Source organism: Prunus mume, linkage group LG3, assembly GCF_029339155.1.
Source record: "Prunus mume cultivar Tortuosa linkage group LG3, ASM2933915v1, whole genome shotgun sequence".
Classification (NCBI taxonomy): Eukaryota; Viridiplantae; Streptophyta; class Magnoliopsida; order Rosales; family Rosaceae; genus Prunus; species Prunus mume.
In genome coordinates, this window is record NC_142700.1 from 1,102,236 (window position 1) to 1,334,234 (window position 231,999).

The following is a 231,999-nucleotide window of genomic DNA, read 5'->3' on the forward strand; positions in this document are numbered from 1 at the left end:
GATATTACTCGTATGATAGTCAGTGACATAAGATTACTGTCAAAGGAGGAACTGAAGCCATCTTCATCACCTCCACCATCATTAAAACCACTTCCATCACCACCTGCTCCTTCATCCCACGTATCATCCTCTATTTCATCTCCATTGTTGTCATTCAAATCCATATAACCTAATAAGCAGAAGAAGAAAAAATGAGTGGAGAGAACACAAGTACATTTTGAATCCTTTATACAAAAAAAAAAAACAAACTATTTTCATTAGCTCTGCTCCAACATTGGATCATAACATATTTAATCATCCGCTTCAACTCCTTCGCATTCATATAGTACCAAAGATCCAAAAACCAAATTTATCTCAGACCATCATTACTAAAATCAATATCCGTTTCATCCCCACGATGATGGGTGCACCACTACATCCATTTTCTCTCCAACATAAATAATAATACAATAAGCTAGATGATACATTAGGCTCATCATTGTGTACCTTCCAAGTTAATTTCAAATCATCCAACAAAATAATAGTGTGATTATCCTCGTCAAAGTTTTCAAAATAATAATCCTCAAACATGTACTAAGTGCTTCATAAATAATACTTAAAACGATACTCTGCCATATATAAACAACCATGTTGGATCATAACATATTTAATCATCCGAATGATACCAAGCATCAGGTTCGTAGACGAAAGTACATTGTAACTCGGAGTCCATAACCTCATCCCACGACATTCTATTTATGTCTACTATCATTTCGGGAACATTTGGCTTGTGTCTAAAGTAGCTAATGCGGAATGTATCTCTGTTAAACTTTCGTTTAAGGATAACCTTCACCCGAAATTCTACTTCAGGTACACTGCCACATTCAGCGTAATCACGCACAAATCCCACGTGATGCTTGCTCTTATGCAATATTACTCGTATGATAGGTAGTGACATAAGATTACCGTTAGATGAGGAACTAAAGCCATCCTCATCACCTCCACCGTCATTGGAACCACTTCCATCACCACATGCTCCTTCATCCCAGGTATCATCCTCTCTTTCATCTTCACTGTTGTCATATCCATATAACCTAATAAGCAGAAAGAAAAAAAAAAGTGGAGAGAACAAAAGTACATTTTGAATCTTTTATAGAAAAGAGAAAAAAACTAACCATCTTCATTAGCTCTGCTCCAACATTGGATCATAACATATTTAATAATCCGCTCCAACTCATCCGCATTCATATAGTACCAAAGGTCCAAAAATCCAATTTATCTTATCCATAATGGTAATAACTAAGATTTATTTTGCCCACTAAGTATTCTTGACTATCATAATCATCAACTATCTTGATAACCTAAACCACTTTACTCGGATCATCAACTATCCCGACAACCTAAACCATTTTACTCGGACCATCATTACTATAATCAATATCCGTTTCATTTCCATGATGATGGGTACTCCACTGCATCCATTTCCTCTCCAACATAAATAATAACACAATAAGCTAGATGATACATTAGGCTCATCATTGTGTTCCTTCCTAGTTAATTTCGAATCATCCAACAAAATAATAATGTGATTATCCTTGTCAAAGTTTTCAAAATAATAATCCTCAAACATGTACTAAGTGCTTTATAAATAATACTTAAAATCATGCTCTGCAATATATAAACAACCGTATTGTATTATAACATATTTAATCATCCGAATGAGAGCAAGCATCAAGTTCATAGACGAAAGCACCTTGTAACTCGGAGTCCATAACATCATCCCACGACATTCTATTTATGTCTACTATCATTTCGGGAACATTTGGCCTGTATCTAAAGTAGCTAATGCGGAATGTATCTCTGTTAAACTTTCGTCTAAGGATAACCTTCACCCGCAGTTCTATGGCAGGTACGCTACCACATTCAGCGTAATCACGCACAAATCTCACCTGATGTTTGCTCTCATGTGATATTACTTGTATGATAGGCAATGACATAGATTAACTTCAGATGAGGAGTTAAAGCCATTTTCATCACCTTCACCGTCATTGGAACCACTTCCATCACCACCTGCTCCTTCATCCCATGTATCATCCTCTCCTTCATCTCCATTGTTGTCAAATCTATGTAACCTAATAAGCAGAAAGAAAAAAAAAATATGAATGGAGAGAACACAAGTACATTTTGAATCTTTATAGAAAAGAGAAAAAAACTAACCATCTTCATTAGCTCTGCTCCAACTTTGGATCATAACATATTTAATAATCCCTTCCAACTCATCCGCATTCATCTAGTATCAAAGGTCCAAAAACCCAATTTATCTCATCCATAACGGTAATAACTAAGGTTTATTTTGCCCACTAAGTATTCTTGACTATCATAATCATCAACTATCCTGACAACCTAAACCATTTTACTTAGACCATCATTGCTATAATCAATATCCATTTCATCCCCATGATGATGGGTACTCCACTGCATCCATTTCCTCTCCAACATAAATAATAATACAATAAGCTAGATGATACATTAAGCTCATCATTGTGTTCCTTCCAAGTTAATTTTGAATCATCCAACAAAATAATAATGTGATTATCCTCGTCAAAGTTTTCAAAATAATAATCCTCAAATATGTACTAAGTGCTTCATAAATAATACTTAAAATCATACTCTGCAATATATAAACAACCATATTGTATCATAACATATTTAATCATCTGAATGAGAGCAAGCATCAAGTCCGTAGACGAAAGCACCTTGTAACTCGGAGTCCATAACCTCATCCCACGACATTCTATTTATGTCTACTATCATTTCGGGAACATTTGTCGTGTATCTAAAGTAGGTGATGCAGAATGTATCTCTGTTAAACTTTCGTCTAAGGATAACATTCACCCGTAGTTCTATGGCAGGTACGCTGCCACATTCAGCGTAATCACGCACAAATCTCACATGATGCTTGCTCTCATGTGATATTACTTATATGATAGGTAATGACATAAGATTACCTTCAGAGGAGGAATTGAAGTCATCTTTATCACCTCCACTGTCATTGGAACCACTTCCATCACCACATGCTCCTTCATCCCAGGTATCATCCTCTCTTTCATCTTCATTGTTGTCAAATCCATGTAATCTAATAAGCAGAAAGAAAAAAAAAATATGAATGGAGAGAACACAAGTACATTTTGAATCTTTTATAGAAAAGAGAAAAAAACTAACCATCTTCATTAGCTTTGCTCCAACTTTGGATCATAACATGTTTAATAATCCGCTCCAACTCATCCGCATTCATATAGTACCAAAGGTCAAAAAACCCAATTTATCTCATCCATAATGGTAATAACTAAGGTTTATTTTGCCCACTAAGTATTCTTGACTATCATAATCATTAACTATCCTGACAACCTAAACCATTTTATTCGGACCATCAACTATCCTAACAACCTAAACCATTTTACTCAGACCATCATTACTATAATTAATATCCGTTTCATCCCCATGATGATGGGTACTCCACTGCATCCATTTCCTCTCCAACATAAATAATAATGCAATAAGCTAGATGATACATTAGGCTCATCATTGTGTTCCTTCAAAGTTAATTTCGAATCATCCAACAAAATAAAAATGTGATTATCCTCATCAAAGTTTTCAAAATAATAATCCTCAAACATGTACTAAGTGTTTCATAAATAATACTTAAAACCATACTCTGCAATATATAAACAACCATATTGTATCATAACATATTTAATCATCCGAATGAGAGCAAGCATCAAGTTCGTAGACGAAAGCACCTTGTAACTTGGAGTCCATAACCTCATCCCACAACATTCTATTTATGTTTATTATCATTTCGGGAACATTTGGCGTGTATCTAAAGTAGGTGATGCGGAATGTATCTCTGTTAAACTTTCGTCTAAGGATAACCTTGACCCGCAGTTCTATGGCAGGTACGCTGCCACATTCAGCGTAATCACGCACAAATCTCACATGATGTTTGCTCTCATGTGATATTACTTGTATGATAGGTAATGACATAAGATTACCTTCGGAGGAGGAACTGAAGCCATCTTCATCACCTCCACCATCATTGGAACCACTTCCATCACCACCTGCTCATTCATCCCAGGTATCATCCTCTCATTCATCTCTATTATTGTCCTTCAAATCCTTATAACCTAATAAGCAGAAAGAAAAATAAAATATGAGTGGAGAGAACACAAGTACATTTTGAATCCTTTAAAAAATATATATATAACTAAAAAATAACCATCTTCATTAGATCTGCTCCAGCTTTGGATCATAACATATTTAATCATCCACTCCAACTCATCCACATTCCAATCTATCTTATCCATAACGGTAATAACTACGGTTTATTTTGCCCACTAAGTATTCTTGACTATCATAATCATCAACTATCCTGACAACCTAAACTATATTACTCGGACCATCAACTATCCCGACAACCTAAACTATTTTACTCGGACCATCATTACTATAATCAATATCCGTTTCATCCCCATGATGATGGGTACTCCACTGCATTCATTTCCTCTCCAACATAAATAATAATATAATAAGCTAGATGATATATTAGGCTCATTATTATGTTCCTTCCAAGTTAATTTCGAATCATCCAACAAAATGATAGTGTGATTATCCTCGTCAAAATCGTCTAAGTTTTCAATATGCTAATCCTCAAACTTGTACCAAGTGCTTCATGAATAATACTTAAAGCCATACTCTGCCATATATAAACAACCATATTGGATCATAACATATTTAATCATTCACTCTAACTTCTCCGCATTCATATAGTTCCAATGGTCCAAAAACCCAATCTATTATGATGCCCCATCAATTGTCCTAAACATCTACACATAGTGAAGGTCAGTGGAGTTTTATAACTATGATGCAATATTGAACTCGTTTATTTTGAAATCCATCTTCCAGTTGCTCTGCAGTATTGTAATCATTAATCATGTGTAGCACAAAATATAGGATTGGATTAGTGTAATCCAATATAATCTAATCCATTTCAATCGATTCCAATCTATTCCAATCTATTTTAATATATTTCAAATCTAATCCAATATATTCCAATCTATTTGGTATATACATTGCATAAATGATCCTTGATTTCCTACCAAGTCAATGCTAATAGATCGAGTTGACCAAAAACACTGTAGTACTCAAAACTATAGTTAGTAAAATCCAAGTAATAATGCATGAGAATCATTGTAATATGTTCCTCCAACTCCATCACATTCGTAAACTCTGAAACGTTAACAAGTCTAATTCTATGGGAAATCATGTCACTAATAATTCTAATCACCTGAACATACTTAACATTTGGATCCTCACTGGGAACACCCTGAGGGTCGCCTACATACATTCCCTCTCCATTTCTAGTATCATCTCCTTCATCTAAATCTCTTTCATCCCATTCATCCAAATCATCTTCATCCTATTTATCTAAATCATCTTCCTCTTGAATATTATGTATGACGTGCACAAGTTTTAAGAGGTCAAAAACTTGTTGCCAAGGCAAGTTGAATATGTAGAGTTCATTCCCTCCTGAATAATACTTAAAACTATGCTTCGTCATATCTAAACAACCATGTTGGATCAGAACATATTTAATCATCCGCATTCATATAGTCCCAAGGGTCCATATGCCCAATGGTTTGCGATTCTCCATCGATTGTCCTAAATATGTGCACATATTGAAGGTCTAAATCCTCCATTATGTTATATATAATATAAACTACATATATCCACTTAACAACATGAACATCCTAGTAAATAGTTTTTTGTACTAAAATTGAGCTTCACTTTATGTGTGTGAAATGAAACTAGAGAAAAAAACATATTGATTTCTTATCATCTAGAAACTTCTTTTTATAAAAACCTATACACCGCTCTCATAATCTCATTTCTTATATGGTTTTTCAATTTATAACTTCTTGTTCACTCTCAAATGGCAATTGGATATGATCTCATTGCTCTGTGCCCTAAAGAGCACCAGAAGATCTACTAGGAATGGTTCAACGTGGTTGATTATGATATACTCTAATTAACTTACTAAATTGTTATCAAACCTTGGTTTTCATACTTAGCTTTTTCTTTTTTTTTTTTTTTTTTGTTTTGTCTAAGTTAGTGTCAAATTTGGATCCTCATCAGGAGCACTCTGAGGGTCATCTACATCAATTCCCTCATCTTCATCCTCTAGATCAAAATAACCAAGTTAAAAAGATGAAACATAAAAATTAACGCAAGTGAAGTGGAGAAACACATCACATAATAGAACAAATATAGAAATCAACCACTGGATTACTACTTTGCGAGGAGTGTATATCAATGTCCTCATAAGCGAACACTCCTTCTAGCTTGGCTGAAACAACAACATCCCATAACATGTTGGTTATATCCATCTCAATGTAGTGTATATGCATCCAGTCATCATCTCCACCATCAACTAATATGAATTCCATTATTATCAATTTGAAAACTCGGATGACTTTGACGATGATATCCGTACTATTATTTTGTTAGATGTTTTGACACTAACTTAGGAGGAACTCAATGATGAGCTAGACGTGGTAGCCTACAAAATTGGACTTGTGGACCATGGCGAGCATCTATGTCTAACGAAGTTGGAGGAAGGGATTATCATGATATTAGTGAATACAGGTTTGTTCATTCAACATTATCAGGATTTTAGTGAATACATTATCAATTTGAAAATTTGGACGACGATGACGAGAATACTTGTACCATTATTCTATTGGATGATTTTGCATTAACTTGGGAGGAACTCAACGATAAGCTAGATGTGGTAGCCTGTAAAATTGGACTTGTGTACCATGTTGAGGATTTATGTCGAAAGAAGTTGGAGGAGGATAATTTTCGTACCATCACTCTGCTGGATGATTCGACATTGACTTGGGAGAAACTCAACGATGAGCTAGACATGGTAGCCCACAAAATTGGACTTGTGCACCATGTTGATCATCTACATTGAACGGAGTTGGACTTGTGGACCTTGTCAAGCATCTAAATTGAACAGAGTTGGAGAAGGTGATTACAATTATGATCATGCAACATTATCATTGAGTACAAGTTTGAGTCTTATCAATTTGAAAAATTAGATGACTTTGATGAGCATGCTCGTACCATTATCATGTTGGATGATTCAACACTAATTTGAGAGGAATTCAACGATGAGCTAGACGTGGTAGCCCCACAAAATTGGACTTGTGGACCTAGTCGATCATCTAATAGAGTTGGAGGAGGGGATTACATATATGATTATTCAACATTACCTGGATTTTATCAAGTACAAGTTCGAGTATTATCAATTTGAAAACTTGGACTACTTTGTCAAGGATACTCAGTACTAATTATTTTGCTAGATGATTCGACGCTAACTTGAGAGGAACTCAACAATGAGCTAAGCGTGGTATTCATACTAAAAACCCACAATTTAATTTAGAGATCATATGAAACATATATATATATATATATAGTTCCTTTTCTTATGTATGTAGCTAGACATATATATATATATATATATATACTCTTATTTTGGTATGTATAATGTGAATGCCAATACATATTATATGGTACTAATTGCTTATATTCCATTAGTTTCTCCCTTTTTTATCCAAAGACCCACCGTTAGAGCATTTCCAGCAAGGGGCCTAGGGGAGGCTGGGGGTTTGGGGTAAAACTGGTTTCCAGCAGTGGAGGCAGGCCCAGGCAAGATGGTGGAACCAGCAAACTGGCGAGCTCCGTCTTGGCGTCATCGTGGCGTCAGCGCTATGTTGCCAACAATTATGTGCCATGTGTCGTGTCCTGGGCTCTCCAATCATAATTTTTGCTCCAATCCAACGACAGACAATATTTTTGTAATAAAAAATTGAAAAAAAATCTGAAAAAATTGAAAAAAATACCAAAAAATTACTTTATTTTTTTCTTTCTCTCTATACCTTATTTCCATTTTCAACATTTAAGTAAATGTCTTTGTCCTTTTACTTTTATTTATTTTTATATTACTTCATTTACTTAAGTTTACAATGTAAATAAGGAAGTACCCCCCATTTGGATTCAAATAAAAATACTAGAAAATCAAATTCCCACCAAATCAAAATATGAAAAATCGATTTTAGTGCAAAATACGATTTAGGCTAAAAATGATGGCTCATTAAGTCAATATATACTTCATATTAAAATCTCATAAAATCAAATTTTCTTATTTGATGTGTAAGGAATAAAAGCCGCCAAAAATTATCTTGAGAAAATGATTATTCCGAAAAACCATTTTTATACTTAGTCAATATTGCACCTCCGCTTTTAACACTTTTAACACCAAATCCTCATACTTTTTTTTTTCTATAAATACCAACCAATACAACTAATAAAATAAAATCTTATCTGAAAATGTTATCCGATATGAATAGTATTGACACGTAGGAACCCAAAAATCTTATCCGAAAATATTATCCAAATCAAATGTTTAAGTAAACAAAGTTGTGAAAAAAACAAAAAAATGAATAGTATTTGCCATGGCAAGCCTAAAACTGCTGGAAACACACTTTGTTGGGGGGCAGCCACTATTCACGTGAATAGTAGCCGCTAGGGCTCCCCTTGCCATGGCAAGGGGCTAAGGTGGAAGTGCTCTTACGAACTGCATTCTTTCTAACATTCCAAATTGGAAATTACTTATAAGGTCACCTTTCCTTTGGCAAAAACCATGTAGTTTCTTAAAACAAGTTGCATGTTGTCGCTGTCTTTAACATAGGTACCTACCTTGAGGATTAACGATGGAAGATTACTATTTGCCTGATATGTAATGAAAAGATGATGAATTTTGAAAAACCAAAGAATAATTGTTCAAAATCCCGACTCAATTGCATATTTGCTCCACTGGCAAGCAATTCAACATGCAATTCATAACTCGATGTTGTATTATTAGATGTACAGAATAAAGACAATAATAATCATTTGTAACTAGGAAAGGAGAGTTAAGGCATACGACAAACATATACGGAAACATATTATGAATATGAAGCCTAGTCCATGGCAGAGAACTTACAATATAGCTCCCCCACCATCAAAAGAATGGGGTTGTTAGAAAATCTATCTTCATCTTTCCAGCTGCCATTGGGGGTTGATTTCCTGAGCTACAATGGAGAATGGCCCCCAACGGCAATCCCTTTTCCTTAACTGTGTAATCATTCTATATTTTTGGTATTACGTACATTCTCTATATCAACGTAGACATAGCCTGGGCGGGAATGGAAAAATAAATAAAAAACATCTGCATGTTTTTTCCAGATTATCCGCACATCCTTCATGAGATTGGAAGAATATCAGCCATTCATTGAGAAAACCTCGCATTCCAAATAGCGTTCTTGTCCTCACCGCAACGTTCGTGAACATCCATTATCCTCTCAACAGACCTGCAAATCCCGCTGCATCGCCAATCAAATGAAGCAGCGCAGATGTTGCCTGTCATAGCCTTCCACACACAATCTGCAGAACATAGTACACCATCAACTCTATAGCATGCATGTAAGCAGGAATTTACCTATTTGTCTACTTCTGGAATTCATGCTTTAAATTCCTACTAAAGACATATGGCAGGCTCTGCCCCATACTGCAGGTGCAACACCCAAGCTAAAGTTATTATATCTCAAATGACCATAGGCAAAACAAATCATTCAAACGAGAACTACTACAGGAGAGTCAAAGATTTTCAAATTACCTGGTGGGGTACCACAACAGAGTCTCCTATCATCCACCTGCTCTACGTCTAAACCAATAAACCAAGATCCCAAGGAAACATCTTCATTGGCATATTTGTGCAGCACATCCCTTCCACAATCAGGAAATAAGAATCAAATCAAAGATTAAGGCATTTTCAAGAAGCACAAAGTCAATAGTATCTAATTCATATTGCAACTCACTCAATAATCAACAGGATTAAAGGCTTTGAGTTTCATTTAGCTCAAAGAATAAAGACAAATCAGTAACTTACTGGTTTATTGATATGTAAGTTGCCAAATCTTTTGAGATAGCATATAACTGTCCTGTAGCATGTCGAAAATACTTGTTTCCCACCTCACCAAATTTCCAATACTCTGGTTCATGATATTTCACTCCCCTATTCCACAATTAAAATACCATGAAAACCATGCTCACCAATATCTAAATATACATCCAACTGAAAAATAATAGACCACTCTGCTTACTTTCGAGCAAGGACTGGACCTGACTTCATGCAACCAATATAGACTCGGGGTTTCAAACGATGTTTAGATAGAATCATTCCAAGTGTTGCTGTGGTAAATGAAACACAAAGTAAACCAACAGGTTGAAAAAGGGGTAAATTGAAACGTTGAGCTAGTAATGCTGTCAAACAAATATATGGTCTAATGCAAGCCTGAGCAACTTTTGAGAAATGAGCCGATGTGGGCAAAATCTTAAATTTATGTTACCTAAATTTAAATGGACATCATCATCAACTTTGACATAAAATTCAGCATCCCACATAGCAACAGCTGTTGAAAAATAGGTCTTCGTCTTGCCTGATAATTCCAGGTAGCCCTCAACATGGTTCTGCATATGTAGTATGTATATGTATTAGAAACTGCAAAGGCCTGCCAGATATAAGAATAATTCCACTGTAGCAAAAGCAAGAAAAATAATATTTCTGACTAAAATGAACAAAAAAATCACCAGCCTCAACAAGTCTCCATTGACTTGCTCCTCTGCTTCAATAGCTTTATCAAGAATACCACCAGCTGTCGAACTAGTAACGACAGCAAAATCAATAAATGTCCATATTTTAGAAATTCATATTCAATTAGGCCACTGACGCTGGATTGAAGTAGGCATGGCAAAAACCTCACCTGTGACCTATAACAAACCGTATGATGATGCCCTTCTCTTCTTCCAGCTTCTTTCTTTCCTCGCCTGGTAAATATTTTTCAACTAGAAACCATTAATCATAACTCGAATAAGGAACTCAGGTAGCACATTAACATCACAATTAAATTAAACCTAAACGCATAATGCACCTTGTGGCATCCAAGTTGCACGTACGGAATCTCTTCTTTTTCGGCTATTAAAAGCTGTATTGATCCCTATAACCATGAAGTACTTTTTTTTCGAATTTGATTGAAGAGTCTTCAAGTTTCCTGATATAGGAGAGCCATTATGTACAGATGCATGCGTTGCCCTGGAAGCGGCTAATTTCATCTCCAAATTTGAAATTGTTTTATTTAGCTCCCTGCATGCATAGATAGTAATAAGCTTGCATTTTGGTGCCTCAAGACACTAGAGCATTTCTTATAAGAAGCATCAGCATAGCTTACTGAATGACATGATTAGTAGCTTCCCCTGGACTATCATTGGACGTGTGCTTTATAACCTTCAAAGATAGGCAGAAAGTTGGAGAAAATATTTACCAAAAAACAAAACAAAAAAATCAGTGACAAAGGATTAATAAAAAGTTAATGGAATAATTAAATGGCAAAGTGAAACTAAAAATATCAGTATGAAAGAAAGAAGAGTAAATAAAATAAATCTCTCCCAAAGTTCAGTGAAACTATAGAAACCTCCCTTCTATATTGAGAAATTATATCCCTCCTAATATATTTCTCAAAAACATGATCCGTGATGTAGTGAGACTAAAAAGATTTCCTTTTGCAATTACTCTAGACCAGAATTCTTTATCCGCATGTTATGACTAAATGGCATTATTCTTTGAAGTTTTTGATTCGTGACCAAAGAATTTGTTCAGCTATCAAAACCCGACCTCACTTTCAAAAGCTATTCGTTATGCAACTGAAGACTTGAAGACCTGAGAATAAATACACTTACAAGCTTCTGATTACAACCATCAGGTTCTGAATATATCCTTTCAGCTCCAATTCTAGATGGCCTTGATTCAGGCACCATCCACAACCTGATGAAAAAAAAAATGTTGACTATTATGACAAGCATATACTAAATCACTAATTTCAGTTGTGATATCACACATATAATTGACTCAAGCATAAGTAGCACTTAGACCAAACTCCAAACTAAACTAGAAAGAAAAAGTAAAAAACTCAAATTTCTGAAAGTACAATTAGTGATCCCCATTTCAAGGACTTAGAATAATCACCTAAGGAGCCATCATTAGCCACTGAAATACGTAGAATTTAAAACAGTTTCCTCAAGATTCTTCCACAAAAGCCAATTAATTCCGGGACTCCAAACATTTGGCCAAAATGCATAATGTACTTGCAACAAGCTCAACAGTTAAATAGAAATGGCAAATTTAGAGCAAGAGATAGAAACCCATCAAAGAAAATTACCTGTTAGTAAATAACACTCCAGCACAGAAGCTGCAGAAGCATAGCAGAAAAGCCCAGTTCCTTGACATCACATTCCTCATTGTTACCTCTCCTCCCCATCCTTTGCTCTTCAAAGACATTTCGTTCCAGCACTGCTTTTGATACACACAGAGAAATATTTATAATAATAAAAATTAAAAAAAAAACAAGTATTTGAACTAGAATCCAATTGAAAAACCCAGAAAAGAAAGAAAAGAAAAAAGAGTTCTTTGGAGTCTGGAAGACAAAGGATACCTTCTTGATGAGTCAGTGCTTGACACACACTCTCGCTCTCTCTTACAGAGACCAGAGAGGTGCACTGAGGAAGACCCACTAACTGCCCTCTCTTATATTCTAAATTACTGAACCGTCCCTCCCTTTGGCAAAAACGCTTCTCACCATAACAACAACAGTAACAGCTTCATTTTCTCATGCGGGCTGAAGTCTGTTGAAACGGCACGTTGTCTCAACGCATAAAATTTAGAATGAGGAAACCCGTTTAATATACAACTGTTTGATTATTATTGTCGGTGCCCTTTATTCAATTTTTCAATATTAAGGCTGTTTCGTTTCGAGTCGAGTAAGGAAACACATGTAACTGATAATCGTTTTTTAGCAATCGTTTTTTTCAAGTAAGGCTGTTTCGTTTCGGGCCCATTGATGCATATTGAAGACTTGGGGTCCAATATGGCCCCTTGATCCCAAACACAGCCCAACATGAAAAAATAGCAAGCAAGATGTTTTATTTATTTATTTATCAAAGTGAGATAACTTCACGAATTATTAGGGTCAAAAAGTGAAAATCCAAAAGTGGCCTTGTTGTTTTTGTATTTTAGTAGGGTCAAAAGGACATTATCTATTTACCCTTATCACGAATTATGGGAGGCAAAATAAGAGGAGGCCGGTCCATGTATGTAACATTTAAATGATGTTCATAAAGATGTGTTAGGTTATGGGTGTGTGTGTGACGCGTCGGCAAAAGGGAATAGCCAGCAATTTATTTTATTTTCAGACACTTTATTTATTTATTTTTTTTGTGGTCTGAATATTCCACAGAAACTAGAATCTGTTCAAGAAGGTGGAGCAAGGCGATTTTATTCTTGAATTTCGTACATTATTGGTGGCCCCTTATTCGGATAAAAAGAATATTGATCATACAAGATTAAAGGTTAAACGAGATAATTATACATAGATTAAGTTCATAACTGAGTTGTATCAATTAGGAATGCTAGACATTCTCTAGATAACGGTTTTAACCGTTATTTTGTTCTCACCTTTATCATGAACAAAGGCCTAAGATAAACTTATAATGAATTTCAATTCATCCTTCATTAAAACATGCATGTGAGTCATATGACCCCTTCAACACCCTTTTTAATTTCATGTGGCTCTTTAATTACTCAAGTCTAGGATAGCAAATTCTTCTAGACCTCAACCACATTGGCAATGGCAATGGCAGTTTAAACTTAGCAAATGGGGTGAGAACTTGTCCATTTCATGATGTAACATGTTTAGCATTCATTTACTAGTTAAATAATTAAACAAATGTTCGGCCAAAACTAAAGAAAAATAATAATGCATGAGGAAGAAGAGGACAAGAAGTGCAAAACTAGAATGAAAAGCTCTTCGGCTAATTCAAGTCACCGGATAAGTTTTAGGGTATCCATGTTCGTCATGATGCTACTTGTATGGCTCTCTTTTTACTTTTTCAGTTGATCTAATATTCTATTATCACTTGTTCTAAACAAGAATGAAAAACTTTACTATATTAAAATAATGCTAAATTTTAACTAAGCAACAGCTGAAAGCAGATAGGGTGCATGAAGATTTACCAACTCCTTTGCAAATGCCCATCATTCACCTAAATTAAACACCAAATGTTACTTGGCTTGGCTACCATACAAAATCTCAGAGGCTGCCAATGGTTTTTCAACTTTTTCCATCTTCTTTTTTTACTGGAAAAAATCATACCACTAAAAGGGCACCTCTGTTTTCTTTTAGCTTGGGACTTTCTATGTAAAAGTTTCAGTGGACCCCCAGCCAGCACACTACATACTACATTTGCTAAGAAGAATTAAACAAAGCAAAATGAAAAAAGATTACATGGGACCCTCATGGCTAACAATGATTTTGATGGTAAATTGAAATTGAAATAGAATAATGGTGGACTGATGAGATGAAGGGAATTAATTACTCTAAGAAACCAGTTTTTGTCAAAATAGCATTTCTTACTTTGCTGAGGTCTCTTCCTTTGAGTGTTCTTCCAATCCCTTCACACACAGAGAAAGATGAAATCTGGCTTCTTGCTAGCTTTCTAGCTACCCATTCATGTGGAGGGACCATACCATCATCATCATAACCATCACCATCATTATTATCATCATCATCACTGACACCATGATCATGATGATGCCCCCCATCCTCATAAGCAACATGACCACCATTGACACCATACCCATCATCATCATCATGAACCCAAGAACCAATCTTGGCACTCTTGCCATAAATTTTTGACCAATCAGGGATGTTCTGAGGAGCTGATTTTTGGACCACCTTGGGTTCATGGGAGGTTGGAGTATTAGCAGCAGCAGCCCTTGGGATAATTCTTGGAGCAGTAGGGAGGCGCCATGCAGAGGAAGAAGCAGAGGAGCTGTCCTTGTTAGACTTCCTCATCATCTTGGGACTCGAATTTTCCCTCTCATTATTCCCAACACCCCACACATCTTCTTCTTCAAAATCTTCATTGTTTCTCATTGACCCCCCACCAAAGCCACTGCTTTTGCTCATCATACCCCTCCAATCTGCCATTGGGAGTTGCTCTGAAGCATAAAAAAGTTGAAGTACTTTGAGCAAAAAGCCAACCACACCACAGAGAAAAAGAGACTCAGAGCAAAAATAGACCTCTGCTTTGAGTATAAATAAGAGGAGAATAATTTACATTTGGTTGGTAATGAGATAAAATTTTATTTATTTTTCTTGGGAAGCAAAAAGCAGAAAGGTGCAATAGAGAATAATATCAGGAATCTACCTTCAAAAGGAAACAAGGGGTTTTCAAAGATTTCAGAGGGTATTGAAATGTTCACAGCATCAAAAACCAACCAGGAGAGAGGAGAAGCTTGTGACTGTGAGAGCACTTTCCCCTGGCCCTGGCCTGTTAAATCCCTCCAAAAAAAGATCACAAATTTCAATGAGCCAGCAGCACACTGCAGGATACATACAGATTACAGAGGAAGAAAAAGACAACAAAAACGATATATGAAAGAAATAAGTTTTTACTTTTATGGGATAGCTTAGCTGCTCTACTATCAGGTACTGCTACAGTGCTACAGTGCTACAGAAAAGAAAAGGCAAAAGAAAATGATGATTAGAATCTCAGTTCCCTTCCCGGACTACTTTCTAACTTACCTGAAAATGGTCAGTGTGTGTGAGGTTGGTTTATCAGAAAACACCAAAGGCACACAGAAAGGAGTAACCAGAACTAGAAAAAGATAGAAATTTGGGGTCAAAATAGGAACATAGGAGGTGTATTGAGCGAACCCAGAAACCAGCTTATCATGATCAGGGCATTTATACCATCTATGGGAAAAGAGTCAGTAGTGAGAGACTTCTTGATATGAGGTTATATATATATGTATGCAAATATATATTGTTGTTGTTGATGTTGGTGTGTGCATTTTTTAATGCATGATGGGAAAAGTATAGATTACATATATATAATAATATATTATTTAGAGCTTCTGAAAAGCCTGGGTGTTGATTGGGAAAGGTGGAGAAGAAGGATTGGTCCGTCTGAAACCAAAAACCTCACTGATTTCCGTAACCTTATCCACAACTTACTCGCTAGAACAACTCAGCTCATCATCCGGCTAGAACAACTCAGCTACAACAGAGGAAAAGCTCGAAAGTGTGAAGCAACTTTTTTAAGGATGCATAGGATGGGGTGCTTAACAAGTAAAAGCACTTAAAAGCACTTGGTTGACTGCGACTCTACTTTTCTATATCTCTTACTTCTTACTTCTTTCTTCAATGCTTCCTGGGTTTTTGGGGATTATTGCAAAGAGAGAAAGAGAGAGAGTAAGAAAGTGAATTTGGGAGCAAACAAAGGCACTCTGGTTGCCAAGGTGAACGGTCTTCTCAAACTCAGATATGTAAGATCTGTTGGACAATGACCAAAGGGAAGTGTTTGGGTCAATTGCCTCCTCTTTTATCTCTCTCTCTCTCTCTCTCTCTCATCAATTCCATCATGGTTTCATTTCATGCTTAGAGTTGCAATCACATCCTTCATATGTGTACATCTGACTTTGCAACTTTACCCCTCGTCACAGGCCTCATCATGTTTCAGTGCAGTCACTAGTATAGAGAGAGAGGTATCTTTGGTTGCTGATCAGGGGTCGCCACAAACAACAAACAAAATTTGTGGCTCTTGATGCTTCGCAATTTTGCCAAGCTACCCAAAAAGTTAAACTTAATGGGGGTTAAAAAGCTAAAAAGTTTCTACCAACTTTCACAGGTCTTGTTATTTCTCACCAATTTCAAAAGTTATTGCATGCTTTTGTGTGATTCAGCTGCTTCTCATATACGACCAAAAAAGAAAGAAAGATGCTTCTCATATGAGCTAGGCCTTCTTGGCCAATGCAAATCATTACTCTGCTGGCAAGTTTATTTACCAAAAATGAATCCTTGCTGTTTTTTTTTCCTTCATGGTCTGTATATGACAGTTCAATACAAGTTTTTCGAGCAGAGGAAAGCTAAGGAAAGTCGTCATGTGAGATCGTCAATGGACGTTAGCCCACAATAGGATCCACACTCTTCGACGATTGATAGTCACCCGCGTATGCCATGTCTTGTATGAGATCATATCCCTAGCAAAACTTTTTTCTCCCATTACTTCTTTTGTTACTTTCTTGCTCAAGTTTGTTGAGAAGGGCGTCATTAACTATGTCTCAACTGAAAATGATTCTTTCTTTTGAGCTAGAAAATGATTCTTTCTTTTGAGCTGGAAATTTCATTATAAAATATTGGAAAGTATTCTATGAACATGTTCAAGAGCCTCCTTAAACAGACAAGTATAATGACAATGAGACGCAGTGGTTGGTGGCTCTTAAGAAGCGGTGGTTGGTGGCTCTTAACGTTTCATTAGTGTAATCGAACTAATTAGTTTTTCTTTCATCCGAAGTCAAGTTTTCTTGATTCTTTCCTACAATTATAAAGCTATAATTCATGTTCCTGAATTAGCAAACACAAGCAATTAACGTATTGTACGTAAGCTTTTGGTCCATTGAATGGCCTAGGATATAGATGGATTACGTACGTTGGAATAAAGGTCACGTGCAAATTACAATGCATGGCAATATAACTAGTGGCACAAGAGCTGAGCTCAAGTCAGATTTTGCTTTTGGTCACTTGGAGTACAATTCCAAGAGTACAATCATATACATGGAATCCTAGTAAGAGGCATTTAGTGGAGAAAAATCGACTTTTATCGAAGCTTTTCAATGATTGAAGAAAGAATGCAACTTCTACCATCCAAAGAGGATCTGCTTGATTTGAAAGCACGTGTACGATAAGCACGCTCATACCTGTTTTATTCCCCCTCTCTTTCCCTTTGAGGAGATGAAGTTAGGGCCTTGGAGCCAAGTTGAAATTAAAGCAACCACTGAATATATTTATAAAGTCATTTTATAGCGAGGGCTTTATTCAAGACCCTTAAATGAGGCCTTATTTCTTAACCGTTGAATTAAATTAACGGCAAATAAATTTAATCCTACAATCAAGGGATAGGGTCTCATCTAAGAGCTTTAGATTAGACCCTCACTATAGAATCCTACGTATTTTATACATAGTCAAGTCATAAGACTATCATTTTAACAAGGCTCTCGTTCGCTTCAAGGCTTGAACTGTGAAGATCCACTCGCAGGTTCTTTTTCGAATTTTAAGTTTTGAAGAAATTAAAATAATGAGATGGGAAAGCTTTGGGATACACTTATACCTACTGTCCTTCAGATTAGTTGGAAAATATTTTTCAAAAGTATGCAATAAAATTACATCGCAGTTTTCTTTTTGGTCTTTGATACAAGGACAAGAAGAAATTCAAACTTATAGATCTTCGTATTCTGAACTCTCTCTTTACTCTCACAATCACCTTCTATGGTACATTGAACTAATTATAATCAACAAATTATTGCTCAGTACAAAGGATACGCTAAAACGCTACAAAGCTAACCTATTAACATATGGAACAGAAAAATGGATGAACCATTTTTAGCTCCACAACTGGTGTCAACTGGTGAACTATATGCAGCTAGTTAAGCTATTGAATGAGAAAAATGTTGGAAATCTATCACTGAACCTGTACAAAACCATCTCTGAGTATCTGATATCTTATATTCACTTCCGTGCTGCGTGATAAAGCTCCATGTAGTCAAGAGCTGGCTTGTTCCAAGACCAATCTTGCTCCATCACTGTCTTGCACAACGAGTTGAACCAATCCCGACCATCATACCAAGCAGAGATAGCCCTGAAAACATCGTTTATGAGTACTCCACAAAGAACAAACTGAACAAATTTATTGTCCATAAAGGAACAGGGACATTCTTGAAACTTTTGTTTAAAGAAAACACTACGTTTTCCCAGTCACCAGCTAAATATAAACTTACGCACCTATTCAGAGCATAATCGACACCAGCGGCGTCAGCTCCATCAAAGTTGAATCCATTTGGTTCAACACCCTGGGCATCTGCTCTCTCTTTGTCATGGTCAACATCAAATACAGTATCGTAAAGTCCTACCAAGAAATAACATTAAAATGGAAAGTCAAACTTAATATCGAAGTATGTTAAGATATTTTTTATATCACTGTGGTGTCTAGTGGCGAGCTAGAAGCTTTCCTTTGGAAAGCCAATAATGTAGTGACAAGGTTACTTAGGAGCATATATCAATTGCAAAAAACAGTATATGCACTATTAAAGCACACTCCTCATCAAAGACTGGTAAGGTATGTACACACCTCCAGTTTTACGAACAACAGGTATAGAACCGTATCTCATTGCTATGAGTTGTGTCAGTCCGCATGGCTCAAAAATTGAAGGAACTAAGATGAAATCAGCACCAGCGTATATCTATAACAAAATCCAATTAGTCTGTTATTATGGCAGTGAAGATGTAAGAGGTCAATGACTCAGTACAAATAGAAAAATAAGAAAAATAGAAAAATAAGTAAAATAGAAAAATAAGTAAAATAGAAAAATAAGTAAAACAGAATATAACTTTCACAAGAACAAACCAAATGTGAGAGTGGCTCATCATAAGTCAAACAAAGGCGCGCACGATCACCATAAGAAGAATGTAATTGATTTGCCAAATTTACAAAATCATTTTGGATCCGCGGATCTGGAGCTGAACCAAGCAATACAACCTGCAAATCAGTAAGTTCCGTTTTAATTTAGAATTTGCTTTCCTACACTAGGAAATGAGAAGGGAGGATTGTCTTACTAGGAGAACATCCAGTGGAATTAAAGAACAGTGTTTGTGCAATATGAGGATTCAAAGTACAATAATTCACTCACAAAAAGAGAGGACACCCATGAAGAACAGTGTTTGTGTTAATATTCACTCACAAAAAGTGGGAGAGAGATGAAAGTAACCTGTCCATTGCGTTCCAAGGTACGCCAAATGGCATGCTTGATGAGATGGATTCCTTTCTGGTGAGTTAAGCGAGAAATAATACCTACTACAGGGAGATCGGTTGTTTTCAGACCAAGCCTTTGTTGCAAGGCTTCCTTGGCAGCTTGTTTGCCCTCAACAACATTTTCAGAAGTATATGATATCTGGAATGATATGCATTCTACACGTTAGACACAATCGGATTCAGAGTAGTAGGGATCAAAAGTTACAAACATAGTTGTGGCTAACTTAAAATCAAGCACAGAGATTAGCATATGTTCCATCTTGAGCCTCCAAAGAGACATTCAAGGGTACCCAACTAGTTAATTTATGATTCCACAATGCTTAGCAACATAACCCAAGTTGGTGATACAAACTATTATTCTTTTGTTTTCCCGTATGATGACCCTGGTATAACCAGCATCCTAATATATAGCCCAAGTACCAAACACAGAGAATTCGGCAAACAGCTTAATACTTATTCCAAGAAATATATATAAAAAATCCTTAATAAAAGTTTACAATGGTTAATTGCGAATAGAACAAAGAAAGTATTATTTACTTACAGGAATGAATTTATCATTGTATGGATCCCAGATATCTTGATCAATTCCATTTATTATACCATGGAACTTGTAGAGATGTGGAGCAATTGCAGGATTTCCAGCAACCTCCTTAGCATAAGTGTCAGATACCTGTTGATTAGAGATGAAGGACTCAATTGATATTACAGTAATTTTCAGGAAAAGAAACAGCAACCATCATGTGTAAAGGATTGGATTGTTGATATCACACTTCAATCAATTTAACAATTGACAGAACAGAAGAGCATAGAAAGGTGATTCCAGGGCCTACTAAAAGGGAAAATGTTTGAATTCCAATAATTTGCATTGATAGGTCTGCTCCTATTATTCACAAAGGCAAAGTATCCTAAAACAAAATAAATAAGGATAAAATGAGAGAGTTTTAGGAAATTTTTAACTACTTACAGTTGTGGCCTTGTCTGAGTATCTCACAGCTTTTCCAATAAAGTGCGCTCCAAACTCAAGGTTATGAATTGTGAAGACAACTCGAGCTTTACTAAGACCATAATGCATGTAATGATCTTTATATAACCAGGCAACAGGTGCGCTAGACCAATCATGGCAGTGAATGATATCCTGCCATCATAAGCAACAGTTTCAAATAGCTACCCTCAGTAGCTATCATCAGATTCACACACACACACACACACACACACAAAACCAGTACAATGCCAAAAGAGCCATACATTAGCCAAAATAGGATTTGACTGTTCCATATACATAACTTCCTCTTGTGTAATTGACCTTAATCTACTTCTTTTTCATAGGCAGTTTTCATTTATCACCATATGCGTAGGTCTAGATATGTTATAAAAGTAGGCAGAAGAACCAACTTTCACTACTAGTAGGATTAATTGAATTTCTCATAGTAGGAGGCGTATATAAACTGCATGAGTCAAGCACTGAACTTACAGGATGAAATCCACTTTGGAGTAAGAATTCTAGAGCAGCATGGCAAAAGAAACCAAATCTCTCTGCATCATTCTTACAACCATATATGCAACCTGTATAAAAGAATCTGCAAAGAGGAAAGGAAAAAGAAAAAGAATTCTTGTAAAGAACAGGTTGCTGGATCTAGCACCACGGCAGTATTATTTGCAAGAGAATCAACTGTGAACTTCCCGGAAATGAAATTGAAATACATATTGACCATTAAAACAGAAAATAAAAGGTAGTGAACTTGATAGAAGTAAAAGTGAAAACACATATGACGGTTTGTGACTTTGAAGGATGCGGAAGAGGACATGTACCTATTTTGAGGCTCCAAAAAGTAGACTGGAACACCTTCCACTTTACCAAACCAAACTTTTATTTCAGTTCCGCCCCAAGAATAGCTTCTGTTGTACTGGAATTCCTTCACCTGTATCAGAGATTCAGAACACAGCCATTTAGTAACTTACAAACAAAATTCATCCCCAAACTAAGGTTGAAGAAGAACAAGTGAAAAAACAACACAATCTAAGAACTCAGCAATAAGTGTCAAAAGATATACTTACAAGTGGGGTTAAACAATGCTCTGATAGTGCCATAAAGCCAAAGAAAAAAAAAGTTATGAAATCTATGTTTAAAAAAAAAAAAAAAAAACCAAAAACATGAAATCATTTTTTAAAACATTTTTCACCAGAATCCAAGAGGCACCCCATATTTCAAAAATTCCATGAAATGGACATCCAAAACGGGCAGGCCTGGCCAATGCCCACAAAAGGCCCTATAGTGAGCATTCTAAAAATGCAAAAGAAATGAAAGAATGCAAGCGCTCCATGACAGCAAGAAAGTAAAAGGTAAAAAAGCAGATGAGGTAAAAAAAGAAACAGAAACGAAACTTACATTGCTAAGGTTCAAACAGTCATACTTGGGAAGAATAATGTCAACATGGTGATTTAAGTCTTGCACAGCTCGAGATAGACTAGTAACCACGTCACCAAGCCCTCCAACCTAGAATAGATGTTGTAAATAATGGAGGGGATAAAAAAGAAATAAACATCAGTAGGGTCCTTATATGCAAGAAAGTACATATTATATGCAAGAAAGTACATACTACATACTGATAATGCATCAGTTCACATGGATATTACAATTCATGGTGGCCAAGAAAAAAAATATTCATCCATTGAGATTAAAAGGATTAGAAGGGAACTAAAACAATTAAAAAATAATAGATATTAGGAAACTAATTCTGCTCGGAGTGGACAGTCAAGTATCATAGCAGTAACACAGTAAGCTGTTGTGTGGCTAGAAAGTGAAGAGTAGTAAGAAGATTGAAACCAATGTGAAACATCTATTGACAGTTAAATACACTGAAGGTATAGAAGTGTTTCATCCAACATTGCATTAACTTAGTTGCTAAACTTGCCTTTGCAATGGGAGCCATTTCAACAGAAATATGCACAATGTGCATTGGTGACTCCTTCAAAACTCCTCCAAACACTGGAATGTGGTAATCCATACCCTTTTTGTTGTCAAAGAGTCCATCATCATCTTCCTTCTCAGAGAAAACAAAGTCCATCACATATGCATCGAGCGGAACTTTAACTGTAGAGACATCAACAAATAGTTTAACTGATAAGTAAAGTTAACTTCGCAGCCTCACATTGAGATGCTTTGACATTAAAATGGTTGCAAAAGGGTCAAAATAAGCATAAACCAATATGTCAAATGAGCTAGCTTCTTTTCATTCTTTATATGTTGACATTCCTTGTGGTTATGTCACTCGCCTATGCATAGGATCCATTTTATAGTAAGACATTCATTTAAATAAGAAACTTCTTAAAAACTCCTTAATCTTAAGGAAACGTTAGCATAAAGCAGGGGAATAAAATTACCCAAAAAAAGATTTCGGTGGATGTATTATTATAAATCAAACAGAACTGAAGTGAATTATAACTTGAATGGTTTATGGGTATATATGTATATAACAACTGGGGAATGGGGCATAAAAGGAAACAAGAGATTATTTAACCACTTGTACTGAAAAGATAGACCATATAAACATCAAATTGTTCTTACGAAAAGTATCTATAAACTCAAACTCACCAGTTGTCTTGACATGAGAACCAGTCTCTGCAGGTAACATCTTCTGTGGTGGCAATGGACCCTTGCGATGGGTCCAACGGTTAAAAGAGCCTCTGAACCAAACCTCAGGCTTTCCATTCAGAACTGTACTGGCAGGATTGTAGAAGACCGTTGCCATGCTTCCAGCCTGAACATCAAGAGGCTCAGTGTACACTATATGCTTCTGAGACAGCAAAAATCTTTTCAAAGTTCTTTTCTTCATTTCTGCTTTCATATGTGCTGTTCTTTCGGCCTGCGACAAGAGAAGAGAAATGGAATCGGGAAGTAATAAGCCATAAGATAAATTTGAGAAGTTGAATCCCAAAGTTGGCAAGATAAGGATAATAAAATCTGAACAAACAAACATAGAGAGAGAGAGAGAGAGAGAGAGAGAGAGAGAGGAAGAGAGGAAATCTCAAGTACCGATTGGCAACATTTTTAAGGATAGTCCAGAAAATCCACAATTTGCATACAAGAACAAACACTAGAGGGACCCACCAGTCAAAACCTAAGAAGGTGGTCTGAGTCTCACATCATGCAGGGCTCAATCTGATTGTTCTAGATGTAATTCTCAGTAAAACTCACCTTGGCACGTATTGCCTCCTCCCTTAATCTCCTCTCCTCCTGGAGCTTCCTATATATCTGGTGTTCTTCCTCAACCCAATATAGGTCCTCAGGAATGGACTTTGGAACTATAGCATGGAAATCATGGCGGTGGTTGTTATCATATAGAACAGCATTTTGGGGTGGTCCATCGGCAAAAACCCAATCCAAGACAACAGCTTGATCAGGTACAACAACTACAAGAAATAAAGTTGACCACAAGGATGTTGTTTATAACATACTATACCAGCACCAAACAGAAAATTACAAATTAAAGGAAATAGAACTACGGAAAAAGAGAAAGCCATCTCCAACAATTTACAACCTTTTATATACGTTAGAGGAAGAAAAGGACAAGAATATAAAAGAACACATACCATTGGCATACCACCAGTCACCATCCTTTTTCTCAGAGCTAACTAGCCTCCCAACAATAGATAATCCATCCTTCCAATTATTATGCCCCCCATGAATCCATAGTTCCTTAGCATGAGCAAGAGGACCTGAGCTTCGGTTATAGTACAACTTCACCAAGTCCTCACCTTTAAACTCACTAGGCTCTATGTACCAAACATTCTCTACAGACCTTACACCCTTCTTGATCAACTCTTGCACCATTTTTCGTCTCCTTTCGATCTCTGCTCTTGCCTCTGCTCTGTCAGCTTCACTTGCTGCCTTCTCTGCTTCAATTCGCCTCTGCTCTTCCACTTGCCTTTCCCTCTCAGCTTGCTCCTTTGCAAGTTTCTCTAGTTCTTTGCGCTTCTCATCAAGCAAGAAATCTTCAAATGCAAAGAGGTCCATTCCACCTTCCACAGCTATGCAGAAATCTTTCTCATCATTATTGTCATAAACATTTTGACCATTGAAGAACACAAAGTCTATCTTATATGATTCTTTAGGAACATGAAACCGGCAAGACCACCAATCCCCATTGAGTTGTGTTTTGTTCAACCTGAAGGTAAAAGATTTCCACCGCCAGTCATTAAAGGCTCCCATTATGAGAATCTCTGGCTCATTGCTTAGGGTGGATAGACTTCTATTAAGAAAAACATCTATACCTTGATCAGGTTTCACCACCTGAGGATAGACAAAGATTTTGTTCCCTCTTAAGAAGTTCTCCTCAGCAAGCCTCACAATCTCCTCTTTCCGCAATTTTTCTTCCATTTCCAACTTTGATTTTAAAGAAGCTTCATTGGTTAACTTTTTATCAGTATCAGTGCCTTCGTCATCCACAGAGTCATCCATCTTTCTTTTAGCCAAACTCTGTTTGTCAGAAAGTATTGCTTCTGCCACATTCTCATCACCACCCTTGGAAGCTGTTCCTTTTGGCTGTATCTCTGCCAAGTCCTCAAGGACCTTACCTACACTCCCATTTTCTATCCCTTGAATACCTCTAGCAATATCTGACTGTTTGCTAATTGAAGATGATCCCTCAACTTTACTACTAGTTTCACCAATTCTTTTTTCCTCAACATCATTCTCTTGTGAAGGTTCAACTGCCCATTCTCCTTTGCTATCAACTCTCAATTCAACTGTTTTCTTGTTGGGCCCAGCAAGTTCACCGGATGTTGAAGATATAGAACCCTTTTTATCCCCATTACTCTTTTGATTCATCTTCTGGACGCTATTTCCTACTGGAGTTTTTGGCACTAATCCCTTGGGACCAGGGCTGTTAGTAGGAGTTGTCACTTTTCTCCGTCTCCTCCTTGAAAAATCTACCAAGTTACAGAGTCGGATTAAGCTAATAACAACAAAGAAAAATTAAGGTCAAGCAATCCACTTCAAAACTAAAATAAAACGATGAGATAACTCACCAGCTGAACTGGCAGTAATTTGGTATGAAACCCCACTTGCCGGGTCTCCTTTGAACCATGAAGAATACTGAAATCAAACGTATAAATAAGAGAGGTTCAGTTTGAGATGCAGCAGTCACTAAAATGGCCATAGTTAAGTAATTTTATTCAGAAAAACTGATTGGAAAAGTAAAAACCATCATTACTCAAAAAAGAAAATTATTACAATTCAATCCTAACCTACAGTAAAATCAACCGAACAGTGAGTACCCACCAAGAAAAAAGGACATGAATTTCATCAATAAAGCTTACACTTTTCCAGAAAATCTCCTTTCAATAACACCACCACAAAAAGACCCAGGAAAAGTATCGATGAACAAATATTTAAATAGTTGTCGCTAGAAAGGAAAATAACAAATTACAAAACTCGACCGCAAAAATCAAAGAAACACACAATCGTGCTCTCTACAGAAACACATACTCTTACATGGGTGTGATCAATACCAAAAAACTCAAGGAAACGGAAAAATTTCAGAACAAGAAGAAGAAAATGCACACCAGAAACTATACATACCAATGACAAACGAAGCTGATTACTCGTGAGAAATGACTTAACTCTTCCATGAGGAGAAAACCCAGTAAATGGTTTGAGCTTCAAATTGCTTCCTCTCTCTTGGAAGACCGTTCGCCAGCTGAGTGGCCTTTGTGCTTGCAAAGACATTTAAAAGAATGTTTGTTCTGCTGCTTGGTCCTTCGAACACAAAATATATTCCGTACTGATCAGCAAGCCATTTCTCGAAGGCTCCAACACTGAACTTATCAAACAATTAAATAATAATAAATATCAAATATCTTGATTTATATATAATAAAAAACCAAAACCAAGGAAGAAAAATAATAATAATTAAAAGTGTTAAAATGCCGTGGTTTCGGCTAGCAGAAGAAGCCTGCACTCTCAGCCACGTGTGTGTAATTTTTCATAATGCACGTTATGAATTTGTGTTTTAAATCGGGACCGTTGATTTGCGGTGGTCTTTGCGTTCATTGGTGGGTTTGGGTGTGACGTGGTAGAATTTTGGAATTTTCCAAGATTTTGAAAAGGGATTTTTGTTTTTTTTCTAGAAAAGAGATTTTTAATGGGTAGGCTTTTGCGAGGCTATTAGCATGTGATATAGGCTACCCCATCAGGATTGATGGAATCAATCCGGAATTGCCACGTCAAACGCCAACATGGCACGTGACAACAAACTTTCCTAGGTTTTTTTGGTTATTCCTAGGAAGGAGGAGCAAGCAGTATAAAATAATTTAATTACTATATATATGTTTTTTTTTTGGGTTTGAAACTATATATTATTAATCAACCTTAGGTGTCCTTCTGATCACTTCTAAGGTTACGTAAAGAATACTGTATAATAATTACATGCACATGCAGCTCTCGTAGTTGTTGTGGGTTGTGATTATTTTTCTCCAAGATGAATCTTCACCATGTTCTGCCATGGCCAACATTGATGTTGGCAGGGCACAGGCAAAGGGTGTAAACCAGGAATACTCTCTAGGATGGGCTAAACTTTTTCTTTCTTTCTTTGTAGTAGAGTGCTAAAACTAAAATACCTTGAATTAGTCGGTATTCTTTAATTTGTTGGCTTTGTGATATAACTAAAAGTTAGCATATCTTAAATTCAAAGAATATCACCTCTTAAATCATCTACCAGAAAAAATTCTAAACCGAAAAACTATAATAAAATGCAAACCGTAACCATAAAGGAAAAAACATCACATCGAAATGAATTGGCATGAAGGCAAGAATTTGAGTACAACAGCAGCGTGCGTAACTCAGACAACAAATTAAGAAGAACTCACAAGAGAATTATTTGATGCAAGCATTCATCAACAAATGTTCAATAAATTAGATGAAGAATAGGGAGAAACAAGAAACTAGAGATGAGGGATAATATAAGTCTGACCTTAATCAGAGACTGAATAAATTGAAACCAGAGATGGAACTGGTTTTCAAGACAAAGGCAGCCAAAGAAAGATAGAGGCAACAATGAATGGCCAAATGGGAATTGACACCGAACAATGGGGGAGGGAGAAATGGGGTTTTGTTTGGTTGAGATTCGAAGATTAAAAAGTGGCTTTTCTCATTGGGCTTTTTCAAAAAGCTGTAATTAATCAATGGTATAAATCTCAAGTGGGTTGGGTTGGGTTGGAAGGGTTGGCTTTTTTGTTTGTGGGTTGAAGTGTTTAAAAAGATTGGCTAAGCTGCAGCCCGACCCAATTAACCAATAAATTAAAAATAATTTTGTATATTTTTTAATTCAAAATACCAGAAAATGCCCTTAGTTAATTCAAATATATGTGAAATTATTAACAAATTTATAAATAAACCCAATCCTAGACATGTATTTATAAAAAAACCCAAGATATTTAAACATAGAAACACACCCAAAATCAACTCCAAAGTCAACTTTTTGGGTGTGTTTAAATTCACATTTTTTGGGTGTTTTAGTGAAACTCCCAAATATTAATTAAATGAGGAAAATGGTAAATTCAATTTTTTCAATTTAAAAAAATAAAATTAAAAATAAAAACAAAATCAGATACTAAATCCTACTTTCATGGAATATAACTACCTATGTTATCTTTTCTTAATTCTAAAAATAAAATATAAAATATAAAATAAAACCAATTGGCACATGGGCTAGTACTAAGAAAAGCTTAAAAACGATTATCAGTTAAATATTGAAAAACTGAATAAACGGCAGCGACAATAATAATCAATCCAGCGTCAGTGGCCTAATTATATTTCCTAGGCTATTGAGTATATTTCTATAATATAGACATTTATTGATTTTGCTGTTGTTACTAGTTGGACTGCTGGTGGTATTCTTGATAAAGCTACTGAAGCAGAGGAGCAAGTCAATGAAAACTTGTTGAGGCTGGTGAATTTTTTGTTCATTTTAGTCAGAAATATTATTTTTCTTGGTTTTGATACAGTGGAATTATTCTTATATCTAGCAGGCCGTTGCAGTTTCTAATACATACTACATATGCACAACCATGTTGAGGGCTTATCCCTATCTGGAATTATCAGCCAAGACAAAGACCTATTTTTCAACAGCTGTTGCTTTGTGGGATGCTGAATTTTATGTCAAAGATGATGATGATGTCCATGTAAATTTAGCACAGCAACACTTGGAATGATTCTATCTAAACATCATTTGAAACCCCGAGTCTATATTGGTTGCATGAAGTCAGGTCCAGTCCTTGCTCGAAAGTAAGCAGAGTGGTCTATTATTTTTCAGTTGGATTTATATTTAGATATTGGTTAGCATGGTTTTTATGGTATTTTTGTTGTGGAATAGGGGAGTGAAATATCATGAGGCCAGAGTATTGGAAATTTGGTGAGGTGGGGAAACGAGTATTTTCGACATGCTACAGGACAGTTATATGCTATCTCAAAAGATTTGGCAACTTACATATCAATAAACCAGTAAGTTCGTGCTTTGTCTTTATTCTTTGAGCCAAATGAAACTCAAAGCCTTTTGATGTAGTACAGCCTGTTGGTGTTAATAAGCACTTAAACAATAGAACAAAGAAGAATATAAGAGATCGAAGAGAAGAAATATAGATCGAAATGACGAGATAAAGGGCAGAAACAGTAGAACAAAGAAGAATATCTGAGATCGAGGAGAAGAAATATAGATCGAAGGGACGAAATCAGAGACTTCTAGGAAAAGGTTTTCTCAACATTTAAATCTGAATTTTAAAGAACTACATGGGGTTATTTATAGAAAACTAAAACCTATATATAATATGGATAAAAATCCCTTGCTTAAACAAAAATCCTAACCCAAATAAAATAGGAAACGTAAAACTAGACATCTGGAAATCTAGAAAAATAGAAATCCTATTAGAATTGGGAAAACTGGAGAATCTAGAAACTAACAAATACATTAGGAAACTAATAAATTTAGGTCATATGCGTCCTGCATCACCTTTAATCCTGTTGATTGTGGATACCAGCTTATAACAAGATAAAATTACACAATTAACCTTATTTCGATTCATATATCATGTGGCAAAATTTTGCTTAATAACCTTGTATTGAAAAGTCCCAATAATAAATTATGATAGTTGGTTTTGCCAATGGGAATGTCATCTAATTAGTAATTTTATTATGCAATATTACAAAGATGGCAGTTCGTAGTTTGTAAGTTGCTTTAAGAAAACGGTAGGTGATCTCATGATTGAAAAGGGTACAAGGTGGTACAAGTGGGGGGAAATAGTGGAATTCACATAAGTCATCCGATCACTTTTATCTGACGATTGATTCACTAACGTTATAATAAGCAATCAATTCCATATAATTAAATTATTATTATTTTTTAATAAACAAGCGATTGTGTTTTATTATATCAAATGAAAAAGTACATAAAGAGCCATCTCGATTAGCAATATGACAAATATGAGTAAAGCTTCTTCAATGACCAAAGTAAGCTCTAGAACCAAAATAATTTGAAGAGAATAAATAAATAAGAACTTGTCTAAAAACCCCTATGTGTCGTCTAAATTGTCCTAGATGAAGTCAGTTACATTAAGGACAAAACTTGGCCGCTAACTGGCATAACTCTCCTAGAGAAACTAGACCACCCAGCAAATTCAACATAATTTATGGGAATTACAAGAGAAAACCAGACAACTCATATAGTTTTCGGACTTTAATACAAACTACATCAAATTTAAGAAACCAAACAACACAGACTAAATGGAGTAGCAACACTTTGTTTTACAAATGATGCACATCCAAATCCATCCATATCCATAACAGAGACAACCATATTTGTCAAGAAGAGAGAAGAGCATCATGGTTTGCCAAAGCGTAGGAGAATATCGAAAATCCGACAAGGAATAAACCACTAGATCTGAAGCTTCTTGTTCTAACTTTCTCCTCCATCTCTGCCACAAGCTTTGCTATGAAAACCAACGGAATCAGAGCCATCCACAACCAAGTCTACAAGAAAGAAAAACCAAAAAGAGCAAGAAGAAAGCAGGGGCGAGGAGGGAGGAAGGGAGGAGCATAAGGGAAGGGGGATGGGAACAGGAAGCCACCAACCCTAAAGGGGCGGCGACGCATAATTAAATTATATTGAATTAATCAGGTGATGCCAATATAAAGATATCCTGAATAAAATTAGTGATTAATTTTTGAGTCAAATTAAATGTCATCAGTTATATAATAAAAAATAGTGATTAAAGTGTTGATGATCTTGCGTACCAACTGTAGGGGACTTTTTCCTCCAACAGCTGCAGACAGTTGGAATATGAGGCACGTGTGGAAGCATGCGGTGAGAATTTCATTGAATTAAGTAGTTTTACTGCCTATGGCTATGTCATTCAGTGGAAATATATACTCTGTTCTAAGTTGAGCCTCATGCATCTGATTGTGCAGAAGGCTAATACTGAAAAACATATAGACCCTTGGCTTTTGAGGGAGACGGACCCAGATTGGGTACCAGTAAGAATTTCATAACATTAAATATGTTTACTTTGTATGGATGCATTGATGGTATACTTTGTAAGAAGGTTTATTACATTAAACCTACTAAAGTGAGCTTCCATGTAGGTGGTTCAATAAGGATAATGAAGAACCTAGATTGCCTAAGGAGTGATAAGACACTTGCTGAGATTGACGTTATAGAAGAAGTTAGTTGCCAATTCAATTCCCTTGTACTTTAAGTATATCTTGATTTGATTTATTGCTATACCATACCATGGAATAGAAATGTTCTCTTTTTGTTTGTTCTTTTGATATATATATATATATATATATGTTCAGAAATCATTCAGGAAAAACAGAAGATGTATATATGCTGTTGTGTTTTTGTTGCAAATAAAGTTGTGCATTTTAAAGTGTACATGCAGTTTATGCTTGTATAGATTATAGATACGATGTATTCATGTGTTCAATTTGTGTTTAGGTAATTAACGTTATCTCAATTGAAGATTTTGTTTCTATGACTGCAGGTACCTTGTTCCTAAGAAAGCACTTCTTGGAGATTTTATTGCTTATGTTCGGATGTGGATCTTTCTAAAGAAAAAAAAACCTATATTTGTCTTCTTCAAAAACACTGTACCTCCCACGGGTGAGATGCGCATGCAACTCCTTTTTTAAAATAGGCATGTATATAATAATTGTATCTTCGTTCCCAACTCTCCTTTGTCTTTCAATGAATGTTACAGGTGCCTCTATGGGTGCAATTGATGAGGAAAATAAGGATGATGATGGATTTCTTCACATGACCTACAGTGGGAATGATACCTTCAGATACAGTGGGAATGTTGTGACCTGTTGATTATTTATAGTTTACCTGTTTATTTTTTGATATCGCAAGGGATTTTCATGTATGGAGTTAAAATATTTTAATGATTTGCTAGTGATCTTTATGTGGATGGATGTTGGATGAGGGAATTCCAATGTCATTTGGTTGCCATGGTTGCCTTTCAGTTAAAAGCTTTATCGGGTTTTGCATTTGATCAATCTCCAACAATCTAGTGCCCCAAGAACCGAACCATATACTATGTGAAAATAAAATAAAATAGAAAAGTTGATATAGATCCTAATTCTCATTGAGGAGTTGGGTTTAATCCTCATATTTTGTAACTTTGATAAGTCCTTGGACATATCCCACAAATCACGTTTTTATGTACAATCATGCAACTTTGAACTCTAACAATGCGTTTGGATGAGGAAATTTAAAAGTACAAAGGATTTTATAGATGACGGAATTTAAAATAAAGGAAATTAATGTTCTAGAATTTGTAAAGTTTCTTGTTTGGGTGACTGATTTAAAACATGGAATTTAACATTTATTTGTAAACTTATCTTTTTTAAAACTCAATTTCCCTCTTGAGATTTTAGAAATGATGACTTTTAGATAGAATTTAAACTTGGGATTTATGATCTCCAAATTCCATGTTTTTTTTTTCCACGCGGAATTTCTACAATTTATATGTTTTTTTTTTCCAAACACCGGAATTGGTTTATGTCAATTTAGAAATTCTCAGTTTTGTCAAAATCCCAAGTTTATTTCCCTCGTCCAAAGTCCAAACGCACCATAAATGTTTTGACAGAAGGAAAAAATGCATTTGTTTATGGTGTAGGTATATTGTTTTATTGCATGTTGCATAGGTATATACATGGTTTTTTTTTTCTTCATATTTTCAACAATGTGTAATTTATATTTTAATTTTTATAGGTTACATAAAATTTTATTTATCTATTTTTGGCGGATGCTGTTTTCCTAAGCATGTTTTATGAGCTAGCTATATATTATACAAATTTATAAATAAACCCAATACTAGGTATTTATAAAAAAACCCAAGTTTTCATAGAAACCACCCATCAACCCCAAAGTTTTTTGGGTGTGTTTATAAATGGGTTTTGAGTGTGTGTAATGATGAGTTTTGGGTGTGTTTATATGTTTAAATAGTGCTTTTTTTTTATAATTTCAACCCCCATTTTGGGTGTTTTAGTGAAACTCCCTAAATTATTTGGGTTTTCAATTTCTTTGCAAATTACAATTAAATTAAGTCATGACCATACAAATTACAATTAAGATGCCAAAATGTCTTACAACTAAATTCCTTATACGTACAGTACGTACCAAACTGAAATGTATTATATAATAAAAGAAATATAATTGTTTTTATCTTGTTTTAAAATATAGGAAAGCTTCGTATGCATGCAGGTACAAAATATCAGACACCGACTGCAATGTGATGATATATCCTTCAAATTAGATAAAAGAATATAAATTTTCGAGCTGATAATTGGTTCTAGAAGTGTTTAGAAATTAGAATAGGTCTTACAATATCAATAAGTTCCATTGCAAGTGTCTTATCTAAGACCTCATTTCTTAACCGTTGGATCAAATTAGTTCATTGTTAAGATACAACTAAAAAAAAAATTCATCCAAATTCCTGCCATCTATATGCGCAAGTTGGAAGCATAAACAATAAAAAGAAAGAGGTTGAATCCTTGTGATATATTCTATATGACAAGTAAATAATAAGAACTTTTTTAATTAAGGGATGATAATGTTGATGATCCTTACAATAAACAATTAATTGGCTAAGCCCATCGAAAGGTGACGGTTAGCTAGCCCTTATTCCTTGCACTTGCACATACACACGTACACTAATTCATAGCCTTATAAATCATTTTTATGTATATAGGATATAGCTAGCTTTGAGCAAAATAAAATAATAAAAGTATATCTGCGCAATTAATATTGCAATATCCTTTTCCTTATCGATCCAGTAGCAGTGATCCATCTGGTGCGTCATGATAATTAGTGTTCATGCATAGCTGCACATTCCAAACGCACTTGAAGTGCCTTTCTTTTCTTGCACGTGTTGTTGCAGCTGCTGCAGTTTTCCTTGTCCGACATCGGATTCACACACTTACCTCCGCAGCAAATCTCTGCGTAATTCCATTTCCTCCACACTTGCCGCAGTTCGCTGTGTCTGTGTTTCTGTCCACGCATTTCTTGTTGCAGCAATCCGGCCCTGCGCTGCCCGACGCCTGACAAACCTTAGGGTTTTCGTAGCAAGTCATGGCAGGCGGCCGGGAGGCAAGGAAGCGGAGAGGTTTTTCTGCATCGTGTACCCAACATAGAAAAAACAACGTTCGTCCAGCTTCCTTTCGTTTACATTGACTAATTGAGTTTTCTTTTGGAAAGAAACTTCAACATCCAACCTTTGAACCTCTCCTTTAGGCTTTTATATATTTTAGCATGGGAAAAGTGTAGTCTTCTCCTCGGCTAAAATTTGATATCAATCACCAAAACACTTTCCATGCACTTTCACTGTTGTCATCGATCATATTCATACATTTATATTATTATTATTAACTCATATCATATATATGGGTGGGATGAGTGGACTAATTAAGAATCCAACAGGTCGTGCACAATTTCTCTTTAATTTCGCATGGGTAGGTTTGTGAAACTGGAGGGACTCTCAACACATAGGAAAGAAGAGAAATAATAGATTTAAACATACGTACGCGCCCAAAGAAAGAAATGAAAGAGAAGTGGTTGTGGTATAACTTGGTAGGTAGGCACATATATAACGTATATTGGCTGCTTGGCTACCTAGCAGGTTTTAAACATGTTGTATTAGAATTTTGCATTCATCAAGAATATAAGTCCCATATCAGAAACTTAACTAAATAAAATAAAATATAAAATAAATGATTTCACTATTAATATTACCGAAGTCTTTTGTGATAAAACCTCCACACCTCTTAAGTTAGAAGACAATATCGGTATTGTTAATAGTGGATCACTGACCCGTCTCTCCTATATTTAACATTTTGAACATCCATGTACATCTAGTGAGAAACAAGTCCAACAAAACCTGTGGAATATTATTGCGAAATTAAGTTTAATAATAATAATAATAATAGAACCAAAATGAAAAAAGATCAAAACAAGGAACACAATTAGGAGGATATATAGAGAGAATTAAATAGAATGGTTGATAATTAATGGGAAGAGAAGATGGTGCACACGATTTAAATACATAATGCCCCAAAAACAACATACAATCAAATACATAAATGACTAAAGTAATAAATATAGATGGATCTATATTATATATAATATTTCTATGCATAGTCGCACATTCCATTGTCACAAGAAGTGCCTTCCTTGCAGTGGTTGGAGCACTTGCCACAGTTTTGATTGTGAGACATTGGATTCACACAATGAGCGTTGCAGCATATCTCTGAGCTAATGCATCTCTTCCCACAAGAACCACAGTTGGATATGTCTGTCCTCAAATCCACACATTTTTTGCTGCAGCAATATGGGCCTGCACTGCCTTCAGTGGCTCTACAAGCAAGAGGGTTCTGGTCGCATCCACCCCGACCCAGAGACGACTGAGAGGCAAGGAACCAGCTTGTTGACGATCCCGGCCTGAAAAATGCTTCTCTTTGGTTTGGTACCGTTGCAGAGAGAGTAATGGCTGAAGCCATAATAAGCATGGCTATCATAAAGAGAACTTGGAGAGGTTTCATCATCATGTAATATATACAGCTAGGCTAGCTAGTATATATACTTGTGTGTGTATGAAGAAAAGAGAGCAAAGTATATATGACTGCTTAACTTGGATGAAGAAGCATGCAGGTTAGAAAGAGCTATAAATAGAGAGACGGAGAAGAATCAATATTGAAGCCCTAGGGTTGATAATTGATAGAGGAATATTATTGCATGTGTTTTTTCTATGAATAATAATATTGCACGGCCTAATTCATTCCAAGGGGCACAAAACGTTAACTTAGCAAACAAAGTTGGGCTTCCGAAGAATATATTAATTATACTCGAATTAGGTGAATATGATTATTATTGATGAAGAGAGAATGATTATTATTGATGAAGAAACATGCTGGTTAGGCAAGCTGCTTATGTAGATTTACGGTAGCAGACTGATTTTTTTTTGGGTAAAATCCACACATTGAATCAACCGCAACGATTGACAAAGGATCATACTAGATCTGTTAATTTGGTATACCATACCAAAGAAGAGGTAATTTTGTTCGTGTTGTAAACCACAAAAAGGGTCCCGACTTCTTGAATGAGTTTTTACAGTTCAACTTGTATGTAATAGTACAAATACGAGGTCATTTGGCATTGGCATCAGTGGTAAATATTTCGCTCTGGGAAAATAGAATCTAGCTTTTTCAGTTTGTTTCCATGTTTTGGTTGTTAGAGATTTTTATCTTAAGTTTTGCATATCAATATATTAGTATCTCTTGGCCCCTCTACTCATTATCATTTCGTTTTAAGTTATATGATTGAATGTTATCATGATAACAAAACATGTTATTTATACGTATTCCACACACATGGGTGCGAGACGTGTACAGAGTATTTGGTTCACATCGGGAAATATTGTCCATCAAATTATGATGATCATCAATACCTAGCCCTTCTTTGTAAAAATTTCAAGCCATAGTCTTAACCCATTTCAAGTATAGATAATTTTGCATTGATAATTATTTTGAGCAAGACATTGTCAAAAACATATATCTTAATTAGTCTCCAAAACAAATACATAAAACATTATCCCTTACTAATATATATAGCTGAATCTGCGATATTCCTTATCGTCATTATGAATTTGTAAGCATAGCCAAAACGCACATGAACCGCCTTCCTTGCAATGGTTGTGGCAGCCTCCTCAGTGTGTCCTGTCAGACATTGGGTTCACAAGATGACCTTTGCAACATATCTGAGAGTGATGGCTCTTCACCTTCACCCACTACATCTCTATGAGAGAGATTGTTCACAAATTGATATCCCAAATTTAAATATATATTTTTTGGTACAAGTAAAATTCCTTTTGAAAATTGCCACTTATGCATTTAGTTTTCACCAGTTGTTGGCTTGGTAATGCATAAAACAAGTCGTTCTGCCCATTGGTTGGTAGTACAATTCATATTCCTTCATAATAAGTACATAATACATATCATGGAGATCTTTATCTCTCTTTTTTGACTCTGACTCTGAGAGAGAGAGAGAGAGAGAGAGAGAGAGAGAGTGTGGGTGTTGGGCGAATCTTTGGCAGCTGGCAACAGTCAGTTGAATCAACACAATATACTAATTAAGATAGATCAAATATAGTTAATTAGTGACCAATATAGCGTTGATTCAACTGTCAATTAATACTACATGTGGAAAGTCTCCAAAAATGATGTGTTAATTACTACCAAAAATTATGTAAGTAGGGTTTGATCACAAGAATTAGGTTATAATACTACTACTAGGTTAATCTGTTCAAGATCAATTAAAACTTTCAAAAGTAGAATATTATATGCACTTGCACTACTACTACCAAGGGCGGAGCTAGAATTGTAAAATTGGGGGGGCCGAAGTTAAAAATACAAGTATACAACACACCTAAGTATTCAATAATTACATATTTAGAACTAAATATTTCTAATTGAGTCATGTCTAATTTGTTTTAGAGAAAATTTTAACTTAATTAATAAATTATTTATTACAAATTTTATATATTATATATAATATAATAGAGAAGGGATAAAAATATGGGGGGGGCCAGGGCCACTCCAGGTCTAGGAATGGCTCCGCCACTGACTACTACTAGGTGCAATTTTTCCTTTTGTAGGGCATGATCGGTATTTAGTTGCTACCTTAACTTATCTATTAAAGAAATTATTATCCTTCATAATATTAAACATTTCTCATTATCGTTATTGTTTAGTAGTATAATTTACCATTCTTTAACCGACAGTGAATTACTAAAGTGGGGGTAGAGGTTCTCTCAGGAGCACATTAATAGTAACTTTAGCAGGCGACTAGACTTGAAGACCACGCAATTGATTTTGAAAATGAATTACAAGGACTACTACCTACGGCGGAGCAGTTGCAACTTGCCGGAAGTTAATGAAGCTGGGTAACAGACTCAAGGACTGGAGAATGATTACATTCCGAATACAAACAGTGATTTCTAACAGTTGGGGTCCCACAACGCGGACTTTTCCTGTACAAGCCAAAAGCAAAACAGATATCGGCTGATTTTTTATAAAAATTTTAGTACAAAACGTATGTTGGCAGGGGCGTAGGGAGCTAGCTAAGGCCAGGGGGTCCATGCCCCTTCTCACTTTTCTTCGGACAGGATAATAAGAAGTTTAAAGTGATGGAGGTTATTTAAGAAGGTTAATCTCACCATCAAAAAATGTAAAGAAATCATGAGACTTAAATATTTTAAATGTTTTAATGGTGGGATTGGTCTCCTCAAATAGCTTCTTCACTTTAAACTCCTCATTGTAACCTCTCCCCACTTTTCTTAGCCTAATTATATAAAATTTCAAAGTTCCCTTTTCTCTTTTCTTTTTTTCTTCTCTCTCTTTTTCACATTATTACTACTCCTTCTAAATCTCTTTTATTGTCTTCTTTTGACTCTAAATGTTGTAGTAATAAACTACAGTCAAATTTTTTTAGTATGTATATTTAACAAAATACATTTAATTTGAATCATTATCTGTTGCTTGTATTAATGATGAATAGATAGGCTATGTGATATATAAAATAATAGAGTATAGTAATTAAATTTAGGGTTTTTGTATCAAGTAAAAATTAATTCAAATGTCGCACCGTTTAAAAAAAGATTTCAATATTTGAGATGCCCCATTTGTACAAAGTGTCCAGCTCATCCATAGTATTGGCTGGAAAGTCTCCAAAAATGATTCAACTCAATTTTCAAGTTAATTAAGCAACGGTGGGTTAATACGTTCAAGATCAATTAAAGCTTTCAGAAGTAAAATATTAGAATTTGGGAATTGATTAATTGATACTGGGAAAAGAACAAAGGGTAAAAATCAATTAATGGCAAAGGATCATATGTATATATACATACGAATACAACATGTTAAAATGGGCAAAGAATCATATGTTAGAATTTTGTTAATATGTTAATTACCTGTCGATTTGTTCTGTCCATTAATCCAAACGACATGTTAAAATGGGATAAATAATAATGCTAGATTTCTGAGTGAATCTTCACCGTTGGTTGGAACTTGAAAGCAATGGTTAAGATGTGCACAACCTCGGTTCTTGCATGGGTATGAAAAATGTCAACTTTGTTTGAGCAGAAAGAAATGAAATTGGTATACTCAATGTCCCTCAACCCTCCTCTTGATTCTTGATTCTTTTGGTTTCACTTTACTTCCGTCACAGATTTTGTTTCTTTGTTTCTTGGTAAGTATTTTGAGAATGCTACAGGACAGTTTAGGGGGATGAACTTAGACCAACGTACTGGGTTGAAGGGTGAATCACAGCAAGATAAAAGTCAACATGTAAGCGGGGTTTTGTTGGGTAGGCCTGAAGAAGAGGATGATGTGAAATCACTGTTCTTGCATGGAAAAATGGTGTCAAAGATGTCAACTTTTGTTTTGGAGAAATATATTGTTATTGATTCTTCAATATTTTAGGTTTCACTTGCTTTGTCATTGATTTCCCTTTTCATGCACTCATGTTTCAATAACTTCTTTTGATGTGTTCTTAAGGAAATTGATTTGTCACATGTTGAATTGTATAGTTCTTGGATGCATGGTTCCCTTTTATGTTTGCCTGCAACACTCATATTTCTTTTTTATTATGAAATGATTTTGGATGTTTTGGGTGACAATCAACCTCTATAGTAGTTTGGCTTTTACGGGGAATATGGTTTCTTTTTACTATGATATATTTTCATTGCAATGGTACTAAAGATGTCAACTTTCGTTTTGTAGAAATACATTGTTGTTGATTCTTGAATATTTTTGTTTCACTTGCTTTGTCCCTGATTTTGTTTATTTGTTTTATGGTAAGCATTTTGAGCATGCTACATGACAGTTTTGGGGGTTGTACTTAGACCACCGTACTGGGTTGGAGGGTGAATCACAGCAAGATGAAAGTCAACATCTAAGTGGGGTTTTGCTGGGTAGGCCTGAAGGAGAGGATGATGTGAAATCACGGTTCTTGCAAGGAAAAATGGTATCAAAGATGTCAACTTTCGTTTTGCAGAAATACATTGTTGTTGATTCTTGAATATTTTATGTTTCACTTGCTTTGTCACTGATTTCCCTTTTCATGCACCCATGTTTCAATACCTTCTTTTGATGTGTTCTTAATGAAATTGATTTGTCCCATGCTGAATTGTATAGTTCTTGGATGCATGGTTCCCTTTTATGTTTTCCTGCAACATTCATATTTCTTTTTTATTCTGAAATGATTTTGGATGTTTTGGTCGACAATCAACCTCTATAGTAGTTTGGCTTTTACAGGAATATGATTTCTTTTTTCTATGATGTATTTTCATCGCAATGGTGCTAAAGTTGTCAACTTTCGTTTTGCAGAAACATATTGTAGTTGATTCTTGAATATTTTTGTTTCACTTGCTTTGTCCCTGATTTTGTTTATTTGTTTTATGGTAAGTATTTTGAGCATGCTACATGACAGTTTGGGGGGTTGTACTTAGACCACCGTACTGGGTTGGTGGGTGAATCACAACAAGATGAAAGTCAGCATGTAAGAGGGTTTTGCTGGGTAGGCCTGAAGAAGAGGATGATGTGAGATGCCCCATTTGTACAAAGTGTCCAGCTCATCCATAGTATTGACTGGAAAGTCTCCAAAAATAATTCAACTCAATTTTCAGGTTAATTAAGCAACGGTGGGTTAATACGTTCAAGATGAATTAAAGCTTTCAGAAGTAAAATATTAGAATTTGGGAATTGATTAATTGATACTGGGAAAAGAACAGAGGGTAAAAATCAATTAATGGCAAAGGATCATATGTATATATACATACGAATACAACATGTTAAAATGGGCAAAGAATCATATGTTAGAATTTTGTTAATCAGTGTTAATTACCTGTCGATTTGTTATGTTCATTAATCCAAACGACATGTTAAAATGGGATAAATAATAACGCTAGATTTCTGAGTGAATCTTCACCGTTGGTTGGAACTTGAAAGCAATGGTTAAGATGTGCACAACCACGGTTCTTGCATGGGTATGAAAAATGTCAACTTTGTTTGAGCAGAAAGAAATGAAATTGGTATACTCTAATGTCCCTCAACCCTCCTCTTGATTCTTGATTCTTTTGGTTTCACTTTACTTCCGTCACAGATTTTGTTTCTTTGTTTCTTGGTAAGTATTTTGAGAATGCTACAGGACAGTTTAGGGGGATGAACTTAGACCAACGTACTGGGTTGGAGGGTGAATCACAGCAAGATGAAAGTCAACATATAAGCGGGGTTTTGCTGGGTAGGCCTGAAGAAGAGGATGATGTGAAATCACTGTTCTTGCATGGAAAAATGGTGCCAAAGATGTCAACTTTCGTTTTGGAGAAATATATTGTTGTTGATTCTTGTTTATTTTAGGTTTTACTTGCTTTGTCATTGATTTCCCTTTTCATGCACTCATGTTTCAATACCTTCTTTTGATGTGTTCTTAAGGAAATTGATTTGTCACATGCTGAATTGTATAGTTTTTGGATGCATGGTTCCTTTTTATGTTTGCCTGCAACACTCATATTTCTTTTTTATTCTGAAATGATTTTGGATGTTTTGGGTGACAATCAACCTCTATAGTAGTTTGGCTTTTACGGGGTATATGATTTCTTTTTACTATGATATATTTTCATTGCAATGGTACTAAAGATGTCAACTTTCGTTTTGCAGAAATAAATTGTAGTTGATTCTTGAATATTTTTGTTTCACTTGCTTTGTCCCTGATTTTGTTTATTTATTTTATGGTAAGTATTTTGAGCATGCTACATGACCGTTTGGGGGGTTGTACTTAGAACACCGTACTAGGTTGGTGGGTGAATCACAGCAAGATGAAAGTCAACATGTAAGCGGGGTTTTGCTGGGTAGGCCTGAAGAAGAGGATGTTGTGAAATCACTGTTCTTGCATAGAAAAATGGTACCAAAGATGTCAACTTTCGTTTTGCAGAAATACATTGTTGTTGATTCTTCAATATTTTAGGTTTCACTTGCTTTGTCACTGATTTCCCTTTTCATGCACTCATGTTTCAATACCTTCTTTTGGTGTGTTCTTAAGGAAATGGATATGTCCCATACTGAAGTGTAAAGTTCTTAGATGCATGGTTTCTTTTTCTGTTTGCCTGCAACACTCATATTTCTTTTTTATTCTGAAATGATTTTGGATGTTTTGGTCGACAATCAACCTCTATAGTAGTTTGGCTTTTATGAGGTATGTGGTTTCTTTTTACTATGATATCTTTTCATTGTTATGGTACTAAAGATGTCAACTTTCGTTTTGCTGAAATATATTGTTGTTGATTCTTGAATATTTTTGTTTCACTTGCTTTGTCCCTGATTTTGTTTATTTGTTTTATGGTAAGTATTTTGAGCATGCTACATGACAGTTTGGGGGGTTGTACTTAGACCACCATAATGGGTTCGCTCCTGAAGAAGAAGATAATATGAAATCACTGTTCTTGCATGGAAAAATGATACGAAAGATGTCAACTTTCATTTTGCAGAAAGAAATTAAATTGGTAAACTCAATGTCCCTCAACCCTCCACTTGATTCTTGATTGTTTTTGTTTCATTTTACTTCATCTCTGATTTTGTTTATATGTTCCTTGGTAAGTATTTTGAGCATGCTACATGATAGTTTGGGGGGTTGAACTTAGACCACCGTACTGGGTTGGAGGGTGAATCACAGCAAGATGAATGTCAACATGTAAGCGGGGTTTTGCTGGGTAGGCCTGAAGAAGAGGATGATGTGAAATCACTGTTCTTGCGTGGAAAAATGGTACCAAAGATGTCAACTTTCGTTTTGCAGAAATATATTGTTATTGATTCTTCAATATTTTAGGTTTCACTTTCTTTGTCACTGATTTCTCTTTTCATGCACTCATGTTTGAATACCTTCTTTTGTTGTGTTCTTAAGGAAATTAGTTTGTCCCATGCTGAATTGTATAGTTCTTGGATGCATGGTTCCCTTTTATGTTTGCCTGCAACACTCATATTTCTTTTTTATTCTGAAATAATTTTGGTTGGTTTGGTCGACAATCAACCTCTATAGTAGTTTGGCTTTTACGGGGTATGTGGTTTCTTTTTACTATGATATCTTTTCAATGCAATGGTACTAAAGATGTCAACTTTCGTTTTGCTGAAATATATTGTTGTTGATTCTTGAATATTTTTGTTTCACTTGCTTTGTCCCTAATTTTGTTTATTTGTTTTATGGTAAGTATTTTGAGCATGCTACATGACCGTTTGGGGGGTTGTACTTAAAACACCGTACTAGGTTGGTGGGTGAATCACAGCAAGATCAAAGTCAACATGTAAGCGGGGTTTTGCTGGGTAGGCCTGAAGAAGAGGATGATGTGAAATCACTGTTCTTGCATGGAAAATGGTACAAAAGATGTCAACTTTCGTTTTGCAGAAATACATTGTTGTTGATTCTTGAATATTTTAGGTTTCACTTGCTTTGTCACTGATTTCCCTTTTCATGCACTCATGTTTCAATACCTTTTTTTGGTGTGTTCTTAAGGAAATGGATTTGTCCCATATTGAACTGTAAAGTTCTTAGATGCATGGTTTCTTTTTATGTTTGCCTGCAACACTCATATTTCTTTTTTATTCTAAAATGATTTTGGATGTTTTGGTCGACAATCAACCTCTATAGTAGTTTGGCTTTTATGAGGTATGTGGTTTCTTTTTACTATGATATCTTTTCATTGTAATGGTACTAAAGATGTCAACTTTCGTTTTGCTGAAATATATTGTTGTTGATTCTTGAATATTTTTGTTTCACTTGCTTTGTCCTTGATTTTGTTTATTTGTTTTATGGTAAGTATTTTGAGCATGCTACATGACAGTTTGGGGGGTTGTACTTAGACCACCGTAATAGGTTGGCGCCTGAAGAAGAAGATAATATGAAATCACTGTTCTTGCATGGAAAAATGATACGAAAGATGTCAACTTTCATTTTGCAGAAAGAAATGAAATTGGTAAACTCAATGTCCCTCAACCCTCCTCTTGATTCTTGATTGTTTTTGTTTCATTTTACTTCATCACTGATTTTGTTTATATGTTTCTTGGTAAGTATTTTGAGCATGCTACAAGACGGTTTGGGGGGTTGAACTTAGACCACCGTACTGGGTTGGAGGGTGAATCACAGCAAGATGAATGTCAACATGTAAGCGGGGTTTTGCTGGGTAGGCCTGAAGAAGAGGATGATGTAAAATCACTGTTCTTGCGTGGAAAAATGGTACCAAAGATGTCAACTTTCGTTTTGGAGAAATATATTGTTGTTGATTTTTAAATATTTTAGGTTTCACTTGCTTTGTCACTGATTTCCCTTTTCATGCACTCATGTTTCAATACCTTCTTTTGGTGTGTTCTTAAGGAAATTAGTTTGTCCCATGCTGAATTGTATAGTTCTTGAACGCGTGGTTCCCTTTTATGTTTGCCTGCAACACTCATATTTCTTTTTTATTCTGAAATGATTTTGGATGTTTTGGTCGACAATCAACCTCTATAGTAGTTTGGCTTTTACGGGGTATATGGTTTCTTTTTACTATGATATCTCTTCATTGCAATGGTACTAAAGATGTCAACTTTCGTTTTGCAGAAATATATTGTAGTTGATTCTTGAATATTTTTGTTTCACTTGCTTTGTCCCTGATTTTGTTTATTTGTTTTATGGTAAGTATTTTGAGCATGTTACATGACAGTTTGGGGGGTTGTACTTAGACCACCGTACTAGGTTGGTGGGTGAATCACAGCAAGATGAAAGTCAACATATAAGCGGGATTTTGCTGGGTAGGCCTGAAGAAGAGGATGATGTGAAATCACTGTTCTTGCCTGGAAAAATGGTACCAAAGATGTCAACTTTCGTTTTGCAGAAATATATTGTTGTTGATTCTTGAGTATTTTATGTTTCACTTGCTTTGTCACTGATTTCCCTTTTCATGCACTCATGTTTCAATACCTTCTTTTGGTATGTTCTTAAGGAAATGAATTTGTCCCATGCTGAATTGTAAAGTTCTTAGATGCATGGTTTCTTTTTATGTTTGCCTGCAACACTCATATTTCTTTTTTATTCTGAAATGATTTTGGATGTTTTGGTCGACAATCAACCTCTATAGTAGTTTGGCTTTTATGGGGTATGTGGTTTCTTTTTACTATGATATCTTTTCAATGCAATGGTACTAAAGATGTCAACTTTCGTTTTGCTGAAATATATTGTTGTTGATTCTTAAATATTTTTGTTTCACTTGCTTTGTCCCTGATTTTGTTTATTTGTTTTATGATAAGTATTTTGAGCATGCTACATGACAGTTTGGGGGGTTGTACTTAGATCATCGTACTGGGTTAGCGCCTGAAGAAGAAGAGAATGTGAAATCTCTGTTCTTGCATGGAAAAATGATGCAAAAGATGTCCACTTTCATTTTGCAGAAAGAAATGAAGTTGGTAAACTCAATGTCCCTCAACCCTCCTCTTGATTCTTGATTCTTTTGGTTCACTTTACTTCATCAGTGATTTTGTTTATTTGTTTCTTGGTAGCTATTTTGAGCATGCTACAGGACAGTTTGGGAGGTTGAACTTAGACCACCGTACAGGGTTGAAGGGTGAATCACAGCAAGATGAAAGTCAACATGTAAGCGGGGTTTTGCTGGGTAGGCCTGAAGAAAAGGATGATGTGAAATCACTGTTCTTGCTTGAAAAAATGGTACTAAAGATGTCAACTTTCGTTTTGCAGAAATATATTGTTGTAGATTCTTGAATATTTTGGGTTTCACTTGCTTTGTCACTGATTTCCCTTTTCATACACTCATATTTAAATTCCTTCTTTTGGTGTGTTCTTAAGGAAATGGATTTGTCCCATGCTGAATTGTAAAGTTCTTAAATGCATGGTTTCTTTTTATGTTTACCTGCAACACTCATATTTCTTTTTTATTCTAAAATGATTTTGGATGTTTGGGTCGACAATCAACCTCTATAGTAGTTTAGCTTTTACTGGGTATCTGGTTTCTTTTTACTCTGATATCTTTTCATTGCAATTGTACTAAAGATGTCAACTTTCATTTTGCAGAAATATATTTTTGTTTCACTTGCTTTGCCACTGATTTTGTTTATTTGTTTTTTGGTACGTATTTTGAGCATGCTACTTTACAGTTTGGGAGGTTGTACTTAGACCACCGTACTAGGTTGGCACCTGAAGAAGAAGATATTGTGAAATCACTGTTCTTGCATGGAATAATGTTACAAAAGATGTCAACTTTCGTTTTGCAAAAAGAAATGAAATTGGTAAAGTCATGTCCCTCAATCCTCATCTTGATTCCTGAATTGGTTGTTTAACTTTTCTTTGTCGCTGATTTTGTTTGTTTTTTGGTAAGTATTTTGATAGATCAACTATTTGTGTAAATATAAGTGCTGATGAAAAATGTGACTTTACTTCACATAATGTGGATAGGAATGTATTAGAAAAACCAAAAAGTAACCGGTTTGATTCTGAGGAGAGAAGAAAATTGATCGATGCCCAGAAGAATATCAATCTTCTTTTGAAGCCTGGGATATAAAAACTATGTGGAGTCCTTGAACTCTTTGTATGAATTTGATTTACCTGCTAACAATATTTTATTTTCAATTTTGTTCTTATGTGCTGACTTAACTCAATATTTATTTTCAATTTTGTTCATGTGCTGACTTATAATATTCCATGAATACATATAGTAAGAGACAGTTCACTATTTTAATGATATCTTGATTGATGTTACTATTATGCAGGATCTTGTCAAGGCTATGGTCAAAAAGCTTCATGAATACATACTGAATAATCACCATTTAAATACAGAACCAGCAACAACTTTGCAGGCATTACAGATAGCTCTGGTTAGAATTGATTTCCCTTTCCATGCACTTATGTTTCAGTACCTTCTTTTGGTGTGTTCTTAAGGAAATGGATTTGTCACATGCTAAATTGTAAAGTTCTTAGATGCATGGTTTCTTTTTATGTTTGCCTGCAACACTCATATTTCTTTTTTACTCTGAAATGATTTTGGATGTTTTGGTCGACAATCAACCTCTATAGTAGTTTGGCTTTTACTGGGTATCTGGTTTCTTTTTACTCGGATATCTTTTCATTGCAATGGTATTAAAGATGTCAACTTTCATTTTGCTGAAATATATTGTTATTGATTCTTGAATATTTTTTGTTTCACTTGCTTTGTTACTGATTTTATTTATTTGTTTTCTGATAAGTATTTTGAGCATGCTTTGCATGTGATTTAGGGGTTGTACTTAGACCACCGTACTGGGTTGGCGCCTGAAGAAGAAGATAATGTGAAATCACTGTTATTGCATGGAAATATGATACGAAAGATGTCAACTTTCATTTTGCAGAAAGAAATAAAATTGGTAAACTCATGTCCCTAAATCCTCCTCTTGATTCCTGAACTGTTTGTTTCACTTTGCTTTGTCACTGATGTTTGTTTGTTTTTTTTTTTTTTTGTAAGTATTTTGAGCCTGCTACAGGACAGTTTGTGTGGTTGTACTTAGACCACCGTACTGGGTTGGAGGGTGAATCAGAGCAAGATGAAAGTACAGATGTAAAAGGGGTTCCTGAGGACATGGATTTGAGTGACAATGGAGATGGAGGAGAGGATAATATTGTGGATGAAGGAGGTGATGATACTGAGGATGAAGGCTCAGGTGGTGATGAATTTGGTTTAAATGGTGGAGGTGATGGAGGTGATTCCTCCTCTGATGGTGGTCCTATGTCACTACCGATCATGCTGGTAGTAACATCGCCTCCAAGAAAGGATCGGATAGGATTTGTCCGTAATTACTTTGACTGTGGCAGTGTACATGCCCTAGAACTGAGGGTGAAGGGTTCCTTAGAAGAGAGTTGAACAGAGATAACTACCGCATTAGCTACTTTACACACGGGCCAACTGATGATGGAATAGAAGTAGACATAAGTGGAATGACGTGGGGTGAGGTCATAGAGTCGGAGTTGCAAGGTGCTTTTGCCCACGACGATCTAGACCCCGGACATGATGATGCAGGAGCTTCTTGTAGCAGGCCCAAGAGGAAGCGCCAACAGCCAACTTATCTCAAGGATTATTACACCAACTAGTTTCTTAGTTACTGTTTTGGAGCAAAGGATGCTTTATAATACGGTGATTGAATGCTTTATCATACAATGATGCATTTTGGAGCAAAGGATGCTTTATACTATGGTGATTGATGCGTTGTAATACAATGATGCTTTTTAATTACTATATTAATCAAAATTGTCCTTCTGATCACTTCTAAGGTTATGGTATTCTTTCCGTTCAATAATTCTATGCACAACTAAAGTGCCTTGTAATTTTGCAGCTCTTGTAGTTGTTGTAGCCTGTGATTATTTTTTCTCCAAGATTAATCTTCACCATGTTCTGCCATGGGTAAGCATTGATGTTGGCACCAAAGTCATGACAAACCATGACTGAACTTGGTAACGGCCAAAAGCAAAGGGTGTAAACCAGAGACCTTGAATTAGTTGGTATCCTTTAACTTGTTGGCTTTGTGATACAACTAAAGGTTAGCATATGTTACCAATTTGATCATCTTTGCCTATCTGTAAAGTTAATATTACCAATTTGTTTTTGCTTTCTTCATGGCTGTATACCAATTTGGTCAGTTTGATTGGAAAAGGAAAGGCAGAGTTGGGTTTGAAATCTTAATTTATTGTTGGTTGATTTACTAAATAGCTTGTATGAAGAGATGGCTCGGCTTAGATTTTGTGATTAGTTAATACCATGGCAATGGTTTTGGTTTTGGTTGGATTGAAAGTAAACGCAAACATGAGAGGATCTTTAGGAAAATCTATATATAATTGAACAAGAGACAATATATGAGAAGAAGGGATCTTTAATTAGATTAACAGTAATATTGGCTATGATGGAGAAAAAAGGACATACAATATATGTGGAATGCTCTGTTGTTCCAAAATAGTGTGCACAAAGTTTATGCGCAGTTGAGAATTACAATCAAGTGTGAAATCTGCATAAGTACCGATCTTCATTATATTTCGACGAATAATGGAACATCCATACCAACAAATTAAGATGCACAAACTCATGTGGAGGAGAAAAGAAGCACCCCCATTATCCAGCGATCAAACTAAGGCATTGGCACCAGAAACAATCTCCAATATCTCCCCTGTGATTTTGGCCTGGCGCTGCCTGTTGTAGACCCTGGACAAGTTCTTCTTCAACTCCACTGCATTATCAGTTGCATTGCTCATAGCACTCATCCTAGCAGCAAGCTCACTGGCTAGTGACTCCTGCAATGCCCTCAAAATCTGACTGTTGAGGTACAAAGGCAGCAAAGCATCAAGAATCTGAACTGGATCCTGCTCGAATTGCAAAACCGGTGTGAAATCCACGGTTGTTGTCCTCACCACATCTCTCTCTACAGTCAACTTCCCTTCCTTTGTTGTCAACCTGAAGAACTCATCATCAGCAGCATCCACACACACACCATTAATATCACAAATCTCCCCTTTTGGTGAGAGTGGAAGCAAGGTATGAATCACAGGGTCAGACTTAACCAACGACACAAATTTGGTGTACAAAAGCTCAACTTTGTCAACTTCTTCACTCACAAAGAGGGAGAACACATCATCTGCGATGGCCTGTGCTTCTTTGGCAGTTGGGAGGTTGGTTCCCTCAAGAAACTTATCAACTGGAATGTAAGGCCGCCTTAGAAAATAAGAGTTACCCTTTTTGCCAACGCTGATGATCGTGTATTCGAGACCAAGAGCCTTCAATTCAGATATTCTTCTCTCAGCTTTCTTGATAATTGCATTGTTGAAACCTCCACAAAGACCACGATCGCCGGTTATGACAACAAGAGCAACTTTCTTGACAGGCCTAACATTGGTCAGGGGAGCATCTATGTCTTCCACTTGGAGCTGCTCATTGATGTTGTAAAGAACTTCCACAAGAGTTTCCGAGAAGGGTCTTCCATTAACGACAGCTTCTTGAGCTCTGCGGACTTTGGCAGCTGCCACAAGCTTCATAGCCTCAGTGATCTTCTGGGTGTTCTTTACAGAATCAATACGTTCTCGAAGCTCACGGAGACCGCAGTGAATCGGGGACACAGAAGACGATCTTGAGGGGCTGGCAGGGAGAGAGTTTTGTGAAGGAAGCTGAAAAGGGCTGATAAAAGAACGGCAGGAGAGCGAGGAGGTGTCAGAAAGGGCAGGTTTTGAAGACACCCACATTGTCAAATTTGAACAAGACATGGTTTTAATGGGGCTTCTGAAGCTCTGAAATGGAGGGAAGAGAAGCTGCTGAGGAGGAACAGAGAAGAGGGTCTGATATGCGAGTTTTGGTTTCTTTTAGGTTGTTTTTTGGGTTTGTCAAGTCTTATCTTCATGTGAGTACTTCTGGTGTATGGAGGCAAAGAGTGGGAATGAGTGGAGGGAGGAAGAGGAATTGGATGAGGTTTTGGGATAAGGATTTTGACCGTTGGTGATCGCCGGGGGCTGGCATTTGGTTCTCATTTTATCATTAATTCATGGGTAGGTCCTATCTTACGTGGCATGATCTGAGTGGGATGATACTTGGACGGTATATGCGGCTAAACGGTGGAGATTCCCTCTGTGTAAAACTCCAGTTCAGTTAAGAAAGGGCCAACGTAAAATTTTCTTTTCTTTTTCTTTTTCTTTTTATCGAATAATTGAGAGCCGCAACCACAAGCTCACACAAGCAAGTTAGCAACGCATCATTGCCAAAGTTGCCAATTTGAGAAAAATATCAATTTAACCCAGTGAAAGATGCGCATCAGTTGAATTGATGTAAAAAAGTTTCAACAGAAACACACACAAACGTTGAGTTGTGGGCACCACTGGCTTAAAGGGTTGAGGTTCAAGAAGTAACATATTATTTATTTACTGCAACTAGAAAGGGGTTAGTATAAGCGCATAAACAAATTAGTAAGTTTTGTGTTAGCCATCACTGCTGGAGTTTGAGTTTTCTACAGTCAAACCTATGTTCAAACATGTATTGGTTCTGCACACACGCTTCCTAGGTTTCCTTATTGTGGGATTTGCTAGAGGACCCAGGCTCAGTTGGTGCGCCATGTCCACGCCTTGTCTCTGTGCCACAACTTCTCTTGTGCTGAGTTTCGCATTCTTACAAGACCGAGCGGGACGAGATGACGATAGATCATTGGCAGCAAGACCACTGTCATTTGTGCTTTCGTCATGCTTGGACATCATGTGTGAAGGGCGATCGGGTGCACATGAATCCAAACTTAACCATGAAGAATTACTGGCATCATCCAAGGAAGGAGTATCGCGAATACTGTCCTGAGTATGACAGCCGGCTTTTGGCTCACACTGTTTGCCATCAGGATCTACCGTTGCAGGTCTTTTTGTTGCAAACGTTGGAACATCCTATAAACAAGAAAATAGAAATTCAGAAAAGGAACAAAATGATATAGATATAAACATTGAGAAAATATTAATAAAAAACTCCTCCCAAACAAGATTGGTGGCACCAACAACAAGAAGAGTGGGAGGTCGCAAGAAGAATTAGTCAGCTAATAACTTAGACCAGAAGATACAATCCGTGCTTCCCACAGCCAATAGAACCTGAGAACTAACCAAATAAAAGAGAAAAGTCACCTTATTCTGCATCTCAGCAATTCCTTCACACGCCGATCCCACCTCTCCTTCAGAATCAGTCATCTCTTCACACTCAAACTCAACATTTTCTTCATTTTCTTCATCTGAGTCACTCAACTCTTCCTGTTCCATCTCAATATCAGGTTGAGACTGCTCACCTGTATCATCTGCATTGTATCTGCTGAGATTATTACTTGGTATAACCAATGTAAGGCCACCTGAAACAGGCTCGCTACCACTTCCGGAAGAATTTTCAGCATGCCGATACAATGAACTATTAGCACATTGAGTTATCATAATAGTTCCAGAATCTGGAGCAGTTGTTCTTGATTTAACTGAATTATGCACAGCAACGTCTCTCCTTTTCAAAGTCTTTTCCTTGTCGGATGTAGAACTGAGGTGGATCTCCAAGTCCAGCTCATTAGCTTTCTCATTAGTACCCAAAGCCTGTGGATCAGTATTGCCCGGCAATGGAGTCTGACTAGTATTAGAAAGGGGTGCAGTTGAGCATGTCGTTACTGGGACACTACTTACATAATCAGTTCTTTGCATAAGTGGATGAAAATCAATGGCACGTGATGTTGAGTTGGATGTCTTCAATGATTTGTCAAAACAATCAACATGGCTTCCTTGATGAGGATTATGAAAAAGGCTTAAATTTAGCTGAGGCTGATTTGCTGAAAGAAAACTGAAAGTACTGGAATTTCTGTTGCTGCAGTTCAATGGGTAATAGGGTAGGCGTCCATCTTCAGGGGCCTGGAACAGCAAAGGATGCATATGAAGGTCAGAATCAGTATCTCTTCCTTCCTCTGCACATTTATCCTTGACAATCCTAGAATCTTCCATACGCAAAGTTGTAACACTGTCTTTTGGAGAATGAGTTTTATCCTGTCTAGATGTTATGGCATCAGAAATCCCCAACCTTCCAACTTGAGAAAATTTAGAAAACAGATTGTCTGTTGCAGAAGAACCACTACCACCTCCAGAAGCAGAAACCGTAGAAGATATCCCACATAAAGAGCCTCTGAAGGCAGATTGTGAGACTATACGAACAGATGGTGGAAGATTCACAGGAGGCAATTCTGGTGCTAACTTAACTAATTGTGCACCATTAGTTCTACGAGCTCGATACCGCCGATAATTGAATTGAGATTTGTAGGCATTTGAAGTCATATGAGAAACAGAGTGATTCGTTTGTGTGGTACCAGATGCAAAATGTCTAAAACCAGTGATTAGAGATGGGCTCTGCTGATACTTTGACACAGTCTGGGTTCGAGGAGCTTCCTTATGCCCAAAAACATTTGCCCATTCACGGATAGCTTCTTGGGATAGGGTACCACTATGAAGATTTCTTTCTCCACTGGAAGTACCTGGTCTCCAATCTGCTAAAAAGGCCTCATGAACATAAGTTTCACCTGCATTGTCTGTGCAACCATCTGCGCTGTTCTCTCCACCAGACTTTTCAGCCAGGCAGTCCTGCAGTCATTACCACAGTTAAATATAATCATCATCCACTTAATGAGCTTTCAATCATCTACAACCCAAGCTCAGCTGAATTAGAGGTTTGAGGGAAAAGAAAAAGGGTCCAAATGAAATTCTGATACAATTCTGAAAAATGAGTAAAGTCAGAATGGGCGCACACTTCCTGCACATTCATGCTAAACTGGCTAACTTAAAGACTCTTTGATGCATTTGAATGTAACTATTAGAATCAAATGGTATAATAGGCCATGTAAGTGGGGATAGCCTTCTTTTAACTAAATTGTTTTCTTTCACAGGCTGAACCCAGGACCTCCTATTTCTTACATTTTTTAATTTATTTTTAATTCCTAAACTTCAGAAAATTCTACACAAGCTATACTCCTAAGCCTCAATATATTCATCAACATTTAGGAAGCATATAATATAATTAGCTAAAATTAAGTCTAGCAAGGCAGCTAATTTAAAGCCTACCCATAACTTTTCTAATATAATATTTGATCTAGTCTATGAGTGTTAATATGGGCAGTTCAGCAGTCAACACAGCATTTCATTTTTTATATTTATTATAAAAAGATTACTTAAAAATTAATGCAAATAAATATGGGATTTTGTCCAATGTTTTAGGTTGAAAGGAAATCAGACCTCTTTCTCAGATGAATTTTGCCAACTTGACAAATCTGCATTTTTATGCTTCCTTCTTTTTGATTCATATAACCGTCTCTTCTCCTTTTTTGCTTCATCAAGCTTATATGACTTCTGAGTTCCAAGAGCAATGCGCCACTGCCGGGGCAGCAAGTTTGGATCTCTATGTGGGACAATGAATTGCCATATGGACATCCAATCATATTTATAAGCCTTAAGTCCCTGAGTATTGGGGTCATAATAAATCAGACAGCTTGATTGCATGAGAATCTGATACATAAAACATGAATGCACCAATACATACTATATACATAAACATGTATATATCCAGATGCAGTGTGTGAGATGCATCTAAATGCATGTTAGCTGTCAATTCTTATCTAACTGAGAATTGGTACCTTATTTGAGAAAAAGTCAACACACACACACACACACACACACACACACACACACACACACACACACACACAAAAGAGTAATGCTTTCAAAGCTTATATATACATATATGTATGTATAATATTTATAGGTTTCGGATAAAATTACCTCCTGAATACATGCTAACTCTTCTGCAGTCAAAGGCGAGTTTTTCATCCTCCGAACTGCCTGGATGAAGAAATAGACAACTACATGAGTTGCTGAGATAAAAGACAGGGTATTGTCCAACTACCCTAACAATATTTGACTTTTCATGCCTTCGCATGAATTAAACTCCAATAAATGACAATAGTAACCTTCTCATAATGGTGCTCATTTACTTTTTATAGAAAAATGTAGGAGGTGAAAGCACAAATCATCTCATTCCACCAATAATGCCTGTGTACCAAACAGCAATACTAATAATTTAATAAAGAAATATTTCAATTAATAAGTTCATCACATACCTTTATGGGATTTTCTGGTGCTTTTGATGAGCAGCGGTTTTTCTGCCTAACAAAAATCTGTAAAATAAGAAGTTCATGTCAAATAAAATAGGCCACCATTGCTTCTAATTTTATGACATTCACTGTACTTAACCATCAAGCAGACACTGAACTGAGTCCACAATAAGAAAGTAGTTAATTCTTAATTGAATAGCAACTGGCAGTTCTGAGATCAAAAACTTGAGCATTTTTTACTTCAATCTTCTCGGATAAAACATGTGGTTGCTCTATTGCTGAGCAAAACAAACATGAGCAAGCTGAAGTTCTGGTTCAAGCATAAATTACTACAAAATTATGTGGTTGCATTACATTACAAAGTAGTGGGGCTTTATTGAATACAAATGTTCCATACAAGTAATGATGCTTTGACTAGAATGTTCTCTGTACTAAAACATATGGCTCGTCTGCTGATTAGAAGAGCATGAATAATGAAAGACTTAGCAGCAAAGACAATAATCAGAAAATTTTGTGCTCACAATACATAGTCTAGAAAAGAATACCTGGCGCTCAGATTTGCAAGGAAGAAAACGTTGTTGAATTGCCTTCCAATCCATATTATATTCCATCAACCCCAATGCTAATAATCTGCATAGCAATTCCAAAATAAAACACATGAACCTCCATAAGAAAGTCTATACAACAACAATAAAGGAATACTGCAGATTGATACTAAACATGATATCTAAATTCCGACAGCAGCAACAAATCAGGATAAGCCACCAACTTAAGAATAAAGGAGAAAGCGTGCAACTCACTCGTCTTCTGCATCAGTGAAAAGCACTCGATTTGCCATGTTCCCAGCCGGTGGCTTATGGGGAAATAATGCTGGATTGAACAAAGGAAAAAATATCTGGGCTAACTTTGATATTTCCCTTGGGACTATAGCAACCGATTGCTTCTTGGTACTTTCAACAATGGTCGCAGCCAGTGACTTCTTGGGTGGTTGGTTGACTAGACGAAGATGGAGCAACATTGGAAACTGAGGAACCGGTTCCACTTACAGCTTCAAAATTGGCTTGAGCACATAATGGAAAGTTAGGAAGGGGAAACAAAGGCTCTTTTTCAAGGCGTGTATCAGAACTAGTTTCCACGTAACACCGTCGATTTTCCTGAATAGCTGTCAAAACAATTAAAATCAATGGCAGATAGATAAAGATCAAACTTCTCGACACAAATGTGCTAGCAAAAGCATGAAAAACACTTGAGACCTTCATGGTATACCTGTATCAACTTCATCCATGTATCTTCCAACTAAACTAAGTGGAGCTACATCCAAGATAGATAGCACAGGACCACTTATAGAAGGCACCCAGAAAGCACCCCCCATATTCTGAGAGAACCCCACCTGTCCATTAGGAATGCATTCACGTCTACCTTTGGAAGGAGAAATATTTGGGGAAACTGCCATCTGATTATTCGAAGAAAAACATTCTCTACGTGCATCATATGTGAGGGATGACACTAAGGTGCTTTGTGTCGTGTAGGAATTAGGGAACTCAGTTGGCACTGATGGGAAAAAGCAAACAGCAGGATATGGTACACTCTTCCGTGCCAGTACCTCGTCACGCTTATGGAGCATCTCAAAGATCAATCTCTTAACCTGGGAGGCAATATGTTGCCGAGAGTAATCAAGAGCACACAGAGAAAATACTTGAATAAGTAGCTGCACATGTTCATGGATCAGGCAGTGCAACTGGCCAATCTGGTGAGCAGTGAATCCATTTATAGAACGATCTTCTACTGTGGAAGACAAACAGCTTGAAGTTGTCCCAGGCATTAGAGTTCTGCTGGCCTGGGTAGAGAAAGAGGACATTGGTCCCTTCGGCAAAACTGGTAAAAGGGGGCGCAATGGCCTTTTTGTCTGTCCTAAAATCTTCTTCTTACATTGAGCAGGAGCTTTTTGGCATCTATTCTGCCTAGTCTTCGGTCGTCTTCCAGCTCCTCCGTTCTCCTCCACCACTTTGTCCTTCACATTTTCATCCACATCACTCTCAAGTAACTCTTCAAGTTCTATCTCAAAGTCTGCATCATTATCCTCATCTTCATCATAAGCATTTTCATTTTCTTTAGTTGACTGGTCATCACCTTCACCCTGTAAAACAGCAGTGAGAAATTTCCTGTATTCTTCTTCATCATCAATATTTTGGAGGTCATCGTCATCATCTGTTTCTTGAAGAAAAGTCTCGAGTTCATCAAGTGTGAAACTTGCTAATGAATAGCGGGCCCGGGTGCGTTTACAAATAGCATCCTCATCCTCATCATCTAAATCCCTAGTGGGATTCTGGATGTCTTCTGTGTTACTCAACCCTCCTACTATAGCATCATTAACATCAGTTCCACTGCCTGAGACATCATCCTTTTCTTGAACAGTTTCACTGGCTGGTTGAGTGATGAAGGCAGCCATTCTCTTGTTAGCATTTCCAGGAACTGTTTTTTCAAATTCATTTTCAGATGCACCTTCAGGAAAAACAGTAGTTTGCATCACAATTTCTTCCTCCCCATGCTCAGATTCTCTAACAGAACACTTTTGCACCTCACGAGCCATGCTCAACGAATTAATGCCAGCAGTTTCAACAGTGTGTCTGCTGCTGTCAACAACTTCACCATCTAAACCTTCTACTTCAGAGCTCAGACTTGAAGAAGCTTCTGGTGAAAGGGTTCCTTTTAGAAAAGGATTGAAATCTACATCTTCGTCCTCATCCTCATCCTCAACCTCATCCTCCTCAAGTCTCAAACTACTCTCATGCTGCTCACTCAAGCTTTCAGTAGCAGGAAGAGCATTTTGATGACGAAGATACCCAACTTTTGTTGATTGTGCCTTTGGACACGAAGACATTTTGGACAAGCAATATAGCATGCAGCTGATCCTTAAGATTCTAATTAAATCTTGAAGTCATAACAGGCCCTATAGTCTCTGGGATGAACAATTAAACACCTTTGCCACCTGAACCATGGCAGAAAATGATAAAAAGGTTAAATTTCAGGCTGACCAGTAATGATACACTGAATTAAGTAAGAAGTATGTTTATTAGAAATTGAATTAGGCAATAATGAATAGTTGGGCAAATGGGCATATCTCAGACTAAGCTACCAAGTACACTCCCCAAACGACCATCACCCAACAAACAAATTCAAATTAAAAAATCCCAATTTTATATTCGATAAGAGTCTCTAAATAAATCACTTAGCTCAATGCTAAAGTCACTCAATTGAACTCTTCAACCTGAACTAACAATTTATTAAAAAGACAAAACAAAACTCAACTCAAATTCAACGAAAACCAAACGTTTACAAGCAAACAAATTCAACACAATGTGGATGCAAAGCGAAGCCCTCACCTTTTAAAAGAAAGAAAATAGATATACCAGATGATGTGTTGCCCTGCCAATAATTCAACTTCTGAATGCCAAAGATACGATGATTGTGATTGGGAAGAAGAAGGCCGCCTGCTGCCTGTTTTGAACTCTAGTAAACTTGGACTTGGCGTCTAATTACACCAAAAACGCAATGCACCTTCGAATTTTAAGATCAAAATCTAAAATCCACAACCATCAAATTTTATCTAATTTCACTCCCAAAAACCCTACGTCCCAAAATGTCAAAACCAGTGATTGCGAGCGAAAATTGAAATACGGAAAAAGAAATGATAGGCTCGAGAATTGTGCAGCCGCTGGTGAAGCCTGTAAATCGGTGTTTGCTCCCTTGGATCACAGCCTCTGTAACACCGTTTTGGGCAACGAGGAAGGGGCGGGTTGGAGATGAGCCACGTCAGCAAGTGTCGTTTCGTCCTGTCTACGAAGACTTGAAACGCCAGGGATCTTAGCCGTTTCGCTTCGCGGTATTTGCCCTCGTCCCTCGCTCACAAAACGTTGCGTTTGGATGATTTATAAATTAGGCGGGTACGGGGGTGGGCTAGAAACGCTGCATTTATGCGCCTTATTTTAGTTAAAATGTACCTAAAAACACTATAAAGTTATTTTATAAGTGTTTTTATAAAATTTCAATTCTAACCATACTCTCTAGTTTAGAGAATCAAAAATAATTTATTTCTTCTTTCAGTTTAGCATAAATATTTTCTCTTCATATAAAATAATAATAATAAATAATTAGCATGAAATAAATACTTAAAATAACATTAAAATAAAGAAATATTTAATTATATGAAGCCACCACCACTGTTGCGGGAACCCATTGGCAAATTGAAACCCTAATTCACATATCTATCCCATTTCCCTCAAATTAAAACCTCAATTCACCAAAATCCCTAAGCATCAAAAGAATCCCAATTTAGCCCTAACTTTGCTTTGGATTGCTCAAAATGGACTAAAAAAATTCAGATTTATTCCCAAAAAATTCATCACGTGCAATTCACGCAATTAAATTTGACAAGAAATATGATGAAATGACTAATTGACACAATGAGAGAACTGAAGAACTAAAATAACACGTTAAATTAATAGGATGACAAAAATGAAACTCGAGTATAAGTTCATGACAACGAAAAAGTGATTTGTGACCCGACCCGACTTAATAGGTCGGGTCAAAAACCAAAATCTCTTTGTATTGTTCGGCCCATGATACTCACAGTCTCGAATTAAATGGGGCAGCTCGTTCCCAACTGGGCCGCCTAGTTCCCAAACTACCCCTCACTCCTTTGTTTCCCAAACGAGCTCTTCCTTCTGCCTCAGCAGTTGAGCTTGAGCTAGAGATTTTGCGAGGGTTTTGAGAAGCTGCAAGTCTGCAACAAGAAGAAAAGGATGGAGTTCGAGAAAAGGAAAAGCGGCGACGCTAGCGTCACTGCAGTCGGAGGAGACAGACAAATCACCGAAAGGCACGGTGGACGTCCCCATCATACCTCTCCTCAACACCCTCAACAGCCACCCAAATTACTTCACCACCAGTTCCTGCTCCGGCCGTATCTCTATCCTCTCCCAACCCCCACACTCAAAACTCAAGACCAAGAAGAAAGCCTTGGGCGGCACGTGGCTCTTCATCAGCCACGACCCGGCCGATCCCGACTCAGTCCTCAACCGCCTCTTCCGTTCCGAATCAACTCGCAAAGACGAACAAGACAACCAAAACGAACTCGTTTTTAGATTCGAGCCTCTTATCATAGCTGTTGAGTGCAAGGACTTGGCTTCGGCTCAGTCTTTGGTTTCAAAGGCAATAGCTTGTGGGTTCAGAGAGTCTGGCATTACGAATTCGAGCAAACGCGTGATTATCGCGATACGTTGCTCAATACGGTTGGAAGTGCCGCTGGGGAGTAGTGACGATATTATGGTATCGCGCGAGTATGTCAGGTTCCTTGTTGGGGTGGCAAACGAGAAAATGGAGGCCAACAGGAAGCGGACTGAAGCATTTTTCCTGGCTTTGCAGAGTGAGAGTGGGGGAATTTTTGGGTCCGACTCCTGCGAATTGTGGGACTGTAGCAGATGGGGAGGCTGAGTTGGAAGCAAGAGATGACAATGCCCATTCTGATTCTGGTATTTTAATTTTGATGATTTTGAACTCTGAAATTTACTTGGGTTGTTTTGTTTGTGTTTTTGGTTTCTGTGGTATTTTTTGGAAGTTGCAACCTTTATTTTGATGGAAAATGAAAGTGGATTGCAAATCTGTATTGCAGGACACCTTTCCTTTTAATGTGAAAGCAAGTCTGAGTCTTTGAAACATTGGCAGGGTCCGTGGAAGTTCCTGGTTGTAGTCTGTCTGTGGTTGAGATGGCAATTTCTGGTGAACCCGAAGAGAATCTTTTCCTTTGGGGTCATTCTGCTTGTGCATTAGAAGCCAAAAACCAGAATGGTGTTCTTGTGTTTGGTGGCTTTGGAGGCATAGGAAGGCATGGAAGAAGAAATCATTCTTGGCTGGTTGATCCTTTTTCTGGCAGTGTTAAAGCAATTAATGTAGAGAGCAGCCCGTCCCCACGATTGGGTCACACATCTTCTTTGGTCGGAGATTGTGTGTTTGTTATTGGAGGCAGGTCTGACCCTGAGAAAATTTTGAGTGATGTCTGGGTCCTCAATACATCAAAGAATGAATGGAAGTTCTTAGAATGTTCTGGGGACGTATTTCCTCCCAGGTGAGACTTTTAACTGCATAATCTACTAAAGTGGTCGTTATTTTTGTTTCTAAAAAATGCATCTAAGTTAGTTATATTTATGTTCAGCAGGCATCGGCATGCTGCAGCAGTTGTAGGCTCAAAGATATATGTTTTTGGTGGACTTAACAATGATAAAATCACTTCTTCCTTGCATGTCCTCGATACAGATAATCTGCAGTGGAAAGAATTTTTTGTCAGTGGGGAACATCCATGCGCCCGACATTCTCACTCAATGGTGGCATGTGGATCTCAACTATATATCTTTGGAGGATATAATGGTGAGCAAACACTTGGAGACTTGTACGTTTTTAATATCCAAACATGTAAATGGACGAAGGAAAAGGTGGCTGGGAGAAGTCCGCATGCAAGGTTCTCCCACTCAATGTTTGTATACAGGAATTATCTTGGAGTTATTGGTGGTTGTCCAGTTAGACAACATTGCCAAGAGTTGGCAATACTTGACTTGAAGCAAAGTGTGTGGAGGCATGCGAAACTTGAATCTACTAGTGAAGATTTGTTTGTGCGCAGCACAGCTAATATTGTTGGTGATGATCTTGTTATGATTGGTGGTGGCGCATCTTGTTATGCATTTGGAACAAAGTTTAGTAAGCCTATGAAAATCAACCTGCTTCCCCTGATGAGTATAGATAATAATATTAAACCAGTTGTTGGACAAAGGCATGCTCACCATTATGAAATGGTTAATAGTGAGAAAAGTGGACGATTCCAAGATCCACAGGCTGAAGATGCGCAAAGCTTAACTGAAGCTCTTGATCTGAATTTTGAGAGTGACTTTCCTGGGGAAAATGGCATAGGTCAGCAGGTAGAGTCATATTGGATTCTACAACTCGAAAGAAAATATGCAAAAGTAGGCAAGGACATATTGAAAAAGTTTGGATGGTTAGATCTTGGAAGGAAGGTTTACTCCAGGAAAGGTGGTTTACATATTTGTTTTCCAGTAAACGGATCATTTTCAGGTGTATTTAAAGAAAATAAGCGTCCTTTGACAGATTTATCTGAAGGAGAGAGTGATCACTTTGTTAAACCGGTTATCGGGGAAGAATGTTTGTTGAATGAGGTCACCTGTTCAAAAGCCTTGGACATTCTAAAGGAATGTGGTGCTACTAAGCTGGCAGATGAAGTCCTTGAAGTCAGGAGAGCTGCCAAATCTCCCTTGAAAGTAATGAATGAAGCTGTGGGCTCTCTGATCAAGGATAAAGGACTACCTGAAGAACTCTTAGAGGAGCTACCAGCAAGGTTTGTGTTTGTGTTTGTGTTCTCCTGTGCAAGTATGTATTTTTTTTTTCTTTCAATTAAGCTGATTATAAATCATGTAAAAAGGCAAAAATTGTCTTAATGGAGTAAAGGTTGATAATGTATATATTTGGGGATAGGAAACAAGTATGGACGCAAGAGGAGTTAAGTTAATAATAACACAGAAGATTTGTTAGTTATATATCACATATCACGTTTTTCAGTTAAAACCTATAGATGAGGGCTGCACTGGTGATACAATGACCGTGAATGATAGTGATACTCATATTAAATGGTTTTGTCTTTTGTTAGATGGGAGCGACTTGGAGATATAGTTGTGCTTCCGGCAACATCATTCAAGAATCCATTATGGGACTCAATGCGGGAGGAGCTTTGGCGTGTTATTGCCAAATCAGTTAATGCTCATCGCCTTGCACGCCAAGTAAGTGATATACATAAATACATATAAAGAGTGGTTTTTCTCATTAAAATTAAACTATTCTCAAGTAGTTATTTGGTTTACTCATTTTCCATGCCTTATTTTGGTTTGTATATATTCATCAGGGCCGAGTTGCATCAAACGGTACAAGGGACAGTACTTTGGAGATTCTTCTAGGAGATAATGGATGGGTTGATCATCGTGAAAATGGCATTCTCTATTCTTTTGATGCTACTAAGTGTATGTTCTCCTGGGGCAACCTTTCTGAGAAGCTTCGCATGGCCTCTCTAAATTGCAGAGATGAGATTGTTGTGGATTTGTTTGCTGGAATTGGTTATTTTGTTCTGCCATTTCTTGTCAGGTACATCTCTCTCTCTCTCTCGCGCACGCACACACACAAAAATCTTGGTGTATATATAGAACATAAAATAGTCAGTCTATCAGAGTCTGTTTGTCTGTCTGCAATATGGATTTTATTAAAAGGAGGAGGATAATAAGTTAGGATTTCATATTTCATACTAGAGATGCAAGTAAGAAAAATATGCATTAAATTCTATATTTTAGTTTTACTTTTTCTTGGGAAAGGTGAAATTCTCTTCAAGAATAATTATCATAGGAAAACATTTGTGACATTCGTTGGCAGACTTAAGACGCTTGGATGAATCTTCTAGATACATATTGCTTTATCATTCTTATACCTAAGATGCACCTGTTCGCTGCTGATGTTGTTTCTAAGTGATAATGTTGGTTGACCAGGGCCAATGCAAAACTAGTTTATGCTTGTGAATGGAATCCCCATGCTGTTGAGGCACTGCGGCGAAATGTGCAAGCCAATTCAGTGAGTGATCGGTGTATCATTCTTGAAGGAGATAACCGGACAGTAGCACCTAAAGTATGTTCAAAGACTGGCATTTTTTCATTACTAACTGATATAGATATCATGCAACTTCATCTGTGTATGCGTGCGTGTGCACCTGCTTTTTGTTTCACTTCATTTTGTGTTCACATAGTGCAAGCATTCATCATTATCATAGATATAATAGTATACAAACCAGGGATAATGTCCAAGACGAGGTTCTGCTGTGTGTGGCTATAACTTGATTGTTTTCTCACCAGGGAGTGGCTGATCGGGTCTGTCTCGGTCTCATTCCAACAAGTGAGGGTAGCTGGGTCACTGCTGTTAGGGCATTAAGGTGATATGTCCTTGTATTGTCAATTTATTGTTCTTGTCATCATTTTTTCTGATTTTAAATGCTTTCTGCAAATATTTTCGCTTATGAGCACTCTAAATAATTAGTTCCTATGCGAGATCAATACTTTAATTGCATGTCCAAAGGATGCTTCAGCATCATAAGCAGTTGAAGCTCTCTCTCTCTAACATATGGGCCAATGTACACAATTTGATGTAATTCTGACAATGCAGGAGTGAGGGCGGGCTGCTACATGTGCATGGTAATGTCAAGGACTCGGAGGAGAGTTTATGGACTAAACATGTATCAGAATCAGTAGGTGAAATTGCTAAATCTGAAGGTATTTTTTCTCAGACACATGAATATTAAATAAATAGGCATAAGCCATTTCCAGTTTCGAGGGTGGTGTAAGTGTAACTTGCTTTTGTTTGCAGGTCATTGTTGGGAAGTTTCAATAGAACATTTGGAGAGAGTGAAATGGTATGCCCCACATATCCGTCATCTTGTTGCAGATGTAAGATGTAGACAGAGCCAGAGATGACCAAATTAAAGCCTCTGTCTGTTGTATAACTTGTAAGCAACAAAATTATTCAAGACCCGCATTTTCACGGGATCCTGGGCCTCCTGGCAGCACACTAAGGTTACTGGGTCCGATTAGTTTTGGCCTGTTTGATAATATCTTAGTTTATTTTTCATTTCTGATAATCTTATATTTGATTATTAGACTGAACTTCATCTGATGGTGCATATCCTGTCATTTATGTACTTGTTGTTTCTGAATTTAGATTGGTCTTTAAAATTGGAAAGCCTGCATATTGTGTCATCTATCTGCTTCCCTACCCGGGTTGTATTTCCCTCTTCTTTCTATCTCTCTCCTCGTTTAACAAGTGACATGAGAAGAGAGATAGAAAAAATGGGGCAATACAATGGAGTGTGGAAGTTTTTCTGGTAGATGGCATGTAGGCAAACATTTTGTACTTTGAAACAGTCAAATTAATTCGAGTCTAAAAAATAATTTTGGAATGCGGTTTATGGTTGCGGTTCATTTAAATTGATGTAGTAATTCAATGTACGGATGGATTAAAATACTAGGTGGATCGTAGACCCGCCAGGATCCAATGCCGGATCCTTGTGAACTTGTTCCTTGGTCATAATAAATTAAATTGACTCAATAAAAATAAAAAAATGATGTAATCTATAATCCAAAGCTGTTGCTGAGATTCTACGTGCAAGAAAAGAAAAATAGTAAATTGCTCCTACTTGTTGCTTTGTTAGTCAGATTCAGACAGGATCATTAATACTATTGTAAATTTAATAATTTTGGTAATTAAAAAATAAATAAATAAGTGTCCTATTATTAGGAGGAGTTATCCTACACATGACAGGCACGTGCATGAAATGGGGTATCTGACAAAACCATGCAAAATTATTTATTGAAATGCGGATAAATGTTACTGTTTTAATTTTAAACTTGTAGAACAAGAACCAATATGTATTATTATAAATTTAAGATGCCTTGACCGAAAAAGAAAAAAGAAAAGATGATCATCTTTAACAGCTAAGATGTGTACTAATTAAGTAATGTGTGAGGATGAGTCAGAATTCTTGGGCTCCACCCGTCATCTTCCATCTTTCAGTGCATGTGGACCCAACAAATGATGTTCACAATTCTCTCTCAACTTGAAGGCCGAAGTGTCGGTAGCCATAGTTGTGTTTTACTGTTTACAAATGAGTAGCACAGTTAATTAGCTTAGCTTAAGTTAGGTTTAACATAATTTAATATAAAACGACACCAAATAAAACCAAATTTAGTTTGTCCCATCAACTCACCATTTAAATTTTCATATGTTTTATACAATATTTGTTTGTTAATAGGATCTAAATTCAAGGGCTTTCTCTAAAAACACGTAAAAATTGAGAGTCACTAGATTAAATCATTATTCTTGGCGAATAGAATGATTATTTTTTTTTTGTGTGTGGTCCTGAAAGATAATGCTAGCTTTCTGTCGTTTTCTTTTCTTTTTGTGGGCCGCCATGCGTTATCATAGTGTTTCGTCATAATGTCATTGCCTTTCCGCATTACATTTGGCTTCAAGAAATGCATGGTACGTAATTTTATGTTGTTTGAGTTGCATTAAGCTTGCACATTAGTGGAAAACCTCAACACACGAGAGGTCAGTTCGGTGATTGATTTTGGTCAAGATCAACCAACAATTACCTCACACTTAAAAAGTTAAATCATAGATATGATTTAATGATTATGTTGAAATCAATCGTCCATGGTCGTGTCTTCATTGTACTTTCATTTTTCACTGCCTTGGCACTGATTTTCTTTTTTTGGGTGCCTTCAATTATGCCATCTCCAATATCAGATGTGAAAGTAGAGCAAGACACTTGTAGCTTACATTATTCGATTCTCTCTCTCCAATATCGGTTGTAAATCAAATTTATTAAATCGAGGATTCAATTCAATTACGAAGGCGATGGGCACCGAAATTTGGAACAAGTTATGTGATGTGAGTCACCAAAATGTGACCACACAAAATTGGAAAAATAGATATGTAACGTAAGCCATTTTACACAAATACTTGAAGATGAGGTCGAGATCAAGCAAACTGTGGTCCATCTTTACAAAATATTACATGGATTGTAACGCCTCACCCTCCTGGCATTTTCTTCTGTGAACTGTATATGCAATGCAAACACGACACGAGTGTAACCAAGTGCCAGCTTCCAGCACAAAAATTAGCATATTAAAGTTTGAGCCTTTGCTTAGTAGTAAATGCTTGCAGTGAAAACAACACTGAAAAAGGTCAAAAGGGCATCTCAGAGAGCCCAAAATTGCAACAAATGTCTCTTATTTTAAATTTTTAATGCCATTTTTATCCATATTTCTTCTATTTAAGAAGTAGCCAAGACCCCAGAGCAAAGCAAAGCAAGGCAAGGAGCTTTTAGATTTAGTGAAAGCAGCAGCAGCAGCAGAACAGAAACCATGAGTTCCAGAGCTCTCTTCTTCTTTGCTTTGCTAGCTTTCTCAGCAGTGTCTTGTTTTGCTGAGAATGAAGAGGAGCCAGGTCTAGTTATGGACTTTTACAAGGACAGCTGTCCTCAGGCTGAAGATGTTATCAGAGAACAAGTCAAGCTTCTCTACAAGCGCCACAAGAACACTGCATTCTCTTGGCTCAGAAACATCTTCCATGACTGTGCTGTCCAGGTATATATATATATTTCTGACAAATATTTGCTGCTTTTCTGTTAGTTAATTATTTAACCCTTTTCTTTTCTTTTCTTTTTTGGGTTTTGTGGGATTTTTACAGTCATGTGATGCTTCCCTGCTGCTGGACTCAACCAGGAGGTCCTTGTCTGAGAAGGAGATGGACAGGAGCTTTGGGATGAGAAACTTTAGGTACATTGAAGAAATTAAAGAAGCACTGGAGAGGGAGTGCCCCGGAGTTGTTTCTTGTTCGGATGTTCTTGTTTTGTCTGCTAGGGAGGGTGTTGTTCGGGTACTTTCCTCCTTGACCTCTCTTTTTCTTTGACTTGACTCTCTTTCTTCTGTAAAACAGAGATCTCAAGTTGGTACAATTTGGTTTTGATCTTTATTTAGTAAAATTTGACAAGAACTCTAGTTTTATTATTACCTTTTCAGCTAAAAGATAACAAGGATTTTCACAGATTTTTGTCCAACGAATACCACCAAAGCTGTTGTTACCTTTTTTTCTTGTGGTTTTTGGTACATTTTTCATATTCTGTTGGTCTGTAAAACAGAGATCTGAACTGCTTGTACAGATTTTTATCTATTTCTGGGGCCGCAGGACTGTTACCTTTTAATTGTGGATTTGGTAGATTTTTCGAGTACAATTCTCTTAATTATTTTCAACTTAATTACTGTGTTCTCAGCTAGGAGGCCCATTCATCCCTCTCAAAACTGGAAGAAGAGATGGAAGGAGGAGCAGAGCAGAGATCCTTGAGCAATACCTTCCTGACCACAATGAGAGCATGTCCACTGTCCTTGAGAAGTTTGCTGACATGGGCATTGACACCCCTGGACTGGTTGCCCTGCTAGGTATATATGCACATCACTATCCACCATGTCCATCCAGCCATCCATACATACATACATAGTTTTAAAGTTATTAAACATGATTAGTATGCATGTTACTTCACTGATTATGGTCTGATCGTAATTAACAGGAGCTCACAGTGTTGGTAGAACACACTGTGTGAAGCTGGTGCACCGTTTGTACCCAGAAGTTGACCCTCAGCTCAACCCTGACCATGTTGGTCACATGCTTAAGAAGTGCCCTGATGCAATCCCTGACCCCAAAGCGGTTCAATATGTGAGAAATGACCGTGGTACCCCCATGATATTTGACAACAACTACTACAGAAACATTTTGGACAACAAGGGTTTGATGATGGTGGATCACCAACTAGCCACAGACAAGAGGACAAAACCCTATGTCAAGAAAATGGCCAAGAGCCAAGACTACTTCTTTAAGGAGTTTTCAAGAGCCTTCACCATTCTCTCTGAGAACAACCCTCTTACAGGAACAAAGGGAGAGATCAGGCAGCAGTGCAATGTTGCCAACAAGATCCACGACTAGATCAAACCTTTTACTTCGTAAAAAAAAAAGTCTTGATCCACTCTTTTTTTTCTTTGATTATGCAACTGAGAAAAAAAAATGTGTGAGAGAGACAAGCTGCATAATAAGACGGGTTTTCTAGATGCTGTGTTGTTTTTATGGCAGTGTTCATTGCTCTGGTCAAAAGGCATGTGGTGTCATGTTGGCCTAAAGCCTTTGATCATGCACTAGTTGTTGATGTAGGTTTTATTTTGTATTTTCTTCTTTGGCGTTGGATGAGATGGCCTGGGGGATGTTGGGATGTGTGTATGTATGTATGGATGGTTTGAACTTTGAACATGTATGATGCATGGATTTCAATGATGATGGTTATTGATGATTCATGCTTATAAATCAAGCATCATTCATGATATCATGATGTTGTGGGGAAATACATTATAATCATTCAAAAAATAAAAAAGTAGCTCAAATTAAAATGGAAACAGAAGACGAAAGATAGAAAGGATAAGATTCTCAATAACACGTAAGCAAATATATGATTAAGCAGATCAATGCACTAATTAACTAATTAATATCAGTTGGTGGGTGGGGTGCTCAGATAGTAATGTGTGCACTGCTTGGAAGGATATGGTTATGAAAGATTTGCATAGACACAATAATTAACCAGAGGATGGATGGTTCCAAAAGCTTCACAATATTGAGGTATTAAATAAGTAGAAAATGTCAAGATAGACAAAGAGAGACAGGAGGCATCAGATCTATATACCTTTAGCTATGTATTCTAGAGAGAGAGATTTGTTGACACATGTCATAAGCTATTGCTCAGGTGGTTGTCCTCAGTCATTCAGATAAGAGAGTTTTCTGAAGCATGGCTCATATCTTTATCCATCAATTTTACTGTGGAAATGCGCAGTAAGAATTGCAGTTATTTTTGTACAATTGCACATTATCATGGATTATATTTTGTTATTCGTTGAAGAGATGGAGATGTATTTTATTATTATGTATTATGGATTGTTTTGTCAAATTTAAAGTAAAATGATTCTGTTTAGCTATGTAAAACTCTGAAGGTGATGTGTCAAGTGAAAGGTGCAATGTGGACAGGTCATTTGGTTTTCACAAGACAAGGATTGCTTTCAACAGAAAAGTGTTGCATATGCAAGAACAGCATTAGATTGAACAAAAATTTGGAAATTACATACCCTCTGAGAAGTGGAGGACCAAAAATGCATCATTCTTTCATTTCTTAAGAATAAGATAACTCTCTCCAGTTCTGATAATTTACAAGGAAGACATATATGTATGATAATTGATCGGCTGTCATTGCACCTTGCTAATTCTTCTTTGGTTCAATACTACTTGAACTGCAATCATAGTCACTATCAGCTTCCTCTGAGGCCACAACATTTTTCCCTACTGCTTCTACCATTTTGGGGATCAAAGGACTGCAAGAGGGATGGCTGTAATATGGCCGTGGATTGACAAAGTAAGTTCCGTTAGAAGGGAAAGACGGGTAGCCATAACTAGATTGATAAGGTCCAGGAGAAAATGTGTTCGGGGGAGGCCAAAATACCATAGGCAGAAAAGGGTTTGCTGGTTGTGGGGGAAAAATATGATATGGGGTTTGGCTACAATAGGAGATATTATTATTTGTACCACCAGCATTGGGGATCAAAGTGTTTGAGATTGGTGGAGCATCTAATGGTGTCTGAGACTGAGATGGCATGGACTGGAATGTTGCCATTGTGTGAGTTTGAATAGAGGTATGACCAACTAGTCCAAATTGAGCAAAAGGTGCAGAGGTTGAAAGGGTAGTCTGTGGGAATGAGGACCTCTGCATATAGTGAGGCTTGCTATTTGAGTGAGTTTGTTTCTTCCCCTTCATTTTTGATGGACAAGTCTTACCACACAACTTCTGGGAACCTGGACTAGCCTGTTGAAGGAGCACAAGATCATTAGCAAATTCAGAAACCTTTGTCTTCAGAAACTCAAAACTAGCTTATTCTTTTTGACACATGCTTAATAAGTTTTAAAAGTTGTCAATCTTTAACATAAAAAGAGAAGTATTCAGATATATGAACTAGGAAGTTGTGATCTAACTGTATGACAAGGCATGGGATGTGGAAGAAATAATTCCTCTCCTTCAGCATCATCATCTGTCCTGCAACCAAAAAAAAAACTATGCTCTGTTAAAATTATATACTCTTCAGGAAAACCACACAAACAGCATTAGGATGCTTAGAATCCAAAAAAAATTATAGATACGAAACTATCCGAATAGGTTTTTCATTCTTTTTCTTCAAAGAGACAAAAACAAAAAACAAAAAAAACCATAAAACTGCACTCATCTCTTATCTTGCATTCTGCTCCACAAATATCCATTTCCAAGTAGTATATTAGTTCTGCATACCTATAATATTTCTGAAGCAAATCTAAGTTCCGGTATTTGGTTTCTCTTTGAACCAGATCATCAGGAAAACCAGCCATGAAAAGAAGTGCGATGCCCAAGGCCTTGAAGAAGAAGCTTCCACTGCGAATATGAACTAGCATTGCCATTCGGCACATTAGTGGCCCAAAAGACTTTAGCTTGTTTCTTCCCATACGCTGCCTCACATATCTGAAACATATTAATGCACAGATAATTTAGTACAGCTGCAAGTAGAAATCCTTAGATATTTATAGGTCATGAACAAGGGACCTTGGCCTTGATCACTCGCACAAAAAACCAATTACTCAATACTAACTTACTCATTTTGGGGAAGATTTCTTGTCCTTCCACCATACTTAATGCACAGAAACAGCCATGATGGGCAGCCAGGATCCGATGGCCGCATAGCCTTCTCTTCTTCAAGTATTTGAACAGGACATAATGTTGGGTTCTGTTGATTTGGATATAATACCTTCCTCCGAACACCAGGATTCTCATATAGAACATGCTCCTGGTAATAAATAAATAAAATTTCTTTTTTGATGATGAACAAAGAATGATTAAGATCAAAAACTTGTATTTGGGAAGCAAAACTTGTCATATGATAACCCGGCAACTGGATAGGGTTATCTCATAAGAGTTGAATCAGATCATTCATCTTAGCATTAAACACCTCAGTTGGTGATCACTTAGATGTCATAATGAAATGGCATCAAAAGAATTTTGTGTAATGACAACAGCAATTACAAGAACTAGAGCAAGAAGAGACCAACTTTGACAGCATAATATACTAATTTTCTTACCCCAGGATCTTTTGGAGACATGTATGGCTCTCCCTTCCTTAAAATGCTAAAATGATTGAAGTCTAACTCATATATATCTTCGCAACCATGCCTAATACCAAGAGATGCAAAAACTATGATCTTCCTTATGGTGTGGGATTGAGCATTTTTCTGTAACAGGGATTCTGAATCAATTATTCTCTTCACTTCTTTTGGGCAGAATGCCACCTTTGGAGGTTTTTTCTGTTGTGATGTGCTTGCAGATCCTGTATGAAGAAACTCCTTCTCCAAAGTAAGAATATTAGGTGGTACATTGTAACTTCCGAAATCATTCATTTCTTTCTTGTTTTGGTTTGTAAGTTCCATCTCATTACAAACTGGTCCTGTATCAGGTAGCTCATTTGTTTCTTGGTTCACATTTGAAAATACTGGCTCACCCACACCTGAGAAATCCTTTGTACATGGCACATCTGATCCCTTATCAACAACTTCATATTCCTTCTGTTTATGATCATTATTAATACAATCCTCTTCACGGAAATCATCCTCAGTATCATCAGTATCATCAGAGTCTGCTGAGTCACCATCTTTAACTTTTTCTAAATGCAAAAACTGGGTATCCTCCATGCTCATCCAGTTGACTAAACGGTCTTCTAGAATTGGATCTTCAAGGGCCAAGCATTGCTTATCATGCTTCTTCTGTGAAGCCATTTCAGCTGGGATAATATTTCTATCTTCAGTCCCTTTACTAGTGAGTTCTATCTTCTGTCTCTTGAACTTCTTGAAGCTTCTTTCCATTGCATTGGAACAACTTCCCTGAAACCAAGCATAAACTTGTGAACTTGAGTGCAACAGTTATCCTTTTCAAATCAGCATTTGCTTCACTCAGTACTCATCCACAAAGATTGATGAAAAAAAAAAAAACATGATCATTGAAAAGAAAGAACAGAAAACAATATTGATACATGGATAAAACAACTAACATTTTTGACTCCTTATTTACTTCAACATGTTCAGATTATCCAAAATGTCAAAACAAATAGTGAAGACGTGAAAACCAAAGGAACGTGATCCTGCTTGATAAAACTATGCCTCTCATAAAAAATTAACACATGATTAATGGGACCATAAAGTAAAAAGCTTTAACTGAGCCTCTAATAGCTGTAAGTTTGTAATCAAAATTCATTGAAAATAAAGCACCAGATACCAGTTGAAAAACTAAGAAACTACCAAACAAAAAATGGTGCTCCTACTTGTCCATCTGTTCGAGGAGGTTCCTTATCTCTTTCCTGTATTTGAGCTTCAAGAATTAGTATCCTCTCCATAAGCTCTGCATTCTTCTGTCTTTCTCTCTCTAATTCGGCTGAAATCTCAGCAATAACATTGACACTCTCTCCTCGCATTCCTTCCTCTGTAACGCATAGTGCAGAAGCATTGACCAAGGGAGCACGAGACTGAAGTTCCACCATTAGGCGGCCAAACACCAATTTGAAAATCTTTAATCTTCAACACCAATTAAGAATCGCATGAAATCGAAGATACCCACCAAGGAATCCTATAAAAAGATGAAAATCATGAAAGAAAATTAACATATGGAAGCAAAACCCTGATACCCCATGAAGCAAAACTGCAAAATTGCTCAAGAACTAAACTTGAAGACAACCCCATATCAAACAGAGCATATACATAGTGGCAAAAATAAATATCAATGCATTAGATGAGCAGGCCTAGTTGAAATGGGAATGAAGTGAGTCAAAGTGTCAATCAAACAGAAGGAAGAAATCACCAACTTTTGTTAGTTTAGGATGATCAGAGCAAGTGTTGAAGTCCTGGAATGTAAGAAGAGAAACACCAAGAAGAAAGTGATATCTCTAACTCTCCATACAATGAGTGATTGTGATCGGGATATGAAGAGGCTTTTGTGCTTGGTTTTTGTTTCAGTTCTGTAAATTGGAAAAGGAAGAACCGCGAGGGGGCAGACATGCAATTGCACGTGCACTTCTCCCTTTCTCTCTCACTGGACTTCAGGGCTCCACATGAAATCTATTTTCCAAAAGCAGTTTCCTTTTCTTATCAGAGTTGATAACAATACCAAAACATGATTGAAAAATACATTTTTGGAAATTGATTGAATCACATTCCCAAAATTAAAAGCCAGTGTGAAGAAGAGGACTATCACTTTGGTCCCATTTGGTTCACGGAACAGATTTGAGAGAAAATCACTTCCATGTTATTTTCTAAAAAATGGGAAATGGAATATTCATTTCCCACGTTTGGTAATGCCAGGAAAGTAACCAGAAGATATCACTTTATTTCCTTTCCCATGTTTGTTTTGAGTAGGAATGGAAAATAAGGTTTGTGTAATTTTCCAATTATACCTATATTAAATCAAATAAAAAGAGAATGCATTTAATTATATATTGTAATTCTAATTGTTAATATGGAAAAAATTATCATGAAAAATGTGCATTAATGTTGATTTATTTTCGCAAACTTTCTCATGAGGAGGGAAAACAAAACTCAAGTTGGGAGGAGGGCTTCACTTTCCTCCCGTTACTTTCTCATGTATCGGGCAACCATTTCTCATACTTGAACTTACCAAACATGAGAAAGCAATTGATTTCCTATCCTTAAGTCTCATTTTTCATGAACCAAATAGGGCCTTTGAGTAATGTTGGCCCATAAATGTTGCAACTGCTACTGAAAACACTGTAATTCATTTGTTTTATTTATATTACGAACACTAAAACTTAGAACCCAACAAGGCCTCTGACCTATTTAACTTTTTTTCTCTTTTCAAAAAAGCTCTTTGAGTCTCACAATTTGGTGACAACAACTCACAGTTCTGATTAAATATCTAACAACATTGTCTTCTTATGGAAGTGGTGAAGCTGGTACCCCATATTTCAGCAATGCAAGATTAGAGCATCCTATGCACTTTCTCTATATTTTATGTGAATAAACAATGCTTAGTTTGCTCATCAAGTAAAGACATATAATAACTTACCTCTTTGCTTTACCTCTGACCCAACCAGGCTCTGTATGGTTCCCTCCCATTTGGATTAATATGCTTATGAACCTGTCATATGCTAAACCAGTTTTGCAAAATTCCATTAGTGTAGGGATGGCAATCGAGCTGTACCGTGTCGTGTTCTTGTATCAAGGGCTAATTAATCTTAACCCAAAGCATGTCTTTATGTTTTGGTACCCTTAGTTACAGATTAATCATTCAACAATTATGTCAGTAATGCAAAATTAACAATCAAGGGGTGACGATTAGAGAAATGAAAGGTTAGTAATTTGATGTCCTTCTTGACTTAGGGAGTCTCATTACCCCTGTTTCCCAGGTATGCAAGTATAAAAAAGATGGTGTGCACACGTGCATATAAAATGGTCAGTGGGCAACATTATAGAATTGCAACCTCACGTGGAACGGAAACTTAAATGCTTGTCTCTTTGATGCAATTTATGTCAGGGAATATGAAGGTTAAAAAATCCTTGGATACCATCCTTCTAATTTTAAACAAAAATCCACCATCTGGGGCACTTTGCTCTTTCCTAATCAGGTTTCAGCAGAAGACAGATGAGCCCTGGCAACGTTGACTTGGTGATCAAGGCTTGAAGCCAACGTAATCAAGGGCAGATTAGTCTTTTCACTTGGAGGGTTGTCCAGATTATGACAACTGTGGGTGCCCAAAACCATTGCCATAAACAAATCTGTCTTCAGGGTTCTATGGAAACTGTGCTGCAGTGCTGGATGGAGGGTGAAAAGGAAAGCCCTGTTAATAATGAGTGCACACACAAACACCCCTTGATTCACATTCACTGGCTTTCTAATTTTCAAGACAATAGTATTCTAATAAGAACCCTGGGGTGGGGCTGAAGGTTGTCTAAGTAGGTCTAGGGCCGCGTCGTGTATTTATTTTGTTTGTCTTGTGAACAGTGATGAAAAGTTTTTCGATGTTTGAGGTGTGTGCTCTCTTTCAGTGTAGCTTCACACGACATGCAAGAGAGGAGATGGAGGAGTTTTTCACAGACGATATTGGAGAGAAGATGATTCGAATACAGTACGTCGAGTACATGAATAAATAACTGTTATTAATCACTTGAGTTACAAGCTCTTGCGATGAGACGAAGGAGATGGAGGAGTTACGTAGTTCCATTTGATTCAAAATCAACTCAAAGTTTAAGAATCGAGATATTTAATTAATTAATTAATACTATCTTGAGCAAAAACTCTATTTTAGCCCCATTCATTTCTCAACTCGTCATCTGATATTAAAACCTTTCCTTACACGTGGCAATCAGAGACTTAGCTGTTGGTCCTGTCGGACCAACGTGTTAAGCTCACAGTGAACAGAGAACGTCCTTCTCATGAATCCAAGGGCAGCCGTATATTATATGATCATAGCTGCCTATATTAGTCATTGTGGAAGAAAAAAATAGCAACAAAAGAGGTCAGGTTTATTTGGATCACAGAGTAAGCCACTATATTGCTCTACGGAAAATCTATGGAAGATTTCAATATATTACACAAAAGGGTAAATTCCAAAGGGATTCTAAGCATTTTAACCACTCACACATTCATTATTGAAACTTCTGCCAAAATCCTGTTGTCTCTCGTTTCTGTTTTCTGTCATTGCTCCTCTTACAGATTCATCGTCCGCATACTATTATTCAGCATTTATTTCACAACGAGAACCTTTTCAGTTAAACAAAATCATTGTATATTCAGGCAAAAAGTTCAAAACAAGATTGAACAGGAACTTCAAAAATAAGATAACCAGTAAATAGAGGCAGAGAAACACAACCAAGTAATCAAAACCAAACTCTATCTTCACATGCGAAAACTGCGCATTTTTCAATCAAGATTCACAACGGTCTAGTCTATCTCATACCTCCCAGTGATAATGCTCAGGGAAACAGTTAAAACTCACTAACGCAGGTCACATCCATGACAATTCACTTCTGCTTGTAAAATTCAGAAGCACCCATTAGTGGCATTAAAAGAGCTTTCCTGGTTGTTGAGTTCCACTTCTCATCATTGCACAGAACTCCGAATAGTTGATCCTCCCGTCCTATTAATTTGAATCGATCAGCATAAAAAGTTACAGAGAAAAAGTTACAGATATTTGAAAATTGTAAATCACTTACATTATCTGCATCAACCTCCGAAATTATCTCTCTTATGGTGTTTTCATCGCCCATTGCATGCTCCTTCATAGCAGCCTCTAATTCATCTCTTGTAATATATCTGTTAGTGGAAATTGACAGTGATGAACTTCATTAACTTTCCTTATATGACTGAATGATGTAAAGATATAAAACCCTACAACAGTTTGGCTCCTTAAATTTATATTACAGTCTAATCAACCTATTAATTATTAACTACCTAGTCCCTTGACAAACAGGTTGGATAAATTCCACCTTGATTAAATTCATGAATCAAAAGACTTTAGGCAAGCCACAAGCCAATGAAACTTCACTTCAACATCAATACACCACAATTTAGAAGATTGAAAAAGAAGACAACTGAAATGTCTATAAACAAGAAAAGTATGTAAAGTTAAATATATGGAATAATCATAATGAGAAAGTTATCCAATGTTTTTCATTTCCACCAGTTGGATCAAGTAATTGAATTTAACTTTATTTATGATAAAAATAAACTAAAATAGAAAAGAGCAGAAATCCAGAAAGAGATCAGTAACTACAACGGAAGTACCAAACAAAAACAAAAAACAAAAAACTCAACTCACCCACTGCTATCCTTGTCAAAATACTGAAATGCTTTGTACAGGTGCTCATCTCTTTCTAATCTTTGTCTGTGCATGGTAGCAGATATAAATTCAATGTAGTCAATCGATCCATTTCCATCCACATCAGCCTGAAATTACACAGAAATTACAAGATTTCCAGACATTTATGAAAAAGCGAGGCATGACAGTCGGCAACAAATTGAGTTCCTGGAAAATTGATAGTTACTTACAGCATCCATGAGTTGCCTAACTTCGGCTTCTGACAGACGCGACCCAATACGTGCTAAACCTGTCTTCAGTTCTTCGTAAGTTATTGTACCACTTTTGTCAGTGTCCATATTGGTGAACATTGCTTTAAGACCTTTAATTTCTTCTTCAGATAGATTCTCTGCTATGACCTAGGGGAAATTTTCAAAAGGCATCAACATTATTAAGGAATAAGACAGGTAATGAAAGAAGGAATCCTCTGAACCCTTCAAGACAAATACCAAGAAAATCTTTGTACTTTTTTTTAATTACGTTCAAGCTTATATAATGCTTCTGTTTCTGGAAATAAACTTCAAGCCTGCAGCTGATAAACTATTTGAAATGCAAACTTTACCAATTTTTATTGGGTATAGATAGGAGCTTTTGAACATAGTTTGGTAATTACCTTCAAAGCAAGTTGCTTGAGCTTGTTCATTGCCCTGAATTGCTTCATTCTAGAGAGAACTGCACTATCTATTGGCTTGTCTGATGCTACTCCACCTACTCTGAGCCAGGGATGCTCTAACCATACAGAATATTAAACATTACTCAAAAAGCACAGAAGCATAAAACAAGAGCCAGTGGTAATAAGCGCAATGTAAACTGATGGAATTTTATTTTAACTGATTCACTAATGAATAACAACCACAATGCTAAATCAATTATTCTAATGCTTTATAATTATCCTTTCAGCTTCAGTTTAACTGCTACATTTGGCTTGTTGATGTTATACAGCATGTTTTACGTAGTTAAAACTTTCAGTCCAACCAAAATAGTATTTAAGAGATAGATACCTAGAACTTCTGCAGAAGTAATTCTCTTTCTTGGGTCCTGTGTTAGCATCTTTCTAACTAGATCCTTGGCACTGTCTGATATTGATGGCCATGGTTGACTTTCAAAGTCAATTACTCCTTCCAATATGGCATCAAATATACCCCTCTCAGTTTCTGCAAATATAAAGGAGAGATATATTGATAAGAAAAGTACAGCCAAAGAGAACATTGAAGGTTTAGCAAAAATACACTGAAGTTGTATTTACCAGCCCAAAATGGAGGTACACCACTCAGTAGAATATACAGAATAACTCCTGCACTCCAAATATCTATTTCCTTTCCGTAACTACGCCGCAACACTTCAGGAGCAACATAGTAAGCACTGCCTACTATATCACGGTACACCTTTCCTGAGATGAAGATAAAACAAGTGTCGCAACACATAAGAATTTATTCACTATACTAAATCTTCAGACTATGATTTCCTTAACTGAAGCAAAACAACCACATAAGAATGAGAATTTTATGGAAGCTCCAAAAGTAATGAATTTGTTTATAAACATCATAATCTGATTAGCAACACTACATAAGGCAGGAAAATGACAGGGGCTAACTAATCTAACTACTCTTAAACCTTGGCTTTACTAACAAACATACTGTGTTCCCAGGAAACCACACAATTTTCTTTTCACAAGGTATAACATCTGCAACTAAATTAGAAGAATAAAAATTTACAGCAAAGCAGTACTCGTAACTTTTTAACCACTGCATTTAGAAACCCAATCAGTTCTACAAAAATGGACAGACAGATGTGCATAAATCAAACCAATAGGAACTACATGCCATTTTGGCAGTCCAAAAGATGGTTAAATAAGCAAACTGATAGCGTCTAGTTCTACAATTTGTAACTGGATATGGTTAACATACATGGATCATACAAATTTACAGTACTCACCTTCCTCAATGAAAACAGACAACCCGAAATCCGTTGCCTTCAACATTGCTCTTTCATCCTTGCTAGACAACAAGAAATTCTCAGGCTTGAGATCACGATGAAGCACACCCATAAAGTGACAAATGTGCACAACATTGACAATGTCACGCAAAATTGCAGCTGCTGCTCTCTCTGAATATTGGCCTTGTGCTATAATCCTATCGAAAAGCTCCCCGCCAGCACAGAGCTCCATCACTAAATGCACAGAATACCTGTCCTCATAAGACCCCTTGATTTCCACAATGTTTGGTTGTCCAGACAAATGCTGCATAATCTGAATTTCTCTCTTGATGTCATCCCTGTCATTCTTGCTCACAAGTTTGCGCTTGAGGATTGACTTGCAGGCATAAGAGTGACCAGTAGAGTTCTCAGTGCACAAGTATGTGATGCCAAATTGGCCTCTGCCCAGTTCTTTGCCAAGAGTGTAGTATTGTTTAATGTCATCAAAGGGCTTCCCGAGAATGCTATTTGGTGGTACTGCTGCTGGTTTAATTGGAACAGGGATTGGCTGATGTGGCTGTGGATGTGGCTGTGGCCTTGGCTGTGGCTGTGGTTGTTGTGGCAGGGGTTGGGGTTGGAGTCTGGATGGTGGTGGTGGGTTGTGGGTTTGTTGGGCTGAGACTTTCAGAGGCTGAACCGCTGGCTGTGGCTGCTGATAAGGTTGGTGGTGCAAAGCACCACCTGTGGCTAAGCCATACCCATTAGAACCCGGTTTTGGAGCATTTGGTTTGCTGCTACAACAACCCATTTTCTGATCAGGACTTTGGTGCTGAATTTCAATGAAAGAAACCAACTTTGGAGCTGGATTTCTTGGGATTTTTCAGAGCCAATCTGAGACGATGAGAAATGAAGAGGGTAGGACAAGAAAGATGAAATGGTGGATGAGGGCAGGCAACCCAAAAATCTGATCTTTAAGAAATTTAAGCAAAACCCAGATCAAGTTTGATAGTTATTGTGGAACCATAGTTTCGTCTACATAGAAAATTTTGAATATTGCGTGTTGACGCGGAGCTGAATTTCAGTAGTCTAAAAAGAAACAAGAAAATTTGCTTCTCTTTCCGGGAAATTTGAAGGTGTGGTACCAATTTGTCGGGATTAAACAATTTCACCAAATATAAACACAAACGGTAATGCTTTGCTTATTAAAGAAGTTATGTAAAGATTTTAATACTAAATTTTCATTCAAGGGGATTTTAATGCCAATTAGTAAAGAAGTATAATTAATAAATTTTACTTGTATTGTAACTTGATTTTGCTATAGTTTTCCTTTCGTTTTCATAAATCTTGGATTTTTACCCTTAAATTAACAAATCTCAGGCCCCATCCCATGTGGTAGTTTCCATTCAAGAAGGAGATACCAAACCAAGGTCATTTCATCTGCTTTGGTAATTAACTTGGTAAGTTTATTTAGCAAATTTGCGAATACAAAAACTGAAGAAAAAATATATATATTATTAAATTTCCCAAGAGAAAAAGGAAAAAAAAAATCTATTAAAGAGACAGAAAATTGCGATTTTATAGAGCTTTTGATATTTTTGTATGGTCAGCATGCCTTACTTATAAGTAAATTTAGGTTTTAGCATAAAAATTTCACTTTTGAAAGTGACTGCTTAGTTTCAAAATATTTAGGATGTGCTATATTCTATCCTCTTCTCTTGCGAAAAAAGATTGCCACATAAAAAAATTATCACACGTTGCATGTTGCACAAGTGTTTCTCTTTCTTTTGGGCCTACATTCTTATTATTATCTTATCATCATTGATTTTCTCTATGGAGGGCAAAGTTAGTAATTAACCACTTATTAGATGGCAGGCAATGACCAAGTCCAAAAAGAAAATCATAATTTAGATTGGAATTTGGACCCATAAAGAAGAAGGAGAAGAAGAAGATCATGATTTATTGATAGGCTAGAAGATTATAATTGTTGAGCTTGAATCTATGAAAAATAACAGTTAAAACTTATATGATTTCACATTTCCATTATTATTTTCATTGCTTGAAATGGAATAATTTGAAATTTTTTTAGGAAGCAGTTAGCAAAACTGTGATTATAATTAGTTTCTTCAAGCATATGCAATTATACTCCTTATTTTTTAGTTAAAATTTAGCTAAAACACACACAAAAGCTATTTTAATAGCTCTCTATACAATTTGAACTCCAATTATACGCCTTAGTTTAGGAGTCATAAATACTATAATTATTTTTTAATTCAATAATATTGATCAATCTCTATAAAAATTAATATTAAAAAATAATTATCATTAGTTTAAAGTTTAAATATGCATAAAATAAAACAGCATTAAATCATAAAGGAACCATAGTAATCTTCTTGTATTTAGGAAGTGGATATAGAGCATATTGGAGTTGTATTTTTATAATTTTTTCTTAAAATTTATATATATATAAAAAATTTAGAAAGCTCGTTAGGGATGCTTCTCGTCCCATCACTTTCTCTCATTTATTATTTTATTATCCCATCTCTGAATGTTCATTTTCTGTCGTGCTGTTTTAATTTCATTTAATCTCCACCAAAAAAAAAACATCATCCCAAGTGATTAACATTTCAAATTTATTTTTCCTCGTGTGTGCCAGCTAGCCATCCATAGATTCCACGACAAAAAAAGAATTCAAAAAGAGAAAAATCGTGTGGATTAATTTTATGTAGCCGTACACGTGTTGAAATAAAAACCAAACCAAACCCGGGTGTTTCACGTGACCATGAGACCGACCTCTAGACATAAAGCTTAATGATGGGAGCTCCTCTCCTCCGGGTTTAGGTAGGTTTGTGCATATACGACTGAGAGGAACTAGACCCCCACACATCTAGAGATTACGTTCCGTGATACACTTTGCAGCCCAAAATCTGATTCAGGCTCCTCGTAGGGTATAGTTGGAGATTGAACGGGAATTTTGCTATGGTCAAAACCGAAGACGTTCCCTAAAGCACTATTCTCTTGTACTCTTGGTGTCAACAATTCACATGCAGTCGGTCTGTCTGTCACCTACTAGTCCTACCATTCCATTTTCTCACCATCACAACAAGTGATGACGATGGGCTTCTACATCCCCTCTACGTAATCCTCCCATACCAGCAAGTGCACATTGCACATTGCACATTGCATATCCTCACGTCAACTCGTACCCAATGTCAATCCCACTCTGCATTGGGCTTCGGTTTGTGGTTCAAGTTGGATTTCTCTTTTCAATAAAAGCCCATACAATGTAGAGAGAGAGAGAGAGAGAGAGAGAGAGAGGACTTTTCCCCAGTAATTGTTTGAATAATAGAAGAGTGTGGATGTTTTTTTCAAAGTAAAGAACAAAGGCAGGCGGGGAATAAATGCCGGAAGAGTCAGAATTAGAAAATATGGACAAAAAATGAGGAGGCCCACCCACTCCCAGGAGCGAGCAAAACCAGATGCTTTTAGTGGAAGCTGATAGATAGTGGGACGGAAGGGCAGGACAGGTTGACAAGGTCCAAGCCAACGAAAATGCAATATTTACTGTGCGGAGCGGATTACAAATTTATAAGGAATGATGCAGCAAGAGGTTTATAGCTTAAATACCTAATAATAATAATAAAGTAATTACTCTTACACTCATAATAAAGAATTACTCTTACACTCATAATAAAGATATTCTAGTTCAAATAGATAAAGTAGTTATTCTTATACTCGAGATATTGTGAATCTACTTGTCACGATATCGCTTGTGTAATTTTAATTTATTTTTTATAATAAAAAATTGGATGGATGGCATTGTCAAGTTGGAGCATATATAAGTGTATGTATATGGGCTAAAACTTTTTCAAAAAAAGGACGCAACTACTTTTTATTGCCTCTCTCACTCATATGAACTCACAACTCACAGGCTACGAGAGCCATTGGTTTCACCTTTGTCTTCGTGCTATGAAATCAACACTAACTGACTAGACTTTGGAAATTTGGACTTTAACACTAAGCTTTGGATATCAGGGGCCCCCGCACCTTATGCTCAATGCTCATCATCATCATCATCAAACTCTTATTTTCTCTCTTTTTAGATTCCATGCTTTCTTCATGCAATTGACACGACTTTGAAAATATTAGGTGGATGAAATAAAACCACATGTCATTTGAGATATTTAGTTATATATTCATTCTTAATATTGGTGTTATGGATAAATACTATATCATTTAATTCTTATAAATAAATTTTAAAATTATTACCAGCTGATCTATTTTCAAGTTTACTTAATATACTAATTTTCTAGCTTACCCTTTTATTTTGAGTGTTTTGGGTTTTTTTTTTTTTTTGGTAAGGTTTTGAGGTTGAGCTTGTTTTATAAAAATAGATAGCAGTTTTGCAAATTATAAGATATTCAAAGCCTCTTTGTTATGTTTTAAATGAGCTTTGGATGTGTTTTTAGAGTCCATTTTATGTATGGTTTTTTAAAAAGATAATAATAATTTAGGCTCCTATATTTGACATAATAGTGAAACTCTCTACATTTATTATCAAGTTATTATTAATTGTTACTGGGGAAGACATGATCGCAGTCAATTTTTTTTTAGAAAGGGTAAATAAGATAGCTACTGAATTATCCATATATATATATATATATATATATGTGCGTGTGTGTAAGTATTGAGACACTTATCAACTAATACTAATATAGTTTGGTTAAATGATAGGTTTCTGTTATAGTTGAAACTAAGATTGGCTTGTGAGGTTTGAGAGATGTTAATTATCAAGTGGAGATGGTATGAATTTTGATCACATTTCAAGTCACTAATTTTTTTAAAGTCACTAATATTTGATTGTTCTAGACTTTTAGTATCTATTTATTCTACAAATTTTAAACAGTTTGGTGGAGAAACTCCATAGGTATATAATAGTTATATTAGGTAGTTAGGCCATTAGTGTGAGACTATGAAAAAAAAGATGGTAAACTACAAATTTTAAATAGTTAAGTGATATTATTAATTTACGTGTTATTATATGTGTAGATGATATTGTTGATTTTTGTTGACTTAGCGTATTAATATAAATAAACACACATAATTGTAGCCTGACAGGTAACACAAATTTTTAATTTTTAATTTTTTCAAGAAATAAGATGGTAAACTACAAGATTGCACTCAATGACATTCCATGTTCAGTTTTTGATTAAATTGCCACGTATCCTCAAATTTTATTTAACTCAAAGAATGACATTTAAAAAAGGCATCTAAATCATATTGCTGAAAATGCCTACATAATTTATCAAGAATAATAAGAGCTAAAAAATTTCATAAAACAATACTCTTAAAAGTTCACATGCGAGACACGATCTCATTAGAGTAATTTTTCTCCCGAGTAAAATTCTGAATTCAAATTCTAACATCCCTATAACGTGTGTGAATTTAATATTCAAAAAGAAGAAATCACAGGAGGCTGTACTTGAAGCTCATAAATTACCAAATTATATTACCAACTAAGACAAATTGATTTCCAAAATTCAACCCACGACAGAAAAAGACCAAAGAAGGACCTCAATCCAAGACCAAAGAAGGACCTCAATCCAATCCCCAATTCAGAATTCAAATGTTTGGGCAAATTGGGCTCACTCGCAACCGAGGCTATTAACTCAGCTGAATCATTGCCCAGTGCAAAAATACCATTTCACAACAATCAGATTAAAATCTCCACTACCACGTCTTCCCAAACCCAATCATTTTTAACAATAAAACTCCCTTTCTAATCCTAACACTAATCACAATTAACCATCAAACCCGGTCCGGCTCCACACCGCGTCCCTTACCCGCCGCATGTCCCGGCCCTTCAGGGTCCGCCCGACGCCTTCGAAAACTGACGTCGCGCCACGCGTGTACTCACGCGCTAGGTACTCGTGTGGCGGGATCATCTCCGAGTCATTCCCATCCAACTCCTCGTCCAACTCGTACAGGGAGTCCACCGAGTCGACCCGGAGAATCTTGCTCCAGTCCGGCACGTTCACGGGAGCTGACGTGGCCATGTGGTGCGCACGTGGGGACGCCACGCTGTCGTGTCCGCGGAACTGGTGCACGATCCTAGGTGATGACGCCGTTTTTCCGGAATCGTCAAAAGCCAATGACAGGCCACCCACGTTGCCATCTTCCCTTGCAATTCGGCGGCTCCTCCTCGACGAGACGCCCCCGTTTGTCTCAGCGGAGGCGCGTGGGCTCCAATCTCCGTGCGAATTTTCGATTTCGGGGTCTTCCCTTTCGTCCACGGTGTTCACCATCGACCAGACGTCGTCTTCGCCGAGCTCCGGCGAGTCATGAGCGTGGCTGTAGCTGCTGTAGTTTCCGAGCAACCGTTCGCTGCGGCTCTGCGTCAGTTTCCGGCCCTTCGCCATATGTCATAATCAATCAGATTCCCACGACGGAATCGATAATTCCCGGCGACCCAATTGAGGAAAGGAAAAAACCCACGAAACCCAATTTCACAGCTCCATTGAAATTATTTATTATATTGGCTTACGCATAAGCTGGGCTTTGGAGGGCTGAGCAAGTGTATATATAGAGAGAGCATTTCCATTTGGCAAGGCCCCCCCCCCCCCCCCCACAAGCGAACCCAATAATTCATTTCATTTGCATTTGAGTCTCATTTTGTCCGCATTTCCTTATGAGCTCTCTCTCTAACAAGATGCATGATGACATTAAAAGGACGCCACAAGTTCACAAAACTGTAAAAAATAGTGAAATTCCAATAGAGTCATTCATCCATTACACGCGCTCCCATCAACACGTGTGGACCACTTGCCTATCTAGAGAGAACCTTTTGTTTTTGGACGAAATACTTGCCGGTGAAACTGAAAACAAATTTTCTTATCTTGATACAAAATAGCAGAAGGAAAGCTAATGACAGTTGTGCACGTGCACCTCGAGAAATAATTGTATTGTATTAAAATACAATAATGTAATATAATTTGTTCATATATTAATGTATGGTATTATAAAATATCTATTTTTTTAATAACAAGATAACGAGTTATACCACGTAAACATACTCATGCACTATACTATAATTACTCGTGCACCTCCTAAAAGCATCAAATAATAATGAATTAAAAAAAAAACTCAGCAATGGGGATTGTTAGGAACGCGCTCCTATGTAAAAATACAAAGTATCCATCCACCACGTCGGTATTCCCCTCTTCACAAAACGGGGCCCTGACGCCAAACCCGTCTTGTTTGACTACGTCAAATGACAAATGCATATAATAATCCACGTGGGTACGTCCTCCTCTGAAAACCCACCACGTGGGTGCTTCCAAAGCTGCGGGTCCCGCTTCAAGGGTCTCAGTCCATGCCAAGTGGATGAACAGTGATCCGCTAAATAATTTGATGATGGAAAAATAAAAGGTCTAGGATGTTGTGGGGAGGGGGTGGCTAATGATGGTGACTAGAAAATTTAGCCTCTTCATAATTGATGGTTTAGGAGGTAATCAGTTTGGGTTTGTGGTTAAAATAATCCCCACTTGGGATAGAAAAGCAGAGTCTTGTGAAGGCCACATTAGACGGTCCAAAATGACAATAGTGGGGTGGGGGCCTACAAGGACTTGTCGTTTGTGAAGTAAACAAGTGAAGCTTTATCACACTATTCATTTTCCAGGATTTCACAATTCCCACAATCCAATGGCCCAAATTCAATGGATTAAGCTTGATATAGTAATGGAGTTTTATGCTTGAATTGCTTATTGGACCCAATTTGACGGAAGGATTTGTACTAATGTGCTTGAGATTATAAGAATTAATGGGATTCTAGAAGCAGCTGACTATATAGTACTCTTAAAACTCGTTATCATATATGATTGTGTGTGGCACACTACAATAGTACAATGAACAATTTGATATGAATATGACAAAATTTTCATCATCACTATACTATATGTATGCATATTTCAGTACATATTTATCATTCCCGTACAAAATTTTGGGTAACGCTAATGCTTTGTATATCGATGAATGGTGTCAATTGTTGATCGGCTTAAGTTATGTTCTGGATGAATGATTAACGTATGTAACAAATGAATGCATAGTTAGTATTAAGTTACATAATGAACAGACAGCAGACAATCGATGATTGACGTATGTTATATAATGAATGCACAGTTGCAATTGTTGATCGGCTTAAATTCTACAATAGATGGACGATCAAGCACGTTGATTGACGTATGCTACATGATAGATGCATAGTTGACAATTGTTGACTGACGTAGATTACACAATTAACTTTGTATATTGACTCATCTCATGCTAACACCATCCACCATAACTGCAAGTTGCAGTTGTTATCCAGTTGGGATTCTAAGAACCTTGGAGGATAATAAAAAGATAGGGTTGATATTTCACGTTTCTCTCAAGAGAGGACCCCCTTCCTTTCGTGAGGTACCATTGAGGACCCCTCACCCTTGTACTGGCCTCATTGTGTGGGATTCTGTTGGGGGACCTGGGCTTTCAATGACCAAACATTGGCTGGGACCCGCTAGCCACGGGCCCATGGATGATGGGTTCACAGTCTAGAGGTGCACCCTGACCCAACTAACTAACTGTGTCTTGTGATGGACCAATCAATATTGCAATCAAAGTATCCTATGCTATCGCTTGTTATGTATGTCAGCTCCACCAGATCAAAACTAGAAAATGATCCAACGGTTAATAATGAATCACTAGTTGATGCCCCGAGTAATTTTGAAGTGTGGCGCGGTGATTGTGTGCATGTGCCGCTGGAGTACTATGCTCTGTATCTGCAAAATCAAAGACGGCAATAAAAGTGGAATATTTTACAAGTACTTGCATGGACCCCACTCCCATCACCACTGTTTTTTTTAAAAAAATAATTATTATATCAAGCTCCACATTACGTCATGCGTTGCAACAAATTTTTAACAATGAACCATCTTCGATTGGTTGCGAAAAGCAATTATTTTTTTGGATACAAGCGGCATTAGATATTGGAGACTCGAATCTAGAACTTCGAATGTAAGAATAAATGTTTATAATCATTTGAGCTACAAGTTTCATGTAAATTAGTGCGTTGATAATGTGTGTGTGTCAATTCTATAAAGAAAGAATCCTACCTGTTACTTAATTACAGAAATAAAATAAAATAAAATTTAAAAACCCTCTGCTAAGCTCAGTGTTTAGCATATGATTTGATGGTGGCAAGATGGGTACTTTATAAAATTCAATTTGGGATTAAAATGTATGGATCCAGAGAATCACAAGGCTGTGGAATGAATGATTGTTCTAGGGTGAATCATGGGATATTATTTTATTACGAATATGTCAAGAAAGTCACCCCTTTATTTTAACATGAGATTCTTGTATATTGTACTAACATAAAATTATATATATAAAAGGAGAAGTATTATCAGAGAGTTTTGTTGGAGGTTTTGTCGGGTAGCAGTGGCTTTGTGTTGTAGGTACATGTTCTTCTTGCACCAGATACTATGTAATATTTTGTAGTTGCAGCAAACACCTCTGTCTGTGCAGAAAAATTCACTTATAACGGGGATGACACTGTTTTACAATATCTAATTAATAACACAATGATACGTGAAAAATTATCTCACGAGTCATTGCGTTATTGGGCGAGGATAACAAAAAGTGTTATCTATGTTGCATGAAAGTCTTTCTCCTGTCTGTGGAGACTCTAATTAAAATTATCAAATTTTAATTTTAATTTACCCTTTTCTTGATTTGATTCTTTTTGAAGACACCAAATTTGATCGTCCCTTTCTGTTTTGTTGCAGGATTTTCATCATCTGCACTGCACATGAGGAGCTGTAAAGCTAAGAAGAGCGCAATTTGTGTGACCCTTTTATACAAATTTTTTGCTTTATCTTGTCCTGTTTGGTTTTGTTGACTAGCATCCATTCAATCTTTGTGACGTTCTGCAACTTGGCGCTCCAGTTTGAGTAACAAGTTGAATGAATTACCAAAAACCCAACTATATAGGTCCTATAGGTCTGCAATTTTTGCAGCAACATCCTAGCATGAATTATTTTTACAATAAGCAAGCATTTGATGACATTTTCAACTGGGTTGTAAAATTTTAGAGGGATTCAAAATATATTTTTTTTATAGAAAAAAAATCTATATGAAATGGACTTTGAAAATACACAAAAAATTCATTTACAAAATAGCAAAGAGGCTTCGAATTTCCTATAAATTACAACATGTTATCGATTTCTTAAAATAAGCAACTCCAAAATCTCATATATAAATTAAAAAAACCCTACACACTTAACAAAGCATCAAAGTAATCTAATAATCAAAATTAAATTCAACAGGGCCATCATTTTTTGGTTTTTCGGTTTTTTTTGGTTTGTTTATAGAAATTAAATGGTGTAGGATTAATTTATATCACTAGTACTACGAATGTGTATATAACTAAATATCTAAAAAAATTAATTAGGGTAAGAAGATCATTATTTTGCAAAATTATCGAGGCCAAGTTTGGTATGGAAGATTGAATATCAAATATCTGTGTCACAACTTTTTCAACCAGATGGAGATGGAGGGAGGGAGGCAAATAGAGGTCACAATCAACCCTTTTTCAAGAAGGAGCTCACCACTAAAAAAAAAAAAAAAATCAATTAACATTATTGTTTGGTTCGCAGCAGCAAGCTCAGCTCAGGTGGCAGGCCCTTTTTTCTCTATCCTTATGCATCAACGATTAGAAAGGACCGATCGTTTTCTCTGGTTTGAGTTGTTACAATCATGTTGGGTCGGCCATGGCTTCTCTGTCATGTGCCAGTCTAAATCTAATCCCCTTGAGGATTTTTTTTTTTCCCACAGTAAGAGGAATTATTGAACTTGAAATGATGCAATTAAACTGTTTGATATATAAATTTACTCTCTATTTTTTTTCCCCATTTTCGTGCTATTATCACCACAATCTCAACAACCAGATTGATGCCAATGCCATGCCACTTCCCCCATGAAAGAGCCGACCACCAATATAGCAACCTTGATAAAAATAATCAATCAATCTACGACCAAATCACATTAGTTTATTACCAAACCACCTATTTGTGTATTTTTTTTCTCTTTGGTTGCAGTTGCAGATTCCATTTAGTATTTTTTTTTCTGTCAATAATAGTTTCCCCATTCTAATCACTGATTGAAAATAATTAGGAAGAATCTTAGCCTTTTTTTAATTCAAAACCTGAAAGGGGTCCCCTCAACAAAAATGATTTCAATCACCTTGATGCAATATCTAAACCTTTGTTTCATCAGATTCCGAAATCATAACAGCCTTTAAATGGGGTTTCAAAACTATATAACATGGTCATCAAAACTTATTCAGAGCCAGCCAAAAATGAACGGTTCGAATCATGAGATGATATTGTGGGTTGAGCGTGCATATATAAAAACATGTGCGTGCGTATATAAAAACATGTGAAAGTGGAGATTGGTGTGAGGTCATTTTCATTCTTAGAGTAGTGTCCATCAAGTGGTACAAAGTTTGCTAGTTTTGTAACGACAGTAGAGAGAGTGTAGGCAGAGTTGAGGTTATTAGCCAAAAATGGTCGTCCCACTTGCATGACATGTTGCCTAAGTCTGTGGCTGTGGCATTGGCGGCAACCCCCATTTCTTCATCAGGTCAGGTGGGAATTTTGTTTGTACAATCATTAACTCTAGGACTAGAAGAGCTCTTGTTCGGCCAAAACTCAAAGCATGATCAACCATCAAAATATCATCTTAAATCTTAATCTTTCTGTTTTTTATTGGTAGGCTAATTATGTATTTGCCATGCTTGCGTCTCTTAATTTGGTGACTACTTCAAAACCATTCATTCATGAGCATCTGGCTTTCTTTTTTGATGCATGTGTTTGTGGAAACCTACTTGTGCATTTTGTTTTCTTAATCTTAAGCACCAAGTGAAGTTGTGTTTGGTCGATTCGTCGTCTAATTCCATCAAGTTAACTGATGATGATTGTCCTTTTAAGGGTTGTCTTAATTTCTTCTGTGTTTTTTATTTCTTTCCCAAATCATCATCAGACTTGAAATGATAAATTGGATCATGAGTATGGTCTTCTAAACACTTATGCCTACCCAGCCAAGACGATAAGATAAGCATCTAAACCGTGCTTTGAATTGGAGAAATTGGGGATTACATTATTGGTGCCAGGTCTTTTTCAGTAATCGATTTGACAACCCAGTAAATATCTAACAAATGAGGTTCTGCATCCAAAGTCATGAAAGTTGTATTACTCACTGGACCCAGGGCAGATCATTCAATTAATCACCAGTAAATTTGGGCCCATAGGCCTTCTGATGTTGGGCCTCGTGCCTTTTTTTAAAGCGGTGTGGTGATTTGATTTGGAGGGGAAGAGGCGGGAAGGATTTCTTGTTTTTTTTTTTATTGTGGTGGTCTTTTTAGATTTTGTTAAAGTTTAATCCTCCCCTAACCCTAACTGAATATAAACGATATCTGCAGCAAATTACCTGATGTAAACTATTAGTTAATGTTCTTTGTTGCTTTATTATCGAATTTACGTTATTATTTCCGAGAAAACTTCATACTGTTGCTGCTTGCTTTGTATTTGGTGTTACAAATCAAATTATACTCAACTGTGTACAAATACAATTGCACGCATTTATATAAAAAGCTATGTTGGTCTTAGAGGACCTTATAATAGTCTACTTTTACAAGAAAAGTTGATAGCTTTGCAAATTGCATGAATTATTTGGAGACAACTTTGTTACATTCTACAGACATGGGATCCACCACCAAGTCCTCAGCAAGAAGCAAACAGGGGAACACACAACACTCGCATTTTTATCAGCTTATGGAGAAAAAGGAAATCCCACAAATTCCTAATTCTTCTTTCTTGGGATGGGAAGAATGACCCAAAGAGTGGGTCAAAAACACTCTCAACTGCCCCTCCCACCTGTATTGAAAAAGCGCACACACAATGATTGGCTGTCTAGCTGGAAATAAATGACTATAGCCTATAACATGCTTACTCATAATGCCATGTTATACAGCTGCACAACATGCAATAATCAATACCAGTAAAGAAATATGAGAGAGAGAGAGAGAGAGAGAGAGAGAGAGAGAGAGAGAGAGAGCTTAAATGAATTGTTCTTTCTCATTTGTGTCCAAATAAACATACAATACAGTGAAGTATAGCAACCAAAAACTAAGAAAAGAAAACAAGTGTCTACTTCTAATGTATAAGCTCCTAATTCACCTAGCCTTCTGTTTAAGAACATGACGCAACTGTGATTTCTGGCTTTCTATTTTTGCATCCCAAAGCTTGACCTTCGAACCATTCTTTTGAATGGCTCGAGGCCATTCGATGGACCCTTTCATCCCTCGAGTTATGTGTGGATTCACTGTGTCTGTTGGGATCCTCTGTCCAGCTGAATACCTGTGTGTAGTATCATGTTCAAACAACCCTTTATTTGAAATTTCTCCCCAACGTGATGTTATCCCATTTGAAAGCCTCCCTTCACCCTCATCAAAGCCTATCTTATAAAACTCACCATTGCTTGGACATGATCCCCAAAGCTTAGATGCAGAAGATGTCTTGCGCTTTGATTGCTTCTCTGATGCTGCGCATACCTCACTGATTTCCCTATCTGGAGAACATTGGACTGCATTATCATTACCATCACTAAAGCTCCTTGAAACAGTTTTTCCCTGGCCAACCCTGTCAATTGCGGGATTATCCCCTTCCAATGAATCACAAGAACCTCTGGCATCTTTCTGTAAACAACTATTATAATCATTATGGCAATTCAACTGCTTTGACAAATGAGTTTGGTTGAACCCATTATCCTCATGGCTAGAAGGAGTGTGACAAATGCAGGGTTCAATCTCCCTCTCACTACCTTCACATCGCCAGAGCTCTTCAAAAACAGAGAATATATCATTTGATTTTGGAGGAACATTAGAAAATTCTTCAATACCATGGATATTCAATGACTTAACTGCCTGCAGGATCAACTCAGCTTTTCTTAACTCCGTCATATCCAGAGTGCCAAAACTTGACCTTAAGAAAGTTTCAACATCTTTTATCAGCTTGTTCAACTGACAATATTTATCTTCAAGAGTTAGTTTTGCATCGATCAGCTTCATCTGGACCCGTTCTTCACGCCAAACCTCTGCTATCTGCAACATCTTCCTCTCTTCTTCCACTTCTGCAACAATTTTCTTTGATTCTCTCTTCAATGCCTCAACTTCAGCCTTGTCTTCTCCAATTTGTTCAGCTAGTCCATTAGAAATTTCTTGCATGAGTTTTCTGCTCTTTTTCTCTTCCTCATATTTTTTCATGAAATGCTCCGCAGAGAACTTGGCACCTGCTAATTGATTTATCAGATTGGTGTTAAGGTTTTCCACCTGCTGACGACTTTTCCTTTCCCTACCTAATTCTTCCTTCAATTCGTCAAGAGCAAGATTTTTCTGCTGTGCTCTGCTCTTCCAATAGATTCTTTCCTCTTCTAGCTTCCTCAAAAAATGTTTGACTTTCTTCTTAAGGGACTGCCGCTTAGCTTCTAGCGCAAGAATACACAATCTAGCTTCCGTTAGTTCTGCATTCATTGTCGAAACAACAGAGCCAGTAGTAACTGGCCTATCTTTGAGAAGCTTCACATGGTTGTAAAAACGATAGATGTCATCAAATTCTTTTGAGCCGCCAGGGCTCCACTTTGTTTCACTCTCTGATGCACATTCGGGATATGGCGAAGACGGTTCAAGCTAGAAAATCAAAAGAAAATGAAACATAAGTACTAGAAGTTTATAATTCAGGTATTGAAGCTTGAAATCTTAATAATTTGATAAGTCAAAGTTGTATAACACATTAGGTTGCTGAGCCGCAATTTTTTTGTTGAGGGGGCAGGCGAATATAAAGTTTTTGCATAACTGAGACATAGTTTGACAAAGATCAATCCTTTCCTTACCCAATGATGAGTTCAACGTTAATATATTCAATTTCAAGGCATGAACCATAATGATTGATTTCAAAGTCTTAAAATCTATGTAAAACCTCTAACACTTTGACAAAACAAAATTGGCTTTAAGATCTGAACCCAAAATTGAACATATCCAAATGATAGCAATGCAGTCATTCTCTCTGAAGTTCCTATAATAACCATTTCATATGCAAAACTGTTCAAATAAACAAATACATAGCAGAGTTCAAACTCACAGTGGCAGTCACATAACAGAGTAAAAAACGAAACTTTTACAAAAACGACATGAAAATCGAATCAGAAATACCTGAAGCTGAGGCGGAGGAGGATCAGAAGGGCCAGAATTGAACTTGAGGTCTTGATCCCTTGAAATTTCGTTAAAGCGCAATTGCCAGAGCCCCGCGGCAAGCTTCCGAGCGGAGGCCTGGACGACACCGGTGGTTTTGTCGTCGTCGAACTTCCAGTGAAGAAATGGACTCGACGGGGGTCCGAAATTCCGGCGCCGGTGCGTCCAAGCCTTCCGGCGACGGGAATGGGCACCGCCTGACTGGTTCATTCGGTGGTCATCCGAGTCTCAGTTTTTGCGTGCTTCGTTTGCTGTTGTGAGTGAGAGTGGTTCCAACTTCCAATGCTTTATAAGGAAAGGAAGGATGGTTCATTGTCTACGTGTCTGTTTTTACTGTTTAGTCAATCATTTTACACTTTTACGTAAAGTCAAGGGCATGTTATACGTTACATTATTTTTCCAAAACCTTGAGTACACTATTATTTATACAAAAATAATGTGTATAGTTCAAATTCAAAAATCTGTCCAAATTATTTCCTACACCAATATATTAAGATGTGGAGCTTGAATTGAACCTAGAAAACCATCAAGTTTGCAGTGCTAAGTTGCTAACTAACAAAATTAAATTTCCTTTAAAATCTCAAATGTAATTAGTCATTTTAATCAATGTTTAAGTAAAATTAGATTTTAAAATTGAATGATAATGTCTCCATGTAAGTTGAGTTATTTACAAATCATATATTTACCGAATATCCTTCAATATATATATATATATATATATATATTATAATAGGCTTGTTGATTGTTGCCTTTCCTGCAGTGTTCTGGGTTTAATATGGGATATTGGAGATTGCAAAACATTTCTTTTATTCATCAACTTAAGGAAGTAACCATAGAGCTTTCCATTGGATCTAATGGAATTCAGTTTGCAAAATATGTGCTCGAGCATGCTCGGAATTTGAAGAAAATGACATTTTTTTCGTTCACCTCAGCAGTCGAAAGCTGTAAGGAAGATAACCAAAAGCATGATTGCTTCTAGTGCCAAACTTGTCTTTTTGGAGGATAGAGAAAGAGGAAGATAATCATAATCTGAACAGCTCACCAGATGAAGGGTCGTCAAGGGTTGTCTCCCCAAACTTCCAGAGAGCTCAATCAGATCATATGTCATCGCTATGTTGTTCGATGTTTTGTTTGAATATAAGTGTACGTGTTATTTTTGTTTAACTCGACTGTGTACTGATTGACAATCCTAGACCATATGTGCTTTTTTTTGGAGTCAAAAGTAAACTGCGTAGAGGTTCCACCAATATTTTAAGAGTCACATAATTTGGTAGATTACATGAAGGTTATAGTTTCTTATTTTTTCAGTAGCTGCTTTTTGTCGCTAGCCTGTTTGGCTGTTTTGATTGCCACCCAACTCAGAAATTCTATCCCTGGAAATATGTTAAATCAATTCCATGGACAATCCAATATTAGTGCACATGATGGATTTTCAGGGGACGATAATTTACTTAAGAACAGACTCCCAATTCCAAAAAGTAGCTATCAATTAAAATGAAAAAAAAAAGATCCTGTTCTTTGAGAAGCAACTGCATTCTCATCTTCCAAACATCTATGTTCATTTGTAACTTATCTTTTTCTACTTATTTTGGCTATACTATTTCTTTTTTTAAAAAAATAGAAAACCCCAGTATAGCCGAGCGGCTATACTATTTCCTTTCTCAAAAAATTAAAAACCGAGTCAAGCCGCACGGCTATACTATTTTTTTAAAATTTATTTTTTAAAAATAAGACCTCTCCCGACATAATTTCATCGGCACATGTATTTTAGTCGGGGAACACCTAATCCGGAAATTTTTCCGGCATAGATCTATGCCAATGAAATTTCGTCGGGATAAGTGTTCATGTAATTTTTTTTTAAAATTTAAAATTTTAAAATATAAAATTACTTTCTGTAATTTTTATTTTGGCCAACTTCCTTAATTTAATATATGTAATTAAGTAATATCTTATCCTTTTTGAATTACTTTAATAGTCGTATTGTACATATTCGTAGGTATTTCTAATGCTTAATACACATACTTTTTACAAATTTTTTATTAAGACACACAAAGTTCACGTATTACACAAAAAATTCTCACATATTATTGAATAAGAAATTTTTTGTTAAAATATTGCGCTACACTATATTATTGAATAATAAATTGAATAAGGGTATTACACTATATTTATTTATTAAATAGTGTAGCCCTTTTAAATATAGTGTATTTAAATAGTACAGCCGTGCGGCTATACTATGTTTGAAAATAGTATAGCCCAGCGGCTATTCTTTTTTTGGGGACATTTGGCTCCTAATCGCTGGATGGTCCTTTTTTTTTTAAAACAAAAAAGAGTACAGCCGCGGCTATACTCTGTGTTTTTTTTAATTTTTTAAAAAAGTAGACTTGTATTGACATGTGGCGCCTAAACGTTGGGGTCCTACTTTGTATAGACTGGATGGATTTAATCGAATATTTTAATAGTATAGCCGAACGGCTATACAGGTTGGATTAAACCGGATTTTTTCATATAGCCGCACGGCTATACGGGTTGGATTTAATCGGATATGTTTATATTATAGTCGCGCGGCTAGACAGGTTGAATATTTTAATAGTATAGCCGCACGGCTATACCAGTTGGATTTAGTCGGATATTTTTATAGGAGCCGTGAGGCTATACCGGTTGGATTTAATCGGATATTTTAATAGTATAGCCATGCTGCTAGACTGGTTGGATTTAAACGAATATTTTAATAGTATAGCCGGCAGGAGAGACCGGTTGGATTTAATCGGATAGTTTTATATTATAGCCGCACGTCTATACTGGTTGGATTTAATCGAATATTTTAATAGTATAGCCGCACGGCTATACAGTTGGATTTAATGGAATATTTTAATAGTATAGCCGCACGGCCAAACGAGTTAAATTCTACCAATATTTTAATAGCATAGCCACTCGGCTATACCTTTAAATATATATAAATATTTAAAAATATATTTGTATATATTATCTTTATACTATTAAATATTCAAATATATTTGAAGAGTATAGACTATACTCTTTAAATATGTATGGATATTTAAAAATAAACATTCAAATATTTTAATAGTATAAAGATAATAGGTAAATATATCCGCGCCATTTGTGGAGTCACGCATGAAACTTGTGGCGGCAAAACACGTACTCCGTCACTACGATTTATTGTCCCGGGAAAAGTGAAGTTTGTAGGTCAAGATTTTGCCGTGAAAGACTAATTTTCTTGTAGTATCTCGATTAAGATAGCAAGGAGAGAGAGGGAATTGTGTTAAATATGATGATATGGCGTTAAAGCTAAGTGGAAAAAAGGAGTGTGAGGCTATTGTTGTTGTTTAAAGAAGAATAAAAAGGTTTTATATATTGTTGTTGACCAACTACGTACGGAGAAGGTGAAGGTTTCAAAGACGAATAATAGAGAGATTGAGTAATTTTACCCTAAAGTCAAGGATTCCATTTGCATACTTATGTTCACACTCTTCCTTGTCCGATCCCAAAATATTCCATTTCAAAAGCCAATTCACACTTAAAATTCAAAATTGACGATATCCTCCCTGGAACTGGTGTGGGCTTGACCATTCTGATTACCAGACAGCCAGCCAGCCCGCTACCTCAACACACACGCCACACCACGCCACGCCACGCCAACCGTATTAGAATTAGACCAAACCAAATTAAACACCTTCATATGTAAATATTCAAGCAGCTAAGCTAAGCCCAGCCGCGCGCTAACTTCTTGTCGTAGACCACCTAGACCCCAAAAACAAAGAAAAAGGTTGAACCATGTACGGTCCTTTATATATGTACTATATTCATACATGTAATTTCCTGGAAGCGCAATAATATTATCATTTTTGTGACGGTCTCACCACGCCAACTCTACCTATCTTTTCTCTTCTCTGCTATATATAACATAAACCTCCCCATTGTCATACTCTCTCTTCTTCCCTCAGCAGCCTCAATTAGTTTCTAAAGCTATATAAGCTGAATTATATCTAGTTTAATTAAGCTTAGCTAGCTAGAATGGGAAACTGTTTGAGGCGTGATTCGGTGACGGTATGGGCCGGCGACGACGACGACTGGGTCGACATTAGTTCTCAGCTGCAGCTTTGTGATGATTGTAATAATAGTAATAATAAGAAGAAGAAGAAGGCTTACAACCACTTGGTCGAAAAGGAGAGGCTTCTTGGTGAGATAATATCATCAGCTTCAACATCTTCAACTTCAACTAATGGAGATCAGGTGAAGATCAAGATTACTAAAAAGGAGCTAGATGAGTTGGTGCATGGAGGAAACCTGCAAGGTCTTTCGTCTGTCGAACAACTCTTAGATAGCCTCTTGACGACGAACGGCCCTGATGAGGATCAAAACTTCTATGAGATGGATCGTCAGGATCAGGACTTCTATGAGATGGATCATCAACGGCCCTGGAGGCCAGTCCTCCAAACTATTCCAGAGTATTAAGGACTAATTAGGACGAGGCCCATCTTTTTCATCTCTCATTATTATTACTATTCTTTTTTCTTTAGAGATTCAGATTTGTCACTCTCTGTTACGTACCATATATAATAGAGAATAGTTTTCCTTGGTGTATATGTTATTTACTCCTTTTATTAATGAATTTTTAGCTCATCTGATTTTGGACTGGTCCATATCATGCGCACATCTAATTGGGCTGCTCAGTCCAATATCATTATGGGCTTCATCCTGAATTATATGTCTACTAGACAAGGCCTACTTGGGCTAAGCCTAGCTTAGTCTTGTGTTTGATTTTAGTAATGTTCGATTGGGATAAATTAATTTTCCAAAAAAAAAAAAAAAACTTTATCATTATTATTTTATTTTATTGGGGAGAGAGGAATAGAACTTAAGACCTCGGATATATAAATAAATACTTTTGACCACTTAAGATATTAACCTTTATTTATTTTATTGATTTTGAGCTTGAACGAAGAAAGATTTATCCGAGTGTTGGAAACTTTATTCCATGTCTTTCCTTTTGTCACTACGGGGGGAAAGGGAGGTACATTGTTCATTTGGCTAGGCTTGCTAGCTAGAAGTCTATTCATAACCAGTGAAAGTTGATGTTAGCTTGATGCTTTCCACCCTTTTATTTTATTATCCTTGGTCTTTAATCATGCAATGCTTATTGTCGAAGACAAGCTGTGAATTCCCTCCTTGGAAGACATATCAACATCAATTATGCTAATCATTTTCCTATGCTTTCCCAAATAAACGAATTTTTAAAGTGATAACGTACGTTATAACGAATCATAAAATCATGACAAAGATAGATAGATAATCAAAAGATTTGAACTTTATTCTCAAACCCAGTTCATTGATTTCATGTTAAAAATATAGATTGTTTTATTAAATTCAGATCCTTTTATTTCAGAGATCCTTTTATGAATGGCCAGAAGAAGGTCAAAATTTAAAATGAAAATAGTATTTAATAACTACTCAAGTTTATTGCCTACACAATTAAGCACCAGAATTTTTTTGAGCAATGGCCGCTTTAATTATCCGAACAACTACTACCACAGTGCCTGCCCAAGCTTTGTAGAAAAGTAGGCCATTGGAGCTTTCGCACGTGTGAGAGACACGAACTAATGGAGCAGGTCATCACTGCCACAGGTGTCACGCGTGCCAAATGGCTGGTGTAGAAAGTTGGAGTTGGCCAGTTGGGGAGAAAAAGGCGATGGGTGGCGTTAATGCGCCAGTGCTCTTCTATCTCAGTTTTCTGGTCAGTGTGGGGCCTACCTACTCTCTCCCAAGCAAGACAGCTATTACTCTCACACTGCTTCTGGCCCCACCCCACTTTGAAGCTCATTCATGGCTTCTCTCTACTCTGTCTCTATCTCTCATATCTTCCTGTTTTCACAATGTCTCCTTTATTTTCTCACATCCGCCAAACCATTCTCTGAGAAATTCCAAGGCTGATGCTTGCAAGCTGAGTTTCAGTCCTTCATCTATCTCTTTCTCTCTCTGTTTTTCTTCAGTTTCCCTCCACTTGGCTGTAGTCTTTTGTGATGGTTTCGCTATTTGGGGGTAAGGAAATTGAATGCATGAAGGAAATGGTGTCTCTGAAGCTCACCGTCCGTATATTTATGTTGTTCCTATGTGAGTATTCATATGTTTCTTGTTGATTTCTTTAGTGGGTTCTGCTTAATTTTGCATGATCTTGAGTTTTGTCTTCTGGGTCATTGTTAAAGTTGCTTTATTTTGAAGAATGTAACTGGGTTTCGAATAATTTGACCTTTGGTATTTTTGTGCAACTCAGATTCTGTGAAAGGTTCTAGATTTTGATTTCAGTTTCCAAGGATATGGTGCATTTGGCTCTCAAAATGATTGAACTCCTATTCTCCTCAATCTCCTAATATGTTGCTTGTTATAAGCCACAGCTTCACTTCCACTACTATTTAGTTCTTTAGTCACTTGTTAGAATGAACTAAAAATATCCCAGGTTTAGGGCACTGTTGGGATTTTGATTGCTGTTCGAGTTGGTATAGGTTTGCTCTTATAACTTTGTATGACATACATTAGTATGGAACTGCGGATTTAAGATTTCACCATAATCGCCATCATTGCTAGATTATGGACATATTGAGGCACATTACTTGCCTTTGGTTGAAGTATTCATTGCTAAGCAGTTCTAGGATTTATGATAGTTTTTATATATTTCCTTTTATCTCATTCTTTTTCGTTTTTGACTTCCTCTTAGTTACCTCAACAATACTAGTTGATTTAAGGCTTTAGAACTACTGATCGAAAAATTCATGAAGAAACTATCCATCTAAATGTTATTGATAGTAATCTTTGTAAATGATTTTTTTTATAGGTCTCCATATATGTTGTGGCAGCACGTTAACTTATCATAAAGATCCAGTCTTGACGATTAAACAAGATTCTATGTTACCGATGATCTCTCCTACAGGGACTCCTCAGCCCTTTCTTCCCCTTCTGGCTCCTTCACCACTGGCACCGTTCACAAATACCACTGTCCCAAAATTATCAGGTTCCTCCCTCCTTAATTTTTCTAGTTAAATTAGATTCCCCAACGCATTTTTTGGTTAAGATCTGAAGTTATATATTTTCGTGTTGATCTGTGGGTGCAGGACTCTGTACGCTAAACTTCAGTGTTGCTGAGAGTTTGATGAGTGTGACCTCAGTTGATTGTTGGTCGGTTTTTGCACCACTGCTCGCTAATGTAATTTGTTGCCCACAGTTGGAAGCCACTCTCACAATTCTCATTGGTCAATCCAGTAAAGAGACCAATGTTCTTGCTTTAAATGGGACGATTGCTAAACATTGTCTATCAGATATTGAGCAGATTTTGGTGGGCCAGGGTGCAAATGACAGTCTTGCTCAAATATGCTCGGTTCATTCATCAAATCTGACTTATGCATCTTGCCCAGTCATTGATGTTAATGAGTTTGAGGATACAGTTGATACTTCCAAGTTGCTTGCCGCTTGTGAGAAGATTGACCCTGTGAAAGAGTGCTGTGCTCAAACTTGTCAAAATGCCATATTAGAAGCCGCTACGAGGATCGCATCAAAAGCTTCTGATCTTTTGAGCACGGATGGTGCTCACGATATCTTACCTGATGGAGTAAGTAAAGTCAATGACTGCAAAAGTGTTGTCCTCCGGTGGCTGGCAAGTAAACTCAATCCTTCTCATGCAAAGGAAGTTCTAAGGGGACTATCTAATTGCAAGATTAACAAGGGTGAGTTTAGAGTTAAACATGGTGCTACACAGAACCTCCATCAAAGTTCTGTACTTTTTCTTTTATTTTTTATTTTCTCTAACCACCAAAAAAAAAAAAAAAGAAGAAGAAAAATTACTAGTTATTATTTTAACAGTTTAAAACATAGGGGCCTCATATATTTTTCTAGAAGTTTGTCAGAGATTTCTCCTAAAAGTAAAGTATCGATGTATTAGTGCCAGTGGTTAAGGAATACCTGTCATTACATACATCTTCTGATAAAAACTATCTCCATCATTCTTTCTCTCTCTCTCTGTCTCTCTGTATGGGAGAGAATTTTCTTGGCATTTCCTACGGTTGGATTGCCATCTTTATGAATTTGGATCAGACATTTCGGAGATGTTAGTGGAATTTTATCTGTATACCTCATATTCGGGGCTTACACCTGCATTATTGTAGTTGATTATTCCATGATTTTTGTATGTGGAGTGTGTTCGAGAGAGTATACTAGTTTATGTTTGCTCTGTATCTTATATCAGTTTGATTTTACTTAGAGATGCCAATCTCCAATTGGAGTATCTGACCCTGTATTGTATCTGGTATTCACTTCAGTTTGTCCCCTGGTTTTCCCCAACATGAAGCATGTTGCAATGGGTTGTGGGAATGGGATAAGTAACCAGACTGCTTGTTGTACTGCCATGGAGAGCTATGTGTCCCACTTGCAAAAGCAGAGTTTCATAACCAACTTGCAAGCTTTGGATTGTGCTGCATCACTGGGCATGAAGTTAAGAAAATCAAATATTACTGAAAATGTGTACAGCCTATGTCATATAAGCCTCAAGGATTTCTCCCTCCAAGGTTAGTACGTTCCTCTAGCCCTCTTTTTAAAGCAAACTATAAGCATTGGATCATGTTACTAATACAAATTTTTTGTGATTTCTGTATGTCAAATTGATTTGGGGATTGGATTTGTACAACTCAGTTGGAAATCAAGGTAATAAACTTGGTTGGTTTGTATTGTCCAATTATATTATACAGAAAGAACTGCTTAGCATTACCAGAAAGGTTCACTGTAGCCGAAAGAAGAAATTACACCTTTTCAATTGTTAGCATCATTTTATTGTCAAAGTAACTGCTTTTGACTTTGCCAGTAATTTCATGCCTGTGCTTTTGCTCTTTTCTTGTTCTAGTCTTGTAAACTGGTCTATCTTTGTACTTTTTGCATCATAGTGTCTGGATGTCTTCTGCCGAGCTTGCCTTCCGATGCAACATTTGACAGTTCAGGGGTCAGCTTCCTTTGTGATCTGAACGATAACATTCCAGCTCCCTGGCCCACCTCTTCTCAAGGGGCAGGTTCATCATGCAGTAAAAGTATGTGTAAGCTATTAACGTTTATTCATTTGTATGGAATACCCTACCATTCCATTTCATATTAACATTTGCAAGACTTTGTTGTTAATAAAGGTTGTATGTCCTTTCTGTCATGCTCTAATGATTTTTGCCTGACTTGTTGGAATTTCAGATGTCAAGATTCCTGCACTTCCTGCAGCAGCATCTGCTGAAAGTGGTGAGTAGGTCCATTCATTTATCTTCATGGGGATCATTTACTGCCTCAGTGCTAATTTGGTTTATTTGAGCAGTCCGCAAGTGCAGTATAGTATGTAAGGCATGCTCAGATATTTTAACCTTGTGAAAACTCTTAAGAGCAAGTTGCAAAACAGATGAATTGTGATTTTGTTTTTTCTTTTCCTCCTTTTGGGCTGTTTCAGAATTTAACTTTAAACATTTATATGCTCTCATGTTCTCCAGGTCTGTACAATGATGATGTGATGCTTTCTCTACTCCTTGCTTCTGGGGTGGTCCTCATGATGGTTTTGTAATAAGTATTCCCTTGAGAGAAACTTGTCAGTCCTCGAAGGAGTTCTTTGTTATGTTAGTCACCCCAAGCTAGTCGATAGAAGACCGTGAACTGGGGATAGAAGCTAGATCTGAGGTGATTTCATGTTTGTGCTTCCAATCCATATTAATTCATGATTCTTGCTTGCTTCTGTAATAAATTTTTTTTGTAAAGAAAATTAGGAAAGTGAGGGAGGTTATATTGTAACTGACACTATCGAGATTGCATGTGTAAATTCAGATTGCAGCCAAAATATAAGTTTAGTTCTTTTTGCCCAATTAGTATGTGCAGTAATATAGCGTCTCCTTCCAGTCACTTTGTGGTACTGAATTATGCACAATGGACCAACTCAACTTCTGTCATAATAGGAGTTTTCATGTGCTTCATTTCTTATTGTCGTTCTTGTTGGCCATCTTGGTTCAGAATTTCAGCCCGGTCCTAGCCAATTATTCAGAACTGTATAATGAGACCAATCAATGCATGGGATATAAATTCGCACGATTGGTATTATGATTATGGGGGTGTTTTTGGCTTGTATTTTATCATCCTATAGGTTCCCAGAAATAGTACATTTTGTTTATTACAGTACTTGAATGGTATGGACGCCGAGCCGAAAGCATACGCCTCTCGTGTAAAACGATTATAAATCTTTTTCCCCCTAACCTAAATATTAAATAGTGCAGCAAGGGGTGTAGCTTTTTTCATTTTCCCTTTGACAAAATCTTCTAGTCTTGGTTGAACTCTTGTCATGGACAAAGGATGGGACGATTCGATCAAGATCCTCCTTCCCAAAAATAAATGGAGTTTGCTAAAAGAAAGTAAGTAGGTGTTGGACCAACCATGAGTTAATTTAATCCCTGCAGGGCCTGCATAAATTTCCAATATTTATACACTATATAAGTCATTTGGACTTGCTCCGAATATAGCCAGTGTTGTTGTTCTAAATTTAGAGGCAGAGAGTGATCAAGACGAGAAAATCGATCGAGCATGGAGAACATGGACAGCGATCAGCGCAATGAAGCCTTGTTACAATCCGAAGAAGCTTCAGCAAGAGGGCCTATAAGTTCAGCACTGGAAGATATACTAACCAACCCTGATCTCTCATATTTCCAGCGCCTTAGGCAGGCTTCTTGGCGCGAAATTAAGACCCTCTTCTACCTCGCAGCTCCGGCGGTGGGGAATTACGTGCTCAGCAACATCACTGCAGTAGCCACCCTCATCTTCTGTGGCCAACTTGGCAATCTTGAATTTGCTGGTGCCTCTCTAGGGAACACTGGAGTCGCTGTCTTTGCTTACGGCCTTATGGTAATATTTGTCACCAGTAACGTACACGTCTACTTATTGTTTCATATTTTTATGCACAAATTTTGTGATCCTAGAATTATAATTTCGATCGATAACACGTGCAATATATATGCACAGCTTGGAATGGGAAGTGCAGTGGAGACATTGTGTGGCCAAGCATTTGGAGCAAATAAGAACGAAATGCTGGGTGTATATTTGCAGCGAGCAACAATTCTTCTCACGGCAACAGCAATCCCAGTGATGTTCATCTACATCTTCTCCAAGCAAATCTTGATCGGACTAGGCGAAACGGAGAGCATAGCATCTGCAGGAGCACTCTTCGTCTATGGCCTAATTCCACAGCTCTTTGCCCTGGCTTTCAATTTTCCCTTACAAAAATTCTTACAAGCTCAGAGCATAGTGTGGCCTAGCGCCTGCATATCTGGCGTTACAGTTGTGGTTCACGTGGCACTTAGTTGGGTGGTGGTGTACAAATTAGGGTGGGGTTTGCTGGGTGCATCTTTGGTTTTGAGCTTGTCTTGGTGGATCATGGTGGTGGCCCAGTTAATGTACATCTTGGTGAGCCCAAGGTGCAAATATACCTGGACTGGGTTTAGCTCACAGGCTTTTTCTGGGCTCTGGGAGTTTCTGAAGTTATCCACTGCATCCGCGGTCATGCTGTGCCTTGAGACTTGGTACTTTCAGATTTTGGTTTTGATCGCTGGGTTGCTTAAGAATGCTGAGATTGCCCTGGACGCACTCTCTGTTTGGTAAGACGAAACTCAAAAACCCTTTGTAGTTCAAGTGGTTAAGAACAGTTACTGCTACATTTGAGGTCCTATGTTCGAATCCCCCTCCCCATTATCGCTCGTATCAACAAATTCATACTTTTTGCTTATGTGTTTTTTGTTGTTGTTTAATTATTGGTACACTAAAGAGTATGTGTAACTGAGTTTATGCAGCATGGCTGTATCTGGATGGGTGTTCATGATCTCGGTTGGGTTCAATGCTGCAGCAAGGTCAGATGCTTATTCATATGTAATTAATACAACTATGGACTAATTATTAATTAATGAAATTAATTAGTGTGTGGTTTAATTAATGTGAAAAAAACAGTATAAGGGTGAGCAATGAGGTTGGTGCTGGGCATCCAAAATCAGCATCATTTGCAGTGGTGGTTGTAACTACAAGCTCCTTAATCATCTCCTTAATCCTTGCCATAATCATACTTGCACTCCGCCGTTACCTCAGCTATATATTCACTGAGGGCTCCACTGTTTCTAATGCCGTCGCTGAACTTTCTCCTTTCTTGGCTTGTACTCTTTTACTTAACGGCATCCAACCTGTTTTGTCTGGTAATTAAGAACTATATGTTTGGATAATTAAGTTAATTAATACGAAAGATGCATGTTCATTAATTCTTAATTGAATTTGTTTTTGAATTAATTAAGGGGTGGCTGTTGGGTGTGGATGGCAAGCAATCGTGGCATGGATTAACATAGGATGTTACTACATCATTGGTATCCCATTGGGTTGTGTTCTCGGCTTCAAGCTCGACTTGGGAACTAAGGTACTAATTTAGGATAGCGATTTTAACACTCGTTTTTCTTAATCATTTGCAGTTCAAAACTGAATAATTCACACTTTGGAGTGTTAAAATCACTAGCCATGAATTTATTTACTTAAATTTGGGACTAACCTTTTTTTTTTCTTTCCCCATTGCATCTGTAGGGAATATGGTCGGGAATGTTGGCGGGCACTTTTATTCAAACTCTTATACTCTGTTGGATCACATTCCGGACTGACTGGAATAAAGAGGTAACGTTGGCAAACTAGTATTTCAATTTGATTTTTCCCTTCCAATAAGTTAATCATACAATCATATCCATATAAATATAATTTGGAGGTGTATCAAGCATCAAATGTAATTTTTTTTTTTCAGGTTGCGAAATCAAAGATTCGTATGGATGAATGGGAAGAAAAGAAAGAGCCTCTTCTCAATGAATAGACCCAAGTTTAGGAAACTTGGGACAAAACTATCGTTTAAAAAAAATAACTTTGTTTGTCGGAGGGGCAATTGACATGCCTTGTCTTTTTATATAATATCTTCAGTAACACTGGGCTTCGGTTTTTCTTTTGTCACATTAATATTGTATGAGAAATTCTAATTCATCATCTTACTCTTTCGACGCCTAAGCTAAACTCGAGTACTTTTTTGAATAAGTTTTAACCCACCACCTCCTACATGCACAACATTTTCCACATCAAGTAAATAAAAGTGACATCGATCGACGAAGAAAGACGTTTCCCATTGAATGAAAAAACCAAGCTAACGAAACAATTGAAATCAACATTTAACAGAAACTTGTTTATATAACCAATTTGAATTCATAGTTATTGGGGTTTTCTTCTTGTGTGTCCCCATTCCCCTTCCCATTGTGCTTGAAAGTTGAAAATGACTCCACAACTCTAGTTTGAGAAGTGGAATTAAAAGTAGATAAACTGCCCACTCTTATATTGAAGGTACACCAGAAGTTTGTACTCAAGCTCCACTGTGATAATGGCCATGTAAAATAGATAAGTGCTCTGCACAAACACACACAGACCTCTTGGTCCACCTGCAGCATCACCTTCCATTCCATTTCATTCCCACCTAATAAATTGCCATCTTCTTATCTACTACTACATACACACACCACACCCAAACAAGGCAACCATACAAATCATTGACTTCTATTACTCCGGGCTTTCCAGAATTCTGTATTCTCATTCATACTCTCAACTCAATCATAAATTGCATCATGTTCAGTTGACAGCAACTTTTTATTATTTTTATAATACATACGTTGTTTGGGGACGGACAAATAGAGTATAAGACTTGCGATCATGTGAATAAATGTTCTTAATCACTTTTTAGTTACAATATCGCTTAGCAACAAGTTTAATAAACCAAAATTCCTTTTGCGCTGCTGGGATCGATCAAGTAAAGGGATTTACTAGTTGGTTGTTACAAAGAACAATTGATTGAGTCTTCTTCGTTTTCTTTTGGTTTCATCGTTTTGTGGGGGCAGATGTAGCCAAATCACATGCACGACTCTGTATGTACTTCAACAACAAACCTTCCGTTACTGTAGGATTCAAAAGCGAACCTTATTATAGCCACCACCGAATGCTGTCCTAAACTAAAACAAACAAATTAGATGTGCATGCGCGCTTGACCCTAATTACAATATAACCTTAATCTCTCACATGCGTAATAGCTTAGCAAATCCAAGTAATGACCAGATCAATGATTCCTTAACTACGTGGACAACCAGAAAATTAAAATCGTATATATTTTTCTTCTCCAGCACTATGTTAATCGAGTGCAAAAATTAATATTTCCATCGACATGACGTTATTATTATAAAATTATTATTATTAAAGCAAAGCAAAGCAAATGAGTGGTATGCCTTTGATTTGATTTGTCAATAAGAAAAAGCAAAGATTATCTTTACATTTAGTAAAAACACAACAGCCACATTTCAAAAGAGGATATATTAAGGTGGCCGATATATTTGACCCAAACGAGAAAGAAACCCAGAGAGGCACAAACGCCACTCGAGAAGTAGATGTGACACACCATATCCATGTTGCTTTTATTTATTTACATGTAACGCTCAATTAAGTAAAATTTGTTTGTTTTTTTTCTTTTTATTAACATCTGGCAAAGGATTTTCCATTCCATAACTGTCTCTAAGATTTTGAGGGCCCTGTGCGAAACTTAAATTGGAGCCTTACTACTATAATTTTTTTTTTTGCCATACCTTAATGTCATAAAACAACGTTTTCATCGATATCAACATTCTCATTATGCTCAACATTACCCATTCATCCATATTGTTGTCAGTAGCTTGCAATTCCTCAACATTATCTTCTTCTTGTTCATTGGAAACCTTTTAATCAATTGTAGCATGTGATTTTAACAAGGAATCTATCTAGAGCTCCTCTTTGAGGTTGAGTCAATTCCTTGATTTTTCTTTTTCTAAGTCGTTTTGTATATCTAGAAATGTATTTTCTAGTATGTGGCATGTTTAAATTACAAAGAAAAATTCTAAAATCCTATAACCCAGCCAACCAAAAATAGAGAAATTTTCTAAAAACTATTATATAACCAATCATCAACATGATAATAATTTAAAAAAAATAAGTCATGTAATAAATAGATTGAAATTTAGATACATAGATTTGAATTGAGATTTGATTGAATATCACTATGCGATGATGAATCTCAAACCCGGGCCTTCCGTTAAAGGATATGTGTTGGAAAGCCAATTCTGCCACACACACTTTTGTGCCAACATATATGTAGCATGCCAAAATATATATACAATTCCTATAATATATATATATATATACACAATATAAAGAATTTTTTTTAAGAGGCCCTAAAAAATCGAGAGTCCTGTGCGGTGGCTCCACTTGCACCACCACAGGACCGTATACATATATATATATATATATATATATAATCAGAGCTTATGAGCTGCTCACAGTGGAAGGCTATAGAGAGAGAGAGAGAGAGAGAGATCGGAGAGCAAGCTAGCATGGAGCCTTCTAGTGATAACGAGCTCTCTGAACCCCTCTTGCTTTCCAAATCATCTTCGATGCATATAGTGAGCCGTGAACTGGAAGACACACTAAACAACACTGAGCTCTCATACTTCCAGCGCTTCCGAACCGGCACATGGCTCGAGCTGAAGACCCTCTTCCGCCTGGCAGCTCCGGCGGTGGTGGTTTACTTGCTCAACAATGTCATATCCATGTCCACCCAAATCTTCTGTGGCCATCTTGGCAACCTTGAACTCGCTGCCTCCTCTCTTGGCAACACTGGCATTCAAGTTTTCGCCTATGGCCTCATGGTACAACTAATTAATTAATTAATTTTGCCTATGTTCTTTTATCGAATATCATGTTATGTTATTCGACTGTGAATGTTTGATGAACGATCTGACAACATAACATATTGATCAGATTGTTATGTTCCCAGGGATTAATTTGGTATAATTAGTTCATGTGTGTTTTTGGTGCAGCTTGGTATGGGTAGTGCAGTGGAGACACTCTGTGGTCAAGCCTATGGTGCACATAAGTACGACATGCTAGGCATATATATGCAGCGTTCGACAATCCTCCTCCTAGCAACTAGCATCCCACTGATGATAATTTACATCTTCTGCAAGGAAATCTTGTTAGGCCTAGGTGAATCAGCCTCCATTGCCGCCGCGGCAGCGATCTTCGTCTACGGTCTCATCCCTCAAATCTTTGCCTACGCCTGCAACTTCCCCATACAAAAGTTCCTCCAAGCCCAGAGCATAGTGTTCCCTAGCGCCTACATATCGCTGGGGGCACTGGTGGTGCACATAGTGCTAAGTTGGGTGGTGGTGTACAAATTGGGAGGGGGCCTGTTGGGCGCCGCGTTGATGTTGAGTTTTTCGTGGTGGATTATAGTGGTGGCGCAATTTGTGTACATATTGTGGACGCCAAGGTGCAAACGCACATGGAGAGGCTTTAGCATCAGGGCATTTTCTGGGCTGTGGGGTTTTTTGAAATTGTCTGTGGCATCGGCCGTCATGCTTTGCCTGGAGACTTGGTACTATCAAATTATAGTTTTGCTTGCTGGGTTGCTTAAAAATGCTGAAATTGCATTGGACGCTCTCTCTATTTGGTGAGCAAAATCAAAGCTATTGACTATAATTAATTAGTTTCCCACTTAACCTTAATGATCAGATCAGAAGCTCCACTCACTCTTGCTCTGCTTAATTAGCACCACTCACAAAAAACAACAAAAAACAAATTTGGTAGCTACTAGTCTGGTAGCTGGGCACAACAACTAGTCAATTTATTTATTTATTTATTTTTAAGCTTTGACCAAAGTCAATGTGTTATGAAACGCTCAGGAACCGTGTCTGTATTTCTTTTTACATGGTTTTCATGTGAATGAGGAGAAGACATGCTTTGCATGCTTTCTTAAGCAGTTACAGATCTTAAAGCCTGCCCTGCGTGCGTTCAAGTATTTGATGTTAGCTAGCGTAGCGTCGTAAAATACTGGTCGTCAAACTGCAAAAGGATATAAACAATGTGTGTGTGCCTGTCAGATTGTGGTCAGCTGTGTCGTTTGTATTCGTATCTATATAATTGTTTTCTTTGTATTCTTTACGTCACAGTCACATGTAAAAAGTTGGACATGCATGTATCACTATCTAATATCTAATAAAAAATATTATCCTTTAATTTATGATTGATGCAGCATGACCATAACTGGATGGGTCTTCATGATTGCTGTGGGGTTCAATGCTGCTGCAAGGTCAGTAAATTTCACAAAACACACTACATTATCGGATACAGGATAACCGTTCTTAACCACTTAAACTAGTAATTATTTGAGAACTAATGGATGAATAAATAATTATGCAGTGTGAGGATTGGGAATGAGCTTGGGGCAGGACATCCAAAATCGGCAGCATTTGCAGTGGTGGTGGTGACTTCAAGCTCCTTCATCATATCGGTGGTGTGCGCCATAATTGTGCTTGTTTTACGACATGATATAAGTTATGTGTTCACTGAGGGAGAAACAGTCTCCAATGCCGTCTCAGACCTTTCTCCGTACCTAGCCATATCTATCGTTCTCAATGGCATCCAACCTGTTTTGTCTGGTACGTGAGATTGATCAAGTTTTATCTTCGTTTTTTTGTCGGTATGTGTTGGCAGACCATAAATGTCTAATAAAGACAGAAACCAAACAGTCAACGATCTAAAAACTACGTGATGGACTTAGTAGTTGAACATCAAGATCATACGACGTAGCCCTATTTTCGATCAAAATCTGCCTCTTCTTTGTGTCGTTTTTTTGACTTTCCCATGCAATGCAATGTGCGTTTTGGAGTGTTGTTCTGGATACATATATGCCCTAATGTAGGATTCTATATTTTTGGCCAAAAATAAAAGGAGTGGCTGTTGGGTGCGGATGGCAAGCATTTGTGGCATATGTTAACGTGGGATGTTACTACATCATTGGGATCCCATTGGGTTGCCTTCTTGGATTCAAGTTCGATTTCGGAGCTCAGGTGATAATACTATTTTCCTATTTTTAGCACTTTAATTATATATATTGTTTGTGGTTTTATGTATAATTAATTGTACGTTTGTTTTAATTTTGTCAGGGAATATGGACTGGCATGATAGGAGGCACTTTTATACAGACAATCATCTTGGTGTGGGTCACATATCGGACTGACTGGAACAAAGAGGTTAGCCTAATCTATAACAATTAACTACTTTAATCTCACTGTCAATTGGACAATTATATTTAAAATAACGTTAAATAATTGTTCGCAGGTTGAAAAAGCACAGAGTCGTTTGAACACTTACGAGGACAAGAAGGAGCCCCATGATGAAGTGCTGACCAGTTAGTCGAGTTTGGCGTTGCCCAGTTTTCAACTTGCTCTTTTCTTTTTAATTTTTTTCTGGCGGACGTCGGGGAGGTTACATGAGTTTTGCTTGCTTTTTACGTGCATGGAAAGTTTTGCATTGTTGTAATGTGTTGTTAATGAACTAATAATAATGTTCCTTTCCTTGATTAGGAAGGAACAGTAAGTAAGTCCGCCTTCTTTAAATTAGTCTTAATTGATAACGCTTAGTGTTCCCTTTAGTTTTCTTTTTTTTAAAAAAAATATTTTAAAATTGATGAGGAGGAGAAAGGGTCTTTTGCCTTAGGGTTTATTCTGGGTTTATTTTGTGGTTGGTCTGTTTCTTTGTCTTAGGCTGCTCTCATCTTGTCATTTTGGGCCAACCTCCATGAATTGTTACTTGAAGCCTTTTAGTAATTTCTACTGCAATGTGTGTCACATTGCAAAAGAAAACCTCTAGGACACGCGTACGTAGGTGCAAACAAGTCAAAGTAAAAGCTATCGCGAACAACAGAGGTAAGAAGACAGCTGTTTTTCCATAACATAGAAAGAGAAATCGAGTGCCCTAAGGTAGATAAATCATGCGCCACAAAAGTCGCCTCATGAAACACATGTGTTGTTAACGAACATCTTCACAAAAGAAGCTAGGAAAAGGAGATAAGAAAGGGAGCTAAGATGAGCAATATCCTGTGATCGTTTGATGCATGATTTATTTTAGCAGTGCGACAACCAGGCCTCATCATCAGTGCCCACTGCCCAGCAAGCAATGACAAGACACATTCAATTTGCTGTAAAATCAATTGACTTTCAGTACTTCTTTTTCCAACCAATAAAAGACAGTTGAATAAGTATAAAAATACAAATCGGATTTGCATGCGCTTAAACAGACGACCCGTCAATACTGATCTATTTTAAATATTTCAACTCATGACGAAAACAATGGTTTCTCCTCCGCTTAGAATAATTTAGAGACGGAATTTAGCTCAAAACCGCTTTTAATCAAATCAAAACTATGATAAGAAATCGAATTTTACTTCAAAGATTTGAGACAATGAGCTGTTCTATATGATTGTAATTTTGTAGGTAATTGAATTTCCACTACTTGTAATAATATAGACTATAGTAAGAGGTTTTAAGTTTGAATATTTCCTCTAATTTATATAAAATAAAATACAAAAAGATTAGCGTGATGCCCAAATAAACTTATTTCCATCCCCACATCTTGTCTAGGCTAGGTGTTGCTTTTTACTTTTCATCCGCCTGCATCATTCATCTGGGCAGCTTTCTTTCACTTTCCCAGTAGCCCGCTTTAATCATGTATTGCCTTTCACTTTCAATGTTGTTTCATTAATTCTGCCTCCCGTCCTATGGAAAAAAACCTCTTCTGTAATGGGATATCACTGTTTTGTTATTCTCGATTAATAATACAATAACACTTGCATAAGTTATTTCACGTGTTATTGTATTATTAATAAAAAAGTGTTATTCCCGTTGATAAGAGTTTCTCTCCATGCTACATTATGTACTAGCATCAGTTTCAATGAAGTACCAATTGGTATAGTCCAACTCCTAGTAAGCCCTTGTAATGTTTTCTAATTTTCTAATGTGTGGGTGAGACATTTTCATATTCACATTTTCACATGCCACTACATGTTTGGCGAATTTTCAAACCTAGTATATGGACAATATATAGTGAGTGACGTGGAGCGTATGTAGGATGAAGCCATTGGGCTTTCACATGTGAACAAACCTATTCTGATGTCATGAAGGAAGTTGAGGTGCCATCCAAAATCCGACAAAAAAATATAAAAAAATCCCACATCGTGTCGAAAACAAATTTGTTCTCTTACATGGGGCCTTGTCGTTTAGTATAATTTCTCCTCATTATTATTCCTTCCAAACACCCATTTCCCCGATATATCAAATTTTGGCAGATACCACAAACACCTTTATTGTAGTTGTAAGTCCAATATGGTCAATGATCAAGACCAACTCCGCCAACCCATCTTAGACTCCGAACCCGACTCAACAGCACCCGAAGCTTCCAACCATGGCGATGGCTTGGAGTCTCCACTTGAGAAGGTGCTATCTGACACCCAACTGCCCTTCTTCAAGAGACTCCGCTCGGCCACATGGATTGAACTCAATCTCCTCTTTCGCCTTGCAGCCCCTGCCGTCTTGGTTTATGTCGTTAACAACTCCATGTCACTTTCCACCCGTGTCTTCGCCGGCCACCTCGGCAACCTTGAGCTCGCCGCCGCCTCCCTCGGCAACAGCGGCATCCAACTCTTCGCCTACGGCCTCATGGTACACGTCCCACAACCTTAACTCTTGTTATGTTTCACTCTGTCAACTAAGAGTTGACGTGTCACATTGTTATGTTGTCATTCTTATCTTTTGCCGTCTGTGTGGCTCTTGTCTCATGCAGTTAGGCATGGGAAGTGCGGTGGAGACTCTATGTGGACAAGCCTACGGTGCCGAAAAATATGACATGTTAGGCATATACCTCCAAAGAGCAACCATAGTCCTAACCCTCACTGGCCTTCCACTGCTTCTCATCTTCCTCCTATCCAAACCCATCTTGATTTTATTTGGTGAGACACCAAAGCTGGCTGCATCAGCAGCCGTTTTCGTCTACGGTCTCATCCCACAAATCTTTGCCTACGCCATCAACTTCCCGATACAAAAGTTTCTTCAAGCCCAGAGAATTGTGGCCCCAAGTGCCTACATATCAGCAGCTACACTTGGAGTGCATTTAGTGCTGAGCTGGGTAGCTGTGTACAAGTTGGGCATGGGGTTGATAGGTGCGTCGTTGGTTCTGAGCTTGTCGTGGTGGATCATCGTTGTGGCTCAGTTTATTTACATCCTAAAGAGCAGTCGGTGCAAGGAGACGTGGACGGGTTTTAGTTTGCAAGCGTTTTCTGGGTTGTGGGATTTTCTGAAACTATCGGCTGCGTCGGCTGTGATGCTGTGCTTGGAAACTTGGTACTTTCAGGTACTAGTGTTGATTGCTGGGTTACTGGAGAACCCTGAGCTCGCGTTAAATTCTTTGGCCGTATGGTAAGAACAAAAATCATCTGGTGGTGATGCTAAATTAATTTTCATAGTCTACAGTAACTTCACATTTATATATAGATAGCTGGTTTGGTTAATTAGCTAGGTCAAATAAAAATATGGGTTTGACTGTGACTACCGAAATATCGAAATCATAATGATTGGTCATCATCAGCGTATTTTGTGTGAACCATACTTTTATAAGGATATCCATGAGACCTCAAGACATTATTGATCACAAAACGACACATGTCATGAGTCATTCCCCAATTTTCCTATCAGACAGGAACATATAGATATGTCTTTACTTTTTGGTTGGACTATAGATACACATGTCATCCACCCATCAATCCTACTCAGTTAAACTCTACCTTAATTTTCTTATATATTACTTAAACTAACGGCCCTGTTCTCCTAGACTCTATGGCCTAGGAATTTGTGGTCATCACCCTTAAATCTAATCCAAAGTTGGATAAAAGATTTATTTTAAATTCAAGAATGATGACCACAAACTCATGAACCCTAATTAACTATCGACACATCTCTACTACTTACGTGGGCATGCATGTATACACGTAGAAATTTATGGATTTAATCATATTGTTGGTTTCGTGGTCTTATGCATGCAGCATGGCGATATCTGGATTGTTGTTCATGGTTTCAGTCGGGTTTAATGCAGCTGCAAGGTATAATATTGGATTAATTATAAAAATAATTAAGTGTAATATTATGGATATAAAATTAACATTCAGGTAATGATATTGTATGGGAACAGTGTGAGGGTAAGCAATGAGCTAGGTGCTAGGAATCCAAAGTCAGCAGCATTCTCAGTTCTAGTGGTAACAATTGTGTCGTTAATGATTGCTGTCGTGGAAGCGGTGGTTGTGCTCTCCTTCCGTGACGTCATCAGCTACGCCTTCACCGACGGTGAAACAGTGGCCAATGCCGTCTCCCACCTCACTCCTTACTTGGCCATCACTCTTATCCTTAACGGGATTCAACCAGTCCTGTCCGGTGAGCACCCTTATCCATCCAGCTAGTCACCATCAATTTGGCATAATTAATCAGGGATCAAATTGGATTTTAATTATAGTTATATCCGATATGACATCTTTTTGGCCGGTGCAAAGACAAGACACTAGAGTGATATGTGTGAGGCTCGTGTATATAATAATATATGTAAAGACAAGACACTAGAGCGATTGAACATTCTTGACTGGTCGTTGTGATCATAAGAAGACAACATAAGTATATTTCAAAATAGTGGTCCATCCGCAGAGAATATATTTACAACACACCAAGTTAATCAACATATATATATGGTAATGAATTGAATTGTAGGGGTGGCCGTTGGATGTGGATGGCAAGCATTTGTGGCGTATGTGAATGTTGGATGCTATTACGTGCTTGGGATCCCAATAGGCTGTCTTCTTGGATTTAAGTTCGACCTTGGTGCTGAGGTAACTATATAATAATACTTGTTCCAACTTAGTATACATTGATTTTTATTTTTTTTTAATTTAATAAGAAAAATTATTTTATGCCATGTGCATGTCACGTGCCACTTAATTGGACAGGAAAATGTTGGGTTAAGGACAAACAGCATCCTTAATAATGCTGTTAAGAAGGACAAACAGCATTGGTGAAAAAAAAAATAATAAAAAAAGAAGGACAAACAGCATGAAAACTTTGTTTTGAATATGTGAAAAAAGTAATTGGAAATGAACATGCAGGGGATCTGGTCGGGGATGATAGGAGGAACATTCATGCAGACTATCATCTTACTGTGGGTAACATTTCGTACGGACTGGAACAAAGAGGTAATTGTCTTCTTTTTCCTTTTTTCGAAAATTTTCTTTCCTCTTCTTAGTTTTTTTTTGGAAAATTCTCTCCTCTTCTTAGTTTTTTTTTTTGGGGGGAAATTTTCTCCTATCCTCTTCCTCTTCTATCATGTCTTCTCCTTCTTGGGCGGCTGTGGCTCTGGATGGTTGTGGCTGCCGCTTAGTGGGTCGGTGGTTGTGGGGCGAAATGGGTGGGGTTGGTTGCTTGTTGCTTGGGCCAGGACTATTAGTCCCTTCCTCTCCGAACGGGTTTCGCTAAGAACATCTAAGGAGGTGTTTTTGATGAGTTTAGTATTAGTTAATCCCACTTAAAATTAGAACCACGTAAAACAAACATGGGATAAAATCTTAACCAAGCCAATCCAATCCAAGCTTGCACAGTGTAACAAACACCTCCTTATTGTTCTTAAAGCCTATTAGAAACCTAATTGGAACTTGAACTCACTTCGGCCTTTTGACGACTCGGCATGCATAAACTGGATTGGAATCGTGTCTAAGTCAGTATTTCTCTTCTAAAAAATAAAACCCACCAAACATGTCATTTAATCATTTGCACATGTTAATTATTTTGAGTTATATATATAATTTGAGGTATCGAATTGTTTTTAGGTGGAAACAGCCGGGAACCGTTTGAAAAAATGGGAAGACAAGAAGCTGCCTCCTCCTCTTCTGAAAAGCTGATGTGCTCAAATTTAAACAAGCTTCTCTAGTATGTTGTTGCTCGATCGGGACAACCCAACTTTATATTTTACTGAAATAATTCAGATGATCAAATACATTTGTAATGTGTTAATGAACAAATGGGAGTTCGAAATGGTGTGCAAGTCAAAATTCTTTTTCATTGAAATTGAACTAAACGTCTTCTGCAGAACTATGTCCATTTTTTGTGGGTCTGATTTTAAATTAATTAGTTGGTCAGGTCCCTAGTCCATGCTACTAGTAAATGCGCCAATCAGGTCTCGTCAGTGCCCAGCAACGCAGCAATGACAAGTCACAATCAATATGGTAGAAATCAATTGAAAATTAAGTATAAATGTTGAGTAGGTATAAAAATACAAATCGGATTTGCGTATGCATGCGCTTAAACGGACGACCCGTCACCTCAAGACTTAATGCATGATCGATAAAGCATATTTCTGCCCTTTGTATATTTTTGCAACTTCATATCATATATATTATAGCCTGATGCCGAAATAAACTTATTTCCTCCCATATCGGTCGAAAACGAATTCCTTGTCTTACCGTCAATATTATTCTTTCCAAGCACCCATTTCGTTTTCGTCCAACAAAAAAAGCAACCATTTGCTGGATACATCAAATTGTGGCAAAGCCTCCACAAACACCATAACCATAGTTTGTTAGTCCAATATGGTCAATGATCAAGACCAACTCCGCCAACCCATCTTAGACTCCGAACCCGACTTAGCAGCAGCCGAAGCCTCTGGCCATGGCGATGGCTTCGAGTCTCCACTTGAGAAGGTGCTATCTGACACCCAGCTGTCCTCCTTCAAGAGACTCCGCCTGGCCACTTGGATTGAACTCAAGCTCCTCTTTCGCCTTGCAGCCCCTGCCGTCTTGGTGTATATCGTTAACTACCTCATGTCACTTTCCACTCGTCTCTTCGCCGGCCACCTCGGCAACCTTGAGCTCGCCGCCGCCTCCCTCGGCAACAGCGGCATCCAACTCTTTGCCTACGGCCTCATGGTACACGTCCCACAACCTTAACTCTTGTTATGTTTCACTCTGTCAACTAAGAGTTGACGTGGCACATTGTTATGTTGTCATTCTTATCTTTTGCCGTCTATCTGGCTCTTGTCTCATGCAGTTAGGCATGGGAAGTGCACTGGAGACTCTATGTGGACAAGCCTACGGTGCCGAAAATTATGACATGTTAGGCATATACCTCCAAAGAGTAACCATAGTCCTAACCCTCACTGGCCTTCCACTGCTTCTCATCTTCCTTCTATCCAAACCCATCTTGATCTTATTTGGTGAGACACCAAAGCTGGCTGCAGCAGCAGCCGTTTATGTCTACGGCCTCATCCCACAAATCTTCGCCTACGCCATCAACTTCCCGATGCAAAAGTTTCTTCAAGCCCAGAGAATTGTGGCCCCAAGTGCCTACATATCAGCAGCTACACTTGGAGTGCATTTAGTGCTGAGCTGGGTAGCTGTGTACAAGTTGGGCATGGGGTTGATAGGTGCGTCTTTGGTTCTAAGCTTGTCGTGGTGGATCATAGTTGGGGCCCAGTTTATTTACATCCTAAAGAGCAGTCGGTGCAAGGGGACGTGGACTGGGTTTAGTTTGGAAGCGTTTTCTGGGTTGTGGGATTTTCTGAAGCTATCGGCTGCATCGGCTGTGATGCTGTGCTTGGAGACTTGGTACTTTCAGGTATTAGTGTTGATTGCTGGGTTGCTGGAGAACCCGGAGCTCGAGTTAAATTCTTTGGCCATATGGTAAGAACAAAAATCATCTGATGCCTGCCTAATTAATTTTCACTGTCTACTGTAACTTCACCTTTATAGTTAGCTAGCTATTGAAATCACAATGATTGGTCTAACCCTAATTAACTAAAAGAGAAAGTAAAGTCTTTCTTTCCTTGGGACTTTTCCTTTTTCCTGATGAACATGCATTACACCTTTTTTTTCTTCATAAAAAATTAAACAAGTTAAAGCTTTCTACAATAAATATGTACAACCCTATTAGACAGAAGGACAGACAAGACAATTAAGTGCGTTGTCATTATCCTGTGTAAAGGACAGCCCCAGGCCCCAATGTAAGTGTAGGAGCTCCTTTCCATTATTGCCATCATTCACTCATGCATGCGGAGTTCACCCAATTCCTTATATAAACACGTAATTAACCAAATTAAATGTTCAAGTAGGGATATTTCCACCCACTTATTTATATACTTGTCTAAATGTATAAATTTGTGGATTAATAAGTAATTAGTGTTGGTTTCGTGGCCTTATATGCATGCAGCATGGGGATATCTGGATTGCTGCTCATGGTTTCAGTCGGGTTTAATGCAGCTGCAAGGTATAAAAAAAATTAAGTGTAATGTTATGGTTATGAAATTAACATACAGTTAATGATATTTTTGGTAACAGTGTGAGGGTAAGCAATGAGCTAGGTGCTGGGAATCCAAAGTCAGCAGCATTCTCAGTTCTAATGGTAACAATTGTGTCGCTATTGATTGCTATCGTGGAAGCTGTGGTTGTGCTCTCCTTACGTCACGTCATCAGCTACGCCTTCACTGAGGGTGAAACCGTGGCCAATGCTGTCTCTCACCTCACTCCTTACTTAGCCGTCACCCTTATTCTTAACGGGATTCAACCAGTCCTGTCCGGTACGTAATATCTTATATACTCCGCTAGCTAGCTATACCATCAATTTGGTAGAGTGAATGGGGATCATATTGGGGTTTGATTAGTTTTATTATCCGATATGATACTTTTGGCAAAACACTAATGAAATGTGCGTGATATTGTTTTTGAGGATTGAACTAATAATTTAAGCAAGAGAACATAATTATACATCAAAATAGTAGGCTATATTTTCCAACAGGTGAAATTGATCAGCATGTATATAATTAATTAAATTGTATTAATTAATGTAGGGGTGGCTGTTGGATGTGGATGGCAAGCATTTGTGGCGTATGTGAATGTTGGATGCTATTACGTGGTTGGGATCCCATTAGGCTGTCTTCTTGGATTTAAGTTCGACCTTGGTGCTAAGGTAACTATATATATAACGGAAAGGCTGTAATGAGGAGTTTAGAGTAAGGAGCTTATTTGAGGGGTTCAATCGCACCATCAACAAATGTGAGGAAATCAATGGACTTAAACTTTTGAAATGATTTGATGGTGGGATTGAAACACTCAAATAAGCTCCTTACTCTAAACTTCTTATTGTAGAAGCTCCCACTATATAATACTACTTCTTCCAACTTAGCATACATCGAGTTGGACAAGAAAAGTAGGGTGAAAAAGAGAGGTGACAAAACTATCTTTTGATTTTGAATGTACAGGGGATCTGGACAGGGATGATAGGAGGAACATTAATGCAGACCATCATCCTACTGTGGGTAACATTTCGTACGGACTGGAATAAAGAGGTAATTAACTTCAATGAATATGCTTTGTGAGTGAGAATACTTGAGCGCATGTTCAGTCAGGGCTAAATTTGGCACCGCAGAACAGAATAGACCAAAGTTTCCCCAATCTTAGTAGTAGCCCTATAAGGCTCAACTGTAAATATATGTAAGAAACCAGTCTTGAACCGTCCACAATGATCCAGGCCCAAATGTTGATATTCGTTTCATTGGGCTTGAAGCTCAATAAAAGACCTAGTTGGAACTTGAGCTCACTTCGACCTCGCCGTAGCAAGATGACTCGGCATGGACATGATTGAAGTTGTGTCCAAGCCAGTTCTTCTCACCAGACGTGTCGTTTATTCACACTTGCGTATCTTAATTATTTTCAGGTGGGCAAGGCTATAAACCGTTTGGAAAAATGGGATGACAGACAAGAAGCGGCCTCCTCCTCCTCTTCTAAAAAGCTGATGTGCTCAAATTTAGACCAGTAGTTTTTTCTGGTATGCAGCCCAACTTTATATTTCACTGGAGATGATCGATTTCATGTTTGTATTCTCACTGGATCTTTGATTACAATATCAAAAGTTAATAAGCTAGCTACGTTCGTACAAGTATTGTGTTCAGATAGCTGTTGCATCGGGCTCGAGAAGTGATCGTGAGTTAGCTCAAGTTGATTAAATTTGAACACAAACTTATCCACAGATATAAGTCCGAGACCACAGGCTGAACTGAACATGCTGTCGTCCTAATCAATCACCTTGAAACACCTGTTGATTAATCTGGTGGAGCCGCCGAGGACCTGACGTGAACTGAACCTCTTGCCATATATGATATGCATGATGCATGAGATGAAATATAAGGAGGGAGGAAATCAATGAGATAAAGGCGTGCCATGCGTAATGAAACGAGCTTGCTACTTGCTGGAGATTAGCATAATTAATATTTATTTACATAATATTATATGTATAAGAATCCAATGAGACAAAGCGTGCCAAGCATGAATTCAGCCGACGCTTGTGATTAATTATCTTAATTTAGTCAGCTTTGACGAACCTAATCAAGGCAACTTAAATTAATTATAACATGGGTTTGTCAAGTCTAAGTAAATAATTAAAGGCGAAACCCAGAACTTTTCCAGACGGGAATTAGGCTAGTTGGATTTATGGGTGGGTCTAGCTGGGCCAGTTATATATGAAATAAATTGTGGAATTACTTGAGGGAGTTGACTTCTTTGCAAAAACTATGAATATCTTTGAAAATTGAAACAACATCTATAATTTATATCCCATAACTTTCCAACCTACCAGCCAAATCCCCCAAAAAATTAGGTAAAAACACTTCAATACATTGCAGGGCTGCCATGTTATTGGTCAGTAAGTATAGCATGTTAATTAGATCCATATAACTATACTTAAGCCATAAGCTAAGCGTGCTTCTCCTCAAAATTACTTAAAATTATTTCAAGTGATTATGGAGAAGCACATTGGAGGTTCTTCTTCTCATATATAAATAATTTTGGCCTTATAAAATCACTCCCAAATGAACCCTCATTTGTCTTTAATTATAATTAGTGATTAATTGTGGTGCTCATTTGCATGTAATAATTTCCAAGCGTACGAACGAATGTTTGAACCCAAAATATCTTCAAGCCAAAGCCAAGCTGAGATTGCTTGTTTATCTGAAAAGAAGCATCAAGCAAGCAAACTATGTAACATCCCATATTATATTTATATGTGAGCAAAAATCAAACACCAAAATTACAACCTGGTATTTCTCAAAACGATAAGAGACACAACAAAACCAAAAGTGGTTCAATTAAGTGAACAAAGCTGGAAGACTGGCGCCAATGGCTCCCTCCCCGCGGCCAAACAAAGTCTTGCAAGTTTTCAGTTGACTAAAAACTTGCTTATAAACGCAGACTCTGGCTGCAGATATACTTAGTAACATGCTCTTCCTCAACTTCTTTAATCTCCTCCCAATCTTCACCTTCAACTTTCGTATTCTGATCCTCAAATTCAACGGCCTTCTTCGCGTTTCTGCTTGCTGCAACACTTTGTAGATCAAGAACTGCGCTCGTCGATGAATGACCTCTTCTAGGTCCTCCTTGTCCATCTTTGAGTAGGCATATGGCGTTCTGATCATAACAGCCATTTCCTTCAAGATATCAAGAGAGAGAGAGAAAGAGAGTTACTGTGCTATGGTTATGTGAGCTGAGATGAGATTAATTAAGTGGGATTTATAGAGAGAGCCTTGAAGAGTTGGTAATGGAGGTGTAGGGTCAGGTCAGAGAGGAGGTCATATTTTTGCTGATGAAGCAGAAGCATGTGCACTACTAATGTTTGTTTGTTTACACAAATAATGGAGAGAAAAACTGCAGGCACTGAGCTGGCCTTTAATATCATCTACTTTGTGTGAATTAACTAAAACCAATTCCATTATAAAATTCAGTTTAATTTTCCATGATTAAAAAAGAAGGGTTCATTTAATTTGTCATGCAGGGTGCCTCAAGGTATGAACATCAGTAGAAAGCCTAGATCACTACTGAATTATATGTTATAGAATAAAAAGATCTAATCCTTTGGTTTTGGATCAGATGCCAATTGGGATGTGAATGGTTGATTAAGAAAGTGGTAATGTGTACGTAAACCATGTGGTTCAATCAATTGGATGATCAAGAAATTCAGAGCAGTGATTGTGGTATTTAAGTATTAGTTCATGCATTTACTTAATCGATGCATACACTTATTGAAATGGTGTAGTTTACACTTCAAACCAAGAAAGTTTTTTACATAGGTACATGAATGTGTAAACATATAGTAATATCTCGAAATTAATTCAAATTTACTAGTCATTTAACTATTTGAGCTACAAAAATTTTCGTTGTATCTTAACACGTAGTATAATTATTTGTCTTAATTTGAAAATATATAATTGAATTAAGATTGTACTATTAGTCATTAAAGACCAGCTTTGCAAACATAAGCAAGCACACCGCCAGAGTAAAGTAGAGTTTAAAGGTGATGCAGGCTGGCCGTCATTGATGATTGATGAGGTGAGCTCTGAAGTCAAAGGAAGAAGAAGAGGAAACATGAGGCTTTGCCCATGTATAGAACAGACAAAAACCTCCACCGGCCTGAGGGATCTCTGAAAATAAAAACTCATAAATAATTGCCATTAAATTAAATTATAGAAAGAAAAAAAGCTTTAAAGAGTCAATACAGAGTGAAGAGGGGGACAAAGGCAAAACAAATCAAAACTCAAAAAACTAACGGGATAGCAATCCGGTCAATAACATATTGACACGTGAAAAAATTATCATACATGTCATTATATTATTAATTAGAAATAGCAAAAAGTAATATCCTCGTTGCATGAGAGTTTCTCTCGCAAAGGACAAACATGTTGTCCTTCGAGTGGTTTCGCATTGGCTTTTGATGTATAAGTCAACCCTCCAACGGCTTGGGCCTGACAAAAACAAGAGTGACATTGTTGCCATTTTTAAATTCAAGGATGCAACAAGAGAACGATGACGTTTCATCAATTAAATCAGAGTATATTATCAGACCATGCTTGCATTCGGCATCATCAAAGAGACATCTATAATTAGTATTATTCATGTACAATTTATTTGGTTCAGTTTCGTACGTCTCTCATCCCCAAGTAGATATTCAGTTTCCTGCATGAACTAGGCATTCAATTATTTCATATTAAAGAATTTGTGAATGTTTAAATTATCAATTACTCAAAACTTATATTACAGAGGTATTCATTGTAAGTTAAATTAGTTGGTTAGGGCAGTAAGTCCTGCCCTTTGCATTTAAGTTTGAGCCCATTTCTTGTAAATAATAGTCCAAACTACTTTAAGTGAGTCTAATTTACAATAAGGGGAAGTCGAACTTGGGTAAAAGGGGGCGAGCTTACTAAAAAAGACTCAAACTTCGGTGCAAAGGGATGACCTAATATTCGTACTTTATTTCAAGGTTAAGCACAAGTTTTCAGGGTCAAGGCCTTCCCCTGCCTTAGTGGGCCAGTTAAGATGCCCAACTCCTCAAGGAAGGGCAGACTGTAAGTGGGCCATGTTCAGGCCCAACGCGTATTGACAAGAAAGAATAACACACACCAGACAAACCTCAGGCAGAAACGCTCGTTTCTGGAAAACTTAAAAAAAAAACGCGTTATCTGTAACTGTAAGTGCTTTCACTGCCAAAATCTCAGATCGGACATAAAGCCCATGGCAACCTCCTCCGACAAGCCCCCGCCAGCTCCTTCACCGACCTCCGTCAAGCCCGAGACGCCGGGATCCGCCACTCCGCGTCAAACCCAACCGAGCCCGAGCGCCGACGCTAACGTCATCCTCGTCCCCAGCTACTCCAGCTGGTTCTCGCCGGACCATATCCACCACTGCGAGGTCCGGTTCCTCCCGGAGTTCTTCGACTCTCGCTCTCCGTCCAAAAACCCTAGCCTTTACAAGTACTACCGCAACACCATCGTCAAGCACTCCAGAGCTGTAAACCCTTCTCGGAAGCTCACCTTCACCGAGGCCCGCAAGGCTCTCGTTGGCGACGTCGGCTCCGTTCGGAGGGTTTTTGATTTCCTCGAGGCCTGGGGTTTGATCAATTACACTCCTTCCGCGCTCAACAAGCCCCTTCGGTGGGAGGACAAGGACAGCAAGGCCGCCGCCGCCGCCGCCTCTCATGGCGGCGCTGAATCCCCCTCCGGCGGTCCCAAGGACTCTGCTTCCGCTCCCAACAAGGAGAGCCCCAAGAAGAGGACTTGCAATGGCTGCAAGTCTCTTTGTAGCATTGCCTGCTTTGTTTCTGAAAAGGTCTGTCCTTTTCCAATGTCATTCTTTTGCTACCAAGATATATTGGGAATTGAATTGATTCATTTAACATTTGTTGAATTATTGGGAATTGAATTGATTAATTTTGATTTTGCTTGTAAAAAAGACTGACTTGCAATCCATTAGTGTCATATTGCTGCTATGGTTTCTGCAACTGATGTTTTGAATTTAATTTTTGGGAACAGTATGATATGACGCTGTGTGCAAGGTGCTATGTTCGTGGGAACTATCAGATTGGTGTGAGTTCTTCAGATTTCAGGCGGGTTGAGATCAATGAAGAGATGGGGAATGGCTGGGCTGATAAGGATACTCTGCATCTCTTAGAAGGCCTCATGCATTATGGTGATGATTGGAGGAAGGTTGCACAGCATGTTGGTAGAAGTGAGAAGGAATGTGTTGCTCATTTTCTCAAGATTCCTTTCGGTGAGGAATTGAATGGAGATTTGGATTCTGGGAATTTGGATCACAAGCCTAGTAGTGCATTGCAGGACAATGCAGGTGATGCCGAATTCGGAATGGAGGGTAATGGTGATGGTACAACACCGTCTCTAGGTAAACGAATGCGTCTCACACCTCTTGCAGATGCGAGCAACCCAATTATGGCTCAGACGGCCTTTCTGTCAGCGTTGGCGGGCGTAAAGGTTGCAGAAGCTGCTGCTTGTGCCGCTGTAACTACGCTGTGTGAGGCGGATTATGAGACAAGTAGAATGAGTGCTGGATTTCGGGCTTCGAATGCAAGACAGCATGAAACTGATGCTGCATTGAATGGAGATACCAACACGGACGCCAACCTAGATGCACTGGGGGCAAATTTTGTAGATGCAAATTCACAGCTTGAGAAGGAAGGGCTGGATGTGGGAAGAGCACTTTCTGGGATTACAGGGGTGCAGATGAAAGAGATCCAAGGGAAGATTGATCGTTTTGAGGCGTTGGATTTGCAGATGGAGAAAGAATGGGAACAACTGGAGCAAATGAGAAACATGCTCTTTGTTGACCAGATGACGCTTTAATTCATCAAAGTTCTGCACCAAACACTGCAGAACGGATGCAGGAGAAGAATGTAATAATAGATTGATTTTCTCATGTAAGCTTTCTTTAGCCAGAACTCATGTATGAATTAATGTTTTCTTACATAGACGAATAATTCAGTGACAAAAACATAGAAGAACTTTGTCCTGCATCTTCCTACAGTGATGCATCTAGAAAAATGTGTGACCAATTTATATATATATAAAATATATAAAATAAAAACTCAAAAGCATTGTTAAGCACCAGATCAAGTTTAACTCAAGATTCTTACTATTCTCAACAACAAAAAATTTAAAAAATAAAATATAGAAGAAAAGAGCACACTCCAATAGAGAGATTACAGAAAACCAAATTGTCATGAACTCACGTCTGCTCTCTCTCTCTAGACCCTTCTGGTGGATATATGTCCTGTACCCATTCAATCTTTGCAACACGGTACCTGAAGAGCACATCAACAGGTAAAAATATTGAACAAGAGCAGTAACTAAAGATCAAATGAATGGTTAGACATCTCATAAGACAAGCAAAATCAGCTATTGAACCTTTGAAGAGTCAGTGATAACCTACAAAATTATAACACAAGCCACAATCAGTGAAACTTAAACTTTTGGGTCAAACTTTATAAACCTTAAGAAAGTTAAAAGGGAAAGAAAAGGACCAGTGACAATACTCTACCATTCTCATCCGACGGTTGCCTTCCATTATCCTCCTCACCTGTTGTTTAAGTGACAAGGTACAAGAAAAATCTATGAATATTCAACAAAAACAACAAAACATATGGATCACATGGACTGTAGAAATGTACAAAGTAGGTATACAAAACTTGCCAGATAAGTTTGTCAACATAGTTCTTTTGCAGAAAACAGAATCAATAACAACAAAACACTCACCTCGATCCATTGACCGACTGAAAGAATGCCCATAAGGAGTTGTGACAGGTTCAAGCATAGTGTGGAATCAAAGTTTCTTTGGCTCCTCCTCCCTGTGAAATTAGCTTGTATTCTCTCTAAATTCTGAAAACATTCCTGAAGAAGATTGCTACAGAATACCACACAAAAGATAAAATAATATAACATTTTAGACATTCACAAACCGAATATCATATAGCATAGCCAACTGGTATTAAACAACATGTACTTAATAATATCTATGTTTCGGTAAATAAACATAATTCCTTCCAGCAAACAAATTACTCAATTTCTTCCTGGTTTCCCGACATTTTCTCAGCAACCAAAAAAGAGAAACCACACTCACCGAAATGTAGTCGTCCACGGAGGACGAAGGCTCTGCCTCGGCAGACATTGAGAGAGCCCAATCCAAGAGAATCAACGGAGTAGCAGAAATCGAAGAAAAAAAAATCCAAGCTTGAGTTGAGAGAGGCTCAAGACTGAGTCTTTGAAGCTTGGAAGCGGACTGCGAGTGCAAGCTTCGTGTTCGTTTCGCATATATTTAAAGAGTATAGCCGGACGGTTATACTATTTAAATATTCGAATATATTCGAACAGTGTAGCCGCATGGCTATACTTTCAAAATATCCGATTAGTACAGCCGCGCGGCTATACTATTAAAATACTCAAATACCTTTAATACAAATTTAAATAGTCTAGAGTATAGCCGAACGGCTTTACCTTTCGAATTCGAATATGTTAACCGTGTAGCCGCGGCTGTACCCTGCGGAATTTATTCGAATATTTAAAGAATATAGCCGCCCGGCTATACTGTTTGAATATACAATATTTTCTTATTATTTTAGGTTTCAGGGCTAAAGTTATTTCTTCAATTATTTTATTTCAATTACAAATCCCACCAATAAAATAATTAGCCAAACAAGGAACTATACTAACCCCATCATTTTGAAGTCCCTCACCTTAAAATCCCATCATTTTGAAATGTCCTCACTTCAAAATCCCATAATTTTAAAGTCCCTCGTCCAAACACAACCTATCATAATTGCATCTTCCCGCCAAAAAGATAAAAAAACCAGAGGCAATCTTACAATTGCAAACCATTAAGCTTAAAATTTAATTTATAACAAGCATTATTGTCAATCGACAAGTTATGTGCACCACAGTGCTTCTATCTCAATACGTTACAGTAGGTACTTTGACAGTAGAGGATACACATTTACAACAAATATATATGTACATACTTTCCATCTTCAAGCCATTTTCACAACATAGCTATCAGTTAAAACGTCTCTTGCAATCTACTTGAATTTAGTTGTAACCCATTGACAAAAAGAGTGAATTTCCTCCACTCAGCTTATTTGCATAAACCATTGCTGTTGTCTAACCCACAGATCCTTCAAGCTTCAAACCAATTAATTGGTTCACCTCAGACCCAAACTCGTCAGGCAGCTCATTGAATACATCCCGGCAAAACCCGGATATCATAGCAGCCATGGCTTTCTCATAGTCGATTCCTCTTTGCTGAAAGTAAAATAGCTGGTCTTCACCAATTTTGGAGGTACTGGCTTCGTGTTCAATACGAGCTGAGGGATTCTTTACCTGTTAAACACATGAGATGAATTCATTAAGAATTTTTTAAAAAAAAATTCCATGACAGTTCACATTCTATGGGCACTAACTGGATGAAAACCAACAACTTTGGAAAGGAATTTAGTAATTGAGATGAAACCAATGAAAAAACCGCCAATTGGCTAATCCTTGAACCAACCAACGAAAGAACTATACCATTTAATGCCATTATCAGCCAAAAAAATGTATTTACTGCAAATTATAGAGGCCATTTATGGCCATACATAATTATATAATTATAGCCTGAATGCAATTATCAGCCAAAAAATTGTAATGGCAGTAAGATAAGGACCAAATAACTTAAGAATTCTGTAATCGACCTAGAATATATTAGATTTTCACCAGATACGGGAAGTCTTGAATGTACTGGAAATAGTTTGAATCTAGTGCAATATGTGCCTAATGCAGTTTTTTTGGTCAATAAAGGCAGTGTTGTATCAGTGTGTCTAATCTTTTCGACTAACACTATTGATTAATCTTGGTAATCATCTCGATAGCATCTTAGACAAGTAAGTGACCTACATATTGAACACCAGACTCATCATGCCTTTCTCCAAAAGCAACCCAACTTTTAAACTTTCTTCTCCAATTGCCAACACAAAACTCATGTGAATTATGGAAACAAATTTCATTTGGCACAAGATGGGAGGGCCAGGGCTCAGCAGAAGGGCAGAGTAACACAAAGTAATGCAAGAATGTCATCCCATGATCAATCTAATTAACCATCACACTAAGGCAACCATGTAATAAAAAAAACCAACATACGCGATCTTAATGACAAAAACAAAAGAGGCAAGATCAAAGTAAATTACCTGGATATATGGGTAGGTGTTGGCAGCTGCACTGTCTCCAATAAGCATTGAATCACACTGTGAGGAGTTTTTAGCATTCTCTGCCTTTGATTGAACCTGTACAAGGCCCCGATAACAGTTCCTTGAATTCCCAGCTGATATGCCCTTTGAAATAATTCTACTTCTCGTATTTTTGCCTTTGTGTATCATCTTTGTACCTGTGTCTGCCTGCTGATAATTATTAGTCAAAGCTACTGAGTAGAACTCACCCACAGAATCATCACCCTCCAAAATAACGCTTGGGTATTTCCAAGTAATGGCAGACCCTGTCTCCACCTGGGTCCAAGATATCTTTGAGTGAGCCCCAGCACAAAGCCCTCGCTTGGTGACAAAATTGTATATCCCTCCCTTCCCTTGCTCATCCCCGGCATACCAGTTCTGCACTGTGGAGTACTTAATCTCTGCACCCTCACCACAGTACAACTCTACTACTGCAGCATGAAGCTGGTTTGTATCATAAGAAGGTGCAGTACACCCCTCCAAATACTCCACAAAACTCCTATCATCAGCCACTATCAAAGTTCTCTCAAACTGCCCCGTTTCCAATGCATTTATCCGAAAATATGTTGAAATTTGCATCGGGCACTTAGTGTCTTTGGGTATATAACAAAATGATCCATCACTGAACACCGCAGAATTCAAGGCAGCATAATAATTATCCCCAGTGGGCACAACTCTACCTAAATACTTCTTAACTAAGTCCGGGTACTCCCTAATCGCCTCCGATATTGAACAAAAGATCACGCCTTTTTCCTCCAATGCCTTCCTATGTGTCGTGGCTATCGAGACACTATCAAGAACTGCGTCGACTGCAACATTAGCCAATCGATTCTGCTCATTCAACGGCACTCCTAATCTATCGAAGTACTTAAGAAGTTCTGGGTCTGCCTCATCGAGGCTATTCAAGGCGGGTTTCTTCTTGGGTGCTGAGTAATAACACATATCTTGAAAATTAATCACAGGATATCGATTATCAGACCATTTGGGCTCTTTCATAGTCAAGAATTTCTCAAAAGCATTCAATCTAAACTCAAGCATCCAATCAGGCTCTTCTTTCAGCGAAGAGATTAAGCGTATGGTCTCCCTAGAAAGCCCTTTTGGAATCGAAAACGAATCTATATCTATATTAAACCCAAATTTCTTGTCGTACTCACGGTTACGAAGAAATTCCTCGATTGAGAGCTTACCTTGTGAGACATCCGGGTCGATCGTTTTCGGGTCGTACCCAACATCTGCTCGGACCTTGAAGACCCTTTTCGGAACAGAGGTTTTCACACCCGAAAGCTTCAAAAAATCGAGCTTTGGATGAAACCCTTTTGGGAGCAGCTTCGGTTGCTCTGAAGCAGCTTGAGGACAGAAGCTTGAAATACCGTTAGCTAACAGAGAAGCCATAGTTGTGGATCAGACTTCAGAGAAAGTTGGAGAAGACGCGACGCGAAGACAAATACGAGATGAATTGAAGAAAGCTTTTATTGCAAAAATTCGTGGCCATAGCTTTTGTAGCTATCTCGTGCGCAACACACGTACCCTCTTTGCCTTTTGGGCTCTTGGATCTTTCGATAGGCACACACACATTGTAAAACATGGGCCTTTAAGAGTCTCTAAGCCCATATCAATCCAGATGGGCTGAAGAACGTTACGGCCCACTAGACTTACGGGAACGTAATTCCCGCGTCCAAACACCTGGGAATAGGTTCCAGCGCCAATTCCTGGTTCAAAGAATCCCACGCCCAAACAGAGCCTTGTTCTGGGCTGAGAAAAATAAAGAAGCCCAAGAAAGAAATAAAAAACAAATGAAATAAAATAAAGAACAGGAAAACGATTTTCCCACCATTGCCACGGATTTTGGATTTTCTTGATTGATTTGCGCTTCTCGTTTCCTCGCCAGCCACATGTAAGTGCTTCAACCTGTGTTAGCATTGTGGCGATTCTAATTTCTTTGGCGTTGCACTTTTGTTTTGATTTCATCAATGCATCAGTGAAATATTACTATATTTGATCTGGGTAGCTTTAGGGTTTTGATCTGAGGAACCAGGGAGACCGTTTTCTTTGTTTATGTGGGCTGATTCATGATGAGCTGAAATTACATGTTTGTTGGCTTGAGTGAGATGAGTAATGGAGTGGAAAAGAAGGACTGTTTCCATCAGAAACAGTATTCTATTTATTGTATTTCTTTTAAAGATTGAATATTTTTTGGTGCATGTGTGCTTATGCATTTACGTTGTTAATTTCTTTATTGTTCATAGTGTGTCTGTTTTTGGGTTTGTTTAGTTAACTTGGAGCCAGAATGTTTATTTTAATATTTTGGTGTCCAAATTTGTTTAACACAAACTTGGAAAACTATCTCCTTCATTTATGCTTGTTAGTGCTTGTAATATTGAGTCTTCAATTCATTTATTCACACTTTCATAATCTAATTATTCTGAACTTATTTTGAATAAGAGATGTATTGTTACTACCTCAAGGTTTCTGAAACTTGGGACATTGCAAACATTAGAGTTTAATCGTGTTATGAATGAGAATGCAAAGATACATAAAAGGAGAAACAATTATGTAATGGTGACCATGAAGAAAACATTGAGAGATAAGGAGATTGAAATATCTAATTAACTTATTTCATTTTATTGCTTAAAATCAAACCATGATAGTATCATTAAGTTCAATTATTGTATGCTGAGTAGTTTTATAATCTACTGTATTAATTAACATTTATCTCTTTGCAAATAATATATGAATTCAATTCCATATGTGCCACTGAAGGTCCTTTTAGGTTTTTTTTTTTCTGCTCATGGAAAAATAATTATGGATATCTTGGTGATATGGCGGAAAGTCTTGCTTCATGGGTGTTACATGTGGAAGGGTTCTGGGGAATCGGTGTATCATCTATTATTACATTCTCAATTGGCCTAGGAGTGTTTGGGGTTTTATGTTGTCATTATTTAGAGTTTTAATTGGATTATGTCAGGATGTGATCAACACTTGCTACTAGAATGGTGTCATAGCTTTGTGGGAAAATCTGATAATGCTTTACTATGTGTTATGTGGTACTTGTGTTTTAGGGGGAATGCAAAAGCTTTAGATGCTTTAGAACATTCAATTATGGAATTAAGGAGTCAATTGTTGAGATGGATTTTGATCGGTCAAATTCCTTGGTAGATTTAGTTGCTTCCTTTCTGTTTATAAACTCTTGGATGCAGCTTCTGTACTAGGCTAGTTTTTTATTTTATTTTATTTAATAAATAAATTTAACTTACAAAAAAGGTTATCAAACAATGGTTCCTATATTAGTTTCTTAAATCTCTTTATGCTTCCGTGGCTTTGGGAAATTCAATTGTTAAAACTTCTAATATGTAGCATTTACGTGTTGGGAGATTCTTAGAACCACATAAAGAAAATGGAAGTACATGATTATGATTGTGAACTTTTCAATAGCTCCCTCAAAATTAAATATCATCAATGAACTAAAAGATTAAGCTAACATGGTTCTATACATGCATGGAATGATATATTATCTTTTAGTTGGATACTCACATTAATGCAGTAAGTGGAGCTGCCAATGCTTGTGCGTTGAGCCTGAAGTTTGGGGTGTCCAGAAGGGAAATTAGACACTACTCTGATTAATGGAATTCCATCAGTGAATTGCAGGATTTGGGGCTAGGAAGCAACTCTACTTGGGAATTCCTAAGGTTAACATGACAGGGGGTGGGGGTGAGGGGCGCGTCTGTTCTGGACTGTGCCTTTAGGAGGACATTCCTGCTTCTGAGGTTTGAATGCACTGGGCTATGATAACTTCGGAATAGCCAAAATTTGGACTACATTACAGGCCTGACACAATGTTTTTCCGATACTTCCGGCCCAAATTCATAGATGTTTTTTTTTTCTCTCTTTTAGGTAAAATTGTTAATTATAGCTTTTACATGGGCTCTTCAAATGTGGATCTTTGCCATTTTTATTAGGGTTCTTTATAAATAAGAAGCTTTCATCTCTCTGCGCCGCGGACCCTCTCACTCTCTACTCTACTCTTCACCCCCCCCTAAGTAGTGTTGATAATGGCACAAGCGTGAAAGAGTCAAGATGGCTTAATCCTTCATCCTGATCATAAATCTTGGTGAGAATTCTGAGGCCTTGGCTCTGATTTTTTTTTTTTTTTGGGTTAAAAGGATAAACATTTACTTTGTACATAAATCAATGGAGATGTACTGATCCAGAGAGATCTAGCTGAGGTCTTTTTCAAAGTAGACTTTCTTAGCATTTTTTCGGTGTGAATTTATATTAAATTTGATTGTTATATTTCTTGGTTATTGCATTAACTTTAAACTCTTTATAGATCTGTCAATCGATTGAGGTTGTATAAGTGGAGATCTGAAGATCCAGAGAGATCTATGTTTGGTCTTTTGCAAATTAGACTAAGCATTTTTTGAGTGTGATTTTAGATCTAAATAAATTAAGTTAATCATATTTGTCTGTTGTTATGAAAATTTAAACTTTTGATAGATCTGTAAGTTGATTGAGGTGAAACAATATTATTGTTATAATTGGTAAAGAAAGAATAGGAGCTTCTCTGTGGTTCAGGACCTTATTGTTATGATTGGCACTCATTTCAGTTTCATTTCTTTCCTTTTGTAGTCAATCATATTATAAATTTGTAGAACAATCTTATACTGTAGTCATATTCATATCATACTGTTTTCAGTTACCATTTGTTAAGGTTATGAGATTACCTTTTTCCTTGCAGGGGAGAATTTTAGAACTTGTGCGAAATCTGTTACTTTTGCGTGCTTATGTGCAGCATGAATCAACAGAGTCAAGGAACGAGCTCTTTATCTTCGCCAGACCCCCCTATGAAGCGAAAACGTGGACGCCCACGCAAGGATGAGAATCTTGTTCATGTAGAGAGCGCGACTGCAGTGCCTGGAGCTGAAAGTTTGAAGAAAAACAAACATAGTACAAGTGATGATGTTGAGAGTGAAATGGTAGGTCAGGTAGTCACTGGAGTGATTGAAGGTTCATTTGATGCTGGCTATCTTCTCAATGTCAGGGTAGGAGACACTGACACTCAGCTGAGGGGTGTCGTATTTCTACAAGAGAAAATCGCTCCAATTACTCCAGCAAATGACATTGCTCCTCATATTAAGATGTGCAAAAGAAAAGATATTCCCATACCGCCTCTCAACCTGCAATCTCAGCTTTATGGTTCTGCCCGCCCATCAGAGCAAAGTAATAGGCAACCTGCTGAGGTGAAAAACCAAACACCTACAGTTCCAGACCAAACTCAATCCTCCATCCCTGGCGGACTGGAGTCACTTGAAAGCAAATCTTTCTCTGTTATGATTCCTCCAGTTGTTATTTTGCCGAAGAATGATGTAGGCCTTTCATTGGAAGGAAAAGTCATGCCACAACAAATTTTGGAGCCTGTAACTCATAGCCAATCTGCCCTTGCAATGGGACAGTCAGAGCTTAATAACATTGTTGAACAGAATAAAGTGTTGGAGGAAGTTGAAGCAACCGAAATAATGGAAGGACCAAATAGTGCAGAGGCCAACAAAGCATCAAAAACCGAATCAGCATCTGAACCAGTTGCTGACATACCAGGCATTGGAGCGGTATCTAAGGATCCTGAAATTCAAACTCAGGCTGTGGATTCTGAAAAGAGTGCATTGGTTCATGATGAAGTCAAGAGCCTTGATCTTGAACTCAATCAAACTCTTGTAGTTGCTGAACCTGCAGCAACTGCTGTCATTCCAGCTGATGAAACCGTAGGTAAGGATCCTCAAATTCAACCTCAGGCTGTGGATTCTGAAAAGAGCGCATTGGTTCGTGATGATGTTAAGAGCCTGAATCTTGAACTCAATCAAATTCCTGTATTTTCTGAATCTGCACCAGTTTCTGTGATACCAGGCATTGAAACCATATTTAAGGATTCTCAAATTCAAGCTGTGGATGTGGGTCCTGAAAAGAATGCATTGGTTCATGATGTGGCAAAGAGCCTGAATATTGAACTCAACCAAACTCCTGTATTTGCTGAACCTGCATGCGTGTCTTCTGATCTAGCCAGTAAACCAGTCAACATTGTGATGGAAGAACAGGCTTACCCTGCGCCAAAGCCCAGCCAGATGTTTGGGGGAGAGACTGTTCCATTTGAATTGAAGCTTGCATCTGAAGGATCTATTCCTACTGGAATGGTTGAACCTCAGATCTCTAGTTCTTCTGGTGCCATTAGCAATGTGGATTGTGATGTCGAAGATGTCATTCCACCTACACAATCTTAGATCCACGTTGTAGCATCAAACAATGTGGTTGGGTCTGAGTTTTGTTTGTGACAGAAAAAGCAGGAGAGTTAGACAGATGATGCATGCCGTATCAAGGCTCTAGGAATAAACAGGTAAAAGTAGTTGCTAATGATTTCAATTCTTAGGAGTATGACAAAGACACAGTTATAGTATCAGACTTTCTTTACTATTGACAGCTAAGGATGGTTATGGTTTTTGTTATCAGTTTATTCATTTCAGCCTGGTTCCAATTTTTACCGTTTGGATGATGTTGGTACTTGTTTAGTTGTTTGATGGTTATCCCTCCATTATCTTTGAAGGGCTTTCTTGCAGGCAACTAAGAAGTTTCTGTACTTTTTGGTTTTCTCTTTTCCAAATCATGTTTTGCTTTGTGCGGTGTTTAAGTATCAATTGCAGGGTGACCTGCGTTCAGGTCGCTTTGTGCATCTGGAAAATGCGTTCCTTTGGGTACTACAGGACAGGTTAGAACTTGGATGCTGATAAATGATAAATTCCGTGACACAATATGAGCGGAAAATCATATTGCGGCAGGCAGCCCCAACCTGTTTTTGGTTAAGCTGAATGTTTGGTTGGATTTTGACTGGTTCTTTTATTAATACGTTAAAAGAATGGATATCTTTGAGGCATAACCAAGGAATGAGCTGAAAGTCAAATTTTCTGACTCAATGAAATGTGTCATTCTCAGATGGATCAATCAAAGTTGATATTGAACGGCTTGAGATGACCACCCTTGCTAATGGTAACATGAGTAGAAAGGATGTCTTGAAACACAAGAATCTTTTATTTTATTTTATTTTTTGCATAGAAGAAACAAATCTTTCAAACTCATCTTTGGTTGGTTACTCTCGCCTCTATAACATTAATTATAATCGAGTTATTAGTGTTAATTAATCATTGGTCACATCCATCTTTACCATCTCCTCAAGTAGATGGGTTGTCATCGTATTGTTGAGGTTATTATGTCGCTTCCTGGTCATGCGGCATGTTAAACAACAAAAGCCAAATCATACACAAGAATCACCTCTTTTCATTTGTTAAGCCCAAAACTCTAAGCATTTAGGAGTTCATAATTTGTAAATTTTTTTTAAAAAAAGTTGAAGCTGTCATGAAAATTTGAACAGGGAGACCTGAGAGATTACAGATTGTTTTACATTGACAGAAGACACTACATCTTTAATCGGGTTTCTTCAAGTTCAAGCAATTATCTGCTGCTTGGCTGAACAATTCACGGACCTCGTTTAATTCTTTCTCTGACATCACAATACGATTGAACTTGTTAGTTATCAGAGTCATAACAAGAAAAAAGACAAATAATCTGGCGCAAGCACCATGAAACATAAAAAAAAGCTCATGACTATTGTATATTTAGTGAAAGGTAGTAGTTCTCAAGAGCACAAGTAGGATAAAAATAGCAAGATGGAAAGGAAAGATACACCTGCAGCTTCCAGTTGCCTCTGAAGTTCTTGGCCAACAGCGTCATTTTCAGCCTAAACAATTTCACCAAAAGTTTAAGAAAGAAGGTGTACGAAGTCTAGTCAAATGAAGCAATATGAAGACCTTGGATGGAGAAATGTGTGAACTCCATACCTGCAGTTCTGCAATCCATTTCAGCTGTGCTTCTTCCCCTCCCTCAGCTAAAGGAAGTGCTGCAACTAATGCATCAACCTGTGCAAGAATCAGTGGCGGTAGTATCTTAGTTGAACAACTCAAGAAGCGGACGAGTCGAATTGATAAATGAGATGTTCTTGGCACATCAAATCATATCACATAACGAAAAGAAAGGATTGCACTGACAAGAGAAGGATTATGCCGTTAACAATTTGACCGCGAACAAGCTAAAACTAACAACATTTTGATTAGTTGATCATGATTCATGATAATAGTAGATTATCAAAAACAGAAAAATGCTGCACCTGCTTAGCAGCCTTAACCAGAGCTGCACTCATGAGCTTGGCTTGTTCAGCAAAATTCTCTGCGTCCTCCGTCGGATTTGCAGGTGGTTCTGGGTAATTTGGTGAAAGTCTAACTGGAGGAAAATCCCTTTGTAGTGTTCCAAAGGTATTGAAGGCAAGAGAAGCAATTGTGTTGACTTGTTCCTGTAGTTGGGAGATTATGTCCATCGAGCAATCTAGCCCTGCCAAGAAGAATTTCCTCAAAGGTTATACATCTTTAACAACAATGGCATGATGCAAGGTTCGTAAAATATGAACAATTTTCTTCCACTTCAATTCGGAAATTTAAAAAGAGAGAGAAAGAACAAATCTTTGACAATGCAGGTATTTTCTATAATGTACGGTCGATCAAAAGGCAACGAAATTGATCTAGAGAAAAAAGAAACAAACCAAAACCAGAAAAAAAAAGAAAAAAAAAAGGCAAAGTCTAGAAGCAAAGAGAAGAAATAGCAAGACAAAAACATCAGAAGGATATTGGTCAGCGATAAAAGTGAAGCGAATTGAAGCTCCAACGAAGAGAGAGAAGACTTTACCTCGCCACTGAAACGTTTTCGTCGGAAGAAGAGATCAGAGCGACGAAGCTGTGTGTGTAAGTGAGAGAGAGAGAGAGAGAGAGAGCGCACGAAGGTAGTGGTAGATTATAGAAGCCTCTATTCTGGCAATCTGGGCCTATCGTATAACAAGTGACATTAGGTTTTCAAGCCCAATAGGAAACAAGACTTTCAAAAACAATTTCCTTTTTTGCTTTCAAAACGACGGGTAGAGATGAACTCACTCTATTGTCTCGCTCTCGTCGACATCACCATTCCTGAGCCATGAGAGAGCGATCAATTATGTTGAGAAGAAATACTCGATTGAGGAAATATTTGTACAGAAATAGCTTAGAAGGCAAAGAACGCCTTATCTACGAGAAGAAGCGCAAGATTAGAGAAGCTCTGCAAGGTTCCCCTCTATCTTTGTGTTTGCAGTTGAAGTTTTGTTTTTTTCTACTTAATCTGGGGCACCTTTTTGTTTTGTTGCAGAGGGAAAACCGATTCCCACTGAGCTTCGGAATGAAGAGGCAGTGCTTCGTTGAGAAATCGATCTCGAAGATGAGAACACTGCTGGTATGACTGTTCTTTGGTTGTCTAGACCGCCAATGTCCTTATTGTTTTATGAAAATGTGGCAACTTTTTGTTTATGAAAATATGGGAACAAAGATGAGGGTTTTACATAAACTGATCACATGGTACATGGTTTTTGGATGCTGTAGAAACCTTTTATTCTTGATGTACTAAACAGAAAGTAGGAAGGGTTAGTATTCTTCTATAATTTAAAATAATACAAATTTATAAATAAACCCAATTCTAGACATGTATTTCTAAAAAAACCCAAATACTATTTAAACATAGAAACACATTCAAAATCAACCCCAAAATCAACAATTGTATATTTTTTGGGTGTGTTTATAAATGGGTTTTGAGTGTGTGTAATGATGGGTTTTGGGTGTTGAGTTTTTTTATAATTTCAGCCTCCATTTTGGGTGTTTTAGTGAAACTCCCTTAAAATAAAAACTCGAAATATTCTTAACATCCAAGTGCCCTGAAATTTTTAGTTTTACATTTTATCATGTGGTCAATTCTTCATGGTTTTCGTTTCTGAATCCTAGTACCAAGGACACATATCGACGATGAGTATGCAAAGGCAGCAAAAAGGGATCCCAAGATTTTGATAACTACTTCCCGGAATCCGAGTGCTCCGCTAGTACAATTTGCAAAGGTTGGTTTAGCCTGTTTCAATTTCTTATTCATCTAGCTGCACTTTTTGTGTTCACTTTGTTGGGTCATATTATGCAAATTTGATTTTGGTTAGTGACATTGTGGTTCACATAACATTGTTGTAGGAACTGAACCTTGTTTTTACTAATGCACAACAAATGAACCGTGGTGGCCAGGTTGGTGAACTTTTTTTTCCCAAATTTGTCCAGCTTATTTTTCTTTCCTATTTGTCTTTACATAAATCCTCTGTTTCTTGATTAGCGTTTTCCAAGTTTTGCTTGTTCTTACATTGATATCAAATATACGCCCCGGACTTAGGGGTTTAGTCTGGAAATTAGGACTTAGGTATGTGGGACGTTTTGGTGCTAGGAGTGTTTGTGAGATTGGGCCGTGCTGTTCGGTCTCCTCTTCCTGTGGGCTTGTTGAGAACCCTGATCTGTTGAATCTTTTATATGAATGCAACAGTGAATTATTTCACAGTTCTATTTTTTTATATGGACATCTAGTTTTTGAAAATAATTTGTTCACCATTTTAACTATGTTGTCGGGAACCGACTAGCTCTTATGTCTACTGGTGTTTCTCTTCCTAATTTTGGAAGAGATCCCAAGTTTGAATGCCCCCTCCCTTGTTTATAAAAAAAAACTATGTTGTAGGAGGTGTTACACCTGTAACAGAAATTGAGCCTACTATGAAGTTAATCAATTAGGATTAATTGCTATTTGCTTAACATGAACTCATAAATGCAAGACCTGCTAAGAGAAAACTCCACTTACCTTGTAAAAATCAACCTAATCGTTGCACTAGTAATGTGACTAGTGTTTCTTCTAACAATATTAATGTACAGGTTGTGTTTCTAAGTCCATAAAAGTATCATAGAAGCTCTGTCATTTCAACTTTTCCATAGGCACCAGAAATTAAAAAAGCTCCCCTGGAATTGTTATTTGCAAATAATTTTTTGTGCGTGGTGCTGTTTCATTTCTGTTATGTGTCACATCGTCAACCACGTGCTACTCCACATTCCTTCATTAGCACATATTTTCCTTGGATTTTTCAGTCCAGTTTGTTCAGTCTTTTACTGTTCACCATTTATCTGGTGTTGCAATTATGTCTAGATTGACCCCTACATTTGAGAACATGGTGAATATCTTTTTCCAGGCAAATGACTGCTTCAATTTTTTATGATGTTATTCTATCTATCTCAGATGTTAGAATTCTTTCTTGATGGCATATCACATTTGAGGATATACCTGCCATAGTTCTGATCCCTTGGTCTGTTTTCCACAGTAGACTATCTAATTGACAATAAGTTTTTTTTTTTCTCCCAAACCCTGCAGGTTACTTCTGAAATTATTGAAACTTGCCGGGCACATGATTTTACAGATGTTGTGTTGGTTCACGAAAATCGTGGCATACCTGATGGTTTGTTTATAATCCACCTTCCCTTTGGTCCAACGGCGTTTTTTGAACTGCTCAATGTGGTAAGTAGTGTAATGATCTGTGTTAATGTAAAATAAATATTTGATGTTAAAACTGACTTAGGACTGCAGAAAAAGAATCCAGACCACAATTTTCTAGGGTTCTTAGCAAAACATAGGAAAATTGTGGCAGAGATAGAGTTTTTAAAAGTGAAAGAGAAGAATGATGATCAAAAGATTATAATTTTTTTTCAATATAAAAACATCAGCTTCCTAGTGCAAAGAAATATAATAGGAAGAGTTGATAGTGACAATTGAAGTATGCCAATCATGATGAACATTGAAATTTAAACCCGTTAAATTAATGAGATTTATGAGCTTGATCCTTTTTTGACCTTGTTGCTTTTTTACTGTATCTATGCTTGAACTTAATAGTTTGGGCATTTTGCTGAAAATATTTTACTTAATAGGTTACAAGACATGACATCAAGGACAAGAAAGCTATGGGAACGATGCCGCAGGTTTATCCACATTTGATTCTTGACAATTTCACGACCAAGGTATCTTCATCTTGATTGTTCTCATTACACAGTATATTTGCGAAGAAAGATAAGACCCTATGGATTAATAGCATTGTTCACAGAATATAATTGTTCTGTGAATAAATGACCAGTACTGTTTTCATGAATTAACAACTGACTGAAATTTTGAGGAGTCTCACCCTTTGAATCACCATTTTATCCTCTGCTGGTTTATTTTGGTGCTTGTCTGTATTAATAACCTATCCTGATGGCTTATTATTTTGGGTTTGCATAGAACCTTAATCTTATGTAGAAATACGTCACTCCTATTTCTGAGTTGGCCTTCTTTGTTACCACCCTAATAACATAATATTATATTATCTTTTCTCTTCCTGATGTATTGATAGTTGGGTGAGAGAATAGCAAATATTTTGAAGCATCTTTCCTGTGCCAAAGCCAGATACAAAACGCATAATCACTTTTTCCAATCGGTCAGACTATATTTCATTCAGGTTTATTGTCTCATTTGTGCTTTTATTTTCCCTGCTGTGTCTTTAGGTATTGATTTAGTAAGTGAGTTTTCTTATTTGTGATTCTATGCTTCGCTAAATGTACACGTGTTGCTTTGCTTTTCCGTTAACAAACTGAGAACCTACAGGCATCATACTTATGGGAAGCATGGAGGTCCTAAATCCATCGAGCTGGAGGAGATTGGCCCTCAGTTTGAAATGAAGCTTTTCAAGGTTAATGCTTTTCACCTGTACGGTCAAGGATTTGTGCTTCTTGCATTGATATCACACTTGCTCTCTTTTATTCAATTTAATTTACTGGTTTGTGTATATTTTTCTATTTCTACTCTTTTTGCCTTTGTGCCTGTGCACCTTTTGTACTGTTTCATACTGCACCCAAAATACTTCAATATGTCTGGTTCTAAGGTTACAGCCATTTGCGGATGGTCGGTTTGCCCATTGAAGCATGAACATCTTAGCCTTTCTTCCCTGTGGCCCTACCCTTTCACCTAAAAAATATTTTGGGAAAGGGTGGGTGGTTATTCCCCAAGACCAAGAGTAGTTATTAGACAAATCAAGTTAAATGTTTAAATTGGTCTGGCCAAAATGGTTTGAGTTGAACCTGAGGTTTTCCGTCTATGACTCTAGTACATTGTTTAATTAATATTTCATTGTATTATTTTGCTTACGTTTTTTCCTTCTTTGATGTTGCAGATAAAGATGGGAACACTGGATCAGACTGAAGCCCAGGATGAATGGGTCTCCAAGTGATACATGAACACAGCCAAGAAACAGAAGTTTATAGGGATTTGAGATGCCGCGAATTTTTGATCAGTCGCTGTTACTCGCTTCGACAAATTATGATTGTAGGAAGAGATCATAGCCTTGTTCATTCATACAAATATTTCAATCATAACTGAATGCCATAACCTAGTATTCAAATTCACAGATGTAACTAGTTGTCTTACAAACGTTGCTTGAGAAACATGAGCAGATTTCATAATCCAGTTCATTCATACAAAGTATTTCTTGGAATGCTTCAATGCCTCCTATGTTCAAATTTACAATTTACAAACAAATTCGATGCTTGACAACAAGAAGTTCAGCCTTTCATTACCTATCAAGCACAGATCAATCATTAAATTTCGAAGTAACAAAGGTGCATCGAAAACGGCCAAAGAGCCAAAATAAGTCAAAAGTGGTTTGCCGGTCTGTAAAACTTTACGGGTTGTTTGAATTGAAGGATCACTCCATCAATTTCTCGTAAAATCTATACTAAATAATTGAGAAGGCCCATTGTCAATCTTTTTTGGCAAAGTGCCAACAATACCCTTATTAAGATTACACTAAAAAATATATAATATAATAAGGGTAAAGTAGTGATTATCTTAATCTACAAACCCCTTGCTAGGGTTTTGTGGCTTCCGAATGATACACTTGAATTTTAATATTCTATACGTTTTAAATAATTAATATTTAAAGAGTTTACAGATTATAGCCGAGCGGCTATACTGTTTAACAAATTAATATTTAATGAGTACCGCCGCGCGGCTATACTGTTTAAATAAATTAATATTTAAAGAGTTTAAAGGATGTAGCCGGGCGGCCATACTGTTTAACAAATTAATATTTGACTAGTACAACCCGTCGGCTATACGTTTTAAATAAATTAATGTTTAAAGGGTACAGCCGGACGGCTATACCGTTTAAATAAATTATCATTTAAAAAGTACAGCGGCTCGGCGATACAGTTTAGATAAATATATTTCAAGTGTATAGCCGCGCGGCTACAATATTTAAATAGTATAGCCGGTCGGCTATACCTTTTTTTGTTTTTTAGGATGGACCTTCCCTATTGCCGTATTTCTAAGCCATTTGAGTTGAACAAAGAACCTAAGAAAAACTGGTTTTGACAGCTTGAAAGCTTTCTTTTCAATCTCGTAGCTCTTGTTGAAACCTTACAGATTCATGACTATGGCCTCGACAGACAGCAGGGAACTATAATTCAAAGAGCTTACAAAACTATAAAGAGAGATTCCAGAAGGCTTTCCATAAGTAACATGCAATCTTGGCAATACAAGATCACATCGCAAAAAGTACTTCTCATAAAACATAGAAAGATGTTCAGCCTCAAACAGTATCACAATATTATTATCGGTCTCTAGTGAACACTGAAAAACGCTCTCAACACTCAGCTATATCCCACTTGCTGCTGCTGCTGCTGTGGTGGCTGTTGGTAATTACCGTACCCAGCAGGATATCCTCCATAGTACATGCTAGGGTCTTGAGAAACTTGGGCGTACCCATAACCATCGGGAGTAGGTGCATATCCATAGTAGCCACCGCCATTCCATTGGTTAGGATCTGCCTGAGGCTGAAAAAGCCAACATAGACATATCAGTCTAAGTTCAGGGGGAATCTGCAAATTTCCAAGTTATAAATGTTAAGTTAAAGCAAAGCACCTGCTTGTTTGAAGGACTGCGGCCCCATGAAAGACGGATATTTTGTGCACCCAACTGAGATCCATTTAACACGCGCAATGCTTCTTCAGCGCAGCTTCTGTTGCATAAATACAAAACAGAATAGTTAGTTTCTGTGATATTCCATCATAAAACATCTCCAAAAAGAAGACTATCAGCAGATCTGCCTACCTGTCTTGAAACTGAACAAACCCACATCGCTTGCCTGCTGGTATCTTCACATGTACCAGGTCACCGTACTGGCTGAAGACTTGTCTCAAATGGTCATCAGTAACATTACCATCCAGGTTACCTACAAATATCTGCAGCAGAAATCAATAAAGTCAGAGATACGTTGCTAAGTGATTTCCAAAGGAAAATTCCAAAAAGTACCCACAGTTGTATTGTTCGGATCACTCTCATTCTTTGAACCTTGAGAATTCTGATATGAACCTGCATGTGGAAAAGTTCAACTAACAGCTGAGATACTTTTGGAACAACAGTTTACAACCTTTGATCCTATCAATCTTAAAAACAAACACCAGAGGAGACAAGCTGACAACTGGCTATTCTTTCTCCCAACAAAGAAAAAGAAGAAAAATGAACAAAAAGAACATAAACAAATCAGCTGCCGATATCCTATAGGTACAGACCAAAAATACAGATAGCCACTATCCTAATACAATTCAAGAATGCTCACGGGATGCTCACTGTGTCTTAGTACTTGCATTGTTGAACAAATCAAAGAAGACACATTCTCATAACAATTTGAAGACCAAGTCAGAATTAATATCATCTATCCCCTTGCACCAATGGTAAGAGGCCCAACAAGCATCATGCACCCTAGAAAACCATATGCATGTGCACCTATATATGCTGAAAAATAATGAGGACAAGGCTTTAAATGCCAACCTGCTAATCCCTAAACGAACACTATCTATTTGGTCTAACCAACATATGGAGTGAAACTGTAATGCACATTAAACCAGGTGGGAGAGGCCAATAGCAAACCCGACTCATTAGTTAAATAAAATCAGACAGAAGAAAAATTATAAAAATTTGTTCATCTGAATATGAGTTTCCATCAGTATGGATGACCACTGTTAACAATGAGATATTACTATAGAAAAACCAGGTCAGAATTTTTTATGCCAAGGCTAATGCCAAAACAAAATAGAGAAGATACCAGGCTTGGCATACAAGCAAAATAACAGTTGGAGTTATCGACTGGTGTTTTAACTGTACAAAAGAAAAGATGGAAAAGGATTGTTCAAAGACTGGCAAACCATGGGTATACTCATGGTGGTGCCACATTTCTCCATGTGCTACTGGGTCAGAGGTTTGAAACTTAGCATGTAAGACCTACTTATTTGGCTGTCAAAGTTGTTTAACCAGTTGGACCAACTAGTTCTTTACCAGCTTCCTGAGTAACATTCCTATCTACATGGAGTTATCCAGTTCACTAATTCGGTCCAATGAATCAAACAACCTAAATTAAGTAGCAGTGCATGGTTATCTCGGTCGAACCGACTTCCATACCAGTCTGGCTTATATTACCATGGTAAAACCTAGTCATATCAAGACAAAGACTTAATTATAACGCAAGATTCCCAATGATGGCCAGCCTGCTAGGTGCAGTAAATTCCAATGAGTTGTAAGTTGTGACATGCACTCCTTCCAGAACCCTTTCTCAGGGATTAAAGACTACAAGATTAATCAAAATCAGGAAATATGTGGATCACAAGGGGGAACAATAAAATTTAACTAAATGGCAGAAGGGTACGATACATAAGGAATCAAAGATGTAAATTTTGCTGACAAGTTACTAGAAAAAAACAAGCGAACTTCTCTACCAGTAAAGTGGGAACATGCTCGAGTGAAACTAGAACAGTCACAATATGTAACTTATTGAAAGTTGAACCAACTGAATGCGCTGGAAAAAAAAAATTAAAATTCGAAAATGTAGCATGACAAATGCCACATCAGAATAAAGGCCAATACATTAAATGGGAAACTGACCTAAGCGAGGCCACGCACTAAAGGGGAAACCATTTCAGCTGAAATCAGTAGCAGGCCCTTAGATGACAGAGCCTCCTGACGCCCTGCTTTGAGACAACAGGAGTTCTTTTAGTTCTCGAGATTTTAATATCATTTACCTTGCCCAAATTTTTTGAAAAAATTATAGGAATTAAATGACTTGGAAAGTACTGCTCATCTTCGAGAGTATAGCTGAAAGGAAGCAAACTTAACCAACTTAAAAGTAATGTTTGGCACACTGGATACCATATCAGAACTGGAATACACTGCCTCCCCATTCCATATTCAAGTTAGTAATGTGTATTGGAAAAAACGAATGAAGGAATACCAGTCATAGAGAAAGGAAACCCAATTAAAGTACTTGTTCTCTCCTCGCAAAACACAACACAAGAGAATTTCACAGACAGCTACAACAAAACCACGAATACACAAAACCATCAAGACTATACCTTTTGAATATTGCTGACTACCCCCAGCATTTTTGTTAGCAGCTGGCCCAATTCGCATAGGCCTTGTTGAGCAGAGAACTCCATTCATCTCAGTCATGGCACGCAACTGTTCGGACTCATCTCCAAACTTAACAAACCCATATCCCTTGGTGCGCCCTGTGAGCCTGTCAATGACAACCTTGGCACCTTTGCATGAGGGAAAACGGGCCCGGAATGTCTCTTGAAGCATGTAATCCGTCACATCAGAAGCCAAGTCTCCAACAAATATGGTATAATCAGGGGTATCATCAGAACGCTTCTCCCCTGCAGATGCCCAGTTCAATCTGAAATTCTGGGCACCATTTGGCATAGGGGTACCGTTGTACGACTGAAGTACTCTTTCTGCAGCAGCACGGCTACTGAATTCAATAAATCCATAACCCTCTGATTGTGTAGTTTGCTTATTGCGGATGACTTTCACAGAAACAAGCTGAAAGCACAAACAAGTAAATATTTTATGAATACAAGAACGCATTTTTATACCTATAAGCCATCACAATCTAAATACACAGACACATACAAAAATAGAAGGCAAACCAATTTTTTTGTATAAAGGAATTTCCTTGGGTTGATATAAGGCAAACCACAGATCTAATAAATAATAATCAGAACTTTCAGCATTGAAAACAAAAAGAAACAAAATAAGGCACGAACCTCGCCGGTGTGAACGAGAATATTGTAGAGATAGGTCTCCTCCATCCAGTACTGCAAGTCGCCGATCCAGAGCGTACGGACCTCGTCGGCGGAGGCTGGCTGGGGCTGCTGCTGGACGAGCTGCCCAGGCGGTGGGGCTGCACCTGGGACTGCGGGGCCCACATCGGGGGTGCCTGGGCCGTCGGCGGGGGAGGCGGCGCCATCATCATGTAGGGCTGCTGTCCGTACTGCTGGCTTATTGCTGACGGAGCCACACCGCCTGCCCCAGGTTGCATCATCGTGTGAATCTAGAGAGAGAAAGAGGAGAGAGAGAAACCCTAATCGCAAGGGCGAGAGAGAACGAGACAATGAGTGAGAGAGAGATTTTGAATGTCGAGACAGTGATTACGTTGGATTAGGGGTGGGTTCTAGGAATGGCCACGCAAGCCGATCGCGTGGTAGAATTGTAATATATTTGGGCAAGTCGGGGTATGTTGGGCCCAAATTTACACGTTGGGCCCAGTTTTAATCTAAATAAACGGAAACGGTTCTCTCTCTCAGACGTCCCAATATTCATCAGAACCGACAATCGTGAACAGTGCTGACGAAATACGACTATGAAAAGACAAAAGATGTCGTCCGCACTGTAAAAAAAAAGAAAGTCAAACAGTTTTCAGCTTCACTTTTACTTGCCAAGACAAACAGTTGAATGGTTCAATCTTGGGCAATGCTCTGGATCTGACTCTCTCTCTTGAACTCCGTCATTGGGTGGCAGCAGCATCAGACACTTTAAAAAGAGAGAAAAGTCTTCAACTTTACTCAGCCTGCGAAGCTGGTTGGTATGGAGCACTAATCTTTCTGTTCATGAAGTGCTAGAAATTCATATTGATCCCCATTTGTTTAATTCAGCTTTTTATGTAATTTTGTAGCCATTGAATTGAAGTGAATGAATGATCTCGGCTCTCATATTCATGATTTGATGCTCTTTTTTTCTTCTGAAGTTTGGATTTTTTACTTTACAACTGTGAAGTAATCCATATAGTTTCTGGGTTTTTGTCTTAGAAGCAATACAGAGTGAAAGAACAAACTTTGGTCGAAAATTTTTAGCCTTTGCAGATTAGAGTTATTGGATTTGCTTGGTATATAGTCATTTTGTATTGGGTTGCTGGTGTGATCAAGGAAGTAATTAGATCTTGTACTTGTGGTAAAAATGGATTTGCATTTGAAGAACGTGTTTGATAGATTCCAGGAGCAATTTGGGTCTGGTCCGGGGCTTGGTCCTGGATCCGGGACATGTCTTATGAAGGTAGAAGGCATTTCTCCAAATTTTATTAAGTCAGTGTTTAAAGCTTCGGCAGCTCTATATAGGACTGATCCATGGAAAAGATTGTGCCCAGGGCATCTGTTCGGCATCCGGGTTGGGAAAGATACGGATTGGTCTGGCAAGAAACAGCCTTTCCCATGTGTCCAATTCATTGGAGGGGATGGTGGCGATATTGGCTTTAATATGTTTCGATCTCAAAATGATGCTAAGAGGATGACTGGTTCAAGAGAGACAATTCAGGTGCCCAATGTTGAGCTTTTACGGGTCACATATGAACGCGAGTCATTGATGTTTCCCTCTAATAGGAAAATGATCAAATCTTTGTCATTGGAAGCATCAGGGATCGATCGCTTCCCTGTTATTGATGTTGCCCGCTGCACGTCGTCAGGGACTCTTAGATTTAGGCATCCAACTCCTGAAGAGCTTAGGTTTGTGTATGCATTCATGAAAGCCATAGCTCTGGTGCACCCATTGCTTCAGGAAGACAAAGAAGGTGGTCCAAAGTGGTCAAGGTTAATGTACTTTGAACCATTTATCGAGACGGTTGATGTTCAGTGGCCACAAGAAATGGCCAAAGGTTATGATCTCGTTGCAGTTACAATCTCACACCCACCTGGTCAGGCATATGAAGAAAAGACTAGTTCAACGGCTAGCTCAACCCCAACCAAATATGCAGAACTATCAAGGGAGGAGGCTTTTGTTGATATAAGAGTCTACTCAAATGGCAACTTGCGACAGTGTGCAGCATGCGAGAAAGAAATCCACGGTGAACAGGCTCTCTCGTGTGTACGATGTCAAGCAGTGCTCTACTGCAGTTCTGTCTGCCAGAAGCAGCATCTGAAGGAAACACATAAGAGCATGTGTGGTCTTTACAAGGCTATGATGGAAAGGGAAGAAGAGCTGGCAATGAATATCTTCATGTTCCCCTGTGCTGCTGACCAACCTTGTAAATGGCTTGAATCATTGGGCATCCATCAGAAGGGCATGTGGAGGAGAAAGTGTAGTTGCTATTCTCACTGCCCCTTTGGTCTTCTTCCTGTTAAAGGTGGACTCTGGGATTCTTGGGGAGGGCTCAATGATGAAGAGTTTCCACATGACTCGTCCTTTCATCATCATGTAAGAGATGGTATGTCAAGTCCAATCCTCCTCTCTGGCTGGTCGGAATACTATAATCTTCGCTCGCTGCCATTGTCAAGCCCCATTGCCGACATCCTCTCCCACCCATTGACCGTTTATTACATATTGACAACTCTCAACATCAGTTCAAAGAACTTACTAATGAAAGGTAAGGAGGTGGTTGTCCACTACCTAGGTCCAGAGGGAGAGTTGGATTGGATGCCAGCATTTGCAGAGGTTGGTCATTTGCTCAATGGATTGGGCAATGTACAAATTATTATGGTGGGTTCTGAAGTTCCAACAAATTTGTCAGGTACAACTTCAGGAATTGGTAGCAGAGTGAGAGTGAATCTTGTCAGGGGTGTTTATGAGGAGGAAGCCTCCTACCTACCTTCACCTCATGTTATTGTTGCACTAAACTGTGGATTGAGTTGCTATTCAACTTGGGGTGGAGCTCTTAACTCAATTAAGTCCATGGGCGTTCCAGCCTTCTTCACAGATCAATCTGAAATCTCATGTGCAAACGCTAAACAGGTTTTACGAAGTGCTGGACTGTATATCACACATCCTGTGATGCCAAATCCTTTCCGCTCACCGGTGAAACATCACGAGCCTTCTAGCAATCTTCCTTCTTATAGCAATGGTTTTGTGCTTGGGGTAAATACATGAGTTGGGAACCATGAAGTTTGAAGTCTCAACCTGAACTTATTTCTGATCGTTGTACTTAATTCTCTAATGATTTTCTCTTTCTGTGATGGCAAATGGCAATGACTTGCTAGGGATGAATGGGACAGCTAATCACCATCTTTGCCATGAAGATTGTAACCTTAGCATTACTTCATTTACTTGTTTTCTCCCATTGAACTGTGAACTCAGTTGCTGCTAGACTTGAGCTTTATCTTGGTTCTATATATTTGTTCTCAGCCACTGTCTCAGGCTGCGATGGCATCAATTCCGGTAGAGGCTCATGTAATAATACATGTTTGATACTGGGGGTTTTTGTGTAAGTCCTTGTGAATGTATATCCGGCAATATGATATTTTCAGTCGCTGGAATCCCTATTTCCATATAAGTCATATTCAATTCTATATAGTGGTTAACATTATAACCCGAATTGGGATTATGACACTCGACCCTCTAGAGGTATGCTACGAACAGTCGTCCACAATTATGGGCAATTTTATTTTAATTTTTTTAAATTATGATGCATGTGAGGCGCCGAAAACATCAATGGTCAAATTTTATCCACGTCCATAGACAAATTCTTCGTCAACTTCTAGAGCAAGAAAACCTTGATTAGATAAAAATCAAACGTGGTCAGATCAATCTTCCTCAAAAGTTTGCGGCCTGCCATTCTGGTAGTTATTTTGCCAACCCATTGAAATTAGTACGTACGCAAGCGGCAGGTGATAAGCTCTTTTAATTAGCACCCGCCACATTTTGAAGCTTTTGAGCAACTACCAAGGATAGGTCGAAGACAATGCTCTGTCAAAGTTTGAAAAGCCAACTCAACCAACCTACCTTGAGTCCAAGTTTTTCGATCCACTCGGCCTATAAAAGCCACTAGGCCTATAAAAGCCAGCCAAACAACCTTTCTTTCCCTCTGTGTTAAGCTACTGCCTGCCTCATCCCAGTCTAGATACTTTATATTTATACCCCTGTCCTGCAAGAAAACCATTTCCTCTTGGCTCCTGTAAATTAAAGCAATGGAGCTCCCAGCCTTCCACACTTACCAATATGTCTTCCCTTCTCATCTCCTTTATCCATATCACTTGGCCCCTGAAAACTACGTCCACTGGACTGAGACCCCAGAGTCTCACATTTTCTCTGCTGACCTCCCTGGTAAGTTTAAAAATCCCTCTTACTTTTTCTTTTATGGGTTTTTATGCAAGCGATAGTCTAAACAACTCTAAATTAATCTAATTTAGTAGGAGGCAATTCGAACTTGGGTGTAAGAAATGGGCTCACTGCCCTAATCCACTGGCATGACTCACGTCTGACCTCTTTTAGTCCTTTTTAATTCACCTTTCTTGTTATGTTTCCGTTGGAATGGTTATGAAGCTTTGTTTTTGGTTGTTGTACTATGCATATGAGCAGGTGTTAGGAAAGAGGAAATAAAAGTAGAAGTAGAGGATTCAATATACCTCATAATTCGAACACAGAGAATTGATGAAGCCACAGAGCCCAGCAGGAGCTTTATGAGGAAGTTTCGGATTCCAGGTAGGGTTGATCTCGAAAGGATTTCAGCTGGATATGAAGATGGAGTATTGACAGTCACAGTGCCAAGATCTTTAAGGAGGACTTTTTATATTGACCCAGCTGATGTCCCAGAACGGCTTGAAGTTCTTGCAAGGGCTGCTTGATTTCAAACATGGCAATTATTATGTTATAATTAGGTGCTAAGTTCTAGTTGTGGGATATTATTTTTTCCTAAGCGCTGGTGGATTGTGCTGGATTTGAGTTCTCACATTCTTGTACGAACGTTTTAGATCTGTTCTATTGGTTTCTCTCAAATTTCTTGTCATACAAACTGATGAGAGTGATGTTTCATTTCCAATGAAGGAAATATAACCATATATGGGAAATTGAAGACAGAAGATAAAACTAGTGCCAAAAAATATCTTACGTCACGTCCAAATCAAACCAAACAGATAACTTGCACAGTTGGTCAGATGTACGAAAAGGATTTTGTTCAGTCAAATTTATTGTGGTAGATATTTTCCAAGGCGGATCAGGAATCTGTTGGAAACAATGCCTAAAATATCGATGATATCGAAATATCGGTAGTTCAAAAACATGAAAATTTCAAGAGAAATATCGAGATATTATCGATATTGATAAAAATTGAATAAAAACCACGGAAATTGTAAGAAAAACTTGAAAATTTTTATTAAAACTTTGGAGGATATTTATTTAGTTAATTATCTATTAGTTTATCACAAAAAATAGGAAGGAAATGCATTACATGATGGGTTTAACTGATTTAAGTTGATTATATAACGAGCTGACAAACATAGAGTGTAGAAAATATGTAGTAATTAAGGAAAGAATATTAAACACACTATAATCATTTATATATATAATAATTTACTACAATATTTTACACTTTATACATTGCATGGTAAGATACATGAGTAACTTAGTATCACATAGAGTTCTTACGAGGTTTAAATTTTTCACTATCTTCATCATCTTTATGTGTAGAATAAGTGTATTATGAAGAGTAGTCATCAAATGATAAATCTCCAAAATAGTTTTGAATGTAATTGTTAACATGCTACTCATATGAATCCGAGATTGGTTGACGTTGTCTATAAGGAAAATCATTTGAAGATTTGAGTCTCGAATTCTTTCCATGAGCCGCTTGATTCTATCTAAAAAAGAAAGGTCAAAGACTCACATTCTCATGTGAAAATATAATTCTTGCAAGGAAACAAAACAATATAAATATACATATTTTAGCATATTATCACAAAAATATAACTAACATGGTGGTTAAAGGTGTTGGAGGAGTGAAATGCTAAGGGTTTGAATCCTCTTTGTGCGTGTGCTTTGCGTTTTTTTTTCTTAATTATATCGATATTTTTGATATTATAGCTATATTATAGCGATATTTTGATAAAATATTGCTAAAGTATGAGCGAAATTATCAACATCGATATTTTTAATATTATCAATATTTATACGATATGTGTATGGATACATTCCGAAATATCCGTAACTTGAAATCCTCGATATTCATCGATATTATATATATTTTAGACTATGGTTGGGAATTGAACTCTGAGAAGATGATTTGCCGGAGCCAGTCATAGGACCACAAGATGCAATGTCTCATAAGAAACCCATGGGCTGTTTTTTCATTTTTCTTTTTCAATAAAAGTTTAGAGAGAGATTGGTTACTTTCACTACTAACACCTTGGCAAATACTCAAATATTGATGGGACTACGCAGTGCAGGGATCAAGTTGGCTGAAAACCATGTGCTTTCAACATCACATTGCACCAACTTTTTACAGTGGTAAAAACAAAGCATTCAATTTGAGATACGTCATAAGTTTTTACCCTATGCAATCAAATTGCCCTGCCCTTACCCCTTCTTTTCCCCATTGAACGTGTAAATTCAATGGCAAATATGCACATCAGATCCTCACAAAACACAGTTTTTTACACATTGCCCGCAAACTCAAAAACCTAGCCTTCCTGCTGTGGCCAGTTTCAGAATTTCAACAGCCTCCTTTAATCTTCTCTCTGTATATTCTCTACCAACTGTAACTCGGGCGTTCCTGCATAAGATAACACTAAGGTTTAAAGCTCAACAGATAACATAAAAGAAGAGAGATTCTTTGCTGAAATCCAACCTCTTCTCATTGTTGGCCTTCTTGCTAAGTTCCTCAACAAGACTGTGGAGCCTTTTCAAAAGGGCTGGTGATCTGCGTACAGCTTCAACGCCTTTACGACTAGCGCATATCTTCTTCATAAGCTCAGAAGCAATGAAATAACCCTCCTCCTTGTTCCTGATATTAAATTAGGTTATAGCCCTTAACCCAAGATGACAAAAAGGGCCCCATACAATGACAAAAAAGGCCCCATACAATCTAACTTAAATAATACGAACCTTAGGAACTCCCCTACAACAGTTTCTACAGACCCAGGACTATCAATGAGCACTTCAACCAGATGTGGATAGCGGGCAAGGTTCCTTAGAGTTGAGAGGACGTGCTTCAGAACCTCCTGATCTGGTATGCTTCTGCTGGCTGACCGAAAAAGCTTCAGCAGAGTTTTAATAGCTCCTGCCTCCACAAGTTTCTCACAACATTTATGAGAATGTTGTGTAGCCTTGTCTGTATATAAGAGTCAAAAGTGTATCACGCAAGGATTCGATTTCATGCAGGAGAAATGGAAAGACAAGATGTTGGAAATGGAGTTTTAGCATCATACAATCATTAAACACTTACCCAAAGTAACACAAGTATGAAGAATGCCACTGATACTTTTCATTGTTCGTAGTTCTGAAAGTGCTGCCACAAGTCTGTTAATAATGCGCATGCTATCATCCACATTCGCAGCAGACTTTTGCACTCTCAAGCGCAAATCCAGTAGCTCACCTCCTGTCTCTTTTTTCCTTGCCAAGTAACCTCTCCACCATGACTGTCACTCAAAACAGTTTTTATTTTTATTTTTAAATTTGCCGAATTCCGAAAATCCAATTCAACTAGTTTAACATTTATAACTGCTAAAACATGCTTTTACATTCATGTCAAATCAAAATCATGAGAAATGTACACGGACTATTACATGAAATGAGTATATGTGTGAGAGCGTATCTGGTACCACTTTGGCCACATCAAGTGACAATAGAGATCAACAGAATAAAAGAAATTAAGGGAAAAAAAAACATAAATGGTATGATATGGTAAATTGCAACAAATATAGAATATCTTACTTGTATTACAACAATACATTGCTTCTCTCCAGTAGCTTTTTGCCTATCCACCCACCCTCGAATATGAGATTGAATAATGACTGCAGACTTTGTTCTTAACTTTAGCAACATAGCACCTCTCCACCACCTTTGCAATTTCAACACAGAGCAAAAGACTTTATTTAGTTCAGCACTCTTATAGAAGGCTACTGTGCTCTTTGAAAGACAACCATTGGAGATGACTGGACGTAGGGAAGAAGCACCTGCAACAAACCAAAACCATAAACATTTTAAACTATAAGTAAAATTTAACTCACAACTAGAACCATTGGGGAAAATTGTACTAATATACCTAAGAGCCTATTTCGACTAATCTGCCCCTTGACTATCGGTTGAATTTTCATTGCAGCTTGTCTACGACGATGAAATGCCTGACGGCATATGAGGCATCGAACAGCACTTTGGATCTTTACTGCAGCCTCTCTTTGACACAAGAAGTAACTTCTGATCAACCAACCACGGCAGTATCTCTGAATACATTTAAGTACGGTAATGAGATATGATATTTACAAAACAAAAACAAACACAATCGGCACTTATCCAGATCATAGAAATATCGGGTACTTACTTGGATTGCAACAATGACATGCCTACGTTGATCAGCTCCTCTCCGGGCAATGCATGCACGTACATAAGATTGAATAACGGTGGCTGATGCAGTTGCAATTTTGTATTGCTGATAAGCCATCCAACATATTGACATTCGCAAAGCACTTTGGATTTTTATTATTGCTTGCCTTTGATTGTGAAACCTTCTCCTCAATAGCCAACTACGAAAATGACTTTGAATTTTGGTTGCAGCAAATTGCTGATAGCGAAGAGAGTGATGGACTGAAAAATTCTTCCAAGCACGCTGGATTTTAACTGCTCCCCATATTTGAAAATCATGCGCACCATTTTCCTGGCACAGATTGGAAGATTTATCTACTAGAGCAACCCCATGAATGTATCTTGATCTTGTAAGCCACCCACGAATATGTCTTTGGACAACAATGGCAGCATTGACTAGATCAGAAGTGCATGCATCACGAGTTAAAATGCTTCCACCTCGATGTCTTTGAGTGATCCAATTCCTTACAGCTCGTTGGATGAGCAAAACTGACCTTTTTAAGTTGAGAAACCCATGTCTGCCAATAATGAACATAGCATATCTCCTCCCTGTTTCTCGTTGTCTCCACCTTTCTGTATGATTAGCCAAATAAATCGTGTTCATGAAAAACTCCATACATAAAGGGATATGAAAGAATCACAGAAAGGAACATACCACATGCTAAGTCTTGAACTTGAATAGTGCTAAACTTTATGCGAGCCGGTTTTTGCCTCGCACTTAGCCAAGCACGGAAAACTGTTTGCAAAAAAGCTGCGGCATTCAACATCTTCAAAAACTTGCGACGTTCAATAGCTCGTCTGAAATGTGACTGTATCCTTTTTGCAGCATTTACTGGAAGTATTAGATAAGGATTCCTCCGTCAGAAAATGAATATAGCATACCATACTCACGATATCAGGAACAGAAGTAAAATGTTAGCATAAACTTATATATAGAAAATAAATTCTCCCCTCCCGAGTAATAGAAAAAATAAGAGACCAAAAAAAAAACACGAATCACAAAACAATTTTACTCTGGACTCAGAAAACTGAATGGAAAGGGAGAGGAATTAATGGAACATGCATGATCTCCTGAAGTCAAAATAATTAAAATTATGAACAAAATAATTAAAATTAGAAGAGAAAAATTAACTCAAATTACCAAAATATAAACAAAAATATTCCATTTCTCACCAAGAAACTTTTTTTGTTTGGTTGCAACCTAGAAACTGGTAAGAATAAGAAATGGAAACATGATGACGACTACGGTAGCATTGAACTACAGAAGATAATACTAATTACCTTTCTGAATATTAATATTGTCTTCGTTTGTGGAAACGTTATGCAAAGCAGGAACAGCTGGTTTGGCAACAGACTTATGGTTCCTTTCAGCCATATCTTGCCACCAGGCCTGAATGGCCTTAAACTTTATTACAGAATCTGTTTGTGTATGCAAACATTAGAATACACAAAATTGAAATAAACGATCAATTTTAACAAATGAATAAAGAGTTCTAGTTAAATACATGACACCAACAAAAATCATTTCCAATTATGTGAAAACCAGAAAACAGAACTCCTTAAAAGAAAACAATGAAATTCTCTACTTTATGTTGTCTAAGACCTCTTTTACTCCATACTGGTAAAAGAAGCAGTTCTAGAGACATGATCATATGCTAAAGGACAACTACTAGAAAGCATAGAAAAGAAACCTTCAGCACTGTGGTCATATGTTTCTTCTTGGATATGCGCTGCGTCAGGTCTTACAGAACATTGCATACATGAATATTTTCTCTCTAGACTCTGGCAATCACAACGCAAGAGTTTATGGAAATTTAACTGATCCTGCAAAGGAGATAGTCAATTTTAATCTATGATGACAAAATCCACATTAATTTCTTTCCACAACAGTACATCAGGCATTACCATATTTTTCTTGACAATCAGTTGAGATGACAGGAACACCAATAGGATCACCACACTCCGGTCATTACATGCACCATTATATTCAAGAATGTCACTTATTTGCAGAACCTGTTGAAATAACTCAAGATGGATGTGTGATAACAAACCGTAAGATTAATTATAGAACACCTAAATGCAATTCCAACATTATTTTGACTTATTCTCGTAGGTATCCAGATCATCCAGAGCTAGGAAAAACAAAAACTAGATAGGAAGTTAATGATAAAACGATAATTAGCAAAGACTAGTACAAACCTCCGGAAAATTTCCCAATAATGTCAACAATTTCTGTGATAATAAAAAGTTGTGCACTGCATCTGAGTAATCAGTCGCTAACATGATTGATTCTTCGTGACTGGATTTATTAGGATCCTGTAATGTAACATAAATTAATGAGAATGAAGTAAAGGAAACTAGATCTCTATATTCACAAAATCTGCAAGGCTGGAACAAATATATAGCACCTTTGACGACCAACCACAACAAAGTTGCTTACGAAAGTAAAAGTCCAGCAGGCACCATATAGCTTTTCCATCCACCAATGAAGAAAAACTGTCGACCTTGCAGTCATAATTTTCACAAATTGCCTGGAAAACCCAACAACAATGATTATTAAGTGAAAAGCAGTAAAAATTTTGTTTTTTAAATTGTGAACAGCTTTCAATACTCCAAAAAATCCCAAAATAAACATTTAACAAACCCAGGAAGAACAGATTAAGTGATACAGTCCTCATGACAACACAGTGAGAGACCTGACCAAACATCTATAGTTAATTGCCAAAAGAAGGAGGACACAACACTAATACCAAATCCAGTCTCAATTAAGATTAAAAAGAGTAGAATGATCCTCTCTTATCCCATAAAACCCCCCTCCACCCAAAAAAAAATGGTGAAGGCCGGATTCAATCCCATTCTTGAATGAAACTCAAGGGACTTTACCAACTAAGTTAATGGGCACCTTCAAGTTGTCCACTTATGCAAACAGAAAATAACCTCCAGCCACAAGTGACTGGTGAAGCCCAAGCTATTGATAGAAAAATATAGTTCCACTTTCTAGTACAAGATGTTGTCTAGACTCTAACTTGAACAGTAGGGGTTAAAAAGAAGAAAGAGCATTCATATCTGATCATGTTCTAGTAAGAAACACACAGTAATATTCATAATCCATGAGTAGGACTTGGATGAATCATATGCATCAGTACAGATTATTTGTTTGTTAGAATGCAAAAGAATGCTATTGAAACCCCAAAATGAGAATAAACTAATTAATTTCACAAATAGCGGCAATACCTGAATCCACTTTAAAAGCATTTCCAAGGAAGAGGATTCAAAATTGATCAACTTATCCTGTGAAAAAGAAGAGAATGGTTCAAAGATAAGTGTGATGGCAACTCTTGAACATGTAAAGATAACAAGGAAAACAAACGTTTAAAATAACACAAAAGGAAATAGAAATAGGACCAACAGATAAACTAAATTAAAAACTCATCCATATTGAGACAGACATACCCCATTTCCACGAATCTTGCAAATTTCCTCAGCTAAGTTTGTTTTCTTGATCAAAAGAGGTAGCTGCAAGTTCAATGAAAAAGTTAAAGGAGATTGTTACTAACAAGTAGATGATGGTAAACTCCTAAACCTGTAATATAATAGTCCTGAAACAATGGGAGAGAGAAAGGAACAGGCCTGAAAATGAACAAACATGTTCCAGAGCAATGAGAGAGTAAGTTCCTTGTCCCCATGAGCGATATCATCTTCCAGAATCATCATTCCATCTTCATCATGTAAAGCAACACCAGCCTGCCTAAGGTATTGCAGGGCAATGCCACAGTTTGCCAAGTGCTTCTTATGTGTATCTGCTGGAACAACCATTTTCTGTTCATCCAATAAAACATTGAAATCAATAAATAATATACAATATCCTGCTAAACAATAGCCGAACCTGCCTATTCATTTAAAATATAAAGAAAGAAAGAAAGAAAATAACAACCATGAGGATAGATGTGTCATCTTGCAAAAGTTGAATGATCCTACAGAGGCGCACCCCATCTTGAAGATCAACAAATAAATCTGTAACTCGGAAGTCAAATTCAACAAGCGGATCCTGCTCAAGAACAAATTTCATTGGTAAATTAGCCAGTGTATAAATAATTTTTGTTTACACTAAAATCTGAGTAAGAACAAGTTTCATTGGTAGACCTTCCTGCTCAAGAACAAATTTCATTGGTAAATTAGCCAATGTAAGAATAATTTTTGTTTACGCTAAACTCTGAGTTGACTTCATGCCTCATTTGTTTAATATATAGAAATGGCATTCACATTCGGGTAAAGGGCCTAATCTTAAATAAATATTTCTTTCCCTCGCACCCTGAAAACACACACACAAAACCAAATCTCATGTAAATGAGTGTCATACATAAAACGAACCGCCTACCTGCTGATAAGATACTTTGTATCCTAAAATCACCAGATGTGCTAAAATATTACCTTCTCCAAGCATGACATCAGATGAGAGAAAATCTAGTTTGAACCACAAAAAGAGAAAAGTCAACCCTACAGTAGATAAAGCACAGTTATAGAACAATGGACGAGCAACTGAAGAAAGGAGTGAATCGATAATTACCATGGATCACCTGATGACTTGATTTAATATTAGATTCAACCGTAAACAATAAAGGAGAACCCCCATCCACTCCATCAATACCATACTTAAGAGAAAGACTGCTCTGACATTTAGCTCTATCAAGGATAAGAACAAGCAACAGAAATCTCTTCAAAATGACATTTCCCAGAGCTTCATAATAACCGGGTCTGTAAAGACCATCAACCATCTTGTTATAAGCATAATCCTTTGCTAGACTCGCATGTGCAAAAATTTGCTTCTCAATGATCATTTTCAAAAATCTGATTTCTTCATCAGAATTAGCATCTCTGTCGGACAACAAAGAATCACCACCAAAAACAACGTACAAGCCAATTCGAAGCCAAGTTGGGTTGTAGCTCATGAGGATTCTAGTGGCCTTCTCCTTGAACCCTACATCAGTTACTAAGGGGCAATGAGCCTTCATCTTCAACCTTCCCTCATCAATATTCTGGAAAGAAGACAGACAGTCAACATGGTTCAGTGCTTATAAATATCCTGTTTGGTCAAATGCTACAATTTTCAGACCGACCAAACGTATTCAAATGAAACCATGTAAAAGAAAATTAGCATGAGATTATAAGAATCCAAACCTTAGCTACTTGAGTCATCGCATCAAAAACCTCTTTGCAATTGCCCATGCTCAAATAAAGTCGCATTCGCTGCGTCAAATCATCAACACTACACACATGTTCCAACGAAGACCGTAAATTCGAATACTTAGAGCTTGAGAATGCCACAGCACTCACGGCCCGCCAAGACGAGTCTCTCTGACGCTTCGGGTCCCGCCACGCCGAGTCGACCCGGACCGCACTGCCGGGCTCGCTATCCCTCTTTCCCTTGGGAAGCGTTCCGCCACGATGATCCTCATCAACGGACAAAGTGCAGCCGCAGGATCTAGGGTTTTGGAAGAGGAAATTGAGCCAGACGGTGAGAGACTTCGCCAAGGACTTGAGCTTTTGCTCTTTTTGAATTTGGACCTTGCGAGACGACTGTGACTGCTCGACCTCAAAGGCCTTGAGTTTTCTGGCTGCAGCCTTGGTACGGCCAGAGTTCGACGGAGCGAGAGATGGCCGGCGGCGAAATGACGAAGAAGTACGCGGGGTCTGCTTGGAGGCTGTGAAGAAATGGGGGCCAGGGGAGTGTAAATTGGAGATTCGCGAGGGGCGTTTCGGGGTTTTGAAATTTGAGATGTCTCTGAAGAGAGAGGAAGGGTTTCTATACGGTGACGGTGAAGGGCATGACGGTGGCTCTTCGCCTTCCATTGCGAGGGCTTTGTCTGAAAATGGTTTTGGATTTGAATTTGAAATGCGAAGAGAAGCGGGGAAGGGTGATGATGACGGTGAAGCGTCGCACATGCCGGGAAGTGAAAGGACTTGAGCCTAACGGGTTTTTATTTTGTTTTTTGAATTCAAAAGCCCAATGGGCCTTGAGCCCAAAAACTTGATAAATATATAGCGCCTTCAAGTCCAACAAGAGCGAAAGGAGATGGTTGGTTCGTGAGGAGCACGCGCTCTCTGATTGGAAGAGCATTTGTCATTCTTTACAGCCCAGAAAGACACAAGAGCTTAGCTATATACCCGTCTCGTCTCGTCTCGTCTCGTCTCGTCTCTTCAGCTTTGCGTGGCCCTCTCAGAAGCTCTCTCTGCAAAACTTCCAAACCCTCTGGTTTCAATTCATCTCCTGAGCTCTTGATTTTACCTCCAAGAAAGAAAATTGTTGAGATTTTGGTTCGAGCTGTAATTAAATAATATAATCATGGCTCAAGCAGTGGAGGAATGGTACAAGCAGATGCCTATCATCACCCGCTCCTATCTCACGGCCGCTGTTGTCACCAATATCGGTTGCTCCCTCGATGTATGCCTCTCGCTTTGAAAATTGAAAATCTCTCTCGTTCTGTAATTACCCATTTGGTTTTGTGCAAATGGGTTTCTCTGATTTTGTCCGATTTCAATTTGGGTTTTGACTGAACTTTAGGAATTAGTCTCTTCTACTATTGATTTTTACTTGGGTAGCTGCATGTTGTTTGTTTCGGAAATAATTTGAGGAATGATTACCTGGAAATTTGTTACTTTATGTAAGTCTATAATTGTTATTATTACTATTAGTGATTTATTCAATCGAACTTAAATTCTGATATCTGGGTTCAATTAATTAGTGCATGCATTGGTGTTGTTGAAAAGTGTCATAAATTTTGAAACCATACTTTCTAGATTTCATTTTAGTTTATGCTCTATCGCAATTTTAATGCTCCATTGGATTTAATGGAAGTTCAGAATGGTTAGGCGGTTCTTGTAGGCATTTCTTTCTCCTCTATTACTGATGTCTAATTTTAAAACCTTTTGCAGATAATCTCTCCTCATAATCTATACTTGAACCCTATACTAGTTGTCAAGCAGTATCAATTCTGGCGCCTCGTCACCAATTTCCTATACTTCCGGAAAATGGGTAATTCCTAGTGTTTATTTATAAAAGATTTCCATTTCTTGGGAGCTACATTGTGTCATTTAATTGTTAATGTTTGTGTTTCCTAACATGGTTATATCTTGGCATTGACAGACTTGGACTTTATGTTCCACATGTTCTTTCTTGCTCGGTACTGCAAGCTTCTTGAAGAGAACTCTTTCAGGGGAAGGACTGCTGATTTCTTTTACATGCTCTTATTTGGCGCCACTGTGTTGACTGGGATAGTTCTGATTGGAGGGATGATACCGTATTTGTCAGAGTCATTTGCGAAGATTATATTCCTCAGCAACTCTCTAACATTCATGATGGTTCGTTACTTATCTTTGTTGGATTGTGATGGATTTGTTTCCAAAGCTCGGTATGTTATTATTGTTTTTTTAAACATTGTCATGAATTCCTATTTTACAGGTCTATGTGTGGAGCAAGCAAAATCCTTTCATCCATATGAGTTTCTTGGGCCTCTTCACTTTCACAGCAGCTTACCTACCGTGGGTCAGTTAAATGTCTGCTTGATTTATATTGTTAATCCGTTACCTCTTCGGAATTATTAGTATTTTGGCCTCCTGTTTTTAACAAACTATTTGGCTTTTGATTTTAATCTTAGACAAGTCCTCTTGCAAATAATTCTTGACTCCTCGATTATGTTGTAATGTCTGTTTCATTTTTCATCCAGGTTCTTCTAACGTTCTCCGTCATTGTCGGGGCTAGCGCTTGGGTGGATCTTTTGGTGCGTTATCTTTTCTATAAGAATTTGCACAAATATTGAGATAAAATTTTTGCATCTCACCTTAGAGTTACAAAATTAGGTTGTGTTAATTCATGCACAAATGGCTTATGATTCTGCCTCACCAGTTATACAACAATACTTAAAGGTTTTTCATGTACTAATAGTTTTTTACATGTTTGGTTTTGAATCAGGGAATGATTGCTGGTCATGCCTATTACTTTCTGGTAGATGTTTACCCGCAAATGACAGATCGCCGGCCCTTGAGAACCCCTTCTTTTATCAAGGCACTATTCGCAGATGATCCTGTTGTGGTGGCACGACCAGAAAATGTCAGATTTGCACCTCCACCTGTTGAGGAACTTCACCAAGATATTTAGACCTTCAGGAAAGCCAGGTTGATGGGGGCTTAGCTTTCAGGATATTGATCTGGCATTTAGGCAAGGCTTTGGCATGTAGAATGGCTTTTTGGCTCTGTAATATATAGACATCTACACAGATTACTAATTATTTATTTGTGAATTTTTTATAACGCAAAGCTCATGTGCAATCAGAGTTTATTTTTCTCTGTAGTCGTGATGATCTAGTTACTTTAGTTATTTTGATATTTAACGTTCACCTCAGGTGCACAATTACTTTGATCAAAGTTTATGCACAATTTCCACTTGAGAAAATGTATCACAATGTTCTACATTGGCGACCATGTCTTGTTTTACTTATCTATAAGATGCACCGATGCCAATTACAAGTTCCTCAAGTGGGGAAATGTATCTTAGTCTCCTCTCTTCCTTACCACATGAGAATTAGTTGTGGAAGAATATCAAACAAAGCGCCATCAGATTTCCCAAATAGCATCAGTCATATTATCTTGTGCTTTCACTGTGTGTTTTTTTTTTAGATCAGACGATATTCTAAACTACTCTAAACTACTCTAATGTACAGTACAGGAAGGGAGATCGAATTTAGGTGCAAGAGAGCAGATACATTTTCACTTATTTGGGAAAAATACAACATAACAAAAGGATAACTGTAGTAGCCGTGATATCTATGAAAAATAAGGAAAAGGAAAAGCAAGCCACAGCAAGCCTCGAGTATTGTTGTATTGGCGACATGGTCAAGCCGTTAATGGACGGAAGAGTACCTTAATCACACTCGTATCGATTGATTATCAAGCACTGGGCATTAAAAAAATGTACTTTATATTATATCACATCAATTGTCTACTGAGGGCAAGGAGAAGCATTATTTCTGCTTCAACAAACCATGATGTGAAACTCTAAAAACAAACAGAAACAACACCTACAACAATAAAATTACATGAACATTTCCTTTCGTCACATTCTGATCAAATAAACCGCTAACTGTCAAAATAACCATGGAATTAATTTAACTATTTTCCCTTGGCTAGCTCCGGTGAGCCGTGTAATATACATACATCTAAAAAAATGCCGGCATCATGAGCCACACCAGAATACTGCATCTGGTCTGTTTTTCTGGCTTTCCTATTGTCGCTCAATTTCATTAGTACCAAACTCCCAATCCGTAAAGAATTTTACTAGGGGGGCCAAAATTAACACAAAGAATAGATAGACCAGGCTAACGGATAGGATGATACTGAGCTGATACTCTCTTCGGGGGCAATTTGCGCAAGATGTAAAGGACTAGCGCTGAAGGCAGGATCTCAACCAGCTGCAGAGGACAGATATTTTAAGTTTTGAAGGGGAAAAAGTGAAAGAGTTCGAAGAATAGGACAAGAAATAGCTGTACAAATAAACAAGCTTCATACACTACCATGTAATAGATCACATTCAAAATTGGATGATCCAAAACATCAAGTGATGCATCTGTATCAAAAGCAGATAGGACAACCTGCATTTTGAATCGAGTTAATGAAACTCCCAGAAAATTCAATATATGCTGATAAAAGCAACACCTTATAAAGCAAATCAAGAAAGCAGTGCAGTCATGGCTATCATTTTTTACCAGTGGAACAAAGAAATATGAAGTCTTTAAGTTAATAATTGTTGGGTCAAAGTTCAAAAGTTGATACTAGTTTGAATCAGAAATGTTAATGCAACCCTAATAGCCTCAGATGAGTCGTATAGCGTAAAAGCTAACAAAGAAATGTTCTAGCTCTCGTGGTTTGCATTTGATTTCTATTCTACTTGATGAAAATACCAAAGCTGTACTTCCTATTTGGGATCTTGCAACTACCGAGACTTCGTTTTGTTTGGCTACAATGTAGATATTTCCCGGGTAAAAGCTCACAGTGTAATCAAATATTACGAAGATATTCCCCCAGGGATTAACCCATCCACGGGTGTTCTGTGTGAGTGTGTTGGAGTATTCTTTTCGTCTGCAATGTACATCTTATTTTGTGGAGTAAGAAGCACAAGACAGGCACAAAGAGAACTCTTTGTAGACTGGAATGTTAACTATTCTTCTATAAGAATACAAGAGAAGGTTTCTTTGAATTTATTACCGCATAGAATGGTTTGAAGCTTACCACAAAACATCTTATAAGAAAGCAGGTGAAACATATGGCTGTAACAGATCCAACCTGCAATGACAACCAATTGTTAGTCAATAGCACTAGTTAACAGAATGATTTTTTTGCCGTAGTTTCTCTCACTAGTTTAACCTTGAACCTTGATCTACATAATAATCACAATGCTTAAAGGAAGATTTAAAAAAAAACAAAAAGTTGGTTGCAAGAAATTATGATGGTAACATATTTCAAGATAGTAAAAAACCCTCCCATCTGTGCATTGTATGTGTGTTTTAACTGACTAAGGTTTAATCCACTGCCCGCTGCATGCACATATCTAAACGATATCCTAAGAATAGACTTTGCTTTCATTCAGAATAAATCTAGCCAAGAAGATTATGTGCCATAAATCTAGCAATCACGCGTTCTAATCTGATAGACGAAATATATAGGCAAGGCACAAACCTCGTGAAGTTTCTTCCTTCTCCCTTTAGATTCAATGGGGAAGCGTCTCAGCATGAAAAATAACCTGAACACATTGTTTATAATAATGCACCCATTACAAATGCAAATGCACAGGCACCCAAACAGAGACAACCAGGAGTAAGCTAACAGAATGAGCACAGCTCCATATGCTTAAATACGATGCAGAACACTCACCTTCCTCCGTATATCAAAAATCCTAGTGCGGCCACAAATGACACAGCTGAGACAAAAAAGAACAAAATAATGAGTATTCTCATTAAACAAGAGAAGCAATGACGAGTATGCATAAGGCTATGAGATGACAAAACAATCATTCTCAATAATGGGAGCCCTGTGAAACCTATTTCATGACTTGAAACAGGCCTTACCTGCAATGAATATCTTTCCAATGAACTCCACAACACTGTTGTCGTCTATCCAGAGGTAAATCCAGATGCAAACCTGAAGAGAAACACACATATATCATAAGGCAAATTAAAATTTCTGAAGAGCACCTTAAGGGACTTGTTCCTGTTTATGCTAAGAACTCTAAAGCACACTCTGTCCAGCTAAGTTGACATGTGCCCTAGTGGCAAGGAGTTGAATCATCAACAAGCCTGTCCCATGCCTGGTTGCTAAAAAAAACTACAGTTGTATATTAAATAGGCAAAGAAAGATGTCTTTTCTCTTCTATGTAACCTAGCCACAAAATGGGTAGGAAATTCAACCTAGGAGGGCAAAACCTAATATTTTGACAGTTGTAAAACTTTTTTCCCCAACCTTCTTGAGAAAGAACATGCAGGATGAAGCAAATTATTACAAGGTTAAAAGCAACAGGAGATCAAGGAGATTGGCAAAGCGAGAATGATTGGAAGGTGAGCGGGCTGCTTATGTAAGTAGCACACATAAACGGAAAAAAAAAACATACTAGCCAGACACAGATGTTATGATAACAGCAAGGGATATAGAGAAACCTCATGATGAAGCATGCCAAGAAAACAAAAATGGAGCACACCTGTATAAAATACATTGCAGCATTGACTGAAATATAAACAACCCTGAGCTTATCTGTTGGTAAACTTCTTGCCTGTTCATTGATAGTGAGAAATGAAGTCAGAAGTCTTCATTGATCAAAAGAAACAACTACATTTAAAAGTTGCACACCTCAGTTTAATTAAAATCTGGCTAACACTAACACTAATACCATGCATAGAATTAGGAAAACATGCTGTTACCTGGTGATATATCTCTGCCCAGAAGAGAACAAGAAGTGTGTACGTAGAGAAGAACAGCAGTCCAGGAAGATCCAACAAGACCAATATTAGTACCTGGTTCAAGATGCAGCTGCCCGATTTTAGTATACAACCCCAAGGTTCATTGCTTTCTTTTTATGTTCTTGTCTTTCCAATAAACCAAATAGAGCCTTAATGTCCCTCAGAACCCCAAAAAGTAAAATGGACAGTTAACAAGATGTAAAAAAATTCCGGATATTTTATGATCATATGTTTCAAAAGTGAATAGAAGTGTCAAGTAGGATAACAGGGGTAGGTTTAAGATTTGAACTAAGTGAAGCTTTACAAAACTAACCTTCGGGTGCAAAGCAAACACTTGATGGTGAAATCCGAAAACAATTGCTCGTACTGCAAGAGCAACACCAAACAATGACGACAAAAGAATTTCAAACTGAGAATTAAAGGACAGAATAACAGGAGAGACTCTGAATGGAAATAATGCACTGAGTATCACCTCCATTAACAATGAAGTTCATAAGATGAAAAACCTTCTGCGTGGTCCAACCATATTCGGGCACTCTCAATTCAATCCTTATTAGTTGAAACTGTGCATCACGAACACAAGCAATCAATTTAGGATACTCATAATAAACACTGTTCATAATTTTCTTGATAAACAAGTAGCACTTAGTAACCTGTGAACTAAATCCAGCTAGTTTTGTACATCAACAGCGACAGTTGTTGGCACTTAATTTTATCTCAAATTTGAACTATGGATATAAAACTACATCTAACCATGCTAATGTTTGATGTAATTTCGGGGTGATTGTATAAATTCCAGTTTATTGAAGATTCCGATCTCAAAATTCATACAAAATTAGCTACTGATTAACCAAATAAGAAGCTAAGCTAACAAGCACACGAATATCTGTAGTTCGTTGGAGAGAGATGGAAAGAGAAAGACCAGACCAGAGCGACGGAGGAGACAAGGGCGTAGGCAGCGCAGAGAGCGTAGAAGATGCCGTCCTGCCATTGGGTGTTCTCGTTGATCTCGTCCCACCAATTGGAGAGGAAAGAGGCGAGCTCAATGGGCGCGGAGGTGAATGTGAATGGCATTCTCGTCATATTGGGCGGGAACTCCTCCGAGGCCGAGAAGCTCAGCAAAGGTCAAAATGTTGAGAAGCGGAGAAAGGAGCAGAGAAACTCTCTGCCTAACTCGTCAAAGCAAAAGCACACAGCTCACACAGAGAGACTGAGAGAGGAAGATGGAGGGGGGCTCTACCAGAACTACCCCTACCAGACGGTCCAAGAGAGATCGAGATTGGGTGGGCTTTTCGGGGATTTGGAGGCCTTTTGTTTACACACACCACAGACCATGCTTTGGTCGCTCTCACCTAAGCTTCTACGCTCACGTCTTCCAGCCTCTATAATTCAATTCAATTCATTTTCTTCTTTTCTCTTACAGTCGCAAGTGGTGGTGGTTGTAAACTTGTACTCGTCTTACTTTAATAAACTATAACTGCTCTTATCCTCTCTCTCCCTCTGTCTCTCTCCGCGCTTTTTCTTTTCTTTTTTTTTCTTTTTCTATTTTCTTATTTGTGCTTATTATTTTATGCCGATCGATTGGCCAATCAGGGACGTTGAAAAATGAAACAGCCCCTTTTTTTCTAAATTATGGGAAACGAGTCTTATTTACGATTTTACAAACACATGTGTCAGTTGACTAGACACTGAATCCGTTTTCTTACACTCAAGTTCAAATTCTCAGTTTCATAAATTTGATTAATTTAAGGTGATTTAGACTATCACTTATATATATATATATATATATCAAAAAATTTAATTACATGGTAATTAAACATGTTCAAACAGATTTTAAACTCGAGCTTTGATTTTTGAATTTTCAGGAAAATTTACTTCCACCATCAATCCGAAAGAAGAGACAGCATATACTTCTAGTTCCAAACAGTTAACCTTTTTTATAATTTTTAACCTGTCGCAAATTACCATTTCCCCTTTTTTTAACAAAACAAAGAAGTATACAAAAAAAGCCGCCCATGTGAAGACGTTATCGAAAATGATAACAGAAATAAAACATTCAGACTTGTGAATCATGAATTTTCTGTGTAACAAAAATTGTAACTTTTAAATACATAATTTTATGTCTTATGTCTTATAGTTTAAGTGGTTAAGAACGGTTAATCTTACACTTTATGTCTTATGTTCGAATTTCCTTGTCTTCGACATTACTTGTATAAAAATTAAATAAATAATTAAAAAAATATTGAATTTGAAACTAAAATTATATAGATGTGCATTATAAAATGAATGTGCGTGTGTTTGTGTTTTTTCTTTAACATGGAGTTTTGGCGGCAAAGAAATTTAACCAGGGCGCCTAAATTTGTGAATTAGTTGGTTTGAATTTAAAATTTTGAAAACGCCTGCACCAAAAAACTTGAAGGTTTTTACAGCGTAGTTAGACAGATAATCACGTGATGCAGGTGAGGAGATGAGATAGAAGATTCGCTGATGAGGTGGGGTCCTCATCTACCGTCCCATACACCATTGATTGGTCAGCTAATAATTCTATTTTCACATGAAGGTGACGAGAAGTTTCTTGCCAGAATTACGTGGCATGGACGGTTTGGCGGTGTTGGGTTGCGCCAATTCAATTTCATCAAGTACAACACCACTAATTCTCCATGCAAGCGAGGACTTTATTCACCAATATGGGCGTACATGTAAACAAAATGTTGGCCCTCCTCTGTTTTTCTGATGTAAGGTGATGATTTCTGTTGGTTGGTGGCATTGCGGTTTTCTATGTGCAGATTGAAATTGGTGTTCAAGCTTCTTTTTCTTTCTTCTATTTTCTTGTTGTTTTTCTTTGAGTTGTTCAAACGCAAGTCTTTTAAGATCATGCATTTGTTCATATCTCTCATGCTTGGGTTTTGGATAATATTGGTTGTTTCAGTGCTATCTTTTATACACTCTTATGGTGCTTATTATTTTTTAATAAAGCATCTTTTCCAACAACAAAAATATACAATCGATTGTCTAAATAAATTGCAATGGGAGGGGATTTCCCAATACACACACTACTAAAGTGTTATGGGGGGGTCGAACGTGAAGCCACTAATCTGCAAGTAAAGTCCCATTTTTCACTTAGCTATACCCTATTGGTAGAATCCCTTAATTAATAACAAGAACATTGTTTTTTTTTTTGGGGCACCATACCACCATACCTTGTTATTTTAAAACTTAAGTTGTAACCGCAAGTGGTTTGTGGATTAAGTAGTTAAGATCGGTAATTCTTGTAATTTATGTCGCTAACTTTGTTATGTAAAGAAAAAATAAAATAAAATAAGTAGATACCAAAATAGAGAAAAAAACAAAGAAAGAAAATGTAAAATGAGGTTGGAAGAATATGTGTCTTTCTTTTGTATGAATTAATTGGGTACATGCGCAGACATATGCAAAAATTTAAAGTTTCCCATTGCCTTTGACGACTTTGACTATATTTTAAAGCAACCCTTTGAATTGTAGTTTAAACTTGGAATAAATAAAGTAGATAGATGATAAATGGTAGAGTTGCATATCAATCATGCCAGCATTACATGTTAGATCTTGAACATGGTAGCTACTAAGTGTTAGTAATGCGATTTGATTTAATTATTGTGTCGTTTCCCCACATGTACATGCATGTGGTGGGGTGTGGACGTCGTTTTCTTGCAATCCGTTATCAATAGATCAGTGGAAAATGTAAAATTATTGATTTCCGAAAAAGGACATGTCGACATAATGCTATTTACCAACACTGATTTGGCATCAGTCAGTCATGTGCCAACGAAATGGTCATTTTAAAAATAATATAATATCAAAAAAATGGTCTATTTGCTCATCAAATATTGCAAATCAATATTTTAAAAAATAAAAAGAAAAAGAAAAAGAAAAAAGCTTGAAGGTATTAAACTCTTATATAAAAATTAGAGACCGGGTGCATGCAAGCCCGTGTGACTATGTGATTGACTTCATTCGTTAATCTAAGTGCACCTTAACTGAAAAAAAAAATATGAAATTAAATTAGTAAAGCAGATTAGATTAGATTCTTTTATTAGGACAGATGACACACAAAATCCCTTCTTAAGAATCGGGAAAAAAAAACATGCACCTTTTGATAAATTCTATAAGATATCATCAACAACCAAAGGGGATCCGTGGCGCAATGGTAGCGCGTCTGACTCCAGATCAGAAGGTTGCGTGTTCGATTCACGTCGGGTTCAATACCCTTACCTCCAATTTATTTTTATTTTTATTTTTCCAACTTCACAACGAGCTCACCAATCTCACACTTTTCTTACCCACAGCAGATCATCCCCGAAATCATTTCCTCCTCAAGTCTCACTCACTCTCCTTCTCTCAGCCCCTCCCAATCCCTCTGTAAAACCCTAGCCATCTGCCAGCCCCTATCTCTCTCTCTCAAAGCCATGTCTCTATTATCTCGCCTCCGCCATGCTACGTTCACCCACCACACTCGCCACCTCTCCACCGCCGCCTCAGTCTCCACCAAGGACAAGACCAGAGCTGCCCTATCTCTCCTCAAGGCCGAGAAAGACCCCACCAAAATCCTCGAAATCTGCAAAACCGCGTCCCTAACCCCCGAGTCTCACCTTGACCGCGTCACCTTCTCCGTCGCCATCAACAAGCTCAGAGACGATAACCACTACGACTTGATCCGCCAATTCCTCGACGATCTGTTCGTCTCCCGCCCCGACCTCAAAACGCAGCGTTTCGCTTCCCACGCCATCGTCCTCTACGGCCAGGCCGATATGTTCGACGACGCTGTTCGCACTTTCCAACAGTGCGATGAAATGGGTATCCCTCGGAACGTGAAAACGCTCAACGCTCTGTTGCTTGCTTGCATTTTTGCCAAGAATTACAAGGAGGTAAACAGGGTTTTTCTAGAGTTCCCAAAAGTTTATGGGATTGAGCCCAATTTGGATACTTACAATTATGTGATCAAGGCGTTTTCGGAGTCTGGTTCGACGAGCTCGGCCTATTCGGTGTTGGCCGAGATGGAGAGGAAGAATGTGAAGCCGGATGCGAATACTTTTGGGCATTTGCTTACAGGGTTTTATACTGAGATGAAGTTTGAAGATGTTGGGAAGGTGACGAATTTGATGGAGAAGCATAGGTTTCAACCTGGGCTTAATACATATAACATTAGGATCAAGAGTTTGTGCAAGTTGAGGAGGTCTGCGGAAGCCAAGGCATTGTTAGATGGAATGTTGTCTAGGGGTATGAAGGCAAATGCAGTCACTTACTGCCATTTGATTCATGGGTTTTGCAGGGAAAGCAATTTGGATGAAGCAAAGAAGCTGTTTAAGAATATGGTGAACAGGGGCTTCCAGCCTGATTCTAACTGCTATCATACTCTTGTTCACTTTCTATGCAAAGGTGGGAAGTTTGAGAGTGCTTTGCAGTTTGCTAAAGAGAGTATTGAGAAGAATTGGGTTCCGAATTTTGCAACGATGAAGTCCCTTGTGGAAGGGCTTGTGAGCATTTCCAAGGTATCAGAGGCTCGGGAGCTTGTTGGGCAAATGAAGGAGAGATTCACAGTAAATCAAGATCAGTGGAATGAAATTGAAGCAGGCTTGCCACAGTAACTACGCGAAAGATGGTTTATTGATATGCTTTCGTTAATTAGATTAGACCAGGAAGGTTGAAGTGAAATGAGGGCAACATTTGTATGAAATGGGCTTTTTCTTTCTTTCTCAGAACATAAACCTCTGTTTGAATGTTTTTGGTTTAGGAAATTTTGTTGATGCCCTATTTACATTTGCATCTGGATTCTGGAGAAATAAATTTAGATTTCTGTGTAGTGCCGGTTGGCTTTTATGTAGATGCTTGAATGTCTTGGAAGATAGACAAAAAGAAAAAAAAGAAGTATTTTTTCTACAAAGAATGTTGGAACCATCATACATTTGAATGACCATAGTTCTAGAAATTTATATCAACAATTCAATTACTGAAGTTGCTTTGGTCACTTTATATCGAGTAATTCTGTGCAGCTGACATCTTAACATCCTAACAACTTAGCATAAGGCTTTGATCAGAATCAGATTATGATGAGTGGCGGATGGAACAAAAGTGCTTAGCAGCTGCCTATACACATGCATTCCATCGTCGCCTGAAATGAATTCTGCTGAGACTTTTACAGCGTAACTAAAAACCTATGTTCTCATAAAACAAAGTTAAGAAATTCCAAGTAAATCCTTTGCTGTAACAGTTGGTGAAAAAAAAAAAACTTTTTGTTTGGTTAGTATGATGCCTATGACAATTTACATCTACTTGGGACTTCAGTCAGCTTGGCGAAGTAAAGCTCAAGAATCCTCTCAGCTCATCCTGTCTTTGCTAAGTCCCTCTGAGGAATGGGATGCAGCGAAGACTCGTGTTGAGATTGAAAGAGTCAATGCCACACCCAAAAAGGTAAGTTAGCTAATGGCATTCCAATAAGCTTCAAATATCATAGTTTGGGGCTTCTTCATATGATTAGCTTACTCAGAACAAAAGTTTTGTGATTCGCCTCGCCGGCAAATCTTTTAGCAACTCAACCCTCAGTTCACTTTTTAGCCCTCTTGTTCTGCCTAAGCTCATCCTCGTTCAAGGCAGCCACTGCCACCTAAAAACAGTCATGAATAGTGTAAGTATATATTCACCCATGCTGAACTTAGTCAATTAAGAAATATTCAGAAAGAGTGAATGCCAGTGAAAACAAAATTACATACCATTAGCTCTTGAACAACAGCAATAGCATGACCCAATTCAGCATTAGCACTAGTGATTAATTTGTTGTGAATTTTTCTTAGAATGTAGACATTCTTTGCCCGTTCTTTCTCTTTACGGTACATCAATCTCAATTCCCTTAAAGATGCTAATTGATTAACATCTTGTTCTTCAAGTGAATGTCTGCAATTTGCCCAACTGAAAGACAAATGGTTTGTCTCCACTGAGGCTTCAATATATAAAATAGAAAAATCATTTATCCCGTTCTTTGCAAGCTTCTCGAACAGCACAGGGACCAAGTTCTCTTCAAGCCACATCCTGATTTTCTCCCCACCATTCTGTTAAAATAAAAGAAATAATCTAAAGCTGTACACCCCAAGCTCAATTACAATCAGAAAGAAAGCTTATTGTCTGGTGCAATGAACATGTGTTTGATCAATGTTGCGCAAAATTTGTAAAAGAGCTGTTTGATAATTATATTTGTTAAAAAGCAGGAGAAACTCAAACATTCTATACATTTGAAAATGTTCATAAGATGCATGTTCATGGCACATATGAAAATGTGGACACGTGCCCTATACATCAGAATAAACATTTCTGAAAGTAAGATGGATCAATAAAAGAAAAGAGTAAGAGTCTACACAAAATGTGCACTACTGACAAGATTCAATATCCAATAAGATGCAATAAGATATGCATCTGCATGAGTATAACTCATATAAATGTTTTATTGTAATTATCTTGAAAATCATTATTTGTTCCTAATTTCAAAAAGAAGCAGCTTTAGTCTGTGCAGTGTTAGGAGTAACGAAAAATCTAAATTGACAGTGAAGTGGAGAGAGTAGTGTGGAATGGTAGACATGAGGTCTCGCAGCATGCACCGTGGTGATCTGTCTATAGAAATGCTAAATAGACTATGGCTCCTTTCTCCTCTCCACAATGCATCTGAAGCTTGTTTATTTAGTTTTGCCAGCTGTTTGTTTGTTTTTCTAATAGAGTTATTGTTTCTCTTCCTTTTAATAGTTCCAATAAGAAAGATCATCGAATATGAAAGACATACAATTCTATCTCCAAGCCAAGTTGACCTCTGCACAATAATATCTAATGCAGCTTCAGATGGGTAAATGATGAGGCCCTTCTGTGTCATGCAGCTGGCAATGTCCCTTAGCTGGAGCCTAGCAACCGCCTTCAACTGCTGAAAGGACAGAGACCTAAATGCAATCACATCATCCACATTTTCAAGAAATTGAGGTCTGAAATGCTGTTTTGTCTGCGAAAGAGAAGATGTGAAGGTCATTTGGGTGATATGATAAAAGTTTACCTTTAAAAATTCAATATACATCGACCTTCCAACACCTTACCTCCCTCAGAAGAGAAAGATAACAGTAATTGTGTTTTGTTTCCCATGCATCATCATATAACCCTTCTTTGACAGGGAACTTTTGAACTTCGTCTGCACATTTGCAATGCCATGGCCAGAATTTATCACATCCAACATTTGTTGTCATGATTACCAATGTTTTAGTGAAGTCAACAGTGTTCCCCTGACCATCTAATAGATAACCAGAACCTATAATCTCAGCCAGAATGTCAATAACAGACACATGAGCTTTGTCAACATTGTCAAACAAAATGACACCTAGAGGCCTCTTCTTAACAGCCTCTGAGAGCTCCCCCTTCATGCCTGGCCCCATGTGACTACAGGAGCAAAAGTCCAGAAATAATGCACAAATAAGCTCATGAAAAATTTCAACCTGAAAAAAATATAAGAATACTCCAGTCAATTAACAAATTACCTTGAGAGGACACCAATTAGGCGCGAGAGAGAATTTGGACCTGTGTGTTTTGCCAGATCGAACTCTGTTATCATGTCTTTGTCTCCAAAAAGTAGTTCTGCCAAAGCTTTGGCAATTTCTGTCCTCCCATGACCGGAGCCACACATGAAGAGGAAGGATCCAATAGGGCGTCGCTGAGGCCTCTGCCTTGACAGAGCAGCAGTAACTGCATGTAGGACGTGTTCCTGTCCAATTACCCTCTTAGCAATTCTTTGTTCAAGGTTCTGAAGCAGTGGTGATTCAGAAAGCAACCAAGGTGGTGGAGCATCAATCAAGGGGCTCACTGCCTACATGAATGTTAACGTAAAAACTATTGAGACCATGGAAATGCACCACTTTTGAATTTCTAATGGGTAATAAAGAGCCAGTCACCCAGAGTGTCATGCAGTATAGTCAGTAAAGGAAGAAAAATTCTAGCATAGGAGTAAGTAAAAGATATATCCACCTTCGCAATAACATGCGAGCTAACGGTTAGCTCATGCCTAAAATCTTTTCGAGTTGTATATAAAAGCTCAGTCACATGGTCATCAATCCATTGCAACATCCCAGAGAAATTGTTCACCTTCTTTAATCTTGCCTCATTTATATAGAACACCAACCTTTCGTGCATCCTTTCCAACAAAAGAGCCTCTCGAGCTCTGATGTCATATCTCTGCCTTGAAGTTTGTAACTGCATCCACTTCATCTCCAACTGGTTCCATGTACCCTTCAATTCTTCATGTTCCCTTGTCACCTGAATAACACCAATCCCACATTACATATTTCTCTGAAAAGCAGTGCAACTGAAAAGACCAGAAAAAGACCAATGTTGCCCATTACTAATAAGAGTAGCTTACACGATCACTCCATTTTTGGATGGATGGATCTCTCTCTTTCTTGATTTCATTTAACTCAACAAGTGTTCGATGCAACAGGTACTCAAACACATCTAGATCATCCTCTTCTTGTCTAGAGTACTCAAATTTATCCCTCATTTTTACACAAGCTTCCTCTAAAAGCTCAACCACCTTAATTTGCAAAATTTCCTTCTGGGTGTCACCAACTCCTCTACTATCAAACTTAAAAACTGAAAATAAAAAAAAGAGAAACCGGGACAAATTAATTAACGAAACGTCAAATAATATGGCATTGCCAAACTAATGATTGTGAAAGGAGTAGTGGTACCAATTGACTAACCATCAGGGTATTGCATGATGATGCGACAAGCAAGAAACACGGCATCTGCTTCAATTTCGACACCATATGTCAGCTCTAACTTCTCCTGATCTTCAAATTGGAGTTTCTTAATACACTCTCCCATCCATTCCTCTGTATCCATCTTTGTCAAACCTTACAAGTTCAAGATAATTTTCAAGTCAGAAAAAAAATGTAGGGGACAAGCCAACAAAAGAAACACGCCCAATTTAATTTAATTTAATTAAAAAAAAAGATAAATACTGCACACGTTTCCTATTAGAAATAGAACTCTTCCCGAAGCTAGCAGAGCAAGAAAAATGGGAAAAGAGCTAGTCTTTAAATTGAACTAGACTTCTATGAAGTGCTCTGAGACTATCGCGATTCATTTATATTTATTAAATTCTCTAGCTTTTGGACTTGTGAAAACAAACCCAAACCCGACATTATCCGCAACAACATAAGACTTGAAGTTCCTACCTTTTCTCGGCAACGAAATGGAATTTCGGCTTAAACCGACAGAAATGATGCGCACGGACGTTGAATTTGCGTTTTCTCCTTTGACGGGAAAGGCATATGAACGAGAAAGACGAGAGGGACAAAGAAAAGAGAAAGCCCTAATTCTCACATACAACGTTAAAATCTTAAAACCCTAACCTGTTTTGGTAGTATCGGGAAGAGAGAGAGAGAGGAGTCCGCGAGATCGCTTAAAGCCCTTTGCTTTGCTTACTAGTTTGTAAAGAGAGCGCAAAGGAGGGAGAGTGAGGTTTTTAACTGCCAAATGCCAACCGACCTCACCCGGTCGTCCGAACCGGCTGGACGATCCCCACCAAGTCGTCGTTTCGTTCTTGGGTCTTAAAGCTCACTATTCTGTGGGGTTATGAGATCCCCAAGTAGGCCCAAAAAAGGTTGCACGAACTATTGGAACCATTTTCCAAAAATTATATCTTGTATTAAAAAAAAATGGGAGAAAAAACATTTTTGGTCATTGGGATTAATCTTGAATTTAAATTTGTCACCAAACATTTAATTTTCCCAATTTCGTACACTTCACGTTAGCAAATCAAGTCAAACATGTTACTTCTGTTAATTAACTTAAAACCCACGTGTCCAGTACGTGCAGAGGCCTTATTGAAACAAATTTTTTAATAAACAAAATATTAAGAGATGAGAGTTTGACATTGAAAAATAGGAACCAACACAAAACCTTATATGTAAAAATGAAGTTTTTAATACAAACGATATTAAAAAATGAGAGTTCGACATTGGGAAGAGGAATTCGAACATAAGACCCCAAGCACTAATAACTGCTCTTAAGAGCTGCTTCTTTGCTTCATAACATTTTTCTCTTTTATAAAAATTATTCTTGTTATGACCAGACTTTGTGTCGAGAAGAGACACATACACACGAAGCATGTTCTTTAATCTCATTTGCACGCATTGAGAGTCTTAAGATCAGAAGAAGAAAATCAATTAATAATTCAAGTAACTGGTGTACTCGAGCTGAAAGAAGTTTTCAAAAACCTATACAAGCTTGGACATCCAACAACTCTTGTCCGACATCAGCAGCATCTGTTACAATTTCCTTTTCAAAATTTCTCTAATTCTATACAGGTCAGCAATCTATCATTGCTACTGTTCACACCTTCGCTGAGTTGACATCCGTTGTCATTTCCTTCCACACAATCTTCGCTTGTAGCTCACGAGAATTGCAAGAGTGATTTGTTCGCAAAATTCTTCTTAAAGTACATAGCTTATGTTGCATTTGAAATCCATGACGGTTGCAGACTGAAAGATTCACCGTGTTATTTGAATTAGGATTTCCGAGCAGTCAATGCAGATCTCCTCAAGTGTTGTGCTCCGTATGCTGCTGTAGAAGCCACTGTTGTTGATGCCACTAACCAACTGCAGCAATTTGAAATGAACAATAGTCTGTCTGAGCATATATAATATCAAAGAAGACAAATTACAGAGCTAAGGTTCTGCGCCAAATCACCTCAAGTATGTAATGTATATTTGAGTATCTTGGGTTCCAAACTCTGGTTGAAGCAGAGCTGCCGCAACTAAAATCAACTGGAAGACCGTGTTAAGCTGCCAAGATCCACAGTATTGGTTACAAAATTGCGGATGTCATCAAACAGCAATCACAACACGTGCAGTGATTTTATCCCAATAGAGCCTTGAGCACTGTACGAATGTAAAAGAACAAAACTTACCTTACTAATAAAGAGCGGTTCAACCTTCTCGGGACGGGTTCCACCAATGTTGAAAAAGTCGGACCAACTTTTCCACTGACAAAATTCAAAAATGTCAAATCCAGATTTAGGCTACACGAGCAAGCAAGTTATTTTGGCCAAAACACTTATAAGACAGAGAAAGGTCTCACCTTCCACTCCAAGTTACTAGCTCTTTGATATACTGCACCACCAACAAGGCCAACATCACGAAACACAATGAGTCCAACAAGTCCAGCTTCAGAACACAAAAATCAAATGAAAAATTAGTTTCCCAACCACACAATCTTTTAAATCATCTAATTAAAGCAAACCAATTAAGACGTCAGAAACCAAAGGAGATAAAACCAGAAGGTAAACAACAAGAGGAAAACAAGCAAACATTAGCAAAGCATCTATTTATTTTGGTAGGTTCAGAATGCAACTGTGAAACACAAATCTCATTATGAAGCTCCCCAAAATTACATTGGAATACAAATTCCACAGGTACAATGATAACAAACAACATGTGCGGGTGAATATAGCCCCTAACCAGACTCTAGAGTACCCTTCTTTGGGCATTTCTTTCATCCTGCTTCTTTACAGTTCTGGATAGTCTAAAATTTCAGCACAGTGTGTGCATGAATATGCAGGTGTGGCATCTGTGTTCATATCCAAGGCTATAAAGGGATGGGGTTATGTGTGTCTGAGGGAGGAGAGGTATAAAAATAGATGTATGTAACCATTAGCAACAGCCTAATTAATTATCAATGTGATAAATAAAAATGCATATGAATTCTGGCATCACCTTCCAAGTCTCATAGAAAAAAAAAGGGGACTACTTGGTACTTACGGTGAAGAAGACCCTTATGCAACATGGCCAAAGCAACGCATCCAATAAGAACCTGTATCATAATTAAATGGAAAACGATCACATTTACTAGGTAATGGAAAACTATAATTAAACGCCAAATAAATAGTTCACGTAGGAATCGAAGTGTTACCTCTATCCTTCTGAGAAAAATGAAGGTACAAAAAAAGCTTATACCTTGTCAGCAAGGGGATCCAGGTAGGAGCCAACAACAGAATTGATCTTCATCCTCCTAGCCATGTATCCATCCAACTACACAATGCAAGGACAAATGAAAATCTCATTGCAGAAGAATAACATTCATCATTAAAGCTTAAACTGATGTCTATGTGAAATAAAGTCTTAGTAATAACTACCCAATCAGTTGCCCCAGAGATAGCCAACCCCACCATTGCAGAAGAATACCATTCATTTGCAATCATCCTGTATATCAGTTACAAATTAAATTCCCAAACTTGAACAAGAAAAAATTAATTTTCTCCTCACAAAATAAATTTAAAGCAGTTGCACTATTTTAATAACAAAATGTGTACCATCCAAGCAAAGGACCCGAAACCATCCGACTTATGGAGATCAAATTGGGCAAATTGACGAAATCATCACTGGCCTCTTTCAACCCGACACCACGATCCAATACGGTCGGAGCAGGCGAGAGTGACCCGACCTCAAATGGGAGCGGGAAGCTCGGTCTCCTCCGTAGGAGATTCAAGCATAAGGAAGCTTCGATCTTTCTGAGAACGACGCCGTTCCCACGAAGGTAGAGCGGAGTGGCGGACTGCGAGAGCTTCCATGGAGGGCAAGAGAGGAAGAGCGGTCCGTGAAAAGGAATGATCCAATTGGAGAGTGGAGAGAGAAAGGTCCTAGAAATCTGAGACGGCAAGCGAAAGAGAGGGTGAGAGAGAGGGTAAGAGAGAGTAGGATACTGAAGAGGCGCCGAGATGTATGGGGCTGTGGCCGTGAGGAAGGTTCTCGATCTTTTAGGGTTTTCAATTAGGGCTTTCAGGGACCCGAAGACCGCCATTACAGAAACATTTTTTGAAGAAAAGAACAGCCAAGACTTGGCAGTAAATTTGGGTTTTGCAGGGGCTCAGCGGTCTGTATGACACGTCACACGTGCATGGCTCTCTCTTGTCTTTACACTTGGAATTTCCCAAATTCTTTTATTTCTTATTTCAAATTTTCATGGGCTAGGGCTACTTGTAATCATGGATCCATAGAACTCAAGTTCCATAAGAGTTTGGGTTGTAATATGAGCTACAAACCCATTGCCATCAATTATAATTTTCACATCGGAAACTGAATTGAATTTTTTTGGTGGTAAGCAAAATTAGAAAACAAAATTTAACATACAAAAGTTAAAAATTATGAGGCGAGTGTGATGGCGTGGTATAATTAATCTTATTCGAATTTTCTTGAAAGAATAGAAGTTAACTTGGTTTAAGCTTAACAAAAGCGTGTCGTAGGGAGCGCGTTCTGTTGTAGCCGACAGCTCAACTCAGTGGTTTAATTTTGTCAAAAAAACCGAAGTAGAACTAATATTAACGTTGCTATATAAAACTTGTTGTACCATGCCAACGCATACGTAGTAACAACTCGTTACTGGTCTTTTAACAATGTTGGTTTCAAGCCCAAGATTTTCTTGATATGTTTGTTGCCATTTCCAGGGACTATTTGACAGGGTTTGCAGAAAAAGCAATGTTTCTGCCGCCGGAGGCAGAGGCGCCAGGGAGGAGAGAAAGGATGAGCTGCTTCTCTTGTTGCAAGCGGGTGGATGAGCCTGAAGAATCTGTAAGGAATACCAGAACAGGGAGGACATATTCTAATTCTAGTGGCGGGAGGAGATTGACCGCCCTTATTGCAACTTTCTCTATCAAGTCAGGTAGGATGGTGGCAAGAAAAGCTATTCGTTCATTTTGACATTTTGACATTTTGTTTCAGTCTTGATTAATGAAATGCAGAGGTTTGGTGGGATTTGATCTGCTCAAGTCTGTGTTTATAAATATATTTTTGTTTAAAGTTCGGTTCGCTAATTATGAATTAAGGCTGGATCATATATTTGCTTTGAAACACATAAATACAAGTTGCAAAGAAATTTATATATAGGAAAAATGATCTGATATAGAGACCAGGCTTCCTTGGTGAACTTTTTGTGGACATCTCTTATGTGGCAGGCATTTGATGAATATGCAGGTAGCAGCCAATGTAGGAATTTGCACAAAGAGATACTCAAGACTGGACATGCGAAAAAAGCTGCTCAGCTCTTTACATATCAGGAATTAGCTGCTGCAACTGATAACTTCAATACTGATTCTCTGGTGGGAGAAGGTGGATTTGGGAAGGTGTACAAAGGATACATAAACAGCATCAAACAAGTATCTCTCTCTCTCTCTCTCTCTCTCTCTCTCTCTCTCTCTCATGTGCCATTATCGTAAGAAGGTCCTGCAATTTATATTTTTGATTTGTTCCTTTCAGGTTGTGGCCGTGAAGCAACTGGACAGGAAAGGATTGCAAGGGGGTAGAGAGTTCTGTTCTGAAGTTATCATGTTGAGTTTGGTTCAACACCCAAACCTCGTCAATCTGATTGGCTACTGTGCAGAAGGAGACCAGAAAATTCTAGTGTATGAATTCATGGCCAATGGTTCTTTGGAGAATCACTTTCTAGGTATGCAAAAAAACTAATTTGGACCCAAAAGTTTCATATAGTGATGGGCTACTTTTGTGCAACCAAACTGAATGTACATTTTCTTTTTGTTTAGATCTATCTCCAAATAGAGAGCCTCTTGATTGGTATACCAGGATGAAAATAGCTGAAGGAGCAGCTAGAGGACTTGAGTACCTGCATGAGACTGCCAATCCACCGGTGATTTATCGTGACTTCAAAGCATCTAATATACTGTTAGATGACAAATTCAGTCCTAAGCTCTCTGATTTTGGACTTGCTAAGTTAGGTCCAACCGGAGACAAGGACCATGTGTCTACAAGGGTGATGGGAACTTATGGCTATTGTGCACCAGAGTATGCTTCAACAGGACAGCTGACAACCATGTCTGATGTATACAGCTTCGGCGTTGTATTTCTGGAGTTAATCACGGGAAGGAGAGCTATTGATGATAGAAGGCCAGTTAGAGAACAGAACCTAGTCAGTTGGGTATGTTAACACTCATGAATTAGCAAAGCCAATGTTAAAAGGACAGAAGAATCATATATATAAGACTACATGTTCTTTGCAACATTAATTAATACTGATCCTCTTTGTTCATCATGCAGGCAAAGCCAATGTTAATGGACAGAATAAAATATGCATCAATGGCTGACCCGTTGCTTGGAGGGAAATTTCCGGTAAAGGGTCTGAATCAAGCTGTTGCAATTGCAGCAATGTGTCTCAATGAGGAAGCTGACTGCCGACCTTCGATGGGTGATGTTGTAACTGCCCTCGAGCATCTATCCTTGCCAATATATGATGAACTGGATGCCAAGGGTGCATCAGGAAACAATGGTGGGCATGTTGAATCAGTAAAAAGAAAAAGTTTTAAAGGAGATCGAGAGCTATAGCAATTTGCCTCAAGGTGCAAGCTGAAGAGAGTGCATTTCAGATTCAAGATGAATCTTATTTCCATTACTAACTATGGGGATCTTTTATTTGTATTTTCCTGTACCTATTATAATTAGCTTGTTCAATTGATAAAGCTGAATCTAAGAGAGATCGTGTATAAGTTTTGCACTAGTGGACTGAAATCAAAAGCCTTTTGTCCACTTTAAATTCTATTACTTCGTAAGTTCGCTGCTCTTCTAGAATCTAGATCAATCCACAAACCACATAATCCAACTCCTATTTTATCAGACTAAGACCAACTCTTATAACAGAGTACTTAGGAAACAAGATGCAGTTTCTGGTTGCCTTGCCCGCTATATCCAGTGGCTCTCTCTGGCAGCATGTCCATCCCAATTCCCATGAAAAAGGAAAAAAGAAAAAGAAAAAAAGGGAAAATAAAAGTATTAAGAGAGAGATTATGGCAAGAGAGAGTCTTTGAGTTTCATTGAATGTTTGTTGTGAACTGGCAAAATGGTATATAAAGCTCAAAAAACATTGTCAGCACCTCTTTGAGAAGATGGTCTAACTTAAATGCTCAAGTTGTTCATGTCATCCTTGAGGATCCTGTAATTAAACCCAGGAATGCCATTTAGCCGATTGGTTTCTGCAACTTTTGTAGCAGAGCATATGCTTGATAAGAACCTTCTGCTGCTTCTCCTCTTCTTCCTTTTCCAGGTCATTATCAAGAACCAGAAGCTAGGCTTGCTAGAATGAGTGCAACTGCTGGAAGTCATGTCAACTATTTGTCCCTGAGGCTTCCTCGAGCTTGAGCTTCCACGCGGCCGGTCGAGCTCAAGCTTGCTGAAATACTCGATCTCCTTCCTGACAAGCGAACCTACAGTGCCTCGCGTGCCTATTGCAATTGGAGCTGGTGCAGCCATTGTATTTGTTTCAGGGAACTTGGTTTCTGTTGTGCTGCTGGCTTTATACTGCATATTTTTTTAAAGGTGTAAAGTGATGCAAGAAGCTTCAGGGTGAAGAAAGTGGTGGTCTTTTTCGTTTCATGAGACTTGAGGGAAAGTTTGCTTCAAATTTGGATCATCTTTTCTTTGATTTTTATAAAACTCTTTTAATGCAGTGCTTTTGGTAAAGTGGACAGCATGAGAATTTCCATAATTGGTGTTTCGGTTAGGACATGGGTCATCATATTATCCCGGTGGTTGCAATAAAAGCATGCATAATCTCCGGATTAATTTTTTACCCTTTCGATTCACTTGAAACTGTAGGGTTCAGTTCACTATCATGGTATGGTAGTAGGGTCAAAACAAGTATATGACAAGTTAAAAGAATGCTTTTGTGTGTCATTTCTTAAAAGATTCTAGAGAGAATAAAAGTAAGAGAGATGAAGTTTTGACTTTCTTGTTTGTTGCTTGAGTGGTATTTAAGTCTCAGGTGGGTATATATCTTTATTTGCTTTCATTTGCTTTTTTCTATTGTTAATTATTCTGCTGCTGGCTGCTGGCTGCATGAGAGAAGTTGAATGATGCATGCAAGTTGGAACTGGTAAATGCAGATAACTTTTTTATATAAAATATGCGTGGCTACAAGCAATTGATTAAACTCACAAAGGGCAGTGAAGTGACAAAAATCATTTGTTGCAGTTGGAAAGTTGGTAATGGAATAGGATAGGAGGGCCCTGTGAAATTCTTAAAAATTGAATGGTCATTGGTCCAATTGTGTTCTTATTCTGAAGCCAAAGTTGATCCATTGAATTGAATTTTGAGTGTATTGTTAAAGGTTGAACGAACGCCATACCCATCAATAGAACAGAATGAGAGCTTTCATATTAAATGGTGCTCAAATGACACTTGACTTGGCCAACATTATCAAATTTGTTTGTTTCTTTTTGCTTTCATTGGGTTTTTGTTTTTCTTTTCCAGGCACCCTCCTCCCTCCTCAACTAACAACACCAAGGTTGAGTTGATAAAACAATAAATGGACGTTTCAACAAAACCAAACTTTTATGCCAATGTCTTAAACATCTACCCTACCCTAACAATTAATCAGCAAAATGCTTTACCACTTAGGAAGCAGTAAGTAAATATGGTCAACTACGTGCATCGGCACGGCACATACTAAGGAAACACAAAAGTTGTTAGACTAGAAATGAAAGTTTGGCAAAAACAATTATCAGAAAGGGAAATGAGAACATTTGAGACCACATATACGTATGTATGAATATATTATAGATGCAGAACACCACACACGTTAAACAAACAACATTTCATTTTTCTTCTCTGTTTGTAAGCCTCAAAATTGGAAGTTCCCTCTTATTTCTTAACATTCACCAGCTCCTCTATGTTCTTATTCTCTCTTTTCTATTTTTCCTATGCCTTTTGTTTTCATTTTTCATTTTCCTGTATGAGATATAGTTAGCAATCTAGTTTATACCCGGAAGATGGCAGGAATACCTCAACTTCCGATGTGAGGCAAGTGCATGTCGTAGAGAAACATCCACACTCGCACCCTCTCGAAACAGTGAATCATACAATTGACAAACAAATTGTGACACTTCTTCCTCATCATCATCCCAAAAACCCGTAGAGGGGTCCCCGTTTTCACTATCTTCCCAATCACTCACCGGACTACTAGGCTCAGCCTCCTCATCTTCAATGTCATCTTCAGCCTCTTCCTCACCAATCTCAAACTTTCCATTTTCAAACGCACTGAACTCTGCAGATCCATGGAGTGTTGTCAGCTGTGATTCTGGGGGCTGACCTGAAGAGCATATAACAGCTTTGGCACCACAGTCTAAAAAAGACTTAACCAAGGTTGGCGTAGGCCCATATGTCCCTGTGCAAATAATGATCCTGTCTCTCCAAGCTCCAACCTATAGTTATTTAAAGGCATAAAACATCAATTCTATTAGTCAGGTCATGCAATGCATATTTTACATAACAAAGAGAAAATGCTTCACATAAATAGACATGGAAGTGTACCATCCAACGAACATCATCAGGTGATAAATGGATAGAAGGTACAGTTCTACGAAACAAATATGCTCCAATTTCTTGGCCATCTTCCATAACCTTAAAGAATGCCATCATACAACAGAACCAGAGTTAATAGTTATAAGTAACTTCCAATAAGTAGCAAAAACTATGGTTTTAATGCTAAAGGGAGCATACTTGGGTTTGGCGTCCCATATAACGGTGAACAATGCCTCCAATTTGGAAGTATGGTCTACAAGCAACCAAATCAGAAACAGTTGAAATATTGGAGAGAGATGATGCAGCCTTCCTGCAGCGGTTTCGCATCACCGATATCAAACTCGATTTAACACTCTGCAGAAACTTATCTGCAAGCTCTCCAGGTTCAGCAACCACAAATACATCATTCTGCCAACTACAAAAATAAATAGCCGTTAAATGCTAACATCAACTGAAATAACATCAACTTGTAATTATAACAAATCAACCAGCAGCATGTTGACCTTAATATCGAGCCAAGTGAGTCATTCTGAAGGGCCAAATGTACAATGCCCACTTGGGGCGAATTCTGCAACTTCTCATGCAATGACTGGACAGGTAAAGAAAGCTGTCTAGGTCCCGCAGGAGACTCGGGTGGTGACGCGGCTCCCTTTCCAGATTGACCATCTAAGCTTAAAGGTGGGACCATATCAATTCGGCCAGCCCTCTGTGGGCCAAAATCAGGACTGTAGAAAAGTGGACTTGATGGGATGCTTGCAGGAAACAAAGGTGAAGCAAATGGTGTTGGGAACGTTGTTGCCGGCACCGTTTTCACAAATCCTGATATCCCTTGCATTAGGGATAATCGTATTCCATTACGGGCACAAAATGACTCAAGTGCATGAGCATGGTTAAAAGCTCGACCAGAATTGGGGCTATGTGAAGCTTCAACAAGTAGTACATTACGCCTCCAACCTAGAGATGGGCCTTTTTCATCTACTAGATCAAAGTACAAATTGAACTTAGGTTCTTGTAAAATGTGTAAAAAACCTAAAATGCATAGAGATAAATTGAAGAAAAATGTCAGTATCAATACCCTCATTTGATGCCTTTGACTTGGGGAAATGTTGAGATCTCAAATTCTCGGACCACTTCTCATCATGTTGGAATGGCATAAGTAGTCTCTCACAGGCATCCTTAAATGCATGAGAGTTTTTCTGAATATATTCCTCAACTGCAGCTTCCAATTTCAGCCAGATCGCTGGATCAGTCTCATCCAATTCCATATCACACCGTTCATCAACTGTAGGGGAAAACATAGAAGTGCTGATTCAGAATTAGTTCTTTCACTAAAAATCCACCTTAGAGAAAAAGTAAACAGATGGAAACAAAAGTAGTTAAGGTTGCTTTTCTGCGCGAGGGTCAAGATTTCTGACATTTCATGCTCATCTAGACATATTACTTCAGAATCAACACATACCTGGATTAAACCGAAAATATTGCATTCCAGGGAGCATGGGTAGCAATGTACTTAAAGCCTCCTCCACCCGTTCCACAGAGCATGCACTTTCTATCAATACTTGCCCAGTATCCAGATAACGCCAACCACCTTTTCGCACCTGCACTAGCAGATTTTGTATGAATCTATAAAGCAGAGTAATCACTCTTAAATGCCGTCCAATCTATTCTGGAACGTTTTGCAACTACAATGTTATTAACTTGTTTTTCAGTTAGCCCATCAAAATTAGTAGCTCTGCATTTCCTGGGATTCCTAGACGATAAGACCAGAATTTCACAACTGACTCTTCAACAACAAAGGTTACGGTTTACCTTTGTTGGAACAGAACCACAGCCAATGGAAACCAGGCAGTCAATTCTTGTGTCAGGCCATAAAAGTTGTGCTTCTCTAATGGAAAAAATTGTAGGATTGTTTGCCACTATTGCACCATCTTGCCACCGGTTTACATCTATAGAAATGGTAGGATATAAACATTAGAGGATATTAAAACCAAGAAACAGGTAATATCCACATGCTCACCTTAATCAATATGATCCTAATGACAAGAATATTTCCACAAGTGCATGAGAGATTACCATCGGAGAAATCATCAAGATAATATGGAGCTGCAGACGATGCTCTTATAGCTTGCCATACTTGATGTTTACAACTGCCAATAAAAGCACTGCGCCTATAGCCAAGTTCAGCACCCACAGTAGGTGATCCTTGCACAGTGATTCCTGAACTCTCTGAAACTGCAAGAGGCACTTCTAGTGTCCCCGCCGGGTACTACAAATTGAGTACAACATACCAGGTAAAAATTTCAACAGTGAAGTGATGATGTTTGCACAAAGGAACTACTAGTCTCAAACCTGATAGTTCCGGAATAAGAAAGGCTGAGCTGGCATCACGCTCACCAAAGTTGATACGACAAAGACTTTGGGAATATTTTTTACTGCGGACTCTATTAATAGATCTCCATCCTCATCTGCACACATTTCCTTCAACAACCTCTCAAAGTGATCTGCACTATGCTGCAAGACAATATGTTAAAGATATCCTTTCAGAACTCAAAGGACGTGGTCAACAGCAACATATAAAGAAATTATTACTTTAATGTGTAGGCTTGTATCAACTATATGCTTTGCTTCACTAAGATTCACTCTTTTTACAAAATATGAGGTGAACAACAGACGAGACAGACAATAATGACTGTAGTAAAATGAAAAAAGAAGAGTCATAAAATTAGAAACTTTCTCAATCAGATACATGCAGGAAAGAGAAGAGGGGGTAGGGAAGAAACCTATACACACTTGCCTACAACAAAAAATGCAATATAAGGAAAAATGAAGGCATGGCATATAATGGAGTTTAATAAATAAAGACAAAGATAAAGCATTAGAAACATACTTTAGATCCATGTACAACAACTCTAAAACTCTGCGAAGAACTTTTATAGAGCTGATCTAACTTCTCTCTCCAAGTTGCAGCTTCATTGTCCTTTGGTGCAGGTTCAGCAAATACAAGTTTTCCTGTGAATCATGATATAAGAACTGATAAATAATTGATCAACGAGCAAAGCTTTATGCAGGCTCATTCCTAATACAGCATACTCACCAAGATTTTTGTATATTTCTTCACACTGATCTAATGACATAAGCTTAATACCAAGGGCAACAGCAAGCATGCCACCCGTTGATGTGCCGCATATGAGGTCAAATAACTCATGTATCTGCTTTCCAGTCCCCTTCTCAATTGCCTTAAGAATTTGCACAGTTGCCAGGCCTTTCATGCCACCACCATCCATTGAGAGTATGCGCAGTCCTTGCTTTGGCACCTGTCTGCCCCTTATGGCACGTCGTAGATTTCCATTCTCCCCTACAAAAGGCATGACATGAACCAAGCCTATCAAGCTAAGAATCTCAAACCAAATAAACAAATAAAATTTAAGAGACAAACCAAGAATTGCCAAAGCACGAGCTGCAGCTTTATGCACACGTGGATCAGGTGCAGCCATCAACCGCATGAGAAGTTCACACAAGCTTTCAGAAGTAACCAAAAGACGGCGATTCTCCAAACAGAAGGCCAAGTTTCCTACTGCTAACAGAGCTAACCTTTGCACCTAATGAAAGTTAAACCTCAAATTAATTGACAATACTATAGAAGAAAAGTATGAAAACAATTGTGTTTTTGAAAAAAGTAGGGAACTTGCCTCTGGGGTTTTGTGGGCACATAACACTTTTAAGGACTTCAATACATCCTTGGTCAGCATCTTCTGAGCTACGGCATCAGATGCAAAAGCCAGCTTCACCACAACTTGTAATACAGAAATGACTTCCCCTTGGGGAACAGATTTCAATACCGTTTCAATGGGTTGCATGATGTCAGATTTCATCAACTGCATGGCAACTGAAACATCTGCAGCAAGAGATGAAAGAGCAGAACATGCCTGTTCAACCTGCCAGAAGTTGGAATTCTTAAACCATATGTAGCTGAAGAGTAAATAAGCAAGTAAAATATTTGTCAGGACAGCTAATCGACATACCACATGATGGTTATCACTGCTTATCATACTTATAAGCTGCCGCACTGCATTCTCATCCTTACCAACAACTACACGGTTTCCTTCGTCTTGCATTATCTTTGCTAGTGCAGATGCTAGTAAAGGGTGATGACAAGAAGAAAAACGGAATATGAGAGAGAAAAAGGCACTTAGCTTATGCCTAGATGCACCAAAATAAGAACTGTTTTCCATCTGCAAGTACCACCAATTTTTTTTCAACAATGTATAATGTGAAATTAGAAGTTCTAAAGCCTTAAAACTTCTATACATATTGCATTAATCACTACCTCTATCTGCACATTCACTGATCTCAAATTGTCATCAGCCACAATCCTGATATTTGCAAGAGACAAATGATGAAGTTTGTGGAGCGGCAAGATTTCAGGAAGAAATTCCAGAGGATTCCCAAATAGCCTAAGAACCCGTAGCTCAGCCATAGCCCTGTCATAAAACTGGAGGGAACCATTAGACCCAGAAGAGATCATAGACTTCACAAGCATGGCTGTAATTACGAGTGGAAGAAATGTATAGATGAATTGAATAAGTTGAAGTGCTGACGAAATGACCTGAAATCAAGCAGAGGCCGAACAAGCTTGTTGTGTTCCAATGACAGTTCCACCAATCCAACACACTGTCTCAGTTCTACTGCTTACAAGTGCAACAAGAATCAAACAAATGAGTATATCAACACGCTAACCTACAAAACCTAAGCTTAGTTATGTAGCTCCATCTAAACTCTAAGCTGTATAGATTTAAAAGTTGATTTCAAACTTACCAGGTACTGAAACCAGCATGTTGTAGTCTACCCTGAGCACTTTTAAGGTTTTTAACTCACCAAGCTCCGAAGGCAAAAGAGACAACTTATTGTTATCAAGGTATAGCTTCTCAAGAAGAGGCAGACGAGTTAGCTCTACCGGCAATACCTGTGAGTAGTATGCAAGCCATAGAGATAGAAACTCAGAACTCATCTCAACACTCCTTAAACTCAATCAATCACTAAATAGAAAATATCTTTCCCTAATAATTTTTAACTCAACGAACAAAACAAAGAACACAAGTGTATCTTTACAGTACCAAATAGCTATTAATCTAAACATACACTTGAAAGAACAGTGGATCTTGCTATTATTAGAAAAACTAGTAACAGAAAGTTTGGAACTTAGGATAAATACAAGTTCTGGTTGGCTCGAAAATTGAAACTACTAAACCAAACAGGTAAATTCAAGACCAATAACTTATCGTCATTTTTTCCACGAGCCACACAGCATTCGATCATGGTCGAAGAGATCGATTACTTATTTATACAAACAGTAGAAAATATAATAAATACAGGAAATGAGCAAACAAATCTAAAGAAAGACTCACCGACAACCCACAACCACCGAGATTGACGACGGTGACGCACTGCCAATGTACACCGCAAGCCGCCACACCGTCGGAAACTGCAGGCATTGACGATGTGAAATTGGATCGCAACAAACGAGTCAAGACCCCAGTGCCATCGCTTTGCTGGCCCGACCCAGCGGCCTTGGTCATGGTCACGGCTCTCAACGGCTCTCTGCGCCTCACCACCCTCATATCCACACCCACATTCGCCTCCTGTGCTTCTTCAGATTCCTCGGTCCTCAATTCGACCACCACCGTGTCCTGTGGCATCGGCAAAGCCACCATTAGCTGGGACTGGAGCCTGAGCGCCACCTGCTCCTCATCGTCTCCGGCCGACCAATCCAAGTCGATTCGAAACCCTAATTCTTGATCCTGCGAAACTATTGAAGACGAGGACGATGACGACGTACGGTTGAAGTTCTCCGGCGGACCCTCGGTGCCGTATGTGAGCGTGAGATGGAAGATCTCCGAGGGCCGCTTCCAGCCCAATCCCCAAGACATTGTGATTTGATCCCAATTAGGGTTCAAATCCAACGACGATCTGATCGGACGGCAGGGAGTTCAGCTCGAGTGGCATTTGGTTTCACGGCGTGGCCGTGACCGTGTTTGTGTGTGCATGAAAGAAGAGATCTAGTGAAGTTGGAAATGGGGATGGGAGCTGGGGTTTGGATGAGAAATGGGGGTTGAAGGTTAGGGTTTTTGGAGGAATAAAATTGGGATTAATGGCGGGAGAGGAGGGAGACGAGTCTGTATGTCAATCGTTATGTCGCGAGCTTTGGAGTTTTACACACAGACAGACAGACGTGTGAAACGGAAACGAACTGAAGGAATATATAATAGGGATACTATTCTGATTCAGGTTATTTACTTGAAAGTCCGGATACGGCGTCGTTTAGTACTTATACATACAGTAAAGATGCGAGTCTTTATGAGTTTTGCGATCAAAAAGCTGTGTTCCAAAAAATTGGCCTAGGCGGGTCGGGTTTGTTTTTTTCCTGACTTTGAATAAAGAGATCCTCTGCTTTATGCTCAACTTTTTCCCCATGTTTAATTCCAACAAAAGAATAAAATTTATGGTACTTTATAATTTATATATCCTTTTATTTTGCACGGCTTTAATATAAATTTATAATTTATAATACAAAATAATTATAAAAAAAGACAAACAGAAACGCTGCATAGGCGCTAGGCCCCTGCCTGCCACCCGCCGCCTAGTGCCTAATGATTTTTCGAACATTGCCAAAAAGGAAAAAGTTGGAAGGAAGGAGAAAACGATAATTGAATTATTGGGAATACATGCTAAGGACGTGTAGCTCACGTCCACGTCCCATGTTCCCCTATCTCAATATCATTTGTATAAAACAGTGCACAGGAGATCAACTTTTAGCAAACACTAAGAAGTGCCTAGTGTCTTCCATGAATCAAAATGCTGCATTCTTGAGGCAGATACCGACATTTAGCAATTAGCTGATATGATGATGAAATTCCAATCATGAAGCAAAAACCAAGTCACACTACAATGGAAAAAGCACCACAAAATTCATTACCCTCATTTTCTTTTCAATTCATTTCCCTTTCAAACCTAGAGCCAAGCATTGAATAACACCTGACAAGCTCAGAAATTTTGGAATAGCCAAGCTGCATATTGTTCTAATGACCCATATCAGAAGCACCATTTTCAAACATGAGAAATAAATTTTTATATGAAGCATCTGTGATAAAGTTTGCTCTATTATTCAATCCAGATTGTGATATCCTTAAAAAGAAAATCATTATTTTAAAAATTTTCAATAACTGAAATTGGAGGCCTGGTCTACCAGCTACTTCTGACTTCCCTAGGACATTCTAATAACTTTATTATACTCTAATTATCATATACGGACTTCCAGGGCTGGACGGCTGAATACTTGATACGATCGAGCTAAGAAATCTGCAAAGTTGAATGCCAGTGTATCAGCTGGTGCCCGGCCACAATTGAAAAATGATTTTTGCTGCAGAAAATGAGTAGCTCTAGTGCTTGCAAACAACTGTACTATGAGCAGTTACGCATGCCCCTTAATGCAATTGAAATCATTGATCAAGCTTCTTTTCAACAGAATTAAAGATCTCCTTCAATTCTCTCTTCACTTCATCATCTGCAAATATATATTCAATTGCATTTCGTGCTAGCTGAAATAGTTCCCTCCTTCCAAGACCTAAGAAGTCAAGAAAGTAAACAAGCAGTGAGTGTTAGCTATCACTCTAATTTACATTACATGCTCCAATGAAATCAGACCTACCAAACGCAGAAGCAGCAAGGTTGTACTCCTTTGAAAGACTGGTAGAAAACACCCCAGAATCATCGGTGCAGATTACTAAAGGATGTTTTGAATTATACAGATCAGCTGCATAATCAAATAAACGTTGTTACAAGGGACTTCAAAGCTTGTCTGTAGTAAAGAAAAACATGGGTTCCAACCACCACAAAATTATAGTAAATGCTTGTTTAGGAGAGGAAATTTAACAAATTTTAAAATTATTACTGACTAAAGATAATTAAGTCATAATAGAAGCAAAAGACCAAACCAAAATGATGAACTTCAATTGAACGAACTGAATTAGTCCTGATGTTGGATGTCAAACAAATCTCAACCTGGAAAATGCAAATACAAACCAATTTGAAGATGCAGAAAAGTTAGCTAGTCAAACTTAATAAAACTATACAACTAACGACTTCATAAAAATAATGTGTAAGTTACGACAGCAAACTTAAAACAAAGGCATTAAAGATGAGAGGTTTCATTGTACATGAGCAAACTAAAAGATGTTCGTCCCTGGTTTCTTCTTATAATGTGTCTAAGCAGAGATGGAACTGGCCAGAAACTCTATACCCTATTTGGAAATAATAGCTCAGCATTTGATGTCTAAAGCTTATCATCCACAAGGATATTTTAAGATTGAACTGGCATCTATCCTATGGCAATCAAAAAAGCTATTATCTAGAATTGTGTTATAATAAGTTATAATGATTGGTTGCACAATTATCTCACCGGGATATTCAAAGATTTCAACCTTTTCCATTCCTCTTCTTCGAAGCAACATGCATGACCAATCCTCTGCGGTAGTAAATCAAGCATTGCCCGTATCTCCTTTGGATTAGGAACCTATAAGCGCTTAAAGAAATAAATTAATCAGGGTGATTATATGGCACAAGCTGCAGGCATTAGAAGAACAAACGCACCTCTCCACAATGAAGGGTTATATAAAGACCCTGCTCTCTAGCAAATTTTAATGCTGGAAAAAATGTCATCCTGCCACAGATACAATATACGTATATACAGGGTTATATTATAACTATACATATAAAATGCAACACTCTTCTTCAACAAACTCTCAATGGTGATTAAGTACCATTCTCCCACAACTGGATTTCCAGAAAGGTCAATACCAACTACCCCTAAATCTCTCATTTCCAGTGCAAGCTTCACCTACAGTACATGAGAAAAACAGTCAAATGCATTGTCCATTGAGAAAAAAACATGTGCTCAAATATTTCTTCAGAATACAGTTTCATGACATACAGTTTCCATTGCAGCCTCTGTGGTTTCCCTGCGGTCAATGCTCAAAAGAAGCCTAACATAAATCTCTTTTCTTGTAATTCCGTTACATGTATCATTTATAAGTGAAGAACTCTTGACATTGCTGACATCAGCATTGTGAGGCCTAAAAGCAACATCAACTGTATTGACAGCCTTTATACCCTCCAATACTGCTCCCAAGTAAGAGCGTTTGCTCATTCCTATGGAGTCATTTTTCTGCATAGATTTAAACACATCATTATCATGATTCATATCAATCAAGTATATAATATAGGTCATTTTAGTAGGAATAATTCATACACTTGGCTTGTTTTAGTAAGACACCTTAGGAGTTGTTCTTAGCTCCAGATACACAACATTCTCAGAAGCAAAATCTTCAATAACCTGTTTGCGAGAAAATCTAGTATCAAGTATCAACATTGAAATGTTGGAAGTAAAGACTAAATAAATTGGAAAGTTATCATACTTCTTTGGTAATTCTTGTGATAATTTTGTGGTCAGTAGTAAGAATGTGGATCAGGTCAAACAACCTGAACACTTCGGTTAAAGAACGTTCATCTGAGTCCAAGAATAGATAGAGTTCCAATGTTAAGATTCAAGAAAACATTGAAATTGCATTGCCAAAAAACATGTGTTAGTACAAATGAACTGAAAAAAATGAGGTAGAAAATCAGTTCAATCTTTAGTTGATATGCAATGGGAACATTTGAGTTGACGATTTTGACATCCCAGGCATAAAAATGGAAAATTTAAGATGAATGCAAAAGATAAATTCCCTTGCTTGATTTTCTTTCCTACGTTTTCTCAGCAACCAAACAGAACTATAAGCAATTAAAAGAAATGGGCGTACTTTTCAGTATAACGTGCTCCACATCTGAGAAAACTATGACACCCTTCTCACCCAAAACTCTGGCAAGTTCTCTGCAGCCAAAACAAAACACCAAAGATAAATTATGCTTCCTAAAAACACAGCAAAGCTTAAAGCAGCAGATAACCCACTACAAGAAAGACAGAGAGAGAGAGAGGAGCAAACAGTAAAGTGGAGTCTCTGACAGATCCATTGAGGTGAGCGTGAAGTTCCACCTTTGGCATTGACACCCAGCCCTCCATCTCCATGCTTTTCTTACACTTACTTAAATCTGTTTTTTGTTCTTATCTTACTTTTAGCTGCTGCGTGTGGCTACTACGGCTAAATTAGATCCTCTCCTCCACTCTCCTCTACCATGAAGGGTCAAGTCAATGACATAATACTCAATGAGTAGGAGAGAGGACGAAAAGAGTAACACAGACAGAACCAAAAAGAGAGAAAAATGAAAACAAAAAGAGTAACAGAGACAGCACGAAAAGAGCCCAAAGCGACTTCAATGGCTTTGACCCATTGAATTTTGACCCGTTTGATTTCTTGTAACAGAGGCCCAATCAGTCGTGGGTCGAACTTGGGTCATGTTTCACGGACCTGGCCCTTTGCAATGTTAAAACCCGACTCGTACCCGATTTTCTGAAATCAAAATCTCAGTTAAACCTCGCCTCAAAATCACCTCAAGCACAGCGGTAGCTGTACTTTCAGCTTCAGGCTTGGAGGGAAGATCGGGTCTGTGAGCTTTACCTCAATGTTGGCCAATGGTTGCCGGAGTTTCAGTGCACCAGTGGCACTTGTGCGCACGTTAGCACTCACCCATGTTGCTCTCAGTGAACACGCCAACAACTACAAGCATGTTAAGGTGGCTTGTTTTTCTCGGAGTTCAAAGAAACGAACTACGTTTGCATGCAAATCCTTGAAACAAGACGTTACCCAACCAACTGCCGTTTCTTCTGTAAATGGGTACCTTCAAATTTTCCAACTTTAATGCCTGAGATTTTGGCCTAATTTTTTATTTTTATTTTCTTTTGCTGAAAGTGAGCATTTTACTAAACTGGTTGAAATTTGGTGCACTTTGATTGGAAATGAAGATGCTGGAATCCAAAGTTTTTAATATTTACTGCTTATATGTTGTTGAGTATCTGCAATTTCGGTATATGGATTGGTTAAAACTTGAAAGTAGATGCTTTAACTAAAACTGAGTGAAACTACATTTCATGAAGTTCGAAGTTATTTATTTTCCTCATTGTTTATGGTTTGAGAATCTCAAAGCATCCTTTTTATTCCCCAATGAGTGCATATCTTATTTCTGCCCTTTTTCGTCCTAACCAATGAGAAACTGTACATTCTTTATGTAGTTACCTTTTTAGTGCCTACTCTTTTGGTTTGCTGACTTTGATAGCATATCTTCTTTCAGCTACCCTGAATATACTCGCTTGCTTCCATGTCCTTCACACAATGGACCACCAAGAGTTGAGCACTTGGTTGTTTCAGAAGGGGGGCTGTTCTAGAATATATCTGTAAAACTCTGGATCTTCCTCCTCAGTGAGTGCTGCTCTTTTGTATTCTCATTGTTTTCAGTTGATGTATGGCATATGATTTCTGTCATTCTCAAGTTCGAGTGATAAATAGAAAAAATTTCATTCTTTGAAGGTTTGTTGCAGATCTCATCCATTTTGGAGCTGTGTATTATGCCCTTGTATGTCCAAAGCCTCCTCCAACCGCAACCCCAGAGCAAATGAGGGTATTTAAAGAAGTTACAGAACCATCAGTACTAAAGAAAAGAGCTTCGATCAAAGGTAAAACTGTAAGAGAAGCGCAGAAAACTTTCCGGATAACACAGGCAGACGAATTTGTTGAAGCTGGAACATACTTACGTGTGCATGTACACCCAAAACGTTTTCCTAGGTAGAACACAATATTTGACAGGTCTATCATCATTTTTAGATGTGAAATTCTTGTTCACATCAGGATTTTGATCAGGTGCTATGAAATTGACTGGAAATCAAGAATTATCGCTGTATCTGAAGAATTTGTGGTTTTGGACAAACCTGCTGGTACAACTGTACGTATCATTACAAAATCATGTGTTTTGTCATATCTTTTTATGGCATTATCAAATATTTTTCTTTTGAATAGTTAATTAGTTGCTTACTACTATGATTTTATGGCAAATTTTTTTCAGGTAGGAGGAACTACAGACAACATTGAAGAAAGTTGTGCAACCTTTGCCACTCGTGCCTTGGGACTTACAACCCCCCTGAATACTACACATCAGATTGATAATTGTACAGAAGGATGGTATGGTATATTATATTAGTTCTTGTCCTGGTTTTTGTTGAGACATAGAGGTTGTGGTATAAATACTATAGTACTAACTCACTTGCAGTGTTGTCTTAGCTAGAACCAAGGAGTATTGCTCAGTTTTTCATGGAAAAATCAGAGTAAGTTTTGCAATACCATACGTTGGCATATATTAGATTGAACTAGGAGGGGGAGGCCAGCTGCTATATAACTATGAATCTGAGTGGTTCCTTATTGCTGCAGTCCAACCCCGAGCTCCATCTTCTTAGGTCATTAAGTATATTTCTCTTTTCTTATACCTAGGAGAAAAAAGTGAAGAAGCTTTACCTTGCTCTTGCTGCTGCTCCTGTGCCAACTGGAATAATTACTCACTACATGCGTCCAATTAATGTGGCTCCTAGACTCATTTCAGAAGGTAATAATCTATTTCTAGCACTGCATTGAAATTAGTTTGGAGTTTGAGTAGTTTCATTTTGAATGCGTCAAGTACTTAAAGTCATTACCTTCTCACCACATTGTTTTGCAAATTATATTTCCTTTTCTATTTTCCTTTTTGGAGCTGAAATGATGACTTCAGTATGTGCTACTTGTATGTAAAATTAGGAAACCATTACTTTCCACAGGCATTTGGTGAGATGATTCACCTAGACAGGCTGTTGTTAAAAACAAGCTTTAGGATTATATTTCATTTTCTTTTATATAGATGTTGTTTAAAAGCTAATTTAAGTACTCATTAATTGCATTGAAACTACACGGAGTATAAAGCTTTCTTTTACTTACTGTAACATTGTGGCTACAACTTCAAAGATATTTTCTTCACAAACTCAATTGATGAAAGATACTTTATGAATGTAACCTGAAAAAGAAAATAAAAATTATACACTATGAGACTTCTATGCTTGATAGGAAACTCCTCCTTCTGGATGATGCTCAAAAAGTTGTGGCATGCAGATTTCATTGAAAGGTGGAGTTTGTGTCAACTTGAGGTCATGGAATGCAAGGAGGTTCCCTGGCCAAATGCTGTCGTTGAAGAGAAATATTGTGTTGAAGACTGTGGGTGGCCTTCAAAAGATTATGCATATGAATGTAAAATCAACCTTTTGACTGGGCGGACTCATCAGGTAAGGAGCAAAAGATTGTACTAATATATGAATTTAATTAGTATCATTTTCTTTTCCCACTCTATTTGGAGCAAGATGTTGACCACTCCCTCAATTTGTTTATCTGAGATCTCTGAGATACTGTCTTCTTAATAGTGGCTTCTGATTGGCCCAAAAAAAGGAAATAAGTTGTGCCTCCTGGATAAAACTACCTTTTGATTTTAAAGAGAGGTCCAGCTGCCTCAAGAGTATATAATACTTCAAAAGGCAGAAATTTCAGTAGTTTCAAGATTGTGGAAAAGTGATATATCAATTAACTGTTCAGAAAACCGTGATTTTTAGGTTCTTTGGCACAAGTGACATATTGCTTGACTCTCTGATGGTTATTGCTTTCTGTTTCATTTAGTTTTGTCATTGACTACTCAAGAATTAAAGATTAAACTTTGGAAATAACTACATTTACGATGCAGGTTCGAGCGCAACTGGCGGCCTGCGGTGCACCTATAGTGGGTGATTCCATGTACATGCCAGCTGCAGTTGCAGAGATGGAAAGTCCTGGACTGAACCCGTTTGGCCAATATAAGAAGCATTATACTACTGAAAATGATAAAGAAACAGCCGTAGCAAAGTGGATTGCACGGCATGGAAAGGAACCTAATGTTGCTATTGGTCTTCAAGCATGTCAGATATCATGGGATGATGGGAAGCACACTTTTGAAGCTAGAGCTCCTTGGTGGAGGTGTCAATAAATTTAGAAAAGGGGGATGCCAATCAATTGCATGGTATGGTCTTTTCTGTTTGCTAGAGTTAGGGTGCTTGTCTGTCTCATATGTTTGATTTCTAAAATTACAAGATAGATTGTACCCGTAATATGTGAACTATATGATTGGGAAGTAATGGCTTTATTGATTGATTAAAAAGATACCTGCTCTTGAGTGCTCACTACATTGATTTTCTTGATCATGCTGTGGCTCTTAAAATTTGCACCGTATGATTGGAAATAAATTTTTTGTACCAAGCCGCTGAGAGTCTTTGAGTTCTCTTGAGAGTGGCATAATCAACATGGTGAAGTCCAAACCGAACAGTATATCCACTAGTCCACTCGAAATTGTCAAGCAATGACCACACGAAGTACCCTCTTACATCTGCTCCTTTCCTGATCATATTATCAAAAATTCAATTAGTTTTCCACCACATTTGAACTGTTTGCAAAACACCACAATGTCACTACCATATATAGAGAAAATTATTGTATCCAATGAGTGTGTGCAGTGATCACGTAATCGGTAATTATGAGAGGAACATTGCATGCTCTCATTTGGTGACAATGATAGCTGAGTGTATCTTGAAGTTCAAGAACTAAATGCAAGACGTCCCATTTGCCTTGGGCAGTTGAGGGCATACCTCATTGCTTCTGCTAGTGCATGCAAGTAGGACCTCATGTACTCCGCTCTCTTGGCATCATTGAGTAATTCTTCATGGGTGGAATTCGAAATCTCAGTCTCACCAAACCCTACAAGACCCAGTCCAATGATATAAGAATCTTTTTCCGGATCCATATTTGACTGGCTGTATTTTGGGGAGGGTAGGGGTCAGTTTTAATCAAATATATGACTTTACACCTTACCATTTTCCGTGATGAAGATTGGTGTATTATTGTATCTGTCTTTTACGTAGGTTACAATGTTGTCCATTCCTTGAGGGTACACATACAGCCAGTCAACGGAAGTCTACATCAACAAAAAGCTTAGGTAACCGTAAATTGCACAAGAAATTAAGTGGTGTTGTGGTGATGATAATAAGATGAGAGATTACATACTGGTTCTCCAAGGAAGACTCCATCTTTTTCTGCGGTTTGCAAAGTGAAACCCTCCGTCCTTGAAGCTCCTGGTCCTGGTTCACATGCAGAAAAGATACAGTCTTTTACGTAAAAGCTGGTATAGTGGTTGATGCCAATGAAGTCTAATCTGTTCTTCCTCAGCATCTCCACATCAGATTCTGAAAATATAGGCAGATCAGCTCCCAGAATCTCATGCATTTCTGCAGGATATCTCCCATGCACAATTGGGTCTAAGAGCCTGCATTGAACATTTTCGTCGTTGTGTGACCATGCTTTAGTATGGATGTATAGCTAGAGAAATATTACATGAGAAACTTCTTATTACCAGTTCATATAGAAAGATTGAGCCCTCTCTGCTGCTAACTTGTCTTCTAAGGAGTTGCTGATGGGTTCAAACCACACAGCATTCATGACCATTCCAATGCTACCTCCTTGTTTTTTCTGAGTGTAAAAGGCATGCATTAGAACAAAGCCGAACCGATTTTACTCACGAATTAATCTTGAACCTACAAGTTTGATGAAGACAGGACATTATTGAAAACCTGGTATTTGGTTCGGTATATATTCACAGCAGCTGCATGGGATAGAATGATGTTATGAGCTGCAATGAAAGGCTCTTTCTCTGAATCCCCTCTAGTACAATTCCCAAATGGGCTAGAGCAACGAGATGGGGGGTAAATCCCTGACCTATAGCCATGAATAACTGCAACATTGGGCTCATTGAAAGTCACCCAGTACTTAACTCTGTCTCCAAAGAATTTGAAACATATATTTGCATAATGTTTGAAATCCTCCCTGCAAAATCAAATTGAATTGCATCCCTTTATAGTTCTTATTAGTGACTTGTTAAGACAGATGGGGGAATCTTGCTACATACTGCACTTTGGGACTTAGCCAAGCTCCATATATGTCTTCAAGTTCTTGAGGAATGTCATAATGAGTCAATGTTACGAACGGCTGGATCCCTAGAACAGGACATGGAGATTATTGAGGAAGGAATTAAATATCTGTCATCTTTGTTCAAGAACTAATGCAGAAACAATGAATTGGATGAACACATAAACATGGAACCAAAGAAGACCTCTGTGCAGAAGAGTGTTGATGAACTTATTATAGTGATCAATGCCGGCTCTATTCACTTCTCCAAATCGTCCTTCTGGTTCAAAGTTGTAATACTAGTGACTTAGAGATGAGAACATAGGATACTATTAATCAAAGTTGACACTTTCTGAAGGAATGAAATAACTTACTGGGTAGAACTCTTGCCCATGATATAGAAAACCGGTAAGTATTGACTCCAATGTAACTCATGAGATCTAAATCTTCCTGTTTTTTCATAGGAATGGCAAAGCAGGACAGGATTATCAGCATATCTAATTTAGATTAGCCATAAAAGTCACACACATTATTGTTTTATCTAGAGCCATGAAAAGTTTCAGTGTCCACACCAATTGTTCAGCTGCTCTAACAATTCAGACTTGGACACGTACACTTCGAATGGTAATGATCTTACTAGCTCAAATCAGTTGATAAACTATCCACCAGAAATTCCCAAAACTCTATACAAATGGAATACAAGCGACAAGAGGTACAGGACAATGAGTCAACTGGGTGGGGTTGATAATCTCGTTATTTCTTTATTTCTGATAATCTATCGTTCCATCATCAGATTCTGAGGGGTGGTCCAGGCTTACAATCAGCTGTCTATATCCAAAACTTGGAAGGATTCAACATATTAACCAACCACCAGCATTTTAGCCATTCCCTCATTTTAATACCATTCATGTATATAGACAAGGAAATTTGGCATGTCTCTTTATGGAACCACATCCATTAGTAGCAAATGGAGTGAAGTAAAACGTAAAAATACACAACACAAGATGGATTCTGTTTCTGTATGTAAAAAAATGAATACTGCAATTGTCTCGGATAAGGTATTGTGCTTGAGCTGGGTTAAAGAATAATTTAGTAGTCCAGCCCCTACAATTAATTTCAAGTTTAACAAAACAGTAAGAAAGATATCAAAGGATTTTAAAGCTATTATTCTTCTTAATTTTTTTTAAGTGGCTTCTGGACTGAATGGATTAATGGAATATTAATAATATGTCTGCATTTTCCATCACCATTGAGAAGAAGTAGATGCAAATAAGGTTTATTCAAGATCAAGAGCCTAGCTAACCAGATAAAGATGGTACTGATCAACAGCAATATCCCCATTAGTTCCATCTGAGATATGACCTGTGAGTGTGACAAGCCAAAATAACTCTACCATTGGATTTGAAAGACAATGGGGGCTTGGGAGTGAGGGAAAGTAAAGCATCAAATTCGAAGGAGTAAAACAGAAGCATTAATCTAACCAGGCTTATGAGTAAAAACATCCCAGTTGTTGAGGCCTTTACCATCATTCAGAAAAGCTCCCTCAAACTGAGAAAAATAATGAAGAAGAAATGAAAATTTATAACTAAAACCAACTGATTCTGTGTGTGTGTAAAGAAGAGTAGGCAAGATACCTGGTAAGAAGAGGATGCAGTTCCAAAGAGGAAGTTGCTTGGGAAAGGGGATGATGAAGCTGAGCTTCCTCTCGAAGATATGTGATTACAAGACACTATGAGAATTGAAAAGCACATCTCAACCACAAGGACAGCATGAAATGCTGAAATTTTTTCCATAACAATGCTTGAAAGTACGAAGGTAGAAATAGTTTTTCGTTCTTTGTTTTTTTTTTTGGGGTGATAAAATGCAACTTATGAAGTTTCACAGAGAAAGAGGTCTATTTAATAACAAGCATTGCCATTTTGATCCAACATCTGTGGCAGACGTGGAATGGAACCAACTAATTGATACTGTTCGATTTGCTAAACAGAAGCATCAGCAATGGTCGGATGGTATATATATATATATATTTATATGCTAACAATGGTCTTTGGAAAGCAAGCAATTGAAATGAAGACAAAAGGAAGAGATGTAGCATTAGCGAGCGAGAATAAACTCAAAATAATCATAATCACGTTGACAAAACCATTAAAAAAGTATAGAAAAGAGATGGCATCATGGGAACATTTGGATGAAGCAGGAGCAATTAAAACATGCATGCACCACAAAAGTCACATCAAAGAGATCTCCCCATCATCCTGCTGTGTTAGCCCATTCCTCTTCTTTATCTGTCAGTTTATCTCTTCACTTGTACTATAGTTTCAGATTCTATCTTGATCTGTATTTGCTATACAAAAAACTAATGACAGATAAAGTTGATCTGTATTTTTTAAAGGGTATAGCCGAGCTGTTATACTCGACCAATAGTATATTTTAACAGCGTAGCCGGGCCGGCTATACTCCATAAATAGAATATTTTAGAAGTAGAGCCGCCCCTGTTTTAACAGTTTAGCCGTGCGGCTATACGCCATACATAGAATATTTTAAAAGTATAGCCGTTCGGCTATAGAATATTTTAAAGTACAGCCGCCCGACTATACTCGATAAATAGTGTATTGTAACAGTATGGCGATACTCCATAAATAGTGTATTTTAAACGTATAACCGTGCGGCTATACTCAATTCAAAAGTGCCAGTTCATATACATCGATTCAAACATTGTTCTTATTTACTACAAAATCTACAATACAATTTTTCCAACCGGTGAACAGAAGGAAACCTACAATACAATTGGCTAATTAAACCATATCCCGAGGAACAGAGCATGATTTTTTTAACCAAGTCCATGGCTATGATCTTGATGATCAGATACCCTGTGTTTTGATTGTTATACACTTTAGTATAGTATTGTCTCTCTTCATCATTCTATATGACTGGGAAGATATACACTAGGACTGGGAAGATGGCTTTATTTTTTGACAGGGAAGATGGCTTTATTTTTTGACAGACACGATATTATAAACCACTCTAATGTACGAGGAGGAGGATCGAACTCTGGTGTAAGGCGGCGCACACACTACTCTAATGGCTTTATTGATTGATTAAAAGGATAGCTGCTGTTGAGTGCTCTCTACATTGATTTTCTTGATCATGCTGTGGCAATTAAAAATTGCACTGTATGATTAGAAATAAATTGTTTGTACCAATCCGCTGAGAGTCTTTTAGTTCTTTTGAGAGTGGCATAATCAACATGGTGAAGTCCAAACCGAACAGTATATCCACTGGTCCACTCGAAATTGTCAAGCAACGACCACACGAAGTACCCTCTTACATCTGCTCCTTTCCTGATATATTATCAAAAATTCAAAAGTTTCCACCACATTTGAACTGTGCGCAAAACACCACAATGTTATTACCATAAAATTATTGGATCCAATAAGTGTATGTGGTGATGACATGATTGATTATTAAGAGAGGAACGTTGCGTCCACTCTTTGGTGACAATGATAGCTGAGTGTAACTTAAAGTCCAAGAACTAAATGCAAGAGGTCCCATATGCCTTGGGCAGATGACGGGGGCATACCTCATTGCTTCTGCTAGTGCATGTAAGTAGGACCTCATGTACTTCACTCTCTTGACATCATTCAGTAATTCTTCATTGGTGGAATTCGAATTATCAGTCTTACCAAACCCTACAAGACGCACTCCAATTATATAAGAATTTTCTGGATCCAATAATTGGGGTTTGGGGGTCATTTTTTAATCAAAGATCTGAGTTTTCACCTTACCATTTTCTGTGATGAAGATTGGTGTATTATTGTATCTGTCTTTTACGTACGTTACAATCTTGTCCATTCCTTGAGGGTAGACATACAGCCAGTCAACCGAAGTCTACATCAACAAAATGTTTGGGTAAATTGCAGAAATTAAGTGTTGTGGTGATGATGACAAGATGAGAAATTACATACTGGTTCTCCAAGGAAGACTCCATCTTTTTCTGCGGTTCGCAAAGCGAAACCCTCCGTCCTTGAAGCTCCTGGTCCCGGTTCACATTCAGAAAAGATACAGTCTTTTATGTAAAAGCTGGTATAGTGGTTGATGCCAATGAAATCTAATCTGTTCTTCCTCAGCATCTCCACATCAGATTCTGAAAATATAGGCAAATCAGCTCCTAGAATCTCCTGCATTTCTGCAGGATATTTCCCATGTACAATTGGGTCTAAGAACCTGCATTGAACATTTTCGTTGTTGTGTGACCATCCTTCAGTATGGATGTATAGCCAGAGAAATATGAGAAAATTCTTACCAGTTCATATAGAAAGATTGAGCCCTCTCAGCTGCTAACTTGTCTTCTAAGGAGTTGCTGATGGGTTCATACCATACGGCATTCATGATCATTCCAATGCTACCTCCTTGTTTTTTCTGAGTGTAAAAGACATGCATTAGAACAAAGCCGAATCAATTCTACTTATGAATCAATCTTAAACCTACAAATTTGACGAAGACAGGACATTGTTAAAAACCTGGTATTGGGTTCGGTATATATTCACAGCAGCTGCATGGGATAGAATGATGTTATGAGCTGCAATGAAAGGCTCCTTCTCTGAATTCCCACTAGTACAATTCCCAAATGGGCTAGAGCAACGAGATGGTGGGTAAACCCCTGACCTATAGCCACGAATAACTACAACATTGGGCTCATTGAAAGTCACCCAGTACTTAACTCTGTCTCCATAGAATTCGAAACATGTATTTGCATAATATTTGAAATCCTCCCTGCAAAACCAAATTAAATTGCATCCCATAGTTCTTGCTTATTAGTAACTTGTTAAGACAGATGGGGAATTTTGCTACATACTGCACTTTGGGGCTTAGCCAAGCTCCGTATCTGTCTTCAAGTTCCTGAGGAATGTCGTAATGAGACAATGTCACGAATGGCTGGATCCCTAGAACAGGACATGGATATTGTTGAGGAGGTACTTAATTATTTGTCATATTTGTTCAAGAACTAGAAGTTATGTGATCAATCAAACTGTGATGATTTTTGACCAAGTAATACAGCAAAAATGAATTGGATGATCACATCAACAATGGTAACAAAGAAGACCTCTGCTCAGAAGAGCGTCGATGAACTTGTTATAGTGGTCAATGCCGGCTCTATTCACTTTTCCAAATCTTCCTTCTGGTTCAAAGTTATAATACAAGTGACTTAGATATGAGAACATTGGATGATATTAATCAAAGTGGACACTCTCTGAAGGAATGAAAATACTTACTGGGTAGAACTCTTGCCCATGATATAGAAAACCGGTAAGAATGGACTCCAATGTAACTCATGAGATCTAAATCTTCCTGATTTTTCATAGGAACGGCAAAGCAGGACAGGATTATCAGCACATCTAATCCAGAAACCAACAATAACAGTCAACACACATTATTGTTTTATCTAGAGCCATGAAAAGTTTCAATGTCCACACCAATTGTTCTGCCGCTCTAAATCCGACTTGTACACATACATATCGAACGGTAATGATCTTACTAGCTCATATCAGTTGATAAACTATCCACCAGAAATTCCCATGAATAATTGGAGGACAATGACAACTGGGGTGGGGTTTATAATCTCATTAGTTTTTCTTTTTTTGGTCTGAGCAAGATTTATTGTTTCATCCTAAGATTCTGAGGGGTGGTCCAGGCTCAATCAGCTGTCTATATCCAAATTTGGAAGGATTTAGAGCATCCACAATCATACTCTCTATTTTTTAGTTAAATTTTAGCTAAAAACATATAAAAATTATTTTAGGAGCTCCTTATAAAATTTAAACTCCACTAGTTTTGGAAGTCATAAATGCTATAACTCTTTTTTAATTGGTTCATCTCTATTAAAAAAATAAAATAAAATAATTAACATTAATTAAAGATTTGAAATACTCATTAAATAAAGCAGCATTAAATTATAAGGAACTACTAGAAGTCTTTTCTCTATCCTCATATTTATGAGTTCTAGAGGTCTCCCTATTTTAGGAGGTGGATAGGAAGCATGGTTGGAGTTGTATTTTTCCAAATCATCTCTAAAATTTGTCTAAAGAAGTGGTTTAGGGGGCCCATTGTGAATGTTCTTAACATATTAACCGCTAGTATTTAGTCATTCCCACATTTGATACCATTCATGTATATAGACAAGGAAATTTGGCATCTCTTTATGAGACCAGCTCCTTGGTAAGCCCTTAGTTGCCTAGTGAAGAAAAAGGGAAAATACACATGATAGACTCTGTTTCTGTATGTAAAAGAACGAAAACTGCAATTGTTTAAAGAATCTGGGGTGCAAATCCAACTCAGATAAAGTCTTGTGCTTGAGCTGGGTTAAAGAAGGATATTAGAGAATTCCAGCCCCACAATTTCCAAGTTTAACAAAACAGTAAGAAGGATAAGCAATTCTTCTTATTAATGACAACTGTAAAAAGAAAAGAAAAAAGTAAAAAAGGGATTAATGGACATGCAATCATCATTGAGAAGAAGCAGATGCAAATAAGGTTTATTCAAGAGCCTAGCTCACCAGATAAAGATGGTACTGATCAACAGCAATATCTCCATTAGTTCCATCTGAGATATGACCTGTGAGTGTGACAAGCCAAAATAACTCTCCCATTGGATTTGAAAGACAATGGGGCCTTCGGAGTGAGGGAAAGTAAAGCATCAAATTCAAAGGAGTAAAACACAAGCATTAATGTTAATCTAACCAGGCTTATGAGTAAAAACATCCCAGTTGTTGAGGCCTTTACCATCAGTCAGAAAAGCTCCCTCAAACTGAGAAAAAGAAAGAAGAAGAAACGACAATATATAACTAAAACAAACTGATTCTCTGTGTGTGTGTGTGTGTGTGAGCGCGCTTGCCCACGTGTACATATATAAGAAGAGAAGGCAAGATACCTGGTAAGAAGAGGATGCAGTTCCAAAGAGGAAATTGCTTGGGAAAGGGGATGATGAAGCTGAGCTTCCTTTCAAAGATATGTGATTATGAGATTCTATGAGAACTGAAAAGCACATCTCAACCACAAGGACAGCATGAAGTGCTGACAAATTCTCCATAACAATGCTTAAAAGGATGAAGTATGAATGAATTAGTTTAGTCTTTTTTCTTCTCTTTTTTTGATCAAACTGAAACTTATGAAGTTCACAGAGAAAGAAGCCTATTTAATAATAAGCATTAACCTTTTGATGCAACATCTGTGTCAGGCATGGGACCAACTAACTGACAAGCCCCCATTATTGGTCGATTTGCTAGCAGTAATCAGAAGCATCAGCAAACAGTCTTTGGAAAACAAGGAATTGAAATGAAGACCAAGGAAGAGATGTGACATTTTAGCCAGCGAGAAAAAACTCAAAATCATAATCACGTTGACAAAACCTAAGTATAGAAAAAGGACGCGTCTCCAATTGTACGCAGGAAATTCGAAACATGTACAGTACCACAAAGTCACATGATTTTGATGGATCACCATTCTCCAACGTCTGGCCGCCAAACCAATCATATGACTCGAAATGGTTAAATATCTAGGAAACTGTTTTACTCTCAAAATCATTAGGACATGGTGAACATTGACACTTAAATTCTATGTAACAAAACAGTGGATGGGCTGATAGCATTTGGAGTTGGGGCTGTTTTTCGAATCAAAATATCTTTCTTTGTTTCTACTTTTTGCTGGTTAAGAATACTTGTGCTATGTTCTTTTTTATTTTTAATTTTTTTTTAATTTTATGTTTTGTTTGTTTAATGTTAAACTATTTTAAATTAATCTAATTTGTGAGAACGGAAAACTTGAACTTAATTACAAGAAAACACACTCATGCCTTAACTAACCGGCCTAACCCGTCTCAAGTTTGTTAAATGAAGTTTAAAGTTGATCTTTGTCTACCCAAAAAAGAAGTTGAGCTTGTGTCAATGTACTTTGTCAGGACTTGGGCCTGATATACAAGTCTAATATGACACAGACCACTGTGGCAGTTTTAACGGGCCAAGTTCATTCATCGATTTTAGTGTACCAAAAGAAATTGGGAATTGCAACTGGAATTCCAAGTATTATTCTGCCGCAAAAAGGTCAAAGGCCTCAACAAACATTGTTGTTATTTACTACAAAATCTACAATACAATTTCTCTCAACCGGTGAACAGAAGGAAACCTACTATCTAATTAAACCATATCCCGGGGAACAGAGCATGATTTTTTAAACCAAGTCCATGGGTCCATGACTATGATCTTGATTACCCAAAAACAATGAAGTTCAATTGAACATACTCAAATACCCTATGGTTAGATTGTTAAAACACTTCAGTATCTCGTCTCTCTTCATCATCTATGTTTCAAGCAACTTGGCATCTTTAAATTCCTCAATGCTTGCCCTGCACCCAAAGTTAATAGGAAATTGTCAGCCAAACGGAGCCATAACTACATTGAAAGTCCCAACATTCAAAAGGGTAGTCAAGCACGCTATAAGAACTTTGAAGATGGTAATTTTACTAGGTGGTTTAAATTAAACATCAAACTTTATAATCATCCATATTAAATGAAAGTGTCACTGTTGTTCATTGTATGTCTGTGTATAACTTGGGGTGGTCTGCACATGCCATTGTGATCTAACCATGCCTTGAAAAAGGCAAAACAACAAAAAACAAAAACCAAAAAAACTAAGGAAAGATTGCCCCCTTTTTGTTTAGTGGCCCTTGAAGAATAGAAGGCCACCTTCTGGTGTTTCTTTTGTCACCATTTGGACAAGTGGCACGAAGTATGCAGAATAAAAACAATGCACAAACTTTGTCCCAAACTTTGTACCCATTGGGCCTGCGTGCCCTTGTGGTTTTTGCTCGTAGTTTTCCTCTTTTTGCATAAAAAAAAAATTGCAGCTTATGAAGTGATGCTACATGGTTATGCACTTTGATCATCCATGAGGTGGCAATTGAGGTGACTTCCAGTTGAGCAATTGTTATGCACTTTGATACCAATTATTAGGGGCTTATGTGACCAGATAACAGCTATCAGATATCATCTCCAACTTAACTACTCAATGCGTATGGATGAGGAACACAAAGTGTCCCAATCTTAATATTTCCCATATTTCATGGTTTTAAATCCAATGTGAAACTAATTATGTTATCTGCAATTCCTAAAAAAACACTTATATAAGAAGGTGACGAACATACCTGTGAGTAGAGGAAGGTGCCAAGGATTGCAATGGCTGCTCCAAGTGCATTGACGGGTTGAACAGGTGTGTGGAAGATAATGATGGAGGAGACTATGACGGATATCCGCTTCATTGTGTTCCCGATGCTGAATGTTAAGGGAGATATCTGATCTAATGACATGTACGAAACCTGATTATACAAGTGATAGAAGATACTCTGGGCTGCCACCCACCTGTTTAGATATGGATGTACAGATTTCATAAGTAAAACGGTTTAGGAGAAAGGGAGTGAATGTTTTAAACAAGCACTAAATAATCTTTTCAAGGCTTCAGGATCAAAATTAGCAGATGTTCTATACAATTTACTGCAGCAACTAAGTGGACAAAAACAATCACCTGATTCACTTAGCCAGGTTGGGTAGATTTGTCTCACTAAACCTTAAAGAAAGAAATTCTGAAACCCAATTGTGCAGATGATACCATCTTATTTTCAACTCTTCCACAGGTAGAAATTATATGCTTTTCTGATAGAATATTTTGAGAAACTGAAGTCCAACTTCATTGTCTAGAATTATACTCCTCTATATCTATAACCATGCAAGATATCTCTTTTACATTCAACTCTACAGTTAATTGCTGAAAATGATCAAACATATCGAAGCTACCAAATCAGCAATTATAAGTCCAATACCATGGACAAACAATAGAACAGAAAAGGCAGCAATTTTACAGACTGTTGCAGGTAATTGAAAATTACCAGACAAAATTGGGACCAATTTGTGCAAGAGCTGTGTTCCATCCAGCGGCCCACACCTTGGGGCCCTCCACGGCAATGGCAAATGGTATTAGGATCAGTAGAGACAACATAGACAGACAAGCATAGTAGTTCATACCACTGACAGACTTCCCCTTCATCCCTTTCTTCGAAAATATGTTTCTGAACACGAATGCCAGGTTCGATATCATAGCCCCCATGAACCCTGATGCAGCATAATTTAGTACTCGGAACAATTAACACCCACCAAAACTCTAAAACCATAACCACTAACACCCTTCAAAATTGTAGAATCAAAATATGGAATTTAAAAAGTTTTCTAACCAATCATGTTGAAATTGAGCTCGGTTATGGCAGCAAGCGCACATCCTCCAATAATTGGAAAGAGAGAGAGGTAAACCGACAGAGGAAAGGATTCACCTAACAAGAACCGTGAAACCAATACACTGAAGGCAGGCTCACTGCTCTTGATGATGTGGGTAAACGAAACCGCAACCTTTGCCATACTCACAGTCGCTGCTACATGCCCAATTGTATGTGCCACCGCAACCTGCACACACATAACCAACCAATGTAAATAAGAAATCAGAATTCCAAAACCCAAGTGCCATGTTTGGCTGCAAAGGAAAAACCATAAAAAGAAACAGTCTTTGAGGATACAGAGCAAACTGTAAGGATCTGAAAAAGCACCATAATTTTGCTTACCGGAAATAGAGTCTTCCAGAAATCTAAATCAGTTTTTGGGGCCTCAGCGATCCTGGTGGCCCAAGAAATGAGCATCATGAGCGACCCAGTTGCGAGTGAGAGAGTGGAGGTGAGCCATGGATAAGGAAACACATTCAAAACCTTCTTGTTGTAGATATTGAACACCACATTCAAAGCCCACCAGGTAGCAAAGTATATACCAATTTTGAACCTCTGAGAGGCCGCCTGCTGGTCCGGCAATTCAATGTTGATCTTCAAAGGTCTTGACTTGTCTGCCTCATAGGCCTTGCACTCTGTAACTCGCTGGGTTTTGCTCACCAATGCGAAACTCTCGGTAGAAGAAATGTAAAGGGGTTTGAATGAAGAAGAGAGTGAGTGGTTCACACTCTGTTGGACATTCTGAAAACTGGGTAGTGAAAACGACTGAGCCTTTATCGAACACCTCTGGTTCAAAAACTCTGAGGACGTGAAAGTCGAGGTTCTGAGCTTTACTGAAGAGATCTGCATGTTGGGTTTATGTTGAACCAAACCAGAATGGAGAGTTTTATTAATAGAGTTTGAGGTTCAGATTCAAAAAAGGAAAAAAAGTTTCTCGGGATTGCTCGGTGGATTATAAAACTAATGAACGATTGTTTTATAAGTTTTTGAGGGAAAAGGGGTTGGTGGGCTTGGAGAGAAGGTAGGGTGAGAAAACCGAAGAGAAAGAGAGGGAAAATGTGGGTGATGAAGGAAAGCTTTGAAACGGTCTTTCCTGGGTATAAGAGAGAGGCAGGGGAAGAGGGGTTTATATATGAGTTGGGGGAATGAGGAGGTGAGTGGAATTTTGACCATCCAGTACGCGAGTTTTTGGGTTGTTTCACACCGGTGTTTGGGTGGTGACAAACTACAAGATAGATCTTTTTCTTAATTACTAAAAAATCCTTTAATTAAATAAAGAAACTAAAAAAGATTTTAAATTTTTTTTAGTATATGCTATATAGTCAGGGAGGAAGATTTCTCATACACACACATGACTATTGTGTCATGAAATTGAACACTAGTCAAATCAATGCCCTTCCCTGCTAACTAGACCCCGTTAGCAAGAAACTAAGATTTAGAATAAAGGCATAAAGTTTCGTGATTTTAGGAGCCAACAGAAATAAGTTTGTGTTATTGTTTACTTCTAATTAGTGGAATTTTTTTCTGTATTTGAAACAGAATTCTGAGAAATTTCCTCCAAAGTCTGAGCCTCAGACTAAGAATTTAGAATATGCTCTTCAACTATTCTTTCATCACTTTTTTTTTTCTTCCATTAAACTTGATAAAAACTTGTATTGATTGAGTCAGGGTTGTCGGCAAGGAAATATACTTCACTTTGATCTTTCCCCCCTCCTTTGTTTCCCACAAAAATCTCAGCCATCATTATTTGGAAATGCAGATCTCACTCATAAAATTCCAATAACTAATAAAAACAAAACTGCCCCTGTTTTTCTAATTCACCAACTTCCATTCAAGCCACCTACCTAAACACACCTGTTCTCCAGCTGCTGCCAATTCTAGACCGCAAACTCACGCCACGTTCCAACTCTGCATATGTAAACGACGAACACTCTGAGTTGAATGATTGACAATAAGAAACGAAGTCTGATTGAGAACGACAGACCTGGGGCCTTGTTGTTGAGGGGTACTTTAAGCATGCATCTTAAATCCAACTTGTTCTTTCAGTGCATGATGATGATGTTGATTTCCGATGTTTCCTTTGCGACACATTTTAATTTTGGACGATCGAAATTTGTTTCAATTGAAAGGTATTTATTGACGGCTGATAATAGATGTTACTAAGTTGGCCTAGTTGGGTCTGTCTGGCTGATAATAACAGAGGTTTTGTTTGCATTAAGGAATGGGGTCTTTATCTGACCCTGGACCGAAGCTGTAATTTGTACGAGTTTTTGGTCGTGGTCGTTTTTATGTTTGGCGGGATACATACATGGTACACTGCTTTACTGCACGTGACTTTAATGCAGGTGCACGTGACTTTAGTGCAGGTGCTTGCTGAAGGTTCATGGCATCTAACATTCACAAGATTGTATAATTGGCTGCCCTGGCCATAACATGATGTTACATACTTTGGATGATAAAAGGTTTATAAATTAGTTAGTTATGAATTAGTCAGGCAAGCAAAGGCAATCAGATGGCCAGAAAGTAACCCTTGACCATTGGTTATGATCTGAAGACTTGCTATTGACTGTTTTGCCAAAATGTGCATGTGCCAAGTGTTTCTGCAAATAGTTTAGCAACCAAATAACACAGAAGGTCATTGCAAGTCAGCAGCTTTAAAAAGAAGCTAAAGTCTAGAGTATAATTAAAAACTTGGGCTCAAACAAGAACAACTTCACAGCTTTCTGGTCCTTTGGCAAGATTTGATAACTGTTTGGCAATTTCCGTTTTCTTCTCTGGTCCCCCTTGAAATTCCGTGGAGCAAGCTAGAAGCATATTCTCTAAGACCATTGCATTCTTTAGCAAAATCTCCAATGCATTAAGCTCATTCTGATCTCCGGAAAAATCACCAACTTCAATCATTTTAAGATGTGACAAGAAACATGGAGGCAGTGGCTCCAACACCCCACCATCTTCTACACGATCCGAGGACAGGCCAATCCCCTAAACCATCGAAACTTAGCCATTTTAACAACATTGCACAAAAACACCACACAAGAGAAAACCTTACTAGTTCTTATGAAGTTACCTCAACGAATACCAAAGTTTCAAGACAAGAACAGTACTGGAGCATCGTCAACAGTGCTTTATTATCAATATATACTGAGTCTTCCAGTACCAAAGTGGTCAGATCGTTGAACAAGGGCATCTGGGCAACAAGTTCTGGTGCATTACTTAGAATCACCTAAGAATAGGATGAAGTCGATCATCAAGACTGAGTGATTTTAGGCAAGCTACTCATGGCACAAACTGCTAATGCAATATATGCAATTTGTAAACAGATATTGATACATCAAATTAACAAATGTAATCAATAAAAGAGAAGAAATCATACCTCAAAGGCATTCGAATCAGAGAAAACTAATTCCTTCACACTAGAGAGCCCTCTAAGGAGCTTATACAAGCGGTAAGCAGTGGGTCTCAATTTCTTAGTAAAATTATAAGAAAGATGAATCTCAGCTTCATTAGGTGAGGACGAGTCATAAAAGCAGTATTCATTTAGGAGCTTGCCCCTGTAATAAAAATATGTCAGACTAACTCCAAATATCATAATCTGACAACCATCTGAACCTCTGGAAAGTTGCGGATCTAATTCAGTTATAGTCAATCTCAAAAGCTGTGGAGCACAAATACTCACAAACTTGAGATTCATCCATTTGCATTCTTCTATAGATAATTCCTCAAGGACTGGACACCCAGAAAACAGCTGCTGCGTTGAGTCATCAGAAAACACAATGGACCTAAGAGACAAGGTCCTTAGACTTGAGAAACAAACAGTAGAAGGAGCCTTGAAAAGGAAAGGAATATCTAGTTCTGCGGCCACCAGTGTTGTAGAAGTAAATAAGGAGTGAGGCAAGTAAAATGGTTCTTGGAGGCTATGCAGGTAGAGATAAAGCTTTTTAACATTGCGCCTTACTGTGGCATCAATCCATGCATTAACACGACATGCATCATCTAGCACTGGAAACGTAAGATCGAACGTTTCTATATCAGCAGGACCACGAAGAAGAAGTGCTCTTTCCACAATATTCACCAGGGGAGATCTTGCAGCAAACAGCCCTTTATAAAAGTTAAGATTGGGAATTGATGTCCATAAGTATTCCCATCTTTTAGACAGTATGCTTGTTCTGATTGCATCTTTTGTTTCAAGCAGGGAGATAATTTTTTGAATAACCACATCAGGCAAATTACTTAAACTCTTGCAGCTTCCTTCCACCTCTTCTCCTCCATCCAATTTCTGCCTTTTGGGGTTTAGAATTAAAGAGCTTGCATCCATAGTTCAGATAGTTTCCCTATTATACCAAATGATCTGTCAGTTCAGAAATAACTTCAAACCTTCTTAATTAACAGTGAGGTGCGAACATTCAGTTAAAAAGGTGGAATGCAGCAAAGGACCTATATCTTTCATGATTTTATTACACTTTAACAATGATTTACAGAAATACCGCCGTCCAAAAGTTATTTCTCAAAATATGGACAATTACTAGAGCACAACAATTCCAAGTAAAACCAGTCCCCTCCTTTTGGAATTTATCCACAGTTCTATTTACTTCCTGTTCTCTTCTGTTAAGTAGAGTAAAATATTTCTTTTCAAAAAATTTAACCTGTGCTTCCAATTAAGTCATTCCAGATCAATTTTAGCCTTTGGAACAGACAAAAGTAGACACACTTCAACCATAAACAAAAGCTGAATGAAAAAAAGGACTATCCATAAAAATAAACTACAGAGATGGGCATGAATCCCTGAATTCACCAGCAACTATATCAAATTGTTCGTATATTATACAACTATACCCAATTCTATTTTCCCCACAGCTTTCTCAGCAACCAAACAGAAGGTAAAGATTGGAAACGAAGAATACCTCTAAATCCAGTCCGAAAATGAAGCAATTCGGCGCAATATCAAAACCCGGGGTTCCAAAAACCAACAATAACAGATTCAGTTCGATAAACCTTCACAAATGTAGAGATTAAAAAAGGCAAAGATATTACTTAATTACAAAAAAGAAAACCATTTTGTGCAGTATCGCCGGTTGGCTCCGGCTATACTTATAAAATATTAGAATATATTTAAATCGTATAGCCGGTCGGCTATACGTTTAGAAAGCGTATAGCCGAACGGCTATACATTTAGAACATTCGTATATATTAAAATAGTACTGCCGTGCGGCTATACTATTTAAATATTAATATATTTTAATAGTATAACCGCACGGCTATACTCTTTTAATATATTCGAATATTTAAAGCGTATGGCCGTGCGGCTATACTCTTTAAATATATTCGGCTATACTTATAAAATATTCGAAGATATTTAAATAGTATATATTAAAATTGTACAGCCGTTCGGCTATACTATTTAAATATTAATATATTAGGCTACACGTATAAAATATTCTAATATATTTAAAAAGTATAGCCGCACGGCGATACTATTTAAGTATTAGTATGAAATGCATGACACACCACATCACATGAGACTCTCAGAGAGATAAATTCTGCAGACTTTCTACAGACTTCCACACACGACTTGATCTTTCCCTCAGTTATAATCCATTTGGATGCAAAAACATTCATCAAGAACGAAGAAGAGGCAAAATATTCTTATGAGAAACAAACCCAAAACCTCCTTGAAAGGGGAAAAAAAAGGGCCAGTGAGCCATTGACCATATTGATTCAGTATCAGAAATTAGAAATGCATGAGTTGAAAGGAAAAACTAACCCAAAAAGGGGTCAAACTCCTGTTGGCTGTCGTATCGTATAACTCCTTCTCCTACTCGGAGTGGGTTTGCAGAAATCCTTGTGATGTTTGGGGTTTTGGTGTTCGACGCTATTTTATTTGGCTTCTTAAACATGGAAAACGACATGTCGGGGTATTTACTTTATCTGAAAAAAGTCACTTTTAGAGTCCATGTAATTTACCCAATTTTCAACTTCAGTCCATGTAATTTTAATTTTGACAATTTAAAATATTTAGTTTGATTTTATCACATAAAAACACCTAAATTTCCATTTAATTTCATCTAAAATTCTGTCCAAAATATCTCTCTTCAATGCATTTTTGCTTCATTATGAAATTAAATGGAAATTTAAACACGTCCTTCAATTATATTATATATTAAATTACATGATTCAAATTGCGGAAATTGAAACCACATAGAAAGTAGAAATCCAAGGAATGTCAGGGGCGAAAAATGACTTTGTCCCTACAATAATAGGGAAGTAGACGACGGTAAACGGCTTGTCGTTCCTTGGAGGAGAAGTAGAATAAAGAAAGAAATTTAAAAGAGGGAACGAGGAGGACAACACGACTCGTAGCAGAGCAGTTGCTTCCAGAATCAAAATCACACCGTATTCGTGTATTTCTATGGTGGTGGGAGCAAACCCTAATGCAATCCTCACCCTCCCGTGGTGGGAGAAGACCCAGACTTCAATAACCCTAATTTCCCTAACTCAAAGCACTTACCATTATTCTTTCCCAAACTTCCATGGCCTCGGAAAAGCTCTTACTTTCCCGAGAAAACCCTAGAACCCTCGCTTTCCCGCACGACCGCTTAATCGCCGCCTCCAGCGCAGCCACGGGTACGAAGGCCATGCCCAACAATGAGTTAGCTCAGAAGCCTCAACCTCCGACTCCGATAGTCGACCGCTTCAGGGCTCTGTTGAAGCAACGAGACGATGACCTAAGGGTTTCGCCCGAGGACGACGTGTCGCCGCCCAGCACCGAGGAAATTGTGCAGCTTTACGAAATGGTCTTGGCGGAGCTCATCTTCAATTCCAAACCCATCATTACCGATCTCACCATCATCGCCGGCGAGCAGAGAGACCACGGAAAGGGCATCGCCGACGCCATCTGCGCCCGGATTCTCGAGGTCTGTTTCGGTACCCGCGGGTTGCTTCTACCTCTTTTTGATTATTGGGCGGAGCTTTGCTGGGGGTTCTCTGTTTCTCTGCACCCTGGATTTAACTGGTGTAATTGTTTGAGTTCTAGGCATTGTAAAAAATAGCAATCTTTACTCTAAAGTTCTAATTGCTACGACGCGTCTCAGCTTCATCTTTTTCTTTTAGAAATTTAAATTTTAGATGCTCGATGTCACTCAATTGGGAATAACAACTTCAAAAGTTGTAAATCTTTTCCTTCTTTCTTTCTCTCTCGCTCCTTGTTTTTTTTTTTCCGTTTATATATGAGTATTATGAACAGAATGACCCGTAAAAAAAAAAGTTTGTTACGTCTGGGTTACAAAGAAGCATGAACAAACAAGAAGTGAAATTTCCCAGTGTTTGTAGCTATGATTGAACCAACAACCTTAATACTACACACGCATGGTGATAAAAACTAGGACCAGCACTAATTTTGTGATAATATTATTAAGATTCCATCATAGTTTCTCTCTTTAATTGAAGATTCAACTCCAGTTGAATTGGAATATGTGTCAAGCCTGCAGCAAAAGAAGTCGCAGTGCTGTTTATATGTTAGTCAGTTTGAAGTTTGCGTTAATTGTTTAATACTTGTCTATTGCAGGTCCCAGTTGAGCACAAACTGCCTTCACTATATCTATTAGATAGTATTGTGAAGAATATTGGCCGGGATTATGCCAAGTACTTCTCTTCCCGCCTACCTGAGGTGATCTAATCTGACCGCAGAATGTGATATATATGTTTTTTCCCCAATTTTCCAATTATGTGTTCAAAGATTTCTTTGAGAGTCACACAACTCTAGTTTCACATGAGTTTATATTTGCATAGGTATTTTGCGAGGCATACAGGCAAGTAAACCCTAACCAGTATCCTGCCATGCGCCATCTCTTTGGCACTTGGTCAGCAGTCTTTCCACCTTCAGTCCTTCGCAGGATTGAAGAGCAGCTGCAGTTTTCTCCACAAGTAAACCAACAATCATCAGGATCAACTCCTCTGAGGGCTTCTGAATCTCCTCGACCGACTCATGGCATCCATGTCAATCCAAAGTATTTACGTCAATTGGATAGCTCAAATGTAGATAGTGTAAGCTCTCCATGTAATCTCTCTGTTTTTCTCTTCTGAAAATGTGCTGCAGCCTGCACTTTTTTGATAATTGATTTGGCTTTACCACCAGTGATCTTAGTAAAGTATTTCTTATCATTTTGCACAGAGTATTTAAATAAGCGAAAGTAGGACAATTGGCTGATAAGTATATATATATACATATTTTGAATTTTTAACTTTTTTGGAAAGTTTAGGTTTAAAAATAAAAATAAAAAATTATTTTTGTCTTTTCCCATAAGGATTGGGTTTGCTTTTCCTAGTTGATTTAGGACTTCCTTTATGTTTTGTTAATTAGGATTTCCAATGACTGATGGGATTTGGATTTGATGCCAATATAAAGACGGCTTAGAATTGCATTTTAAGCTTTTCATATTATCAATCAAAATTTGTGACTTTTCTCAACATAGAGAATTCCAATTCATGTGTATTGCTTTCTGTAACCAAATTTATGTACATAAACATTATACAACTGTCACATTTCATATATATAATTTGTTATGAATCTTGCAGAACTCAGCATTTAATAGTAACTTAAACTTAAAAATTTATAAGCTCAGAAACCTGCCATTATGTATGACAAATATGGTCCTGATAATGCAATGGTTTTATCCTTGCAGGTTGGATCCCAAAGAGTGAACTCAACTGGAAGTGTGAGTCATTCACCTTTTTCCCTGGGATCCAATCGGTTGCACCCATCTTCAACTACTAGGCTTGCAAGATCATCATCACCTTCAGATATTGGGCTTGATAGATCTCTACCATCGGCAGTTGATGAATTTGCAGCAGAGAATTCCCCTTAAAGGTTTGGTGAAAGGGCATCTCCGTCTAATTCTGTGTTTGATTATAGACTTGGTGGAGCAATTGGTAGAGACGAGGAGCCGAATGAATTGCGGGGAAAACGCTATCTTGATGGTAGTCAGAAACGATTTGACACTTCTGTTACATATAATAACCTCAGTAATGGACTAGAACATCAGAGACCAAGAGCTCTGATTGATGCATACGGGAAAGACAGTGGAGATAGAAGTTTAAATGATAAACCTCTGGTTGGGCGGCTGGGCCTGAATGGTCTAGACCATAAGGCAACTCAAATGTCGTGGCAGAATACCGAAGAGGAAGAGTTTGATTGGGAAGACATGAGCCCAACTTTAGCAGACCAGAGGAGTAATGATTACATGCCTTCAACTGCACCACCTTCTAGAAGCTACAGGGCAAGGCCCAGCCTTGGAACACTGAATGTGAGCCCCTTGGAGTCAGATAGTAGGAGTACTTGGTCTACTCAGGCACATCTACCTTTAGCCGAACAGTCCTCTGTTATAACTGAAGATCCAGCCCCCCTGCTTGGTGTATGTTCCCTCTACAATTTTATTGAGCATTTTTGTTTAGTTAGAATTAACATGATATTGATGTCTGCGAGTGTGTTTTTTCACTTAGTTATTTGCATTGCAATTTTTAAAAATGGCTTCCCTGATATTTACAGATTATTCAGTACTATTATCCTGCTATTTTGATTCTTACATTTCATGTATTTATTTATTAGTATGTTATGGCCTTATTTATTTATTGACTTTTTTTGGACTAGTCAGAGTTTCCTGATTCTGTGGTACCTTTAATTGAGGTCCTGGTCAAATTTATTTCTTTGATTCTTCTTATGTGCATCTGTGACTGGTTTGAAGTTTAAACCACGAATATTTACTTCTTTCTAAATCCCTATCCTTTACTCAACGGAACATTTTTGGTTTTCTTTCCTAAAGTAGCCCAAACTGATCCCCATATGCACATTTTTTGTTGACTTTTCTCAGTAAAACATAGTAAAGACTTATGTATTTCTTCACTGCTGCCCTCTATTATGGACTTCAGTTCTTGAATTTCATTTGTGCTCATCTGTGAAAATTTAATATTGTTCCTGCAGTTCAGTCGTGGATCAACAAGTACAGTATCTCGATTCCAATCTGAGACAAATCATAGTCTGGGTTCTCGCTACCCTCAAGAAGCTTGGAATATTCCTTTCCATCTCTCTCAGTCTTCGCAGAATCTCCTTAATGCCAGAGGAAGGGGTAGGAATTTCCAGATGCCCTTTGTGGCAAGTGGTGTATCTTCAGGTGGTGAGAAAATGTCTGCCTTTGTTGACAAGCTTCCAGATGTTGATGCACGACTGCATGGGCCCATAGCTGTTGCATCAAGAATGGGTTCTTGTAGTGTTGACGCTGGTAATGCTGACTCTCGACCCATTATACCAGTGTCAATGGGTTCAAGGCCTCCAGTAAACGTACATAATTCTCACCCTCCTCCTGGCCACTCAATTTTTGCATTGCAGAACCAGAGGAGTCAGTATGGTTCAATAAATTATAGCAACACTGTAAAAAATCAAGCTCCATATAATTCTTTATATGTGCCTGAGCAGCAGTTGGATGGTTATGAAAATAAGTTGTTGAGGTCGACAAAGTTAACTCAATTGACCAGTCAGAATGCCAGGCCGATGCCTGTTAATCAGCGAAACCAGGTGCAGGCCAGTCCTTTACAGCCACAATTTCTTCCACCCCAGGAGGCACGAGAGAATTTTACTTCATCTGCAGAAACTCCCGGGCCACCTTATTTGGGGTTACCATCCTTAAATCACGGATACAATTTGCAAGGGCATGGTGGTGCTGTTAGCACAGTTATGGCAAATCCTGTACCTCGTATCCCCTATGTCCCAAACAGCGCTTTGCATTTACGAGGTGAAGCCTTGCCACCTCTACCACCAGGTCCGCCTCCCCCTTCCTCACAAGGCATACTTTCCATTCAAAACCCTGGTCCAGTTGTCTCTAGCAACCAGCCCGGGAGTGCATATTCTGGTTTGTTTAGTTCTCTCATGGCTCAAGGTTTGATCTCATTGACAAATCAAAGCACTGTCCAGGTATTTGAATGATATCCCTCTGTATTGTCTAATTTTTTGAATATTTGATTTTACAATGCATTATTTGGGTCGTATCTCAACCAAGTTATTTAATGTTTAGGATTCTGTAGGAATTGAGTTTAATGCCGACCTTCTCAAGGTGCGTCATGAATCTGTAATAAAGGCCCTATATAGTGATCTCCCAAGACAATGCACAACCTGTGGCCTTAGGTTCAAGTGCCAAGAAGAGCACAGTAGTCATATGGATTGGCATGTAACAAAGAACCGTATGTCTAAAAACCGTAAGCAGAAGCCCTCTCGCAAATGGTTTGTAAATACGAGCATGTGGCTCAGTGGTGCAGAGGCCTTGGGTACTGATGCAGTCCCTGGATTTATGCCTGCTGAGACCATTGTGGAAAAGAAGAGTGATGAAGAAATGTCTGTTCCTGCTGATGAGGATCAAAATTCATGTGCGTTATGTGGAGAACCTTTTGATGATTTTTATAGTGACGAGACAGAGGAATGGATGTATAAAGGTGCTGTGTACTTGAATGCACCTGATGGATCAACAGGAGGCATGGATAGGTCACAGTTAGGTCCTATAGTGCATGCTAAATGCAGATCGGAGTCAAGCGTGGTATCCTCTGGAGGTTTGGGACAAGATGAAGTGGTATGTCTCCATATTTCATTTTAATTTGTGTTTATATCTTTTTTCCAGAAAATCTTATCTGAGAACAATAAATACCCTTACTATGTTTTAAATTTTTTTCATCAATGATTCGATAGACATTTTCTTACTTGGAAGATCATAATCTTCAATATTCATTTGTATTATTCCTATGCCCGAGTTTGAATATTATGGTGTGCATGTGAATGCTACTATAGATGTTAGTAATTACAGAGGTTGAAAATGTTTAAGGTTTACTAGTAGTCTATCCTGATAAAAATGGGAACTGTGGGTATGGTATCCTGATAGTAGCAGTATCCAGTTTGTGGAAGCTGTGCTGTAAAATTATGTATTTATTTTGATTTTTCTTTTTCTTCTGAATTGCAGGGAATTATTGAAGAGGGTAGTCAAAGAAAACGATTGCGGAGTTAGCATAGTTAGGTCGTCTTCCATGTTCACTGTAGCCTTATATGAGTTTCTTCTTTTTATCTCAACTTGTTTACATTATTGTTGGGGCATGCACCACATTGGCTTCAAGCCAGCTTGTACATGTATAGTGGAATTTGTACCATGCACATTATCTCTGCAGCAAAGGTCACAATTTCTCTTGCCATATTGTTATCTGGCATTTCATCTTTGCTGTCAAAACAACCCAGATGAGGCTCTTAAAAACAAAATTTATTGTCTTTATCAGACTTTTAGACTATCTTCTACTAAATATGATGAGGGGTTGGTGATGTTTTTCCTTTGTAGGAGAGAACTGTTGGATGAATTCAGTTAAACCAGGGACTTTTCTGCAATCCATATTTTGTGTCTTGCTTATACATTCTGCAGGGGAGTGCGCAGTGGTTCTTCTTGTAAGCAAAGTCATTCAAAGGCTCCATAGCTTGCTCTTATCAAGACATCATCATCATGCATGGAATTGAAGCTAAAGCTGAATCAAACGTGAAGGATGCTGATGTGATTTGTTAAATTCCTTTTCGTTTATTTTATTATTTTATTTTCATTTGATTTTTAGTGACTTTACAGTGTAAAAACTATTCTAGATAGCAGAGTTGTGATGAAGTTCCTGAGATTTCCAAATGCTACTATTCGGAAACCTGCCCTCCATGATAAACTGTACTCTGGATTCTGATCAAGTTTAATGAATTTCCTTTCATATCATTCTATTTGTTTTGTCTTCATTTGCTACGTAGTGCATGAAATGTATTTGTGTCGTGTGCCATTTGCTAATGGTCAATCGACTAGGCCTTAGTATGACTTAGCTTCAGTTTCCTTTTCTCAAAATTCCTAGTAAAATAAATAAATAAATAAATATAAATCCATATCAGAATTTGTTAAGCTGGATACTGTGATATGAAAGCGTAATTAAACTGACCAAAAAAAAAAAGTAAAATAGTGAAGGTTACACTTTACCATAAAGCCTCTGTCTAAAGCATAGTTGAAAGAGATTGAATGTAGGGTCAGGATCATGGGACACACTATTTGTGTGTTAAAAAAAAATGAGTGCTGCTATTTCCACTCATCTGTCATATTTTCCCACCCATCTTATCTTTTCACCCACCATATAAATTTTAAAAAACACAATCCTATTTTTCCACCCACCAATATTCCTAAAATACCCTTTTAATTATTACCTTATTTCCTCTCTTTTATTCTCTTTGCTCATGTATTCTCTCTCTTTGATGCCCACACATCTCTCTCTCATTTTTGCTATATCTTATTTTCCACGAAATTTGAAATTTGAAAACAAACAATAGTAAGTAATACAGCAGTAAAACGATAAAAGAAGCAACTTCACATAATGAAATTTGATGACAATGGCTGGTCAGCAGGCAAAAGATGACCAGCCCTTGAAACCAAAACCTGACTCACGCTCCCCAATTTCTAAACATACCCAGCAACCTCTTTACCCACCTTCCAAACTTTCTGCTCCACTGACAGAAACTTGTTCGTGCCCAGGTTTTCATATTTTTAATTTGTTTAAGAAAAAAATCAAAGTCCAAGAAATACTCATCTCCCAATGCTTTAAGTAATCGTAAAGATCTTAGAAATTCTGTTCAAATAGGATTTCCTTACCTTTTCGCCAAAATCATTCTCTTCAACATCCATTCTCTTGTTGTTTTCTTCTTCATAAACAATTTGATTAAATGAATAGAAAAGAGAAGAAAATTATTTGAGAATTGAGTTCTATGCACTGAAAAGTCATAAGAGGAATCATGAGCAAGAAGTCATAGCTTTCTTGTGTTTTTTCTCTTTATGTCAAACGATAGGGTTATGTGAGAGCAGAAGTCAGCAATTTTTTTTTTCCTCTTTCTTTTTCCTCAAGTCCTTTTAAGTCATTTTACAATGAGGTTAAATTTGTCTTTAAAAGTTTAAAGATAAAGTGGGTGGAAAAATAAGATAAGTGGGTGGAAATAGCAGCACTCAAAAAATGTCCCCTGATTTGGGAAAAAAAAAACTCTCATGCAACGGGATAATACTTTTTGTTATTATGATTAATAAGACAATGACACGTGTGATAATTTTTCACTTGTCATTATATTATTGATCGAAAATAGCAAAATAGTGTTAGTCCCGTTACAAGAAAGTTTTTTTCCTAATTCGGACCCATCCTATATACATACCATAAACTTTAAAATATCCTTCGTAATCAATAAATTTATTATAATTAATGTCGTTTTCTTATTATTTAATAAAATCAATGCACTTCCCAAGGCTGATGAGGTTTTGAAACCGTGAACAAAATCCTCTTTAATTTAGTGGTTCAAGTCAAGACCTCTTTCTCATGACCAATAGTTCTTCTACTGTTGGGTTTGGTCATTGAAATCGGACATTCATGCAGAACCAAAACCAGATAATTAAATTTAAATATAAAAAACAATAGAACAAGTCACTCTAGCAAGCTCTCACTCACTCACAGAAGAAATAAAAGAATCAAAGCAAACCTAACCAGCACGACTTCTCCCATGAACTCAATAAAAGCACAACTAACTCACCATCCATCTGTTTCTGCTCTGAGCCTGCCTTACCCTAAATTATTATATATATATATATATATATATATATATATATATAGAAAGAAGGCAAGGAGAAAGATAAGGAGAAGAATAAGAAGAAGAAATTAAAGGAAACGCGATTTAGTGTCTGCACATCAACAGTTAATTATCTGCCAATATGGTACGTAGCTAATTGGCTGTCTTCCTATATTCATTCATCTACATCTGCTGGTCCTTTCGTACGTCCTTTTATTATAATTCACACTAATTAATTACTTAATTAAAGCCATACACATCATATATATACATATTCTTTAGTTTCTGGGAATGAATTTCATTGCCAAATAAAGAGACCCTGCTCTTCACAACCACCGTGTTTAATTACCTTGTCTCAAGCATCGCAAGTTATTACTTGTTTTCTTTTTCTGTGTCTCAATCAGAAATATTTAATTTTGTTGGGTGTGGCTCAGACTCAATGCAATATGTTTGTAATCTGTGCAGTTGCTAGTTTACGGCCATCATGTTCATGTGGGACATTCTTGTTCTTACAATTTTATGTGATTCATTAACATCAAATATTACACATATGCAATTTATTTTGATCAAACTTATTGATGATCATGCAACTAAATATTCATTATTTTTTTCTATGGAGAATCACTTCTCTATATATATTAATCACTTTAAGTGGTTTTATGGAGAAGCAACTCTCATGTGTTTCTCCCCATAAGTGATTCTGGTCTATCTAGATTCACTCTCAAACAATCTAAATATTAAAAATAATGACACATGTAATAACATTATTAGTGGTACCGTGGTAAGGATGAGAAAGTCCGGCAAACAAAAGCAATTACATATGGTTAAATCAAAAACATAATCAGACAAGAAACAAGAAAATCGAAAGAAAGAGAAAAATGTTAATAAATAATAAACACCTAGGTTAAGTGAGAATGGTGACCTAGGTATATGTTTTATTAGCTAGCTATAGCTGATTTTCTTTGGAAGAAAAATATTTTCATAACTTGGTACGTAGGCCTGCATCAGTTTGTTTAGCACATTGGTGATTCAAAAACTTTGAGAGATGGAAAATCCTAAAAAGTCTAAAAATCTCAAAGTATTGTTGAGTACATACGTATAAATACATGCATGCATACATACATACATATATACATAAAATTATGTATGATATGAACGAACAAAGAAATATTGAATGCTTAAGGAGACAAAAGAGGAGACAGAGACAGATGAAAGCAGATAAATTGAATATGAAGCTTGCAGTGCAGCAAAATGAAGTTAATTTCTTCAGCATGTAATATGAGGCTGGGGGGCTTTATTCCCTCTCAGAGTCCCTGAACGATGATGATGCCTAGCAATTAACACCA

At 37.7% G+C, this 231,999-nt stretch overlaps 41 protein-coding genes, 1 long non-coding RNA gene, 1 other non-coding gene and 1 pseudogene across 73 annotated transcripts; 19 read left to right on the plus strand and 25 right to left on the minus strand.

The window, feature by feature from the left end:
* Positions 1 to 9,022: 9,022 nt before the first annotated feature.
* On the minus strand, positions 9,023 to 12,769 carry LOC103324563 (Galactosyltransferase family protein). 3 transcript variants are annotated; one of them, XM_008226635.3, is made up of 12 exons: positions 12,630 to 12,769; positions 12,357 to 12,487; positions 11,878 to 11,962; positions 11,370 to 11,425; positions 11,073 to 11,284; positions 10,905 to 10,968; positions 10,732 to 10,804; positions 10,491 to 10,611; positions 10,245 to 10,332; positions 10,031 to 10,156; positions 9,758 to 9,867; positions 9,023 to 9,525 (listed from the first exon to the last, which is right to left on the minus strand). In XM_008226635.3, the coding sequence occupies exons 2-12, from the start codon at positions 12,473 to 12,475 to the stop codon at positions 9,371 to 9,373; spliced, it is 1,209 nt and encodes a 402-aa protein (XP_008224857.1). In that variant the 5' UTR covers positions 12,476 to 12,487; positions 12,630 to 12,769; the 3' UTR covers positions 9,023 to 9,370. The 3 variants fall into 3 exon arrangements, with proteins under 3 accessions (XP_008224857.1, XP_088904694.1, XP_088904693.1); XM_089048568.1 differs by having other exon boundaries at positions 9,023 to 9,649; XM_089048567.1 differs by having other exon boundaries at positions 12,357 to 12,490.
* Positions 12,770 to 14,125: 1,356 nt separating this feature from the next.
* LOC148918367 (protein S40-6-like) lies at positions 14,126 to 16,241 on the minus strand. Of its 4 annotated transcripts, none has more exons than XM_089048571.1 (4): positions 16,212 to 16,241; positions 15,651 to 15,705; positions 15,403 to 15,525; positions 14,126 to 15,193 (listed from the first exon to the last, which is right to left on the minus strand). In XM_089048571.1, the coding sequence occupies exon 4, from the start codon at positions 15,180 to 15,182 to the stop codon at positions 14,565 to 14,567; it is 618 nt and encodes a 205-aa protein (XP_088904697.1). In that variant the 5' UTR covers positions 15,183 to 15,193; positions 15,403 to 15,525; positions 15,651 to 15,705; positions 16,212 to 16,241; the 3' UTR covers positions 14,126 to 14,564. The 4 variants fall into 4 exon arrangements, with proteins under 4 accessions (XP_088904697.1, XP_088904698.1, XP_088904696.1 ...); XM_089048572.1 differs by lacking the exon at positions 16,212 to 16,241 and adding an exon at positions 15,912 to 16,203; XM_089048570.1 differs by lacking the exon at positions 16,212 to 16,241 and having other exon boundaries at positions 15,403 to 15,536; positions 15,651 to 16,203.
* A 2,111-nt stretch (positions 16,242 to 18,352) lies between these two features.
* Positions 18,353 to 26,898, minus strand: SS3 (starch synthase 3). Of its 3 annotated transcripts, none has more exons than XM_016793210.2 (16): positions 26,684 to 26,898; positions 26,089 to 26,155; positions 24,652 to 25,989; positions 24,257 to 24,471; positions 23,654 to 23,924; positions 22,974 to 23,152; positions 22,448 to 22,555; positions 21,871 to 21,980; positions 21,533 to 21,638; positions 21,026 to 21,196; positions 20,603 to 20,731; positions 20,018 to 20,200; positions 19,657 to 19,788; positions 19,381 to 19,492; positions 19,035 to 19,158; positions 18,353 to 18,891 (listed from the first exon to the last, which is right to left on the minus strand). In XM_016793210.2, exons 1-16 carry the CDS (start codon positions 26,786 to 26,788, stop codon positions 18,762 to 18,764), a joined length of 3,480 nt encoding a protein of 1,159 aa, XP_016648696.2. In that variant the 5' UTR covers positions 26,789 to 26,898; the 3' UTR covers positions 18,353 to 18,761. The 3 variants fall into 3 exon arrangements, with proteins under 3 accessions (XP_016648696.2, XP_008224834.2, XP_088904330.1); XM_008226612.2 differs by having other exon boundaries at positions 26,642 to 26,883; XM_089048204.1 differs by having other exon boundaries at positions 24,652 to 26,015; positions 26,642 to 26,782.
* A 22,623-nt stretch (positions 26,899 to 49,521) lies between these two features.
* Positions 49,522 to 51,137, minus strand: ATPC1 (ATPase, F1 complex, gamma subunit protein). Its single transcript, XM_008226611.3, has one exon. The coding sequence runs from the start codon at positions 50,913 to 50,915 to the stop codon at positions 49,785 to 49,787; it is 1,131 nt and encodes a 376-aa protein (XP_008224833.1). The 5' UTR covers positions 50,916 to 51,137; the 3' UTR covers positions 49,522 to 49,784.
* Positions 51,138 to 51,429: 292 nt separating this feature from the next.
* DUO3 (Homeodomain-like superfamily protein) lies at positions 51,430 to 59,157 on the minus strand. Its single transcript, XM_089047958.1, is given in 10 exon segments — positions 51,430 to 52,070; positions 52,302 to 53,777; positions 54,426 to 54,647; positions 54,969 to 55,028; positions 55,307 to 55,363; positions 55,846 to 55,930; positions 56,101 to 56,291; positions 56,293 to 56,462; positions 56,567 to 58,289; positions 58,684 to 59,157. Coding segments are annotated over 9 exon segments (4,347 nt in total). The 5' UTR covers positions 58,203 to 58,289; positions 58,684 to 59,157; the 3' UTR covers positions 51,430 to 51,620.
* A 930-nt stretch (positions 59,158 to 60,087) lies between these two features.
* LOC103324538 (Met-10+ like family protein / kelch repeat-containing protein) lies at positions 60,088 to 65,060 on the plus strand. Its single transcript, XM_089048558.1, is given in 11 exon segments — positions 60,088 to 60,126; positions 60,128 to 60,770; positions 60,946 to 61,015; positions 61,017 to 61,421; positions 61,512 to 62,699; positions 63,009 to 63,138; positions 63,261 to 63,496; positions 63,892 to 64,027; positions 64,252 to 64,328; positions 64,559 to 64,665; positions 64,760 to 65,060. Coding segments are annotated over 11 exon segments (3,123 nt in total). The 5' UTR covers positions 60,088 to 60,102; the 3' UTR covers positions 64,867 to 65,060.
* A 2,197-nt stretch (positions 65,061 to 67,257) lies between these two features.
* PRXR1 (Peroxidase superfamily protein) lies at positions 67,258 to 69,304 on the plus strand. The gene is made up of 4 exons (XM_089047711.1): positions 67,258 to 67,539; positions 67,643 to 67,831; positions 68,226 to 68,391; positions 68,520 to 69,304. Exons 1-4 carry the CDS (start codon positions 67,318 to 67,320, stop codon positions 68,930 to 68,932), a joined length of 990 nt encoding a protein of 329 aa, XP_088903837.1. The 5' UTR covers positions 67,258 to 67,317; the 3' UTR covers positions 68,933 to 69,304.
* A 757-nt stretch (positions 69,305 to 70,061) lies between these two features.
* Positions 70,062 to 74,252, minus strand: LOC103324536 (uncharacterized). Its single transcript, XM_008226607.3, has 7 exons — positions 73,912 to 74,252; positions 73,375 to 73,676; positions 72,143 to 72,937; positions 71,660 to 71,850; positions 71,322 to 71,528; positions 71,012 to 71,072; positions 70,062 to 70,844 (listed from the first exon to the last, which is right to left on the minus strand). Exons 2-7 carry the CDS (start codon positions 73,588 to 73,590, stop codon positions 70,245 to 70,247), a joined length of 2,070 nt encoding a protein of 689 aa, XP_008224829.2. The 5' UTR covers positions 73,591 to 73,676; positions 73,912 to 74,252; the 3' UTR covers positions 70,062 to 70,244.
* A 2,572-nt stretch (positions 74,253 to 76,824) lies between these two features.
* On the minus strand, positions 76,825 to 81,005 carry LOC103324535 (calcium-dependent protein kinase 2-like). The gene is made up of 8 exons (XM_008226606.3): positions 79,855 to 81,005; positions 79,166 to 79,309; positions 78,921 to 79,073; positions 78,533 to 78,648; positions 78,111 to 78,278; positions 77,881 to 78,008; positions 77,276 to 77,375; positions 76,825 to 77,199 (listed from the first exon to the last, which is right to left on the minus strand). Exons 1-8 carry the CDS (start codon positions 80,639 to 80,641, stop codon positions 77,125 to 77,127), a joined length of 1,671 nt encoding a protein of 556 aa, XP_008224828.2. The 5' UTR covers positions 80,642 to 81,005; the 3' UTR covers positions 76,825 to 77,124.
* A 4,307-nt stretch (positions 81,006 to 85,312) lies between these two features.
* On the minus strand, positions 85,313 to 86,532 carry LOC103324534 (protein S40-5-like). Its single transcript, XM_008226605.3, has one exon. It carries the CDS (start codon positions 86,247 to 86,249, stop codon positions 85,632 to 85,634), a length of 618 nt encoding a protein of 205 aa, XP_008224827.1. The 5' UTR covers positions 86,250 to 86,532; the 3' UTR covers positions 85,313 to 85,631.
* Positions 86,533 to 92,976: 6,444 nt separating this feature from the next.
* On the minus strand, positions 92,977 to 95,433 carry LOC103324533 (uncharacterized). Its single transcript, XM_008226604.3, has 2 exons — positions 95,132 to 95,433; positions 92,977 to 94,609 (listed from the first exon to the last, which is right to left on the minus strand). Exons 1-2 carry the CDS (start codon positions 95,378 to 95,380, stop codon positions 93,098 to 93,100), a joined length of 1,761 nt encoding a protein of 586 aa, XP_008224826.2. The 5' UTR covers positions 95,381 to 95,433; the 3' UTR covers positions 92,977 to 93,097.
* A 3,603-nt stretch (positions 95,434 to 99,036) lies between these two features.
* Positions 99,037 to 99,822, plus strand: LOC103324532 (uncharacterized). The gene has a single exon (XM_008226602.3). It carries the CDS (start codon positions 99,206 to 99,208, stop codon positions 99,644 to 99,646), a length of 441 nt encoding a protein of 146 aa, XP_008224824.2. The 5' UTR covers positions 99,037 to 99,205; the 3' UTR covers positions 99,647 to 99,822.
* Positions 99,823 to 100,878: 1,056 nt separating this feature from the next.
* LOC103324531 (putative GPI-anchored protein At1g61900) lies at positions 100,879 to 105,060 on the plus strand. Its single transcript, XM_008226601.2, has 8 exons — positions 100,879 to 101,302; positions 102,021 to 102,197; positions 102,298 to 102,906; positions 103,498 to 103,743; positions 103,868 to 103,879; positions 104,116 to 104,256; positions 104,408 to 104,452; positions 104,695 to 105,060. Exons 1-8 carry the CDS (start codon positions 101,212 to 101,214, stop codon positions 104,763 to 104,765), a joined length of 1,392 nt encoding a protein of 463 aa, XP_008224823.2. The 5' UTR covers positions 100,879 to 101,211; the 3' UTR covers positions 104,766 to 105,060.
* Positions 105,061 to 105,205: 145 nt separating this feature from the next.
* Positions 105,206 to 108,208, plus strand: LOC103324561 (protein DETOXIFICATION 40-like). Its single transcript, XM_089048319.1, has 7 exons — positions 105,206 to 106,087; positions 106,205 to 106,836; positions 107,029 to 107,085; positions 107,183 to 107,421; positions 107,518 to 107,636; positions 107,798 to 107,884; positions 108,009 to 108,208. Exons 1-7 carry the CDS (start codon positions 105,770 to 105,772, stop codon positions 108,072 to 108,074), a joined length of 1,518 nt encoding a protein of 505 aa, XP_088904445.1. The 5' UTR covers positions 105,206 to 105,769; the 3' UTR covers positions 108,075 to 108,208.
* Positions 108,209 to 110,577: 2,369 nt separating this feature from the next.
* Positions 110,578 to 113,718, plus strand: LOC103324530 (protein DETOXIFICATION 40-like). The gene is made up of 7 exons (XM_008226600.2): positions 110,578 to 110,967; positions 111,139 to 111,770; positions 112,353 to 112,409; positions 112,520 to 112,758; positions 113,051 to 113,169; positions 113,266 to 113,352; positions 113,441 to 113,718. The coding sequence occupies exons 1-7, from the start codon at positions 110,587 to 110,589 to the stop codon at positions 113,513 to 113,515; spliced, it is 1,590 nt and encodes a 529-aa protein (XP_008224822.2). The 5' UTR covers positions 110,578 to 110,586; the 3' UTR covers positions 113,516 to 113,718.
* Positions 113,719 to 115,409: 1,691 nt separating this feature from the next.
* LOC103324528 (protein DETOXIFICATION 40-like) lies at positions 115,410 to 119,253 on the plus strand. 2 transcript variants are annotated; one of them, XM_016792948.2, is made up of 7 exons: positions 115,410 to 115,818; positions 115,940 to 116,571; positions 117,195 to 117,251; positions 117,341 to 117,579; positions 117,934 to 118,025; positions 118,299 to 118,385; positions 119,016 to 119,253. In XM_016792948.2, exons 1-7 carry the CDS (start codon positions 115,483 to 115,485, stop codon positions 119,085 to 119,087), a joined length of 1,515 nt encoding a protein of 504 aa, XP_016648434.1. In that variant the 5' UTR covers positions 115,410 to 115,482; the 3' UTR covers positions 119,088 to 119,253. The 2 variants fall into 2 exon arrangements, with proteins under 2 accessions (XP_016648434.1, XP_008224821.1); XM_008226599.3 differs by having other exon boundaries at positions 115,411 to 115,818; positions 117,907 to 118,025.
* A 329-nt stretch (positions 119,254 to 119,582) lies between these two features.
* Positions 119,583 to 123,514, plus strand: LOC103324527 (protein DETOXIFICATION 40-like). Of its 3 annotated transcripts, none has more exons than XM_089049258.1 (8): positions 119,584 to 120,110; positions 120,232 to 120,863; positions 121,390 to 121,446; positions 121,518 to 121,756; positions 122,027 to 122,145; positions 122,438 to 122,524; positions 122,893 to 123,003; positions 123,128 to 123,514. In XM_089049258.1, the coding sequence occupies exons 1-7, from the start codon at positions 119,775 to 119,777 to the stop codon at positions 122,992 to 122,994; spliced, it is 1,572 nt and encodes a 523-aa protein (XP_088905384.1). In that variant the 5' UTR covers positions 119,584 to 119,774; the 3' UTR covers positions 122,995 to 123,003; positions 123,128 to 123,514. The 3 variants fall into 3 exon arrangements, with proteins under 3 accessions (XP_008224820.2, XP_088905384.1, XP_088905385.1); XM_089049259.1 differs by having other exon boundaries at positions 123,116 to 123,252; XM_008226598.2 differs by lacking the exon at positions 123,128 to 123,514 and having other exon boundaries at positions 119,583 to 120,110; positions 122,893 to 123,114.
* Positions 123,515 to 124,208: 694 nt separating this feature from the next.
* On the minus strand, positions 124,209 to 124,812 carry LOC103324526 (uncharacterized). The gene has a single exon (XM_008226597.3). It carries the CDS (start codon positions 124,652 to 124,654, stop codon positions 124,319 to 124,321), a length of 336 nt encoding a protein of 111 aa, XP_008224819.2. The 5' UTR covers positions 124,655 to 124,812; the 3' UTR covers positions 124,209 to 124,318.
* A 1,815-nt stretch (positions 124,813 to 126,627) lies between these two features.
* On the plus strand, positions 126,628 to 128,526 carry LOC103324559 (SWI/SNF complex subunit SWI3B-like). The gene is given in 3 exon segments (XM_089047712.1): positions 126,628 to 127,328; positions 127,532 to 128,348; positions 128,351 to 128,526. Coding segments are annotated over 3 exon segments (1,482 nt in total). The 5' UTR covers positions 126,628 to 126,734; the 3' UTR covers positions 128,422 to 128,526.
* Positions 128,527 to 128,621: 95 nt separating this feature from the next.
* Positions 128,622 to 129,767, minus strand: LOC148918368 (uncharacterized). The gene is made up of 3 exons (XR_016124941.1): positions 129,630 to 129,767; positions 129,266 to 129,413; positions 128,622 to 129,089 (listed from the first exon to the last, which is right to left on the minus strand). It is a non-coding gene; the product is annotated as an uncharacterized LOC148918368 (long non-coding RNA).
* A 606-nt stretch (positions 129,768 to 130,373) lies between these two features.
* ABCI8 (ATP binding cassette protein 1) lies at positions 130,374 to 133,229 on the minus strand. The gene is made up of 2 exons (XM_008226596.3): positions 131,725 to 133,229; positions 130,374 to 130,882 (listed from the first exon to the last, which is right to left on the minus strand). Exons 1-2 carry the CDS (start codon positions 133,153 to 133,155, stop codon positions 130,664 to 130,666), a joined length of 1,650 nt encoding a protein of 549 aa, XP_008224818.1. The 5' UTR covers positions 133,156 to 133,229; the 3' UTR covers positions 130,374 to 130,663.
* A 249-nt stretch (positions 133,230 to 133,478) lies between these two features.
* On the plus strand, positions 133,479 to 138,271 carry LOC103324524 (DNA binding protein). 5 transcript variants are annotated; one of them, XM_089047715.1, is made up of 4 exons: positions 133,511 to 133,657; positions 135,399 to 135,871; positions 136,499 to 137,523; positions 137,662 to 138,271. In XM_089047715.1, exons 3-4 carry the CDS (start codon positions 136,545 to 136,547, stop codon positions 138,030 to 138,032), a joined length of 1,350 nt encoding a protein of 449 aa, XP_088903841.1. In that variant the 5' UTR covers positions 133,511 to 133,657; positions 135,399 to 135,871; positions 136,499 to 136,544; the 3' UTR covers positions 138,033 to 138,271. The 5 variants fall into 5 exon arrangements, with proteins under 5 accessions (XP_016648802.2, XP_008224815.2, XP_088903841.1 ...); XM_016793316.2 differs by lacking the exon at positions 135,399 to 135,871 and having other exon boundaries at positions 133,479 to 133,657; XM_089047713.1 differs by having other exon boundaries at positions 133,512 to 133,657; positions 136,499 to 138,271.
* Positions 138,272 to 139,060: 789 nt separating this feature from the next.
* Positions 139,061 to 141,213, minus strand: MED21 (mediator 21). Of its 2 annotated transcripts, XM_008226590.3 has the most exons (7): positions 141,010 to 141,197; positions 140,781 to 140,813; positions 140,539 to 140,674; positions 139,967 to 140,187; positions 139,641 to 139,718; positions 139,489 to 139,540; positions 139,061 to 139,303 (listed from the first exon to the last, which is right to left on the minus strand). In XM_008226590.3, exons 4-7 carry the CDS (start codon positions 140,171 to 140,173, stop codon positions 139,227 to 139,229), a joined length of 414 nt encoding a protein of 137 aa, XP_008224812.2. In that variant the 5' UTR covers positions 140,174 to 140,187; positions 140,539 to 140,674; positions 140,781 to 140,813; positions 141,010 to 141,197; the 3' UTR covers positions 139,061 to 139,226. The 2 variants fall into 2 exon arrangements, with proteins under 2 accessions (XP_008224812.2, XP_088903842.1); XM_089047716.1 differs by lacking the exon at positions 140,539 to 140,674 and having other exon boundaries at positions 140,781 to 141,213.
* On the plus strand, positions 140,969 to 145,249 carry LOC103324523 (uncharacterized; annotated as a pseudogene). Its single transcript, XR_016124942.1, has 8 exons — positions 140,969 to 141,111; positions 141,654 to 141,763; positions 141,888 to 141,938; positions 143,098 to 143,241; positions 143,649 to 143,738; positions 144,107 to 144,211; positions 144,358 to 144,442; positions 144,923 to 145,249. The product of XR_016124942.1 is annotated as an uncharacterized LOC103324523 (transcript).
* Positions 145,250 to 146,233: 984 nt separating this feature from the next.
* LOC103324521 (polyadenylate-binding protein RBP45) lies at positions 146,234 to 150,246 on the minus strand. Its single transcript, XM_008226588.3, is given in 7 exon segments — positions 146,234 to 146,582; positions 146,671 to 146,767; positions 146,860 to 146,990; positions 147,065 to 147,120; positions 149,154 to 149,622; positions 149,847 to 149,993; positions 149,996 to 150,246. Coding segments are annotated over 7 exon segments (1,212 nt in total). The 5' UTR covers positions 150,125 to 150,246; the 3' UTR covers positions 146,234 to 146,399.
* Positions 150,247 to 150,448: 202 nt separating this feature from the next.
* On the plus strand, positions 150,449 to 153,310 carry LOC103324519 (zinc finger MYND domain protein). The gene has a single exon (XM_008226587.3). The coding sequence runs from the start codon at positions 151,036 to 151,038 to the stop codon at positions 152,932 to 152,934; it is 1,899 nt and encodes a 632-aa protein (XP_008224809.1). The 5' UTR covers positions 150,449 to 151,035; the 3' UTR covers positions 152,935 to 153,310.
* A 400-nt stretch (positions 153,311 to 153,710) lies between these two features.
* LOC103324518 (HSP20-like chaperones superfamily protein) lies at positions 153,711 to 154,779 on the plus strand. Its single transcript, XM_008226586.3, has 2 exons — positions 153,711 to 154,107; positions 154,363 to 154,779. Exons 1-2 carry the CDS (start codon positions 153,972 to 153,974, stop codon positions 154,626 to 154,628), a joined length of 402 nt encoding a protein of 133 aa, XP_008224808.1. The 5' UTR covers positions 153,711 to 153,971; the 3' UTR covers positions 154,629 to 154,779.
* A 1,125-nt stretch (positions 154,780 to 155,904) lies between these two features.
* LOC103324517 (binding / calmodulin binding protein) lies at positions 155,905 to 164,316 on the minus strand. The gene is made up of 20 exons (XM_089047717.1): positions 163,537 to 164,316; positions 162,926 to 163,394; positions 162,737 to 162,822; positions 162,293 to 162,406; positions 161,989 to 162,177; positions 161,812 to 161,874; positions 161,593 to 161,649; positions 160,767 to 160,889; positions 160,558 to 160,674; positions 160,264 to 160,371; positions 160,050 to 160,182; positions 159,640 to 159,777; positions 159,014 to 159,190; positions 158,318 to 158,931; positions 158,042 to 158,219; positions 157,711 to 157,952; positions 157,223 to 157,415; positions 156,883 to 157,108; positions 156,626 to 156,781; positions 155,905 to 156,550 (listed from the first exon to the last, which is right to left on the minus strand). The coding sequence occupies exons 1-20, from the start codon at positions 164,299 to 164,301 to the stop codon at positions 156,451 to 156,453; spliced, it is 4,248 nt and encodes a 1,415-aa protein (XP_088903843.1). The 5' UTR covers positions 164,302 to 164,316; the 3' UTR covers positions 155,905 to 156,450.
* Positions 164,317 to 164,559: 243 nt separating this feature from the next.
* On the plus strand, positions 164,560 to 166,705 carry DER2.1 (DERLIN-2.1). Its single transcript, XM_008226584.3, has 6 exons — positions 164,560 to 164,800; positions 165,292 to 165,391; positions 165,503 to 165,717; positions 165,818 to 165,901; positions 166,083 to 166,136; positions 166,328 to 166,705. The coding sequence occupies exons 1-6, from the start codon at positions 164,702 to 164,704 to the stop codon at positions 166,511 to 166,513; spliced, it is 738 nt and encodes a 245-aa protein (XP_008224806.1). The 5' UTR covers positions 164,560 to 164,701; the 3' UTR covers positions 166,514 to 166,705.
* A 610-nt stretch (positions 166,706 to 167,315) lies between these two features.
* On the minus strand, positions 167,316 to 171,797 carry TOM1 (tobamovirus multiplication 1). Its single transcript, XM_008226583.2, has 11 exons — positions 171,288 to 171,797; positions 170,833 to 170,923; positions 170,674 to 170,726; positions 170,322 to 170,414; positions 170,102 to 170,173; positions 169,476 to 169,548; positions 169,282 to 169,327; positions 169,087 to 169,150; positions 168,640 to 168,693; positions 167,925 to 168,002; positions 167,316 to 167,822 (listed from the first exon to the last, which is right to left on the minus strand). The coding sequence occupies exons 1-11, from the start codon at positions 171,441 to 171,443 to the stop codon at positions 167,730 to 167,732; spliced, it is 873 nt and encodes a 290-aa protein (XP_008224805.1). The 5' UTR covers positions 171,444 to 171,797; the 3' UTR covers positions 167,316 to 167,729.
* A 2,729-nt stretch (positions 171,798 to 174,526) lies between these two features.
* TRNAW-CCA (transfer RNA tryptophan (anticodon CCA)) lies at positions 174,527 to 174,598 on the plus strand. The gene has a single exon. It is a non-coding gene; the product is annotated as a tRNA-Trp (tRNA).
* A 138-nt stretch (positions 174,599 to 174,736) lies between these two features.
* PPR336 (pentatricopeptide repeat 336) lies at positions 174,737 to 176,196 on the plus strand. The gene has a single exon (XM_008226582.3). It carries the CDS (start codon positions 174,803 to 174,805, stop codon positions 175,979 to 175,981), a length of 1,179 nt encoding a protein of 392 aa, XP_008224804.2. The 5' UTR covers positions 174,737 to 174,802; the 3' UTR covers positions 175,982 to 176,196.
* Positions 176,197 to 176,400: 204 nt separating this feature from the next.
* On the minus strand, positions 176,401 to 180,899 carry LOC103324513 (chaperone protein ClpB1-like). 2 transcript variants are annotated; one of them, XM_089048489.1, is made up of 9 exons: positions 180,767 to 180,899; positions 180,113 to 180,265; positions 179,773 to 180,002; positions 179,382 to 179,669; positions 178,898 to 179,223; positions 178,463 to 178,799; positions 178,162 to 178,371; positions 177,104 to 177,439; positions 176,401 to 176,997 (listed from the first exon to the last, which is right to left on the minus strand). In XM_089048489.1, exons 2-9 carry the CDS (start codon positions 180,252 to 180,254, stop codon positions 176,938 to 176,940), a joined length of 1,929 nt encoding a protein of 642 aa, XP_088904615.1. In that variant the 5' UTR covers positions 180,255 to 180,265; positions 180,767 to 180,899; the 3' UTR covers positions 176,401 to 176,937. The 2 variants fall into 2 exon arrangements, with proteins under 2 accessions (XP_088904615.1, XP_088904616.1); XM_089048490.1 differs by lacking the exon at positions 180,767 to 180,899 and adding an exon at positions 180,590 to 180,760.
* A 659-nt stretch (positions 180,900 to 181,558) lies between these two features.
* On the minus strand, positions 181,559 to 184,299 carry CLS (cardiolipin synthase). Of its 2 annotated transcripts, XM_089048058.1 has the most exons (9): positions 183,727 to 184,299; positions 183,550 to 183,616; positions 183,371 to 183,445; positions 183,176 to 183,227; positions 182,496 to 182,581; positions 182,326 to 182,400; positions 182,106 to 182,200; positions 181,911 to 182,014; positions 181,559 to 181,818 (listed from the first exon to the last, which is right to left on the minus strand). In XM_089048058.1, the coding sequence occupies exons 1-8, from the start codon at positions 184,212 to 184,214 to the stop codon at positions 181,924 to 181,926; spliced, it is 1,029 nt and encodes a 342-aa protein (XP_088904184.1). In that variant the 5' UTR covers positions 184,215 to 184,299; the 3' UTR covers positions 181,559 to 181,818; positions 181,911 to 181,923. The 2 variants fall into 2 exon arrangements, with proteins under 2 accessions (XP_088904184.1, XP_088904183.1); XM_089048057.1 differs by having other exon boundaries at positions 181,559 to 182,014; positions 183,727 to 184,298.
* Positions 184,300 to 184,742: 443 nt separating this feature from the next.
* On the plus strand, positions 184,743 to 186,953 carry LOC103324557 (putative serine/threonine-protein kinase PBL23). The gene is made up of 5 exons (XM_008226629.3): positions 184,743 to 185,072; positions 185,384 to 185,565; positions 185,666 to 185,855; positions 185,950 to 186,341; positions 186,461 to 186,953. Exons 1-5 carry the CDS (start codon positions 184,838 to 184,840, stop codon positions 186,743 to 186,745), a joined length of 1,284 nt encoding a protein of 427 aa, XP_008224851.2. The 5' UTR covers positions 184,743 to 184,837; the 3' UTR covers positions 186,746 to 186,953.
* LOC107880640 (uncharacterized) lies at positions 186,523 to 188,808 on the minus strand. Of its 2 annotated transcripts, none has more exons than XM_089048059.1 (2): positions 187,291 to 188,808; positions 186,523 to 186,658 (listed from the first exon to the last, which is right to left on the minus strand). In XM_089048059.1, exon 1 carries the CDS (start codon positions 187,718 to 187,720, stop codon positions 187,313 to 187,315), a length of 408 nt encoding a protein of 135 aa, XP_088904185.1. In that variant the 5' UTR covers positions 187,721 to 188,808; the 3' UTR covers positions 186,523 to 186,658; positions 187,291 to 187,312. The 2 variants fall into 2 exon arrangements, with proteins under 2 accessions (XP_088904185.1, XP_016648137.2); XM_016792651.2 differs by lacking the exon at positions 186,523 to 186,658 and adding an exon at positions 186,904 to 187,118.
* Positions 188,809 to 188,950: 142 nt separating this feature from the next.
* Positions 188,951 to 195,971, minus strand: LOC103324512 (phospholipase A I-like protein). Of its 5 annotated transcripts, none has more exons than XR_016125096.1 (18): positions 195,121 to 195,969; positions 194,531 to 194,678; positions 194,322 to 194,400; positions 194,043 to 194,196; positions 193,738 to 193,947; positions 193,405 to 193,650; positions 193,152 to 193,314; positions 192,810 to 193,070; positions 192,603 to 192,724; positions 192,065 to 192,226; positions 191,789 to 191,981; positions 191,525 to 191,661; positions 191,175 to 191,313; positions 190,791 to 190,997; positions 190,219 to 190,690; positions 189,914 to 190,123; positions 189,725 to 189,814; positions 188,951 to 189,615 (listed from the first exon to the last, which is right to left on the minus strand). XR_016125096.1 is itself a non-coding variant. In XM_016793136.2 (18 exons), the coding sequence occupies exons 1-18, from the start codon at positions 195,640 to 195,642 to the stop codon at positions 189,166 to 189,168; spliced, it is 3,972 nt and encodes a 1,323-aa protein (XP_016648622.2). In that variant the 5' UTR covers positions 195,643 to 195,964; the 3' UTR covers positions 188,951 to 189,165. The 5 variants fall into 5 exon arrangements, 4 of the variants coding, with proteins under 4 accessions (XP_016648622.2, XP_008224801.2, XP_088904182.1 ...); XM_016793136.2 differs by having other exon boundaries at positions 189,914 to 190,130; positions 195,121 to 195,964; XM_008226579.2 differs by having other exon boundaries at positions 189,914 to 190,130; positions 190,219 to 190,693; positions 195,121 to 195,964.
* An 845-nt stretch (positions 195,972 to 196,816) lies between these two features.
* LOC103324511 (adenosine/AMP deaminase family protein) lies at positions 196,817 to 200,005 on the minus strand. Its single transcript, XM_008226578.2, has 11 exons — positions 199,753 to 200,005; positions 199,570 to 199,640; positions 199,186 to 199,277; positions 199,044 to 199,103; positions 198,702 to 198,935; positions 198,532 to 198,608; positions 198,362 to 198,431; positions 198,171 to 198,284; positions 197,707 to 197,773; positions 197,421 to 197,525; positions 196,817 to 197,336 (listed from the first exon to the last, which is right to left on the minus strand). The coding sequence occupies exons 1-11, from the start codon at positions 199,833 to 199,835 to the stop codon at positions 197,212 to 197,214; spliced, it is 1,098 nt and encodes a 365-aa protein (XP_008224800.2). The 5' UTR covers positions 199,836 to 200,005; the 3' UTR covers positions 196,817 to 197,211.
* A 234-nt stretch (positions 200,006 to 200,239) lies between these two features.
* Positions 200,240 to 203,902, plus strand: LOC103324507 (Pseudouridine synthase family protein). The gene is given in 10 exon segments (XM_008226574.2): positions 200,240 to 200,541; positions 200,996 to 201,078; positions 201,081 to 201,123; positions 201,232 to 201,486; positions 201,562 to 201,643; positions 201,764 to 201,879; positions 201,968 to 202,022; positions 202,186 to 202,297; positions 202,834 to 203,003; positions 203,453 to 203,902. Coding segments are annotated over 10 exon segments (1,407 nt in total). The 5' UTR covers positions 200,240 to 200,329; the 3' UTR covers positions 203,732 to 203,902.
* BGLU47 (beta-glucosidase 47) lies at positions 203,869 to 207,670 on the minus strand. 2 transcript variants are annotated; one of them, XM_089047723.1, is made up of 12 exons: positions 207,333 to 207,670; positions 207,180 to 207,246; positions 207,002 to 207,060; positions 206,073 to 206,148; positions 205,904 to 205,975; positions 205,700 to 205,787; positions 205,365 to 205,617; positions 205,148 to 205,263; positions 204,802 to 205,060; positions 204,610 to 204,712; positions 204,387 to 204,495; positions 203,869 to 204,138 (listed from the first exon to the last, which is right to left on the minus strand). In XM_089047723.1, exons 1-12 carry the CDS (start codon positions 207,489 to 207,491, stop codon positions 203,943 to 203,945), a joined length of 1,557 nt encoding a protein of 518 aa, XP_088903849.1. In that variant the 5' UTR covers positions 207,492 to 207,670; the 3' UTR covers positions 203,869 to 203,942. The 2 variants fall into 2 exon arrangements, with proteins under 2 accessions (XP_088903849.1, XP_008224798.1); XM_008226576.2 differs by having other exon boundaries at positions 205,904 to 205,978.
* A 727-nt stretch (positions 207,671 to 208,397) lies between these two features.
* LOC103324510 (beta-glucosidase 45-like) lies at positions 208,398 to 213,002 on the minus strand. 7 transcript variants are annotated; one of them, XM_089047719.1, is made up of 12 exons: positions 212,626 to 213,002; positions 212,436 to 212,502; positions 212,252 to 212,310; positions 210,972 to 211,047; positions 210,803 to 210,874; positions 210,554 to 210,641; positions 210,219 to 210,471; positions 210,002 to 210,117; positions 209,664 to 209,922; positions 209,484 to 209,586; positions 209,279 to 209,387; positions 208,398 to 209,039 (listed from the first exon to the last, which is right to left on the minus strand). In XM_089047719.1, exons 1-12 carry the CDS (start codon positions 212,782 to 212,784, stop codon positions 208,844 to 208,846), a joined length of 1,557 nt encoding a protein of 518 aa, XP_088903845.1. In that variant the 5' UTR covers positions 212,785 to 213,002; the 3' UTR covers positions 208,398 to 208,843. The 7 variants fall into 7 exon arrangements, 5 of the variants coding, with proteins under 5 accessions (XP_088903845.1, XP_088903844.1, XP_088903848.1 ...); XM_089047718.1 differs by having other exon boundaries at positions 210,803 to 210,877; positions 212,626 to 212,997; XM_089047720.1 differs by having other exon boundaries at positions 208,745 to 209,082; positions 210,803 to 210,877; positions 212,626 to 212,997.
* Positions 213,003 to 213,754: 752 nt separating this feature from the next.
* On the minus strand, positions 213,755 to 217,119 carry GPT2 (glucose-6-phosphate/phosphate translocator 2). Its single transcript, XM_008226573.3, has 5 exons — positions 216,355 to 217,119; positions 215,974 to 216,199; positions 215,632 to 215,854; positions 214,894 to 215,107; positions 213,755 to 214,095 (listed from the first exon to the last, which is right to left on the minus strand). The coding sequence occupies exons 1-5, from the start codon at positions 216,859 to 216,861 to the stop codon at positions 214,084 to 214,086; spliced, it is 1,182 nt and encodes a 393-aa protein (XP_008224795.2). The 5' UTR covers positions 216,862 to 217,119; the 3' UTR covers positions 213,755 to 214,083.
* A 1,406-nt stretch (positions 217,120 to 218,525) lies between these two features.
* LOC103324505 (F-box/LRR-repeat protein At3g26922-like) lies at positions 218,526 to 221,082 on the minus strand. Its single transcript, XM_008226572.3, has 4 exons — positions 220,914 to 221,082; positions 219,386 to 220,343; positions 219,080 to 219,235; positions 218,526 to 218,994 (listed from the first exon to the last, which is right to left on the minus strand). Exons 2-4 carry the CDS (start codon positions 220,325 to 220,327, stop codon positions 218,710 to 218,712), a joined length of 1,383 nt encoding a protein of 460 aa, XP_008224794.2. The 5' UTR covers positions 220,328 to 220,343; positions 220,914 to 221,082; the 3' UTR covers positions 218,526 to 218,709.
* A 1,269-nt stretch (positions 221,083 to 222,351) lies between these two features.
* On the plus strand, positions 222,352 to 228,782 carry PCFS4 (PCF11P-similar protein 4). The gene is given in 7 exon segments (XM_008226571.2): positions 222,352 to 222,923; positions 223,574 to 223,675; positions 223,798 to 224,052; positions 224,691 to 225,419; positions 225,986 to 226,972; positions 227,073 to 227,621; positions 228,006 to 228,782. Coding segments are annotated over 7 exon segments (3,051 nt in total). The 5' UTR covers positions 222,352 to 222,539; the 3' UTR covers positions 228,051 to 228,782.
* Positions 228,783 to 231,999: the final 3,217 nt, after the last annotated feature.

Bases quoted from the DNA above. Each gene is read 5' to 3' on its own strand.
- LOC103324563 (XM_008226635.3), bottom strand. From the start codon at position 12,475: ATGTCTTTGAAGAGCAAAGGATGGGGAGGAGAGGTAACAATGAGGAAT. The intron at 10,333-10,490 runs GTAACATAAATT...CATTTACCACAG, and splicing joins TGATGTCCATTTAAATTTAG to CAACACTTGGAATGATTCTA. The intron at 9,868-10,030 runs GTAAGTTACTGA...TGATTGTGGAAG, and splicing joins ACTTACATATCAATAAACCA to GGATGTGCTGCACAAATATG.
- LOC148918367 (XM_089048571.1), bottom strand. From the start codon at position 15,182: ATGGCAGATTGGAGGGGTATGATGAGCAAAAGCAGTGGCTTTGGTGGG.
- SS3 (XM_008226612.2), bottom strand. From the start codon at position 26,788: ATGTCTTTGCAAGCACAAAGGCCACTCAGCTGGCGAACGGTCTTCCAA. The intron at 25,990-26,088 runs GTGAGTTATCTC...GTAACTTGGTAG, and splicing joins AATTACTGCCAGTTCAGCTG to ATTTTTCAAGGAGGAGACGG. The intron at 19,493-19,656 runs GTTTGTTCTTGT...ATTTTGTTATAG, and splicing joins ATGAGCCACTCTCACATTTG to ATATACGCTGGTGCTGATTT.
- ATPC1 (XM_008226611.3), bottom strand. From the start codon at position 50,915: ATGTCTTGTTCAAATTTGACAATGTGGGTGTCTTCAAAACCTGCCCTT.
- PRXR1 (XM_089047711.1), top strand. From the start codon at position 67,318: ATGAGTTCCAGAGCTCTCTTCTTCTTTGCTTTGCTAGCTTTCTCAGCA. The intron at 67,540-67,642 runs GTATATATATAT...GGATTTTTACAG, and splicing joins TCCATGACTGTGCTGTCCAG to TCATGTGATGCTTCCCTGCT. The intron at 68,392-68,519 runs GTATATATGCAC...CGTAATTAACAG, and splicing joins TGGACTGGTTGCCCTGCTAG to GAGCTCACAGTGTTGGTAGA.
- LOC103324536 (XM_008226607.3), bottom strand. From the start codon at position 73,590: ATGGTGGAACTTCAGTCTCGTGCTCCCTTGGTCAATGCTTCTGCACTA. The intron at 71,851-72,142 runs GTAAGAAAATTA...ATTTATTACCAG, and splicing joins TGTCTCCAAAAGATCCTGGG to GAGCATGTTCTATATGAGAA. The intron at 70,845-71,011 runs GTTAGATCACAA...CTCCTTCAACAG, and splicing joins ATCCCATGCCTTGTCATACA to GCTAGTCCAGGTTCCCAGAA.
- LOC103324535 (XM_008226606.3), bottom strand. From the start codon at position 80,641: ATGGGTTGTTGTAGCAGCAAACCAAATGCTCCAAAACCGGGTTCTAAT. The intron at 78,649-78,920 runs GTATCTATCTCT...CTGTATGGTTAG, and splicing joins TACTTCTGCAGAAGTTCTAG to AGCATCCCTGGCTCAGAGTA. The intron at 77,200-77,275 runs GTAAGTGATTTA...TCAAATTAATAG, and splicing joins CGGAGGTTGATGCAGATAAT to GACGGGAGGATCAACTATTC.
- LOC103324534 (XM_008226605.3), bottom strand. From the start codon at position 86,249: ATGGCGAAGGGCCGGAAACTGACGCAGAGCCGCAGCGAACGGTTGCTC.
- LOC103324533 (XM_008226604.3), bottom strand. From the start codon at position 95,380: ATGAACCAGTCAGGCGGTGCCCATTCCCGTCGCCGGAAGGCTTGGACG. The intron at 94,610-95,131 runs GTATTTCTGATT...TTGATTTTCTAG, and splicing joins CTCCTCCGCCTCAGCTTCAG to CTTGAACCGTCTTCGCCATA.
- LOC103324532 (XM_008226602.3), top strand. From the start codon at position 99,206: ATGGGAAACTGTTTGAGGCGTGATTCGGTGACGGTATGGGCCGGCGAC.
- LOC103324531 (XM_008226601.2), top strand. From the start codon at position 101,212: ATGGTTTCGCTATTTGGGGGTAAGGAAATTGAATGCATGAAGGAAATG. The intron at 102,907-103,497 runs GTGAGTTTAGAG...TATTCACTTCAG, and splicing joins TAATTGCAAGATTAACAAGG to TTTGTCCCCTGGTTTTCCCC. The intron at 104,453-104,694 runs GTGAGTAGGTCC...CATGTTCTCCAG, and splicing joins AGCAGCATCTGCTGAAAGTG to GTCTGTACAATGATGATGTG.
- LOC103324561 (XM_089048319.1), top strand. From the start codon at position 105,770: ATGGAGAACATGGACAGCGATCAGCGCAATGAAGCCTTGTTACAATCC. The intron at 106,088-106,204 runs GTAATATTTGTC...ATATATGCACAG, and splicing joins TCTTTGCTTACGGCCTTATG to CTTGGAATGGGAAGTGCAGT. The intron at 107,086-107,182 runs GTCAGATGCTTA...TGAAAAAAACAG, and splicing joins GGGTTCAATGCTGCAGCAAG to TATAAGGGTGAGCAATGAGG.
- LOC103324530 (XM_008226600.2), top strand. From the start codon at position 110,587: ATGAGCTGCTCACAGTGGAAGGCTATAGAGAGAGAGAGAGAGAGAGAG. The intron at 112,410-112,519 runs GTCAGTAAATTT...ATAATTATGCAG, and splicing joins GGGTTCAATGCTGCTGCAAG to TGTGAGGATTGGGAATGAGC. The intron at 113,170-113,265 runs GTGATAATACTA...TAATTTTGTCAG, and splicing joins AGTTCGATTTCGGAGCTCAG to GGAATATGGACTGGCATGAT.
- LOC103324528 (XM_008226599.3), top strand. From the start codon at position 115,483: ATGGTCAATGATCAAGACCAACTCCGCCAACCCATCTTAGACTCCGAA. The intron at 115,819-115,939 runs GTACACGTCCCA...TGTCTCATGCAG, and splicing joins TCTTCGCCTACGGCCTCATG to TTAGGCATGGGAAGTGCGGT. The intron at 117,252-117,340 runs GTATAATATTGG...GTATGGGAACAG, and splicing joins GGGTTTAATGCAGCTGCAAG to TGTGAGGGTAAGCAATGAGC.
- LOC103324527 (XM_008226598.2), top strand. From the start codon at position 119,775: ATGGTCAATGATCAAGACCAACTCCGCCAACCCATCTTAGACTCCGAA. The intron at 120,111-120,231 runs GTACACGTCCCA...TGTCTCATGCAG, and splicing joins TCTTTGCCTACGGCCTCATG to TTAGGCATGGGAAGTGCACT. The intron at 122,525-122,892 runs GTAATTAACTTC...AATTATTTTCAG, and splicing joins GTACGGACTGGAATAAAGAG to GTGGGCAAGGCTATAAACCG.
- LOC103324526 (XM_008226597.3), bottom strand. From the start codon at position 124,654: ATGGCTGTTATGATCAGAACGCCATATGCCTACTCAAAGATGGACAAG.
- ABCI8 (XM_008226596.3), bottom strand. From the start codon at position 133,155: ATGGCTTCTCTGTTAGCTAACGGTATTTCAAGCTTCTGTCCTCAAGCT. The intron at 130,883-131,724 runs GTAATTTACTTT...TGTGTTTAACAG, and splicing joins ACACCTACCCATATATCCAG to GTAAAGAATCCCTCAGCTCG.
- LOC103324524 (XM_008226593.2), top strand. From the start codon at position 136,545: ATGTGCAGCATGAATCAACAGAGTCAAGGAACGAGCTCTTTATCTTCG.
- MED21 (XM_089047716.1), bottom strand. From the start codon at position 140,173: ATGGACATAATCTCCCAACTACAGGAACAAGTCAACACAATTGCTTCT. The intron at 139,541-139,640 runs GTATGGAGTTCA...GAAATTGTTTAG, and splicing joins AATGGATTGCAGAACTGCAG to GCTGAAAATGACGCTGTTGG. The intron at 139,304-139,488 runs GTGTATCTTTCC...TTGTGATGTCAG, and splicing joins GAGGCAACTGGAAGCTGCAG to AGAAAGAATTAAACGAGGTC.
- LOC103324519 (XM_008226587.3), top strand. From the start codon at position 151,036: ATGGATTTGCATTTGAAGAACGTGTTTGATAGATTCCAGGAGCAATTT.
- LOC103324518 (XM_008226586.3), top strand. From the start codon at position 153,972: ATGGAGCTCCCAGCCTTCCACACTTACCAATATGTCTTCCCTTCTCAT. The intron at 154,108-154,362 runs GTAAGTTTAAAA...GCATATGAGCAG, and splicing joins TTTCTCTGCTGACCTCCCTG to GTGTTAGGAAAGAGGAAATA.
- LOC103324517 (XM_089047717.1), bottom strand. From the start codon at position 164,301: ATGTGCGACGCTTCACCGTCATCATCACCCTTCCCCGCTTCTCTTCGC. The intron at 162,407-162,736 runs GTAGGCGGTTCG...GTTCTTGAGCAG, and splicing joins ACAAAGTATCTTATCAGCAG to GATCCGCTTGTTGAATTTGA. The intron at 161,650-161,811 runs GTATGTCTGTCT...TCTTTTTCACAG, and splicing joins GCAAGATTCGTGGAAATGGG to GATAAGTTGATCAATTTTGA.
- DER2.1 (XM_008226584.3), top strand. From the start codon at position 164,702: ATGGCTCAAGCAGTGGAGGAATGGTACAAGCAGATGCCTATCATCACC. The intron at 164,801-165,291 runs GTATGCCTCTCG...AACCTTTTGCAG, and splicing joins ATATCGGTTGCTCCCTCGAT to ATAATCTCTCCTCATAATCT. The intron at 165,392-165,502 runs GTAATTCCTAGT...TGGCATTGACAG, and splicing joins CCTATACTTCCGGAAAATGG to ACTTGGACTTTATGTTCCAC.
- TOM1 (XM_008226583.2), bottom strand. From the start codon at position 171,443: ATGACGAGAATGCCATTCACATTCACCTCCGCGCCCATTGAGCTCGCC. The intron at 169,151-169,281 runs GTGAGTGTTCTG...CAATGTGTTCAG, and splicing joins TTTTTGATATACGGAGGAAG to GTTATTTTTCATGCTGAGAC. The intron at 168,003-168,639 runs GTAAGCTTCAAA...TTCAAAATGCAG, and splicing joins TTCTTATAAGATGTTTTGTG to GTTGTCCTATCTGCTTTTGA.
- PPR336 (XM_008226582.3), top strand. From the start codon at position 174,803: ATGTCTCTATTATCTCGCCTCCGCCATGCTACGTTCACCCACCACACT.
- LOC103324513 (XM_089048489.1), bottom strand. From the start codon at position 180,254: ATGGATACAGAGGAATGGATGGGAGAGTGTATTAAGAAACTCCAATTT. The intron at 180,003-180,112 runs GTTAGTCAATTG...TTTTATTTTCAG, and splicing joins CATCATGCAATACCCTGATG to TTTTTAAGTTTGATAGTAGA. The intron at 177,440-178,161 runs GTATGTCTTTCA...TTATTTTAACAG, and splicing joins CTTGGCTTGGAGATAGAATT to AATGGTGGGGAGAAAATCAG.
- CLS (XM_089048058.1), bottom strand. From the start codon at position 184,214: ATGGCGGTCTTCGGGTCCCTGAAAGCCCTAATTGAAAACCCTAAAAGA. The intron at 183,446-183,549 runs GTAGTTATTACT...TGCATTGTGTAG, and splicing joins TCTCTGGGGCAACTGATTGG to TTGGATGGATACATGGCTAG. The intron at 182,582-183,175 runs GTAAGTACCAAG...TGTGTTCTGAAG, and splicing joins GCATAAGGGTCTTCTTCACC to CTGGACTTGTTGGACTCATT.
- LOC103324557 (XM_008226629.3), top strand. From the start codon at position 184,838: ATGTTTGTTGCCATTTCCAGGGACTATTTGACAGGGTTTGCAGAAAAA. The intron at 185,073-185,383 runs GTAGGATGGTGG...ATGAATATGCAG, and splicing joins AACTTTCTCTATCAAGTCAG to GTAGCAGCCAATGTAGGAAT. The intron at 186,342-186,460 runs GTATGTTAACAC...TTCATCATGCAG, and splicing joins AACAGAACCTAGTCAGTTGG to GCAAAGCCAATGTTAATGGA.
- LOC107880640 (XM_089048059.1), bottom strand. From the start codon at position 187,720: ATGCAGTATAAAGCCAGCAGCACAACAGAAACCAAGTTCCCTGAAACA.
- LOC103324512 (XM_008226579.2), bottom strand. From the start codon at position 195,642: ATGTCTTGGGGATTGGGCTGGAAGCGGCCCTCGGAGATCTTCCATCTC. The intron at 192,227-192,602 runs GTATGTTTCTAA...ATTGTCTTGCAG, and splicing joins TTGTTGTACATGGATCTAAA to CATAGTGCAGATCACTTTGA. The intron at 189,815-189,913 runs GTATGCTCCCTT...GCATTCTTTAAG, and splicing joins ATATGGGACGCCAAACCCAA to GTTATGGAAGATGGCCAAGA.
- LOC103324511 (XM_008226578.2), bottom strand. From the start codon at position 199,835: ATGGAGATGGAGGGCTGGGTGTCAATGCCAAAGGTGGAACTTCACGCT. The intron at 199,278-199,569 runs GTACGCCCATTT...TCTTGGACTCAG, and splicing joins GGAGCACGTTATACTGAAAA to ATGAACGTTCTTTAACCGAA. The intron at 198,936-199,043 runs GTGTCTTACTAA...AAATCTATGCAG, and splicing joins AGCTAAGAACAACTCCTAAG to AAAAATGACTCCATAGGAAT.
- BGLU47 (XM_008226576.2), bottom strand. From the start codon at position 207,491: ATGGAAAAAATTTCAGCATTTCATGCTGTCCTTGTGGTTGAGATGTGC. The intron at 205,618-205,699 runs GTATGTAGCAAG...TTGATTTTGCAG, and splicing joins TGGCTAAGTCCCAAAGTGCA to GGAGGATTTCAAACATTATG. The intron at 204,139-204,386 runs GTATGCCCTCAA...TAATATGATCAG, and splicing joins GCACTAGCAGAAGCAATGAG to GAAAGGAGCAGATGTAAGAG.
- LOC103324510 (XM_089047718.1), bottom strand. From the start codon at position 212,784: ATGGAGAATTTGTCAGCACTTCATGCTGTCCTTGTGGTTGAGATGTGC. The intron at 212,311-212,435 runs GTTAGATTAACA...TCACACTCACAG, and splicing joins TGTTTTTACTCATAAGCCTG to GTCATATCTCAGATGGAACT. The intron at 209,040-209,278 runs GTATGCCCCCGT...ATAATATATCAG, and splicing joins GCACTAGCAGAAGCAATGAG to GAAAGGAGCAGATGTAAGAG.
- GPT2 (XM_008226573.3), bottom strand. From the start codon at position 216,861: ATGCAGATCTCTTCAGTAAAGCTCAGAACCTCGACTTTCACGTCCTCA. The intron at 216,200-216,354 runs GTAAGCAAAATT...ATGTGTGTGCAG, and splicing joins TCTGGAAGACTCTATTTCCG to GTTGCGGTGGCACATACAAT. The intron at 215,855-215,973 runs GTTAGAAAACTT...ATGCTGCATCAG, and splicing joins GCTCAATTTCAACATGATTG to GGTTCATGGGGGCTATGATA.
- LOC103324505 (XM_008226572.3), bottom strand. From the start codon at position 220,327: ATGGATGCAAGCTCTTTAATTCTAAACCCCAAAAGGCAGAAATTGGAT. The intron at 219,236-219,385 runs GTATGATTTCTT...TCCTATTCTTAG, and splicing joins CTGATTCGAATGCCTTTGAG to GTGATTCTAAGTAATGCACC. The intron at 218,995-219,079 runs GTAACTTCATAA...TCGATGGTTTAG, and splicing joins AAACTTTGGTATTCGTTGAG to GGGATTGGCCTGTCCTCGGA.